This window comes from Thunnus maccoyii, chromosome 18, assembly GCF_910596095.1.
Source record: "Thunnus maccoyii chromosome 18, fThuMac1.1, whole genome shotgun sequence".
NCBI lineage: Eukaryota > Metazoa > Chordata > Actinopteri > Scombriformes > Scombridae > Thunnus > Thunnus maccoyii.
The window spans coordinates 8,806,932-9,050,724 of record NC_056550.1 but is presented as its reverse complement, the minus strand read 5'-3'; the positions used below and the strand labels follow the sequence as shown (position 1 = coordinate 9,050,724).

The 243,793-nt window shown below is 39.8% G+C and overlaps 18 protein-coding genes across 25 annotated transcripts in view; 9 read left to right on the top strand and 9 right to left on the bottom strand.

The window, feature by feature from the left end:
* The first annotated feature begins 253 nt into the window (after nt 1-253).
* baiap2l2a (BAR/IMD domain containing adaptor protein 2 like 2a) lies at nt 254-14,250 on the top strand. The gene is made up of 14 exons (XM_042393555.1): nt 254-316; nt 800-875; nt 2,846-2,932; nt 4,283-4,344; nt 4,459-4,530; nt 4,896-4,976; nt 5,068-5,199; nt 6,647-6,745; nt 8,053-8,119; nt 8,683-8,896; nt 9,298-9,363; nt 10,863-11,049; nt 12,724-12,764; nt 13,230-14,250. The coding sequence occupies exons 1-14, from the start codon at nt 263-265 to the stop codon at nt 13,306-13,308; spliced, it is 1,317 nt and encodes a 438-aa protein (XP_042249489.1). The 5' UTR covers nt 254-262; the 3' UTR covers nt 13,309-14,250.
* Nucleotides 14,251-14,531: 281 nt separating this feature from the next.
* Nucleotides 14,532-56,171, bottom strand: pvalb6 (parvalbumin 6). Of its 2 annotated transcripts, XM_042392907.1 has the most exons (6): nt 29,600-29,681; nt 24,554-24,655; nt 18,495-18,563; nt 16,611-16,743; nt 16,383-16,492; nt 14,532-15,900 (listed from the first exon to the last, which is right to left on the bottom strand). In XM_042392907.1, the coding sequence occupies exons 1-6, from the start codon at nt 29,676-29,678 to the stop codon at nt 15,875-15,877; spliced, it is 519 nt and encodes a 172-aa protein (XP_042248841.1). In that variant the 5' UTR covers nt 29,679-29,681; the 3' UTR covers nt 14,532-15,874. The 2 variants fall into 2 exon arrangements, with proteins under 2 accessions (XP_042248841.1, XP_042248842.1); XM_042392908.1 differs by lacking the exons at nt 24,554-24,655; nt 29,600-29,681 and adding an exon at nt 55,920-56,171.
* An 11,074-nt stretch (nt 56,172-67,245) lies between these two features.
* Nucleotides 67,246-76,933, top strand: csf2rb (colony stimulating factor 2 receptor subunit beta). The gene is made up of 15 exons (XM_042391652.1): nt 67,246-67,726; nt 70,704-70,898; nt 71,181-71,304; nt 71,413-71,588; nt 71,729-71,883; nt 72,160-72,304; nt 72,587-72,719; nt 72,899-73,053; nt 73,472-73,605; nt 74,019-74,202; nt 74,303-74,399; nt 74,593-74,659; nt 74,794-74,873; nt 75,133-75,295; nt 75,458-76,933. Exons 2-15 carry the CDS (start codon nt 70,712-70,714, stop codon nt 75,875-75,877), a joined length of 2,220 nt encoding a protein of 739 aa, XP_042247586.1. The 5' UTR covers nt 67,246-67,726; nt 70,704-70,711; the 3' UTR covers nt 75,878-76,933.
* A 4,808-nt stretch (nt 76,934-81,741) lies between these two features.
* Nucleotides 81,742-93,645, bottom strand: pdgfbb (platelet-derived growth factor beta polypeptide b). The gene is made up of 8 exons (XM_042392329.1): nt 92,790-93,645; nt 88,383-88,479; nt 86,896-86,952; nt 85,670-85,863; nt 85,348-85,545; nt 83,972-84,782; nt 83,657-83,807; nt 81,742-83,492 (listed from the first exon to the last, which is right to left on the bottom strand). The coding sequence occupies exons 1-7, from the start codon at nt 92,853-92,855 to the stop codon at nt 83,674-83,676; spliced, it is 1,557 nt and encodes a 518-aa protein (XP_042248263.1). The 5' UTR covers nt 92,856-93,645; the 3' UTR covers nt 81,742-83,492; nt 83,657-83,673.
* A 2,534-nt stretch (nt 93,646-96,179) lies between these two features.
* On the bottom strand, nt 96,180-127,437 carry adsl (adenylosuccinate lyase). 3 transcript variants are annotated; one of them, XM_042392333.1, is made up of 13 exons: nt 127,180-127,435; nt 124,078-124,281; nt 123,657-123,701; nt 123,264-123,343; nt 122,944-123,115; nt 122,776-122,822; nt 122,461-122,551; nt 122,231-122,300; nt 121,967-122,114; nt 121,674-121,854; nt 121,300-121,476; nt 120,962-121,076; nt 96,180-96,200 (listed from the first exon to the last, which is right to left on the bottom strand). In XM_042392333.1, exons 1-12 carry the CDS (start codon nt 127,321-127,323, stop codon nt 120,990-120,992), a joined length of 1,446 nt encoding a protein of 481 aa, XP_042248267.1. In that variant the 5' UTR covers nt 127,324-127,435; the 3' UTR covers nt 96,180-96,200; nt 120,962-120,989. The 3 variants fall into 3 exon arrangements, with proteins under 3 accessions (XP_042248267.1, XP_042248266.1, XP_042248268.1); XM_042392332.1 differs by lacking the exon at nt 96,180-96,200 and having other exon boundaries at nt 120,868-121,076; nt 127,180-127,434; XM_042392334.1 differs by lacking the exons at nt 96,180-96,200; nt 120,962-121,076 and having other exon boundaries at nt 121,384-121,476; nt 121,685-121,854; nt 127,180-127,437.
* tmem150b (transmembrane protein 150B) lies at nt 116,455-120,009 on the bottom strand. Its single transcript, XM_042392335.1, has 7 exons — nt 119,895-120,009; nt 119,660-119,739; nt 119,129-119,188; nt 118,959-119,026; nt 118,514-118,641; nt 118,153-118,330; nt 116,455-117,049 (listed from the first exon to the last, which is right to left on the bottom strand). Exons 2-7 carry the CDS (start codon nt 119,722-119,724, stop codon nt 116,847-116,849), a joined length of 702 nt encoding a protein of 233 aa, XP_042248269.1. The 5' UTR covers nt 119,725-119,739; nt 119,895-120,009; the 3' UTR covers nt 116,455-116,846.
* Nucleotides 127,438-127,582: 145 nt separating the features above from the next.
* On the top strand, nt 127,583-132,968 carry si:dkey-110g7.8 (GTPase IMAP family member 8). Its single transcript, XM_042392330.1, has 6 exons — nt 127,583-128,916; nt 129,777-130,332; nt 130,528-130,625; nt 130,751-130,882; nt 131,127-131,717; nt 131,955-132,968. The coding sequence occupies exons 1-6, from the start codon at nt 128,886-128,888 to the stop codon at nt 132,026-132,028; spliced, it is 1,482 nt and encodes a 493-aa protein (XP_042248264.1). The 5' UTR covers nt 127,583-128,885; the 3' UTR covers nt 132,029-132,968.
* Nucleotides 132,969-135,986: 3,018 nt separating this feature from the next.
* atf4b (activating transcription factor 4b) lies at nt 135,987-138,933 on the bottom strand. The gene is made up of 3 exons (XM_042392538.1): nt 138,761-138,933; nt 137,512-137,973; nt 135,987-137,397 (listed from the first exon to the last, which is right to left on the bottom strand). The coding sequence occupies exons 2-3, from the start codon at nt 137,867-137,869 to the stop codon at nt 136,388-136,390; spliced, it is 1,368 nt and encodes a 455-aa protein (XP_042248472.1). The 5' UTR covers nt 137,870-137,973; nt 138,761-138,933; the 3' UTR covers nt 135,987-136,387.
* A 9,760-nt stretch (nt 138,934-148,693) lies between these two features.
* napsa (napsin A aspartic peptidase) lies at nt 148,694-155,806 on the top strand. Its single transcript, XM_042392325.1, has 9 exons — nt 148,694-148,897; nt 149,298-149,451; nt 149,983-150,106; nt 150,338-150,456; nt 150,630-150,829; nt 150,956-151,078; nt 151,372-151,516; nt 151,608-151,706; nt 155,027-155,806. Exons 1-9 carry the CDS (start codon nt 148,830-148,832, stop codon nt 155,186-155,188), a joined length of 1,194 nt encoding a protein of 397 aa, XP_042248259.1. The 5' UTR covers nt 148,694-148,829; the 3' UTR covers nt 155,189-155,806.
* A 2,356-nt stretch (nt 155,807-158,162) lies between these two features.
* Nucleotides 158,163-161,310, bottom strand: mief1 (mitochondrial elongation factor 1). The gene is made up of 5 exons (XM_042392324.1): nt 161,219-161,310; nt 160,737-160,887; nt 160,436-160,616; nt 159,670-159,941; nt 158,163-159,572 (listed from the first exon to the last, which is right to left on the bottom strand). Exons 2-5 carry the CDS (start codon nt 160,881-160,883, stop codon nt 158,739-158,741), a joined length of 1,434 nt encoding a protein of 477 aa, XP_042248258.1. The 5' UTR covers nt 160,884-160,887; nt 161,219-161,310; the 3' UTR covers nt 158,163-158,738.
* On the bottom strand, nt 160,797-162,761 carry LOC121883865 (MIEF1 upstream open reading frame protein-like). Of its 2 annotated transcripts, XM_042392327.1 has the most exons (3): nt 162,656-162,761; nt 161,219-161,530; nt 160,797-160,887 (listed from the first exon to the last, which is right to left on the bottom strand). In XM_042392327.1, exon 2 carries the CDS (start codon nt 161,491-161,493, stop codon nt 161,281-161,283), a length of 213 nt encoding a protein of 70 aa, XP_042248261.1. In that variant the 5' UTR covers nt 161,494-161,530; nt 162,656-162,761; the 3' UTR covers nt 160,797-160,887; nt 161,219-161,280. The 2 variants fall into 2 exon arrangements, with proteins under 2 accessions (XP_042248261.1, XP_042248260.1); XM_042392326.1 differs by lacking the exon at nt 160,797-160,887 and having other exon boundaries at nt 161,281-161,530; nt 162,630-162,718.
* Nucleotides 162,762-165,537: 2,776 nt separating this feature from the next.
* Nucleotides 165,538-170,635, bottom strand: LOC121884353. The gene is made up of 2 exons (XM_042393123.1): nt 170,497-170,635; nt 165,538-169,962 (listed from the first exon to the last, which is right to left on the bottom strand). The coding sequence occupies exons 1-2, from the start codon at nt 170,620-170,622 to the stop codon at nt 166,051-166,053; spliced, it is 4,038 nt and encodes a 1,345-aa protein (XP_042249057.1). The 5' UTR covers nt 170,623-170,635; the 3' UTR covers nt 165,538-166,050.
* A 16,112-nt stretch (nt 170,636-186,747) lies between these two features.
* Nucleotides 186,748-192,135, top strand: LOC121884967 (thiosulfate sulfurtransferase-like). 2 transcript variants are annotated; one of them, XM_042394106.1, is made up of 3 exons: nt 186,748-187,438; nt 189,338-189,485; nt 191,170-191,251. In XM_042394106.1, exons 1-2 carry the CDS (start codon nt 186,850-186,852, stop codon nt 189,475-189,477), a joined length of 729 nt encoding a protein of 242 aa, XP_042250040.1. In that variant the 5' UTR covers nt 186,748-186,849; the 3' UTR covers nt 189,478-189,485; nt 191,170-191,251. The 2 variants fall into 2 exon arrangements, with proteins under 2 accessions (XP_042250040.1, XP_042250039.1); XM_042394105.1 differs by lacking the exon at nt 189,338-189,485 and having other exon boundaries at nt 186,753-187,438; nt 191,170-192,135.
* Nucleotides 192,136-192,931: 796 nt separating this feature from the next.
* LOC121884079 (3-mercaptopyruvate sulfurtransferase-like) lies at nt 192,932-196,363 on the top strand. The gene is made up of 2 exons (XM_042392651.1): nt 192,932-193,772; nt 194,557-196,363. Exons 1-2 carry the CDS (start codon nt 193,184-193,186, stop codon nt 194,853-194,855), a joined length of 888 nt encoding a protein of 295 aa, XP_042248585.1. The 5' UTR covers nt 192,932-193,183; the 3' UTR covers nt 194,856-196,363.
* Nucleotides 196,364-197,193: 830 nt separating this feature from the next.
* LOC121884897 (SUMO-conjugating enzyme UBC9-like) lies at nt 197,194-200,754 on the top strand. Its single transcript, XM_042393989.1, has 7 exons — nt 197,194-197,520; nt 197,801-197,886; nt 198,012-198,095; nt 198,891-198,963; nt 199,614-199,723; nt 199,955-200,034; nt 200,551-200,754. Exons 2-7 carry the CDS (start codon nt 197,821-197,823, stop codon nt 200,612-200,614), a joined length of 477 nt encoding a protein of 158 aa, XP_042249923.1. The 5' UTR covers nt 197,194-197,520; nt 197,801-197,820; the 3' UTR covers nt 200,615-200,754.
* A 7,900-nt stretch (nt 200,755-208,654) lies between these two features.
* On the top strand, nt 208,655-215,888 carry il2rb (interleukin 2 receptor, beta). Its single transcript, XM_042392894.1, has 10 exons — nt 208,655-208,963; nt 209,994-210,091; nt 210,517-210,661; nt 210,782-210,845; nt 211,020-211,113; nt 211,418-211,563; nt 212,116-212,287; nt 212,752-212,845; nt 212,930-213,008; nt 214,541-215,888. Exons 1-10 carry the CDS (start codon nt 208,959-208,961, stop codon nt 215,303-215,305), a joined length of 1,662 nt encoding a protein of 553 aa, XP_042248828.1. The 5' UTR covers nt 208,655-208,958; the 3' UTR covers nt 215,306-215,888.
* A 14,621-nt stretch (nt 215,889-230,509) lies between these two features.
* Nucleotides 230,510-236,849, top strand: c1qtnf6a (C1q and TNF related 6a). Of its 2 annotated transcripts, none has more exons than XM_042391555.1 (3): nt 230,510-231,580; nt 235,303-235,506; nt 235,905-236,849. In XM_042391555.1, exons 2-3 carry the CDS (start codon nt 235,311-235,313, stop codon nt 236,450-236,452), a joined length of 744 nt encoding a protein of 247 aa, XP_042247489.1. In that variant the 5' UTR covers nt 230,510-231,580; nt 235,303-235,310; the 3' UTR covers nt 236,453-236,849. The 2 variants fall into 2 exon arrangements, with proteins under 2 accessions (XP_042247489.1, XP_042247490.1); XM_042391556.1 differs by lacking the exon at nt 230,510-231,580 and adding an exon at nt 234,060-234,170 and having other exon boundaries at nt 235,036-235,506.
* Nucleotides 236,850-243,151: 6,302 nt separating this feature from the next.
* Nucleotides 243,152-243,793, bottom strand: part of LOC121884836 (carbohydrate sulfotransferase 12-like) — a 9,556-nt gene continuing 8,914 nt past the window's right edge. For both annotated transcript variants that reach the window (XM_042393866.1, XM_042393867.1), the window contains exon 5: nt 243,152-243,793. This exon is cut by the window's right edge and continues 1,711 nt beyond it. The gene's annotated coding sequence lies outside the window, so the exon portion shown is untranslated.

The window sequence follows — 243,793 nt, the reverse complement described above, 5'->3', positions numbered from 1 at the left end:
CCCAGATGGTCAGGGTTTACAGCACATGTCGGTTGGTTTTATGGCTGGGCCCTGTTTAATTATTTACTCCAGTCTTTCTCAGGCCACAGTGGTGTCAATTACCAACACTCTGAGCTGCCTCGTCTCTTCAACTCCACGTCCAGTCTGATACGTTCAACTCCACTCTCACTGCTCAGAAAGGCTGTGGTACATTTGCTTGATGATTTAAGAGCTGCAGACCCTCTCAAGGTTTCATTGACGTTGCACTATTGTGGATATAAACATGTCGGGGGTGAACAGTGATCAGCTGCATCGCGCGACCTTGGGGATTTACTCAGTGAGTAACAGATACTTTGTGTTGGCCAACAGCTCAGATTAGACAACAGATTTACCTGTGAGACAAACAGTAAGTTGTTGTGTGAGTAAGAGCATTTATAACAGTGGTCTGTCTCAGGTTGTGATTTGTTTTCATGTGACTCTTCAGGAAACTGGAACACTGTTCATGGAAAACATGGCATGAAGATCAGATTAACTTTTTTTAATGTAATGTCTCTCAAGCAGACATGATGTGAATTGACAAAGTCAGTTTCAAATTCAAGGAGTATTTTCTCCATTTGGAACACCAGAGATCAAGAGTTTTAGGTTTTCTGTACACATGTTGAGAGGGAGAATTTGTGCTCATAAATACAGATTGAATTAAAGATGGATCTTATTGATTCTCCTTTAGGTTGGTCTCAAAGTTTCTCTAAATTTCAAAACACAACAGAGTCTGTGGTATAATATGTTTGTCTGTGTGTATGTGTTTGTTTTTCTCAAACAGGGCTTGATGGATGACTTCAACCCAAGCCTACAGAAACTGGTTTCACTGGGAAACAGCTACGTCCAAGCTTTCCAGGGTAAGACAGAGAGAGAAAGGAAGAAAGAAAAACAATATGTTAATCAGAATTTCTCACTTTAAGATTATCTAAATGTTTTGTACTGTATGGGCGTTCCTGTCTATGAAAACCACACACCTTCCTTTATGCGTCCTTTAAGTGTCATAAATTAAACAAACTAATGGTAGCACACAGTATACAAGAGCTGTTAGGTATCGATTTCACTAGAACTCATTCCAAAGTCCTTCAAAATTATCTGGCCGTGGTTATGAGCCTGTAACCAAGGCCTTTGAGGGTTGTTTTGACAACATTGTCAACAGACAAACAAGGAGCCACAGCTGTATTTAATTTTCCTATATAGAGGAAGTGGTTTAAGATATTGAAAGTAGTTTTAATTGGCCACACTGGTTTGGATTGATTTTTATAGCTATACTTCTATATTGGACTATGTTGGCTGTATGTCCCATAAGGTAGAAAATAGATTATTATCATTAAACTCTTAATTTGAATGTGAATGTACAGTAATTGCATCTATATTTTATGTCTTCATTATCCACATTGTAATCATCTCTAATACCCGTGCATTGTTTTAAATGTGAAAGGACTCTAAGATGCCGAAATGCAAATGGAATTCAGCTACAGATGCAGTTTTACATGGTGATACGACTTATATCACATTATACATGTTTGTTTAATGTATGCAGTAGCACTAATGCTACATCATCAGCAATTACTTCATAGTAGAGCCACTGCACCAAATGCCCTGCAGACATAAAATACAGATCATGATGTCTCTCGTTGCCACCTGTACAGAGGCTATAAGTTCCCCCCTCTTTGTGTTCAGGGCAGAGCCATAACTTCTTGACATGTTGATCAGCTTTAGCCAAGAATGAAACTAGAGTCTGTTTAGATCCAACTGACACAGCTCTTATACTTAAAAGATTTTTAAAAAGGTATTGGATGATACTGAAGCATCAGTGTGTAAGCAGCATGTTACTGTTGTAGCTGCTGGAGGTGGAGCTAGTTTGAACTACTTTATATACAGTTAGCTAGTTTAGTCAAGTGGTTCCCAACCTAGGGGTTGGGCCCCTCCAAAGGGTCAACAGATAAATCTGAGGGGCCATGAGATGATTAATGAGAGAGGAAATGAGAAAAAACAAAGTAGTTTATGAGATATTTCAGTCTGGATCAAAGCTCTGAACCAACCGACAGACATTGTCATCCATATAGCCACGCCGCTGACTTTGCTATTAAAGCCTGATCTTTGTTTACATGTGTACAAGTATCCTGGTGATGATCAAGTTTTTGGAGTATCCGGGTTATGTGCTGCACATGTAGACACATTATCTTGGTTTCAGAAACCTGGATAAGCTACTGTACCTGGAGTACTCCAATAGAAACCAGGATACTGTCGCATGTAAACTTCTTATGCAGGTTTCTGAACATTCTCTGTTGGTAGAGAAATGAGTGGCTTAGATGTTGAGAAATCAAGACACAACTGGACACAGATTATCAAAAACCTGGATACTGTTAGAATCATGTAAACAGGAATATAAATACCAGGTTTCTCATGCTACTTTTAAACATCATATCCAGAATATGGTGAAAACCAGGATAAGACTGAAAAATAAAGTTTAATTTTAAAATAATCATTTGTAGTAGAAGCAGTTGCAAGTGGTCAAAATGCAAAGGTAGCAGTAATTTTATGCCATAGACTTGTTTTAATCTTAAGCATATTTCCAAATGACAGCACAGAGATAATTGTGTGTATGGAAATGGATAGCCTATAACCATTTGAATTATTGAATAATTTCCTCTTTTGTAATTAATAGATCTGTTTAGCTGCTTTTGTAACTCCATGCAAAATGGGAAATGATGTGCCAAATAAATTTGCATTTCAAATGACTACATTGTGTGTGTGTGTGTGTGTGTGTGTGTGTGTGTGTGTGTGTGTGTGTGTGTGTGTGTGCGCGTGTGTGTGTGTGTTTCAGCTCTTGCAGTAACAAGCGAGGCCTACTTCAGTGCACTTTCAAAGATTGGCGAGCAGGCTTTCCAAACCATGTCCTCACGCTCCATAGGTATGTGCATCTATGCATTCATGCACAACTGACTCATGCAATCTCATGATTATTGAGTGGTAATAAAAGGGGGAATTTCTATACCTACAAGCCAGGATGTGAGTGTTTTGTCTTTGATGTGTTTATGGCCATTTATTAAACTAATTAAACAGTGTTCTTCCGTGTCATGAGGACCAAAGTTTACCCTCTGGCAGCACTTTCACAACACAGCTTTCACAATTACTAACACTCTGTGCATGTGTAAAATGTATGTGTGTGTGTGTGTGTGTGCATGTGTGATTAGCATGCGCTTTGATGTGTGAGTGTGTAAGACAAACTGCAAAGTTATTGAATGCAGGTATTTCACAGTATCTATAACAATCATTGCTTATAAAGACTAATAGACTTTTTTACCTGCAGCTCATAATACATTTAATACATTTATAGAGCTTTTATATATGTTTGAGTTTGTTTTTCGTGAGATCTATCTGAGAGACAGAGTGGGTATCAGATGCCAGCAGGGAGCATGAATAATAAACGATGACAGGCAGCGGGCCGTGCTCTGCTCACTTAACCCAGCCGATCTAAAATGGACTCATGTTGCTTTTAGCAGTTGGAGTTGATGATACTGTCCAAACTAGATCATTAGTCTACTCTCACTGTAGAGTGATGCAGTTCATATTTACTGAATATAATGTTATGTCATGGTAGAAAGTAATATTAAAACTGCTTTTTAAAAGAATTTGAGCTTTTATCAGGTGTTTAGGTCCCATCTCCAAAAATATTCCATATCCGTGTCCATGCCACAAAAAATGTTTAAATTTTATTCATAATATTCTGACCTCATAGAAGTCAGAGTTGCTTTTTATGTGGCATAAACAGCAGCCACTGTGGCCACAAGAGACGAGCATGAGAAAATGCTTAAATGTAGTGTAACAGTGGCACAAAGTCAGCAAAACTGACTCAGTAATGTCAGTTACACAGCAATATGTATCTAAAGTGAGTGTATTGAAGAGAACGATGGTGTATTTTATTCCTTATTAACGTAACTTTACATTTGTGAGACAAAGAAAGTGTTATTTCTACTTTCAAAAGTTACATAGTCTCGCTTTAATCTTTTTCACCTGGGAATCACAGTGGCTAAATGTAAGTGTGTGTGTGTGTCAGCTGGTGTGTGTGAGAGAGTGTGTACTGTATATGGCAGTGTGTTTAAGAGATAAAGCCACAGATTTTGCATTAGTGTGTAGAACAAGGGTTAATGAATAGATAAGAGGTGGACAAAGGAGAAAGATTACACAGTTGCATGATTTTATTTTATTGTTTTCTAATAATATACTGTATATAATGTAGCATGTAATACTTCTCTTCAAGGAGATATTCTGATTCAGATATGTGAGAGCCAAAGCAGACTCACCATGGAGATGAAGGGAGTAGTAAGTTACATCAACACTACACTAATCAGTCCATCACAACTTCTGAGTATGATAAAACCCTTATGTGCTTCATTTTCTCGCATGTTTAATATGATTTTGTGTGTGTCGTTCCAGTTCCGCTGGTTCAGCATGGAGGTTCTTCAGGAGATGGAAAATAACATTAGACTTGACATAGACTACATATCAGTGAGTGAGGGACAAACAAGGGCATAAGAAGGTCAAAAGGGGCTCTCACAGAATGACAAGCTGCTATCTCATAATTATATTCAGAAATTAAAAGTAAAATGAATAACTGCAGGGTATTCTGGGAATAGTAATTGACATAGGAGTAGTTTGTAGAGTGAGTTATCTGATAAATGAATCTAGCAATAAAGCAGTGGCAATTAATTCCACCACGATATTAGCATGAACATTTATCCTGATGAGATTGCCACTGTTAATGGAAAATGTCTTTAATTTCACTGGATTGGTATTGAACTGAGACTATACTGCAGTTTCTGGATGACTGAGATTATATAACAAAGACGTGCCCTGAATTCTCTGCTACACAGGGCAGTAGAAAGCACTATGAGATGGAAGTCCACAATCAGGCAGCAGCTCTGGATAGACAGCTAAGCAGAGGAATTAACCAGGTCTGTGTATTTCTCACTTTTTCTGTATAAGTCTCTCTCTATATATATTTACTGTATATATACATGTACTGTCAATTATGTGTATCCTCAGGATTGTAGTGAGTATGTGCGGTTCCTCAGGGAGAGCCATGGTGAGGCTATGAAAGAGGAGGAGAGGCGATATCGCTTCCTGGCTGAGAAACACTGTGGCCTGGTACAGTCCATCACCCACCTCATGAATAAGGTGTGCATCCTACTTTAAACAGCATTAGTGAATGTAATATTTCATGGTTTGTTTTGGCTTATTGACTACAGGTGCCAAGTGGGCCAGGTTTCTCATGCGACTCATTACAATGAATGTCAGGGAGACAATGACAGGAAGGCACTCAAAAGATGATTCACAATAATGTGTAATGATTATGTGAGATGTTATTGGCCCCTGCAGGGATGAGGCCCCTTTTATAATGAGGGTCAATCGCAGAGCAGTGGCTTTGGAGGTGATAGAAATTCAGTGACTTCAGCAGGACTGATGCCTTATTAACAGGTCGCCTGTTTGAACTTTGGACTCCCTGCTCACCATTTTATCACACCACCATACTGACCCAATTAAACATTTACTGTCTGGCAACTTAAGATCAGTAAACTTCTAAGAAATATATTTATTACTGCGTCTTGACCCACATCTTCATACTGTGGTACACACTTATAGAGAATTAGAAGTCTGTTTTTTTAATTTTCCATAATGAGTCACAGTCACAAAGCCCTTTGAGACTGTGCCAATGGTTGAGGACTATAATAAACCTGACACACATGTGTCTGATGTGTGTTTAACCCTCTGCAGCTGAAGAACTATTCAGATATTTTACTTAAGTGAAAATACCAGTACTTCGATGAAAAATACTCCATTACAAGTAAAAGTCCTTCATTCAAAATCCCAAGTAAAAGTAGTAGTATTATTAGCAAAAGTACTTAGTACAAAAGTTGTACTTTTATACTATAAAAAGGAGGTGCAGAGAGTTCTGCTACATTATTTTATTTATTGTTCATGTTTCTCAATTATTTTTTCACTTATATTTTGGTAAAATGTTAGAAATTTTGGCCTCAGACACTTGATTAAATGAAACCATCTAAAGGGGAAATATTTTTTGGGTGTGAGCACTGTTAACACATGGATCATAAATAGTGGCAACATCATGTTTCACAGATGATTACCACTCATAAATAGCAGTTAAATTTGCATGCCTTCGGGGTTCTCACATGGTTCATGCAAGGGTCGCAAATATGGTGTTAACTTCAATTAGTGACATGGCAAAATTAGCGAGAGGGAAGTGATCTCATGTTGCTCATGTTGCAATGGGCCCCTAAAATGTAACAAGGTGCTCCAAGATGCAGCTTTTTTGTAAGTGGTCACAAGCCAAAAAATGTATTTATTTTTTATATAAACTTGAAAAGTAACTAACAATAGATGTCAGATAAGTGTGTACTGGAGTAAAAAATATTTCCTTCTGAAATGTCATAGAGTAGAAGTATATAGTAGCAGAAAATGGAAATACTGATTGTATATGTATAGTACTTGAATAAACATGCTTAGTTACTTTCCTGCACTTTCTGTGTGTGTGCCTATATTTATTTCTGTTTCTATATTTGTGTGTGTGTGTGTGTGTGTCTGTGTGTGCCTGCGTGTGCGGCAGACAGGGGGTTCTCTCCAGCAGAGAGCGGATGCCTGGACACAGGATGTGGACGCCACCAGAAGACCTGAGGCCAGACGGCCCACCACACTTGACAACACTGTGAGTTCATAGAAATCAGTCACTCACAAAGCAACTCCACTGAGTTTATAAAGTGAGTTATTGGAGCAGGGTCTGAGACGGATTGAGAGAAGCTCTATAAGATCTGTCTGATATTATAACTTTTAAAATTTTGTTCTAAAGTTACTGAATGAACTGAATTTATAAGACAAATATTAGATAAGAAGTCATATTTTGATGGAAGTGGGTGTTATCAGCACCAAGACATGGACGATATTCAGACTTAATCTTCTTTTAATTACTACATTACACACAGTCACACAGCATGTTGGAGGGAAACAAGTGAATTTTTGCAAAATATTTTTGTTACCAGGGTGCCCTCTGGTGGTTTGAGCCTGATTGAATTTGAAGCCATCAGTATGACTCACACCTCTGGCATGAGGCATAATTTTGTTACGGCAAAGCTTTCTGAGGAGGATTTCACCTGATGCTTAAATAGAAAGACACAGATTGTCTCGCATGAATAAAAGACTATGTAATAGTGATAAGATTATAAGTATTTTTCTGCACAGACACTTAAATAATTGAAGCTGTCATGCAAACTAAATCTGTAATGTCTTTGAGCATGAATTCAGACAACTTAATATCTCAAAATAATAGGATTATGGATAATTCACAAACTCAAAGCATATTGTTCTTTGAATGAAGGCTGCAATTACTATTCAAGTGAACAACAGAGACGCTCCTGAGATAAACCCTGTCAGTTTCAGTCTGTTCCTCATTGAAAGGTGACATGCCAATGAACCCTGCAGATCCTGCATCCTACTGTAATAACAATCAGAGGATTAACATGGATCCTGTGTTTGTTTTGGTTTGAGGTGGGATTTATTCCTGCCCAGAGAGAAGCCTGTGAGCCAGTTCAGGCAGATATTTTAGTTTCTACAATCACACACAACATGCTCTTCGTATTGCATCATGCATTATATCCAACACACCCTCCACATTAAGACGGTTTATTTAAGATAACATGCACTCTCTCAGTCTACTTTAAACATTTTCTATCAATTCCCTCCTATATACTGTGTGATTTCAGTGATGCCACATTACATGATGAAGTCCTCAAATGCAGAAAGGTTGCAGTTGTCATTTGGAGCTGCTTATGTGTGAAATTCCAAACTGACAAAACTGGCTGACTGACCTTTTTTTAAATTCTGATATGAGTTAGCTGTTTTCCATTATGACTGTGGTGTTTCCTGGTGTTTATAAGATATATTAACATTACAACTGCAGTGATTAAGTTGTCTGGAACAGTGCATGTAATATAATGTTGTGTATTCTTGGTTGTACAGATGGGGATGAGGGAGGAGATCGGGAAGAGCAGAGAAGAGCAGCCCCTAGGTTTCATACCATCAAGACGTGAGTGCTTCATTTGAACAGAGCTTCAACCTCTTAGTTGTTGAAGTCCTCAAAAAACATTTTTCCATTTTACTTTGTTGCAACATTTTTCATTTTTTGTTTTGAATCACAGTGTTTCTGTAATATTCATTTTCGTCTGTAAGTCATTTGGAGCTCATAATGCCTCTTCCTGTATATCAGAGCTCATTTTGCCTTCACTCTACCAGCCGCTTTATCATTCTTTAAGCCGTTTATCTCTGTTTCTCCCTCTTTCGTCCATCTCTCTCACTCTCCCTCTGCATCGTTTTGCAAATTATGCACTTTCATACCTCCTCATTTGTACTTTCCTCTGCCCAAAGTCATTCTAATTATTAAGTTTGCTAATCTAGAGTAAAAATAGATACAGTGAGGGTGTATCAAAAACAGATATAAAGAATAAATAGAATATTGAATTGTACTTCTCCTTAAATTCCATGTTTCCCCTCTAAAAGATTCTTTGCCATTTAAGTAGGTTCACCAAAGCTGCTGCCTGTGTTGTAAACTGCCCTCTCTGCACCTATGTGTTTCATTTTTCATCTCTACAGCCCCATCTCCCTATGGAGGCATGTCTCGCTCTGGAGATTCAGCTGGAGGTGGTGGTGGTGTTGGTGGAGGAAGATCCATGAGGGCCCTGGTGGCCCACCAGCCTAGTGGCTCCAAACCCACCCTGCTGCCCTTCACCAGGGGAGAGATGATCACTGTGCCAGTCCAACAGCCCAAGAACGGCTGGCTGTTTGGACGTTCTGACAGCAGTTCACGGTGAGAGATGTGTCCCTGTGAGTGTGTGTATCTGCCACTCTCTATCTGTATCCACTGTACATGTCAGATACATTCAATAGTTCAACATATTAAGTTACTTTACAAACATTATTACATTCAGTTTCGTAGACACATGCCCCTTATTCTTGGGAAAAATCAGCTTTTACATTTATAGAAGCAACCATGTTTCGGGGAAAACAGAATATTTTTTAAAAATGAGTATTGTTACAGGCTAGAAGATGAAAAGATGAAACTGAAACATTAATGATAAGGATAAAAACTACTAACAGAACCTTTCTGTACACTTTGTGTACTACAAAGTGTTCTTTTATATATTTGTACTTTTACATTAACATTGAATCCACTATGTCACCTTTAATTTCTGTCCCTTTCATTTTCAGTCAGGGATGGTTCCCAGCTTCCTACGTGGAAGCAGTGGAGGATTTTCCAAAGTCAACTAGCTCCAGGTAAACGTCTATTAAAATGGACCCAATTATGACTGTTGAATAACATTTTGTCATGCTAAGGGCAGAAATGTATAGTCATATCATGCTAACTTTTACTATGCATAACATCATGACAAAAGACAAGAGTTACAATAGAATGCAAGTTAAGTCCTCCATATCTGTAGGTTAATATAAATATTAGCCTCAGTATACTGAGGTTATGTTAAATATTCATGATTATATACAGTAGCAAGAAGGTAGCAGTTGTTAACATCCCAAAGACACTGCCAGTCTTGCATTTCTGAACTACAAACAGAACTACAGATGCTGCCAAAGCCACTCTTCCATCTAATTTTATAACAAGACATAGCAGCTCAGTGAGGCTGCACTTTGGCACAGCAAAGTTTTGAGTGAAATGCTAACATCAGCATGCTAAAATGCTGACAATGTGAACATGCTTATGTGTAGCAGGTAATGTTTACCATGTTCACCTCCTTAGATTAGCATGTTGCCATGATAACATTTGCCTATTAGCACTGAGCACAAAGTACAGCTGAGGCTGATGGGAATGCCATTAGTTTTGCAGGTATTTGGTCACAAACCAAACTGTACAACTTATAATTTTGATCTGATGATGGCGCTAGATGAAAACTCAGAGCATCACCACAGTACAATTTACCCTGAGGAAGGATTAAAAAAAAGTCGCTAAAAAAAACAAATGATCACTAAATTCAAAGACACCATCATTGCCATCTATCTAAAAATTATCTTTTCCTATTTTCTGTGTGACTTCATTTATAGTTTTTGAAGTATTTTGAGCCTGTTGGCTCATTCATTAGCATCACTACCTCACAGCAAGTCAGTCTGAATTTGACCATGGTCCTGGAGTTTGCATGTTTTCTCTCTATGTTTGTGTGTCTCCATCAGTCCAAAGAAATGCAGGTCAATCACAATGAAACCCTAATTGCTAAATGCCTATAGATGTGAGTGTGCCTCCAGCTACACTATGTATTAGTGAGTTCTGTGATAGATTGACAATCCATCCACTGCATGACGTTTGCCTTTCAAACCTGATACATAATACATTTTGCAGTTCCCCTAGGCTGTTCCTACTGTTTTATGGGTTTTAAAAGAGGGTCATCATGAAACTCAGGCCTGGAATAATAACATGAACTATTTAAGATATTTGGGTGACCCATTGCTGTGAGGTGGACCAGTAAGAGCCTCTAAACTAAAGTATTGTTCAGTCACTGGAGACACATGCCATGGCTAAATGCCTAAAATGTGAATGTAAATGTAGATCAAATGCACTGAATATATGTATTTGATGTGAAATCTAATGTAGTTCAAACAGCAGAGCATGCTTAATCTCATATTTTTTTATGTTCAAATCTAATATTCTTTAAGTCTGAAGTACAATGGGCATCTCGTGAGGAAAGGAGCTCAAGTGTCAAGTGAGAAAAAACAGATTTCATGCTTCTTCAACAAAGAAAACAAGGTGAACTTTTGTGTATTTTCAGTACTTCCACTCTCCGAAGCAGCAGCAGCATGAGCAACCTGTTCAACCAAGCAGGAAACAGCAGCCAGAACGGAGCCCCGCCCCCTCCGCCTCCACCTCCGCCATATATGTCTTCAAATAAATACTCTGAGATGCAACCAGTCACTCCCACCCTTGACAGAAGGGCAGAGTCGCATTCAGAAAACAAGGTATGGCAATCTGACACTGACTGATTATTGATCATGCATAGCTGAAATCAATCAATTCTCTCTCATTAAAAGAATGAAAAGCTCTTCTACAATCTATGTTCAAGACATTTTGGGTTTGTAAAGTCTTTATAAGTTATAATTAATGGCTTTATTAATGGTTAATAAATCATTTACTAATGCTTTATTCATCAGTTAAAAACCCAATAATAGGAATAAAATTCTGAGGTAGCCAGGTTGTGAAAAATCCCATCGGTGTGCTGGTGTTTATGCTTTCTTTTTGATAATAATACAGTTGATATTACATTAATAAATTCTCATGGGTTTCTCACTTTCTAATAAGATATCAAGTCTGCATCACTTATTATAGATGTTAATAAGTGATTAATAGTGGGCTTTAATCAATCAAATTTGCAGTTGTACATGTTCATAAGTTGTTAATAAACAAATGTTTGTCTAGATTGTCCACAGCTGTTTTCCAGAAAATGATTTATTAGCCATGAATACAGCCAGTAGTTACAACTTATAACTCATTTATAAAGAGTGCCTTATTAGAACAGTGAGTTTTATTTTGGAATTTTTGGTTACATTGTCTTGATAAATCTGTATTTAAACTGATTAATTATTATCAAGTTTTGGTAAAAGTAGTTTGCATTAACCAAAGCAGAGACAGCTGTTGAACACAGAGCAAATAGGGGAACTGAGTGAACGTGTATAACCATAGACTGAGCACTTTTGTATTTTCTTCAATGAGAACAGAGAGATGATATGGGACAGCTCCAGTGAGATACAATATACTATGTATATCTTTGATGGTATTTTGCGTGTCTGTCCAGCAGGGGCACTGTGGCACGGTGCTGTTCTCAATGACACCTCACCCCTCTTTCTGGTGGATGCAGGGAGGAAGCTCTAGCTGCTGATGGTGGAGGTTGTGTGTGTTGGTGTGCGTGTGTGTGTGTGTTTGTGTTTTTCTGTTCTTTCTGATCCTTTGAATGCTGATTTTTAAGTTAAAGACCTATTTGAAGTTCGTTCCTCTTGACGAAATAGGTCTGATGTTGTATGCAACCCTTACCGTGCTGCTGTGTGATAATGATTCCTTGGAAATGCTTTTCAGTCACATAATGGTTTGAAAAGCATTTCTGTTTCCATTTCATGCAGAGATATTTTAGCAGGAAGGAGTTTGATGAACGGCCCTCCTCAACTGTGGTATTTCGGTTTTATAAAATGATTGATATTGAAGCAAATTATCACATAATAAAAGGGCAATAAGTAAGATATTTCATAATGGAAAATGGTGCTTTTAGTGACACTGCAAAGCGTTTCAGCTTTGAATCTTGATCTCAAGCCAACAGTGCAAATGACAAAGCAGATTGTGATACTGATACATTTTACTAGATGTCTCTGCATGGTTTCTGCTGTAGTTTGTTCCTTCGTCCATCTCTGTTATAAAAATGTGATTTTGCAGTTTGTGTCAACTGGACACACTATGAAGTGTGTGTGGGGCTGACTGGCACAGCACAACAGTGAGCAGCTTGTGGGAGGACTGACTGAAAGCACAAGGGTGAAGGGTCAAGGACTGGAGCCTGCTGAGACTCCATTAGCGCATATGTCTACGTTTTGTGGTTTGGATTGGCCCTCGCCTTGCTCACCTTTTACCTTTCTCATATGTTTCCGCAGAGATCACAACCTCATGGATCACAACCAGAACTCTTCCCGAGGTAAGAATAATGTACCTGGAACGCATGCAGCTCTGCTTTGAAAGCGCAGACGGTTTGTAAAATGTTCAAATGGAGGCCAATCATGTACTCCTCTGGAGAAACTAATGATATTTTTGAAGTATATCATGAACCCATTAAATCAGAGAACAACAGATGAGGGCAGTGATCTAAATGGCACAGAATCGCTTTCCTTCCATTAGAGTTTGAAGTGCAGTTTAGTACTGAAACCATTTTCAGTTATGGCCATTTGGGAACGATGGCTAGCGTTCTCACTTCAAGTGAACAGTTTGTTAGATGATGCTTGTTGGAATGCAGTGCCCATTTCTCTTCCTATAACCTCTACTGTTAGGCTCAAAGACATTATTTTGGGCCAGAGCATTTTCTTATATAAATTTTCTCCACTTTGTCTCTGTCTTCTTCTGACATTAATTTCCCTCTCTCCTTTCCTCATTCTTTTTTTTGCAGGGGTACCAACCCATTTGCTACAGTTAAGCTGAAGCCCACGTTGACCAATGACAGATCTGGCCCGCGTTTACATCGCTGATTCATTTCTGACCTTGGAAACAGCAGTGCAGTATGTGTGGCCAAAAAGCTAAGCTAAGCAAGTCCACATTGAGTGGAGATTGTTTTGACATTCTTCCGTTTGCCGTAATGTCCTCCTACACCAAGTAGGAAAAGGGGACATTAAGTTGAATAAATATTCTAGGATTCTTGGGTGTGCAAGCACTGTAGATATACATTTTGTAGATCTCGGTAAACCAACCAACCACCATCTATTCATGTTTTTTGTTGTCCATAATGTCCATGTTGATTTTTACATGATTGATTCTGGTTTTGTGATCAGTAAAATGCTAATAATGAATCACTGTGATACTAATGTGTGCAACATAAACCAATATGTGCATTGATCTTACCTTGTCTTATATGATCATTCCCTCTCTGAGATATATGATATATTGACATTGAAATCTTCTCTGACAAGAAATGACACTTGAATGACTTTATTTGGCAACAAATGATTACTGTCTATGAAATGTATATAATGTACAGCTGATGTTAGGAATTGGTGGCAAAATGTTGTCAGGTAAGATGTTAAAGCTCAGGGAAGGAGCCATGTACTGTATGTAGCTGCTTCAAACATCTTTTTTTACGTCTTTATTGCCATTGTATTGTGTCTCTGCCATTTTTCTCGACGTGGTCTACTAAATTAAGTCCATAACCGAATGTTAATTACATTACAAATGTACTTTGGAAAAATGGCTTGTAGAAATATGATGATGTAACCTCTGGCAGAGAGTGTAATATCTCGTAAAAATAGGATAAAATGTCAGCGGCAGAACTGCAATGAATAATGCAATGCATTCATGGTTAATGTAATATCATCTTAATAGCATCATATTATTCCTTTGTGTATCACTCAATAAGCAAATGACATATTGAACTGATGGCATAATGATAATATTGCTCTATAATGTGAAATAGTAACTAACAAGAACATTAATGAGTTACTATTACATAATAAACAGTCATACTGTGTTTATTAAAGGGACCTTGTGCAACATTTTGTCACTTTTGTTCTCTGTGTTTGAGTATCACTTTGTCACGTTAAGAGGATGCCATTTCCACACATGTCCTCTCTCTCTCTCTCTCTCTCTCTCTCTCTCTCTCTCTCTCTGTCTCTCCAGTTATGATTTGTTTTTCTTATGAATTGACATTGACCTTTACAGTCTGAACTGAACTTCTGCGCTTGTTGTTTAAGTGGTAGCTTCCAAGTTTGAGATCTGTGTTTATTTGCTCAGGCGGTATAATGGCCTACTAAAGAAAATCAGCAATCCCGCGTTGCCTGTTCTCCGCTGGGTCTTCCGCTGGGGATACTTAACCCAAATTGAACCTCAGTATGAATCCAATTCTGCTAATGGCTTTACAGCATGGTTCTGTTAAACTGGCACAGCACATCTGAATAAAGACTGTTTGGCAAGTGGAATAATACGGCTTCCTCCTCCCTTTTCATATTCATATGTAATATGGAACGCGAAGCAAACGCTGGATAATTGCACCGAGTTTGTTTTAATGCAGTTTCTTCTTCTTCTGTCACTGCTGAGATGAAACAGACAGTGCTAATGAATACTAACAAATGACACTGAGGGATCATTATGACCTCCATAAAGACAAAAAGCTTTTCAAGGAACACTTCTTTATACATTATTAGGTTGCTGTCAAGCTATTTTTCACCTGATAAGAGTAAAAGTGACAGCGAAACAGAGAAAGAGGGAAAGAAGGAAAAAAATCAGATAAGAGAGTCTCATCAAAGCAAGGAATTAAGAGAAGGGTCTTAGTGAGTCACAGTTGTCGAGGCTTTGTTTTCTTATCACTTTATTTTATTCTTTCACAGCTTGACTTCTTTCTTCTTTTGGTATGTTTTACAACAGCTCATTACCAGAGGAAAGAGGGATGAATAGATGGATGTAAGGATGGATGGGGTGGTGGTGTGAGAGGGGTGGATTGGAGGGAAAGGAATGCAAGAGGGGAACAGTGCCAGAAGGGGAATCAATAAAGAAGAGAAAAACAGAAACAGGTACAGAGGGGAAGTGATGAAAACGAAAAGAAAGAGGGGGACGTCAGAAACGTAGAAGGAAATGAGGGTCTTTCTCTTATAATCTCAGTTTTCTTTACATATCTACTTTATGCTTTAAAATGTGAGGTTTATTCCTGCAGGCATGTTTTATATCTATACATAAACAGAGACAAGAACAGTTTGTATAAAAAGGATAAAATAAATAGGATGAGTGTAGCTGTGGGGGCATTTGATGGGGAGATGTGTGCGTGTGAAGGTATTGGAGCATTTAGGGCTGCAAACCACAGCGTACTTCAGTGCAGCATTGTGCTTAGTGAAGAGAGCAGTGGGGGAGAGGTTGAGGAAGAGGAGTGTGCGTGTGTGTGTGTGTGTGTGTGTGTGTGTGGCAGGAATCGGCTGCAGTCTGGTGGGCTGGGAGTTTGGGTGGGGTGGTGAGGTGTAGGTGCTGGGTAGGAAGTGGGGTCAGTGGGTGTCAGGATGTGGCGGGGGTTAGGAGGTGATCTTGGAGCGCTAGTCAGCCATGATAGGTGACTGTTCATTCTTTCACAAGGGCGGCGAACTCTGCAAGAGAGGGAGACAAAACAAAAGTTGTCAGGATGTTTGAGTTTTTCACATTTTTCCAAAAGCTTCCATTACCATATCTCAGTAATGTAATGTAATATAAATTTCAAGTTATGCTTCTTTGGTATAGTAATACAAATGATCTACATAAAAATGAGTGTAATGTAAGATTGTCGTGACCATAATGGCATTGATGTTGTAATCTGATAACCATCATTAAATAATTAAAAGCCCAAAATAATAAAAAAAAAACCTGCAGTGAACTACTGTCTTTTCTTATGGATTATTCATTGAACAAAAGAAGTTAAACTGCACACATCATCACATGTAGACCAAATAATGACCAATAAATAAATGTTTGGTTAATTCCCACACTGACATTCTGCCAGTGTGTGTTTGCATGTGTGACTTTTGCCTGTGTGTATCTGTGTGTGTGTGACCTTGTGACACTCCCACTAATGGAATTTGATGTTGGTGTTTACCATCGATTCCAATCTTGCCATCTCCATCCTTGTCGGCTGCTTTTAAAAATGCTTTGGTTTCTTTGTCTGTCAGGTCCCTGCCATCTTTGGCAAAACCCTTCAGGACGAATCTAGACACGGACAGAAAAGCCAAATGGATCTGTGTCACAGAAATATAAAGTGTTGTTTGCAACAAGATCATTCGTTGCCTCTTTTTGGGGTTTTTATTTGTGTGTGTGTTTGACTTACTTGAGCTCCTCCTCCTCTATGAAGCCGCTGTTGTCGGCGTCCAGCACCGTGAAGACCTTCTTCACATCATCAGAAGACTTGGCCTTCAGACCGATCATCTCAAAAAACTTCCTATGATCAAAAGAGTCAGCAACTGCGCACATACACACACACACACACACACACACACAGGCATACAAACCCAAAGATGATTAGTAATTTGCATGCACCTCTAAACCAACGTACACATGGGTAAGTGTGCATACTCATAAGCACATAAACAGGAAGGGGATGAAACAAAAAGTTACTTTAAGTTACTGAAAGTTGCTTGTTCTGATCTGGGTGATGAAGCCCAAAGGCAAAAGAATTAATTGTAACAAGGCAGCGTGACAGTTATAGATTGCATGTTTGCCAGAGGACCTGTCAGTTCTGGGTCATGGAGCTCTGTCTTCCTCTTTTGTCTGTCAAGTAAACACTACAACTAACTACAGGTATGCACATCTGTAAAAGAAAGACATGACACTGACACATTTATACAGACATTTATATGACATATTACACAGGCATATAATGTCCAGATAGTAAGTATTTGAACAGTTACACCTCTTCTGTTCTTCAGGTTCTTGTGCTTCAGCACATTAATTTTCAGATAAAGTAATGGATACTACATTAAAGTGCAAAGTCTCAGCTTTGATTTGACTAGGTTTACGTAAATATTGAAAGAACTGTGTGGGAGAAGTAGCCCTTTCAACACATAGTGTCCAAAGTTTAGGGGTTCAAACATAATTGGACATTTGGCTACTACATGTTTCTTGGACAGCTGTGTGTCATTTAAGCGTGTAGCTCAAAAATCTGATTTTTTCATATCAAATCGGGGCAACTTGCATATATGGACCAATTTGTAACCTATTTCTGGATATGCAACCGCTGTCAGAATGGTCAAGTCAATGGACAGATGAGGAAGTTTCACATTTGTTGGACATTTATGGAGAAGCTTCTATTCAAGCCAAACTGGAAGGAACTTATCCTAAATGAATGCTAGCACAGCCATGTCATCCATGTTTATGATCTGACTGTCGCACGAATTACATTATTGTTGTTATTCTTGTCCGCATGTGGCTCACATTTAAGCTAAATCTGCACGAGTGGCATATCAGGACCTCAATGGTGTTAACACCGGACCAGAACTCATGTCACTTACAAACATGAATATGAACCATTACCACAAAAAGATTGGATTTGATGAAAAATCAAGTTGAGCATTAAGGCCTGTAAGGTGAACGTAGCCAGGGTTGATTGAGATTAAGAGTTGGGGAGTTGCCATTCAGATTGAGGTGGAGTTGTCTGTCAGTATGAGGAGTAAAGAGGTGACCATTGAAGTGAAAAAGATAGAGAGAGAGAGATATCCAAGATTTGCCAAAACCAACAGTTGGGTACATTCTAAAAAAGTAAGTGTGCACAGGAAAACTAGAAAATGGCAAACAAGCTGGTAGACGGAGGAGTCTTGTGTCATTACTTTATTTTAAACTGAAAGTGCTGAGAACAAAACATGTGTAACTGTCCAAATACCTACTGTCTGTATTGCAAATCCATTAACATTTGTAGCAGCGTTAATTTTGCAGATAAAAGCTTTAAGCAAAACTATTCATTAGTATCAGATTTTGCATGACAAATTGTTTCAGCCAACGTCAACAGTTATATTCAACACCAGCTCAAGGCTAATCCAAGCTCTGCAACGTGAAGCTGAATCCTATCCCTCATCATCCACCCCCTAAATCCTAATGAAATCTGTGAGGTTATTTGGGCCAGAGCTGGAACGCATTTGCAGCCAAGTGTTGGTACACTCAGCTGCAATCAGCTCTTCACACCAGGCTACCCTGTGATTTATCCGTGGCAAGTTTTTACCTGCAAATGCATCCAGAGCTTTCTTGATGTCATCAGCGTTGAGGATGCTGGTCATTGACATCTTGGCTGCTGGAGAGGAGAGATGAATAAGGGAAAAGAGAAAAAGAGACAGGGACAGGGAAGAAGAAAAGGACAGAGAGGGGACAAGGTTAAAAACAAGGTCGTTAGAGAGCAGAGAGAGAAGTCCTAGACATTCTCGTATTACACTGGTGACACTCTAGAATTGGAGCAGGAAACCAGGACATGTGAGAGGGAGGTGATGAGTGACAGAATGAATTAGTGACAGTCGAGGAGGAGTGACAAAGGGAGAGAGGAGAAGGAGATGTGACGGAGGTGGAGAGAGGACATCGTAGAGGGATGATGTTGAGGGAAACACTTGTGGGGCTGGGGACCTGTTATCAGGCTGCTGTGGAGGTGGGAAAATGTATCAAAAATGTTCAAAACTGAGGGAAAAGATTAAGATATAAAGTAAATTCTAGCATGAAGGAAAGGAGGGGCAGGGCAACCAGTGAAGTGTTCATAACAATGTTTTCCATTTTATGAGTGTGATATCATTGAGCAGTTACAGATGAAAGCAGGGCAGATGGCCAGAAGCCAAGTCAGCAGGGGTTTAACAGACCATCTGAGTCTTCTGCTGTGTCTGAAATACCCGAAGAGGATTCAGTTTGTCAGCCCAGTCCAGACGGAAAATCTTCTTGTACCTCACACTATGAAAGGTGAGCCCAGCACTTAACAGCGCTTTGGCTTTTCACTTAGTGTGTGTGACTGAACCTGATCGCCGCTTATGAAGTTGTCACCTTCTCCCCGACTTTGACTGATGCCCTCCTCTCTTCTGTTGCTATAGCAAGTACACATATACAGCTTGCATAAACTTTGGGCTGAATGCACAGAGGATCTTCAAGCGAGCAGTGGAGGAAGACAAGGAGTCTAGAGAGCTCCAGCATTGAGGAGTGAGTGGGTGATGTGGATTAAAGGATGCTCATTGTGGTCTGACAAACCTTGATAGGGATTTGCTTGTGCCAGACATTATTTCAAGTAGTCTGTGTGACAGATGATTGACACTTCACTCGCACATCCACACAAACTTCCTCAACCAGTTGAACACACACACACCTTGAGCTGTCAGTGGTCTTTGCTTCCAGTTTTCAAACCAGAAAAACATGGTTTGTTTTTATTCTTTCAATAACTTTTTATGCGCAACAATCTGACGTCAGCCCATTGACAAGGTAGAAAAAAACGCCACAAACATTCAAAGCAGGTTGAAGCCCTGGCTTTTGACTTGCAAGGAGCATTTCTACATATGTTAACCTCAAGTTTTGGAACTTTGACATGTTTAACATAAATATCTGAAATTATAACAGTATTCAAATAACTACAACCAAGAAAACCACAAAAAACATAATAAGTCCCCTTTAAACTGTGACTTTGATGCAAAGTGAAACATGAAATTAAATGTCTCGAAGAAAGGTGACAGTGCTGAGACTATATCACCATCATCCTTGTACCATCGTCATCACAGTGTTCCCTCTGTGCAGCAGATAATGCTGAGCTGGCTGATATCATCGCTCTGTCCTTCTCAGAGTTGGAAATACAGTCTGAGTTGCCTGTACATTTCCACCCATTACAAATCACTCATGCTACAGAATTTTGCTGCATCATGCCTCAAGCAGTCTCACTATTCAAATATAATCTGCTTCATTATTCGTCAAACTGTGCTTTTATTTGGCTGCATTTAAGACTAATATCCACAATAACACTAATGTTATTCATTAAAACATTAGTGGGGAAATCATCATTAATTGAGCAGAGATCGAACTGATAATAAGAATGATCATATTTGCAATGATGATACCACACAATTAAAAGAAATTATGACACATTTTAGAAGATGGTATACTGTAGATGTCTGGATCTTTTAGTGTTAAGTGTTTAAAAAATAAACTACTAACAGATAAATGTAGTGTTAACCACAATCTGAAGTAGTTCATGGATGTCTTCCATTGGTGTCACACTCAGCTTCAATGATGTATGAGCTTCTGGAGAGGTACAGTGTTATCTACCTCAGAAACATACTGCTGCGTGCACAAATCAATACTGAACAGTGCTTAACTTGTGTGGCCACACATCCGATCTTTTATCATTATAAAAGCACAGCCTCCTTTTCTGACCTTTAGCACAAAGGTATCCAGGGAGGGGAAAAAAACAATTTACCGTGAAATAAGGAGGATAAGATTGATTTACTGAGATATCTTTGTCAGTGTGCTGCCAGTGGAACTGTATAAAGTCACCCACAATAGGGACCCATTGTGGTTGTGCGGATCTGTTCTCTGTCCCTGCAGATTTTTGGTCTCAGTCAATAAAAGATGTTGAGTTTACACAAACTCTGGATTCTTTAATATGCATTGATTGCTAATCTGTTATTTTATCTGTGGGTGTTTTTATTTTGCAGGCATGTCTTCTGTTATGCTACATAGTCAGTCAAAGACAAATTTTGTTATGCAAACACATGATATCTTCTCATAAAAACCCTTTATGGTTAAATACATAAATTTAAGTTACTCAGAGCAAAAGGCTTTACACTGGCAACAAGGTTTATAGTCAACTGAACATACAGTATGTGCTTCATATGAAAGGAGAAGAATAAGTTCCTAATATGTGACATAAAAATGGAGTTTAAAACGTTTCTGCAGGACATCTCCATGGCCTTCCGACATGTGAGGGCTTTGAAGCAGAGCAATAATGTGATACAAGGGTTTCCTTCAGTGGGAAGTCCCATCACCCTGATGGTCACATTAGGTGTGGGAAACCTAACCATACTGCAGGGCTGCCAACTCCCACATCTACTGTAACAGCTGCATGACTGTGTGAATGCAAGTGTGTCTGTATGCACGCAAGTACAGTATTTATGTGTGTTATGGTGCCGAGCAGGCTAGCCTGAAGAGGTGGGAGGCTTAAAGAAGAATGTCCTTGCAATTCATGAAACTTGAGCCCCTTGTGCTCATTTGAGCGGTGTGTCTGCGTTTGTTGGGGAGTCTGTAAAAAGCAGAGAAAATGTGTGTATGTGAATATGTGTTAGTGATATAGAGAGACATACTGCAGAACAAAATATGCCACTTCAATATCATTGCATGCCAGTTGTGAACTGGAATTGAACTTTTGTCCTCTACAGAAATAGCCTCTGAAGGTATTGTTTGAGTTGTTTTTTTGTTTTTTTTTTTGCCTTCATGCCGCTGTGTCATTGTATTTTAAGACACTGAGCATTGTTTTGTGGAATCATTGTTTTTACATGATTCATCCACCCCTTGAGCTTTATGCTATTTCAAGTTTAACTGAGGTCACCAATATTCAGATTTCTTTTGTTATGACGTACTGAATATGAAAGCACATTCTTCTGTATGTGCCTTTGGCTATTTATATGAACCCCAGTGCTGTAGCCATAATACACACATAAGCTTCTTCACTGGCTGGCAGTGTTCGAACAAAGAAAAGTTTACAGATCTACTAGGACAGATCCAAATTTGAGTGGATAATATTAAAATGCTTTACAAATGACGGCCAATATGTTTCTTGCCTTGCCAGTCACAGTAAGAAATTCTTCATATTTATTTGTCTAAAGCATTTTCTTGTCACATGACAAGCTTTACCATGCCCACTGTTGCACCATAAATCTGAGGAACATGAACAACTCTACCAGACCGTTTTCCCGAAACACAGTGGCCCCAGTGATTTTCTTCTCCCATAAAAGCTTTCTATCTGATTTACCACTGATCTGTACAGTTGATCTTCAAATAGGCTTGGTGGTTGAATGTGGTGAGAGCTATCTTTTCAGTGTGCATTACAATGTCTATTGATTTTACAGAGAAGCTGATAGGGAGAGGAAGTACAATGGTGTTTGTTCGAAAACAAAAACAAATGCACACACCCATGTACGCACACAAACCCACAGTAAGGAAAGAATGGATTTGATAAGTAGTGCAGAGGCCTGGGGATCATCTGGCTGTTATCACCGCTGTCCACTGTCTAATCCTCTGGCAGGTACAGGGCAGGATAGCTTAACCAGACAGTTACAGTTTGGCAACAATACCCTGCGTCTATGTGTGTGTGTCCAGCTGTACAGTATATAATTGTCTTTCTGATTGACTAAGTCAGTTTGTAAGTTAGAAATGGTGTATTTATATATGTGGGCACTTCTTGCTTATATGATCATTTTAGTCACTTTGCCGAATTCGATGCAGATAATCTTAAAATCTGTTTAACCGTTTTTGTATTTTGGTATGTGTGAAAACCAGACAAAGAGTCTCCAGCCTCGCTATACTGGCTCTGTGAGGCTGTAGCCGACTTAGGCTGCATTTAGACCGAAATCAGCCTTGTCTTTAAGCAATGCAAAGGACTGGGTTGGTGGAGGCATGCTTTTTAGGTACCGGTAAGACACATCTGATAAAGGTTTATCAGATTTCAAAACACAGCATAGTGGTTGATAATACTCACAGACAGGATTTTACAACTCTAGAAAGTTATCATGGCAGCAACTGTTTTATCTTTCATTGTGACATTTGCGAGGTAAACAGCAGAAACGTGGCATTGATGTTATAAAGTAATTCACCAGGAATGCACGGTTGCATGTATGTGATTGGCCAGCATTATGTTGCGTTGCAGCAAAAGTTGAACCAGGTTACTTTTTTTTTTCTGGACGACCCTGTATTGTTTTTCTGAGTCCTACGCACCCCCGCTGCATCAACGGAAATTAGCTAAATGACTAATATGTTCACAATGACAATGTTAACATGATGATGAGCAGGTATAATGTTTCCCTGTTCACCATCTTAGTGTGTTAGCATGCTAATATTTGCTTATTTGCACTACAAAGAAAGTACAACTAAGGCTGATGGGAATGTTATTAGTTTTGCAAATGCAAATTGAATGATGATGCTAGATTAAAAATGTATTTAGGTTTCATCCTCCAGGGGCCATGACCGTCTGTATGAAATTTTGTAGTCATGTACATAGTGTCATAGCCTCATAATTGTTATTTCAGTCTGGACCAAAGAGGAGGACTGATCAACATTGCCATCTCCATAGTCATGCTACTAGCATGGCTAAAATGTATTTGGGTATATGTGCATGTTCCCCTGGTGATACACTCACACTCACATAGGAACCATTAAGGTTCACAGTCTAATAAAGTACCACACTAATGAGATGACTTTGCAAAACAAACATGTGATGAAAGCAGTCTTAAGCACACAAACTCGATATACATTTGCATAAAATATTAACAAACACATTAAAGATGTAAATTCCATTTAATCATCCATTGAAAGCAACAGCGTGAAGAGTGTTAAAATGGCACACATATTTAATTCTGACACACAAACAAAATATGTGTCTTCTGCATTAATTAACTGAGATGGCAGCGACTTAAGTATCTTTCCTTCAATTAACATTCATGGTACATAATGCACCTACTTTACATGCAACATTTTTTTACATATCTGTGATCACCCATAGAATTGTAAGTACACAGAAAAAATTCTGAAGAGGAACTTTATGCTTTTTACTACATCAGCATTTTGACAAAGTTACGTTGCCCTGCAGCACAGACGTCAGACTGTAGTCAATCTCATTAGATGTAATTAAAAGTTGACCTTGAAAGATATCACAAGTAAGCACTGCAACAAAGTTACGCCTGTGCCTCTTACTTTGGCAGCAAACCACTGCTATCAGAAAGTAATTACCTTGTTGATATACTGTCTCTGTATCTAAATCTAATCTCTAGTCTATAGAGGAGCCTGTAAAAGGAGATAAATTACATTTCATCGGACTTTTCTTTAGCTCAGATTCTATCACCTTTCCTATTAGTTTCATCTATCACTGCATTGATTACAGAGCAACATTAAGAACTGTAAAACCACTGTAATTTCAATATCAACCATCTGCTATCCATATTTGTGCCTTGTGACAGGTAACCCTCATCTTAAAACATGTGATCTGTTAATGCTAGTAAACTTAAACATTCATTTTTGTTGCCCCATTTTACAACCCTATATAACCTCTCTTACCTGGTAACTGGCTGACAGGTGTTGATTGGGTGGGTAGGTGCAGGAGGGAAGTCAAATAAAAGATCAGAGGCTCTGCTTCTGTTTTATATGTGTCCTCTCCAACTATTTTAGGATGAAAAATGGAAACCCAGTTCAGCATGGGGTCAGTGATGTTCGGCTGCTGGGCCCAGGCGTATCGCTTTCCTGACTGCACTCATGCTAATTAAACATTACTATTAATAATCGTCAATCTCCACCTCCTCATTCCAGACTTCTTTTCTTATGATCACCCTTTCTTGGCCCTCCCTTCCTCTAAAGCTCACTCCTTCCTCCCTGCAGCCATTTGATTTCTCCACCTAATTTTCTCACTCCTCCCACCCGAGGGACCTCGCTCTGTCCTCTAATCCCCCTCTGATCTGATCTCTCCCCTTCTCTTTTGCTCTGCCTCTCTCTGTCTCTGTTCTGTTAAACTTTTAATTTTCACTTTCAATTCTCATCTACCGTTTCCTCCTCCAAGGCATTCAGCATCATCAGTGATAAATTATGAGGCCCAGTGCTCCTATACCACTAGTGGTTTTTCTCTTTTGCTAATCTAAAACATCACAGAGAAGAGAGTAATAGAACAAAGCTTCTTTTGGCTAAATCTTCAATCAAACCCATGTTACATGCCCCGGCCTCCTTACTTTTACTACATCTGTCATGGTTTGGTTGAAATGACAACTGTTGCTGGTAGACTTTATCAGCTGTAGCTAGCTAGCTAATTAAGCAAATGTAAGCTCCATGGCTTCTTCATGTTTCCAGCTCATTTTAAAATGATAATCTTGTCAAAGGGGCCTGTTCTTGATGGCTAGATACACAATACCATGCTAAAAGACTGAGGCTGTATGCTGCATGTCTCTGGAATAAAATTAGCATCCTCAACAGTTGATAACTGTGTTTGGCTGCTTAGCTTACATACTTATTCATATTTTCAAACTCATCACTTTTAACATTACAAGAAAGAAGAACTAACTGAAGTGTTTGGCAAATGTACTTCTTGGGTAATGTTGGCTGGTTTTACTGGTATGTAAACTACCCCAAATCTAATAAAGAGTAGAACAGAGTAGGAAATGTTAGCCTAAACTCTGTAGCATTCAGGAAACCAGCTTTTACAAAGTGGAGAAATTCTACACAGTGGATGTGCAAGTCCTGAACAGGGCATTTTTTAACATTAACTGTAACCCCATAAACTAATCTAACCTAGTTAGTTAATAATGTGCTCATTGACCTATGTTAGAGCAGACAAATAGTGTCTCCATTCACTTTCACTCTTGTGTTTTTGGCTTTTGAAAGCCTAAAAAAAGACATCAGCCCCATGTACACTGGAAAAATCCAAGGCTTAACAGGCTTCCTGTGCCTAGTTACAAAATAACAAAGCTATGATTGGACAATTGCTGTTCAGGGGAGGGGGTTAGCAAACAGTAAATTGATTCTCTCACAGGTTGCATCCATTTGAAGATTGAATTTAACAAAACATTCATGGGCATTGTGGTATTATGTGACAGCAATAGCCAGATGTGCATTGATCTTGAAAACCTGTATGGTCTACTACATCTACAAAGCCACACTGTGACTTTGTAGACAGAAAATGTGAGGGCCCCATTGCTTTTCATCGCTAACCCCAATAGTAAAACACTAAGACACTGGCAGTATATACATCCCTCTGAAACAGCACTCCCTGCCCAGGAATCCTCCCTAAGGCTCACTTGTAGATGTGAAGTGATTATATATCACAGCAAACATCAGCTGTTTCCACCAGTGGTATTACTGAGGACCCTCTCACAGTGACCTTTATGGGGCTTCGGTTGGGAGAGACTGATTCGAGACTCAAAGGCTACTGTCTGTACATGAAAACCATAAACAAGTTTTGTTGGGAGGGACAGGTTTATGTGTGTTAGAGTGTCTGTGTGTGTGATGTGAATGTTTGTGTGTGTTGGAGTGTGGGGAATGGTGCAGAGTGTGTGTGAGACATGAAAAAAGGGATCTGTGTTCTCTGCTGTGTGATGCTTTTGACGACAGGTGTCATTATCTTTGTTGCTGTCATGGTATTATATTGATGAGACAGCTATCAAATTTTTGATAGACTTTTTACTGATGTGGGATGTTTCATACCAGAAATTTTGAAAGTGGCGGAGATTTCTTACCTTTGACACTTAATCATTTTGTAGAGACTGTCCTTACCTGCAAATACTTAATGACCTATGTTTACTGGCAAAAGCCATCTTATGGTCATGTGAATAATCATACAGTAGTATGTTATACATTGATGAACAGTGTTGTCAGTAATGCATTACTGCGGATGTAATTACTTTTTTCAATAACATGGTGTGTAAGGGATTATGGAGTGCTATGTGCATCACTGAGCCTACGCTAATGCTAGCTGTTGGATGGTCAGTCAGTTCTTCCAAACGGTCTCCTGCCTGCTTGTTAAACCACAAATGTCTCATCTTCTATATCTACATGTGTTAGATACAAAAAAGCAGCATGTGGGTGTGAGGAGGATTTTGAATTGCTTAAAGGCAACTTTGATGGAGCTGACAGCTGAGTAACGAAAGTAAAGTAACGAGTAATATAACATAATATAATATAATATTACTTTTGCTGCTGAGTAATGTGTAAAGTAATGAAATTACCTTTACAATAAGTAATGTGTAAGCAGTAATTGATTACAGTTTTCAAATAATTTGCCCAACACTACTAGTGAACTATCTATTTGTCGTTTTGGTATGAGGACTAGTTGATCCGCCTAGCTCTTTGAAACTTGCCTTTGAGTCTCTTTCGTCTCTTTCTGTCCTCTAATCTGTATTCTCCTCTGCATAACTGCACAGGGACATCACTCCCAATCCAATTCTAACCTTCTTCTCAAAGCCCTAAATCTTTTTAACCAATGCATACCCTTTCACTCATCTCTCTCTAAACCGTGTTTATCTAATTTTGGTGCAATCACGTGACCACTGTTCCTCTCTCGATATCTTACTCTTTTGCTGGTACAAATGTATCACCTTCTCCATCCCCTCACAGCAGCCAAAGGCTGCAGAGGGTGGATTGCTTTGATCCCATGATCTACCAGGGTGCCTCTTGCAGTTCTCTTAGGGCTGACAAGGGGCTCAGCAGGGGAACAGGAGGAATGAAGGAATGAGAGAAGGTGATGGAGTAGTGACAAGTTGGGGAGGGAGGGAGATAGAGGTGGATGATGAAAGGGGAGAGATTAAAAGAGGAGTTCCATCAGAGCAAAAGAGAAAAGCAAAAAGCGAGAGATGAGACCAGTGAAGTGGTAGAGGGATGGAAGTCAACAGGAGATCTTACCAGGGAATAGCAATGTTAGATGAGGCATGGATTGGAGTGTGGGGTGGGGATGAGAAAACAAAATTGTCGAAAATCAGGAAGAGATACTTCCAAAATTGAAAGGTTTTATCTCATCCAAAGCCTGCATGGCTATTGCTTGGAAAGGAAAACCATCTGGTTTGGCTTCTGAAGACTAAAGGGAAACCTCTCGTAGACTATGTTTTTCCTCTGTTCCCTTATTAACGGCAACATGACATTCTTAATCAACGCAAACTCCTCATAGCTAAACACCATCAGAATTTCAGTCCCAGTTGTCCTTTCGGCTTCATTAAAAAGGCTTTTGGCTTGTGTGATTACTTATGGGACTCCCATTCATAATGACTTGTTTTGGATTGTTTCAAATGGATATGTGAGTCACATGGGAGCTGACTGGCATATTAATGCAGGAATTTACAACCTTCCACAGTGAAAACGTATGTGGATTTTCCACTGAGGCTTCCTTTGCAGTCAAGCAAACCATCTCCACATCTATTGTTAATCACACAAACAATCACTGTTTATTGTGAAATCCTCCTGAGGGTGTTTCACTTTAGTTTGTTAGTCAAATGATGATCAAAGGTTTGTGATGCAGAACAAACATGTTAGTTCAAATTTTATGACAGAACATTAATTATTATTTTGAATTTGGAGTTAAGCGAGTCTTGTGACTTGATCTTCCCTACTAATTTCCACCTGGTGTTTTCATTGACTTCTTTTGGCATAACATACAAACTTTGCATCTAACTTCCTTCGACACAGGTTTTGAGCACATCATGAGACATTTATATTACTTCCTGAGATTTAGAACAAAGAGAACTTATTCTTGGGTTCAACTAAGAGGATAAAAGGAACGAGTGATGGTGCTAAGAGAAGAGAGATACTGAGAGAGAGATGCCTTTGAACCTGAGTCCAGGTAAGCCAACATAATGCAGACACGTTTTGACCTGTTTAAGGGTAGCAGAGCAAGACAGAGAGAGAGAAACAGAAAGTATACTTCCAGCCAGCTGTTTCTCTTTACATTTTGATTTTGTGCACTAAAACAATATGGATATGGCAGAAATTAAAAAAAGAAAACACCTAAAGATCACAAGACTTTTTTCTCTTCAGCTGAGGTGTATCCAACTCCTGACTATGTTCTTTCCTACAGACTTTCCACTATTCTTATCTTGACATTGTCATCCTGTATTTCCTTCTTTACACCTTTGCAGATCTATATTGAGTCACTTGTATGGTTCTTTTACTGTCTGAGCTATCAAGTTTCACAAGGAAGGTGTCTTTCTTCACTACGTATGCTCTCCATGAGGGGCTCAAACCTTTGATTAACCCATTCTCAATTTACACCCCATCTCTTTGCCTTCTTGTCACATCTAAGTCCATATTGTTGTGATCTGTTGAATATCATATTTGTAGATAACACTCAACACATGATAAGTCACTGTCCCGCTATACAGATGATACTCAACTCTACATCTCCTTCCTGAATCCGACACAAAAGTTCAAGAATGCATATGGGTTTGCCTGACTGAAATATCCTATTCCTATATTGTCCTCCATGATCTCCTTCCTCTTCACCCCACAACATCTCTCTTTCACCACTGAAAAAACGACCTGTAACTATCCCATTCAGCAACATTCTTACATTGTCCTAACAACCAACAAACCACATAAAAAGAAAGAAGTATTATCAATTGGAAAAGATCATACCACCATTGACTTGTGATTCCCATATCCTCTGGTGGGTGAGGCTGCTCTTTGAGGGCTTCATATTTGAGCTAAATGTCATTAAGCAGAGGACGATCCTTGCAGGCTGCAGATCCATCTTTTATGGTTATGTGATATCAGTTTCGCCATCCTTTAGAAAAAGGTTCTGTCACAGTTTCATGAAACGGAAATTACTCATTTTTTACTTTTTAGTGCACTTATGAGAACTCCTTGTGTAAGATGAAAAAAAAAAACTCTATCCACTTGATTGCCATTTAAAACACTGATATTAGCTTGCAAGGCCTCCACAGTACTCCCATACCTTGCCTTGTGCGTAACTACTATACACACATTACCAAGACACTTATTTGTTATCAGTTGATAGAAGGGTAACGATCACATTATCGTCTTCTATTACAGTGGCACCTATTGTTTACTGTAAATAGCACACCAGACTACTTATGCTGTTCTTTCTGGATAAGAATATCTGCTAAAATCCTAAGCTGCATATGATGGGAACTGGGGTCTTTGATTTCAGTTTTCTTCTGAACTGTGCAGGTTGTATCCACAAAGCAAGGAGGCTTTGTCTTACTGTAACATCTGATCAAATTATGCATTTTGAACAGAGTTCTTCAATCAGCATCTTTTTGACAAGGTTTTGCATTTTACATAAAGTCAATCTGTTTGATATATTTAGTTTGGAGCAGTGTGCGAGTGCTGAGGATTGAGCAAAGTGACAGGCTTGATAGATGCTGACATGATAGAGGGAGAAAGACATGATTGCATGGAACAAATGCTGAAGTAGACACTAACTACAGTATAAGTGCATCTCACGGGAAGAATGCTCATAACATTTTATATTATTCTATCAAGAAAGCAACTCATTTTGATTATTAAAAGATTATTAAATGCATAGATAAATACTTTTTCTCTTTTCTCGATAGGTATTATGACACACACACACACACACAATAGTGTCTGTGAAAGAGACAGAAAGAGAGAACAGAGCTGTTATACAGCATCATCTTCGTCCTCCACGTGCATTATATTACTCTGTCTCAGCAGTTTTTTCCCATCTGTCTGTCTCTCACACTGAAAAGGTGCAGCATTGAAAAAATGAGAAGACTTAGAATGGCAAGGGAAACGTTAAAGGCAGAGATGGATGGAAAAATAAAGAGGCAGAGAATCAGAATAGAAAAGAAATGGAGAAAATGTCATGTGCTGAGCAGGGGGAACGATAGATAGATAGATAGATAGATAGATAGATAGATAGATAGATAGATAGATAGATAGATAGATAGATAGGGGATGAGGGGACATGATATCTGACAGCAAAAATGAGAAAGAGACAGGAGAGGAGAGGAATGATTCGCCTGTTAATAGGAAATCCAATCCAATCTCGTCTGCTGTCTGTTTTTGGGTGTGTGTGTTTGTCCATGTGTGTCCAGGATCCACCTTCTTAATCATGGTTCTTTCAGCATAAATATCAAGGCATCAAGACAACCCCCACCTTCACCCCCCCCCCCCACCTCTTGCACTGTATAATCAGATTCTGTAAAGATATAAGGCTTAACACATCAGGCTCATTTTGATGCAAAGGAACAGTCCTCGCTGCAGGGCCTGCAGATATTGGACAGAACTCTATCAGAAGAACAGAGATACCAAGAGACCTAGAAGACAGTAAGAATGATTGACCTGTCTGTATACACACAGAGGGATGATGCGTTGACAGAGAGAAGCTGGGATGATGAAGAGCAAAAAGAGGAGGCAAAAGGCTGTGCAGAGGAGGATTTGTTGGCTGTGATTTAGGAAGGAAGATGTATGAGTGTGGTGATGGAAGACTGTCAGGCATTCATCTATGTTTCAGTCTGTTGCTCTGGACAATCTGGAAAATTAGATCTCTCAGGTCAGTGTTGGAACTATCCAAGCCATGAGGTGTCAAGGCTGTTGTTTGTATCAGCCACAGTATCCTCATCATTTATAACTTTATAGGCTATCACATAAAAATAACTTTAACATACATCTTCATTATGCTATGCCACGAGCTGGACATGAGTTTATAAAGATTAAAATGTGGAAGACGTAAGCCTCCTGGAGCTCTTTAGAAAAGACCGGCTCTCTCTACGGCATGAGAGCTAACCATTAGCATACTGATAGGTTCTATCAGAAAGATCCACAAGTATCATAGGCTAGCAACAGCCTTGACACTGTACCTTCCACAGAGCCCATCATATTGCACCGCCATGTTTCTACAGTAGCCCAGAACGGACAAAACAAACACTGGCTCTAGAGAGGGCCTTTCATGTTTTTTGCAAGTTTTGCAGCCACCGTAGGTTCTCCTACATGCTTGGAATGGGAGGGGTATTCGGCTGGTTGCAATCTACAACCTCACTGATAAATGCCACTAAATCCTGCACACTGGTTCTTAAAGTTTATAGTCTTATTTTTATAGATTTTGCCACAGTTACACACAGTTTTACAATAAGCACTATGAGGGCAAATAGCAATTTTTAAAGTCCCCAATTGAACATACTATCTAAATCATGTCCTAATATAAATATTATCCAAAAACAAAAATATCTGCACACATCAAAACACAAGTGTAGAGAGACATACACATAAACAACCACATACACAAACTGGCACACACACTTGCAAGGAATGCAGAGGTGAGCTAAAGCGTGTGAAGTGCAGGGTCTAGATGAGCGATCTGGGGTGGTGGGGTGTGATTCACACAGTATCTGGTGCCGGCCTTGGCTGGCAGAATAGCGTGAACCCAGGCAACAGGTGTCTGGGAATAGTTGTGAGTGACTTGACCAACCGGTCAAGGCAGATGGCCACCCAACTTGAGCCCGGTTCTGTTTGAGGTTTCTTCCCCTTGAAGGGGAGATTTTCCTTGCCACTATCGCCAACTGTTTGCTCATGGGGGAATGTTGGGTCTCTGTAAATTAAAGAGTGCGGTCTAGACCTGCTCAATGTGAAAAGTTCCCTGAGATAACTTCTGTTGTGATTTGGCGCTATATAAATAAAACTGAATTGAAAAAATTGACTTCAGAAGCAATATGAGTCCAATCACCCAGATATGATGGAGAGACAGACTACGAGAGAGAGGACAGGAGACAAAAGGGAGAATGAAGTTTTGGTCAAGTTAAGTATCCAACCAAGTAAAAAATTGTTAGGATGAGGGTTGTGATATATATAATTGGAAAAAGGAATGCTGATCAAAGTTGAAGTGGGGAAGAGGGACTATTTTGTGAGACAGCAAGACAGTAGGTGAATTATATCTATTGGAATAGAAAAGAGATAGAGATAGAGGAAGTAAGATGATACAGAAAAAATAGTAGATAGTATAGACTATTCTACCACAGAGTGAATGGATGTTTAGATCCATGTCTAGAGTATGCGTGGTCACTGGTGTCCCTAGAGGAGGTGTACAGTTTCTACAAAACAGGATTTGAATGTAGTGACAACAAGCAGCAATTACCACGGCTTGAGGCTGAAGCCCATGTGGATTCAGTGCCACCGACGGCCACTAAATTCTGACTCTGAAATATCCCTGGCTCCAATTGACTCCCATTCAAAAAGCATCAATTTCTCTTTAGAAATACTAAGTCAATAATTTTTCTTCTAAATCAGGCCCTCCTAATAGGTGTGCTGGCGGTCATTTTGGAAATTATTGCTCCGTTAACAAGATCTGAGTTGGACTATTGTTGCAATATTTCAGAAAGTTTCATGTTATTTGATTACAATATCTGCCCCGTTAGCACAATTTACTTGCTCACGTACTGTATTTCATGCTGAGTTAATTTATAATGGACAAAGTTTTTTACATTTTTCTCATGAATGGAAACAGAGAATGCCTCCCAAATGTTAGATTTGAAGGTAGAAGTTGGAAGATTGGTAGAAGTTCAGGTGGTCTATAGTTGGCCATCTAGGACATTTATCAAACACTTTCACATGCTGGTGACACCACAGAGACATGCAGTGATCAGAATTATAGTTATGACTGAGAGAAATTTAAGCATATTACATTAAATGACTGTCCAGTGTAGTTATTCTATCTGTATTCAAATGCATGTCACGTACACTCTGTTAAACTGGCTGCAAACTCAATCTAAATCATGTGGAGTTAAAGTGACAGGTGGGCAGAAACAGCGCTGTAAACAAATCACAAAATGGGTATAAAATGTTTGAGTTATGGTTCATACAGCACATCAAACATTTTGTTACAGGGGGATAACATTGATCTGTATTGAAGTCAGACACACACACATGCTTACATGCACATTAATCAGATAGGCAATATGAGCAAATGCATCTTAATTGAAAATTATGTGTTACTGGAAAAATTCCTTTATCTCTACAAGTGAGAGTTTGCCTGATGTGAGAGATTTACAGCATTTAAAGAAAAATGGAAGATGAAGGGAAATTAATGAGGAACATTGCTTTACACACACACACGCACAAATGCATCATCATCGCTTACACTTCAACATACAGATACATGTAACCCTCCTCCTACTCTCACAGTTGAACACCTACACAATTTGCTAACATAAGTATGCAGATATACACATATACAGTTGATCTACACATTAACTGCACACATGCATATTCTAAAAAAAATGAACAAAGAAGCAAATGACCTTGAAGTTCAGTGTGTACAGAGAAATGTGGGCAGTATATTGAATTCTAACAGATCACTAGTGTCAAGCAATAAAAAAGAGAAAATCTCTGAAGATTATTCCACTATTAAATCCCTTCAAGCCTGAATTATATCAGTAGCACATGGCCACATCTGCACATTATGATAATAACCAACAAAGATGTCTGTCACAGACGGCCTGACATTCATGTGTTCCCTTTGTTAATCCAAGGGCAATTTGGTATTACCGCGCTACTAAATGCAGCATATTAGAAAAACATTGGAGGAATAGCAAGGCAGGCATTCATGAAGAAAACAGCACCTGTTCTGCACTCTCATCCTGCAGATGTCTGACTTTATCTGCTCTTTATGGACAGTATACGTTTAAGAGTCATTCCTAAGTGAATGGTCCATTAACACAGATTGTGCTAACTGGCTAGCAGTGTGCTGTGTGCTGAAAAGCCAGCTGCATTGCAGTTAAAATCGAATTTCAGTCAAGGCCTAACTCCCGTGAAGAATTCTTCTGCACACTCTGCCAGTTTGCAAGGTAGAAAGGAAGGACCTATTATCATTACATCATCAATCAATGAAACGTCTAACTGAAACCATTTGTGTATGGCATAAGGTTAGTGTGTGTATCTACAGTTTAATTGTGAGCTCATCTATCTATGTCCATAATGTGTGTGCACCTTTGAATGTATTTATCTTCAGTGTGTCTGTCATGGGCTACTATTGGGGACAAATTTCAGACTAAAGACCAGTTAATTGGGGAGGGCTTGTCCATTTGGGGACAAAAGTTGTGTCTCCAATTTGGAAAAAGCTGATTTTTGGTTCAGTGGTTGGGGTTAGGGTAAGTCTCCAGGAAATTAGTGTAAGTCTATGTAATGTCCCCAAAAGTGATATAAGTAAACGTGTGTGTGTTCATTAAGTACATGCACGTATATCTATGTATCCATGTGTTGCAAGGGGAGAGGAGGTTCACTCTGACACTAGAGAGACTCTATAATTAAGTCAAGTTAATGCACTGGAATCTCGTGTGCATCGATCTACTCCGTGCTAATGTCCCATGGCAGCATGAATGTTAGCCTTATTAAGTGCACACCTACAGCTGCAGTATGATCTGATTAGATAAAAGAGCACTTGCTCAACCTGCACTCTGAGCCATTGGTTCAAACAGCAGTGACTGCAAATATAATTTAATGAAGTAGGCAAATTATGGAAAACTTTTTTTTTCCTGTGGAACCCAGAAAAGCAAAGTCCTCTTATCTAATTATAACCAGAAAACATCACACCTGCCGTGGTTAATTCTATGCCCTGCAAAAATAGAAATCGGTTTCCTTTTAATTCCTGGATTAAAATGAGTTCACCAGTGCATTTTATGAAGGAGAGTGCAGAGTGTAGTTATAATTGAGCAGTTTGGGTGAGGTGCTGCCAAGCGTTTGAACAAACTCTGCATCATTCATAACTTTTTGGGGAAACAGATGTAATAAATAATTTGAAGAACAGCTTGTTCTTACTGTTCCCTCAGCAGAAATACATAAAAGACTTGATTAAAGAACACAAAAACAGACTCACCTGGGATTTTAGAATATTACTTGGCAAATATGTTAATGTAAAAAGTTATGCTAAATTATGAGTGTAGATAGCCATACAAAGTGGTTTTACAGCTAATGCAAAGTTTAAAAAAAGTCCCTGTGGAACAAGTTGGTCAATGGGCACTTGAATTATTAATACTATGAGGTATGGTGTAATTTAAATATAGGTACTTTTGTAATTAAATTTTATGCAGGAGAAAAGAAAAGAAAAGAAAAAAGAAAAAGAAAGGAGGAACAAAATAGAGGGGAGGAAAGAAGAGAAAAGGAAAGAAGAGAAAAGAGAAGACTTGTTTTAGAAACTGTTCTGTCAGAGCTCCTCTGTGGAAACAATGAGCATCCAACAGCCCCAGGATTCAATTTCAGCTTCAGTTTCTTCTCTCACGCTTTCATGCATAGCTTGCTTTGGATCAAACAGCCTCCTCGAAATGTGACTTTATCTGCTGCTGGCACACCCTTTGGCCTGTTCATCTCTCTCTACACACACAGACACACACACACACACTCTTCACTCTCATCACAATAAGTCAATGATTGTACCTTTACATTAACCTTTCTGACCTGCTACAGTACAATACCACACATAAAGCCTGTACACACACAAATAACAGAAATTACCATCCAGCAACTGTTCCTGTTCTGAGCCTGCAGTGTTAATTAACTCTTCCATCAGCTGCGGGGAAGCATTACGTAATGTGCAATATATACTGTATGTGTTCCAAATAAGTGTTTATGAGTTTGTGTAGGCATTTATACATGCATGTATAGATGAACATGTGCCTTCGTATATGTGAGTGGGATTTGTTAGCGCTGTGGTTGAACAATGGAGTCATGCCTGCATGTGTGTGTACGCTGCGTCTTTCATGTGTAGGCTGAACAGTGAACCAGTATTGGAATCTGTTATTGTATAGCCTAAAGTGCAACGATAATGTAGGAGTTATTCCATAACATCACACTCCTGTTCTTCCCCTGACCGTCAAGCTTTGTATGTGTGTGTGTGTGTGTGTGTGTGTGTGTGTGCGCGCGTGTTAGAAAGAAAGAATGGAAGAAAGAACCTCACAGAGCTCACGAAGGGGAATAATGATCAATACTTTGACCTTTGTTGTTACCACCTGAAGGGTAGCTGCTGCACCCAGTGGAGTTACCAGTCTGCAAAACTTACACACTTCACTACCACGTGTCAGCATTTACAGTTTTCTATGTGTGTGCATGCGCGTGTGTGTGTGTGTGTGTGTGTGTGTAGCACACAGAGACCTGCAGGGTGTACAGTTCTTCCTACATACTGCACAGTACTCCAAAGATTTTTCACTTCTGTCATCTCGCAGAACAAACAGATGAGGTGAATATAGAGCTGATAAGGTGGAAGACAGAGCGAGAGAGAGGGGAATACAAAGGGAGTGAATGACAGGAAGAGGAGAGAGAGGAGCAGAAGGAGGTGTGTTTGAGAAAGAGTGATTTCCTCTGATCCACTCGTCCCCCATGGCTTCAGTTTATCATTCATTCAATAACGCTATGCCCGTCTTCCCTGGATGCTTGGCAACATTAATAGAAGCTGCCAGGAGTTAGGACACAGGTCACACATCAGATCACACACATTTTTCCCCTCTTTCCCCTCTGCTCTCAAATCACATCGCGCAAGCCCGCAGAGACAGACACACACACCCGCTCGCAGTGGACTCAGTTGTAGTAGTGGTTGAACCGGGCCTGCCAATAAAACGTCCTGACCTGGAATCGGAGGTGACAGGTGAGGCAGGTGAGGAGAGGAGCAGGGAGGTGGGGGAAGGTGGAGCGGGGAGGGAGACAAGGAGACAGACAGGGGGAGTAATTAGGAGAGACATGTGATGCTGGAGAGAGGAGACGGGAGAGATGAGACAGAGGGAGGAGGGGTCGGGTGAGAGAGGAAATGATAACAGGCACGTGTTCACATGAGTGGTGCTGACTCTGCTGTGATGAGTTTGATGAGATCAATGAGGGGCCAAACTGTTTATGGCCCTCTTACATTATCTTTTACTCTTTTTTTAATCATGTAGCTGGACCTTTGTCTCAGAGATCTATTAATTTTTTTGTCTTTTTTTTCCTTCCCTCATTTTCCTATCACCTCTCCCCTCTGGTGGATTTTTCTCATTTTGCCCTCCCTCCTCTCCTCTTCATCTTCTTTTCTTCCATGGCATCCCATCTCCACTCCTCTCGCCCTCCCTTCTTCTCTCGTTACAAGGTAACATCTTGTGCCAGGCTGCAAGTTAGGTCTTTCTTTCTTTCTGGAAGGAACGCCTGTCTCTTTCTCTCACTGATCTGGGCGCTGCCAGCTGTCAATTTCATGATGGTTTTCTCATTTCTTTCAATTCATCATCATGCCATTTGCTATTCAGGTGAGATGAGATGAGATCAGTTGCCGTGCCTCGATGGGCAGGTGTCTCTTTGCATCTCAAGTAGCTACTGAATGTTTCATATAAAGCAGATGTAACTAAACATGCAAATGTACTGTATGCGTGTAAGACTGTGCAGTATGCATATATTTTAGGAAAAGTGGGAGAACTTTTGTTCCTTTTCACTGATTTGTCAGCTTTTTGTTCTGTGATTGAGGTGGCAAATGGGTAAATAGATCTTTGTACTCTTTGTACTCCTTGTACTTTGGTGATCTGTATTCAAAACACTCATGACTCATGAAAACACAGTCTGTCCTTCAAGGGTGAGATCAGTTTTACTCTAAAGTAATTTTAGCCACACTATAGCAGCACACCTCTAGGGTTGGTCGGTCCACCACTTTGGTCCAAACTGCAATTGCCGTGAAGTTTGGTACACATACAAATGTCCCCCTCAGAATGAATTGTCATAACTTTGGTGATCCTCTAACTTTTCATCTGGCGCCAACATCAGATCGATTTTTTATTTGTTCAGGTGTTCGGTTTGTGACCAAATACCTTCAGAAAGAATGGCATTCCCATCGTCCTCAACTGTACTATGTGTTTAGTGCTCATTAGCAAATGTTAGCATGCTAACACGCTAGACTAAGATGGCAATTATGGTGCACATTATACCTGCTAAACATCAGCATGTTAGCATTGTGAGCATGTTAGCATGTTGATGTTAGCATTGTTAACCATTACCATTACTCAACCTTATATCAACCTTGTTTCGGTTCCCGTCAAGGCACCATGTGAAGTTCTTACATTCACATTACATGTTTCATTGTTTATGATACTTCTTATGCACTTGTCTACTTCCAATTGTTTCTTACTATTTTATAAAAAGAAGGGAAAAAAGAAAAATCTAGTGCTCTTTCTTATTGCACTTATCAGCCACTTGAGAATTTGTAGTTCTTTTTGAGTCTAAAAGCATGTATGATTGTGTATCAAAGTCTGCAATATGACAAAAATGTAATGTAAAATGTAATTATGTGTATCCTTAAGACTTAACAAACATGTTGAATGCATTTCCTTGTAGTTCCTAAGTTAAGTCCCATCAGCAGAGTCAAGTAGTAACCTAAAGAACAACTTTCTACAAAGGCTCCTCATGGGCTCCATATTACAGATTTATTGCACACTGCGCCAGTCTGTCTCTGCCAGCTACATGATTTAAAAGGTGCTTTGAGTGAGGAGTGAGTGAGTTTGGGGGAGGGTGTGGGTGAAGGGAGGTGTGTCCTTGGATCCAACTTTTATCCATTTAATGTCAGAGTAATGACAGAGTGCATCCAAATAAGTGCTCTGATATCTTAGCCAAACTGGGAGGCAGAGTGAAAATGTTGAAGACTAAATAGCAACACAATTTGCTTCCTCTGTTTTTGCTTGCATGTTTTTCCTATTTCGATGACAGTTTGGCTCCATTCTCGGTTTTTACTTTTTTTCTGTTTTCTTTTTAATTCAATTTCCCTCATTTGGGTATGTGGCTCCTCTCCATCTGCTTGAAGCTGCAGAGACAATGTGTCCCTGCACCCCAAATTAACACTCTCATCTATCTCTGTGCCTCTCCATCCATCTACTGCCTCTCATTTGGCTGTCCTTTCCTATCTCTCTCTCTCTCTCTCTTTCTTCTTCCCATCTCCTTCCATTAATTTTACGCTTTCATATTCCCTCTTAGCAACACACATCTATGCAGTCTCATCTCATCATCCTCCTCTCCTGGCACATTTTGCATCCCCCATCCTCTCACCCCTAAATCCTTGATTCCCCCACTCCCTCCCTCTCTCCTTTTATCTCTCTCCATCCCTGTGTCCCTCCACCCCTCTGGCAGGATCATTTGGCCGCAGCAGACGGGCTCTTATACTCCAGGTGTGATGCATTGAATGATGACCACAGGAGGACCAGGATGTCTCACACACACACACACATACACACACACACACAGCAAGCAGCCACTGGCCCCGATCAGCGCACCAACCTTTCTCTACCCGGCATCTCTCCTTTTTTTTCTTTCCTCTTCTTCCAGGAAAACTATCTGTCATGTTTTGCCAGTCAGCGTCTGCTGTGGCCGCTTTCTATAATACCTGCTTCAGACAATAGCGTTATCACTCTGTGGCTAATAAATGGGTTCGCAAAAACACACTCCGTTCATATATAGCTAGCACACACAAGGAGACAGACACACTAATATATAATGACATTTCACATAAATATACACACACAAACAAGCGTAGTCCAATCCTTTTGAGGCTCCATGTGACAAATGTGTATTTCATGCCATCGCCTCGTCGACTGGGTCCTCTGCCAAGCCATTACTCTGTCCTCTCCTCTTCTTTCTCTTTTTCTCATTCCAAATGGATTAATTCATCTAGCCGATTAAATAGACAGCAGCATCAATAGTTTTCAAGACTGCGCTATCATAATTTTGCCTGGAGGCTCAGTGAGGTGTAAAAATGGCTATTATAAATTGTTGGGGAAGACATAAGAATCACTGTATCTGAATAGGAGTCACTGAATGGAAGTAATCTTTCATGGTAGAAATCAATGCAACGTTTGTGACTGCTGAGGAGAATTTTCTGAATTAATTACTTTTCTTATTGGTATTTTTGCATTTGTGTGAGCCTTACTTGAGGGACAGATTAATGCAGTTTCATCATTTATCACAAAATGAAAATGGCTCCATTGTTAGTAATTTTAATCAGGCAAACTATATAAAAGATTTGGTATTGCAGAGGGACCCAGCAAAACAATGAGGACATAATACATGAAATAACTCATTTAACCAGTTGCCACCTCAAACACATCAGCTGTCATTGCAAGGACTCATTTTGTATTCCTGAAAACTAGGCAAGATGGCTCTTTTTCCGTTGCACTTGATTTTTTTCTGGTGAAATGGACACTACTGTAATAAATCTATGTTTCAAATAAATAGAAACATTAAGAAATGACCTGCAGGGTTTCCCTTCAATTACAGTGAACAATGTGCAGCGCATCACTCAGGCCTCTTCTATTGCTCCATCAAGCGAGTTTAGGATGTACTGTGTGGGTCAAGCTAAAGACAAGGTTGCAAAACTGTCTTCAAGGGAATATTACAGGGAACACTGTGACACCTCAGAAAACACTTGCTATCATCATGGGAGCCAGTGACACTATGAATAATCTGTGATGACGATCTACCTAAGGAAATAAATAAAACTTCAGTATCAAAACTATAACAAGGCTCAGTGATTTTTAGCGAGTGACACAGGACAGATCATACTGTGTCTGGACAATTTGTTGCACTTTCTCACCTCCTGTATGTGTTTTAACGATGGAGGTCGATTTATTTCAACTGACATGTCCAAATACATCTTAAACCCTTTTGCTTGTTGGGGCAGCAGGGGAGGCCTGAGTGATGTGCTGCATGTTGGTGGAAGTCAGTCTCTGCAAATCCTGAAGGTAAATCTTTTAGATGGAGGTGTGTTATCCTGGACAGGTTGCTATAGTCAAACACCCACACCTAAAAGCAATTTAGAGCCCCTAATGCATGTTATTGGACTGTGGGAGGAAACCTGAACACCTGGAAAAAACTCAGACACAGGTAGAACGTGACACAAAAAGACCACACATTCAAACCCAAAGACATTTGTTTTCATGACACTGGGCAAAACCAGCAGGACATATATGCTGCTCTTGAAACATTCATGTACAGACACACATGCTCTTTACACAATTACACAATTTGCTAAACTGCTGTGTGTGTAATCATCAACCTTGTCTTTTGTTTCCCTGCTGATAAGATATTAACCTGGTCCACTGAATTGCTAATAAGCTTAATAAAAAGCAGATGTGACCATCATGTTAGTAGTATTTTTCCAGATTTTTAAATTAAAGATGAGGCAGAGAACAGGGGTGTGACGGCAGCAAAGGCTGCACTTCTGTAGTGTTACTCGTGCTTTGCTTCACTAACAGAATACTTAAATAATATACATGACCTTGACTTTGACTATGAAATGCTAGTTTCTAAGTGTTCGCTGTGATTGGTGTCAAAATCCTGCAGGCTGCATGTCAGTCAAGAGTGATCTCCCCTCCTGTCTCTTTACTGCACTGCCTCATCTTTTTTTGCTGTCTTCTACTCTTGTTTTATTCCTCAGCATTGCAAAACAGGTTCGGACACAAGTGCATAACTTGAAGCCTGACAAGATGGATTCTCGTGTGATCTCATGATGCAGGGATCTCACAAATCCAGCTGCCTCGCAAGTTAACCTGAAGGCCTGGTTCCTAGCAAAACACACATTCACAAAAACCCACTATTACACTCATGTATGCATACACTCTTACAGAGCAGGTGCTGCAAATGGAGTGAAGCAGGCTATCAGGAAGGTGCATACAGGTACTCTCTCACACACACATAACACAAAAATATACTCATTCATAAGTGTACAATCATATTTCTGAACATCATGACTGCTGGATAAGGCACTGACTGGAAGAGTCAAAGCACTGTCATATACTGTATTACAAAGTTCATTTCAAGCAGGAAGCAGATCTGTCTCACACACACTCACACACACACACATGCACTGGAGCTGCTCTATCACACATATAATATTCTATTATCACACAAATGAAATGCTACACGCGTTTGAATTACTCTGACACTGATGGATTCGTGTAATGGGAAAAACTAAAAAAGTGGAAAAGCATCAAAGTGGAACTTTGACCTTCACCTGACTGCGACTGCACTGAGAACAAGCTTTACAGAAGAATTTCTAAAGACTGTTACTTGTTACTTTAACTTGAAGGTGCGACATTAGAGAGGGGGTGACTAGTTTACTGTAGTGTCTTAAAAGAGTGTGCGTGTGTGTGTGAGTTTGTGTCTCCCCAGCTGAAAATACTGCAGTCTTCGTCATGCCTGGCTGGCTCACAGCAGTGTGATGTAAGGGCCTATTTTTTTCCTCTGCTGCTTTAAAGTGATGCAGTCCAGTTTGGCTGAGCTTTGTTTAGGGAAAACATTAAATCAGATGAGACAGATATCGATGGTGTCACAAAGAGACAGAGTGTGTGTGTGTGTGTGTGTGTGTGTGTGTGCGTGTGTGTGTGTAGTGACAGGGGGACTGGTGTGGCACTCAGGGTAATGCAACACAAAAATTGTTTGAGCCCTGAGTAAATGGGGTCACAGAGTGTCACGAGAGACGTGTATGCTTTCTTACTCATACAGACACACACCTCTTCAGGGTGGTGGTGTACATACACACACACACACAAAATATGCAGCGTTGGCATTCACAGTCACAAAAATCCAAAAACACCCCTAGCCTTTTGGCGCAGATCCTGCCCTCCCTCTCTTCCATTTTCCCCTGTTCCACTTTGTTTCCGCTAATGTTGTCACTCTGTCTCGCTCTCTGCCAGCCGCCCCACGCAGAGTGAAGCATTGACAGTGTTTACCCTTCCATCCAGCGGACAAAAAGGGATCCTATGGGGAGAGTTGCAGACAGGCCCGTTTCTATTGATTTTAATAAGGGTTGATGGACTCTGAGGTCTGACTCACTGCACACTGTCTGTGAGGGGCACAGGACCTTGCCTAGTTAAGCGTCCAACTGTAAAACAGCTTACTTCATCACTGATGAAGTAAGCTGTTACTTGTAAGCTGTTATTTGTACACTGTGAGTTCATCTCAGGTCTTGTTCTTGTCAGGAGGAAACAGCCCATTTTACTCAAGAATTTAGTATCTTGCTCAAAGGATCTCACGCAAATGCTTACTCATGCAGTCTTTCTACTCACCATGTCATGATGATGCCTCAGTGGCCTGTAAGACTAACTGAAGGAGGGGTGAGCTTTACACCCAGTACATACACCCACCTTCCCAGTACAATCGCAATTTATACTTTCAAAAGCTCCTTCAAGTTAAATTTGAGTGTTGAATTTGCTTAAAGTCACTGTCACACAAATTTTTAGATCAAGAGTTTGGCTTGTTATGGAGATCAGTGACAAGTCAAATTAGCAATCCTCTGTTGTGAACATGTTAATACAGTTCACTTGTAATACAGTTTGTAATGTGTGATATTAAATTCCTCATCTCTACTCTCAAGGCAGCTATTTGCTACAACAGTCCAAAGAGTTGAACATTTTAACGTTTTGTCCCTGTTTCAGTGAAAGGTAGGACTCAAAAGTATTGAAATAATCAAGTAATAACCAAGTAATGTCATTTTAAGCTTTATGACCTTGGTGACAAATAATACAATTTCTTGCTTATTCATTCTTTCCCATTCACTCCTCTAAGTAGTGCTGCCCATTAAGGTGCAACATTATTTCAACAGCTAACTCACAGCTTAGTTGTGGGTGTGGGTTGTGGTAAGTACCCAGGTGTAATTTTATATAATTGCTCATATTTATCAGCCTGTCTGATCTGTGAGTGCTTTAAAAGCAAGACTAAGAGTCAACAGCCAATGCTAATGTCAGCATGCTAACAATGACAATGCTAACGTACTGATGTTTAGCAGGTATACTGTTTACTATGATCACCATCTTAGTTTAGTGAGTTAGAATGCTAACATTTGCTAATTAGCAAGAAAGACAAAGTACGGGTGAGATTGATGGGAATATCATGAGTTTTGCAGGTATTTGGTCACAAACCAAAGTATTGGACGAATTAAAATTCTGGCTTGATGATGGCGCTAGATGAAAAGTTAAAGTTATTGCAATTCATCCTAAGGGAAACATAAATATCTGTACAAAATTCCATGAAAATCCTTCCAATAGTTGTTGAGACATTTCACTCAAAACCACAAATGTGAACCTCATGGTGGTGGAAGAGGAAAAGTGAGGACCACTAAAGTCAATAGGATTCATCATATTGTGCCAGTCCATCTCATGGATGTTGAGATATTTTGCTGGATATGTGAAAACTTTGACCTGGTAGTGGTGCTAGAGGAAAATTTAGTGGATCACCAAAGTGATTAGGATTCATATGGGCTCCATGGATATCTGTATCTGTATCATGGCAATCCGTGCAATAATTGTCAAGATATTTCACCAAAACCCAAAAATATCTAAGGTGAAAATCAAAATTAACCACCGCACACTGTAATGACTTTACTGTGACTTTATTAAGAGCGTACAACGCGTTTCGCCTGTAGCTTCTTCAGGTTTGCTCAGAATGTTCTGAAGAAGCTACAGGCGAAACGCATTGTACGCTCTTAATAAAGTCACAGTAAAGTCATTAAAGTGTGCAGTGGTTAATTTTGATTTTCACCTTATACTTTCCTGCGACCGACCAGCACCTGTCTGAATATACTGGCTGTGCATGGGGAGTTCTGTCCAAAAATATCTAACTTATGGTGGCACCGAAGTCATTAAGATTCATAGAGAATAGTAAAACTTTACTGCAGCTATCTCCTAGAGATAGTTTGACTTTGTCACTGGGCACCACTTCTCGTTGCCCTTCATTCTAAATCAACAACCACAACTGATGTACTGATGAGAGCAGACTCAGGGAAACAGGCAGTACCTGATGTGTCTTATTATCTTACAGGGAAAAGTCAAAGCTCCATTGATCAATATTTGTGATCTGAACATTGAATCAGATGACTCCCTGTAATGTGAAAGGGTCACTCGCGCTGTCGATCCCACTGAGAATCAACACCACCATCTGCACCACAATGCAGCTTTCAGCCACTTTTGGCCCGTTGTCTTTGGTTCGCCTGTCAGCTCTTAACAACCACTGTCGAGGAGAAAGTACACAACGAACCGCATTTTTGAAAACTATCCACCTGCCCATCCTTCATGGAATATAATTCAAGTATCCTTTTTTATTAACATTTTACCTTTTGTCTTTGTGTCTTTTCTCCCTATCTCTTCCTATTCATGCATCTTCCATTCATCTCCACATATTCTCTGTCTTGCGGTGCGTCTCTATTTCTACGTCTCATTGTCCTCTCGTCTTTTTGTCTGTAGAGCTTCTTTACCACTCTATTGTTGCCTCCCTTTTCTTTTTGGCGGGACGCATTCACTCTCGTCTCCCATTCTCCTCTGGCCTACAGCATTATAGGCTACCCAAATAAAGAAAGGAAAACACGATTTGTATTCTGCACCACGTCTGTGATGTGAGAGGAGAGGGGGAACGAGGAGCGGGGAGAGAAAAGAGGCAGCAAGGAGAGGAGGGGTTATTAAAGTCACAGTTTGAGGAGTGGTTAAATTCATTGGACATAAATGCGGGTGTCTGAGGGCATTCGCCTACATTGTTAGCAGATTTGTTTCTTCTTAAGGAGATTGAATCAGCAATCGTTTGAATGAAAATAACAAGCACAGCAAACACCAAAATACAGTCATGTGAGAGAACGTAGTACACTACAAAACAGTGTTATATCATTGTAAAGATTCATATTTCACTCTCAGGCAGAGTTCTCACTTGTGCTGCTTAGATCTCAGAGAATATTATTCTTCTTTCTACTTTTGTGCATCACTACATGAGTAATTTGTATATTGACACATGACTTGCCTGCAGTGCACTTGAGTTTGCTGGTGGTTGTTTAAGATCGTCTAAATATAGACTCTTGTATGCTCACAGTTGGATAATGATGTGTTTAGCGGAGTAGGAGAATAAGTGGGATGGCTGTCCACACATAACAACTCAAGTGTTCATTAATACACTTTTTTTCTTTTTCTTTTCTTTTTTTTTTTTTTAGATTTACAGTGCTGGTGGCATGATGTATGCGCATGTGAATCTGTATTCGCATGAATGAGCGATTCTCACCCATGCAAGAGTGCAAGTAGATGCCAATTTGTGCCAGTATGTGTGTGTTGCCCTATCCCTAACCCCAGCAGTGATGCCTGGTCAGCAGCAGCAGCTGACACCCTCTTGTCACTGACAGCAGCTCCTGCAGTGCTGAGCGAGAGAAAGAAAGAGAGAGATGGGGTGGGGTGGAGGGTTTGGGGAGGCTTGCAGCATTGACCTTGCAGCAGAAAACTATAACAGTTACAGCGGTAGTAGCACACTCTTGACTGCTCATACACAAAGACACACACTCTCCCTCTTAGCGTCTCATGTTCACTCTGACCCTCGGTGCACACTCTGGTGCTCAGGACATGCCTCGGGCCTATATGCCGGGGCCAGCCTTCTTATAAAGCAGGAGAAAGAGAGCAGGAAGGAAAATGGGCGGGAGGGAGAGGGTTGAGGACGGAATATGTACATTCACATAAAGGAAACAAATGTGCAGTCATTCATGAAGTCACAAAAGACAGAGACAGTGTAACTGAGTTATAGCTGCGGGAGAGCAGTGAATAGAGACACACACACACAGAGTCCGAACACACTTCTAAGTAGGTATATACATGTATAAAGACACATGTGAACTCCAAAAATGATTCACTTCCATCAACATACAGCTTCCTGCACATGTAAGGTAGTGTGTATTACAGTACATAATGCTCCATTTATGCAGGCACAGAAAAATGCACATACATGCGCCCTCAAACCCCCTTGACAAATGTCAGATGCAAGAGTCTTTGTTCCATACCAGTGCAATATGAATGTGAAAATAGCCTCATCAAAGCATCATCTGTTTCCATCCTAATGCCTCTTACTGATGATAACCTCAGCCTGGCGTCGCCAGATTGAATATGACACTGAAGTGGGTCTCATGACAGAGCGCAATACGGGATAAACATTGTCACTGAGGATTGCTTCTGAGACTGCTTTTGTTTATCCTGCTGGCTCTGATCACTGATATGAATTCTGAATGAAAACATCACAGTATTTAAAGCTTGGAAATTTGTTTTGTTGCTTATGCATTTTGGTGCATTACCCCTCCAAAATAAAACCTGCAGAGAAATATTATAAAAGTTAGATATATTTTCAAACCATTTTCTTTTATAAAGTTCAGGTTTAGAATATGAATCTTTTCGCCCCACTTTTGACCGTGTTTGGAAAAGCTATAAACCCTTTTCTGTTTAAACTTTTAGATGTCATTGGATGGCACATACCCCAGCCTTTAGTGCTCCATATTTATCTGTGAAATGGAGGTACCACAGACCTTTTGACAGGTCCGTTATCACTAATGCATGTTGAGAATCAACACTTTATTTTGATTTCAGGCAGGTATCAAAATATATTAAATATATCATGCAAAATTCCAATGATTCATGAAGGAACATTTGATTTAATGTTAAAGATATAAAAAAGTTATGTCAAACATATTTGTGTTTGTATGAAACTTACCGTGACATTCAGTTTTTTCTGTTATTTTGCCTTGGATTGTCCTTTTCCGTGTTGCCTTTCTCTGTTTATGACATGGTGTATCTGTAAATCTATTGCTCAATTTATAACTTGTTCAACCTGCTGGCCTCAATTTGTGATGCTTTTGCATCCATTCACATCTTTCCATAGACTTTGAATCATGCCACCTTTAAATCTCTTGAGCGCAGTCTGAAGGCACCTTTAGACCAGTCCACCTGTCAGCAATTGTGTACACAAGAGAGAGAACAAGAAGGACAGAGAGAGAGAGTGTGTGTGAGAGAGAGAGAGGGGGGGGGGGGGGAGTTTTGATGTTAAATCTTCAGGTTCAGGTAATATGTGGGCCCAGCAGGCTCTGGCTTTAATGAATCAGACTAGCGTTGAAATTTCAGTTGGGAATGGTTGAGTAAAGAACAGAGTAGGCTAGTAAAGCAGGCGATAATAGAGATGGAGGTAGAGGAGAGAGAGGATGGATGATGGGATAAGGATTACAGATTAAATGAAATGTAGAGTCAGGGAATTAGAAATGAAGGTCAGTTGAAAGGGGAGTACAGTAAGAGGAGGAAGCGATAAATGGAAGGAAAACTTCCCTGCAGCTATCCTGGCCTTTTTTCCTCAGAGGCGGGATGTGGCCTGGGATCTGACATTCAAGGGGGATTGATGGATATTGTTCACAACGAATGCTGCTTTGCAAGGCCTCAGCCTCGGCTCATCAAGCCTAATCTCTGCTATTGAAATGAGCTGTCGGTCACTTCATGAGTTGATAGGCTAATGCAATTCCATCTGACCATTAACAGTGCGTTGCTCCACATTATCTTGAGCTGTTTCAAGATAACTGTGCTTTTCAGTGCTAGGGCACTGCTCTTTTCTGTTGCACCGGGAGCCAAGAACTTTTCACTTTATTACTTTGAAAACATTAGATGTCGGACATTCGAGAGCAGGTAACAGGTAAAGAACTAAAATTGATGCTCCACTCCTTTTTGGATTTGAACTTCATTTAATTTTAAGAACCCAAAAGATATTTTGACCTTCTTTAAAGGATTGTTGACCTTTAAGACTATTAAACTCATCTTATGCTGTTGCTCCTGTTCAAATCAAGTAGCAAATTAGCAGTATATGTAATGATAAAGTACTGATAAGTTTGGTAATATTCATATAGCCCTTTACTGTTGTAGCCCCTAGACAAAGTATGCAGTTTATATAAATGATGGGTTGGTTGTTTTGAATGAGGATCATATTTTATGTGAGTTGTGTGTCTGTATTAGCTCTGTCTTTTGTTGTCTTTAACTTTGATGGAGCATTAATATTAAAAATCAACTGATAACTACTTTAAAGTTCAATGAAAGCACCAATGAAAGAGCAGATATTGTATAATTCCGCAGTGCAGAAGGACAGAAACCAAACATGGGACAGAACTGCTTTTGTTGACCGAGTGAACATTTAACCTTAGGGCATTGCTTTAAAAAGGTGCAAATCTATATATAAGACTTTGTTCCCAAAAGGTGGAGGCTTTAAGTGGCTTTGACAAAATAGGTCACATCATCATCCTATTTAATTTTTCTTTCTAAAAAAAAAAAAGACCAAGCTCTAAAATAAGAAATGTCTCAATCCATTTTCACTCGCTCTCTCTCCCTCCTGACCATGGGTTCGTTAATGATCTCATTTAAGAGGTCATGGGTTCTCTAATTGGAAGCGGGCTGACACCTTTTCTGCTGCGCTGACCTCTGTGTCAGTCTAAAGTTAGCATCGACTTTTGGACCTTGGTAAAAATACTCACACTTGTGTCGCCGCTGTCCTCAGAAACACACTTAATTCTTCAAATAGCTCAACAACCTTTGGACCTAAGTACTCCCTCAAGGAGGAAAAGTGATTTGCTTGAAGAGCACTTGAAAAAATGGTAAGTTATTCTTTGGCCTTGCCTCAAATATGCAGCATGAGAGAGAAGGATTGAAAGAAATTGAGATAAGCTGCAGTGATAAAGCACAGAGGAAGCATAAATGAGCTATAACACAGGACATCTTTAAACCAAAGACAATTTAAAGTAATGCAATCAAATGGCAGCATAACACCTGAGACCTTTCCACTCATTGTGATCGTGGGCAGCACCTTTACATGAACTCACAAAGTCCAGCTGAGCACTGTCCGGCAGAACACTATGCACCGCTACAAGCTCATCACTTATGCAAATATTAACCAAACCACAACAGCTGATGTTCCAATAGATGCTGTTCACTTCACGCTCATAATTCCTTCTTAGCAGGTGGCTCATTTCCAGCGCCAATGCCATTCACACACATGCAAACATCTGCACACAATGCTCCAGACACGTGTGATAATAAGCCCCAAAATGAGAGCGTCAGGCACGTTTTTTTCTGATCATCCTGCATATCAGTGAGCTCATCAAGCTCTCTCCAGATGCCATCTGCCTTGCACAACATCTGTCCTTGACCTTGGCAATTGAAGACTCACCAGTGATGGCTCCAGAGAGCATGTCTGCCAATCACAGCCTTCTGTCTGGGCCCATCATGATATCAGGGGCAATTTCAATATATTAATGTTTTGGCAATGTGATTGTGTGGTTGGTGGGAGGGTTGGAGAGGTGGAAAGTGCATGTCATTTTTGACCTGCACTGCACCAGTTTGTGTGTCTGTATGTTGAATAATGTAAATCTTGTCTGATAGCCAGCAAAACCCTCAGTTTCCCTTCCTTGCTCAAACCTGTCACCTCAGCGAAAACATGTGATGTCTTTTTCTTCATTCTCTTTTATCAGAATCTGTGTTTTAATTAATGGCTTTTAACAAGGGCCCTGAACACTGGGTTAATTGTGCTTTTCATGACAAAATCAGCGCAAATGCAAATTCTCTCAGAGCGACCTCCATTCCGTAGCTGGGAACAGTGTTTTAATTATCCAGACAACCTCTTAAGTGGTGGTGAAACCTCGGTGGTGAGGTGACCATATGCTCAGCACTCACATCTTATCATGCAGTTATATATCAGCTCACAGGTGGTGGAGGACATGAAGAAATGGGAGAAGAAGATGAAAGATGATAAGAGATTTAAACAATAGTGAAAAAGAGGAAAGAAGAATAGGAAGGAATACAAGGAGAGCAATGGAGGGGGGGGTGAGTATTTTAAAAATGAAGGTCAAGAGGAATGATCAAGAGAAATGCTTTGATTTTCCTTTCTTTCTTTTCTATTCATTTTCCTATTTCCCAGGGTGCATCTTTTTACATTGATGTTTGCCCACATAAACACCGTGCTACTCTCTCGCTACTCACAATTAACCGACCCCTTCCTGACACTCTCTCACCTACTATCACAAGCCCACACAAACAATTGCCCCTCTTTCCCAGTAAAATGACATTTCCCTATCCAGCCCACCCATCGGCATGTTTCCATCCTACTCACTCACATTCACAGTCATGTCTCCACAGAACATTGAACAGCAGAGGAGAGAAAATAAAACAACCAGAGGGCAACTGGCAATGTAGGACAAAGGATAGGCTCCCCAGCAATACACACAAACATACTGTATATACACACACACATCGATGCCCACACACAATCATCACCTCAACCACTAATGAAGCTTTTTTCATCGTGTTTCACTTTTGTTCTGCAGGTCTGCACAGTGCAGCCAGGGTAGTGACATATAATTAATACATTTGTATATGTGAAGTGTTTAGAAATATTTCATTACAAGTAAAAGTTATGCATTCAAACAACCTACAAAGGTTTACAAGATAAATCTGAAGGGTATTGAGATGATTATTCCTTTTTTCTAAAATATTGGGTAGTTTTACCTTTTCGGGCCTCAAACAGTGTTTAAGTAAAGCCATAGCCAGAAGTTTAGAGGGGAAATCAATATTTGGTGGAGCTGCTTACAACTCATTGACATCTAAAATTTAACAAAGGGCCCCTTTTTTTTTTTAAAGAGTCACAAGCCAAAAAGGTTGAAAACACCTGCATTTTATAAGCTTATCATAGTTTTATAACTATATCTATGAAATTAATGCAATTGCCATCTGAAATTAGTGGATTAGAAGTGTAAAGTATCATACAATGGAAATACTTGGGGGAAAGTACCAATACCTCAAAATTATACTTACGTACTGTAAGTACAGTACTTGAGTAAATCTACTTAGCTACTTCTGTCTGTATGTGTCCCTGCTTTGTGCATTTTGTTGCATTAGTCTTGTCACGAAAAGTGTCAGGAATTCAATCTGTAGCACCATTAAAAGTCAACTTACATCTGATATTTTAAGCAATTTCACAGTTTTAGACTAATTTTAAATTTGTAGTAAAATCAGGGCAGATACTGTATTTGCATGCACTGGTAATGATGATCACTAATTGTAAGGTCTAAGTCACACTTTTTGCACATTCTTTAAAAGCACACCTTGTCTGGATCATTCACCTCATAGGAAGCTAAATCAGGAGCCATACTGTAGGTGGCGATATACACAAGCGAACAGTTGATAACCCTTACATGTAATGTCAGGGGTGAACAGATTACAGGAGCCTCTCAGATGAAACAACAATACAGCAGCGGAAATCCAGGATTTTCTTCTTCTTACAACATAAAATGCAATGTAATTCCCCATCCCCATTTCTCAATTTGTTGTGACAATGTTCATGTGGAGATGTGTGTTTTTTCACATGAACTGTGACAGGGACTAATATGGAAACACACTAAGGGATACACATTTTCTTTTATTTTGACTGACAGGCCACAAGAGCCACCCCAAACCAGTATTTAGCAGGACTTAGAGCTCCCTGCAGTCAATCAGAGCACTTAATTTGATCACCTTGCTCACATATTGTTAATATACTGTACACACACAGGAACACACACTCTCACTGAACCCCCAGTCTGGCTGTTATGGTACTTTTCCCAGTTCACCTGTCCCAATACCACTGACACAAGTCCTAAATTTCTCCTTTAATGCTTCTCCACACTTCCCTAACCAACACACCTACTGTATCTCTTTCTTTTTTCCTCTCTCTGTCTCTCTCACACACACACTTGTCCACACTTCCACTTTTCTGTCCCTCTATTTGCCTTCCTTGCCTCGTCTCATACACTGACATCCATAACCATTTTCTCACACACACACACCTTCCGCAGCCACATTGTGTGGTCTCCTCCCCGAGGAGCGTTATATCACACCTGGGTATCACTGAATTCCCATGAAATCAGGAGAAAGTATGCTTCCATGCATCACACCTGACTTTTATATCTAATGGGGAAGTGGTGATAAAGCTTATGAGGAGGTATGATGTGTGAGTTTAAAAATGAAGAGGGATAGCACAAGGGCTGGAGGGAAGAATGGTGTGTGGATAGTTATGGTCAAGGCTGTGTGTATTGTATAGTATTCTGCTTTTCATTTAACTGAAAAGAGGATCAAGTTGTTTTTTTTAAATAATAATGACTAATTATGTGCTTCCCTCTGAGGTCAAACTGATTTAATCTTTGCCTGTTCTATGAAATGTGGTGGGAAATTTGGTAGTTTAATTGTCTCGTTTACACAACTTACTTGTGGTGTACCTCAGGGGTTGATCCTGGGCCCTATTCTTCTCTCTATTTACATGCTTTAATTTTTATGCAGATGATGCACGATTATATCTTTCTGTCCACCCTACTGATTCTTTTAGTTTGATTAGCCCTAAAGGACTGCTTTGAGGGTATTAAATGTTGTATTTCTTGTAATTTTCTCCAGCTATTTGCCCCACACAGCCTACAGTCTCAATTAATGGAAAACCTGGCTTGATGTCAACCAACACCAAATTATCGGTCAGAAATATGGGTGTAACTTTTAATTCAAACCTTAACTTTGACAACCAAGAGAGGCTCTAAATCTATGTTCAGCACTCAGTAAAAAAAACAGCACTAAATCGTCTTCAGATGGTCAAAAATGCAGCTGTATGGCTCTTAACTGGAGCTATGTGAAGAGAACACATAACTTCAATTTTAGAAACCTATCATTGAATTCTCATTGCTTCCAGAAAATTCACATCTATAAAACCCTATCAATCACTTATACGGCATTGAACAGATTAGCTCCAAGCTATATCTCTGACCTACAAAGCCCACTAATAAGGGCGCACATCGAGGTCGACAGAAGAAGCTCCTCTTGCAGCTCCTGATATGTACATTTGCAACCAAAGGTGACATTTGCTGCCATGACGCATAAACTGTGGAATTATTTCTAAATTTCCTATCAAATCTCATTCTAATCTTTCTCTTTCTGTCTCTCTCTTTGCTTTGCCACCTGAGCAGGTATCTAAAGTTTCTCTCCTCTTCACCACCTCCCTGCCCTTCAGGTCCAACGCACCAACAGCCATCTTCCCCTTTGCCCCCCTCCCCAAACAAATGTCACTATCTAATTGGCCAGCCCTAGCGAGGCAGGAGAGCATCGCTGTTTGGACAGCTGTTAATCTTGGAGGGTTGGCAGTGGTTGCGAGATTGTGACAGTGGCGGTGGCAGGGAGAGGGATGACAGTCTGGTACAGCATTGAATGACGCAATCAGGGAGAAAGAGTTTAGGGGGAAAAAATGAGTTTAAGGCTGGTGCAAAATCACCGCTCATGCTCCAGTCTGTCCCCTCATCTGTCTGTCATTTGTGACGTTGAAAAAAATGGGGGGAAAAAAAAGTGCCAATATACATCATTCATTGTCTCTACATTTTTGTATAGTGTGGGCTGTGTAATATAGATAGTGTGCATGTACAAGTGCACACCCTGCAGTTTCATTCAAGCTTCTGCTCCAAAGCCTCAGCATCACCCGCACAGGAATGTAATGGGTTTTCTCCCCCTCCTCCCTCTCCCTCTCTTGCTCCATCTCACACACACATACACACACTCAATGAAGCACAGGCAGACACACAGCGCTCAGGGAACCAATCACCATCGCCTGTTTTCAGGTCCTGTTTGTGAATGGGATTTTTTACGGGAGAGGAGGAGGCAGGCACCGCTGCGTTTGTAGGCATGCAGCCGCTACACCGGGGAAACATCAGCATCCCATTCTCTCTACTTCTCATTTTTTTTCCCTCCTTCACCTGAAATATTTCTCTCGCTCTCTGTTGGCTGCTCTCTAGTTCATTTTTGATGTTTGTTTTTTTCTTATGGCCTCATTTCCATTTTTGCCTCTCTTTCCCTCATATTTTACTCTCTCAGATTCTTTTTTTTAATGCAGCAGTCAATTATGATGCATCAAAAATAGCCTTTCTTTTTCACTTTTCACTTATCACCATCATCTTCATCATCATCGTATACAATACAGCTGTTTGCCTCTTTTTCACTGTCCAGTCATGTCACTTTCCCAAATACTGCAGAACAGCTTGATTCACCTATACATTTTTTTTGGTCTGTCATTCCTTCTCTTTCTCTTCTTCACACCAGTCATCCCATCTGCCTCCTAAAGAAGCAGCCTATGCAAGTAAGGTTAACCAACACACACACACAGAGACACTTACCTCCACTGATAGAGTCTTCGTCCCGTGTGCTTCTGAAACCTCAGTGGTTGAAGGAAGAGCAGCGAGCCTGTGAGCTTCTGGCAGCCAAAGTGGAGGGCAGACAGAGAAGGAAGAGAGAGAAAGAGATAAAAGATGAGAGAAGCAAAGACAGTGAGAGACAGCAGAGAGAGTGAGAGGTATGAAGAGAGAGAAAGAGAAAGTGGACAAGAACGGACGGCTGCGCGATCCAAGAGGAGGAGGAGGAGGGTGCTCAGGCTGGCTGGAGGTGAGATGAAGGAGAGAAAGAGAGAGGGAGGGAGAGATAAAGGCAGAGGGAGGGAGAGAGAGAGGGTGCGCTGGATTGGGATAGGAGGGGATTGTGTGATGTTTGAGAGGAGGAGGAGGGATTGCAGGGAATAGAGGGAGAGGAAAGTTGGAGAGAGGAGGGAGGAGGGAAGAGGATGGATGCGGAGACAGCGAAGAAAGAGGAGAAAAGGGTAAGACCGAAGTGATGAAAGAGTGAAGGGCGGATGGAGAGAAGTGGTGAAGGTGGAGGAGAGGTGGAGAGAGAGATGGAGTGCAAGTAAGAACATGAAAGAAAACATAGAAGCAGGTACGATCATGCTGTAATCTTTGAAGAAAATAACCATGAGACTTCAGAACACAGCTCCTACTTTACTCCATTACAAGTGTAACCTTTTACAGCTCCCAAAAAATAGAAGTACAATTCATGTCAAGCCGTCACACATGGCCGGTCCCTGGAGACAATCAATTTCTGAGTGGAAAAAAATGACCTTCCATCCATTAAATCACACAGTAATCCAATCCTGTGTTGGTGTGTTGCAGTACGGATCCTGCAATTAACTTTGGAGCAATAACTTACCAGAGCTGGGATGAGAAGAGCTGGGAGAGAAAAAGAAGGGAGGGAGACAAGAGAAGAGGAGGAAAGGGGAGAGCTGACTGAGTTTTATGACAAAAATGGAATCAGGGGAACACGGTGTTACTCTACGAGTGATAATGACAGAAGGAATTTGACATTGGACATGCGGAGAGTAGAGGAAGAGGAGCAGATCAGCCTCTGGCTAAATGCAGTCAGGGGATGAAAAGGGTGGTGAAGAGAGATGCAAAGAAAGAGAAGAAAGAGAAAAGAAGGCTGAATGGAGGATGATGATATTGTGGAAATCCACTGATCTGTCATGCTGCCTTTCAGAAAGTTTCGGAAGGATGTGAATGGTAATGTATGGTGCAGTGTCACTGAATACATGTGACCTAAAAAGAAAAACCTGCGCAGCGTTGTGTGTCCCGCTGTCCGCCTTTGATCGTTTTACAATTGCAATTGAATGAATCTCTTACTGAATGCACTGAAAATGTACAGCCGTGAAATACCTCCTGGACATGGTTCTGAATAAAGGTACCGATCTCAAATTACGGGTCAAGTCTCATTTGTCGCGGTAGCATCCCGAGGCCCAGTGATAATGCAGATGTGATGCATTTGAAAGTCTCTCTTTGTATTCAGTGTCAGAGGGCCGGGTCAGCTGCAGCACTCAGATTTATTTTGTCAAGGTGAGGATTTGTTTGCTCAAGGACACTCTGGCAGGGTGGATGCTTGCCAAGGCAATAGCTTAATCCTGGGACTTCTTGTCTCCCTATCCAAAAAAAAAGCCTTACTCAGCTGTTTAAACACATTACAGACAGTCAATTTTCTAAAATGCTGCAATACAGCATTTCAAAAAAAAAAAAATCTAAAATGCCCTAGGGCTCACCTGTAATGTGTTGTTTTCCACACATTAATGTGCTGCACCATGGGATTCACTCCTGTGAGACTCTCAGGCAAATCACCACTCAGAATGTGCGAGTGTTGTAAATCTGTTGGCATCACCATAGTTGGCAGAAGAATTGGGAAGTCCCAAATGAAGCTGAGGGATCTGTAAACTGCCAGGACAAGAGATAAATCCTTTAAGCATCCTGACAGACAATTCACATCTTTTATTTCCTCAGTTTGAGACTCTGAGCTCTGGGAGGCGCTATATGATGCCTTATATTAATATTTTTAAGAAGTCTTTTATTCCAAGTGCAATCAGAATTAAACTCCAAAGACTGAGTCTAAAATCTTGCTCCACAGATTTATGTTATCATGTTTTATGCCATAGGTTTTTTTTTTTACTTGTTTTTTACATTTTAACCTTGTGAAGAAGCTGGATTCACAAGATCACGAGTATCCATCTTGTCAGGCTTCAAGTTATGCGCTTGTGTCTGAACCACCGCTGGTTCAGACCAATCAGGGTCACAAATCCAGCTGCCTTGCAAGGTATGATAGATAGACAGATGGTTCCATGGATGACTTCGCTGAATGTTCTGTGTAACCAACCATCTGGCATGTCAGGTTAGTACTGTAGTATACTTTATAATTAAGTGGGGGGTTCTGTCTCAGCTGTTTCTTATTGTCACATTTCTATCTTCTATATATTATTCATTTTATATATTACATGTTCTGGTGCTACTTCTATTGTTTTGGTGAGAGTTAAGGACAATTTTGTGCTCTGGTGGACAATAAGGTTGCACTCTATTCTGTTCTGTGTGTGCATGGAGTTGTACTGCAAGCAAAACCCTCTTATTTTTGTGTTTGTAACAAAAAAAAGACGGACAGCAACAGAGAGACAGCAAGACATACTGGCACAGTTCCAGCTTTTAGGGATTTTGCCGTCCAAGCTGTGTTTCTGTTGACTCCAGAGCTGCTGCTTCGACTTTCCAGACCAGACTTTGACTGCTAGACATGCATAGTAAAAGAAGAAAAGAAGAAGAAAAGAAAGAATAGAAGAAAAGAATAAAAGAGGAAGTGTTTGCACTGCACATCCTGTGTAAAACCAAAGACATTATTTAAAACATCATTGTTTTGATCTTTGACTTTTCTGAACACCATATGGAGGTGAAATTGAGAGAAGTAATGGAAGTGTACTGTGCTATCGTTGCTACCAGACTATTACATGCATTGTTAAGTGAATGCATTTGACTGCACATGTCATTTCAACGAATGCATGCTCCACAGCTGACACCAGCATAAAATTTGATGTGATTTCTAGTCTTGCTTTTGATTTTATTGTTCTCAAGTGATATGCAGAAACAGGCCGTAATGGAAAGCAACTGTGCTGTGACGGTAATAACATAGTCATAGTTTGTGTGTGTGTGTGTGTGTGTGTGTGTGTGTGTGTGTGCGTGCGCGCGCCCTGTGACAGAAAGAGAAGACACAAAATGAATGAGATAGGATAAAGAGAGAAAGACATCTCTCCTCCAGCTGTTTATCAGCCCAGAGCACTCTGCTCAGATTAGAGCACAACTACTTTATAATTACTATAGTGTATTCCTATTGGACACGTATGCCTTTCTTAATAAAGAGTCCAGTAATTGACTCTCTCCCTTTCTGCTGCTTCTTTAGTGCCCCACCCCTCCCTCAAACACACACACACATACACACTATTGATCTCCTTAATTTGCATTACATTACATTCTCATTAGCCTCGAAGAGTATTTCATTTTTCAACAGCAGGGTGATAGCTGCTCAGTGGTGAGAGCAGCAATATCAGTCAACAACAACAGATTTGTACAGTCATTCGAATCATGTTGTGCATAAATGCTATTAGCACTAATTTGGCAGTTTGGAAAATATTTTTTAAATCTTTGTTAGAATTTTATCGTTCTTATATTGATGATTTTTCATCATCAATACATTTTTTTTTCCTATCGAGAAACTTGGCTAAGCTGCTTTGTTTTCCCTGTGAAAAATTCCCCCCAAAACAATCAAAGATGCAGGATAAATGCTTTCGATCAGCCATCCTGTCTGTAGAAGTCAAACTGAGATCTTCCAATTACATTGCTTGTTTCTGCATGAGAGCTGTGTGTATGGAGGTATTGTTGAAAGCAGAATTTCACTCTAAAACCACATTTCACACATTATGCTATAGATTTTTTTACATGCAAATTAGTCTTACTCAACCGTTGCATATGTGTCCGCAATCACCAATAGGATTAATATGTTTCAAAGTCACACTCCCATGCACTGTTAAAGCTGCACAAGGCAGAAAAATGAACCAAAACAACTTCTTACCAGGCATCCCCATTTCTGTGCATGAGCCCAAAAATAATGTACACAAAATAAAAAGGTTACCTCTTGTTTACAGTCATAGTTGAGTATAAGTGATCCTGTGAATAGTGCAACCAAAGCTAAAGTATCCCAAGGGTGAGACGACGTCATTTAATAAGGTCCTGTTTTGTTGTTTTTGTTTTTTCTTATTTCGTACATTTACCAGCAAGGCAAAATCAGATGCAAAGTGCTACAGCTGTGAGTGGTGAAGAGGAAATAGAAATTTCCTGATGGCCCCCAACTCAAGGTCATGTAAAGCATGCAAACTTGTATTACTGGAATAATCAGGTTACCACATACAGTACACCTTAAAACTGATATTGTTACTTAAACTGGATTCAAGTTAAGCCGTGTATGTAACCTATGTATTATTTCTGGCTATTTAAATTTGAATCTTTCAAAAAATGTATTGTTTTTTTTCACATAAATCAACAATAAACCCATACTCCATAAGACCTTAATAGTTTTGTTTCTTTCTAGTGTGGATTTACATGGTCAGGATTCTGTATGGATTCTCTTTGTGGAGTGTACATTTAATGTATCATCTCTGTGTTAAATCAATTTAATTTGCAATTTGGGGCATTTGGAGATGATGGTCTCCAGGACAGATGTTTTTTTACTGTTCACTAAAACAAAAAGATACGGTCATTCAAACAGAAACAGAATTGAACCCCCAGAGGTGATACAACAGTTGCATTATTGCATATCATTCAGTCAGGTGTACCAGTGTTGGCTAGTAATGCATCACTTAGTAACGCTTTACAGTAATGTTATACTTTTCCCAGTAAAGAGAAGTATAAGGGATTATTTGAAATTCAGTAATTACTTTACAGTTACTAGTCCCAGTAATGCTCCATTACTTCAAAAATTTGGGGGTTGGCTTGTCTTACCTGGAGTTTGATGGACAGTCGATAACAGTTTTGTGTACATTCAATGGAGAAACTGGTGAACATTAGCTTGGTCCAGAGGAAGGAGTTGTGGAGACGCAGCTGGCTTCTACCAAAGAGGAGGCTAACCATGACTCCCTGCGATGAGGAACACACCCCCCAGTAACTTTACAGTTGTCTTGTCTTATGCACGTCATGTTTTCTTAGCTGTAATGCTTAAGTTAGCTACTTGTTAGCCCACAATGAGGGCTCACTTCACTTTTTTGTTAAGAGTTGGAAGGTGAATGAACTATGTAGCTTCAGGACAGAACTTGTGAAGCCATGCTGTGTGCAGTCATGGAGGCTAAGTAAACTGTTGATGGTCAGTAACTGTAGGCTAGATGCTTTTGAACCATAATGTCTCCTTTTCTATTTCTACACTCGTTAAATGCAGAATATGTGACGAATGGGTGTGTAGACTTCGGAAATGTGTAAAGGCACCTTTGACGTACCATTACTTTTGCTGTTGAATAATTAGCAAAGCAATGTAATTCATTTTTCAATGAATTATATGTAATGAGTAACTTGCCCAACACTGCTCAGCAATGCTGAATGTTTTTTCTGTCCTGTGTTCCTAATAAGTCCAGACAGTAGGAATTAGAGACTTTGTTCTTTTTTCCCCCAAGATCAAGAAAAACAACAAAGATTTAAATGAACATATACCTTCTGTTTTCTTCAAAAATGCAACAAGTTTATCAATGTTTTCCTGTTTTCATTATCCAACATCAGTGTGCAGCAGAGGTATTAAGTACACCAAACAACAGTTGTACTTTGTGGCAACTAGGTGCAACAATTGAGAGGGATTGGCATTTCTTAGCGGAAAATTCAAAGTGACATTATAAAAGTATGTTTTATTTAGTACATTTTCTGTTGTTGTGTACATTATTGTGTAATCATTGTATGATTATGGTTCAATTTCAAGACTGCACAAAAGTGAATTAGAAGTATGAGAGTGACCTATGGGCCCAGTATCTTAAAGTGTAATGAACCATGTGCCACATTTTCATATCTGTAGTTACTCTCATGTGCTACATTGAAGCTACAGTCCAACCTTGCCACTACACTCCTTCATGTAGTTTGTTAGCTTATGCTCTATAACCTCATGAATTAATTTAGCTTCCCTTTTTGAAAGACTGTTCTCTGATAAAATCCTGTTCCATCGTTTGACTATATCGACCATATCTTGACGTACGCAAACCTCAAATATCTCATATTTGGAGATCAGTAAGTTGATTGGCGAGTTCCCCATCATTTCTGAGAACGAGAGGAGGGTTTTTTTTCCTAAGGCCTCTAGAGAAAGAAACTATTCTGGTCTTCCCTATTTGTCTGGACCAGAGCCAAACCCACTGTGAAGTGCTAATGCTGACAGCTCTGTAGCAACAGTTGCCTGTGGTTGAATATTAGCTTGGGTTTGTATTGCAATGAAAAGGAGTGTCAACCAAACAAGAAACAAGGGACCTTTCGTTGTTTTGAGCCCCTTGTGCATGTGACATCTAAGAATATGTTTTACATCTATTTTAAAGCAATAAATGGTTTCTTTATGACCGTTTCTTGCAGATCGCAACTCCAGGTCATCACAGTATAAACTGTCAACGGCCAAAGCAATGACCTTTCATCTTAAAATTAAAATATAGTACTGCAAGTGTGAAATGCGTGAGTGGGTTCTCATCAGTGTGGTAGCAGTTGAAATGAGGAATTGGTCATGCTATCTTCACTCATCATCAACTTTGCTCAGACTGAGGCGTTAAGGACATTTGTTGGCAGGAAGGCAGAGGGCTTGAGAGAGAGAATGAGAGGGTCAGCTGAGCATTTTGAATACTAAGTGGTGCAAATAATGAAGCTGACTTGTTATGTGCAACAATAAACAGCTCACAAGCAGATAACATCAGTGTGGTTTGTGTTCTGTTTTCTTGATCTTTAAACTGTACGCAGAAGCACGTCACAAGTACAGTATTGGAAAGCTGATAATTTATGAACATTTGATGCTGTGCATGCATGTTTCTGGCTTTTTTTACATGGCCTTAAAATGTCCTTTGCATTTTTCATCTTGCTCTCTTTGTCAGGTTGATTTAGCTGTTTTTTTTCTTCCTCATGACTCAAAGCCATCCAACCAAGACTGCTATCAGACTGTGATGTGACTCATGATCCAAGACAAGTAAACTACTGGACGTGTCAGATAACATGCACTGGCATGAAGTCTTTAAAGTCATGTTGAAATGACGAGTGTAACTGTAGCATGCATGTAATGCAGCATGCTGCTACTTAAAGGCAGTGTGGGGATTTTAAAGGCCACACGTCCTCAGGAATAACCTCAAAGAGTATACAGTACTCATTTTGTAAAAGGCACTTAATGGTTCAGTGAAAACAGATCTGAAAAGCTTGTCTGAGTCAGAATCAAATTTCTGTTTTTTAGGAACTAGTATTTATAGGAAAGTGAAAAGGAACATAAGTACTGATGCATTTAAGTAATAGTCTGAATGTGTAACCACCATGAGTGTGGGCTGGTGGATGAAATGTTCAGAAATAATAAAGGGTGTCAAATAGCTTTAGTGGTGTCTCTCACTAAGAGACTAAGTCACACCAGCACCACTGCCAGTATCAGAACAGGAGAGTAGATACAGTACCCATCTGGTTTTCAGCAACATCGTCAAAATCATAGTTGTGGAAAGGAAAGGTGGGCACTGTTATACAGTATACAGTTGTGGTTTAAGTCATACTCTCCTCCTGCTGACTCTGCAAACTGCCAACTTAAGGTTTTCAAATGTAAACATCAGAGTTAACATTAAGGAAAAGGTGGAGGGGACAAACAACTACAATCCCGACAACAAAGACAAGCAAGACCATCTCTGCTTCCATCTCAACATCAGAGGAAACACTGAGGTAAATGTGGAGAGAATAAACACCGGCTGCAATCCTGGTCCCATGCAGGCATCTTGCCAGGCATGCCAGGCATCTTGCTAGCCAATGTACAGGTGTTGGATAAAAGACTGGACAACCTCCATGCCAGCATTAGTTCCCAATGGAATATCAGGAACTGTAATGTCCTATTTTTCACCTAAACTTGGCTAAATCCTGGAATGCCAGACAGCGCCATTCAGCGCCGATCTGACAGAACAGAGGACTCTGGCAAGAAAAAAGGAGGAGGCGTATGCTTTATGCTATCCTGTTCATGCTCACCTGATCTGGAGTTACTGGAGATACTGGACTTCCTACCAAGGGAATTTAAATCTGTCATTATCACAGCGGTCTACATCCCACCACAGACGAGTACAGAGGCTGCCCTGTGGGATCTTTGCAAAGACTTGAATTGCTCACAGACCGGTAATCCTGATGGTGCACTCATTGTTGCTGTCAATCAGGCTAACCTTAAGAAGGTTATGCCTGACTTCCATCAACATATTGACTGCACCACAAGGGGAATAAACACTCTGAATCACTGCCGCACACCATTCAAAAACAGCTACAGAGCAGGGTCTCAATCTCGCGGCCCGCGGGCTGATATTTTGTGGCCCCCCACCTTGATATGAAAGTTTAACGTTAGTTAGAGTTAGAGTTTTATATGAATGGCACTTTACTGTGTTGCGTGTGGAAGGTCCCTTTATTGCACAAGCTGGCGCTGAACGAACCTGCCAATCACAGGGGTATATGGCTGTTTCATAACAACTATGCTATTTATACAGGAAGAATGTGCGCTGAGAATGTGCGCACCCCACGATAGATTTTGTCGTTATTTTTGCTACACAGCTTTCAGTAGAATTCAAAGGTGAATTATTAAACCTTATTAAAGCATCGTTCTGTTTATTTCAGCATCATCTCTCTGTTAACGATCACTTCATTTTGTTTTGAAGCACTTTGTAAAGTCCGTTTCAACACGAGCTCTATCAATAAATCATTTATCATTCTTCTGATGTTTAATAATGATGACTGACAATTTACAGTGGTGACGATTTGCAGAAAAAATGTAATGATTAGGGGTAAAGTCATTTCAAATATCCACAGCAGCCGTGCGTAAAGATCAGCTGTTGGAGAGCCTTTGCGTAATTCTCACTGCGGTCTGATGAGCGGAACAGACACAACTGTTGACGTACAAACGGAGGTTCAAAGACCTTTACATCCATTTGTGGCTCACTGTGACAGTAAATGAGGCTCGTGCATGTGATTCCACAGTGTGTGACATTAAAAAAAACAGAACTAGGTGTATCTGCGTCTTTCTAAGTCTGGCAGATAATAATGTATGTGCATATTTCTGTCACATAATGCCACGTTGTGAGGTGAATTAAAAGTTAATATATACGTTTTCATAAACACACACTTATGTTTATCCGACAGAGATCATAAATACGGAGTGTAACAAAACACCGTACAGCTGATGCTGCTGTGCCACACGTCATATTTGATTTGACAACGCCGCTAGCTTCGCAGCGCCCGCTGCATCCATGGAGTTATTATAGAAAATAAAAGCCAATAAATAACGCCTCCATGGCTGCATCCCATGGTTTGCAGCCATGGAGGTGCAAACCATGGGATAATGGTGTCCTACTGTCCCGGCTTCATATTCTCCACGTTTGCTCTGCAATGATGTGACATTCACGGACAAATTATTTGAAAAAATATTTTGGGTGAATGGAATATACTGAATCATTTGCGGAAAGAGATTTATTCCTCAAAACATTTTACTCCATAGTAATTGCCTTGCACAATAAACATTATAAAGATATTTTTTATGATGCCATTTGTTTCACTCGTTTCTATGACGACGTTTACAACAACAAAAGCATGCGCCTGCTAAGGTTTTTTTGTGGAATATGTAATGCGGCCCAGCCTCACCCAGACTCTGCCTCCAGCGGCCCCCAGGTAATTTGAGTTTGAGACCCCTGGCTACCCGTGTTCGGGAAGAGTGACCGTGTGGCCATCTTGCTGTCGTTAAGGTATGTAAGCAAACTACAACACATGCCCCCAGTGATGCAAGATGGCAATAAATGGTCTGTGGTGGATTTTCTGTAATTTGTGAAACAACAGAAGGTATTGTACCCAAAACTACAGTTAAATCATAATCACAACCAGAAACCATGGATTGCCAGAACCATCTGGCATGCCATAAACACACACACTGCAGCCTACAGCTTAGGGCTGGAGTCTGGAAAAATGGACGATTATAAAGTAGCAGCCTACAATGTAAGAAGAGCAGTGAAATAAGCAAAAAGGGACAACGGGAAGAAAGTGGAACTACAATTCCAGGAGGGCAATCCCAGAAGCATGTGGTCTAAGAACTATGATAGATTACAAGCCCCCTCCCTCCCCCCAGGCCATCATGCCCACATGCTTCAAACAGTCCACCATCATTTCAAGACCAGACCAGCCGGCCTGAATGACTAGCGCCCAGCATCACTTACCTTTGGAGTGATGAAGTGCTTTGAACGGCTGGTCAAAGATTACATCTGCTTCTCACTACCCAGCATGCTAGACTCACTACAGTTTGCCTATCGTCCCAACCAATCAACAGAAGACACTATGTAGGAGACACTGAGAAGGGAACTATGTGAGATTACTGTTCATTGAGCACAGTTCAGCATTTAACACCATAGTTCCCTCCATCCCCCATATATATGATCTTTTGAACTTTTGGACTTTTGTCTCCATCACCTTCAGATCACTGACATATTATCTTATATATATATATATATATATATATATATATATATATATATATATATATACACACACACACACACACACACACACACACACATATATATATATATATATATATATATTATCTGATGTAGTAAATTCTTTGACTACCCTCTCTAGTTTAAAATGAGTTATCTAGTCTAATCTAATCTAATCTAATCACTTGCGTTTTACTCTCAAAATTGTTCACTTCACTGCCACAGAGTTGTGAAACTGTTCCCCCTCAAAAAAGTGGGTGCAGCACGTGCCTCTGCACTAAACCATCACACTCTGAAGTTTTGTTCATTACACCCACCTTTGATTGGCAGCAGTGCAGTCAGGCCAGCTCTGTGAGGCACTTAAAGTCACTTGTCGGAAAATGTAATTAGCAATAGACAAGACAGTTTAAGGGAAAGTATATATATTGTGCAACAATATAAATTAAAACAAACGTATGTACTATCCTGAAAGTGCTATCAGAATGAGCACTAAATAAAGGTTTCAGTTGCAAGTGGCTTAGCAACAGGAAAGGAAAAGTGTAACTGCGCTGTTATCTCAAAGCATGTGGTAGATTAACCACTGATACTTGTATCTAGTTGGCATATCTTGAGGAGACAATGTCATGAAACCAAAATATGTATCCTCAGTTAGACCAGAATACAACATTTAAATAGGAAACACAAAAACGTAATGTGAAAAACTCTTCTGGGGTTACATTTCAGGCTAATCATATATGTGTATTTTTGCATTTTGTAGGCTTTTAGATGATTCCTCATTAGCTGTATTTCCACAATAATTTGAGTTTTTAAATTAACTTTGGCAACCAGTAATAAAGGCTGCATGATAAGAGCAAGTAATGCTAAGGGATGGTGGCATTTTGGAAGCTGTAAATTAAAACAGCTGAGCATGCATTCAAGAGAAACTGACATAAATTGTCACCATGGACAGAAAGGGGAAATTAAACTCGTCACGGAGGAAACTCCCACAGTTCTCGACAGTGTTCATGAGGAGCTGGTTGACAAGAAGGAAGCAATGGTGACAGACAGGCACACTGACAAAGGAAAATGTGTAAAAATCTTCATGTACCATGTAAGGTAGGTGATCTAGGAGATGTACCTCAAGTGATTTGTGGATGGTTGAGTAAGTGTGGGCTTGTGTGTGCTCTGCTGTATGTACTTTAACTGTGTTTAATTTGAACTTTTCATTTCCCAGCTTCATAATGACTTTATGCTGTAAAAATAAAGTGATATTCATGTCAGTTCAGCGCTAATTTCCCTTGATGATATCAGGATACAATCATTTTATCTGAAAGTAGTACGTCAAAGGCAACTGGACTTGCTGTTTGGTCTTCATTAGAGTGTGTAAGGCCTTTTGAATCAGTTGTGAAATGTGTTGAGTGACACAAATTCTTTCGTGTTGATCCTGTGACTGATATATGAGCTGGATTACTGTGAATTCTCAGCAACAGACAAGAAGTGTGTAAGTTAGGGAAGTTGACTTGGACAATGCACTGAAAGAAATGTAAAAATGGATGATATAATCCAAACATCACCAAGAAAAAACACACAGCTATATAAGTAAATAGTAATGGATTTGTTCAGTGGCTGTTCAAAAAGTGCCTGTTCGGAGCGGACTGATTGCTTGACCTCTGGTATTGCTGCTTCAGCGCACAAAAAACTTAATGCTGTTGAAGTGAGGTGTGAATGAATACGAACAACAGGAAAGAAACTAACATTCTATTATACACAGATTTTAAGTACTGTAATAGTGAATCTTTTCTCATTTCAAGTATAGCTAGGGCTGCATTTAAAAATAAAATACATAACAGTGAGCTGGGTGAAAAAATGTGTATCCTGAAATCAAGTGGATCGATCGCATTGGGCTCTTAGATAATTTATGTTCTGTGGTTTCAGTTCAGATCTTTTGAGTGGGTATGTTTGCTCAAAAGATGTGCACTTATATGAGACATATGAACTGCCTGTGGGAAGTAGCCTAAGAGTCTGTCCATTCTTGATTAAAAGCCATGTTTTCGCTGTCTACTCTGCTCTTTTTAGAGCACATCATGTGAAAAAACTTCTCTGACTTGCTCTACAGCTCTGATCACCAGCTGTGCTCATGCTTATGGTTATTATTATGGTGTACAAAAAAAGAGAAGCATAAATATATTTTTTGGTGAAAATGACTCATGCAGGGATTAGTCATTTCCAATTAGGCCCTATGCAATTTCCAAATCATCAAATTTTATCCCGAATAAGAATATCCACTCATACTAATCCACATTCATTTCCACATTCAGAGAAATGCTCCACCTCAGCGAGGACGGTCACCATTTCAACACCCTGTTCTTTCCTTACTCTTGCACAGCATAGTCCTTTTATAAATATTAAATGTCTCACATTTCCAAATTGCACCAAATTCGACACTGTACGTCCTTGGGTCCTAAGCAGATCAACCCCTAAGTGTGAAGTCGATTGGATGAACAGTTGTGGAGAAACACGAAGGACATACAGAGGGACAGAGAGAGATACACAGGGTCCTTCCTTTATAGTTAGATTTGCAGGTTGTCTGTGTATGTGCATAGTTTGGGTTAATCTCCATTGTGTCTAATTTTACCCGGCTGACAGTTTCATGTCAGCATCACCATTAAAACTGCCGCTTTGTTCTTTGTGTGACCTGCTGCACCACAGGCAAGAAAAGGTTGAAAAGTTTATTTGGTGTGAAAGTCATTGTTGGATTTGCACATCCTCCTGATGGGGGGATTCCCCAACCTTCTACTGTAAACAGCATCAAGAAACACAGAGGGGGGAGGTCTGTTACACCTGATTGAACCTTAAAATCCCCCCTTTGGTTTATCTTTTTTTAACGGCGCTGAAATTATTACAGCTACCTTTTTATTTTGTTTTCTTTTGTTTTCTTTTCTCCCCTTTCTTTATTCCTCAGTCAATTTGAATATGTTCTAAAAACTGTGAAAAGGGCTAAACACTAAGGTTTACACAAGTTATGCGACAAAAATATTTTAAATTTTATTATTTGTATTTATTTGTCTAAGATCCACATCGTTATATTTGCAATATAAATCAAATATATTAATGTATTATTGTAGGAGGATTATTTTTATGAGGAAGCTGAAATGATTACAATAAATCAGTAATTAAACATGTCACTGACAAATATGTTTCCAACATTTCTTAGGCTTTGCGCTGTAGTTATCATTAATTACCCTTCAGAATTGTAGAACTTGTTTAATACATTTTAAAAAGTATTATAGTAAACAAAACTAATAATGATAGTTTGTGAATTTTAGGGTGAATTTTAAGGATTAAAGTCATTGTCTTTAATGTGTGGGCCACTTATGGAGGCTTTTGGGTACAAACAATCACATTTTAAAGAAAATGAAATACATACAAAAACAACCTAAAAATAAACTAGTCATGTATAACTTCCTGAAAATTGAATTTGCATTATAGTTCAGTAGATAAATGGATTTCTAAATGCTTTGTGGCCCATGAAATTGAGCAAAAGTGAAAGAACTTTCATAGTATGTTTTCATATATGTTACACCGTATCAGCACTCTTTCAGATTTAACCTTTTGTAACTTAGTCTAGTTAGTTTGAGGATCACTCTGTCCCCTGATACACAAATATTTTTGCAACACAAAATTTCAAAATGCCTTTTTCTTCTTAGATATTCAGCCATTTTAAAGATGTAAACATTTTTTGCAGGTAGTCTGCTTATTAACAGACAAGCGTCAGACTGGAGATTCGAACTGAGTGGTAAAACCACTCATCTGTGTCACCAGTGTTTGCTATTTTACCTTAATGTGTACGATCCCCAGTGGCAGCATGTGTTTTCTTTTTTTATCAGGGTCTATCACATGTGACAGAGAGAGATAAGAGGCAGGCGGATGTGTGGTGACATCCCACAACAAGCATATACTCAAAGCGGAAGTGAGCACTGGCAGTGTGGTCATGACTCATTTCTTCATTATTTCTAGTAAATGAGCTAATCCTCTCTCTCATTCTGTCTCTCTCTCTTCTCTATATACACCCTACTCTTCCTGTCATCTACAGACTTCTTGATGATGTGGATACACAGAGTTAAGAGTTTCCTGAGATCAATTCAGAAAAAGGGGCTCCAATTGCCCTATCTGTCCACAGGAATGATGGCTCTCTTCTGGGTCATGCTTTGGTCAACGCTCCCTCATCTTGCTCTTCTCTCTGATCCGGATCGTTGTACCATCCCTGAGATAAACAGCCCACAGACCGGTAAGTCTGTGCAGTATTCACCTGACAAATTATACACCAGGTTTTAGAATCTAATTGAATCCTCTACTTTCATTTGTAATATTTTGTTGGCTCAGTTATACAATTTCTAAATAAAAAATGAGGAAAACAACATCAACATGAATGAATGTGGCCACTATGACATTGCATTATTATAAGAGATAGTTAAAGTATAGATTCAGCACAAAATAATAACCATTAAATGCAGTTTAGCACGTAAACTGACCAGTTACCTGAAACCAAAATGTCTCCCTCCCTACCCAGTGTCTTCAGTGCTGGATTCCTTAGAGTGCCATAACGACTACATGTCGTACGTCCAGTGCGAGTGGAAGGAAGCACCACACATAAACACACCACTGCAGCTCTTCTTCAAGACAGCATCGGAAAGGTAAGAACAGTTTAGAAGAGCAAGGTGAAGAGGAGGTTTAGCACAGAGGATTAGTCAATCTGGAGCCAAGGTTTTCTGTCCCACCGCTTTGCATCCATGTCCTTGCAGCGTGCCGTGTGAGCCTTACGGTGATGCAGTCCAGGATGCAGATGACCACAGAATTGTCAAGTGCAGATTTGAAGATGAAGTGTTTGTTGTCGCCAGCAAGCACACCGTCTTCTTCAACAAGACGCTGGCCCCCTGCTCGTCTGTCCCACACAAGCTTCTGCATCTCTCACAGCACTGTGAGTTAACATGACATCTGTCAATAATAACAGTCACATTTGCTGTGATAATTATATAAATAAATCATGTAATTGAGTACAAATGTATACATTTTGTATGGTAATAATATTAGTTGGATTTTTGTGTTTGTGTTGTACAGTGAGAGCGCGCCCACCAGTGGATCTGTCCATGCACGATTCAGGTGATGGAGACTGGCAGCTCATATGGTTCAGCCCCTACCCTTCCTCCTCCTCCTTGAGCAAAAACCTCAAATACCAGCTCAGCTACAGGCCAGACAGACATGCCTCCTGGACTGTAAGCATCAAACATGCAAAATCTGCTACCCAGCTTTTAGCCAAATGACAATGAAAAATATTGTTTTTGAAATCATGGAGTCAGTTTTGAAAGGTTTTGAGAATCCCAAAGTTTTGCAGGCCTGTTAAGCACTTGTAGCTGGCTGCTAATCCAGTTTGATGTTAAATGAGTGTCTTTAATTCTACATCTATCACCACACACTGAATGCAGATACAATAACTGTACTGTACCAAATATCTCTTTGTAAACCAGGACTCAACCTCTCTCTCTCTGCAGATTAAGGATGTCACAAGTACCAATATGACACTGGAGAAGCAATCATTGCTTCCAGGTTGCAGGTATGAAGCCAGGGTGAGGGCCCAGGCCAGCGTGGGTCAGTGGAGTGACTGGAGTTCCGTGGTGACCTGGCAGACTGAAGAAGGTGAATCAAAAAATGCAACCCACCCACAAAATTGTGAAGCATTTCCAGTATGTGTGGGGGACTGAGCTTTAACTTTGACATTTCTGACTGAGTAAACCATTTGGCTTGCATATTTAATGTCCTGTACTGAAATCCCTCTCTTCTGATAGAGAACCTGCTCCTTATCTTCTCCCCTCACATTTCTAATCTTCTCCCTCCGTCCATTTTCATGGGAGCCCAGAAAATGTCTGGAGCTTTGCTGCTGTTGTTATTAACTCTCTCTCTCTCTCTCTCTCTCTCTAGCTGTAGATGCTGTTTCCAGTTTGCATTGTGTGCTGGATGGAGAGAAGGAGGTGATGTGTAGCTGGGAGGTGAGCGAAGAGCTGACTCACTTCATTACCTACCAGCTGGCCTGTCGACACAATCATTCTGCACCGTAAGTCTAGCTGCATATGTGTGTGCGTGTGCGCGCTGGAGGTCATGTTTACATGTACAGTATGTGTGGTGCAAAGCTGTTCTTGACAACACCACCTGGGTGAGGTTTAACAATCTACATCAATTTGTTCAGTCATTTGACCATTCCTCTCCTCTCCTTCTTGTAATCCTTGCCTCCAGGTCTAAGGGATGCTGTGTGAACCAAACAGTAACTCGTGACCTCAGTGGGTCGGTGCTGAGGTACAGCTGCTCACTGAATGTCACAGACCCTGCACATCTGCTGCTGGAGCTTATACCGACACGCAATGCCAAGACTTTTAATACCAGGCAACACAGTGAGTGGACAACACGAGAGAGAGGACACAACATTAGACAGAGAATGACTGTGGAGAGGTGGAGGGGCGGTGGGGGGGGGGGGGGGGGGGGGGGTAAGAGATAATGTGTCCCACCAAAAAAAGCACACAATAAAACTGCAGGAGCTATAAAAAGGAGCTGCGCTGAATAGAAGTACTGGGATGTGATTGAGGGCCCCCACCTAGTGTTTGAATGGCACAACTGCACCCTATCCATGTTTGCTTATTAACAGTCCATAAGATAAGATAAGATGTTACAGTGGAAATTATGGTGATATATCTGCTCAATATATATGGAGTAATATAAAACTTTTTAAAACTTTTTAAAAACTACACAAAAAAAGATTAATAAACTTTTTCAGCATGACTAATCTCCTCAATCTAATCTCTTTGTGCACAGTTCGTCCCAACCCACCACAGCAGGTAAAGGTGAAGGAGGATGACTGGAACTGGATCGTGGAATGGACTCTACCGAGAAAATCTCGTTTTCTCAGTCTGTATTATCAGGTGTGCTATAACATGACACAGCATCAGGTGAGAAACTTTAATACAAATGTTGTTTTTCTGTCCAATTGTGAAATCTTTTCAATAACCCTGAAACTTATTTAGTAATTAGTAAAGTAACTTAAAAGTCATATTCGTTTAAAATAGTTTGTGATGTGTATCGTATTTCATTTGTAGCTGTTTAACATACAGGAACTCTATAACATGTTCATATCTTAATGGGCTGTTTCCTTGATGTATTTATGAGCTCATCATTCAAAAGTTTCATTGTAAAAAAGGGACATTAAGCTCTGCAGTCCATCTAAGTTTTGCTGTATACTTTATAAGTCATAAGAGTTGATTCTAACGTTACATTTATACTTGGTGCATCTATGCCTCAAAAAGCAGAAAAATAGACACAAAGTGGCAAAAAATAATGATTTTTATTTGAATTCCTCCATCAGGATTCTTGCATCCCGATGAACATTACAGATAGCTCCACATCCCTGACCATCCCTAAGGCGTGTCTGGCCTCGTCCCAGCAATACCAGGTCAAGGTCAGGTCTCTGGTCCGCCCAGGAAGTGGTTCAGAATACGAGGGAACCCCCTCTACCTGGACCGACCCAGTGGACTGGACCACGCATGCAGGTACTGCATAGTAGCAGCATGCACACAAATACAGGCATTGCTTACTCAGTCATCATAAATGTTATCATCATCATTCCTTCTGTCTTGCATCCCATGACAGCCAGCCAGTCCGTCACCAACTTAATCTATTTCTTCATCGGTGTGTTTGTGATCACAGTCTTCTGCACACTCTACTACACCATTCCAGCTTGTCAAAGGTGCATTATTCACACTCACTTTATTCATTTTTATACACTTGACTACTTCCTTTATGGTTGTCAAGCCAGTAAGTAAAAAACTGGTTAAATGTAAAGGTAAATTGTTCATGTGCTTCATTTTCATGTTTTCAAGTGTGTATTTTTCACTTTAATGTAAATGTAACTCTGTACATGGTGTATTTTGAACAAATAGGAGAGTAGTTGTGTGGGTGGAGTCAGTTCCTTCTCCAGGCAAAAGCAAAATCCTTTCTGAGATCAAGGTGAGACTGGATAATTCTTCTGTTTGTCTGACTGAATTATTTCTTTCTATTTCTGCTGTAAATTATTCAACATATTAGTGTTTTTCTGATTGTAGTTTGTTATGTATAAACCATTACATGTTTTTGTGATCCAGTCTGCCACCAGCCGGAGCCTCATGCAGAGTGAGAACACTTACATCTGCAAAGTGCTGAACTTGGACAGCTTATCTACATGGTAATACGTTGCACACTTGACATTTCCTGACAGATAACAATTCTTCTATCATAGAAGAAAACACATGAGTGATGCTCTACAGCTGCTGCACATCCGACAGAGAATGTGTGGAATACAGCAATAATAATTCAGGATAGACTCATTTGTGGCCAATCACCTGGCATATCTCCTGAGACATGGATATAAAATGACAAGGGTTGATGCATGAATCAATAAATTATTGACACAAACACTTTCTGCTCTCTCTCTCTCCTTGCAGCTCCTCAGACACTTCGCTGTGGCCAATCAAGGACACTGACAAAAAGCATTTGGAGCAGTACAGGGACTGCTGGAACTGTGATAACCTGCTCTCCCCTGCTGAGAAGGTTAATGGATCTGACACATCTTCCATGAGCTTCAGCGGGCCATATATCTTCTGTCAGGTCAGTTATAGTCATTTGTCAGGTATCCAGGTGCAGAGTATTTCTCAGGCACTCAGCATAAATCAAAAGACAAGGAAAGACATTAATCTCTACATTTAAATGAATAAGAACAAAAACCATTAAATGTCATACTGAGTAACATTGTATCTATCTGACATGCAGACACCAGAGTCAAAGTGCAACTCAGTGGAGGACAAGTGTGAAGAGAAATGGGAGAAAAAGGAAGAAATCTCATCACATGACACTGCATCTGCTTCCCCTGAGAATTTTACTCTTTATGGCGAAGGTTATGTGTGTCTGCCCAACCGCAGCGCCTCCAGGTCCACACAGGATCTGGTATCTCACAGCGATGCCAACACAAGCACACACAGGCATGACAACGCTGAGCAGGACCAACAGTGTCCAGATAACACACCAAAGTTGGATAAGGTGGACATCCAGCCGGGCCTCAATGAGCCCACCAGCTGCCACCAGCCTCCAGCCTACACCTCAGGACCTTTCACCCCCTGGCCTCAAGGGGGTACAGTACAGGCCTCAGGGTACTGCCTGCTCCCCACAGACCTCAAGAAAGCAGCACAGTAACATGCAATATGCAAGGGAAGAGCATATCAAAGAGGACCCATGGAGCTTTTTCTTTTTTTCACAACCATTCTACTTTATCTCAAACTATTTATGCTTTCTTGTTACATACATATATACATATATTAATCAATGGGTTGTTACACGCTAGAGATGACTTTTTCAGAATCCCTTTATCGTGTCTGACCTAACACCAGGTCATACGTCTGACCAATGGAGGGCAATAGTGAGCTGAGCCTGTGAATACCACTGTCTCTGGTGCCACTGTAGATGGACTGGTGGAGATGGAGATAGATTTCAGTGCAGCACACAAAACAGTTCTTTCTGTCTGAACTTCCTTATGCATACTGGGTCAGGATGAAATAACAGGATCACCTTACAGTCTAATATAATCCAACACAACAGCCCTGCAAAAAATATTTTTCATAAATGTTTCATTTTTTTTTGTTGAAATTGTGTCAGAGACATTAATTCAAAACTTTCCAGAAAATGAGGATCATGTACAGAATTTCTACATTTCCCTACTATGTAAGTTGTTTCACATTTACTGCACCCAACCACACACTCTCAAGAACTGTTTTGAAATCTTGTATTTTTTTATCACTTCCTTAGAATTTCCCTTCTCTGTCTTGCACAGCCGAGGCAAAAGTTACGTTAACTGCGTTTCATGGGAAAAGCTTGTATGTTTGCTGACTGCCATGTTCACTGCAGTCATGTAGCTATGCGTGTTTGCACAACGGTGTGTGAATTTGGACCTTGTTGCCAATGTTGTAGCCTAAGTGTTGCTGAATGTATATATACAGTATGTTATCTACTTTGTGATGTGCTGTTATTGCTGTGTTCAGTGGCACCAGTAATGTAACTGCATACAAGTTCTTAGCCAACAACTGAGGCCTGCAGAGACACTTGAAATGGAATAAGAAAGTACTAGAAATATGTTAAGGATAATTTTATATGAAATATGCCGCCTTCTTCAGGTGTATTTTAGGCCTATTTTTATGTCAGTAAAAGATCATTAATTAGTAAGCTTGGTTCTCAATGTTTGCTGCACTTTTGTATTGTGATAGTGATTTAATAGTAAAATATATCCTATGTTTTAAGACCTTTGTTTCGTTTGGATTTTTTACAGTCCATAACTTACTAAATTCAGTGTTACAGTTTTGCTATGTGTCTGTCTGTCAAAATACTTTTTAAAAAAAACAAAACTACTTGTTAATTTACATTACATTTTATATTGAAATCAATATAACAAATGAATGTACAATTTGATACATTATAAGTATGTTAAAATTGCAAGAATTCAATATGAGTCAAAGCTGAGATGGCAGCTACTGAAATTTGTTGAGCTTGCTCCATTTAGCAGGAGTTTAGCTGGGTTAGTTTCTCCATCATTATTGAATTTAGTTAGTTTAGTTTTTTAGTTTTAGCTAGGGCTAGCCGTGGCTACCCTGCCAGCTAGATGGCCTACTTCTCTTGGTTTAGCTCTGTAGTTGTCTTCAGGGATTAACGTTCTCAGGCACCATTCCTGATTTCAGGCATAGAGCAGTTTTAAATTCATATACTTCATTCAATACGTTGTACACATTTCCTCCTGGACAACTTTTCAGGCTCACAAATATTTTCTTGCTTTAATCTCTGTGTCTTTCTATCTCAGACAATGCAGCAAAGTGACAGCAGTTAACTACAGATCCAATTACTGTGATGTGGCTTGGTTTTTATCTATATTTTGTTCTTACTGCATATTTAAAAAGAAATTTCTGTTGCATAATATTTCTTCATGAAACAGACCTTAATCCAATTTTGACCAAATGTGTGGTTACTGAATTTTGCGTTTGCAGGGCAAAACTGTCACTTCTGTCTTTGGACATGACAACATATTAGCACATTGGCACATTAACTCTGTCTTTCTGTCTCTTTCTCTAATACACAAAAATCTACACAAATACTGGGAGGTACAGGAGAAAGATCTATAACAAACTCACGACTTACAAAATGGTGCTTGAGTCTCACTTCCTTATCTTCTGCTAAATCAGTTTTTGTCCACATGGATAGATTCTTTGTGTCTGACCGACATTTTTTGTTCTTAACCTCACACATTCTTGTTAACCTGGTGTTTTCAGATTGGATATTTATATAGTCATTTTGCAGCTGAATTCCAGATCAGAAGGTGGATATCACTCTGTCTGCAGCACAATGTATAACCAGAGTAGCTCTCACTTTCTCTAACCTACTCACACACACACACATACAGAAATTCACATTGTTATCTAATTTATTGCTCTGTTTATCTGAACATCTGTCTAGCCTGACTGGATTATGCAGAGTATTCAGGGTCTCTTAGTTTCTGGAAGCACATGTGAGTGTGCATATGCATACGTACAGCTTTTTATGTATGAGATTGCACCACAATATATTTTTAACATATTTATTATCATGAACATATTGTGCTTTAGCAATGCATATGTCTTTCTTGTCTCTGCAAACAGAACACAATGCTGGAATTCCAGGCATGCTGATATCGACTTCCTGTGTTTTCAGCCCATCGCTAGGTACAACTTCCTGTCTGATGAGGTTTGAGGAGCAGTTTGACACACACCAACTGAGTCATGATGCCCGCTAAGACACTAACGGGCTCATTTACTTGGCCTTGACCATGGTGGTGGAGGGGAAGGGGAAGGTGATTTGAGGTGTTTTCCCAGCATTCCCGGCTTTTTCAGATGCTCAGACCCCCAAAAAACAGTGACATTCCTCAGTCTCACAGTCACCGTTAGAGGACTATTGTTCCCCCCGACTGACTGACTGACTGATACCTATACTCATCAGCAGGGTGAATAAAGGGGATAGGTAAAGGACAAAGGTGGGTGTTGATGGAAAGACCAGCGTTAGTGTGCATGTGCTGGATGAGGGGTGGTCATCCGTGTACAGCATGTCCCTGTCCTTTGTCGTACATAAAAACAGGAAAATAAAAGTGCTGGAAGGTGTAGGGAGTGCGTGGCGCCACACGGATGCTTGTGTAACCTCCTGTTCAAAGGCCTCCTGTTTCCTTACGAATATACATCAGGGAATCCAGGCCACACTGAAACCCAGACGATCATAGCAAAGACATGTCTTCTCCGGAGTAGATAGAGAGATAGAAGCGTTATGTCAGGGCAAAACAATATCACACTGTTGTTGTGTGGTTTTTTGTCTTTGTCTTTTTTGTTTCTGTTGGTGCATTTTTTTTATCACTGACCCAGTTGTGTAGTGGAGGGTATACACAGGTATACAGAACATACCCACCTCTTTTTCTGACAATTTACAGTATATCCATCTACCAGCCAAAGAGCCATTGAAATATAAAGGAGAGTATATCCGCTTTCTCCTTCGTGATCTACCCATCTACCTAATAGTATACCCACCTCATCAACTGTAACTAAAGCCCTGCACTGACTGTAAGATGAAAGACTAAATGAAAGTGATTATGATACAAAGTTGGGAAGACACAGGTGAAAACAACCTTACTGCATGATGCCTCTATGTGCCAACACATGTTAACACATCATTTTTTAATTTGGTGGTTTATCCTCTAAAAGCTTGAAATGCGCCGTGAAAACCATGAAATTTTTATAAATAAATGCAACAATGAATGCATCAAAACTCTTTCTTGCCTCGGCTGTGGTGTCTTTAATTCCTACTTGTCGACCAAAGCCTGTTTTTAATACCACAGATGAATGAAAACCATCCCACGATCCACTAGATGAGATAGGAGGAAAGAATACAACTTGAACAGGCTTTTAGTTAAGTAACACTGAAGCTGCCCCTGTTCTGCATGGATGCACATTCCCAGAGGTCCACCACATGTTTAAGTGCCTTTACATACACACAAACACACACACACACACACACACACACACACACACACACATACACACACTAAAATGTGTTTCCATCACTTAGGAGGACACTTCATTGTCTTACATTCTTTCCCAGGAGACTTAACCATTACCTACTACATGCCTCACCCATATATTATTATATATAATATAATATATAATAATATATCAATCACATGAACCATTTTAGTATTTTTACTTTGATATTTTAAGTACATTCTGCTGATAATACTTCAGTACTTCTACTTTTTGAATACAGGACATTAATACTACTTTTACTTTGCAAAAAGCTGCATTAATGCTGGACAGGTCACATGTAGAGACAGACAAACACTATCACAATCACTGTTATAGGCAACTTGATCACCCAAGTTCACCTAACCTGCATTTTTTTGAAGCAGATATGGGCTAAACATGCAAGCTCAACAGAGAAAGGCTTCTATCAGCAAGGTCGGGTTCAGCCCCTGGATCCTCTTGTTATGAGGTGACAGTGCTGACCAATTGTGTCACCTTTACAAGCACCACATTACTGAGTACTTAGTGAGTTTTCTCTGGGCCATAGCTAGAATTAACTCTCAGTTCTTAGGGTTTTAAAATGTCTTATTAAAACCATTGAATATGCAAGTAGCCTATGTCGCAGAGTGGATTCAGTGATTGCATTGCAGGTCGTCATGTTGGGTCATTATATTTTTCCAATGGTCATTCACTGGTTAGGTAATAGTGTTGTTGAGACCCAACAAACCATATCGCCCTTTAAGGTCAATCAGTCAGCTATGAACCATCCTGTGTCTTTAGTCACAGTCTCCGGTCCTTCAGAGACACTCCCACACTGTCATGGTGATTGACCCCTGTGTGCGTTTGAATGAGCGTGAGCATGCCTGTGTGTGTTTGTCACAGTCAACAAGCATCCACGCACCTCTCTTCCCCGCTCTTGTTTGATGTCCACTGGGGGTGGGGAGCTGCTCAGACACCCACGGAAAGAAGGCATCCCACCTCGATGATGAATTTGGAGACAGTGTGCTGTTTAGAAGTAGAACGTCTGTGTGAGATTGACAGTAGGGCAATGGGAAGTATTGCATGAGTACACATTGAGTCTAAGAGGTCACATTCTGGAGAATTAAGGATGAGATGTGGATGCTAGAGAGCTGTATGAAAGGTGTTTTTTGGTAAAGACACATTCATTTGCGATCAAACCGAGTGATTTATGCAAAATATGTTGAATAAAGACCAAGAACAAGGCTCTTAAAGCCAAAAATATACAAGTATGAGAAATATGAAGTCCCTATATGGATTACATCTGAGGACATAAGCAAATAATTTGTCTCAAGGCCATTTCTCATATGATTCCGTTAGGACAGATGACTTCCTGACTCGATAATAAGCACACATAGCTGTGCAGCTGGCTGCTGAGTTGGGTTTTTTTTGCAGCCAAGAGTCAAGTGGGTAAATGTGAAAAATAAGCCACAAAGAGAGTGTGTGCCAGAGTTCACTGACTGTACATTTTGTCAGATTGGAACAAAACTCACGGTGCATCACTGAAACTCACTACAAGGCACTGCTGCACTTGTGTGAATTAAAAGAGTCAATATGATGTCTCTGGAGAACTGAAGATGTACTGTATAGACACAACATGCCAAACAGGCTCAGTAAATAAATCCACCTGTGCTCATAAGTCCTTGTAACTTCTAATGTGTCAGGTTAAAAAGCCCTACCTGCTCTCTGATTATAAGATTAGCTTAAACCGCTAACCTCTCAATGGTCAAGATTACTTCAGCCTTCAAATCTCATGCGGACTGTCAGGTGAATTGGGCACACTATTAGCCAAGGTTTGTTTTTAAAATCAGTTTTGCTTGTTCATTGTTGGTCATGTGATAGTTTCTTTAAATTGCAAATGCATCTTATATAGCAAAATTTAGGCCTTTTGGAATAAAAGATCATGAGTATCCTGTAGAAGGGAAATTGGTAAAAAGGAATAAAAACACAAAACAAAGCAGATTTAAGCACATTAGCTTCTTATACCCATATGAAAATAGCATTAGGTGGCAAAGTTATCACAAACATTCCTTATTTTTGTCATAACTCAAAATAAAACAGACAGAATCAGTAACAGTTGTAAGTTGGCACGAAAAACGTACATGTCTTTCAATAACTTAAGGTGTTTTTGGCTGGTTATACGTTATTGGACACAGAATAGCATCACCACTGTGGTTCTATTTGTTGTCACTAATGGAAATGAAGGACACAAAACAATATCTACATTTGCAAAGTTTGACATTTTGCTGTCCCTTTAAGTGATCTGTTCCTTCTTTCATTTCCTGTGAGTGAAATGTCAGAATCATTGTGATGTAGATAAATTAAAGAAATACAGTGGGGGCGCTTAAAGAGAAATATGTTGCAGTAAAGTGTTTCTTTCTCTTCCTCACAGAGTTTGAAAGGAATGTGATTATTTCTACCAAAAAGTAATCAGTGGAAGAGAGACATCTCTCTATCAAAGAGAGAAAGAGACATAGAGGAACAGATATACTTCTACATGAGTACTGAGATGCATGACAGAAGTGTAGGTGTGGGCACAAGCCCATACACACACTACACAATGTACAAAACAAACACATATGCACACACTTTTGGTCATAGACGTTAAACACTGCATGATACTGGGAGGTCACAGAAGGTTTGATCTTCTGTCTTTCTTTCTTTAACTCCCCAGACTGAATCATTGTTACGTTGTGTTTGATGCATGTGTAAATAAAGTTAATCCACAGTAATGGTAGAGATAAATAAATAGGAAACATACTGTAGCACACAGTAATGTCACAGGTGTAACACTATCGCCTATCACTATTCATAAAGCTCCTTACTCTTTTTTTCTGCACACGTGTGATTTGATTGTGAAACAGAAAACCTCACTGAAGCAAGATTTTATGTTTTCGTTCACTAATCACGTGTCTGCTTAATTCCAGTGTTTGCAATGAGTTGAATAGAATTAAATATGATTAAAGAAAGACCATCACTGTTTTAATTAGCTAATAAATGATATCAGGACTTGGTACTGTACGGTAAATTTACACAGATTTGTCTTCCCAACAGAGACAACACTGAACCCTCAAGATGTGGGTTCTATCACACATGGAAATACTGCTCATTTTGGTCAACATTTGTTGCAGTCTACTGGTGATTGTCTCTACGATTATCCAATTACAATACAACAAATTCTTCAACGACACAAAGGAGTTATGTCCTTTTTTTCCACCAAATGCACTTGGTAGTTGTGATGAGTCTTATCACAAAATCAAGTCTTTCAGCAACAACTCTCTAATTTAAACCCCGTATAGACTTCGTTCTGTTGACGTATAAGTGCAATTTCTCTCTGTTGATATCAAAACAAGGTTCCAAGGAGAGTTTTGAAATTGCACTATTTTCCGCAGTTCTACAGCCATGCAGTTTCAGTCCCCCACAGGTTCTGTGCTTGCACACAGTTTGTCAGTCTTTGGGTGCCACTCGTTACTTCATACCAGCAACTGTCGTTGTAGAGGTCCACCTTTTATTTATATTCCACTTTCTTCTCACCCTCCTCTTATTCCATCCAGGTGTAGTTACAGGTTCATCAGACAGGCATTAGTAGTGTTACTGAGGAGATCTCACAGGACGAGCAGGTTACTGACAAGTGAATAAATACTTATATGAAGGGAGTCACTCTGCCGCACCTCTGGATTATCCACAAAATACTCCAAGTTCACTTTGTGTCCCTGGAAATAAAGGAAAACACACTTTAAACCACATACTGGCACAGTTTTCCTTAATGAAAAAGAAACACTGAAATAAATATAAAATTAATATTCAGTAAATACAAAATTGATTTTTTCATAAATGTATTAATTCATCCATTTTTCTAGACATTCTTTAAACCCACCTGGGATTGTTTTAGTTCTACATTAGCATTGCTCTCATAGCTGCCTTGCTGATTCGCTTGCGATTCTTCCTCATCCTTTTCTTTGGACGGGCTGGGGGCCTGGGGCCTGCTGGAGCTGATGGCTGCTGTGTAGTAGTCGTGGATGTTGTCTCTGTAAGAACAGGATTTACATATTAATAGGGAATTAACAAAAATCTATTACTTTTACGCTTGCGGCTCTGCAATATTGTGAACATCAACAGGCAATTAATTTCACTTAAGCACATCATTTTCTTAATTCCATTGTGTTTTTAAGTATTATGTAACGTCTATTACCTGGTTTCTGTGTTGTTGTTGTTTGCAGATGATGATGGTGTTTATTGTGCAGGTGGTGTTGACTATCTGTCTCCTTTTCTTTCTGCCGCTCCTCCTCTTCTCGCTTCATTTGTTGCTGTCTCAGTATCTCCTTCTCTTGGTCCAACCTCTTGTGGAGGAGAAGCAGCTCTGTTCTCTCCTCCTCCAGTTTTTCCTTCTCAATCTGTAATATCCTCTCCTCCTCTGGAGTCTCATTCCCTCTCCGTCTCACCTGCTCTCGAGGATCTGGATTTGGTTCTTTGGTAGGCCTGAACCTGCTTCCAACCTGCTCGGCGGTTGCCTCAGTGGGACTGAACTTGGCTTGAGGATTGTGAGTTGCAGGCTTTGAAAATTTGGATTTGTCATCACGCCATGATGGGCTGTGTGTTTGTGTTTCCCTGTTTCCCTCATTAATCTTCCCCTCAGTACTGTTGAGCAGTAACCCATCCCCAACTTCTGCCAACTTTTGGTCAACGCCAGCATTGTCTGCTGCGGACAGAGTCTTGTTTCCTTCTGAGATCCTACCATTCTTTCTCTCAACATGTTCCTGATTCTCTGTTTGGTCTTTACTCCCAAGGAGCCCTGTGGAGTTATGTGCCCAGTGTGGACCGTAGAGAATAGCCTCTTCAGACCGAGATGTGTCGTCCCCAGCTAGACTGTACCCTTCCCCATGCTGAGTGAAAGTGTCTCCTCTGGGGCTCCAGTGCTGCTCCAGGAGATCCTCCAAATGGGCTCTCTGGTTCTGTTTCAGGTCATCCCACTGATGGAGCTCATCCTTGGAGTGCACCTTGACCTTGAGGGTAAAATTCAACAAAATTCAGTTCAGCTGAAAACAAGGAGTTGATGATCAATAGATGGGCAGTCTACATACAGTTTACTAGGCATTTGTATGACATTCACACAAAATTATAAATTAAATTTGAATTCTAGAGTCAGTTTAGTCAGTTAAAATGAACCCCTGCATTATTTGTGCCTTAAACAAAAATAAAAGCTTTTGAACCACACTGTACAAACTCATCTCTTTGGGCAGGCACTTCTCAGAAAAAAATATCTACAGAGAGAAAACTGATTATGAGTTTTTATCGTAAATTAGTAAAAGTTTATAAAGTTTGGGGCAAACCTGGTAGTGGAGTTAAGTGCTGTTGCTCTCACACCCTCTTAACCTCATAGCCTCATGCTGAGCCATGAACAAAATTCTTATAGATTATATAAACTTAATATTGCCATAAAGTGTGTGAATTTCAATGTTTGATACATCAAACAGGGGTAGGTTTTGGCATACACACCCATCATTTAGTGTGGTTAAAGCATCCACAACAGCACACAGCATGCACAATAGTGTAGCATGTGTATTGTACCTGTCCATGTCCGTGTCCTTGGCTGAGTGTCTGGTTTCGATGCTGGTCTTTATTGTGGCTGTGCTGTCTGCGAGATGATTTTCTCTTGAGCACTGGGGGCCGTGGAACTGGCTGACATCGACACTCCACATGATCAACCACTGACACCACTGTTTTAGTGTACGTGGGTCTTTTGTTCATGTACTCGATCTTCATGACCTGGAAAGGTTGAGAAGAAGAGGGTAGTCACAGGAAATAATTCACACTTTATAACCAACTTGTCTTCTTGGGAAGTTGTAGATGTGTGTGTTTAGTGTGTATATCTCTGTGTGCAGTTGCTTACCTGCAGGTATCTGGTGTGCGTGACAACAGGGACACACTGCAGGCTCTTTGTGTTGCAGCAGCCAGAGCAGCGCTGCACCTCAACGCAGGGTGGCCATGGCAGGAAGTTAGCGTTGCTGCGGTCCAACATCGCCCTGGTGACCTCAGCCACCTCTGTACGAACTTTACATAGAGCCTGCTGGGCTGGCTGGGCATCTGAAGGATGAGATATGAGTGAATATGTAAGTATGAATGGTAATACTGGGATTAGTATTAGTATTCGTACTCACAACTTACTGCATTTTAAAAATGACCATTAAGACCACTAGCTGGTTTTAGAAAATCCATCTTGTTTTTTTGTGTTTCAGCCAATAAGTAAAAAACAACAAAATGCACATGGGACTCCTCATGATTACAGAAATCTTGCTTGAGTGCATGTGTATTTGTGTGATACAAGCTGCTTGCTATTTTATACAGTAGTGGCTGTTATATATGCTGCTCACCTACAACTCTCTTGCATTAGTACTGCAGCATCCGCTATAGCCTGTTATTAGCTGTAGCAGAGCAGAAGCGAGCAGATGGATTATGAAACTCATGCATTTCAAATGAGTTGATATGCAACAACTTCTTCTAATCACACATTATAGGTTATTGCATTGCACTGCTCTGAAACATGAGTGAAATCCAGTCCGCTTTACTTCACAAACGTTTAAGACTCTTCAGTTTCTCTGGGATTACGGAAGCATATAAAATATTCAGCATAGTTTACATCTGGATTGATGTAGGGCCATTAGTATCTCCTCATGCTAGAGGGAGTCCTGCAAAGTCACCCAGACTGTTGTAGATGGATATCAGGTGATTCAGACATCTGCTTTATCATGATAGCACAGAAAAGGTTAATGGGAAGGATTTTTCTGTGCCAATAAAGCCATACTTGTCACATTAATCAGCTCACAGGAAGGCTGACTAATGGGAATGGAGCACTTCTACATTCATGAGGAAAATCAGGAATCCTCCATTCCAGCACTACAACCTTCTATTCAGCTTTTTGTGTGGGAGAGAAGTGTATATTCATCATGACATCACCGATGCCATGACAGAGATTTTTTTTCACGATATGAGAGCCACATAACAGCAGTGATGTCTCTCTATGTTATGATTAAATTCTTGTCTTGAGCGCAACAAGAAAACAGTCCTTCAAAAGACACTCTAGAGGAATAAAAAGGAAGGGGGGGGGGGGGGTCTCACCAAGACTCCTTGGTAGTCTGTGACCTCCGTTGGCTGCTGAATTTCCCTCCTCCTCATCTGAGACAAAACAATAAACAAATACAACATTTGACTTATGTAAACATGGCAACTGTTTTGTGAATGTTTTGTTTTCGGCATGTGACATACAGTATATTTTATTCTAAGGCCTTCTAAGCGCCCTCTGCATGTACACAGATAAAAAAAATAAGTTCAGGTCCTTGCATGTGGGTGTGTAAATGTGAGCGTGCACAAGAAGATAGAAAGAGAGAGGGAGAGACAAAGAGGGTGTGGGGGTAGTAAATGTCACATGTGAGCATGCAGGCAGAGAGAGAAAAAAGGAGAGCTAGTTTAAATAAGTGCACTCTTATAATTCAAACTTATTTGCATGTATGTTTTGCATGCATGTGTTCCTCAGATCGGCTGCTTTTTTCTGCGTTTGTTTGCTTGACTTGCTTTTATTGCTCGAAATGTTTACTGGTCACAATTAGGGTAGAAAAGTAAAGACTTACTGTTGTTATGTTAGATTTCAGTTCATCTTTGCTTTGCTCACACACATAATACAACATGCACAGCAGACAGCATGCACAATTCTTGATTACAATTCTCTGCCAGTTATAAAGTTATAAAGCTTGATTTATTGGGCTGTTGTTGAGTGAAAACAGCACATGTCTAAACCTACATTTTAAAGAACTAAGAAAATGTCTTGTCTTATGTGAAAACAGCAATATGTATGGGGCTGCAAACAACAGTCATTTTGATTATTGATTAATCCATCAATTATGTTCTCAAATTAGTCATTTGGGCTATGAAATGGTTAAAAATTTTGATCACTGTTTCCAACAGACAATCTAAAATGACTTGTTTTGTCCCGACCAACAGTCCACAACGCAAAGATATTGAGTTTACTAAAGAAACTAAAAAATATTCACATTTCAGATGTTGGAACCAGAGAATTTCAGCATTTTTTTTCTTAAAAAATTACTCAAAACGATTAATTGATTATCAAAATAATTGGAGATTAATTTTCTGTCTATCGACTGATTGTTGCAGCTCAAAATATGTAATCTTTCAACTGAGTTAAAACATGAAAATTGCCTCAGTTGAAGTTCACTGTAATGCACAATATACATCAAAACCAATGAAATTGTTGTTTACATATTTGATGCTTTCTGCCTTCATATTTGAAAATAACCACATTCTAAACAATCAGGAAATATTTCTAAAAAAAATTCATTAGTGAAGTTTTGATCTTAGAATATACAGAAAATGTGGATCCCATATAGACTGTAATCAGCCTTCCAAACTACATGATTGGTTTTAGGCATAAAATTACAAGTCATTTAGTGTTGATTTAGTTGGTTACATTTAGTGATAATACTGAATATTGTTATAATCATGTTAAGATTAAAGATAGTTTGGGTTGAATGTTCAGATTAGTTAGTGTTGCGTATGTATGAACGGTAATATTTGAATGCTCTGTTCTTTACCTACGGAGTCAGAGAGCAGCAGCAGCTGAAGGTCCTCTATGGAGGAGATGGGGCTGTTTCTAACCAGCTCCACCAGGGCTGCAGGCAGAGGGTCCTCCTGAAACACACACATATACACACACAGAAGTATATATGAATGAACGTATGAGATTTAACAAACAAGGGTAGATATATCAGTGTGGAACGTCTTGGAACATGGATGATTATGGTAAAAAACACCCTGTGATAACTTCATATATGCAACAGTAATTTAGGCTCTTTTATATGTTGTTAATAGTTTTTGGACAACAAAAACTATTTTCTAGTATGCAGGCGTAAACACGATAGATTGTGGCTCCATAGGCGATACTTGAATTCATTTTTGTTTCTTTTGGTCATATCCTTTAACAACATGCATTTGACCTAATATTATCATACCACCACAGCAAAAGCAAAGCAACAGCACTACACTGTGATCCTATGGACTGACTGTGGGTTTAACCCCCCTGGTCATTAATGGGCAAGAGAGTTGGGAGGGGGTGAGTATTAACCAAAGCAGACACACAATGGTCACTAAGAGCAGGGTGAATGACTATTGGCGTTGTGTCTTCTCATCTGCTAACATTTAGGGGTCAAAGGAGCCAGGAAGGAGTCAGGAAGTGGGGGAAGGAGTGATATAGAGAGGAGGAGAGAAGGCATCTGAAAAAAGAGGGATAATAGATAGAATAAAAGACGGGTTAAAATGGACAAGGATCAGACATGGGTCGAGACACTTCCTCACATTGGTTTAAATGGTGTGGATGTGCTTCATTTGCTTTTGTGTCTCATATGCAACCAGTGAAAATGATCTCGAAAGAGCTAATGTGGTCTAGCTAGTGCAACAGTAAACAAAATCGAGTAATAAACATACATCAGCATTATATGAACGTACCATAAATAGAAACTAGAAGCTAATGTGGTCTGGCTAGTGCAACAGTAAGCAAAATCGAGTAATAAACATACATCAGCATTATATGAACGCATCATAAATAGAAACTGCTACACGTCTTTCAAATAACTTTTTAATGAAATGTTGCACATTTAACTTTAAAAAAATACAGATTCATTTTATAGTGTCCACTAAGTCCAGTTAGGTAAAAAAAAAAAAAAAAAAAACTTTTAAAGATTTCATTCAGGTTATGGAGAACATAATAAATCCCTGTGGGAAGCATGTTTCAGCCAAAGGAAGCAGCCATCCATGCATGAGCATGTATTCTCACCCTGCCCATACTGTATGCCATTGATTGTCCCCTATTGTTGGCTGGCTTTTCAGAGAGTCAAATAATACAGCAGGGAAATGCCTGCTGTATTACACTTACATCTCTGTTGCAGAGCTGCAGATGCCCCTGAGGAGTCATCATGATTATTTCCTCTCTTTGCCAACAGAGCAAACCTGCCCACTTGGCTAATTGTGTCTGATGTTAATTATAGGATGTGTGCCTTTGTTCACAGTGGTGCCTGCTGTCATGACGATTTGTGTCTAAGCAGGAAATATTAAATAAACACTTTTGGTCTGATAAACAAAACGGATGTGAGCAGATTCAGACTGTGCAGACTGAATATGTAAACACTTATTGATAACGTGCAACTATGAGGGATAAGGATTCATATACGTTCAATATATCAATGTACTAAAATAAAAGAGTGGAATTTCATTGAGAAAAAAGTATGTCCTGCACTCAAGAACTATACTCAAAGGATCATAAATGGGGGGATATTGTTAAGTCTTATGTCCAATGTCATTCTTCCCTTGAAGAAGTGAAGCACTCCCTTGGATTTATAAAGAGATGGTAAATTGCCCGTAAAATGGTAAATGGCAAAAGGTTAAGTCAGTGAGTCTAATGCTAATATTCCTCTCAGTGGGAGTCTGAGTAAACTGTATCTCAACATCCAGCTGAGCTGCATCTGGAGCAGTTAGCCTGTTTCAAATAATGGGCTTCTGCTGATGAAGCAGGGACAGCTGTTACATTAGACATTATCATGCTACAGCAATACATACAGTTGGGATTTTTGCAGTACCACGTCTTACAAACTGCATTGTAAAACTGAACTGCTCCCACAAGTGCAGTGACGTACACTGACTTCCATCCTCTCACATCATGAGAACGTACAGCGTCTGTTATACTTTTTCACATGACCCAAAAACCCAAATTTTGGCATATTCCAGTGCTTAGCCCAATTTACGTATCACCTGAAGCAAGCTCCCATCCCCTGAGGGTCTGTTGGACATATTGAGGAATGCCAGGTACAGGCTGCAGTGGGCAGGGGAGGAGAGGGAACATCTAATCGTACATAATTAGGGGGTCAGGTTTGCTGCCGGCACAGAAGCAGCAGCCACAGCACACGTGTGAAGTTTCACGTTTAGTCACTGAAACTATGCCTACACATGCACAATACTGGAATGCGTGAATAAATGTGACTTTAATTAATTCCTTTTTCATAATTTACCTCTGAGTTGGAAAGGCGCCTGATGCGATAAAGGATAATGATGAGTTTGTGTTAGCTAAAAGTAAATGTCTGAGACCTCTTTGGTGGTCTCTAGTTGAATGTATATTTTCATTATAAGTGGCACTTTGTATATTAGCAGACTGGCTGTGAGTTAAAACCTTTTATGATAATGTTCTTTTTTATACGAAGCATGACTGAACCTCGTATACAGGCTCCATGATTTCACAGCTGCTATACTATAACTTTAAAATTAGACATGGGGAAATTCCTGGTTGTATACCTCAAAGCCTCTGTAACTTTCTCCCTCTAAAACACTTGGCCTGTCAAATTTGAGTTTTCTTTTACATGTGGTGCCTACAGAAGCCATAAAATGAAAAGAGGGGTTTATGACAGGAATTTAAAGTCATCCATCATAGCTGTGTTTCACTCAAAATCTACCTTCATGTGAAGTAGCCATGCTGACGGTACGTATACTGCAGTGTATGGGTTCAGTGAATGAAAGGTGGAATGAAACTATTCTGATGTTTGACGATTCAGAAGCAGAAGTATTAAGCTAATAGTTCACCTCCTGTGTTTATTTTTCCCTCTTCTTTTTTAAAATTATTTTTACCTAAATTGACAGTTAATAGTTTCAATCCTGAGAGCAAACCATGACACCCTTTCTCACTGGATGAAAAAACAAAGGCAAACCCACAGTTGGGGCCTCTTTTTTTGACTTGTTTAAATGTCCACTTCCCATGACTGACTTGTGTGTGTTGACACTAGTGACTCATTATGGAGATGAATGACCAGGGTCAGAAATACATATAAAGTCTGAATGAAGGCAGAAATACTGATAAAATCTGATTCGATGTGCATCTGAACCTACTTCTATAGAATTCATATCTACAGCGATCAGCAAGAGGCAAAGATTTTTTTTTTTCTAAAATGAACATAATGTCAGTTATTGTCAAGCCTCACTTGACCTAGATAGGACCCTCAGTTAAGTTTTGTCTTCCTGTTTGACCTCAGCAGACAGTCAGACTCTGTCCATCTGTCCTGCATCCATAATTCATCAGTAGCCTACTGCTCATTCATTTTTACAATATTTAAAATACATTTTATTCAGACATACACTATGTATTTTAACCTAAAATAAAGCAGAGCAGTAGAGCATGCATGTCTACAGGGCAGTATCTCTATTTTCAGCTGAAAATGTAAAGGGGTTCTGCCTACTTGTCTTCATTCAAGGTCAGTACTGCAAAAATAATGTGTTTTTCAGACATTAACACACACTGCCAGTGTGGTCTCTCCTGGTCATCTACTGTAACAAACGTGGCCTCTACGGCACGATGTTACTGTATGATGTTGCTTGCTGACTGATTTATAGTCTCGCTCAACATCTGGAACAGCATCCATGAATGCACCACTAAACCACGTGGAGCATCCAGCTGCAAAAGGAGCCTATCATGCAGGCAAGCCTCTGTTTCCTGGCTCATCACCCACAGAGGACGACCTCTGTATGTGTCTGCCCCTGGGCATCCATTCATAACGCCAGTTAATGGGAGGAATAACAGTTATTTTCTGCGAGGATCCCACCCCTCTCAGAAGCAATAAGAGGAAAAATGGCTTTTATGATGAGACTAGAATGAAGCAGGTGCACTAATTCCAAAGTTATAAATCATCACCTGGATTATAAAGATTAATGTTTTAAGTAATTATTATGAAATGGCTGCAGCAATAATTTAAATATGACTTCATATTAAGTTTATATTGGCATTATGGGTATTTTTTCATCCTGTCAGAGCTCGTGTCAGTTTCTCAATGAAACTAAACTGAGGTTAAAACTTTTGCCATGATTATATATAGCTTAATAATAATTTACCCTTTACTTTGGGCTACTTTATAGTAAAAGTGAAGCACCTCTAAAAGTTTGTCCAACTGTGATTGATGCTAACTCACCTCGGCTACGCCAAACCGCAGACACGCCGCCAGCAACGCGAGCAGCAGCTGTACCCACGAGCTCATCTTGCTGCCCAGCCTCGAGCCTCTTCGACGGACCGGGCATTTATGGAAGCGCGAGAGTCCCTCTCTCCTCAGCACTGCGCGCGTGGGGACAGCGGCTCGCCCTGAGGAACTGCGCGCGCGTAGACGGCCTGTCCACACTGTTGTCTCTCCAGGAGAGATATCCGAAGAAGAAGAAGGAGATCGTGGTCGTTCAGCGGCGGCAACCAACTTTTAAGTCCCCCTTGTTTAAAAAAAAAAGAAAAAGAAAAAAGCTCCAACGTGCTGGATAACAAAAAACTTCCAAGTTTTAACTCAGCTGCTTTTTCTTCAGTCGTCTCTATTGAGCGCACAAATTGCGTTTTAAAGCTCAAATTGAGTGCGGTGGGTGTTTGAGGAGCGCTAAACTTAATAAACACTTAACGATATTAAAGGTCCAAACACCACAACAAAAAACTATCCAACTGGAGTCAGACTGTGAAAAAGTGATAAGAAGTAAAGTTATAATTATCCAAAGCAGACATTAAATTTTTAAAAAATCCATTTCTTCTTCTCTCTCTCCAGTAGTCCTCCTCAAGAGTCTCTTTTTCTTTAACCGTGATGCGTCTCAAAGTCCAGCTCACTGGCTGAACATCTGACATAAAGTCGTAGGTCAGGACGGTAGTTTGCGGTCCTCTTCTTCCAAGGAGTCTTATCAATAAGAAAAGCGCTGTGTGGCTCGGTGCGCCTCAGCCCTGGACCGGCCTGATTACGCAGCGGTGGTGGTGGTGGCGGTGGTGAGGGGAAGAGCAGATTTCCAAGAGTCTGCTGCGGGTCTGCTCAACAGTATCTCTCTCCCGCCCCCTGCCTGAAGAATGGGTGATAATCTGCGTACAAAGACCCGACATAGTCCACAAACGACCGCCTCACAGCAGCCAGTCTGAGCAATATTTCCTCTGTCGAGAACCATTTATGCAGATATTCCTGAGGCTGTGCCAAGTCTTGTGGGTTTTTCTGTTGATCTGAATTTTGTTTTTGCTGCATGATCTAGTTTGCAACACGCAGCAAAGTCATCAGTATTATTAACTTTGTTTTTGTTTTTTAAAAAATCAACCTGGTGTTAGTTATGAGTGCACACAGGTACACACCCATTTTACACTTTCATTTTAAAGTTTTGAACAGGTGTCCACATTTGGTTTCTGATGGACAAATAATTAGAATCATCCTGTAATCAACAGTTGCCAACTCCCAGTAAATGTCTCAAAAAGAATAACATTTATGAGCAGTGACTTTTCAACCTTTACATACTGTTCATATTCTGACCCTTCACAGTATGGAGCAGGTCATTTTTGACCTGGCTTAAGTGTCCCTTTATAATTACTCCCTATACCAAATTTTGAACCACAAATGTATTTTACATCCATAAATATCTTATCAGTCATTAATAAATAGGTCATTAATCCTTCATTAATGTTTAAGAGAACAGATGAAGCGATTTCTCTAGGTTTGACACTATTCATTTAGAGAAAATACATTTACAATCACACTATATTATGATTTCATGTTATCTAAAACAAGAGAACATCAGCCATATTTATTCTATTAATTTACTGAAAGTGAGGGATATGGCAGCATTTGAATGGTAGGTTTCATTATAACCATTAAAACCATCAATCAACACTGATCCAGAACACCCTCTATGTGCAAAAATGTACACCAGTTGCAGAAGAATACATTTTGAAATATTTCCATTTTTGTATATTCTGGGCCTCTTTAGGAAAAGTTATAAAATTTCAGGCTTGAAGAATGTCATTTAGGGTGTTTTTATCTTTTTAAATGTCAAAATGGGTCAAAGTGACCCGAACAGTACGTGAGGGTTAAGACCGAAGTCAGGCTATGTTCTCACATTCACTTTCATTCAAGGAGTTTATGTTAAACAAAAGATGCTTAAAGCAATGTCAACACTTATGAATAACCCATAACCCTAAATTCATCCTATTGCATAACAGGCCTTTATGCACCTACTATTGCTGGAGAGGTCACAGGGATAGTTGCCATGCCAACTGACTCCTCTTATTACCTCAGCATCACTGCTAGCTAGGCTATCAGGAAAGAAAAGATGTTTCTAAATATCACAGGAGTTATTTTCAGAGTCCTGACCTTTGACGGTCACTCATGTTTAGGGAACATTTTTGAACAATGGCCGACGGTGACACTGCAATGTCGAAACTCAGCCGACCCAGGCCCAAAAATAGTATATCAGCCAGCCAACCTTGTGGACTTTATATTACTTAGAATAATACGTGACAGGCGCAAAAGAGAATGAAAGTTTAAACCATGGAGAATACATCTGAAAGATGAAGTTCATAAAATAACAAAACTCCTCTCAGTTCTTCCATAGTTTCTGAATGAAGACATTTTATAATAGATGCTTGCAGTTTCTTAACCACTGCATGTAGTAAAGCTTTTTCTTCCAGTTCAGTCACGGCTCACTGAATAATAGGATGCCATTGTTTTTCTAACAAGAGCCAATGGAGGAAACAGCATGAGCTATGGAGCTATATTTACACTGCATTTCATATTCACACGTTTGGCCAAGGCCACTGGCAGCACGGGGTAACAATTGTGACTTAAGATACCAGTGCAATGCAACACAAATTGCATGTCAAACCTTTTTGTGTATAAATGTTAAAAAAAAAAAGTTACATGTGATGCCATTTCTTTAACAACTTTAAAGTAATTTAAGTACGTCTCATCTTTGATACTCTTACTTGTAAATATTTTTAAATTATACTGCATATAGTTTTTTCAAAGGGAATGAATAAGTCTGTAGATATGACTGGGACAAGTAAAATGTCTTGAATGGTGCATGATTCAAGAAAAGACAACAAGTAAATAAATGTGAGTATGTTTTTTCCTCTTTCCTACTCTGAAAGTGTTGCCAATTTTATACAAGTCAAAACATATTTTATTTTATGCTCAGGTTGTGGCTCCCAAAACATGTGTGAGTGTGTGGTGTGTTTAGTTTCCAAGGAGAAAGGGGAAAAGGAGGAGGAGAAGGAAGAGGAGGATGAGGAGGGGGGGAGCAGGTTCTTGACTAGAGGTAGGGATTTTCCCACCAGGACCTGCATTCATATCAAACTATAGCAGACTTTCTCACTCTTTCACACACACACACACACACACACACACACACACACACACACACACACACTCAGTCACACCTGTGACTGTAACATCTTACCACAATCCCACAGAAAGAAGGCCATCCATCATTATATACACAGGTGACAACTTAATAAGAAGAATACTGTCTGTGCACCCATAGCTAAAGTTCAATAGTGTGTGTGTGTGTGTGTGTGTGTGTGTGTGTGTGTGTGTGTGTGTGTGCAAAAACACACATTTCATCCTGGTATATGTATACTAGGGGTGTGCCCGAATACAATTATGTTATTCGGCAAAGCACAAATAGTGGGGTTTTTTTTTAACAAATATTTGTTTAGTACAAATATTTTAAAAAGCATTTGTTTTCAGAAAGAAAAAAAAAACATGTTAAATACCAGCGCACAAGTTGGTTACATCACTATCTCAGTCTCTCTCCTCTGCTCCGCTGTTACATCTATCAGCAAGTCTCAACAAGGGGAGTCACATCCACCTGCTACATGACGCACATTTCCTAATTTGGACATCAGTCCTGGAGTTGAGGGTGTTCCCCAGAGATAAAGCTGAACTACTGACACACACAAAGTGCTCCCAAGGGACTCTCCATAACCTGTTGTTCCCCTTCTCCTTTCCACAAAGTTAGGTTGTAAAAATTAGGCAATAAATGAAAAGTGCAAAGTAATAATCACCTTCGAAGTTCTTCACTACACATTACATGGTGTTCTGTCTCTGTGTTATTGGTGTGTAAAAAGGTAAAGGTCTGTCTGCAATGAGGCGATGAGTAAAGTTTTAGGTCAGTAGTCAGCGCAGTCGTCTGTGAGCTGGAAGACTCCAGGTCAAGACCTGGTGTGGGGACCTCCTTCATAAGGTAGTTTATTCATGAACACTTATTGTAACACTTTAATTTTCTAAAATTAAAAGCATAATGCAAACAAAAACAGGATTTTTAAGCCTCTCTCCACTTTTATTCAAATACAAATACAAACAATTTTGCTGCCTCAGCAAATACAGATACAAATAGAGATACTGGGCTCTCTGCACATCACTAATGTATACACACAGACACACACAACAACAACAACAACAGTAACTGTATAATGATTTTTAAGAAAATTACATTTTCATACAGTACATGATTGCAAAATGCACTCTTGCATGTGCGCACACACACACAAATGTTCACACAGAGACAAACAGACTCAATGAAAGCGCACACGAAAGGCTTGTTGTGTGTAACAAATCACACCCCTTCACATATTGGCTCATTCACACACACACACACATACACTGTCCCAAGCTGACAACCATTTCCACCATGAGCGGAGGACAGAGGGCCTTCTATGCTTAACAACTGAGTGAGAAATGACAGCACTCGCTCAAATATTTAAGAGCTTTTCAGAAGATCCGGAGAAGGTCGCGGCACCCTGAACTAATCTTCAATTGAACAATGATGGCATTTGATTTCATGCGTTTTTCCGTCGTCGGCTGAAAAGCTTCAGTGGTTAATTTGACGCAGTCATCGCATAGTTGAGTCCCCCCCACGGACAGCTTTTCTAGATGAAAAACATGAATCTACTGTATTTGTGTTGCACAAAGGACTCTGGGTTTGTGTATGTGCACGTGTGTGCTGGAGCCTGCATGTGTCTGTTTGTGTGTATAGGTGCACTTTTTTGCCGCTGTCACATGCATGGAAGCTTAATGGGAGTCAAGAGGGGAGACAATTGACCCTCGATTAGTCGTGGGGATAGACTCTCTCCAGCGCGTGTCTCTGAGATAATAGAGGATCATGTAGACCAAATGGACTAATGGGAAGTCATTAGTTGGCCCCTCGAGCCTCGAGTATGACCACTCACCCCGGCTCTCAGGTTTCCCAATCCCCGAAGGAGGAATGTGGCTGCATCAGATCAAAAGACAAAACAGGGGTGAATTAAGGTGCAGAGACCGGTAGTTGATTTATTCATATTCAGAAAACACACAGAAATAACTATGCAACATGCACTCCTTCTGGCCTTATTCATCCAATTAGCTCTCTTTTTATAGTTACATCCAATCATAAAATCCTAATAATGCAGCTTAGATGTGAGACTCTTGTAATTGACTCTAAATTAACATGATTATACAATAATATGCTCTTTCGTTATTGTGCCTCTAACCCAAGAGGAATGAGCTCAGTGTGGCTGCGACCTGTTTGACAGAGTCATGGCAGCACAAAGTCTTCATGTCTCAGCAAGGATCTGTCAACAGCAGCTAACGAATGAGTCTGAATGAGAGAGCGAGAGACTGACAGTGAAGAATTGTTGGAATGCGCTCTATTGAAACATGGACAGAGAGAGAGAGGAAGATATAGAAAAGGAAAGACAGAGAGACACATTGAATTACGCAAAGCGACAGAGTAGATTGAAACCAAGAGAAAAAGCTGATGAAAGAATAGGGGTAGAAAGATATTGCACTACATGTCTGAGAGAAGAGAAAGAGCTCACCTACATTATGTTGAGGAGAAAACACAATCAGTCGGTTTCTCTCCCTTCAAACACTCAGAGTGCTTCTGGACCGGTGCCAACAACAGTCCCTCTGATGTTTCTAGCCCTGCTGTTGCAAGTGAGGCTAATTTACAGGCGTATCACTCTCACAGCTGATATGGACTCTTTTATTTCACATCCTCTCCTCTAATGCCAGTCTGTACTCTTTGTGCACTAGTTTGAGTTTATCGTCAGACATGTGACCCCACATAACTGTACCATTGTGTTCTAAGTGGTACAGTAAACATAGCTTGTGTCAAGTGCAAAGGGAACATCTAAACTTCTGCAACTCATTCTGCCATATACACGCATATGGAAAAGTATCTTATCACATATATCACAGTCCTGTATTAGACCACTAAGCTTGTCAGTGCAGGGTCAGTGCCTCTTATAACAAAACTGATACAGTATCAATGTGACAATTTAGCCAAAGATTTAGCATTAGTCAGGAGATGTTTTTTGGTTTTACAGTTCAAAGAAAATAGCCAAGTCTTACCGGTTATGTAATATAAGGGAAAAGATATTGTGGTTATTGTGGAAAAGGAACCTGAATCCTGCATTGCACATTCATGAAAGCCCACACTATTATTTTTATTGTTGGCACATCACCTGTGCAAAGAATGCTTTATGTCAGGATTTTTTTTAAACAATTGGTATTATATTTCTTCCCCCCAGTGGCAAACATTGGTCTTAAATTTTACAGGCCATGCTAGCAGCTTTGTGAGACTGTATATAGCACAGTGGTGCCTTGAGCTAAATCCTAATGTCAGCCTGCTACTGTAACATGCTCACACTGACAATGCTAACAATGGCAGGCAAATTCAGTGTCATCTTTTAAATCTCTTCTTAAGACTCACTTTTATCGTATGGCTTTTTCTTAACTGATGGTAATTGTTGTACTATTTAATTTATTGTATTTTCTCTATATCTTTGTTTTGGATCTTATTTACTTGCATTATCTGTCTTTATTGTAAAGCACTTTGTAACTTTGTTTTTGAAAGGTACTATATAAATAAAGTTATTATTATTATGTTCACCTTCTGAGTTCAGCATGTTAGCCTGCTAACATTTGATAATTAGCACTAAACTCAAAGTACAGTTTGATGGGAATGTGACTCATTTTGCAAGTATTTGGAGTAAGTAATTTTAATTTTGACCTGATGATGACACTAGATGAAAAGTTAGGGGAACCACCAAAGTCTGAGAGATTCATCCTCATGGGACCATCCATGTCTGTACAAAATTTCATGGCAATCCACCAAACAGATAGCGTAGACTGACATTGCCATCCCTAGCCATGCCGCTAGCATGGCTAAAAATGGATGTAGAAAAGATAGATAGACAACTTGCGATTGTTATCTTGTATCTTGTCTTCTATATCTGCTTCAAATGTATTTCTTCACAAACTGGCCCAAAAAACAATTCACTATGTGTGAATAGTTGTTTCCAAATTTGCAGGCTATTATGTCTGTGGGATGAGCATGCTGCTGACAATGACATTTTGAAGACACTAACAGATCCAGTGAGGATGGACCACACCACGCTGCAGAGTATAAACACCTCCGTGAGGAATGCCTGGTTTTGTTCAGCTCTAAGAGGCTGTACACAGTAGCATTCCTCTGCCATCCTCCCCTCCCTATCCTGGTTCACAGGGACTTCCCTGCTCTCTACTGTACTGAAACTATTCTAATGAATACTATGTAGGCCTTGTATACTGTAAACTGCTGTATAATTAGTATCGCTGTGCAAAGGGCACTAATGAATTATCTCTCTTTTTTATAAGCTGGACTCACTCTCTCATTTATTCTCACTCTGACAACCTCTACTCTCATAAAAAAATCAAGTATTATAGTAATGAATACTGGAGTAGGATTTACAATATCATTCAAGTGTAAACAAGTCTGAGCATTTGTTCTCAAACATGTTAGCTAGCTACTAGCTAGCTCATGTGACTATATTTACATACTTAAGATACTTATCAATGCGTTAAAATCTGAAGTTACTTAAATTTTGACTTAATTTTTCTCATAGGCAATATAACATGATTCACAGTTCATGACCACTTCTACAACTTGGATCGGCATCAAAGTCTCTCAGTTAAATCATCGGTCCCAACGATTAACAACTGCGTTTGAAAATATGTGGTTCTTTGATAAAAAGTCAAAGGTACAAGTTGCTGTACATAAAAATTTTGGGGAAGAAGTATTATTATAGTAATGAATACAACAAGAGTACATTTTGGCAAAAAAAAACATCCAATCACTGAGCTTAAAATTCTGTCATGTGCACCAGTAACGAAGGGCAGAAGCCAAAGATTAAACCATTGATTTTTTTTAATGGATTTTACAATCTACAGCATAAATCAGTACACTTATCATTTCTGGGTCACTGTTGCGTGAGTTTGGACATTGTAGCACAGTGTTTTATCAACTAAGAAGCATTTTGATTTCACTACCACTCTGACTGACTCCATTCCCATAGCTACAGCAACCAAGGCTCATGGGTAATGCAGTTTTTTGAGTTTTTTATACCTTTCTTTTTTCAGGGAAATTTCACTGAGAGGATGCCTCTTTGGCCGGAACACCCTGATCATATTCACACAGTTACACACATTCTCTGCTCCACAGTCTAATCTGCCAGCCACTGAGCAGCTCCACTGCAGTTGGGGTTAAGGGCCTTGCCCAAAGGTAAAGGCTAACAAGCAAACATGGATGTAAACAATGTATTATTTTCAAATATAATAAAAATCAGCTTCACAAATATTTCATGAGGAGGGAAATGCATTCAACACATTTGTTTGGCCTCAAGGACAGACATAATGCATTTTGATTGAGTTCCATCCCATAGGTACAGACACCTGGTACACAAGAAAATAAAGATATCTAGTCAAAAAAGAGAACTGAAATGTATTGTATGTTATTTAATTTTACTTAATCATCATAGTGTATCTGTATTTAGTGATTTGTATCTAATCTGAGTTTAGTTCATTATTTATTATACGGTATTTAATTGAATTTTGCATCAAAATGGAAAAAACATGGTGTATTCTACGCTACACAGCTGGGTCAACATGTCAGTCTCACAGAGCAACGACAGTTTAAAGAGAGAAGATGAGAGAGTCAAGCATGTGAGACAGACAAGAGGGCTCCCGAGATTCTTCACATAACAGAAATAGGAAGGGAAGTTGAATCAGAAGGGGAGGAGGGGGAACAGGATTACAGGTGTATTTGTAACGGTCAATCTAAAAATGAATACATGAACTCTGTCTCTCTCTCCGTTTTTACTGCAAAGTGGCTGAGCCTCCTCCCAGTCATTCCTGTTTACAAGGTTGCTTCCTGATGACTTTGTGCTGAGTGTGTCATGGTCCGTCATCTGGTATTCCTCTCAGAAATCAGGATGTATGTATGCTGAATGTGTGTGTGACTTTATTTATTGTACCTGTCCTTATAAATCAGTCCACACAATCTTTTAATGTACATTTCCATTTACTTCCCTCTAATTTAGGATCCTATCAAGCAGTGATCTGGTGATGAGTCCACTTTTCTAAACGCAGCTGTCAGCTATCCTGTCTGTACATTACACATGTTGACATCCTGGTACAGAGGACATGACATTGTTCTCTGACTTTCTGAAATGACAAATCTGAAATAGTTGACTTAGTGGTCATAACCTGGCCCATGGGGCCGTGACAAAAATGGGAAATTGGCACGCAAATGCCAGCACAATTAAAGTTTTATTTTGATAAAGGAAATAGACTAATCTAAGGAAATTAACTAGTGAGATGTGTTAGTCACTTGCATTAGTAATGTGAAAGTGCGTGTGCGCGAAAACCTGAATGTGACGTGTTGTGAAGTGTGGAAATAAAGCTACGAAGCCAAACAAAACCCAAAAGAGGTTTGTACCTATATACGCAAATGAAGACCAAAGCAATGTTGTATTGAATAAACAATAAGTCCAGGGATCAACAGAGCAAAAGTATTAAGTAAAAAAAACAAAAAACAGATGCAACAATATATCTGCTATGACATTAGCTATTCAAGATCATACAGTCAATTTGACACCCATCTTGACACTTATAGTCACACAATAAGTCAGTATTAATTCAGCAGGAGGGTCAGGGAGTAATGTTCTTTTTCAGTAACTATCACCTACAAGCACCTTAGTGTGCCATTATGACTCTGTGTTAGGTCCATTAAGTGGAGAATGAAGACCCTAAAAATCCACTGAAAAAGACATATATGCCAGGTAAGGGGGAAATTAATGTGACACACCCTGGTTTGACACCTTTGTAATTTGGTAGCGTTTGTCTTTGTTGCTTTGCCATGCAGCTGCTCACCAAACTTTGAAAATCCTTAGAGTGCCATAAATTACACAGATGTCAAGTCCTCCACACAGATTCTTGGAAGGCTTTTATACAGAGAGAGTGTGCACACCTGCATTCACAGCCACACATACTGTATAATGTACTGCACAAACATGCATGTGTACTCATACAGTACACACCCACATACTGTACATGCACAGACACACACACACATACAGACACTCAACCGTCAGTGCATCTGTTCCACACACACACACACACACAGACTCTACACTTTGTCCTTCTGTACAGTATCTCACACATGCTTAGTAGGAAGTTTTAATACGTCGGTTGAGCCGAAGACCCTGTAATCAAAGTGAACAATCAGACAGGTTCAGACAGCACCGACGTTGTGCAGAGGGAACACGGAGCAAATACCAAACTGCATCCGAAAATGCCTTAAATATCTCTGCCGTACCTGCTTATTACATTATGGAGGTAATTACTTATCAGATGGATTTGCGGACGGCAGGGGAGAGAAGAGAAAGAAAAGAGCAAACAAAGTTGGCACTTTCTATCGAGGTGGTGATCATAGAAAAACGGGTACTCAAGGCAAGCAAAGAGACAGAGAGAAAGGAAGACATCCTCTCACATTACACATTTATATATGAAAATGTTACTTAGACCACAATTGTAAAGCTAAAGCTGTCATTTTTTCACAGGACCAGGACAGTAGTGAGATTTTGATGATGAGATTTCAGTCAGAACTAACTGGTGCAATGAAAAACAAAGGGAAAATAGGCTGTTGTAAGTATCCAATATATGGGGACAGGTTCAGTGATCAGGGCACAGGTAGGTACGGAGGGAAGGGGGAGGAGGAAGCTTGTTGAATAAAAGGACATAATGGTTTAACAGGGGAGGGGAGGAAATGAGAGGAGTGGTGCTAAATGAGAGGGTGAGAGCCAGGCGTTAGTTGTTAAAGAGGTAGGGAGAGTGGAAACGGGGAAATCCAGGCTTTACCTCCCAGAAGACAGGGGCGGGGGCGATGAGGGGGGGTTGCGAGAGGGAGGTATAGGCAAGAAGAACTGCCACTGACTCTCGACTGCTGATGAGGGTCGTTGAGTACAAAACGGCTTGGCGTCTGCTGTAGCAGTGATTTCCATCCCCTCCTACTCCAGATACAATGAAAATTGTGTCTGAAAACAATGCCATCTGCAGAGACAGAGTGGGAAGAAACTTTGGAGTGGCCCAGTTCAGCTGCATGGCAGCCAGGGAACTGTGTCAAGGATGTGATGTCTGGACAACTACAACAGACCAGACTTTATGTGTGCAAGGCCTTGTTTCTTGGTAAGGGCCACTCTGTGCCTGACTGTGTTTTCTTTGTAACAAAGTAAATAACAATCAATAAATCCACGTTCCTTTTTTTTTTTCATCTTGAGCCACACAGTGACACTGGATGTCACCCTGTGTTTTCAAATCATTTTGGGGAGGGGGCATTTTATACCTTTATTAGATAGTAGATAGTAGAGAGCTGACAGGAAACAAGAGAGGAAGGCTGTCAGGGATGTTGCAGTTCATGGTTGGCATCTTAACCCCTGGGCTTTCAGGCCATAAAGGCATCAGTATGCCTCAACCGAAGTGCTTGTCAGACAGTAAAACAGCATCTGAAACCCTCTTCCCTCACACCTTTACGACATCAGACAATTCTGCATCTGACAATTTCTGTAATTGTTTGATGCAGGGTTTGAACTTCTTTCTCAAGCTCTCTTTTTCCATTCTTCACACAACTTCTGTCACTTTTTGTGAGTGAATGCCTTCAAGGAAAGACTGTCTGAAAAGTGTATGCCCCCACCCTAAATGTCTGACCCCTCACTATGACCGCCAGCTTTTAACCTAAACTTTGTGTTTTATCAATTTAGAACAGTTATTAATACTTTTGCCTTCAGACGTGGTCAACACAATAAGTCGTATTGTGTTCTTTTCGAGTATACCCCCCACGTTAAGACACAAAGCTGAGGTCTTCCACTCTTTGAAAATAGTGGCCTTGGACACTCTTCTGATGCTAAGCTAAGCTAACCAGCTGCTGGCTGTAGCCTTATATTTAACATACAAATTTGAGATCTATCGCTTAACTTAGTTAGCTTAGCATCAAGACTTGAAACTAGCTTGGAAATTAGTCATTCTCAACACTCCTAAGATGGGTTTTGAAACCACTTTGGTCACCAATGAACAGACTTACGGTAAGGCAGCTCAATCACAATGATGCTACACTGACGTATAACCGGAAATCTCTCTTACCCGGCCTTCTTCCTGGACTCCACATGGCTTCAACAGCAGCTGCTCTACCTCTCTCTCTCTCTCTCTTTCTCTGTTTAATTCCCCTCCTCATCCTGCCTCTCCTCTCGCTCTTCTTCCTCTTCCCTCCTCTGGGTTTGTTTGTTCTCCCTCAGCTCCCAGGTGTTTTCCTGCATGGCTTCATGGCCGATTAAGCTCCTCTTCCGTTCTGACTCAGGTACAGAACCGATGGCTTCCACTGGCTACAATACACACCACACTTATCAATATACACACCTACGGTTACACTGTGCACATATGATAATCAAATCAATACACAGACATACAGTAAATCATACTCCCACACGCAACAAAGAGATACACACATACCAACACATGATACATTCACACACACACATAGTACGTCACACACTCATGCACACACACGCCGCCTTATTCCAGCTCCCTCACTCTTTCTCCCTCATCCAACAATAACACAACAAACCTTGCTTCCTGTGCGTGGGGGAACAATAGTAGGATAGCTTTGATGGCCAGAGGTAGTTTGTTGTAGATAGTCCCTTATCAGCTCCAACATCACCAGATCAGCTATAGATCCTGGCAGTATGGAACAGCTTTATCCTTGGCCAGTGTCAGGATGTCAGGCTGTATGGACATGCAATTAAACTGCATTAACAGACAGCACGGAAATACAGCTTGTTTTTGCAAGTGATCCCTTATCAGCATTGGGTGATTTTACGAGTTTTTGAGTATTGTTATGAATATCTTATTTGGTTATAGTGATTTTACAGAAAGTTAACAACCCATTTTGTACTAAACACTGACTGTACAGTCATAGAATCATTAGACGGTGCTACTGTTTAGTTTTATTCTATACTTTAAACTTTTATCATGTTTTTTTTTCTTGTCATTTACAGTTATCTTTATTATCTGTTTGTAGCAGCACATAGCTGCAAACAGCATCAGATTTCTTGTGTGAGGTACCAGAATCTCTTTTACTTTGTTCATTTTAAACATTATCAATTGCCAGTGTTGACCTACAGTTTACATTAACAATTCTTCCAACAACCAACCTGGCTTTGTATTGATGCTACCAATTATGTACTGGTGAACTAAACTACTTTACGTCCCCCTATTTAGCATTCATAAGCTGTATATAAACAGGTAATAAATGGTTTATAACACCCTATAATATAGTTTTAAGCAGATATAAGTGTTTATTCATATATTTGTCCACAACTACTGTATAACTCCTGCTGTGTGGAGGCTGCTGTATTAACAGGTAATAAATGACAGTAAAGTAAAACAGTTCCAATTATATAAAATATGCCTTCATAAGAAACGTTATTAATGATGGCAAATACTGTACATTAATACATACCTAGAAAATATCTTTATGTCTGCTAATAACTGCATTATAGTGTGTTATATATTATCTATTAAATATGTTCTGCTTATAAATCATTAAAGCTGCAATAATCACTATTTTTGACCAACAGAGAATTAGTACCCACTCTCCTCAACTCTATGAACTTTACTTTGCACAACTTTACTATGCAGCCACAGCAGGCAGCTGTTTTCAGGGGTTCTGATAAATTCACTGTACACTACGTGCAAACAGCTAACAGACAGTGAGCACCTAGCTGGTGAACATAGTTGAGCATTTAGCAGATAAAGAGCCAAATATTATTTCTCCAGAGTTGATAGAGAATAAATATGGGGCAAAAATTTGCTGCATGGCCAGAAACATGACTCCAAATGAATAGTGTTTGCTGGATTGGTAATTAGTGAATAGTTCTCAAAAAACCCAGTTATGCTGCTTTCAAGGATTTGTTCTCCTTTTTGAATTTGTAAACCACGTATTGTTTTACAACTTAAACAATACGTGGCTCATCATGTCAACAGGCTTGGTTTAGGTCATTTTGTAACCTCCTCAACTCTGGACTCAACTGCGGTTTCATCATTACAAACACATGTTGCAACAAGCAAACGCAACACAATCTTAATCAGTATCTCAGAGTTTCCAAAACTGTAAAGCTTGTCAGGATGAATTTTGGGCAAATGTGTATAAAATGAAGCACAAGACACTAGAATCTAGAATATTTCCAGTTCATGTAAAGATGCATAGAGCACGGCATCTTGAGTTTAAATATTTTATACAGTAAGCACTTTACAGCTGTAATAACATTTGGACTTCACAGTCACATGCAGAAATAATAAAAATACACCAACATTTGTGCACACAGCAGCACATAAAGCATACAAACTCAGTGACCAATCACTCACACACACATACACACACACACACACACACACACACACACACACACACACATACACACACAGTTCTTCTCTCATTTCTCTCCTCTGTTGTCTCACTCTCTCCATGTGTATCAATACTGCCATTGATTCAATAAGCCACAGGCGTTACCAGGGTCAGAGCTGTGTTGGGATATCAGTTGCCCCTGGCAACATCTCCATTGGTCCGCCCCCACATCCTACACGCAGCCCCTGTCCCTTTTGTCCATGCACTGCACTGTGTACCCAATGATGCACCCTGTGTTTTTGTGTGTGTGTCTGTGCATCACTATGGAGCTCTGGCTCACAGCAGCTGTGTACGGCTGTTTAATGTGTGTCTCTGTACGACTGCGTGTGTGTCCTGCGTGGGAGAAAGGAGGCGATGAGTCATAGCACACATACCACCAGGACACAACAGCACCCCCTGTTGCTGGGGCAGGGGAAGCCCCGGCGGTGTGGGTGTATTGTCTGGAAGAACAGAGCTGACCGTGACATCATAGGACGTTTCTCTCCTACACCAGTCAGTCGAGAAGGTCGGGGAGGAGGGGAGAGGGCAACAGGTGGAGGCAGTGGTTCTTTTCTTTTGGACAATTTTCCTTTTCTTTCTCTCTTTGTGTAAGCAAGCATGGACAACTACTGGCAAGGACTCACCGTTCACTCATTCCTGAGTTGTGATAATACTTTGATAACTGCAGCTATCATCAGCTATTAACTTTTTTGAATGAACTTCACTGTTAAAAGTCTCCTTTTTCCCTGTGGGATTTAGCAAGAGCATTGATTGAGCTGTGATGCCAAAGGAAGAAAACTCCTACTGTTGGATTTTCCAACACAACTACTGTGTGTGTGTGTGTGTGAGAGAGAGAGAGAGAGAGAGAGAGAGTGAGAGAGAGAGAGAGAGAGAGAGAGAGAGAGAGAGAGAGAGAGAGAGAGAGAGAGAGCGCTTGTATGCTCTTATGTTGCTATGACACAATGTTGACATATGTGTGAGATCATATTCATTGTTCGATGAAATAATGTCTTACCAGCCATCTGCTCTCCTCTATAATGTAGTTGCATCAGGCACTGATGATATCATCTTTGATAATGCATTATCACAGTAATAAAGCAGCAACTACCAAGCTTGTGACTGGAACCAATGTAGAAGTACCTTAAAGTGCAATGCCACTGATGGCCACCAGATGCTGGCTCCAAATTGGCTCAAATTGACTCAAAAGCTTCACACTTCCCTCTGAGTCGATAATATTTTTAACAAGTCATTATGGTCTCAATCATTAAATTTGTGTGCTGTTGGTCATTTAGGAAATTATTGTTCCGTTAATAAGATTTGAAGAATTATAGTAGCTTTGATGTCTGCTGTGTGGGCGTTGATTGACAGTTTGCTCCCCTGCTGCTCTTTCCAGTCCTGGGATACACTGTGTCAGACTATTGTCACAATATTTTGGTAAATTTAATATTACTTGAATGTGATAGCCGCACAATTTAGCTAAAGTGGCTAATGTTAGCTAGCATTCGCTTCAGTCTGAGGTGGCATGAAAGGCAACACCCCACACTCCTTATTTGGAAGTTCCTGGCTCCAACTCCAACTCAGGGCTTCAAACCAGCACCAATGCAAACCAATGAGTGAAGTCACAGCTCACTATGTCTGTCTTTATATACAGTCTATGAGCGGAACACGGAAAATTAAATAAAATGAAGGCCATTAAAAAAATAAATTTAAAGAGGCCCAATCAATACCGCTGCATTTTATATGCATGCATCTGTTTTTTGCATTAATGATGTCATCACATGGTGTCATTGTGTGTGTTCTTGTCCAGGAAACATTTAGTTTATTAAGCAAGAGATGTCCTGTCGACAGGTAAACCTTTGATCCAAAAGCGTGAGGTGGGGAGAAGGGTCCAGTGAGCGTGAAACAGCCAGTATTACTGTTCAAGCCTCTGTACCTTTGTAGTACGCCGACCTGGTTCACTTAAACACACACTAACACACATTTACACAAGGACAGGACACACGCACACACATCAGCTCATACGCTCACTCTCATACATGCACATGTGCACACACGCAGCAGGGAGAGGAAACTGCAACACAATGATAAGGTCTGGGAACACAATGGGCTCAGCAGTGCACAGACAGAAGCCAGGACCAGTTTAGCTCTGAAAGGTCAACAAGCCTCTCCAGGCTTTCATTCAGTTCCCCCAGTTATTATTGTTCAACATTATAATGATTACTCTGATGGCCTTTATTTTGCAAATGTGGGAGCCATCCGGAAATACCAATGAAATATGAAAATGCGGGCCAGACCGGAGAGGAGAGGGGAAAAAAGGTTACTTATTTTGGAGGGTGAACTTCTTTGACGTCAAGTTTCCCATGGCCAGGCCCAGCCTTGGATCGGACATGCAGGTTCATCAGCGATTTCTGGTGAGGTGCCAAAGTAATGGACATCTGCTTATGTCCACACAACAAATGAACAATTCTTATCATGATAATAGTGAATGTACTATTAGACAAAATATTCTGAGAGAGCTGCACACTATCTGGTTTGTGTTCAATTTAAAACAATATGTTGAACAAGCGGACAAATAGTGCACATTCAACCTACAGCAAAAAACCCCCAAAAAAACCCAGAATAGTTATTTACTGAAATGATGAAGTTAGACAGCAGGAGAGATCATACACACGATTTTTCTCAAGGAGTATGTAGAGCAGTGTTTTTCATCCATTATAAAGATAAAATAATGATATATCAATCAATAAATATTACTAATTTCTGCCTTGTTGTCACATTCCCCATTACCTTGCAACCTAAAAACTGTACAATCATTCCTCCCTATCAACTGTATAGTTCTCATTATAACTCAAAAATGCATCCTGGGGGTAAATACAGATTATAGATAAAGTTAGAGGGAGACAAACGCATGCTTCCTGCATGCTTTATAACGATGCAATTTGATGGTCATCCTCTCTAAACCTTAACCTTCAAAGTGCCAGTTTGCCATTAGGTATTGTGTGGCTTTGATTATGATTGTTTTTGTTGTCTAATGTCACATAGAATAAGCCCATGATGAGCCTTCATACTGCAACTCTACTGATGCATCAAGACATCAATTCAGCCCACGAGTGGCGCCAACCCCAGGAGCATGTCTGAGCGAATGTCTGACAGATCCTCAAAGCGGTGAAGGAGCAGAGCAGGTCACAGCCCACCCCAAAATGTCACGGCCCTTACATAATCTGTGCATGTATTTTCTGTGGTGACACACCAGCTGAACCCTCTACCCGCTCTGATGTCTTCCACCGACACAAAAAGGTCATGCATTAGAGAGGAGAGAATGGTCCTGGCAAGCAAGTCTTGCATCATGCAAAAGGTTAGCATCGGGGTGCCAACCTCGCATGAGTGCAAATTTTGGACAATTGGAGACTTAGTTTTCTTTCCCCGTTTCTCTGACCTTGATGCTGATGTATTGTATATGTCATAGTTTGTCTGTAGGTGACCTATGAAGCTGTGCAGTCGAATCTTAGTCTGGCTTTGTTAGACTGGTTTGGTGAGTGGGCAACTGGACATTTGGAGCATAAGCCTGTGACCTCAGAGGGTGACACAGCTTGTGTCAGTGACAGTGACTAATCTGTCAATTAAGTCATTTTATATCGCATCTGTCATCATTAATGGTAACACCAAACACAAATCATGGATTTGATAAATTAGAAATTAGAAACATGACATGCCATGAAAGGACTGTTTTATTTTAATTCATGTTCCATGCCAACAAACTTGACCTCTGCCCAATTACTCTTTTTTCCCCTGGAAAATGTTTACTAAAGTTCCAAAGCAATACAAACCTCTGGGGACAGACAAAACTTAAGAAATTGCTGCCAACATCTAAAAACAGCATGATTAAAAACAGAGAGCCATGGTAATGGCAGCCAATTTCTATTTAGACAGTAGTTTCTCACCATCTCAAAAACTTCCAAAGCCCAAATATAGTTCCTCAGCAGAGGGTTACATGAGAATCTGTAATTGAGGAGTTGTGCTTTTGTTGCTATGAGAGTGATACTTTCTACTGTATGATCTGTTTTCCACATGTTCGCAAGCAGTAATCTCACCAAAGAGACAGACAATTGGAGCCTCGTAAGTGCTAATGACTATTTGCTGATGTTATACACAAACACTCACCTGTGGTTATGAGAGACAGAGATTCTTTCTAGTTTCTCATTTGCGTTCTCACGACAGAATCTTTCTTTTATCTAAATATGTGCCAGAGAAAATGCATCAGTACATTTACACATGAGTGTTATGATCATGTACTAAACAAAGAGAAGACGAAAAAACAGAAATACAGTTGTTAATGGAATATAGAGGATCATACTGTATACTGGCTCTGCATGTTTTAGCTCATTAGCTATAAATGAGATACACTTAACATCACGATTCAAAAACACACTATACGTTTCTGAATACATATTAGATGAAAAACAAGCCTTTCTGTTGCAGAATCATGCTGCATTTTATATCTGTAACACTACTAAGAATTTACAGCAGCAAGTCAAATTGCATTTGTCCATATTTAGTAAAAGGCCTCACCAAGGTTTTGTGTAAAATGCAAGAAAAGCAGCACTGCTAAAAAAAAATTACATGTTCAGTATATGAGTAATAGTGTGGTCAACCATCCCATGGGATCCTTTTGTATAGTGACATATTGGACACGTGTGGATTTTTCTTAATGTGCCCGTTCTAGATAATATTTCTATAGACACTACTAAACAAAGTCAAGAAAGCTTTCACCAGCTTGTAACATTACTGAACCTTTATGGAAGCAGATTTTCACTGTTGTCCATTAAAAGAAAGGTTGAAGAATGGATTATCCCAATACCTACAGTTTGAGTTGTATGACCTTATTCGCTTTTTTGCTGAAAGCTAGATTTGAAGTCACCACTCTCATGTCTGTACGGTAAATTTGAAGCTACCACCAATAGCCAATTAGCTTAGCTTAGCACAAAGACTGGAAACAGGGAATGAAACAAAGAAGCTAGGCTAGCTGTATCCACCTGTTTCCAGTTTTTGTTCTAGGCTAAGCTAACGCTGGTTGTAGCTTCATATTTATGGTACAGACATGACGTGAGAAGATTTATGCAACGCTACTTTGATGTGTATTGTTGGGCAACACTATATAGACATCATTGTGAACATGATAGCTCTCCAGCTTTACACAAGTTTTACATGTCTCATATTAGCTTCTAGTGCTATGTGCTTTGAATGAAGTACCAATTCTGTGCTCTGTGTTTATCTGAAGCAAACACCAAATTACCAGTCAAAAGTTTGGACTAACCTTCCCATTCCCTTGAAAGTGAAAGTGTGTTCAAACTTTTGACTGGTACAGTACATGTACCTGGAAATATTGAAGGACTAAAGAGTGTATATGAGTGTTTGAATAAGTGTCCAGTGGCTCTACATTGGTGCACACGCATGGAAGTAGGAGGGGAGTCACGCTTCATTGTCCATGTGCTTTTCGCTCGCTCGTTAAAAGCTAATTCTCCCCACCACCACCATCTCCAGTCCCCACCACCACCACCACCACCACCCCTCCTTCTTCCCCTGGCTCTCTGTCTTGTGCGATCAACAATAGTCTATTCTGTGCTGTCCCATGCGAGTGGAGACACACCCAAAGCCAAGGCCACGGTGCGAGGGGAGATTGTTGGGTGGTGGCCAACTGAGAGGGACACTGGCTCAATTCTCGTCTGGGAGCGTGGATCTTGCCTCAACAAGAGGCCAGAGGTGGTCTTTATCTGTTTGGCTGTAAATTCTAGTGGTCAGCCAGTGTGTGTGTGTGCATGTTTCCTTGAGCTGCATGAACTTGTATCTTGGCACAGCTTTTTTTCTCTCTCTGTTTAAATGTAATCTGTGTTTCTCACCTCCTGTCAGATCATATCATTTGGTTGTTGGAGCCCCCAAAAAGTCCCCACCTCCTCACGTATCACACACACATACACACTAAAGCTCGGCCACAATACAGGCCCAGATCTCTGCCAGGCCGCAGGCTGAAGGTCAGTCTATCGACCCGTTATTCTCTATCATGACAATCTGTTCCTAAGTGCCACAGCTGGAGCCCCCCACACACACACACACACACTCTGCTGCCTCCCTCTGATAAGGCCAGACTCTCTTCATTGTCTGATAACATAAATATGACACACCAACACACCATCTGAGGGTCCCTGTCTGCACCAGCCAGCCTAATTATATAATTATCCCTTGTCTGATTGTGCCTGTGCAGCTGAGACGAGGGAGGGCCTTTGTGTGGCCGGTGGAATGCAGTGCGCTTGGCATTTTTCAGCGAAAGGGCAGCTTTCTGGAAGCCGCTGCCAAAGGAGAGGAGAGGAGGGTGAGAGGGTGAGATCACGGCTGCTGGTGCCCACTCTTCTTTTTTCCCTCTTTTCTGGCTCTATCACTCTGTCCATCTTTCTGGGACTCTTTTAATCTGTCAGCCTGTCTCTATAGGTCTCTCTATCTGTCTCTCTATCTAGCACTCTCACTTCTGGACAATCCCATCTCTCTTCTGTGTGTGTCATTCTCCATCTCCCCAGCACTCCCATTTAAATCCCCGTTGTCCCCTCTAAGCCTTCAAATTTGGCATATTCAGCTGTCTTGCAGATAAAGTGGCCTTTTGAGGTGGAATGCACAGGATTTGGCTCTCCAACGATAAGAGCCGACAGGTTGCGCTGTTACAGAGAAGCCGAGCGGTTGAGGGCTACCGCTCCGATGCCTGATAGTGGACTTGGAGGCGATTGCTCTGCCGCATGATAGGAGAGCATTGCTATTGTTTCTGGTCAAGAGCATGGAGGGGATAAGAGAGACTTGAGCACGAGCAGGTGTTAGGAGAGATTACAGTATAGGCCTAGAAAGTATGCCTGCTATTACCGCCTTTTTGAATCAAAGTCAAAACCAACAAGGCAGGCGTCACATAAACCATGTTCTCCTACACTACAATAGTGGATTCAGATCTTTTTCTGACATTTACATCGAGGGCCTCACAGTCTTTTCATGGCGCTACTGGTGATTTTATGAGTTTCATTACTTTATCAGAAGCCTTTTATACTCACTAATGAAAACAGCAGGGTTAAGGGTATTTTGGCGCCAAAGCTCTCCCTCTGAATTCCTGTGTATGAGCTGCTGTATAATGGAAGAACTTGTTGTCAGTTCAACAGGCCTTGAGAATGATTTAAAATATTCACACCATCTGAGGTGAACTTATATCATTCAAGTGGTTCAAAAGTTTGCTTGTAACAGAGGACAAACTAAGTTCTGGTTTTGAAATATTCAAAACGTTGTCATCTTTTTTGCCAGCGCATGTCTATATTTTGGAGTAAAGTCAGTCAGCACAGCAAGTAAAAAAAGAGAGCAACATGAAGTTCATGTTGCCAGTCAGCTGCAGTAAACAAGTTTATCAGAGACCCGAGACAGCATTGTTTAACCACAAATGTAAGTAGAAAATCTGCATGCTGTCTGCAGCAGAACATTGCTAACTGCTTGAGAAATTCCCATAGAATTCCAAGCTGTCCGTCTGATCCATGCGCCCGCTCATCAAAGCCCCCCCTCTAGTGATCACACAGCATGGAGTATGTGAAAGAATGCTGCCAGGACATAGCAGGACACTGGGGGCCCAGTATTCCCATCTCGAGCTTCCCTACATGACCCAAGTGATTTTTAAATGACATCAATAAAAGATACAAACAAAAGTGAAAATTTGATCACAGTGCTACTGAAGGCAGTGCCAATAGACCCCAAGACAATATGTTCAAATAAACAGGGAACTTGGATGTGAGTTTTGAGTGAGGAGCCAAGAGTGGGACCTCTCCCACTATCGGCATGGCTGTGAGAGCTCCATTGTTTTGCCCGTCTCAAATAGCCCTGACAAATTGCGCTGAATGTAGAACCTCTGTCTAAACTACAGGCATCTTCCAAAAGACATGCTGGCACGGCACCAGCTCTGCGTTTTCCCATCAGTAAATTTATCATCAGCCAGCATCACTCCACAGCGTTGTTGCTGGCCAGGGCTGTTTCTGAGAATTCGAAGGGCATCTCCAATGTCCAGACAAAATAATCTATAGTGTTGTAGAGAGAAAAGTTTTAACATTAAAACCTCAGTTTAGCTAGAATAACATAAATAAGTCTTCCAGAGCTTTCATAGGGGATTTCTGCAAATGCTTCAAAAGAAATTCATCTCTATTACATAGATTCATGTATGCGGGTAACAGTTCTCATTATGTCATGAGGAAACTTTTTTGTCTCATGCTCACAAACCCTTTCTTTCATACCTCCATCCTCCTTTTCTGTTCCCCTTCCTCTATTGTGTTATCCAGCTGACAGGTGGAGAGTGAGGGAGAAAAAGACCAGACTTTTCCTGGTATTCACCATCTATGCGCTAATAATGAGTTCATTTCACATTCTAAAGATAAAGACTGTTACAGTATAAAAAAGTAAGAGTATAAAAAAATGGTGAGAGAGGAATAAGGAGGTTATATTTGGAAAAAATATCAATAAACAATAAAGTATGAATGATTTAACAAGTAATTGAAGCATGAATAAATTGTTCATATTTAAAGGTTAATTTTTGAAAGAATTCAAAACAATGTGCAGAGTGAATGATAGTTAAATGGTGCCACCATGTGTTAGTAAGTATGTACTGCTGTATGGGTCCAAGTTTATAACTGTCCAATTACATGTGCCATCTACTATGTTTTAAGGATGAAACGATAAATCGAGTTATTTTTCAAGCAAAAATATCAAAACAATCTAGTGCCAGTATGTCCATTGTGAGGATTTGTTTTTTTCAAAAACAAAATATATTTAATTTATTTCTCGAGTGCTGGTCAGACAAAATAAGCAACTTTTTGGCATTACCTTACCTTGCACCATTATCTTTTTGAATTATGTTATTGTGTGTTGTGTTGTATTGTGATGTATTTATTACTTTTACTGAGATTTTATGGGGCAAATAATGAATCAATTCATCATGAAAATAATAGTCAATAGATTCATCAGTAATTGTTTATTTGTTTAAATGCAGTCAATTTTAAAGAAATGAAAGATAATGTGTTCTTTACTATTCTACTACTCAAAATTTTATAAACAGACAGAGACAAAATATGAGATAATAATGTTCAAAAACGTTCAAATACAGCATTTGCTAAAAGACTCAAATATACAGCTTTCAAATAAATCTGTCATTGCATCTCTCAAAAGGGTAAATACAAAAACATGTTAAATAGCAATATGGGAAATTCCCCGCTGAGTGTGTCAAATGGACTAAAGCGGCAAAATCTTCTATACAGTACAGACATGTATGTTATGAATCTAGTGCACAGACATTATACCTACAATAAGAAAATATGGCAACTGCAGGTAGTCTACATGAAGGTTGATTTTGAACCATGTGCACTTTGTACATGCGTGTATTCAGATGGGTGTGTTCAGGCAACCATGCGACCGTTCATTTCTCTTGAGGATGGGCCGCGTTCATTTTTCAGAGCCTGTTTCTGTACAGTGAGGTGATGACAGTCAATGTGTCTGAACTCAGCTGCAAACAGGCCAAACAGACAGAAGAACACCATGACCAAAGCCCATTCACACACTGCAGCCCCAGAGGTATAGCCTGTATTGTGGAGAATGGACACTGGAGGAGGGGAGAGCAGTCAAGGATAAAAAGACGAAAGACGTACAAGTAGATAGATAGATAAAATAAAGGAAACTAAAAGTCATGAAAACTACATTTTTTTCGGGGTCTATGAGTTCTCAAAATTAATTCTATTGCACTCAAAAATACAGTGTGTTAACACAATACCTGTCCAATATATCCGTGTACAAATCTCAAAACACAACAATGGAAAGTTGATTAAGATCCAGTGAGAATATCTGTCGAATGAGGATTATATTGAATTTATTGTGGCAACAACATTTTGCACCCAAACAATGTAAACAATAATTTAGTGCAGGGGTACTTTACAGTCACCAGGGATTAGCCAAGATTGTGGAGAAGCTCAAATACAAAATAGAAATTATAATTTGATTTAAAAATATATCCATTTATTGAGTTAGCTGTAACACACACCACGTGTTCAGACTACATGAAGACTAGTCTACAGTTAGCTAAAAGTAGTGTATAATGGTTCACTAAAAGTCATGGGCAAATGGTTAAAAGAGATAGCTAAAGAAGTGGATAGACAGTTAAAATTGTTAGTTAAAAGAAATGATAAATTGTTGAAATAGTTAGCTAAAAGTAATGAATAAATTGTTGACATAGGTGGCTATAAGTAATGATAAATTGTTTAAATAGTTAGCTAAACAAATTGTTGACATAGCTAAAGGTAACAGAAAAATTGTTAGCTAAAAGTAATGGATAAATTGTTGAAATAGTTAGCTAAAGTTAACAGATAATTTGTTGATATAGTTAGCTACACGTAATGGATTGTTGAAATAGTTAGCTAAAATTAATTGATAAATAGTTGACATAAAAATAATGGATACATTTTTGCGATACTTAGCTAAAGGTAATGGATAACTTGTTGACATAATTTGGATAAATTGTTGACAAAGTTAGGGATAAATTGTTGAAATAGTTAGCTAAAGGTAATCGATACATTTTGACAAAGTTAGCTGAAACACATATATGTATTGTAACAGTGCCCATCTTTAATTTTGTTAAATAACATCCAATCCGTTCTTGGATTTTAGATTTTCTTATTACCATTTTTTAATGTGTTCAGATAGGAAGGATACTAATGATGACCAGGACGGTACAGAGGGTGCAGCAGGTCGCCCTGACAGCCCCCACCCAACATTGGTCCTGACATGGCTTCGCCCGATAGGTTAGAAACAACTGTACCCAGAAGTATCCCAGGCCAACGAAGAACGCCAGGAATGCTCCCAGAAGGTGAACTCCCATTAACACTGATTGCTAAGGAGTGTAAGCAGAGAGACAGGAGATTGTGAGTGATGGATTATAAAAAAGGAAAAAAAAAACCTACCCAGAGTGGAACTCATGGGGGATAGGAGAATGCAACAAATGGAGCAAGGGAGACAGGGGAGTTGAAGAACGTGGTCAAAATATAACTGGAGCATAGGAACACAGAGCCTTTACCTGGAAGTTGCCAATGATAGAAATGCCGATAGAGGAGATGAATCCTAAAACAATGCTGGCGATGTTGACCTTTCCGTGGTTACCATAGTCTCTAACCTGCTGAAAACGGATTACCACAATCCACAGGGCTGAGAGAGACAGACAGGGAGAGAGAAGAGGGATGATGAGATGGCCTAAAAGTTACTAGAAAACAATTATCAGAGAACAGAGGAGGAACAGTGATCTGGATCAATCTGCAAATACCAACATCCAATTTATAAAACAAACTGACATTTTGACTTAAATTTGAGGACTTCTACATATACAAATTCACTAAAAGCAATTCCTCAATCTGTCAATAGTATAATATGAGAGAAAATAAACCGTACATCATTAAGAACTGAATGAAAAACAGGCACATGCAAGTCCAAGCCACCATAAATGGAGTAAACATATATTTTATTACCTAACACAGAGCAGATATTGCAGACCTGGGAAAAGAGACAGCTCTGCGGGCTGTAAGTGCCACAGTGACTAAAGGGAGAACGTAACAACAGAAACATTATAATTCATTTTAGTTTAGTTTAATTTCTTTAATTTTCATCATGTCTCAGGAAAGAAAGCGATCATACCAACCTGATAAAAGGCATTCCCTCTGTTATGTTGACTGATCCATTTGTTACAGCTATAGCAAACCTAATGGGAAGAAAACAACTGTATTGTGACAGGGGGAGATACAATGTTCAGTAGTGAGTTTGCTGATAAATTATGTTTTTTTGAACATTCGTATAGAAACATTTAAGATTTTGGGTGATTAATTATCAGAGTTTTCGAAGAAGGAAACGAGACACCTGTTGTCTCTGCTTTAAAACAACCACGTGGTCAGGTATTAGTCATAAATCAGGTTTGTTATATAATTAAGAAAGCAGTATTTCTATAAAACTGTATTTTTAATAAACAGCCTTAAATGGCACAGACCCCCATAAACTAGCTTAAATGCTGTTTGTCGTGGACACATTTGCAATGTTCAGTTTAACTACGACCACTGCTAAACAGAGACCACTTCCTCTGTGGTTCGGTTTTAAGAACTGAAATCAGATTTGTAAAACAGGAAGTCTCTATTAAAAAAAGCAAGAGTGTTAATAAAGGAGGAGGACAAATACTCACACAGTCCAAATGCCCACAGTGCCAAAGACAGCGAGGAAGACAGGAAGCAATGCCCACAGTGCCATGTTTAAGTATAGGTGCTGCTCAGTTCATTTGGAAGCAAACACACACAGGTGAAACATTTATGATTGAATAAATGAATCTCAGTTTTGAAGATATTCAAAGTCTTCAGGAGAAAATACATACAAAAGTTAAAGTGACAGTGTAAAAATACAATATTAAAAGACTAACTTACGGAGGTTCAATAACACAAAAGTTCAGATGAACAGTGTGTGTGAGAGAGAAGAGGACCTGCTCTGTGGTAAGGAACAGTTTGCAAGTGGAGAAATACTTATCTGTTACACCTTCAAACTAACTCAGTTCATCTACACCATTACCGTAATAACGCTAGCTTAGTCATGACATTGCACGGGTGGAGTGATAAGTCACATGATCACAACGGTTATGTATGTGGTGTCAATGTATGTGTATGTGGTAGATGGTAGGAGTGTAGAGTAATGATGAGTAATGATATTTGAAAAGTTTAGATTCTAAACAGCCTGTCAAAAAACAGCTAATTTCTTCATTCTCTGCACTGAGAAGTACAAAATGCGCAGCTAGACTGAAGGTTACGGTAAGCTGACAGTTTCTATTCAAAGGGCTGGACTGAACTTTGAGCCTGTGTTTTTTTTTTTTTTTTTGATTTACAACCTCATGTATATGTTCCTCTCAATTCTAACAGTGGGTTTCCTGTCCTCTACAGTTTACATTTTCCTTTCCCTTGACTGAAAAGAAACACCTGAGCTTAAACACTCTAAACAGGAGAATTTCAAAGCGGTTTCAACTTAAATGAGTGAAATGTTTGGAGTTTCGATGACCACATTCACGCCTTGATGCCTGCAAATGACTGTAGGATTTATTAATATTAAGTCATAAAAAGGTGGATCATAAATTTACATAAGCATATAATCAGCATTTTATTATGACTAAGCATGTTGTAAAAGCCCTGGATACACATGACCTTTGGTTCCTGTCACTAGATGTTCATGTTCATAAAGATGATGAGGAACATGACTAAGATCATATTACAGGTTATTAGATTTATATGTTATATTTCATTTTAAAAAGTAACACTCTTAATGATTTTGAGTATGAACACAAAACAGTTATATATTTTTCATCCTTATTCAAATGCAGCATGCAGAAATGAAAGATACCGTAAAGAGAAATTCATTCAACCATTGTTCTTTATTGAGGTACAACGTAGCATTCACCATGGACACACATCATGATGAAGTCTCTTTCTCTTGGTTTGTGTGTACGTGTGTGTGTGTGTGTGTGTGTCTGTGTTTCAGAGCTCAAGCTCAATCTTGATATCCATCTTAGCCTTGTAGGGCTCCAGCAGGGGGCGTACTTCCTCAGACAGGAACCTGGCCACCTAAAGTAGAAGAAAAAATACTTTACACACCATCAATTTTTGTCTATAGAGTCTAAAATTGGATCCTAAATGACATTTTGGATGGACTTTTGGGCACTTTGCTGCAGCTTTCATGTCCAGAAAAGCTAAAATACAAGGTGCTATGTATACAGTTACTCAAAAATAGACACACGTAATAGCAGAGGAGCCCTCAGATTAAAGCTGAGGACTGTTCATGTTGTACCTGTTGAGGAGCACGACCAATAAAGGTCTTGGGGTCAAGTAGGGCGTCCAGCTGCCCCAAGATGGGGGCGAAGTAGGGGTCAGCCTGGACTCTGGCCAGCAGGTCATTATCACCACCCTCCTGTTTGACCACAGCTGCTGCTTCCTGGGACAGGACACGGATCTTCTCATGGCAGTCCTGAAGGAGAGAATCAGTAGGAAGATGGAGACCCGTGTTGAAAGTTAATTTTCTGTCAAATATATCATCTCTTCTAGGACAAAGAGATTATTGCTTTAAGTTCAGATCTTGATTTAATATGTCAGGGTTTATTTTGCAAGGCTGACTTGCTCACTGAGCAGTATCTCTCATATATCAGTAGTGTTGGCTCCCTGTACCTGTCTGTTACCTCCGGCCTTCACCATGGCCATGATAATGTTCTCTGTCGCCATGAAGGGCAGCTCATGACGGATGTGTCTCTCAATGACTTTGGGGTACACCACCAGTCCTTCTGTGACATTCTGCAGCGTGCTGAGGATGATGTCCGCAGTCAGGAAAGACTCGGGCAGGGAGATCCTCCTACACATGAGAGAGAGAAGGTGAAATTAGTTAAGTATGTAGAGAAGCAACAGGTGCTGACTAAAAATAGCACTGCATCAGAATATTTCATATATTCTGATGTGTGTCTGACCTGTTGGCGCTGTCATCCAGCGTCCTTTCCAGCCACTGGACTGAGGCCGTCTGCAGCGGGTCAGCCATCAGTGCCACCAGATGTCGGGCCAAGCTACAGCAACGCTCCGCACGCATGGGGTTCCTCTTGTAGGGCATGGCACTAGAACCTGGAGGAGGAAAAGAACTTCATGCTGACATATGTTCTGTACCGGTACCTGCATCACAGGATAATGTGTGTTTGAGTTTTGTGCAGCTGTACAAGGCAAATAATGAGTGAACATACCAATCTGTTCTTTCTCAAAAGGCTCCTCGATCTCCTTCAGGTTGGCGAGCAGACGGATGTCAGTACAGATCTGCAGCAGACAGAAAGATCAAAAATGAGCTTCAACAAGTTAATGCAAATATTTAATGCTAATGTAAAGTCTACTTAACAGTCACTGTTAAGTAGACTTACAACCACTACACCACTAGATGGCAACGTTTCTCTATGTGTCTCCAGATTCTACAGCTTACCTTGTGAACAGTAGCTCCCAAACTGGCCAAGCTGGACAGACTGTCTATGTCCACTTTACGACTGTAAGTCTGTCCAGTCACCAGGTAGGCTCTGGGTGGCAGAAGAACAATATCATGAGGGTTAATGACAAAGCAAGTCTCCACCACCCTGATTTTGGTGGTGACATTTAATTGTTTACACAATAACAATTTCATCTCCATTCCTGCTTCTCTTGTGTTATTAATGATCACATTTTTTTCTTTTTCACTTAAGACATATATGACTCTACTGAATATTGGAGGCAGTAGGAGGCATCCTCTTAAGTTCACACTTACTTTTTGAAGCCAGCCATATCAGTCACCATCCTGTCAAGCTCTTCTACCTGGTGGAGGAAAGATAATTGATGATAATTCATTATTCATTACGACTGACACAATTTAATGTACCAGAATACAAAATGTCCTAAGTAACAAATGATTTATTTAAATCAAGTCGATTCATACCTTGTCATGGTCGCCCTGAAAGAGCTGCAAGAAGCTGGCTTGGGTGCCAGTGGTCCCCTTAACACCCCGGAAACGCAGGTCGTCGCGGGCTCGCTGAAGGTTCCGCATGTCCATGGACAAGTCCTGCAGCCACAGACATGCTCGCTTTCCTACAGTGGTCAACTGGGCAGGCCTTAGCAGGAAAGAGACAAAATGAATGATATGAGGAAGAGAGGAAAAATATTAAACACTGTACAGTTTCTGTACACAGTAAAGACATATGAAAACACTGGATGACTGGATGCATCTGATTAGAGAGAGGCAGCTGTATTCAGACTCACTGGTAGTGTGTGAAGCCAAGCGTTGGGAGGTCAGCGTATTTCTCTGCAAAGTTTGCCAGTCTGTCAATGACTCTCGCCAGCTGTGGAAATAAGAACAAAGGGTTTTGTCTCTGAATAATTACATAATACACTTCCATTACTCATACAACCTTCACATCTTGACTGACTATTTTTGGTGCTTTGTGACTCTGCAAAACACTACAAAAAAAAAACCCCATCAAATATAAGCTGAGGTGATTATTTCTACATTGTTGACTTCTTACTAAACAGCTGAGGCCTACAACAACAACAACAACAACAAAAAAAACAGCTACTATGCCCCTATTACCACCGATTTTACGCATGCACAACTGGATGGGTGTGCATGTTTCCTGGCAAACAGCTGAGCCTCACCTTAGGCAACAGAATGTCAAATCCATCACGCAGCATAATTAGGTCCTGAGGAGGATACACAAAACAACTTTAGGAACACGGAAACTTTTAAAGAGAAGCACTTTGCGGCAGAGAGCTGTGAAACAATATATTATAGCTCATTTAACACCAACACATGGTGCTCTGTGAGATAAACGGTAATGTCATCTAAAATTAAGGCTGATAATGTCTTCTCATCTTTTTTTTTTTTTTTTAAAAAGTGCATAATCACAAAGGAGTATTATATATTATAGTAGGAAATAGTGTTTAAAGGCCACTCAGTTGTTTCATGAGACAAGACAAGTATGGAGGACAATATTGGATAATTGATCCTGTATTGTATATATAAAGTGATCCAATCAAAACAATCTATAGCGAAACATATGAAATGAATCATCATTACAGTATTGTCTCCCACGTAGCAGGAGGTGGCTCCGAGGTGGATGATTGGAGCAGCAGCGGGGCAGCAGTGTGCGAAGGTGTGGACGTGAGCCATGACATCATGCCTGAGCTTACGTTCTTCTTCAGCTGCCATGGCGAAGTCGATGTCCTCTGCGTGGCTCTCCATCTCCAGAACCTGAGCGTCCGTGATGGGCAGACCTAAAGCCTGAGAAGGAGGACGGTAAGGTGAGAAAGAGGAAGAGTGTCCACAGGTACATTTATGAAGTTACAATTTTATTTATTGGCATTTTTATTGTTGCAACTACTTATCGGTGGCTTTTCTGTAAATGGTGCAGTAGCCCAGAACAGACAAACCAAACACTCACTCTAGAGAGGGCCTTTTGTGTTTTTTGTGAGTTACACACCCACCGTAGGTTCCCCTCCACATTAGAAGGGGAAAGGTTGAGGGCGAGGGATGCAATCTGCAATCTCACCAATAGATGCCACTAAATCTTACACACTGGTCCTTTAAGAGGCAGGTATTCTGGTCAAAGGTAACGTCATTTTAACACAATGCATTTGATTAGGACTGTTACCTTAATTGACTTTCTCAAAAAGATAAAAAAACAATCACATATCAGTCTTTAAGATGCTTGAACAAAAAGTAAACTGTCTACTGATTGACTTTTCTGTCTTTTCCACAGTCATGACAGACATGTGCTCTCCTCGTGAGAAGATTCTCAATATCCTGATTAGATTGGAGTTTTTTTCTATTAAGTTAGAGCAACCATGAGGAGAATACAGAATGGCTTATTTGATAAATTGGGCCCCTGAAAATACCTCTCTCCCTATGTTGAAACACTGTTCATAACTAAACAAAGTCAAACCCTGTCATGTTAAAGGTCAGGCTGCAGGCAGGCCCACGTCAAGCAAACAATGGCTCAAACAGATACATTTCACTGTAGAAAATAGGTTTACAGAGAATAAGCTGGGGAGTACACTGTAGTATAGTAATTGTACCAGCATTTGGAGGAAGAAAAAATGCAGCCTCTCGGGGGGCTGTCTCCTGTTACCGTGACATTCTCTGTATGCTATTTTCACACACAAACCACACAGTGGCAGCGACAGACCAAGCTAACTCTGCACAGGCAAACTGTAGCAGAGCTAAGCCCCTGAAGAACACCTCAAAGTAAAAGAAGAGTACAAAATTGGACTCTGACCAGTTCTGATTAGTGTGTGGTCATGTGAGATAATACATGTGAGAGAGGGTCTGTCACCAGTTTACCTCCTGACTTCTTTAATATTACAAATGCAGAAGTCACTCTGAGAATTAGCGTTTGGGCTGTTGTAGCACTTGTGACGTCTACAGAGTAACAGGGCAGTAAAACACATTAAAATATTTCTACAGTCGGCAACAGTGAAGGAGAAAAATTTCAGATTGTTGAGACTGCTGCATTAATTGATTAAATTATAGCCCGATGATATAGGATATTACTAATTTTGATATTTGAGAGTTTTAAAAATCTGATAATGATATACTGGTTGGTATAAATTTTCTTCACACAACCCATTTATATACCGTTGCCTTAATTTTGATTTATTTTTTTAACATTTGTGACCAAGAAATGCACTGGCCAGGACATTTTACAGTTGAATAATATAATAATAAACATGTCTCTACTCTGTGGTGGACAAACTATAGAAAGGAAACACTGTTTCAAAACACATCTTTGCCATTTCGGTACATCAGTTTCTTGTCATTTAATAGCTGACATATACGCTCTTCTCGATATATCTGCAATGAGCTAATATCAACCCATTTATCACCCTGGCCGATTTATCTGTCAGGCTCTAGTTCAAATCATCAGCAAATGCAAACTTTTTGTTTAGCTAAACATACCTTGTATCTTTTTGATAGACACTATGAGACTACAAAGTCGTGCTGTGCAGCCAGATATTGTTCAAACCCAATTTACCCACACCAATTCATATTACATTCTAGTGATGATCCCAAAATTTAGATACCAAACATGTCAGACTGTATGTGGAGAAAACATGTTTAAAATTTGATAGTCTTGGGTTGTAAACCTCATAGAGCTTCAATAATGAGCTGGAACTAGCTGACACAAGCTCAACACCCATATATATATATATATATATATATATATATATATATATATATATATATATGTTTATATGTTTATATGTTTATGTATATATGTATATACACACACACACACACACACACATATATATATATACATATATATATATATATATATATATATATATATATATATACATATATATATATATATATATATATATATATATATATATATATATATATATATATATATATATGTGTGTGTGTGTGTGTGTGTGTGTGTGTGTGTGTAAGTCTGATATTGTTAGACAGTGTGGAATAAAATGATTTTATCAACCATGAAGCTATTTAAGGGAAAACAAAAATGGGAGCAGAAAAAGATTGAGTTTGCTGCACTGATGCTGTTGAATTTTGACCAACATTTTCTATCTTTGGTTATCTTAGTATAGACAAAACACACAGTATTTAGTAAAGAGCAGCACTGATGGAAAGGGCAATATAACCTTTGTGCTCTTATCATAAGTCTTATTATTGATTTCTTTTTTTTTTTTTTGGGGGGGGGGGGGGGGACAAATTCTATTTGTTATACTGGAGAATTAAATAACATTTTAATTGCTAAACGTCTTATTCATTAATGCATATTTACATAAAAAGCCTAATTTCATTGTGTGTTAGTAAGACACATACAAACATACATACAAGCTGTTAAAATAAAAATTTTTAAATGTAAGTGCAGCCTAAACCTGCTTAGTGTTTTTATCTATACTCTATCATATGTAGCTTTTCTGCTTGTTGTATGTTACAATAAGTATACATAGCTGTGCATAGCTCTCACAGAGCTGTATGGCCCTCCTTAAAACTATATTTAGAGCAGGGAACTTGATATGTCTCTCTGAAGGTCGAAACTTTACTTCATAAGACGTATAAAGCTTGGCAAAAGTGTGCATATAAACACACACTTTAAATAGCCAGGGCACATGCTGTGGTTGCTATGGTCTAGCTAACAATGTGTCAAACCTTCTCAGCCTTAGCCAGGTATATCCACAGCTTCCTCCAGGTTGTGAATTTCTTCCTGTCACTGAAGTTGTAGGCCATTTCCTTGCTGGCATATCTCGACACCAGCGGGGAACGGTACTTCATGAACTCGTCTGCTCCTGCCATGGTTGTCAGACGTGGTGGTGTCCGCTAAAACAGAGAGGTACTACCCTGCACCTTCACCCACACACACATAAACACACACTAGCTGCCGAAGTAGCCGGCCACTTCAGATTTGCATCACATGGACAAGGCGGCGCGGTTTTTACGACACTCGAAGACGGCGTACGGCGTGAGGTCTAAATATGACCATGGGTAACGGTATACGGCAGCGTGGTGGAAGCATGTCACTTAATTGTTTGCCAATATCTTGTTCAAATACAGATACGACGGTAAACTGCTGAAACTAAATTTTGTCCTGCGCAGTAATACGCCTAGTATCCTCCACAGTGCCAAAATCATACAAAAAGAAGCGTGAAAACGGTGCTCCAATACATCAAATTATGTCAACAAACGTTACAAAATTGTCTTTTTTTAAAATGTACACAGCAAATGTACATTTTTAATCCTCTTTCTTACGTCAGTTCCTTGGGTCCGTGAACGTATCTCGCCTTGTAACACACATAATTAACCTCTAAGGGAGTAAAGGATGAGTTAAGGCATGTGGGGTGATTTTTTTTTCTGCTCCACATGACATAATCGTTATGCATCCCGCAGATATTATTCACACTAAGGTGACAGTGCTTTGAATTCCGATACCATTTGAATTTGCTATTTATGGGAGCTTTTATTTATTATTTAAGCTGTGGCTGCATGTCTCATATCAATATTTAAATATGTTCATGCAGTATGCATCCCTTCCCTGACTCACAATATTTATGTGTCTGCAGGCATCAAATAAATAGTTGTGTTTGTGCATGATGCAGCAGCTGGGGAATACATCTAGAGAACAGAGTGCTCTCTCTCTCTCTCTCTCTCTCTCTCTCTCTCTCTCTCTCTCTCTCTCTCTCTCTCTCTCTCTCTCTCTCGCTCCCACTTTCTCTCTCTCTCTCTATCTCTCTGTCTATCTATCTTTCTATCTGTCCTCCTGACTGCAGTCTGCATACAGTGCCACACTGCTGCTGCTGCTGCTGCTGCTGTGTGATATGAGCGTGGGAGGAACAGTTTCCTCTCCTCTTCAGAAAATGAACACACATCTTCCCGTAACTGCTGCTGCAGGGGTGGATTTGGCTTCCTGTCTCCTACATTGCACAATCTTTCAGCTCTGCTCGGACAGATAAGTAAGACAAAAGAAGGAGCGCTGGAAGACGAGGAGAAGGGGTGGGAGAAGAGACAAGAGGAAAGGACGGTAAAGAGCCACAGTGGGGTGTGGGGGTGTGGGGGATAATAGATTGCAAAAAAAAAGAGGGGGAGAGGTTGAATGGCAGAGGAGGAGTGAGGAGAGGAAGGGAGGCAGGGGTGGACACGGGGAACAGAAGATAGAGTGAGTTACACTGCAGTAGAATGAGGGTTAGAGTGAAAGAGAGAGCCAAGAAGCATTTGAGCTGCCAGCCTTTTGCACGCCACTCAGGATCTGTCGCCGCGCACTCCTCTTTCTGAAGAGGCAAGAAGACGAATCCACCGTGGAGGCGAGAAGGAGAAGGAGGAGGGGGGCTGAGGAGGAGGAAGCCAGAGGTTCTACACACAAGATGGCTGCTGTGTCCTCTGCCTCTGACACTGGTAAGTGAGTTTTCCTCCTTTGCCGCACACCTCCAGTTCAGTCATCATCATTGGTTCAGTCGCAACATCCGGGGAGTCGGGGGGTGAGGGTGTGGGGGGGGGGACTCTCAACACCATTTCATGCTTGGACCAACCATCCACAATTCTGGAAAACTGTTGCTGGAGTCAACTTCCTGTGTTTAGCAGCTCACATGGAAAGTGTCAGCAGCGGTGAGTAACAGGGGTAAATCAATAAACTTCCCTCTCCTCTCCATCGTCTCCCCTCTTGTCACCCTTGCAGAGCAGGAATTTTTCCTCTCGCCATCCGCTGAATATTCATACTCATCTGTGCTGCCATTTTATCAAAACATCTATCCTCTCCGTGTAACTTTTACTCAAAGTAAATCATATTCTGTCCACATGCCATTCTCTCTGGAAGGAGTCCAAGGTTCCTCCTCTCTGACCCATTTTTTTCCAAAGGCCAAGGACAGAGGGAAACAAAAAGGAGGCATGCTGAGAAGGGGGGTTAAGGGGAGAGAAGAGGATAAGGGCAGGAATGAAAGAGGAGGCAATAAAGGAGAAAGTACCAAGAAGCAAGAAGGGCACAGAGGGGGAAAGTAAGGAGTGAGGACAGAAATTAGGGTGAGTGCATGAGTAGGAGCAGGAGAGGGATGTGTTGCAGTGGAAAGAATACATTAGTTTCCCTATATCCAAAAAGCACTTTGGGGACAAGCCAGGAGACAATACTTAAGAGACAGAACAGGGATAAAGGTTAAGAATAATCTCCTCTTAGAGCCAACTGCTGTAATAATAAACACACTCATCCATGTGGAAGAAGAGCCAAAATGAACCTCCAGTCTGACCTTTCTGTATTACAACAGGAGACCCCAGGGGCCGACACCCCCCTGAGCGCAGACTACTGATCCTGGGGGGGCCACAGTCTGGCAAGACCTGCACCGCCAACACCATCCTGGGGGACGAGGTCTTCGACGCAGGGACGGAGACCACTCACAGCAACGTGGGCCAGACGGAGATCTACGGCCGACGGGTTACCGTGGTTGACACCCCGCCATGGACCATCCCCAGCGACCCGGAGGACGACACCGAAGCTGACAACAACGACAATGCTGGTGCTGAGTCGGACAGCCCACCACGGGCCCCGCCTAGCCTGGACAGCGAGGGGCCGTGCATGGGGGCCATTCTCTGTCCTCCTGGACCCCATGCAATCCTGCTGGTGGTGTCTGTCACGCAGCCTTTCACTGACACACAGAGGAGGGCCGCAGAGGAGCAGTTAGGGGCCCTGGGTGGAGGGACCTGGAGGTACTCGATGGTGCTCTTTACTGGGGTGGACAAACTTCCAAAAGGTGTCTTCATCGAGGAGCACATAGCGAACACTGGAGAGGCCCTGCAGTGGCTGGTGGAGAGGTGTGGAAGCAGGTACAATGTCCTCTCTTTCCCTTTTTTTGATTTTACAAAAGCCTGCCTCTAAACACAATCAAATCCCTTCACTCTTGTCCTTGTTAGTCTTACTACAGTGGTTCAGTAGATAGCTTAAGAGGGTGACTCCTGCATGATCTTCTAAACCATCAAATCTTGTCTGCATCAATTAAAATGATGTTTTTCTACCTGCAGGTACCATCCTTTTGATAACACTCGGAAAGAAACAGAGGACAACACACAGGTACCCGAGCTGATGGAGAAGGTAGAGGAAATGATCACTGACAACCAAGGTTTGGCTGGATTTCATAGTTACAGTAAATGATACTGTATGACATTGTTAATGAATGTACCAATTGTGTTATAAAAGCTGATTGGAAACAGTTTAATGGATAATTAATTGTTGCTGTTTATGTAGGCTGGTACTTTGAGGTGAATGAGCTGATTTTGCTGGAGGAAGAGCAGGCCAGGAGAGCTTTGGAGGAAGAGAGGATGAGGATGGAGGAGCACGCAAGGCAGAGGGAGCAGATGATCGGAGGACCTCCCAGAGGTATGTTGTGTGTGTCTGTGTAGGTGTGTAATTGCATGAGTCATACAGTAAGGGAGAGAGATGAAAACAATTCTCCAGAATTGATGTTCTAAGAAATAGCCTATTCATTACTGGTGAATCAATATTACGTTTACCCTTTTTCTTTCTTTTTATTTCTAATGGTTTCTCTTATGGCCATCTTTCTCCATCTTTCTTTGTCTGTCTTTCTCTCCCTGTTTATCTCTCCGGATTCCTGTGTGTGCAGAGTTGAGGCTGCTATTGTTGGGCTGGAAGGGTGTTGGAAAGAGCTCAGTGGGGAACTCCATCCTTGGCCGCCGGTACTTTGAGTCGGGCCAGGAGACGGAGCTGTGCCTTAGGAGGCAGGCACTTGTGTCTGGTCGCCGGGTCACTATAGTCGACACCCCGGGGTGGGACTGGTTCTCAGTGAGGCGAACCCCCAAGCGCATCCGCCAGGAGTCACAGCGTGGCGCTGCCCTCCTGAGACCTGGACCCCACACCCTGCTGTTGGTCCTCCCAGTCGTCTCATCCCTCACTGCCAGGAAGAGGCGAACACTTCTGGCTCACATAGAGACTCTGTTTGGTGACAGCGCGTGCCTCCACACCATGATACTGTTCAGCTGTGGCGACTGGCTGGGCCGCACCCCCATAGAGGAGCACATTCTCAGAGGGGGGCGCGAGCTGCAAAGACTGCTTGAGTACTGTGGGAACTATTATCACGTCCTGGACAGTAAGACTCCTGGAAAGGACAGGAGTGTCTCAGTCCTGCTGGATAAGATCGAGGAGATGATCAGGGAAAACGGTGACAAGGCCTTCCTCCCCATACAGACCGAGTGGTGTAAGTCACACTTAATTATTTCCAAATATATTTTGCAAAGATAATCAGTGGTCAGTGGTTTTGTCTTGTGTTGCAGTTAAAACACACATGTATGAACACATAACAACACACACACAAAGTCAGGCTCCCTTGTTTTTGATGCATTTCACTGTCTGCTGTTTGTGTGTCTTATCATCAACATTCCATATATTAAATTTGTTTAAATCAGGTCTAATATAATTGTGTTGCATTTGACAGTGAGCGAGGAGAGCTCTTACTCTTCAGACAACACCGAGCCTGAGGATGACTGTAGGGGATGCCAGCTACAGTGACACGATCGTAGCAAAAGGAAAGTGGTCCGGCCCATGTTCTGAGTCTTCAATAGGCCCAAACATCACCTCATGTAACTTAAACCTCATCTAGATTTCCCTCTCAGACTCTGAGGAGTTCTGAGGAGAAAACTGAGATAAAACAAAAGGTTTGGAACAGGAGTCTCGTAATGAGTAGCTCTTTGTTGGAAAAGTACCTGAACTCACTGATCACTGAGCAAAGCTCTCCCTGGACTTAAAGTGAATGAATAACCACGTCTGAGACTAAATGTTCTCCTCAAACCAGAGAGGAGGAGAAATATTCTGCTTCTGCTTCAAGGGACCAGAGCTCGATCCCTGTTCATGAGCATGTTCACAGAAGTCAACTGCTGCTAAAGAGACCCTGTTTCAACACTGCAGAGTAAAGAATTACTCGTCATTATAACTCTTTGTTCAGACTGCACTGACCACCTTTGTATCACAAGTTGAGAGTTAGTGGTTTGTCATTTTGCTCTCAGCTAACATCAAAACCAAGAAGAAATATGTTTGAGAAGAGAATATTATCATGAGCAGTCAGATTTGGCGGTAGCACTCACATCTGCTGTAAGTTTGTCACTCTCTTTGTTAATGCAAGACTAAGAGGAATGTCTCCATGTAATTCTTGTGCCATACATTTTGACTAGATTTTACAAAATAGTCATCCCCTTCTGCATCACGTGCCATTTGAGTTTCATTTGAATCAAAGGATTCAAAGGAAAGGGTTTGAGTGAACGCAACCCTTTGAACACCAAAACAAAACATGAGCAGTGTGGCAAAAGATGATAATATGTACTGAAATGTGTGCACATCAATGTAAAAAAAATGTTTTTAAAAAGCGAGGATAGCCTTGAGTTGTTTGTGTACCTTCAGACATGAAACATGCTCTCTGATCTCTCACGAATGATATTAAAGTGAGTTTTCTTCATTAACATTTGATTAGCTTCTGCTCCATGAGTCAAGGTTGAATTGATCCCTCCAGGGCATATTCTGCAACATTTACAGGAACGCTGATTAATGCTGACTACAACATGTAAGATGGGAGTCGCATATTAATTGAAATTGGAGTTACTCTGAGTATTTGCTTAAGTTTGCTGGAACTAAAAGAGAATCAGTCTTTGCACTTTGGTTGTTCCTTTGGTCGTCTTGTGCTAAAATAACCAGTTTAGCCCATGAAATCAGTTGAATCAGTAAATATAGTCATTATTAGCCCATTTCTGCTCTAGCATTTGTGCTAAAAACAGTTTGGAAAAGGCTATATTGAAACTATGTGCAGTCTTAAGGTCCCTGTGGAGAAGCTTGGGCTGGCTCCGCTTCGCTGTTTGTGGTCATGCATCCAGTGCATTTATCGACAAGGTAGATTCAGCTACGTGCCTCAGCATCAAAGCGTGAGAGTGGGAGTACAGCCCTGCAGCAGGGCAGTATCCTATAGACTACATCAAGCTTTCGCATGCTACAGAAACAACATAACCTCATGAATCATTGGAGCTCACATAGGGCTTTTACTACCTGTTAACTTTTTCTACATCATTGAGACATCTGCTCCTGGCATCAATAGTGATGTTGTGAAAAAAAATTATATATATATATACATATATATATATATATATATATATGTATGTATGTATGTACTCAGCTCTCAGAGGCATGTAAAGACAACGCATGCAGATAAATGAGTGCCTAAAGAGTTGATGGCAACCTCACTTCTTACTCCTCTGAATCTTGCTTGAGCAAGTCCATGTGAATTTCTGATATGACATCACATCCCGCCTTTACAGCTGCAAAAAAATTAAAGTGGATAAAAAGAAACTCTGAAAGATACTAAACCGGTAATATGTGACCAATACCACTGCCATGCTGTACATTTTTTATACAAATGATGTAGCCTATAAAAGAAACCCTGACACTGCTTCCTCTATGCTTTACTGACTCTGTGCTTCATCTAGTGATGTAGGCTACCGCAGCACTTAGTGTGATAAGCATGACTTTACAATTTGATATGAGGATGTTTCCAACATTCATTTGAATCCTAGAGTCCCACTTCCACATGTGAATATATTGTATAAGCAGTGTATATTTACAGTGTGAGATACATTACATTGTAGCTTTTAACAGAGTATTTTGCACTGTGTAACTTCTACCACTTTACTGTAGCCAAAGTGATGTTACTTCCTGTGTGGTCCTTCCTAAATGGTGATTGCATCATCAGTACTTTGTTTGTTCTCAGACAACAATAAAAGATGTGTATATATTGTTGTGTATTTCTGGCTTTCATATTATTATTATTACGTCATATTAATACAAACTTATTCAGACAAGTAAACTGCTCTGTGGAGGAAGTAGTAATTGTGTAGTATCGTCACTAGGTGGCACTGTACCAAGCAGATTTGTTAGCCACCATACCCACAGAATACTGACTGTGTGGATAATTACACTAAGAAAAAACATCTTTTAATCAATGTGAAATTACACATCTTTATCTGCAATATGACTGTGTTTGTTAGTATTACCTTCTCCACTGAAGAAAGGGTTTAAAGTGTTTATTGAAAATGCATAAAAGAAGTCCATGGCTGTCATGGGGGTTCACACAAAAAAGTTTCATTATATCGTTTCATCTTTTTAACAAATTACTTTGAGGTGTACTTACCAAAAACTGTTGTTAGTACATATAGTAAGTGCACTGTATACTGTTAAAGCGTCTGTACTTGTACTTTTGAAATCCAGTTGTGGTCATGATCTTTGATTCTTTAAAACAGAAGAAAGTACAGTTTGCTTTTTGTAGGTTTCTATTCTATTGCTTAATCTGGTCAAGTAACAATTTATACTGTCTGTCACTATGTCTAGAATTATGTGAAAAAATGCAGGGTTAATCTACATAAACTCAGTTTGCCCTCATCTTTCAACCCAATATAAACCAGTGATTTATTTTGAGTTTACTACACTCTTATTGTGCATGGTTAGTATTGTTGTTAAAGTTTAATGAATGTTCTATATCTAACATCTTATGTTACTCTTTTAAAATGAAGGCATTTACATAAGGAGGATCAATGCCAAGTTTTTTTGTCTGGAGGAAATGTTTCTCCTATTGTAAATAGTTCTACACCATTTTGAGTTTGGCGTACCTCCAAATATAGACCATCTCTAAACTATCTGGAAGAAAGCCTGGACCAATTACAGCGTGCTCACCTAGGACCAGTTGTAGGCTGAGTGCACACATTTTTCTTGGTAATATTACTCAAGCTGTGCCTAGGTCAGCACCAGTCAGCACTTTTTCCCCCCCTCTTGCAAGCTTTTCCATTCTCCCTCAGACTGTGACAAATACAAATGTGTTCTTTTAAGTACACAGACACTTCAGAAAGTGTCTTCAGTGGACAGCAGAGAAACAATACACCAATATAAGGCAGTTTCGTATCCCAAACTTTGTATTTAGAAAAGGCATCTGTAACTTCACATGACTGTCAGTTAATCTAATACCCGTGTGTCTGCAGCACGCTGCCAGTCAGGCGGGCTCCATTATCCTTATCTAGTTTGTTTGAAAAGAGGCTCCACTCAAACAGACGCCCACAAGCTTATTGTAACGAATAATCAGACAGGGAACAAAGACTCTTTGTTAGAGAAAAGGTTACATTGCAAATAGGCTGTAAAGTCTATTGTACATGTTATATACAATTCATCTGCACTGCAGTATCTCTTTTGTTTTGATTCAAACCTGTGGTGTGGTCTTCTACACTAACCACACTTGCTATGCTGTGGGGTAAATTTTCCATATGAACAGGCATTCATGACCTCACATGCCAATTCATGCTATATATACCCTCAGTGATGTGTATTTACCAGTATGCAACAGTCATATTGAATCTTCTGAAGTACTAAGAGAAAAATTAAAGCACTACCCTCCCAATCTACATCATTAACTCCCAGAGGAAATCACACCACATGCCTGAAATTAGTTTTTAAGACTCTTTATTAAGAGATTAATAATACAGATGGTCTGGTTATACTATACTATGCACATTTTAAAACTTTAAAAAAGGACATCTCACTATCACATTACTGTGGACCAGAGATATGAGAAGTTTATATACATCATAAAGAACACAGGTTTATATACTGAATGGAAAATACTTGTTTCAATAAAAACTACTCTGAATGTGACAAAAAAGGTATTCTATATTTAATACCAGTGTTAGATATTTAAAAAGGAGATATGCTGACAAACATCGGTTTTACTGGATTGTGCATCCATGACAAGCTGTGTAGACAGAACACATACTATACTGATGAGCCCCCTTTTGCAATCATCCACTTCTTGTTACACACATTATCTGTCATTGTTAGGTCCAACCACTAGGGGTCAGCACTGAGGCCTTTTTTGATCCTGGCCATGCGGACCTCTGCCATCAGCTCTTTGAGGTATTCAATCTCCCTGGCCATGGATTCAGCCTTCTCAGTCAGCTCCATGTTCTTCCTCTCCAGCACTTCATGCTCTGCCAGAAGTGATTCCTGCTCAGCTCTCTTCTTCTGACGGTAGCGAGTGGCAGCCGTCTTATTCTGCTCCATCTTCTTTAGTTTCTTGTTCTTCACCGCCTTCAAAGATGTCCTTTCCTCTCCACTTGCACCCGGGAGTGACTTTACTTTGACATTGGTGGCACTGGAGGAGGCTGGGCTGGCTTTATGTTTGGGTTCAGGGTATGGTCTGCTTCTGGAGGACCTTGGTGGAGGGGAGGCTGGAGGAGAGGAATGAATGACCTCTGAAGTGGTGGTTACAGTGGTTGTGGTGGTGATCCCAACTTCATCTTTGGGAGTCAGAACCAGGACGATGCGGGTTGGTGAAAGGGAGAGTACGAGTCTCGGGACTTGAGGGACCACAGAAGCTACAACTGGCTTCACCTCACTCTCTGAGACATCCACTTCACTGCCCAGGTCCAAGGTGTAGACTGGAGAGGAGGGAGAGTCAATCAAGGGGGAAGATGGGTCAGGGGAGGCAGGCTCAGATTTGATTTCCAACTCTTCTTGTGGCTCTGGGACACACAGAGAAGGGGAGGGGACCTCCTGCCTGTCGATGAGGACTTCAGGCTCAACTGCTGGAATGATAGGAGGATCTGAACAGACTGAGGGAAGAGTGGTGGGAGGAATACTTGGAGGAGAAGCAGTGGGAAGACTTGGGAGAGCAGGAGTTGAGAGAGCAGGTATTGGCAGGGAGTCAAGCTCCATGGGGCAATCCAGGGAGGCCAGGAGGTCTTCTGGAGAGCTGGGGGACTCTTCAGCAGGACTGCACGAGCCAATCAGAGAGTCCAGGTCAAATTCGCTCAGATCCACCCTTTCAGCCATCCAGTCCAGGTCACCGAACGCATCCTCTGTAAAGACAAATGAGGCACGATATTAATGAGCTATCGGCTTTTTCACTGTTACACTGGCACTGTGCTTAAAAGGCTACTTTCTGTTAATGAATATTAATTTACAGTCATTACCTTTGCCATAATCTGAGACTGTCTCGGTACATCTCAGCTGACCAGGGTGGCCCAACCAGGGGAGGGAGAGCAGGTCAGACTCAGTCCCGGCTTTGTCCCCATGGAGGAGGATGGCCGGCGGTGAGGGAGGAGGTGAGTAGAAGGGAGGAGGAGAGGAGGAAGACAGCGATGAGGAGGTGAGGGGTGACACAGGTGATGTGGCCCCCTCCATTGAGGTTCCTCCTCCTTCGTGTTGTTCTTCTTGGTCAGGGTGAAATAACAGGGAGCCCACGGCGTCAGCCATGGGAGAGGAAGGCTCCCAGAGAAGGGCCTCCATGTCTTCCAGGCCAAACTGTGAGTTTGTCATCATCATGGTCATAGTGGCTGTTGTTGGTCACAAATGGAGTGTGTGACGATGCTAGGAAAGCGTCGAACTCTTTTATGCTGTCGAATGCAGCAGTGCTGAGGGTTTCCACGTAGGACCTGAGGACAGGGGGAAAAGAAAACATTTGTGTTAAAAATTTGATCATCAATACTAAGAAAAATCTATTGTAGTAGATAAAACCCTAAAAAAAGCTGATAAAGATGAAAAAGGCTGGAAGATGTAGACTTCAAACTGTCAACACTAGTGATGTCACTGCACAAAACAGTAGTGTGGGTATGAAAATAATGATTCTGATGTCACACGGTAAAACCGCTCACATTTTAGCGCAACACTGCCCCCATCACTGCAATGCACCTGCAACACATCATGTGTTTCAACCCAGCTACGAGTCTTGTGACTCTGACGTCAGTGTGTTTGCCAATGGGGTCATACGGTCCACCGCCCTCCCTCACTAAAACACAGCCACATTTTTGTTCTCCATCCGCCCACAGTAAGCCGCCATTTTGACACAAAAGAGGAAACGAGCCATTTTCTTCACTGCCACGTTGGCACTTGATCGCGATAACAACTGAGTTTGATACAAATGTAGCAAATCTGTTCTCGACGATTAGACTGATACAATGTAGCGAAGACATTAGAGCCAATAAGAAAGTGTAACATTTCACTTTAGTGTCTGGTGTTGCGTCATCTAGATGGTTAATCCTTTTTATACAAACTACCGCTAAAAAGCTTAATTGTATTAAATTATAACTATCCCACTCTGTGTTTTTAAAATGAAATGTAAACGGTAAAACTAAATAACTGGAATTTATTTAAGGTCTGGTTTAACCACCGCTATAGGCCGGGCAGCTGTCATTGACCATATGTTACAAAAATAATACTTACGACATGTTGCTGAAGTAGAAGTGACTCAGTGCACTGGTTGGATGCACTGTTTTGTTGGCTGCTGCTAGGTCGCTGCACGCGTCTACACTGCCATTTCGGCAAAAAGTGCGATCTCCGACAATGCTGTTCCTTCGTTTCCTTGGGATGGAAAATGGCGTGTGGTGTGGCGCGGTGCTATTATAGAGCCAAAGATAGAACAGGAGGTATCCTTCCGCAGTGGTCATAATATCACTCCGCCTAGGTTTGCGACTATGCCACTTTCCACGCATGTTTACTGTCATCCTAAAAAGTAATCACTGGTACTAGACTTTACAAAGTGACGCAGTATTGTTTTTATTATTAATACAAGATTATTTGACTTATGAGAATAATTTCCATTAGTTCTCTTTATTACAATAATGACTGAACTACCCTTAAATACTGGCTTTAGTCAATCAGACATAGACAACAGAATAGGTTTTACAGTTATAGCATTTCTTTTAAATCAGAACACATGTTAAATAAGGCTTTTAATTCTGATGCATCTCTCTCTCTCTCTCACACACACACACACACACACACATAGGATACACACACACAAACACAGAGTTGTCTCTCTCAAGAAAACATTTCCCACATACAATTCAGGTGATCTAGTTCATCCTGCAGATTTTGAGCCAGCAGGCGAACTCTACCTGAAAACTTGCTCTTATTGGACTGCCTCAGCTTTTGATCATCCTTTACTTTAAAATACAGATCCATTTCCTTAGCAAATGCCTGAAGCAGTCTCTGAGATGACATCCCAGCTGTGTGTGCAACAGAAGTCCTCCCACCATTGTTCATGCTACTCCTAAACACAGACTGTGACAGATGTGCTATCTTCAGTGCGTCAGGCTGGGCTCCTGCCCTCTGTAACCTGGCAAGGTCATGCCTTCGCAGCTCATTCATCCCAGAAAGGATAAAATCCAGACAGCGTTCCATGTCAACAATATTTGCCATGTAGTCATTGACTAGTTTCTCAACTGTTGTCCTATTCGCAGTGTTGTTATTGGCCTTGGCAGCGTGGGCGCCCATGCCCCCAGCGGACGCCACCATACCTGCACCAACAGCTGTGGCAATCAGTGAGGCACCCATGGTCACAGGAGCTAAGGCAATACCCACCACTGCAGTCACCCCTCCCACAGCACCTGTGGTGCCTCCAGCAATACCCATGGTTTTGCTCTTCTTCTGCACCTTGTCCAGGTTGTCTGAGATGGAAGTAAACTCTGAGATCTTGACCCGCAGGATTTCATTGCGTTTCATCATGAGGAGGTTGTAGAGATGCAGGGCCTGTTTCACATTCATGGCTCTCTGATTAAATGACCTGCATAGGAAAGTAACAGAAAAGGCTTAACAAAAGTCTGTTTCTTGATCTAGCGCTAAATCTAGCTTTTGTTCAACTTCATATTAATTCTGAAATAGTTTAACCCATTAACTTCTATTGTCATATATAAGCTGTTACACAGAAGTTCATGTTGTAATTATGTATTTAGAAGTGTTCACCAGAAAATGACGCATCTAGTTCCACATCAAACCTGCATATTCTTAGGTATATTTGCTATGAAAAGGTATGAATTACACTTTAAAAAGAAATAGAGATATAATAACACAAAACTAATGGAGCCAAAATGACATTGCCAGTTCCCAAGTAGGAATTCACATGACAGTTTGTTACCTGATTTCCTCCTCTATACTGAGACCAAACAATGATGGAGCCATGTAATCAGATTCTGTTGAAATGTCAGCACAGAGACAGATTAGATATTGTACACTTTGATCTTCTTTGTTATTGAGGACACTGACATGTTTTTTTCACATTTCTTTTAAAATGAATTAATACACAAAATTGGCAGTCAGTATAATAAGAATGAAAAAGGAAAAGTTTGATGCTTCTTTCCTTGTTTAGTTTTCAATATCTATCTAGCAGAAGACATTTAATACTTACTTGACACTTTTTTCAACCATCTCAACATCCCATTCATCTCCTGAGAAAAAGAGAGTAGAGTAGATTTTATTCATGACGGTTTTGATATCACTCTCTGACTTCTAGCTGGTTGGTACTAAATCAAATGGTGCTCAATGGTGTTTGTTGGTAAAGGAGCAGGGCAAGTGAACCATTTAGTTCAGGTAAGGTTTACCTCTGTGTCCTCTGTGGTCTGTTGACGTGAAGAGGAACAGCGTCTTTGGTATTCTTCAGAGCGAAGTGTTGACCTCCCTCGTTTCTGGTACTGTTTCATAGAAATAGATCATGATAGATATCAGAAATCAAATAATGCACCCTATTGCCTAAATCTACAGACATATAATCTACTCAGTTTTTAAACTCCTTATCTCTAAAATCTAAACCACATATGCCTAGAAGTATTCTAATAATTAAATAATTATACCAACTAGTCAACATGTGAAGTTTAGAGTATATTCTGAGTATGTGTGTGTGTGTGTGCGTGCGTGTGTGTGTGTGTGTGTGTGTGTGTGTGTGTGTGTGTGTGTGTGCGCGCGCGCGTGTGCTTTTGTATCTGTCTCTCTCACCGTCTTATCATCATCCTCTGGCAGAATGTCCAGGTAGGAAGGATACTCTATCTCACTGTACACTGACTCCGATGGTGTCCTGATAATGACAGGTGGGGGTGGTGGGTTGAATGAGGGTGGTGGTGGTCTGGTCTATTATAGACAAACAAGATGAATTTGTTGCTTCACTTTATTGCTCAATACATTTGCTTTTCTCTACAAGATACTAATATTGACACCAATGGTTTCTGATGAATGAGCAGTAAATTAATGGTTTGTTGGATGTTTCTTCCTGACAATAAACCAAAAAACAGTCATTTTCATTTAATCTAGATGTTATTCTCTGGTATGATCATTTACATTGTCTGTAAATTTTCAGTGCAACTCCCGTCAAAAATGTTTTTCTTCTTGTTCCCACAGTTAGATGTTTGAGCGTCACAACAGAATGATGTGTGTGCAAAGTTTGACACTAGAAGGCTGTTTTTACATTCATCTGCTAAAGGCAGAAAGTTCCTCTGTGCTCTCCTTAAATCTGATTTTAAGGCCTATGAGAATGATTTGTGACATCACAACTACTTTGAAGCTGGTTGTGGTCCAGTATGAAACTTATACAATTGTGATGTGGGAATTTGAAGCCTCCAGTGAACAAACACTGACAATTAAGGAGGCAGCTTGTGTCTAGCAGTTGAACTTTAAAAATGAGCAATTTTATGTATTAATTGATACACAACACATAATTTTAAGATTTTTTTTTAACAAGTTAATTTAACTTTTTGTGGAAAAACCATGTCAGACAAATTAAAAAAAACAAACATTTAAAAACATGTCTGGAGGTGATCTTTAATACTGTGTGTCTAGAAAAACAATCATATCATCATTTTTCAAAAGGTCATGAATTATAAGTCATACAATGTCATGAAAATGCAATAGAGATAAGTAAACTGCTGTGCAGAATAAGGTGCTATGTGCTAAAAGGCTGAACTTTTCACAATATTGGTGCATAGGAGACTTGGGCATTCTAGGAACACGGCGGACCTGTTTATCAAGTTGATAATCAGAGCAAATCATTCTTTCTAATGACTTGCCTGAAAACCTTCAGATGAGAATATAGGGGCCACATATGATTCTTTTCAAACAAATTGTGAATTGCCAGTGATAGTTTGACAGCTACAACATCACACATACTCATGTGAGGCATGTCATGTTAGACTCAATTTCCTCAATTTCTCTGCTTCACACACACACACACACACACACGTACTAGTCTGCCCTCTAATAGGTTGATCGAAGCTGGTGCCATTTCTCATGTGATGTTGTGACATTTCACCAGTAAATAAACTGAACATGAATGTGTTGTGGCTGCTTGCAGTTTCTTCAGATCCTCCAGACTGTTCAGGTTATTAAAGCTCCTCTAGCCTCACTTGATAGTGGAGAAATTTGGGGTAGGGGTGATTGGTCAAAGTCTGTTTATGGCTCCAAAAACTCATGGGCGGGCCCTGCCAAAATCTGCGCTCCCTGTTGACTTAACTGTATTAAATGCATGAAAAAAGAGTGAAGTCTTACATATATGATTTTCCATGACGGCATGACAAACACACATGATACAGACGTTTTGTTGCTATTTTGGTACCTGTCCAAGCATGATTCATCATCTGTCATACCTGTGTAGGCGATGTTTCACAAGCTGAGGCAGAGGAAGGGAGGGTGGACTGCCTGAGTTGAGAAAGGTGAGGCGGTACTGCAGGTCTGTCAGTGTCTGCGGACTGAAAATCATAGACATTCACTTTGTGACACTATGGTTGAGTAATGCAATTGAGCATATCAAAACAATGAGTGTATTCTAACATTTCTATTTCCTATAACAGGTTGCTGAGCATTCATGCTGTTGATTGATGAGTTGGACTGATAATAGAAATAACAACCAAAGGTTTGACTAAAACTCTAATGTAATTTAGAGGTAATTTACCATTGCACCATACGTCCCCTATTGTATAAGGTTTCTGATTCAACTCAGAAATGACTGTCATTCACATTCAGATGTGTCTCAGAGGAGTCTGACATGTGTTGGAGAAATCTTAAGAGGAAGTGAAAAAATGAAACACGTCAGCCCTTACCTTGGATTTTACCAGGATTGCAGAAGTTTTTCTATCACCATAGATGGAGGGAGGAGGGGGGCGTTCAGGCCGAGGGCGAGTAGGAGGAGGAGGAGGAGGAAGTTGTATTTTCTCAGTAACCACTGAAGGCTAGAGAAATTAAGGAGGAAGTAAGTATCATTAATGTTGATAATCAACACATTAAGTTGGAAAAAGTTAAAAAATATTCTATGTAAATTTTGTACGTCATTGGCCATTATTTCATAAAACATATTTCTATTGTTAAAAACCATTATGATGCAAGCAAAGGTTTTAAAGGAATAGTTTGAGATTTGGTGAAATATGCTTATTTGCTTTCTTGCATGGTTAGGTGAGAAGATCAATTCTGCTTTCATATGTTAAATATGAAGCTTCAGCCAGTGGCTGGTTAGTTTATCTTACAGCTCACCTGACTTACTCCAAAGATAACAAAATCCCACACCTCTAAAGCTCTGATCAACATGTTATACATTGTTTGTTTAACTTCCTGTATCTGCTGGTTTCCTGGCAACCCCACAGTGATGACAAGACTTCAAAACATAAAATTGTATCAATCTTCTCATCCAGCTCTTGGCAAGAAAGCGAATAACCATATTTCCCAAAATGTCAAACTATGCCTTTAAGAGGTGTAATATTCATAATAATAACACACGTAGCAATCATTAAAAGAATAAAATTAAGCTCATTATTTTGATTAAAATATCGTATACCATCACAGTTGGCTCAGTATTTGAAGTCGTATAATATGAACTACTTCTGTTGACTGCTGCTGTGGGTTTACTGAAGGTCACACATTTGTTGATTGGTGGCTTAGGAGGAGGACGAACAGGACGAGGCCTCTTACTGTCTGCAGGGTGTTCATTATTTTGGGAACTCTGATCATAAATGGACATGGAAATTGCTTATTAATACATGCTATCATGAGTTAACCAGGTTTCAAAACCTTGTCAAACAACTGTTCAACTCACCGCTGCATTGCTAGATTCATCTACAGAGTCAACAGTCTTGTTGTTGTTGTTACTCTGGACATTTGGTTTTAACGTAGACCTGGGACGAGGTACAGGCTTAACTTTAACCTCTGACTGGCTTCCATCTGTGAGAGCAAGCTGGGAAAAAAAACAGAAGTTGAATGAACATTGTTAATAATGCATGTGACCTGCAACTATTGTATTAGAAGCATATGTAAACAGCTCAATAACAGCAATAAAGGGTTTAAAGGGAGCCCGTCAACTCTATGCCAAAAAGCACTGAAAGAGGAAAAACATCAGGTAAATTACAGGTAAGTCTCAGGATCTTTAGTTCCTCTAAAGATGGTAAAACATGATGGCATGCAAATACCAAAGTCTATTATTAGTTTTTACCGCCACATCCGGGTCTTCATAGATGGACTGTGGGATGTCACAGGAGCTGATAGCAGACGTCATCATGTGCTTTGTCCTTGGGGGTTTGGGCAGCTGTGGTGTTATATAATGACAGGAATGAATTCTCTACTATTAGAACTATCAGTCTAAGAGGTATTGCTACAATTGCACTGCAGCCTGTTACCACTATTCCCATAATCATAATAACTTTGTGCTATCCTTTACATTGTATATGGTTACATAAAGACATGTTACCAGAAACGCTCTTGTTATCTGTGATCTACCTGCAACCTTTCAGGTTTTTTTCTTGTCTGACTGACAGTTTGGTTCCTGTATCTCCAAACAGGAATGCAGGGGTGTAGTGGAGAAGTGTGTGTTATCATTCATGAAAATCTGCTGTATGTCTGCTTCATCCACAACTCAAAAATCAGATAGACAAACAGATTTTGACACAGGGGCCTCATGCTTTTTAGAAATTAAAGCAGAACCCACCTTAAAGCCTGAATCATATCAGTTGATATAGTGTTTTAACGGTGCATGTTACCACTCTTGTGAAGCTGTACCTTTCTGGCTTTGTTAGTAATCTAGACTGGCTTACCTTACTTTTAGTGGTAAACACATGTGAAAATTTGTGTATGGACAAGTTTAGCACCATGTGTCAATAAATAACAACAAGGCCTTTTTCAGTGAAGACATTTTGACATGTCACAGCAGGAAAAGCACAGATGTAAATAATCAAATTAATTCAATTAGCTGCTTCCAGGTATTGTGCATGCTGGCTCGCTGTCACACTGTTATGGCTGACTGGGACACTCAAATAGAAATAGAGTAATCCATGTGCTTTACCAGTTTGCATTACAGTTTACCTCAGATAATGCAAAAGTGCAGTTTTCATTAGTTTAAACTATTCTGTAAAGCCAGGGCAATGCAAAACTAAAGCATAAAATAATAAAAGAAAATATGCACTACCGGCTAAGTTTATAACCAGTAAATCATGACTTTGAAGGGAATAGATGAATGCATGTCAACAGTGACTTACTGCAAGACAGTAAATCAATTTTTTTTTCATCTGCTGTTGGAAGACAAGTTAAACTGGTGTTGCAACACGCAATTAAATTATCAAATCCAAAAAAGAAATATAATTGAAATGTATTGAGAAAATTGAATGAGAAACCAGTTGAGGAGAGATCAGCATTGTTTGCAAAAATCTTCCTCATGCACGTGCATGAACTGGTAAAACCCCTCGCAATAATAATACAGAACTCCTCAGCATAATTCATTAGACACAAATTGTGTTTATAACATATGTTTATAGTCAATTATAGGCTAAAATATTTTATCAGAACAATATTTGAACAGTTGTTGGAGTATGATAGCAAGACATTTTAAGCTTTTCAAGCAAACTCATTATCACTGGTCTCTCCCATTAAACTGTATGTCTGCTTAGAGTCTTCTGAGGTGCTCTGATTGTACCCACTTGCTGCTATTTAAGCTTACTTAGCTTACTGGATGATTTATTGTGTAATCTAATAACATAGAGTTTCAGTTGTAATATGAAATGTGTTCAGGTCATCTTTTCAGTGAATTGGTGGTACATGTAAATCACATGTGAGGTGCCACACTAGCATGTGCCTGAATCTCTGAATGAGACTGGTGGGAGAACGTACAAGAAGGTGACAAAACCAGAATCATCCAACCTTTGGCCCAGCTCTCTTCTAAAACATATATTTGAGTATTCATATACAATAGAAAGAGTTGGCTCTTACCGTCATGGTCCAGTTTAGTCCACTCTATGTAACTGTAATGTTTTATCTTCGATTATGGATCCAATAAAAGAAGTAGCTCAAGATTTCTCCCATGCATGTACTCCTGGCCTGTACTCCTGTCGGGCCAGGATGCCATAGATGCCTGCTCCTCCCTCTCTGTCCTTGTTCTCTCTGTCTCTTTCTCTGTCATCAAGTCTAAACAGACCTAAAGGTGTGTGATTTCCTCACAACGTCACAACAACGAAAAAATGTGTGGGTGGACTTTCTTTTTTTGCCATATACACATAAACAGAGGAGTGGAAAGAACGCCAATATATGTCAACATGGTCATTCAGACAAATACACACACACAAAGGTGTTTTTGTCATTTTGATATTGCATCCACTTGCATTAATTAACTGGAGACTTACCCTAACTTTAACCATAACCTCTACATGCCAAACATCCACCCTGACCGTAAACTCAAACTAAACTTAACCTATAAACTTGACCATAAATCAAGTCTCATCTCTAAAGTTTAATGGTTTTCATTGTGGGGACCAGCTTTTCTTGTTGTCAACAGCCTGAAGTCTGATTGATGATGATGGATGACGTTTTGTGAATGTGAACTTTTTGTACGTAAGTCAGAGTGTTGGTTTTCCTATGTGGTTTTTTTTTTTTTCTGAAACTTGTCCGACAGGCCAGGTGAGTGACTGTTTTGTAATCTTATCTGCCCTCATGCTTTGTCATGATCAGAAGAAGCAGTTTGTTGGATAGTGTTTTGATTTAAAGCTCTTATATTGTCACTTATACTTGCATGTTATTACTGAGGCCTTAAGAAAGTAATTCCACCAGCTCATAAGCTATAATGTCTTAATTCAAAGGTGAATTTATATATTTTTTTTTTTTGTTTGTTTGATGCCTTCATTTCAATAGTGGATGGTGACAGGGAATGAGGAGAGACGGAGGAGGTATGACATGTAGCAATGGTCCCACATCAGGCTCAAGCACCCTTGAGGAACTTTGTAAAGTCTGAGAAAATAACCCTTGTGATGTCATCAGGCTTATCTCAGTTTGGGATTGGAGATAACTTTTTTTAACAGAAAGTCTTTGTTAGTGAGCTGCATTATGGGAAGTGTAGGGTCCAGTACTTTTACAGCTTGACTATGATGGGACTTAAAATAAAAACTTGGCCTCTGTTGCATCGATATTGAACTTTTTTTTTTTTTTTTAAAAAACGATCTGTTTCTTTCAAGGCCCAATAACATGCAATTTTAATATCAAAGGAAAGGTTCACAATTTTTCATGTCTGTCTTAAAACAACAGTCAGGTGCTGAAATAAACACTGGCATGTTTTTCTTGCTGTAATCCTGTTCATACTGGCCTTTATCATGCACTTTCAATGCAAGTGATAGCAGACAAAATCCACAGCCCTCCCTCTTGTTCAAAAATGTATTTAAAAGTTTATTTGAAGCTAATATATGGCTTCAGTCTTCCAAATTAGTGAAATTAAGTCAATATCTGTTAGCCAAGTTCACTCTTTTTGTTATGATCCTTCCACTGCATTTGAACAGGAAAACACTGTTGAGACATAAAGAGGGATTTTTATACTAAAAAGACTGTAACTGTGTAAGATATCTACTTTATTTGACAAACTCAGATGGCTAAAACCTCATATTATCTTCAGATCAACTTTTAAATGCATTTTTGCTTAAAATATGATCTGTGGATTTCGTCCCCCATCACTTGCATTGAAAGTGCATTATGAAGAGATCTTTTAATGGTCACTATGAAGAGCAGGAATAATTACAGCAAACGAAACCTGTGTCAATGTTCATATGGGCAGCTGAATATCAAGACCAAGTGGAATGAAAAGTTGCATTTTCTTTCCTCTGGCTGCAAGAATTTCATATAGACATATAACATCTGGCATTCAACAAACTGTTTAAAGTATGTTTTCTATTATGAGAAACCTTTTCTCAGCTGGGTTTGCAAACATTTACACAGCGTGTTAGTATGCGATTTATCATTCATTTCACTCCCACATCACAACTCGTGACCCTTCAGAGATCTAGTGCACTGGTTTATAATGACGGATGATGGCCATTGGCTTCGACCAATAACAACACCTGACTGATTATTTTCCTCCAATCGGAGGCGTCCACAGCGGGGGGAAACCGAGTGAATACGGACATTGCCGAAGCACATTTAACCTCCTGCGTCAGTTGAAATAGTGGTTTGTGTTTGAGCGCCTGCTAGAATCGGAAACATTTTAAAAGTGTCTTTTTACTCTTCGAGGACAGAGATGACACGGCCGGAGATATTTTATATCCTCGGGGCGTTGCTGGTAACACAAAGCGTTGCCATCATAAGGTAAATACAGTTTGTCAGCTGCCAACTTAAGGCAAAACATAATATGACAATGTGTGCTTATATTACACTTTAGACAATATCACACTTCTGGGGAAAGAAAGGCATCATTGAGTGTAGATTAATGTATACGTGTGTGTTAAATCCTCATGCTGTTCTCTTGCACAGTTAATTAGCTTCAGGTGTGTCCAATTCATGTGCGAATTATTCACCTTGAATAATAACACCGGTGCGTTTCAAATTATGTTTGCCGATAACTGTACACTTTGTGCAGTTGCAAGATTTGCATCCAAGTCCGATAGCTCTGAATCAGGAAGTAGCCGTTTTGCGCGTATGCATAGAACACGCGCGCATTGTTGTGACAGTGACATTTAATCTAATATGTTATTCCCCTAACTAACAGAGTTCCCCTTCATAAGACAAGAAGCCTACGCCGCCTGATGAGCGACAATGGGATGTCTCTGGAGCAACTTCGGGCTTTGGCAAAGACTGGTGATGCACCAGACAGCTCTCCCTCCCCCAACGTTCCTGTAGAGAGACTCACTAATTTCATGGATGTATGTATACCACACAGTCTATGACGTATACCCACTACTTCAATTAGTAGTTAAACTCAAAATGGCCATTGAGTCATCATCCAGTGAGGATGCCCATTTTGTTGCATCCTCATAGGAGGGAGTTCCAAATGCGTAAAATGTCAACACACTTCTCCACTAGTGCAGCATAATTCAAGAGTTTTGTAGTCAAACAATGTACTGTGAGTCAACGAAGTTCCAAAAGTTCAATATTTGAGCATTCCCAGTGAGAAAAGGGAGGGAATGACAAAGTAAATATTAGACATTGGCATAGGTTCAACATCATGGGTTTATTTTTTATTTATTTTACCTTCCTTATATTTTGTTTGTTATTTTAAATGACTTGTAAGAAGGTTGAGACAGAACCAGAAAGACTAGATCATCAAATGAGACAGAGATGTGAATGTTGTTAATTACACGTCTGCTTTCCTGCTGTAGTTTCAAACATCTGTTGTGAAAATTGCCTGTATGTGTTGTTAAATGTTAAAATCTTTGTTCTGATTGTCTCCTCAGGCCCAGTACTATGGGGCGATCAGTATTGGCACCCCTCCACAGGAATTCACTGTGCTGTTTGACACCGGCTCCTCTAACCTCTGGGTCCCCTCCATTCACTGCTCCTTCATCGATTTGGCCTGCTGTGAGTTTGCTTTTTGGGAAACTGACTCCTTCAACATGTTATATACTGTGTGTGTGCAGTTTTATGGAACATGCTGCTGTTTTTCTCAAATGGTAGTGACTAAAATATCTCACTTTTCTTTCTTGTTACCTAAGATGTGCATGCAATCATTTTGCATTTTTAACCACAGGGAGGTCAGCATTCCTACAGTCCATGACATCTGTATGTTTTCATTTTGTCATCTCTCATTAGGGCTTCATCATCGTTACAACTCAAAGAAGTCAAGCACGTACGTTCAGAATGGCACAAAGTTTGCCATCCGGTACGGCAGAGGCAGCTTGTCTGGCTTCATCAGCGGAGACACTGTCTCTGTGAGTTTGAGAAACGCTCACGCGCATTCCCTCCCTCACTCTGTCACATAGCCCATTTTGTTCAACTGCATTCCACGATTTTGCTGGTCATGCCGTTCCTATCATTTCATTAGAAGACTTTTTTCCTATTTGTGTTGACTTCTCGCCCCACTTTCTTTGCCCTGTGCTCGCAGGTTGCAGGCCTGGCTGTACCTGGCCAGCAGTTTGGTGAAGCAGTGAAACAGCCTGGCATCACATTCGCAGTCGCACGGTTCGATGGGGTCTTGGGCATGGCATACCCCTCCATATCAGTAGCTGGTGTCACCCCAGTGTTTGACACAGCCATGGCTGCCAAGCTGCTGCCCCAGAACATCTTCTCTTTTTACATAAACAGGTTGGTTTCTGAAGTATTTATAATAAAAAAATTTCATTGTATTCAGCCAGCTGTTGGATCACTGCCCTCTGTACTGGCGTGTTTGTTGAGATACAGAATTATGCTTCTCCGTACCTTCATTCTTAGAGACCAGACAGCAGCGGTAGGAGGGGAGCTGATGCTGGGTGGGACAGATCCTCAGTACTACACCGGAGACCTGCACTATGTCAATGTTACACGCAAGGCCTACTGGCAGATTAAGATGAACGGGTGAGGAAAAACCCTGTGTGGCACATGAGAAATATGAATGTACATGTACACATTAAATTAGACGTTATTACTAAATTTATTAGGATTTCCCCTCAAAAGAACTTGGAAATATGCAAATAAAGGGGTTTTATTTTTTCCATTAAAATTTTCAGTTCTGCATTACAGTAACTTGATGACGTGTTTCTGAGCAGGTGCACCAATTGCCTGCCAAGCTGCCCTGTGATGAAAGTGAACTGAGGACTCCTGTGTCTCTTGTCTCACCCTGCTACTCCCTCTCTAACCTGCCCCCACAGAGTTGAAGTTGGCAACCAACTGACTCTCTGCAAAGCCGGTTGCCAGGCGATTGTTGACACGGGAACGTCCCTAATCGTAGGTCCCGTGGAGGAAGTCAGAGCACTGCAGAAAGCCATTGGAGCTCTGCCCCTGCTGATGGGAGAGGTAGATATATTTTGTAAACTGTGCAGTATCTTGACAAAGCTCACTTTAGTTTTGATTGATCATTTCAGTATATTCTCCTCTCCCTCTGTAGTACTTGATTGACTGTAAGAAGATCCCATCTCTCCCTGTCATCTCCTTCAACATTGGAGGGAAGATGCTTAACCTGACTGGAGAGGATTATGTCATGAAGGTAGAGACACTTACGTCACATGGTTGACTTTCACTTTAGTTTTGTCACTGTCAACTTTTAACCAACATTTGAAAACCTTTCCTTCCATGATCACCAAATGTACATGTAAAAGTTTTCAAATTATTTGATGGGCTGATGATGATGTACAATATACACTGTTATATAACATCTAATTTGTGAGGCCAATTAATGGTTGCGTATTGGACCTCATTTTACTGGCATGTTTCAAATATTCTGTCTCCCTGATGTATGTAGCTATAGGTGGACAAAACATTGCAGTAGACTGCATTAGAGTGCACAGGTGTATCTAATAAACTGAATTTTAACTTGTATATCCTGGCTGACACAAAATGACTGATATTCTACCTTAATACAACATTAACTTGTCCCTATGTACATAAAGAAGTTATCAGTCTCTGTATTAGTCATGTTTTAACATGATTACTATTTAAAGGGGACCTATTATCCTCATTACCAGCTCTATATTTTTATTCTGGGACTCCACTAGAGTAGCTTTGCATGATTCACAGTTTTAAAAAAAATCCTTATTTATCTTATACTGGCCCTTTTATGCAGCCCCTCAGTTCAGCCTCTGTCCGAAACAGGCTGCTCTAGCTCCTGTCTCTTTAAGGCCCCCCTCCCAATGAGTCCACTCTGTTCTGATTGGTTAGCTTCTGGAAGCTGTATCACAGGCTTCTTCTACTGGCTACGTAAGGCTATGTAAACAAACTATTGTAGCAGGATTTCATTTCTTTTTCTCCTTCTTTACTCGAAACGTCAACTTCTCAAATCCATCCATACTTGTTTGAGCCCAAATCCGATCCGGAATATGAGGGTGGACAGCACAAACATCTGTAGCAACAAAGATTACAGCAAGACGTCTCTGTTTGGTAAATCTTACGCTCATTACCTGCTTATTGTGTGATAAAGCAGTATAAGTTACGTGTGGGAAATGTGCTAAAATGCAGACTAAAGAGGAAAACGTCCTCAGTGAGGAAATAACAAAGGTAACGTAGCTAGTAAAATGTTAGTCTGCTGTTGCCAAATGACTGTATAGCATCTCCCTGCACCGTTCGTGCTGTGCCTGGAGCAAATAACCATATAAAGAAATCTGTTACGAGTTGACGTCAGCTCATCTCGAAAGTAGAAAACACTGTTGGAAACCGAGCGTTCAGAGCAGTCTGAAGCCTGAGCTTTCTGCTCACAGGGATTACTTGTACATACGTTTACCTCTTTATTTGAAACTTTGGCCACATTGAACATGAACATCCGACATTTTAACACACACATTTTAACAAAATGCATAAAAATAATGCACTTCAAAGTTAGCTGAAGCTAATATGAGGTTTCAACAGTCTAAATTAGTCCAATTACGTGGAAATCTTCAAAAGTCACTTATTTTAATGCAAAATTCCCTCTTCATTTCCACATAATGTGTTTCTTTGCTGAGTCGTAGTGGAGGCAAAATAATAAAAAGATGATATACGCACGGCTGCTCATATTAGCTTTATTAAACTTTAACCCTGTGAACCCCAAACCATCAAATAATTGCCAGAAAATTCTAATTCTTTGAAAATGGAGAGTTTATTGGACCTTCTGACAAATTAAAAACACATAAGAAATTAACTAACTCTTTGCATATATGAGCTTTGTTTTGTATCATATTTGATACATATTTAACAAACCCACCAACAAGGCCAAAAGGAAAAGAACTTTTCAGTTAGTTTGGTTCATTGTTTGTTTCACAACCTCTTTATTTTGCAATGTGGCAGGCAAGAAAACAGTTTCTGTTCTTGTACGGGCAAAGATGGACTTCACATTTCCCACTGTAGACATTGGAGAAGTGCAGTGCTTGCATTTCTGTCAGGTTTCCCATGTAGGGAAATGATCAGTGTCGTCCTTTCTCACATCAGGGGTCACACTAGAGGTTGGCCTTTTGCGGGGAGGTGTTCCTACTGCTTCTGGAGAGGATAGTTGTCTGCCACACTTAATTTTTGCCCTTTCCTGCACTTGTGAGTGACTTGTCAACAGTAGCCTGAAACCTTCACATGGCCATGGGTTTCTGCCTGGGCTTCAGTTTCTTCTTGTCTCTTCTGTAGAGGGTCCATGTATTGATTACTGGCACCAACTGTACATATACTGTCTTCAGGATCTGAAGTTGAACGTGTAAAGTTCGATAGCATATCAAGGAGTCCATTCCTCTTCATCATCATCATCTTCCCCTAACTGCTCCATTTCACTTGAATCACCGTCCATAATCATCTTCAGGACGTCTTCAACATCGTGCCTCTTTGCCATCTCAAAATAGACACCAAAAACAAATTGTTGTGTATTTCTTCTCTGAATTGGTCAGTTTTTAGTGAATATCAATGAGTAAAGGACAATTATTAGCAAGTGAGCCATGGCAACATCCAACTAGTCATTGATCATCAAGATACAGCAGGTTGCATATATTAAAAAAAATAAGATATCCCCCCAATGGAGTCTAGACACTGGTGGTGATGATGAATATTTGGATCTGGATGATGAGGAGAGGAGCGGCTTCTGGTGATCTCGGACCTGGCGCTGATGTGATGAAGTGGAGGTGAATGGGGTGGCAGAGGGTCGCGATGATTTGTACTGAAATGACAGCTGACAACAACAGAGAGAAGAACAGATTTAAAGTTGGGCAACTAAGGCGTGATTGGCTGATGTAAATTGTGGCAGAATCTTATTTGTTAACTAAAAGTAACGACCCTAATCAGCGGTAGGAGAAAGGGAGAGAAATGAGAATGAATGAGTGATAGTCTTCCTGCTTGAACTTATTCTAAGCTCCATTTTACTATAAAACAAGTTACAAAACATTAAGTAATTATATGTTGCACTTAGAACAATTAGAATATTTTTCTAACCTTTTTCAAAATTGGCAAAAATATTCATGGAAACCACATGTGTGTCACTAATTGACGATGTCTCAATTGTCGTTGAAACTGTATCATTTCATCATCATCAGAGAGTATTGAGTTAGTTAGTTTTTAGTTTTCTTACTGTAAAATGTCCAGCTTGGTAAGTATCTTGGTGACAAAGGTCACAAAAACAAATCTATGGGACCTGTATCAAGAGTGTTTGTTAAACTATCGGCCAATATATTATGTTTGTTTGTTTGTTTCGTTTTTTTAACTCCCAAATATCTATCAGTATATGCCTCACAAATCCAGTATCTGTCGGGGTATAGTACATATACCTAGAAAAAAAGTGTGAACCCGTCCTTTAAACATCCTTGCTAAACTGATTAGTATTTTGCTTTTGCTGACAATGAGAATCTTTCTCATCTAATGCAGGAGTCTCAGATGGGTATGTCAATCTGTCTGTCGGGCTTCATGGCCATGGATATCCCGCCTCCTGCAGGCCCCCTGTGGATCCTGGGAGACGTATTCATCGGGAAGTACTACACTGTGTTCGACAGGAACGCCGATCGTGTGGGGTTTGCTCCTGCCAAGTAGTTACTGAACACTGTTTATTGATATTGGTTGCACGTCTTGACTTTAAATATCAAACCCAGCAAAGCAAAATTTTGTCAAACTTGCATCATTTGATTTGCTGGAGTCAAACGCATCCTATGGTCGTTGTATGTTACTGCAAGGCCTGGCCTGCCACCTAAATGTCTCATATCTGCTCACAATATACATGAGAAACTGGCTCACTGGAAAGTTTCTCAAGTATGAATTGTATATTTAATGGTCATTATCACACATTGAGAAAGTAGTGCAAATGTGTTCTGCCACTGAACAAAGGGACAGCTTCAGTTTGTTGCACTTCTGTGAAGCTGCTTATGATTCTTGAGCTTTAAAATGACATTTTATATTCAATCAGAATTATGCATTTGAGCTATTTATGCTGTTTAATATAAGTAATTTTGTTACAAATACACCTCAAATTTTTGAATGTAACCTTTCTTTTCAAGCATCTGAACCACACTTCTAGTTTCCGATGTCTAATAATTTCATCATTAAAGCCTCATTTACACTTTACATGAAAATTCCAAGTATCTCAGGATATTTCTTTTTAATATTGCAATGTTAATTTTATTATCTCACAAAATAAAAGTTTTGATTGTCAAATGGTGGAAAGATTGAGTTTATTGAAGTGGAATCTGCCTCACAGTGAAATCAGTCATTTGAGATTTATTGGATCTTTGATCTCTATTTCAAGGAAGAAAAGACAACCATACAGAAAGTAATTTGTAACATTTAATGAAGTATACAAAGTGCTGCAGCGTTCAGCTCCAGAGCCAAACTTAAAAAAAAAAAAAAAAAAAAAGCTTGGGGGCAAAATACACAGCATGCAACACAGCATATGGCTAGTATGAACTCCACAAGGTAGAGGTAGTGATCTACTTTGGGTTTTGTTTTACAATAACTTAACAAACGTGGCACAGTGACTCCCCTCACTTCACACAGTAGTCATATGTAGCATAAAGTAGGTCTGCAAAGGAAGACTCTTAATATGCACACAAAGATCTATTAAGACCCACTGCGGATTCATTTTCTATCAGTACATCCAGAACAAAGCACTTAATGAAGCACAACAAGTGGTACATTACATGTTGAATTGAATCATTGCAAATAAATAATCTCTTTTTGGTTACAAATGTACAATAAATACAAAAATATTCACCTGTTTCTCAGTCATTATATGGATGATTATTTAACTGGATGCACAACAGAACTATAAACAACCCAAATCCCTCCATACTGTACACTAAACAAACAGTGGGCTGAGGACTGAGGGGACACTTGCTCCTTATCACTGCATTTCTCCATTCTAAGGCTAAAAGTGAGAACAAAAAGCAGCCATGTGATTATTTTGGTCATCATATTTTGAGTAGTAATTTAGAGAGAATATGTAATAAAATCCACTTGACAGTCTGGCAGCTATTGTATTGTTGTCAGTCCACCTATTGTCACTTGCAATGCAATGACAGTGAACTGACATGACTTCATAAATTGTGCAGCTAAATTCTGGGTTGTAAATGTATGAAGCTACACTGAATGCTAGGCTAATCTAACACCAGAAACTTTGACTCTCAAAGCTGCTGTTATAACGGAACATCTATGACCCCCTTGATCAGATCACGATCTAAAAGAGAATAGCACCTGTAATCTATTAATATACAAGCAGACCTGACAGGCAGAAGCAGTCTGGTAGTAGTGTTCGTCACCACAGGTCTTGTGTTGGTACTGTAAAGGTTCATGCACAGCGCCAGAGCTGAGCACTAATATGACCTGTGTGACATGGTCTGTTACTGCACTAATCCACGTCTGGCTACCTACGCAAGACAGACCGGGCCAGATCTGCACATCTAAGTTAATCAGGGTTGAACATGGAGTCAACTCGTGCACAAGTGTGCGCACAGATATACACATAAGGTCCTACAGAGGTAACGGGCTGCGCACACTAAATGAAATCAGGCCAGAAGCTGATTGCCAAGTTAATACTGAGACTAATACACCAAATGACAAACTCACAAAACCTGCTTATGCAGGGCAGTACCAACCATGTTTACAGCAGTGTGCTGTTGGTAATTCTGATACTGCAGTGGGACAGTAGCTGAAGAACTATAATCCAGCCAAAAGTATTCCCTTGCTACAAAGATCTACCCACCCAGTACCAACAAGTGTATGCAACCCATATTGAAAACTGTTGAATTCATCTAGAGGAAAGAGGATCTGAATTACTTATGATACTTAAGACAACAAAGTTTACACTGCTGCACGCCAAGATTGCATATTACTGATTTGATGACAAGTAACAAGCAAAAACCAGCAGACAACAGACACTTGAAGTCAAACAGCTTCACTTTTGACCAACTTTCATTGCAAATCTACTGAGGGAAAAATGAACATTTTAACAGTGCAAAATAACCCGTGATGGAGGTTGTACAAGACAATAATAATTGGTTAATAAAGCGCATCAGACCTGTGCAACAAATGTTGGACTGGAGGAGAAACCTCTTTTTCTTAAGAGCAAACAAAGAGCAGCTCTGTGTCAGACAGATTACCATCCAGTCACAAGGAAATATTTTCTGTTCAGGCCAAAATAGTTGTATGACAAAATGATGATGGTGCTGTGATTTTGTTCAATGCATATTTCCACAAATGGTAGGGTATTCTATTTGTGAATGTATATTCAATTTTATATCAGATTCGTGGCTGAATGGCATGGAATTAGAAATATCAGAGGCAGACATCAACAAGTGTATATTCACCTTGATTCGGTAGCTAACACATGCAAGCCGCAAACACTCCAAACACAGCCTAATGTTTGTTTTCACATATATCTGGAAACATGTAAAGCATTCATCTTGAACACAGCCACTGTATTAATGAAGTTTTTCTTACAAAACCTTGATAAATAAAAATTGAACTCTATCAAAGCTCATCTCTTAACTCAAGAATGTTGAGTCCTTCAGGCTGATCAATTTGTCAACAATTTATTAGCTTTTGGGTTGGCATACACACAATCAACATTACATTCTATCTCTTGACACAGTGGTACGGACCCATCTCACCACAGAGTAAACACTGTAACCATGGTTACCTTAATCTGTCCCCCAACCAGTTTAAAAGAGGTCAGATATAATGCAGAGGTACATACTGCATCTCAATCTCCCCAATTGAATCCCTCCATCTTGATTCATTTGGTCCTAACAGCATTCCTGCTCTTAACTTCATTAATACAATGGCTTTAGTGAGAGCCATGAACTCAAATTGGCCTTCACTTTCATCTGAGATTAAAATTAGATATTTGGATGATTACATCTCACATCACATACAGCTTTCATGTCAAGAGTCAACTGCTACTGCACATGTTCTCACAGATGTTTGCGAGGACGCATTTAAGAATGAAGAGAGCATGTGTTTTAGGAGAGAGGATGATTCCATGCAGCTGTTTTGTTTTTGTTTTTTTTAAGGAACATCGTTATGGCTCGAGGTCATCATTGACCACAAAAGCAGTGGTTGACTTTTCTTTGACAGTTCATATAGGAAGTTGTCAGGGATCAGGTGCCACAGCAGTTCTCAGAAGCCCCTCAGGATCTGAGAGTGCACAGTAGAGCGTATATCCAAGCTCATCCACTTCCAGTTCAGTCAACTCACAGAATAAGTTAACTTTTGGGCTGAGGGCACAGGGCAGCCTCCCGGCCTCTAGGTGCCCCACTAGCGCTCGTAGCAGCTGAAGGAAGCGGTCGGCCAGCGCTTCCTGGGTCCAGTCACCTTCTTTTTCGCTCAGCAGCAAGATGGCGTTGGTGAGCTGACTGGCGTTGAGCCGGTTAAGGGCAGGGTTGAGCTTGCACATGGCCTTCGCCACCTTCAGGCAAGCGCATCGACAGCCTCCGTCCTCCTGATCCAAGGCCCTGAGCCGCGCCGTCTCCGCCACACGGAAGCTCTGCCGCCAGAGGTTTTCATGGCGCTCTGCAGCAAGCCGATGCGGTTTGGCGATCAGCGAGGTTCCATCCTCCATCACAAGTAATGGTAGAAAGTCCACATACAGCTTCCGGTTCGTCTCGTACTGCACCTCCAGGGTCAGTGTTTCTGAGGGAACCACAGGACGGATGACGTAGTCGAGGACGCTCCCTATAGCTGGCCAGTTGATAGAGCCAGCCACAAGCTTATCAAAGACCTCGAGGACTGATTTAGGGGAGAGGTAACCTCCAACCATGCAACGGTCCCAGTAGCTGCTGTTCCGTGGGAAATATTCCAAATTCTCCCTGCGGACCAACCAGAAACCTGGGACATTCATGATGGTATCCTCCCCAGGGATGGACGACCACAGGTTCTTCTCCAAGATTAGAGGCACCATCAGCTGGGCGTGGTCTGCTGTCACCACCTATGAGAAGGAGGAAGGGGGAATAAAAAAAAAAGTTTTAATCAAATCAATATGTCGAAGAAACCTCCTATATCTTAAAATGTGTGTAACCTCTTACCTGCAGGTCATCATACAGACTGCCACTCAGGTACATCTCCCTGAGCGGCATGTCAGGCAGTTTGGCATGAAGGAACACTCTGAGCTCAGCACAGATGTCCAGCGCTGCCCTCCTGGCCGTAGCCTGCTCTTCAGTAGGGATGTTCACGTTATTCTGATAGAAGTCCCACAGATGTTCTTGCAGGGACAGACGCATCCGGGCCCGCAGCAGGTCTGACTCAGTGGCTCCACTGCCTCCCACAGCAGCTCGACCCATAGCCCTCCGCAGACAGTCTGGGGAGCAAATGAAAGTTTAAAATGCGGCTCTATTATATGCTGTTGCATAGAAGTAAGTTTTGTGATTTTTTTTCTTCTCCAATGTTTAAGAGAATGACTTTTGAAGGGGAGGCAATGGGTAAAGTTGCAAAAGATCTAAGAGGGAAATCTAAAAACTGACTAAATTTAATCTACAAAGACTAATTCAAGGGGTGTTCTACAGTACCTGAGAGACCAGCAATTATTAAAAACAGCAGCAAAAACATATCAAACTAATAAAAAAAAATAGCTGGGTGACTAACTACAGCGCTTTAGAGAGACAACACCCACTGTAAAGGAAGAGCAAGAATCCTCCAAATAGGCTGTCTGTCAACGGATAAAAAAAACTTAACAGCAGCAGACTGAAGTCTAAACCAAAAATGTAGCTTGTCAACATAACTTGAAAAGACACTTGAAACCATTATGTAGAAATAATTTAATGTAATATAACTTTTATAATTGGTTTTCCTCACCTGGTTCAAAAGAATGTGAGGAGGTGGGCAGAGACTGCAGCGACCTGCTAACTGTGGACTTCATGTCATGGTTCAGTACCCGAGGTGACGAACCCATCCAGGTGGGCTCCTCCCAGCTCCTCTTTCCTGTCTGCTCCATCTTGGTGGGGCTAGTGGGAGCACTTATGGCACGGTCGTACATCTGCACAACAAAGTGTGCACATTGTATGTGTTGGAATGGATGCTTAAGTAAGAGCGTTTTTTCCCCCCTTAATCACACATGAGAGTGTGGGGTACGGGGATAAATACTGACAACACTTACTCTTTTGACAGCCAGTGTTGCAATCCCAAGCATGGCTGCTCCCCCCACCCCCAGCACAAGCTTGGCATTGGAAAGCATGAAGTCAATGGCTGTGCCAATCCCATTGTCATCTTTCTTCCCTTTACGGTCTCCATTCACCCCTGCCATCCTGCTGCTGAAAACAGAGGAAGTAAAGAAGGAGAGTAAGACACATGAGGACATTGGCAGGAAGAGGAACTTAACTCAGAGGCTGCAACATACAGTATGTTGGTAACCTCTTCTTCTCAAGTTTAGCAATGTTGCGCAAACAGCTGTGACATCTCTTCAACCTCTCAATCAGCACTGATCTCATACCAGCAGATGGAAGATCAATGAACAGCCACATGACCCATGATCTTTGCCCCGTCCTACGAATCTAAATTAGCCACCATCCCCCATAAAGAATGTCCCAGGTCTAAAAATGTTCACAACTGACATAAGTATTGTCTTAATTGTAGACCCACCTGGGAGATACACCTCCAGATGACCTTTAACCCACCTCCAGATGACCTGTAACCCCTTCCCCCTACATAAGCCCACCCAATCGGCTGTTGAGGAAGAACTGGCCCCTCTTCAGTGCGTCCTCCTTATCTTCAGCTACCGTCAGGGCTTGGCAGCGGCGAAATTCGCGAGCCACAGCGCGACGGTAGTAATTACGGTCAGTGTACTGAAGATGACGCCCTGCACGGAGCAGCGCCCGATACAGCTCCAGCACGGCACTGCGAGACCAGCCGCCCATTAGGGACCACACATGGAGAGGGGGGACACCCTGGCACCTGGGCAGAGGAAAGCAGAAGTTATGTGATGAAGGAACTGAAGTTTAAAGATATGGCAGTTGCATCACTTTTTGTGGAAATGAGCAACTCAGGGTGACACAATCGCAATATCCTAGAGCTCAGTGACACCCTAAGGCCAAAAAAGAATGATCACAGTGGTTCAATGGGAATCAGTAGATGTGGAAGGGATCGATGATCATGTGTACAACTGCAACAATTGGTCGATTAATCGAATAGATGATTTTTCGACTAATTGTTGAATATTGACAAATATTTTGAAAACTGATTTATCGTTAAAGTAATTTTACAGCAAAAAAAATATTTGATGGTTTGAGGTTCTTAAATGTAAGAATTTGGTGTATTTCTGGGTCTTCCATTATAATGAATTCAATAATTTTGGACTGTTGGTCAGACAAATAAGACCTCTTATATACAGTTAGGCCTAATGCTTTGCACTTAGAAAGTAATGTTATGCAAGATACCGCCGGTTTTAGCTACCTGTTTTCACTCTTGGTTTATAATCATCCTGAAGTGAAATCTAATTGCAGTATTGATTATGGACGTAAACAGTAATTCCAGATCTCCTGTCAACATGTCTAACCTAGCTATCTTTGCTTAGTAGAAATTGTGCTAAACATTTAATTAACATATAAGAGCACATAATATGAAACCACAAAGTATTACACCTGCTGCTTTTCTGTTGTATCATGGCAGAAATGGTTAAATTAGCTTACAAAAACGCGTAGCTGCAGTTTCAGCTCGTAGAGACTCAAAGTTAGCTTACGTTAGCAACCCTGCAAATGTGACAACTTAGCCACCGTGACTCACTGTCTACCTGATTTACATCGACTGTTATGTGACCATTGCCACTACAGAATATAAAATATAGGCATAGTGAGCTACCGAGGTTCATGAGTCTTTAGAAAATGGCTGGCTCGACGGAAAGTCACACATCTCTTGACTAGCTTGTGTTAGCTTATCACGCTTACTAGCTGTTCGGCTCGGCAGGCGCTGACCTTACCTTTAGCCAACCTTATTGACAAGACACAGACAAAAAACATGCAGAGGACAATGTAGAAGCAGAAACACAAGTACACACAGCGTTGAAAACACGGGTCAACCTACGCTTCAGAAACTAAACCAAGGATTTTGTCTTCAGTCAGAGGAACAGCCCTCCACAAGCCGGGGGTCAGACTCGATAGTCACAACCGGAATCAAATAGTTGACTACTCACATAACACTTCCGGGTTATGATGGGTTGTTTTGTATTTCATTTACAATGGCATTTTTATATTTTATATTTTTATACTAATTATTTATTTTCCAAATCTGAATGTCAGTCCGGAAATAAGATAACATTTTATTGATCTCCAGAGGAGAAATTCGCATGTTGCAGCAGTGCAGGAAACAACAGATAAGAAAATGAGAGTAATGCAAACAAAATAAGAAGTCGAGGAAATGGAATTCAATCCATATACATTATATACATTATAAACAGTACACTACTTAGGCTATATATATGACCTGACTTATGAAAAAAAGTGCGGAAGTAGTAGGTCTGGTAGATGTAGCTATAGATGTAGATCACAATTACAATTTACAATTTACAATTTAATTTAGCAGACGCTTTTATCAGAAGCGACGTACATCTGAGAGCTAATACAACACAAGCAGGGATCTAGTCAGGAGAGAACAACGCGAGTAAGTGCCATAAAGCTAAGTTTGAGTCTGATAGGACGTAGATGCTTACAGACGGTGCACAGAGGCAATGCATAGAGTGCATAGAAGCAGACTTTTATTTATTTATTTATTTTTTTAATTTATTTTGTATTTTTGTTTTCTCTCTACCTTCAGTCCATCATGTGCAGAGGTGTTTGCGAGATGTAGATGTATCCTTCACAGGTGTTTTATCCTTTTATCACAGTTCTTGTTGTATAGTCTGATAACAGTGGACACAAATGAGCGCCTGAAGTCTTGCTCTTTGGTGGAATTACTCTGTGACTGAATGAGCTGCTCATTTGCCACAGTTCACCATAGAGTGAGTGAGAGGGGTTGTCAAGGATGTTACTGATCTTGTCCCTCATCCTCTTATGTTATAAGCCTCCTTTAATGTTATAGTGTGTATTTATTTTTTACTTTTTATTGTTTTATTATCTTCTAGTTTTTGCTATGAATCAGGATAAAGTGATTAATTCTATACTGAGAGCAGAAATGTCAAAATTAGTCTGAAAAACCATGAGTGGGATTACAAACCTGAGTTAGGTCGTCTAAATGCAGTTTATGAGCTTGCATAGTCATAATAATTGTCTTATGAACCCTTCTAATCATCTTTTATGGTGTTTTATTGTAGATGTTTCAGATAGAGGTAGCTCCAGATAATAGAGTGGTATTTGTGATATTTGTGGTATTTGTGATTCACATGAAATGTCTAATATATCCTACTGGAAAACAGGATCATTACAACAGATTGCAAGCTGTAAGAGATACATTACTGAGCTTCTTTAACTGGATTCTTTTTTAACCACACAAATGCTGTCAGATGGTGTTATTGTAGATGTCATATCAGGTAGTGTCTGTTTTAAATAACTTAAAATAAATGCAGTACAAAGTAGTACTGTAGCATCGATGTGTCAATGATGTAAATGACTTACAGGATAAAGGGCGTGTGGTATAATTGTGCACATCGCAAATAGTAAATGAAATGCCACTATGCTGGGATTGTCTGATACAACTACTGAATACCTATTCACTATTTTTCAAGTCTATCTTGAAACAACTGTCAGGTGTGAACACTGAAGCAGGTTTTGCTTGCTGTAATCATTCCTCCTGTCCATACCGGCCATTAAGAGAGAGGGAATTTTGTACTAAATAGACTTGAAAATGTGAACCTATCCTTTAATAGTAACCATAGCAAATCAATTTATTTGCAGTGTTGGCCCTCATAGTATCAGTATCCATTTTGTATCAAATGGCCATGTGAAAATCACAGGCCAGACAGATTCAAAGAGATTCAAACCTGAAGTGCACATACTGTTGGACTTGCTGTTTTGGATTTTATTCATTAACACTGTATTAATAAACTTTGAATAGAAAATAGGTAACATCCCTCTTGCAGAAGTTGAATTTGAAGTGCAATTGAGGCCTTTGACAGATGTGTTTGGGTGGGGGAGGGGACATCAAAGGTTCTTGCATTCTTATCTTCATGGATACATTTCACTTAATATATTTGGGGGTAGTTTTGAATCAAAACCCATTCTACAAGGTTCTGTCTGTGTTTGTCTGTGTGTACTTAGATTTGCATGTGTGCGCACTAATATGTGTGCGAGAGTGCGTGGGCTGTGTGTGTGTGTGTGTGTGTGTGTGTGTGTGTGTGTGTGTGTGTGTGTGTGTGTCACCACACATATATATATGTGCACAAACAATAAACGTGAACACTTGTATACATGCACACTATTCTCGCACTCAACATTCTCAACTGCTATTCCTATTTACTGGGAAAAATTGGCACAGAACAATGTATTGGTATGCAAATTATGTATTTTATGAAAACTTCAAAATGGTCATCTTTTAAGTTACATCAAGAAATATTTATTATCTGAACATCATATCAACTGACTTTGTGTAATGTGAGCACATTGCTAGTACTTTGCAGATCAATGCAGAGTTTAGCCACTTTCAGATTATTACTTAGGTATGCTCATATGACAAACTGATGAGTTGTTGCAGTCTGTCTAGTAGACTAAGATTGAGCCAGTCAGTTCTGTTGTCATTTTAAATAGTTGATATACCATGTAAAATTAGCTTGTTGTCTTACACATCTGGTGAACAGAGACAGCAATAGATTTCCTTACCAATCTCACACCGTGATATATATCATTATGTCAAATTAAAATGCTACATTTACACACAAATTTTAGCTTTGTGATATCTGTCCCTGTGCCCAGGGTCTGCCATGCTCAGAAGCACCTGGGAACAGGTCCCATTGGCCTTGTAAGTAATCTATCCAGCTCTGATCTCAGATCTATTTATTTGGTGTCTGATATCTGTGTAAAGATTAAATAAAAACATTATTACTTAATAAAAAAAAAGAAACCGTACATTATCCATACAGCCTTCACAAAAATTATACACATACAAAGACAATGTGAGAAAAACAAAACACTATGTTATAGACCAATATAAAGAATTTGTTCATGGCGAAGAATTAGTACTTTAAAATATTTGTTCCTTTATGCTGTCATTACATAGTCTGAACAAGCTGTAACTCAGTCTTACACCAGCACATTGTTTGTTCAGAGGTGCAAGGGTAAGGTGGGGCTAAGAGCTATAGGAAGTTTCTTCTTAACAGTGACACAGCAAGGTAAATCATTGGTGAAGTGTATAAGAAACTCAAATCTCCCAAAGTCTGGATTATTGAGACATTTTATGGTTAAAATCCATAATGTGTATTCCTCTTAGGCCCGGTTATTACAAATAACATATCACATCTAAGGGCCTGAAAATCTGTGGAGTGCTTATGATCAGGGCATGTACTTCATTCCTTTCATCCTAGGAATGATGTGTATATCTCTGATGTCATCATGCTGAAGCAGCCAACACAAGTAGCGCTCCGTCCCCATGCCCCATCCACTGGTGAGGAGTGGTTTCACCTGGCGTATGTTAATGTACCACTTGTAGGGCTGCTCTGGCACTGTATGGTGTTTGAGGGCCTCCTGTACCATCTCAGGGGTGGAATGACGTTCACCAAGACCCACAGTCTCACCCAGCCCCAGCAGAAGGTCAGCAGCTTTGGCTTTGCACCGCCCAGTGCCCTCCACATATGCCTGGTAGAAGGGAACTCCTAAATGGTCCATCTCAGTCAGCCAAACAGCACCACCATATTTCTCTATCAACACCCGCTCTCCTTTGCGTGTTAGCTTTCTGCCAAACTGGGGCTGGCCATCTTGTACCCACTCTAAGCAGTCAGCAGAGGGCATCATGGGAATGGCCTGGTCCAGAGGGACTCTTGGAAGTGGGGTTTTTCCATCCAGCTTACTAAGCATGGCTGTAACATGTGTCAGGGTCCCAGCAGTGTTGAGGATTATATCGGCATGTTTCTTCAACATGGACTTTGTGAGGTGAGCCAGGTATCCCTCTGCTATGGAAATGGCATTGTCCATGTCACCCAACAGTTCACACTCCACATGGTAGAACTGGTTCAAATGTGTGGCATCAGGATCTTCCCCTCTAAAGCTGGGAGATATGTAGTAGGTCCCTGGAAGGTTCTCCTGGAAGCGAAGGAAATATTCAAGAACAAACTGCATTGAGTCAGCCAGGTAGATGTCCTGGCCCAGCAGGTTAACAGAAACTGGCTCAGAGTCAGATCCCAGGCCCATTGGTGAGGAGATGGTGTCTGTGGTGAGAGGGGTGAGAGCATAGGAGTACCGGCAGGAGCTGTGGAAATATTCCACTGTGCTGTGGAAAAGAGTGTTTTGAATCTGGAACAAGTTGCGGTACCATTGGCTCTTGATGGCAAGTGTGGAGTGGGACTGAGGGTCTTCCCATGAATGTGGAGGCCTGCACTGGGTGATTTTTGAGTGGATCTTTTTGAGGGCCTCAGGGTCAGCAGCTGGACCACTCAGCGACGACACATATCCAGGGTAGCTTTGGAAGCACTCTGGTTGTGGTTTGGCAGTCTTAACGCCATCTGGTGAAGGTAACAAAGGGATCAGCTTGGCATGAGCATAGTCGATCTCAAAGCCCTCAAAGATCAGGGCAACACCTCGAGCTCTCATTCCCTCATCCAGTAGTCGGGCAACTTTATAAGTGGCCAGGATCAGTGCTTTATAGTCACTCTCCCCCAGTTTGAAGATGTCACTGGGCAGTGGTTTGCGTGGCACCACAACAGTTAGTCCAGGACTGTTTGGGTACGGTGTTAGGAAGGCAACATGCTCATTGTCTTCCCACACTCTCCACTGTTGCTGATCTCCACGTACAATACGACTAAACAGGTTATCGTCGGAAGGGTCCCCAAAAAAGTCAAAGCAAGAAGGTGCATTTGATGTTGGCAGTCCATTTCTAATCTTGGCTTGAACCTGGGTCAGTGCTTCATCATCCCAGCGTGGGCCACTTTTTGAGGTGCAGTAGCCGGGGTCATAAGTGTGAAATTCCTCTTCATTGGCAAGATGGGGCTGCCACTTTGCCTCTAGACCATGAAGTGGGAGCAGTCTGATTTGTGCTGGCTGATCAGGGGTTGGATTGAAAACCAAGGCACATCGCTGCACTCCCAGTCGCTCACATAGCAAGCTTGACACAGCTTTTGCTCCTTGTAGCATAGTCACAAAGTCAGGTGCAGCCATCTGGAAGATGCTGCTTTTTCCGCTTAGAGTTTTTCGAGTCAAAATGGTTGACCCAGGGATCCAGGGGCTAGGATCCAGGTAGGCAACCAGCTCATCTGTTTCCCAGATCACATCAGAGAAACTCTTTAGGGGCCTTAGGACCTCTACTCTTGAAATGCCACTTCTCATTGAGGCCACAAACATCACACCAGCATTTGTTTCAATGATGGCATCACCTTTAGTGTCCACAGCAATGATTCCTGCACAGATCCCCTCCAGATTTTCAGTCATCACTTCTCTACATGCCTGCCTAAGGCTATAGCCTTTGTGATGGTATAGACCAGCTATTTTCTGTGCAACTGTGTGCCTCAGAAATATATCTCCATCTCCAGAGCAGGTAATAGCTACCATGTCATCAGCATATATTCCTGCCCCCACTACTGCTGTATCCCCAACTCTCCCTTTCAGCTTTCCCACTAACCCACCAGTGGATGATGCAGCAGCCAATCCATGCCAACGATCCAAGGCCACAGCTCCAACTGTCTGAGGGTGATTGTTTTTTGAGATATTTCCACCACTGAGCTTTGCATTTAACTCTCTGTGACGTATATCGGTGTAGAAATACTCAGGCCCAACAGGCTTCTCCTTGTCCTCCAACCCTTGCAGAAACTCCTCAGCCCCATCTCCCACAATGAGTGAATGTGAGCTTTTCTCCATGACACATCTGGCTGCTTTTATTGGGTTCTTCACACTTTGCACACAAGCAACAGATCCTGACCTCATTGCATTGCCATCTACAATGGTTGCTTCCATTTCATTTTTGCCATCTTTATTGAATACTGAGCCTTTACCTGCATTGAACAGGAAGCAGTCTTCCAGAGCTTCCACTGACCTCTGAACTGCATCCAAACTCCTGCCACCTTGTTGAAGCACTTGAGATCCAAGGGTTAAGGCTGTCTGTAGAGCAAACTCAATAACCCAAATCACTTGGGTGTTCAGCATCATCTCCTCTCCCGCACCACCATGAATCACCAGAATATGGTCTGGGCTCATGCCTGTGGTAGATTCAGCAGTAGTTTTGTGGTTGTTTGGGCTCTCTGGACAGGGATATATCTCTCCATTCATTTTTCCAGTTTGATCTTGTTTAAGTAGACACTCCAGGGCTCCCATTTGGCATGCAATGGCATATCTGACTGCTAGAAGCATCACTAACTTCAAGTTTACCTTCAAGTTTTCTTTAAGCTTTTCCAGTGTCAGAGCAAAGCTCCCTTTGCCATTAAGCACAATGCGAACCTTGTCTCTCTTGCCAAGGTAGGTTACAGCCAGCTGATCTTGGGCATACACATTTCCTACTCCACACTCCACACCCTCCTTCAGATCTGTACCTGTGAGGTACACAGATGGACATCCAAAGGGGTCCAGAAACTTCTTCAATGGATTGTCAGACGGCAAAGATCGACGCAGGGCAGCTAGGTGGGGACCTACACCTTGACCACTTTTGGTGTTTCTGATGAGGCTTTTGTGTTCCAAAAATGCAACATGGAACAAGCGTAGGAGGTCAGTAGTGTATTGCATTGTGTTATCTGGGCTGATGCAGGATGCCAAGGCACCTACTAACTTACGAGACTGCATGGTGAGTGAGTATGTAGGATCACAACGGCCATGTTTGTAGTGGCGCATATGAGTAGGTGTGACAAGTATGTGATTGGCAGCAGATTCCCCAAGAGTCTGCATCAGGGAAAGCTGCAAAGAGAAGTTGATCCAAGCATCATAGAGGCCTCTCTGCCCTCTTAGAGTAGAAAAGACATCAGGATAGGAGGACACATCAAAAGTGAGAACTGGATTTGTTGCTTTCAAGTCAGGGCTCAGCTTGGGGGCATGCACCCCTTGCAAGGGTAATGTTAGGGGATTGGGGAAAACAGAATTAGCATTAGCAATGTTTACTTTGACAGACCCATTCACATTTTCTGTGTCAGTATGGACTAGGTTTAGGTCAGCAGTCTCAGATAGATGATACACATGCTCAGTCACAAGCCCTGCAACCATCCCGTCCACAGCACTGTGCTCAAACACCATCCCAGCTGTGCTGTCCTTGAACACCACCAGATTCACTACCTGTAAAAAAAACAGGAAAACAAAGATTGGTATACCATTAGTCCACTGAAATTCAGTGAGCACTGAACACCTCTAGCACTGATGACAGGATGATGGGTTGAAACTTGTGAGTGGATTTTTTTCTGTTACTGTTCAAAGATTTTACACATATCAAAATCCAAATACTTCACTAGCTGGGCTTCTCAATGTCATCATTTAGGCTAGGTGCCCTAAGTGGAAAATGTGCTGACCCTTATTGTTTTTTGATGAGCCAATGTAAAATTGCAGTTCAAGATATGTTTGTTATAAATCTAATGAATTCAGCTATGCTCTGAAAGTGTAACTGAATTACTTTGTCATATAGAAAATTACAATGTTCATTTAAACCCTGTTATAAATCATGCCATAATGCGGTTTGCCTGATTTGACTGTGGAATTAGCTGCAATAGCAATGTGGAGCAGATGTTACATGAATGTTAAAATGCAAATTGAACCAATGTCCAATATCCTCCATCTAATCTGTTTTAAAATCCTTATCCATATACTATCCAATACCTTGTCATAGTATCTCAGACATGGACTGTCTCCTCCTCCTCCCAGCCTCACTGCATTGAGGATATCAGCCAGTTCAGAGGGTGCGTTGCAGTCTTCCAGACATAGTGCCAGCACAGCGCTCTCCATCAGCCCCAGTGATGTTGCTGCTGCCCCTTCTTGCCCCAGGATCTCTTCCCTGATGGCAGCCCAGGTTTTGCGCTCCAGAGCTGAGAGGCTGCAAATGGCAGAGGGATCATTCTGTTTTCCTGAACTAGGTTGGTCCACCACCTTAGCCAGATGGTTGTAGATGTCAATGAACGATCGAGCAGAAATTGGCCCACCAGTGCTGGGACGCCACAATATGTCAACAGGGAACACTCCTGCAGCACACGTGATGATGGCATGGAGGCTATCTGGGTAGACCTGGAAATGCCAAAGCCATAGATTAGAAATTGCTCACTAATTTAAGATTCAACCTGACACATTTTAATCTACTGCCTGAGAATAAAAAAACCCAAGTTTTCACTCCAGTTGTGTTCTGCCAGTAATCTCACCTTTATTTCATCTCGACTCCTGCCAGGAATCCGACTGGCAGCGAATACCTCAGACTGCTGGGTGCGCTCCATTGGCACATCACCCTCCAATAACAAGGGCTCACTGTACAGCTTTGCTGCTGCCCAGAGCAGAGCAGCTGCCCTTGTCAGCTGGGTACATCTCTTTGCTTTGGATGGAAGTAGAACAACAGGGAGGGCTGTGGAAGTAGGCAGGGGATCAGTACAAGATAACAGACTTCTCTTGAACTGCTCCGTCACCCAATTCTCTTGGCCTGCAGCACTGGTTGCTACTTTCTGCTGGGCCTCCTGAAGGAGCTGCCTCTGCTGTTCCAGCGTACTTTTGAACTCAGGGTAAAGATCAGGACTTAAGGTGAGCTGTAGGACACGGCCCACTTCTTGCAAGGTAACATCTAACTCTGGAACAGGGTAGTTGAGAAGAGTCATCCTGTTAAAATTGCGGAGGCTTGAGAGAAGGAGAGAAAGAGAAAAAGAATCAATGATGATGCCAGGTACTTTGTTTACAGTACTTTGCACTGAAGGCACAACAGCATTAGAAGCATTTGAAGAACACAGCAAAATAAGACTATGAATATGCACGTGAAGTTCAGTCCTAACAGTCATGAGTTTGGCTATACTAAAGCTGCCAGTATGCTTCATCAGAACTGCTTGTCGGATGGTTGAATCGAAACCGACAATCAAACATTCAGACACTATACACACTATTTTTTTATTATTTACACAACTATTTCTGTAAACTTTCATGTGTACAACTGTGTAACACTATGAATGCTTTGCAGGAGAGACTGTCTGAAAATATGTGCCCTTATGCCCATATTTACAACCATCATGTCTCCTCTCCATAACAATCCACATTTCACCTCACCTTTGAGGCCATCCTATAAACACTTTAACTTTCTGACAACATGTTGTATGAACTAGTTGTTTTCAAGCTTCACCCAACCCTCAGTGTAACCAGTATGATTTATTAGCCAAAGTCAAGAAGACGAACTTCAACACTAAATTGTTCTTGAATGTTTATATAACAATTACTGTACAGGGGTCAGGAGTAGGGAGGGAGTGATACAAATTTTAACTGTCTTCATTGACTTAACCTTTGTTTTAGCAAAGCTATAGCATGTGGTTCTAGGTATGAGACAATATCAGCTGGCCAGTCTGTCGGCCATTTGGTCCACTACCTTTGTAAAATATCTCTAGCCACAATGAGGTTGACATTTTTGTTTTTTTATGAAATGTCTCAACAACTATTGGCTGGATTGCCATGAAATTTGGTACAGACATTCCTGTTCTCCTCAAGATGAATTGTAACGACTTTGGTGATCCTCTGACTTTTCATCTAGCACCATCATCAGTTCAACTTTGGTATGTGCCCAATACTTTGGTTTATGACCAAATATTTTCAAAACTAATGACATTTCCACTCTGCATCCCCAGCCTTTGCTGTTTTGTGCTTAGTGCTAACTAGCAAATGTAAAAATGCTAACACACTAAGGTGGTGAATACACCTGTTAAACATCATCATGCTAACATTGTCATTGTGAGCATGCTAACACTGTGCCTACATACAGCCTCACAGAACTGCTAGCGTGGCTGTGTGGACTCTTAGTCTTGTTCTACAAGTGTCAGTTTTTATTTACAAATTACACCTCAGGCCTTGGATAGACACACAAACACTGATACACAAACTGCTCACACTGACAAACTGACAGAATGCAATACATAACATCACAAAACACGTGCCCCTTCTCATCTCCCCTTTCGTTTCCTTCACATGATGTCCAACCTTTCTCACATTAGTGGAGCCAGTAAGTCAATTATCTGATTTATGGTTAAAGGGCTGTTGAGTCTAACACAGGTCTCTTTGTATATCAACATGGTGAACATGAATGGAATGCATCCAGATTTTACTTCTGTGTGAGACAATACCCCCTGAGCTCAGCAGCAATTCAGAATCTAGTAATGACTGATAACTAAACCCATCTGCTCACATGTGAGAGCAGTTACTCCATTTCCACCCACCCACCCCACCCCCCACACTAAACTAATGCTTGGCATTTTTTATTTTGTTGCTGGTTGTCAAGGGAATGAGTTGCTCTCTGTATGACTGTTGCAAAATCAGATTTCTCCTGATTTGTCCCATCAGCTATCCACACAATGGTGGCCGTCTGTATTCTATCTAAGGACACAGAGAGCAAGGATACTAGTCTTGTGATTCCAATAGCTTAATTACTGAATATAAGCAGTACTATTAGTACTAACTACTCTTTATCACATACAAATATCTTAAGTGTAAAACTACTGGACATTTGGCTTATATCGCCTAAGATTCAAATTGAACCTGTCAAACTATGAACAAAGCATAAAAAATTCTGCATTTTCAATTATCTCTAATTCTCTTACTACTCTAATATAGCCCCACTGGTATGTAGACATGCAGGTAATTTAATTTTTAACTGCTAAGGGTTTAAGATTTTCAGCATTGACATTTCTGCTGTCGCCTTAATACAATCAGAGTGAATGGAACTTAGTTCAGCTCAAAGCTTAGAAAAATTTAAAAAATATATATACAACATTTATATACAACATTTCTTTCCAGAAACAATATCCCAGTTACTGGACATGACTGTTAATGTTTGAAGACTATAAACTTGTCTCAAACTATTTCTAACTAAAGACAAAGTATTTGTCTTTAAACTATTCTCAATACAAGAAAAATCCTCTGAAAAAACGGCCAAAAAGCAAACACAGTGACAGAGGACTACTTCTTTTTTATTTTAGTCTTTAATTTATATCCCAGTAAGGTACCCCATGGACATTTTTTTTACTTTTACATTACAAAAAACTCTTGAGTACAGATACACTCCACATGTGATTACATCATTATAAATGTTAATCCATCATCTCTTTTCTAAAATATTCATACATTTGTTTTATCGCAGAAAAAAGTGAACTCACCTCAATGTTGAAATTTCTCTAAGGTCTGGCCAGTTGGTAGGATGGAATGACTGTCAGAGTGAGGAAAACTTGGTTGGACCACAAAAACAAGGGTTTGTCTTTAATATAGTAGCAGTGACTCCAATTAAGCAATTTAGTTGCCTCTCCTCTCTCTCCCCCCTTTACACAGTCCGCCTCTCTCTCTCTGCCAATCTCTCTCTCTGTCTCTGTTTCCTCCGTTTTCTTTTTACATGTTCTTGTGTTTAATTTACATATCTGTTACACTGTCTAACTCCACTAAAGCACCATGAAGAAAGGACCAGGTATCCAAATGACAACAACAAAATTAAAGTTTGTGCACTAAAAAAAGAACCAATCAAAATTTAGTTTGAAATAATAGCAAAAGATATAAACTCAACTAAAATATTCTGACTGTTGACCGATGGAGCCAGAACAAATGGTACATAATATGACATTTTGATGAAAATGTGTCATTTGAACACTAAAATGTACTGAAAATTATTAAATGATTAACTGTGGAACTCAAGTTGCTGAAACGTATAATTATAGCTGGTTTTTGAGCCAATAGTGGTCCAGTATGCACCTTTAAACTTGAAGCCTTGGGTTTTTCAATGAGGGAGAAGGAGTAGATGTAATTTCAAAGATTTTAAAGAGGTAATTAAACTTTTTTTGTGGAAAAAACAAGTTAGACACAAATTATTACTCAAAGCAGAGTATTTTTTTATAGCTTAAAACATGTCTGCAGGGGATCTTTAAGATATCTTTGGATACCAATGCAAGAAGTGCAGCACATTGTAGCTCCCATGTTTCTATCTATGTTTCTGTCTACCAAAGGCCAGCACCAACACAGCAAACAAATTATACTAAAGTGTCCAGACAAATACCTTGGAGATTCCCACTCCCACAATGCCTAGCATCAATCTCAGAGGTGCTGCTCAAACCCTTCCTCCACGTACCCACAAACTTGATTCAACATGCAGCTCTATTCAGTAGCTTAGATTTGGTGCTCACTGGAGTTCAAAATTAGATCTTATTTCTAAAGTATATAAACCTGAATCCTTTGTCCTTTGTGTCTCCTCACAGTGAACACAATGAACACAGAGCTGAGAGCCACAGCAGCATAGCCGTAGTAGAGTGTCAGTAGCTACAACAGTTACATGTATTGTATTTGTAGCCTTTTTTGTTTGATATATTTTATTCCTTACGTTATTATTCAAGCTATATTTGATGTAATTAGATGTACAATCAGTGTTTGTATTTGTCTTTATTTAACCATAACATTACACCGAAGTTTATCTACTGTCTGCTATATAGATGCATTGATATATATAGCATAAATGGTTTCAAAAACATGATGCATTTTCACATCGATCAGAAAACAGTTTTTGTGTACTGCCACACCACTTGGTGGTGCTAAAATGAGACTAAGGAGGGGCACAGACCTCACCAGCAAGAATTAGTAGCTTAAAATCTTACACAACACGAGGCCTGGTACAGAGAGATCTTGTAGGGGAGGAGGATGAAGGGTCACATGGAGGTCAAGCAGAGAAATATGAGAGTGGCTAAATAATGAACAGAGACTCCCTGTTGGAGCCTTTTTTTTTTTTTTTTTTTTTTTTAGCATAGTTTGGCTGTAATTGATTGGCTGAGACTGATATCAGCCGAGACATAGTGTACGTGCAGTGCAGCGAGAGGTTAATTGAACCAGGGGCGACAAAAGAAAGAGACGCCACAGAGAAACAGTTTTTCAACCGTACGCTTCTTAGTTTGTTTATTATCTTTATTACCGTTTTGTTGTTTTGATACTTTGAGTTCATATGAATAGTTTTCTTTAACTTATGTTAATCACTTTGATTTGAACTTGACGTAAGGCAGTCATAAATACACATTTACATAACATATTCAAACATCCATTCACCTCATCTGCACGAGAGGCCTACAAGCAAAATCATCTTACAATAAGAAGAACAAATGTGTGTGTTAGAAGTTTATGGCATCTTACTGGATTTATTTCAGTAAATTCCTGTATCACCTTGGATACAGGAATTGTTATTCTGTTACTCAGTTGTTCAGTGGAGGGGCAATTCACTGTTGGCTGATTCTACAGGTGATTTGTTGCATGGGGCAAATCTGAAACTAAACGTTGGAGGAAAGTTTCATTTTTAGTCATTTCGTCACAAGATCTGTTCATTTATAAGAATTAAATAAACAGAACTTGCAGTGAAAAATGGAAACATTTTTCCTCTCTAAATGTATTCTATTAAAACTACTTTCCAAATATCTTCAGAAAAGTTACACAAGCACATGTAATGGAGTAAATGCAGGTTTTTAGTAACTATATGACTCAATGACAATATGCTCGAGCACTGGATGTTCAGCTGGAAACTTCCTATAATGTACTATGAAAAGCAATTACAGTATGCTGACTGACTGGTAGTGATGCCAGTACAGTACACCTCAGCTTCTCTATTTTTTTTAAATAATACTGTGTGATTTACCTGCACCACTTAGTGGCCATTGCATTAGCAAATGCTGACAATAAAACTGCCTGATGTGATGTATTGTGTCATTAATTCTATAGCTGGAGTTATCAATACCCACCTGTGACATCTAAGGCTACCTTCAGAGGAAAATGTGACTATTGCTACAGCTCAGTATGAAATAGTTTGTAAAGATTAGTCTTTTTCTTTTCTTTTTTTTTTTTTTACATTAACATACATATCATTATCATGTATAAACAGCAACCCAGCCCAACAGTAAGAGCTTTGTTTCATTTGTAGGTGGCTTCAGAAACACGATGGACAGCTCCTGCAGAGGCAGCACTGCTCAGGGAGGTGCAGGACTAAGAATGGGTTGATTTATGGGAAATCATGAGTTTCAGAGGTCACACTTTCCCTTCAAGTTTCAGTTTGAGTGTTGGGATGATGGGGCAGATAATAGAGGTAGGCAATATATAAACACTGACATTAGGAAAATACACAAGACACCCCATCTACCGGGCATCAGGCCAACCTCCCACTCTAAGGCTCCCTTCACAGGAAAATGTGATTATTGATACAGCTCAGTGTGAAACTGTTTGTAAAGTTTAGTCTTTTTTGTGACTTTTTTACATTACAGCTTAAGTGGGAAGTATTGTTAACGTGATATTACTATCATGTGTTTCCTTAGAGAAGTGTCACAGGTCACTGACTCATCTGTTTCCCAATAATGTACAGTTTGTTCAGTCAGCAGTGATTTATATACTGACATAGGGAGCAAGGAGACAATGAGACAGCGAAAAAAGACTAAATCAAAATATAAAAACCACAAACGCCTCCAAATTGAATGTCAAGTAAGCCTTAAGACCTTTCAAATGGTACTGCAGATGTTTCCACTTCAATCAAAGACAGCTGCAAAGTACATCATTTTATTTATTTATTTCATTTATACATAACCATTTTTTCCTAATTCACATGAATACAATGTGATGACCAACAACACACACTAACAGTTTTAAGTGCCTTTGTAGTATGAATTTGTAGTATGAATTTGACTATTAACATACTATATTGTCAAATATATCGTAGGTGAGATATTTTAACACAAAAATTAGATCAGAGTATAAACAGCAACCCAACCCAACAGTGAGAGCTGTGTTTCAGTTGTGGAGATATTCAGAAAGGAGATGGACAGCTCTTGCAGAGTCAGAACTGTTCAGGGAGGGGTGCAGGACTAAGAGTGGATTCATTTACAAAACAATTTCTGGGAAATCACGACATTCAGAGGTCACACCTTCACTTCTAGTTTCCATTTGAGTTTTAGGATTAAGGGGCAGATAATAGGGGCAGGCAATATATAAAGGTTGGCATTAGGAGAATACACAAGAGGCCCCATCTACCAGGCACCAGGCAAACCTACACAGACATGAAAAAAAGTAAGTTTATTTCTATGGTTTTTTTTTCATTCCTTTTTTCCCTGTGTTTTGAAATATAAATACAGTACTGTGCAAAAGTTTTAGGCATGAAAAGTAAAATGAGGATGCTTTCAAAAATAATGCAATGAATAGTTTTTACTTATCAAACTTCATACAAACTTCATACAATACATGGTGTGAGCAGCTTTGCCTTTAAAACAGCAGCAGTTCTCCTCAGTACACCCACTCACAGTTTTTCAGGTACTTTCAGGTTGGTTGTTCCTGCATCTTGGGGAAGTTCCCACAGTTCTTCTGTGGATTTAGGGGTTTCTTCATGTAATCCCAGAGTGACTCCATGACATTGAGATCAGGGTTCTGTGAGGGAGATTTGTTGCACGACTCCTTGTTCCTCTTGTTGATAAAGATAGTTCTTTATGACTCTCTGGCTGTATGTTTAGGGTCATTGTCATGCTGCAGAATATGGATGATAATCTAAACATCTAAAGTGCCTAAAACTTTTGCAGAGTACTGTATATATAAAATTTCCCCCTAAGTCACTGTCACAACATGTACATAAATTCTTATCAGTAAATTTTAAAATCAGTTTATGTCCTGATCTCTCTTATCATCCAATCTAAAATTTGAACTAGCACAAATGCCAGTTCAAAAACTACTCCAGTCAACTGTAAACTGCAAAGACAAAAATAGTAAATATGAAAAAGCAAAAAACCTGAAATCCTGTTAGGAGGCTGAAGTTTGTTTCTTATATGCTAAATCATGCATTTTGCCTCTTTATATTTTTTTTCCATTTTCAAAATGAGTTTATACATTTTTTCCGGGATATATAAAAATATATCCTGAAGTCTCATCAATATTCTAATGTCCTTTATTGTAACGTAGATCATGTCACATTGCCTCATTTCTTACGCACAATTAAAAAACAAGCCACTATGGAAAAGCAATACAATTGATTAAATGAAATCTACTTAATTTTCTGACTGATTTTATAAATTCATACTCAAAAATATTCTAACATGGAAAACTGCGGCTGCATTGAGTTACTATTAATTAGGGGCTGTGCGAGCCGCAGTTAGCGCGTTGGATCCGGGAATTTCCTCATGAGTTTGGTCCCCAACCTTAACCATGCTTAATCCACAGTTTACAGACTATGTAGAGTAAATGGCGTGTATACATCTCTATGTAAGAGAACTACAACACGTTATTCTACTTTGCGGATAAGTGTCGTAAAACAGCGACTGGCTGTTAATCGGGAGTGCATATTGTCTCCTGCTGTAATAAAGATTCAAGTCTGTCAGAGGATCAGCCTGCGGTCACTGCGTAACAACCGCTGTCCAAGGTCCTTACTATCCGGGGACCTGAGGGAGCTGTCCGGAGTACTCCGCATTGTGTAAACTGACAGGCAGGATTCCTGCTGGTAACACTGCGGGACTGAAAGGGATTTGCCAAACAGCAGGCCTATATTCCAGAAAAAATAGCAAAACAAACAAAACTATTTCATTTTTATTATATCTCTTTAATTTATCTAAAATCATCAGTCATTATCCATAAGGGATACAGTATGTATATCACAAACACATTAAAAGATTATACAGTATTATTTTATGAACTCATTTTATATCCCTGCATGCACAAAAATGTGATATATTTTACATTGTTGTCATAAACGCCAGTTTCTCCTTAAAATGGAGAACCGCATCTGTAAATCAAATCAGAATAGTCATCTGTTACTAACAATAATTTGAGTTTAATTTCTGAATTGTATTTTTGTATATCTTTTTCTAACATTATTTTCTGTATTGATATGAATCGTATTATTGTTTGATTAATGTCTGCTTCCTCGAATGACTAGAAATAAGTTCCGGAAAAGAGTTACAAAAACTCAGTGTGTACATACATACACACACACACACACACACACACACACACACACACACACACACACGCACACACGCACACACACACACACACACACACACACACACATGATTTACATTAAGGGGACTTGCTTTTTGTCCCCATAAGGGAGACAAGTCTCCACATCATGACTGTGTTAACAGATTTAACATGGGGAATACTTGGTAAAAACACATATGAACATATGCGCGCGCACTCACGCGCGCGCGCGCGCACACACACACACACACACACACACACACACACACACACACACACACACACACACACACTAAGAGGCAGGCAGACAGACAGTGAGTCTGAAGAATGAGTGTCTTAAGTACAGAAAGGAAATTGGAGTCACTGACTCTGCATTATGGCCAAACTGCTTGCACTAAAACCAAATTTTCTTTCCGCTGACTCTTCCCCCATCCTTCCAACTGGATAGATTTCAGAAATTTACAAATTAAGGTAACATCATTTTTATGCACATCCTAATGTCTACAATAAATTGTTAATTATGCAGCAACAAATAAATGTAATAAATAATATGTGTACCAGCACTTGTGCAGTGATATTTGAACAGTATGTTTGATTAAGCAGAATTAAAATTTTAATGTCAAATTTTTAAAAAAAACAACAACTTTGGAAATATCTAAGTAAAAAAGGAAATACCCATAACATAATTATACCAGTAATTTGAAACACTTGAGATAAATTTACAATCTATCATCTGCACTTTTGGACATCCTCCTCCATGTCAGGTCATTTTTGTCCCTTGTCAAGTCCACACAGCAAAAGTGGTATTAATAGGCTAAAGACAAAATTAGAAATATACTGTGTATGGTTAAATAATCATTACTACTGTCAGAGTCAGTACAGTTCAGGGTAAGGTCTGACACAGAGGGAAAATCTGGATGCTTTCCATCCATGTTCACCTTATTAATACACAAAGAGACCTGTGTTACAGCCTTCAGGCCCTTGAGCATGAATCAGATAATTTACTTACTGGCTCAACTTATCATTTGTTAGAAGATTGGACATCATGTCAATAATTTAAAAGGAAATGTAGACAGTGACATGGTGCTGAAATGTTTTATATGATATACTGCAGTGGGGTGCTCCTGATAAAGATACCCCAGAAGTTGATAGAACCTCACCAAGACACTTTGTCAATGATTATTTGTGACATACCACACTGTTTGAGGGAATGTTTGAAATTATTTAAATTATTTTCTTTTCATGTTGATTTATTCCTGCATTTATTGGTTTCTGTATTTTTTGTGCCTGTCTTCCTAGGTGGTATCAGACCTTCTAGGTATCCATATATTTTACAGATAACACTGAAATTACTAAACACAAAACTCCACATTTTAGTACATTAAAATGTAATGTTATACTAGTCTGACAGTCTTGAGAGACAATCTTTGTTGCTGTGTTTATTTTGGTCTGGGCAAGGGTGCTCAGACAATAGCAAACAGCAGGGCCTGTGATTCAATGTCAGAATTTTTTCATACTGCTTGCACTGAAGTGCAACAATATGGTTTAAACTCAGGCAACTGTAGGTGATGATTGTATGCTATTCCATTACAGTCTATTACAGTGTACACACCAACAAAATGAAGTATCTTCTATTGATGTGGCACAACTGACTCTCTTTCCTCTCTCTTCTCCAAGCCTCCACCATATCAACAGCATGAACCCTCTCGACTACCCTGTTCCAGAGTTCGATGTTACCTTGCAAGAAGTGGGCCATGTCCTACAGCTCACTTTACTTCCTGACTTTTACGCTGCGTTCATAAGCACACTGGAGCAGCAGGGGGAGCTCCTTCAAGAGGCCCACCAGAAAATAGCAACCAGTGCTGTGGGCCGAGAGAATGGGGTGACGGAGCAGTTCAAGAGGGGATTGCTGTCTTGCGCTGAACCTGTGCCCATCTCCACAGCCCTCCCCATTGTGCTGCCCTTGTCTAAGGAGAGGAGATGTTTCCAGTTAGAGAGGGCAGCTGCTCTGCTCTGGGCAGCAGCAAAGCTGTGCAGTGAGCCCTTGTTGCTGGAGGGTGATGTGCCAATGGAGCGCACCCAGCAGTCTGAGGTATTTGGGCTAGCCGGATCCCTGGCAGGAGTCAAGATGAGATTAAGGTAAGATTACTGGCAGGACATAACTAGGGGTTTTCAATTTCAAACATGTCAGGGTGAATCCTGAATTAGTTCCTCTCCTGCCCTAATCTCATATTAATTTCCCTTTGGGATTAATAAAGTTATCTATCTATCTATCTATCTATCTATCTATCTATCTATCTATCTATCTATCTATATATATATCAACCTATACTAATAATCTGAAGCTTTGGCATTTCCAGGTCTACCCAGATAGCCTCCATGCCATCATCACGTGTGCTACAGGAGTGTTCCCTGTTGACATATTGTGGCGTCCCAGCACTGGTGGGCCAATTTCTGCTCGATCGTTCATTGACATCTACAACCATCTGGCTAAGGTGGTGGACCAACCTAGTTCAGGAAAACAGAATGATCCCTCTGCCATTTGTAGCCTTCCAGCTCTGGAGCGCAAAACCTGGGCTGCCATCAGGGAATAGGTCCTGGGGCAAGAAGAGGCAGCAGCAGCATCACTGGGGCTGATGGAGAGCGCTGTGCTGGCACTATGTCTGGAAGACTGCAACGCACCCTCTGAACTGGCTGATATCCTCAATGCAATGAGGCTGGAAGGAGGAGGAGACAGTCCATGTCTGAGATACTATGACAAGGTATGACTGCACATACATTACACAATACAAAAATTGTCCGCCCTCTGTTCCATTTTCACCCTCTGCATGCAGCATTAAATTGTAGTGTGGCCTAATTTCACTTCTGTTGTTCTAAAACACTATGAGATAGGTTCAAAAGAGTTTAAACACAACATCAGAGGGGAAGAAGACAACACAACAGGAAGTAAGAACATTAAGGTTCAAAGCAGAACATAAAAAAGCTGACCTAGTAAAATATTTAAAATTTTAATTTTTTTGTAAAATATAAAGTGATGACAATAATGGTTAAATGATCGACAGTGGTTGTACTATTCATTTAGAAAAAAAACAGAGATACGAAGCAGAAAAAATAATAAAATATTAATAATAAAATCAAGTTTGCAAGTAAAGATGAATGGGTTATTTAATTGATAACATGTTTACAAAATTAGAATAGCACTGAATGTTTTGAGGGGTAAAGGTAAATACAGATTACTTACTCTGATCATACTATTTTAAAGTCTTTTTGTGTTGATCTTATTGATTATTACTAATCAAGTTATGAATTAAGATTAATAAATATTATTACTGTATTTGCTCAAATAATTTGATCAAATCAAAACCAGTCACTGGCATTGGCTATAGCTTTACAACTGAGAATATATATTTTTGTATGCCTTGATACATTTTGAGATCGTGCTATAATTACATCAAATGTATGAGTAGTGTGTGGATTTGAAAATGCCAGTTTTTTGTGCAAAACCTTATTGATCCAAAATATTGATACCTGTTAATGGATAGTGATGTACACTATGCATCTGCTGTGTGGGTAGTATTGTACTTAAATCATCAATAAAGTCAGTCAATTAATCTAACTTTTGTCATTTCCATATATATCCAGTTTTGACTAGATGTCTATATAAAACTTTAACTTTGTGAAACACTTCTTAATATACAAATTAAAATGTTACTGACTATAGTTTATTTTCTTATAAGCTTTTGAAATTATTTAGAGCAGTAGACAGCATACTTGTAGACTTAACTCAATCTAACTCTTTAATTGTAATTGTAAAGGTCACGGGGACATTGTAAGTGCTCTTATTAAGGCTATGATGGTTGCATTCCTTATCTACCTTGTAATTCCCTGTCTCATGTGAAGCCCAACAACATTAAAAAATGTCAAATTTAGTTAACTGTATAGCAGAGGGAAATGACTAGATGCCAATCTGATTCCTGCAACTGAACAAGTAAAACAGCAGAAACAGAAATTTGTATATGCATACTCAGAACTGGTCATGTTCATATTTTAATGCTGACTCTTTTGTGAAAACCTCGGTGTGGTTTTTGATTTTCACTTTTATGAAGGTTACAATGTTCAGTTTTTATTGAAACTGTTTAAGAGAGGTGTTTATTCAACTATACAGTCCTTTTGGAGGCTACACTGAGAGGAGTTTCCAAAATTTTGCCCACCCCATTTATATCAGTGAGGGTATTTTATATTACCCAACTCTAAATCAAAATACACTGTAGATTGAATTTTACCAAGCTATTTCCAAATGTTAAAAATAAAAATTCAGGGATTAGACATAAGTTTAAAGTCTTTCATTTGAGTGATGGAGACCATTTTTGGAGAACTGAAAAAAAAGTGTGTATATTGCTAGCATAACCCAGGCTCTTTCCATTTCCTCTTCTATTGTGGGAAGGTGAACTTTTGGACTTCTGTATATACTGAACACTGTTTAAATCTCTTGAATATTAACAGTAATATTAAAAATAACAATAACATCTATTGCCTCGATAAAACACCTACTTGTAGCCCCTCTCTGTAGGTTTAAAGGGGCACTCCACCAATTTCTCAGATTTTTTACTCAACCTTAAGACTACTACTGTTGAAGAAATCATGTGCTTGATCAATGTCTAACCAATAACACTTTGATGAAGAATAAAGATGATGAAGAAACTCCACAGGCTCCAGTTGATTCTTAATTGAGTATATGACATTCATTGAAAACAAACATCTGATGTCAGAGAAGCCCTTGACACAGTGTAAACATGGATACAGTCATACCTAAAATTTAAAGGAGTACACACTCAGTTCGTATAGAGTAGCATAGCTCATGCAACCAGAGAGGGAGGGTGAAGAGGGCCCACAGTGTCAGAGTGAACTCAGATTGTAAATAAAGAAAATGGCTGTTGTTGTCCACCCAAGGCTACCTTATCTCTTCCCCCTGGTGTCTTTGGCAGATGTCCTGAGAGAACATGAGGGTCAGACTGACAGAAGCCTTGTAGATTAAATCATCTTGGCAAGGCTCAGATTAAAACATTCCTTTGTAACCTATACTTTATAAATTGAACATTGAACATCTCTCTTCACAAATTTACACAATTCTCTCACAACTACTTAGGTAGTGAAAACAGTTGTATAATTTCTTCTATGGCTCTGGAGGACTTTTGTCAAGTCTGTGGAAATAACCCTGATGAAGTCATCCTGATGTCATCAGCAGTATCTCCACTTGGATTTGGAGACTACAATTTTATAATAGGAAGCCAGTGTTACAAACTGGAGGTGTGGAGTTAGTAAAACAGGCAAAGGGGGCTTATGAAAGAAACTACCCAGTTGGGAAGTGTAGGATCCAGTGTTTTTGGAATAAAATATATTTCGGCCTTTGCTGCTTTGATTTTGTCCATTCTTCATTCAATCTTTCTTTCACAAGTCAAACAACTATATGGAAGGTACACACTAAATTGCTGGAGTACCCTTTAACATCAGCTCACTTCCTCAATTTTTGTTTCCTCAAAGAGTTCCCCTGGACCATGATGGACAGATCCTTGTCTGAAAGTACTCATTGTCACCATGTCACACTCCTTAAAATGTCTCCCCATACAAATTAGATTCACCCCAAATGAGTCCTACTAGACAATGTTGTTACAATAGTGAAGAAATTAAAATTAAGTTTCACCCACCAATCACTATTTCAGTATAGGAAAACAGGAGGACTGAACTGAATCCTGGCTCTCTTATAATGAGATGTGTCCAATGTCAAAAAAAACAGTAATTCCAGGAGTTAGTCCATTCCATTTCATAAGTTAAAAGATAAAAATTAAGTTTAAATTGTAAATTCCACAGGCCTTTTTCACTTGACATAGCAGGAAAAGCACAGGTGTTACTAATGACATTAATGATGGCTCCATTCTTTTCAGGTGTCCCAGTAAGTCATGACAGTGTGACAGTGAGTCAGCATGCACAAGACCAGGACCCTGAAACTGAAGCAGCTAAATGGAATACAGCCATCATTCATTTGATCTTTTACACCTTTGCTTTTCCTGCTGTGAAATGTCAAAAGGTCAATCAAAGTGGTACAGTCACCATTTTTACTACTTTAATACAAATCCCCCTTAAAGGCATTTCCTGACAAAATTATAAAATAAAAAACATGATCCTGTGTTGCAGTAAGAGAGACTTTATGTGCTTGTCCTTACTGTGTCCAGCTTCATCATCCTCCTCTTTCGTCCTTGAGCGGTGCTGTCTGGTCTTGTGCATGGATCAAAAGTTGTACTGAGAGGCTTGAACTGGCCTCTGCTGCCTCTGCTGGACTCTTCTCCACACTGATAGAACTGCTGAGGAGCTCAAAAGATATTCTGGTTGTCTGTCGACACTGTTTGAAAAAATATATATTCTATTTTTATTATACGTTTGGTCAGTTGCTGTTACAGAGGCCCTCAAAGGGTATCTCTTTAGCTGTTTAGTTTATGCCTGAATCACTGAATCTATTAGGGTAGTGGCAGTTGGCCTACTTTAGTAAGATATAGATGAGGAGTATAATTAAGCATACATTGGAGGAAAGGCGGCAAAAGCAGACGGAGCAAAATGCTGTCCCATTCCTATTTAAACCATTTCCAGCCCTCGCAGTCTCTCACACTCAAGCACTTACCAAGTGACGTCAATTAAGTCCATAAGGGTTCAGGGTTTAGGGTTAAGGGGGGACATTGGGATTGGGCCATAGAAATCATTCCACAGGCTGTTACAGACAACCGAAAAAGTAGGGGAAGGTCTCATAATTTTACATTACATTACTACCCGTTCACTCATTTCAATAAGAAAACATTAATACTTGTAAATTATTTCACAATTCTACATATAGAAACTTTACGCCTATTATTATTATGAATTTAGATTTAGATTCCCCATCTCCACGCCAGCTGGTGGAGATAAAGCAGCGACCCCTTGTTTGCCATCCACCAAAGAACATCAAGAGACCGAGGTTAGTTTGGGATAGTTGCAGTTCACCCTAGTGTAAACATGGGAGTGCGAACTCAGGCACTTGTCTCTGCAAAATGGCTTGTAAACCTGGTCAATCGCAATGTTGTCGGTCCCCGTCTGCGGGTCCTGGACACGTCCTGGTACCTACCGATGATGAAAAGAGACGGCAAGAAGGAATTTACACAATCTCATATCCCAGGAGCGTCTTTTTTCGACATTGACGAGTGCTCTGACAGGACCTCGCAGTTCGACCATATGCTGCCTACCGAGGAGTTTTTTGCCGACTATGTTGGGAATCTGGGCATTGAAAATGACAGTCATGTGGTTGTTTACGACGCCAGTGACTTAGGGGCATTCTCGTGCACAAGGGTTTGGTGGATGTTCCGATTGTTTGGTCATCCGCAGGTGTCGGTGCTGGACGGGGGTTTTAGGAACTGGGTCAGAGAGGGTCATCCAGTCACAGGCGCGCACACCAAGCCTGAACCAACGCACTTCACCGCAACTATGAACCGCTCCTGGGTGAAGTCATTTGGGGACATTACAGATAACATTACAACACAGCAGTTCCAGGTGGTTGATGTGAGACCCTATGCACGGTTCCATGGGAAAGAACCAGAACCAAGAGAGGGTAAGTTTAGTTTATTTAATATTCTTCCAGTCTGGGCACTGCATGATGTTGTGTGTTAAAAGCACACTGACTTATGGACATTGCAGTGTTGAATATAGGTGAGCCTGCATGCGACTGTATGCAAAAACAACCTCAATGCAATCCAATAGCCCTGATAACATATTTTTTGTTGTCTCATTTAGAGAGAAGTTTATACATAAATATACTCAGTCAGTGTTAGTATTGGTCAACTGATGTTTATCTTGATTACGGCAATTTTCCTCCATCTGACAGTATAGTAGTCAGTATTTTAAGGATTGGGAACTAATGGGAGGTTTTTTTCTCACAAATTAGATCTCATTTTTGTCCTTTGGGTCAACCATTAAGAATCCTATTTGAACATTTTCTCACCAACTCAATTCTCAACTCACATATAATTGCAATTACCAGGGCAGCTGCACCAGTAAGTTATTCATCAAATACCAATGACTTACATAAAAGCCTGACTCCATTTCAAAAGATTAAAACTTTTTGAGACAAAATATGGCAGAGACATTAAGAAGTCACACAACTTCCTCTTGAATCACTGGTGCATCCAAATCACAGCAAAACTATGCCATGCACCAAGTGGAGATCTCGTAAATGATGGCAGCAGTTTATGCGAAACACAAGAAAACTACTCAGTTGCAAAAAAAAGAAGCGGTGGTCCCAAACACTTAAAAACAGTGAATGAAAGACACTTTACAACTTATAGCAACATTAAAACAGAGTTGAATCAACAGATCTGATAGACTCACAGAGTTTTCCCTGCCTATCTAACTCAAAGGTGTATTACTGGTCGCTTCCTTTGTTGAAAATTCTGGCATGTGATGTTGATGGAATGAAAAAGGTGGAACTCAACTGTGAGGGAAGTGCAGCACCCAGACAGTGCAAAAATGGCAGCGGGAAGCTGAGCACTTGCTGGAGGAGGAGGTGACGTCAGATGCTGAGAGAAGTGGTTTGGAGGGAATCTGGGAGTTTTGTGTATTCAGTGGTGGTTTCTCAGATTAAATTTTGGTTAGCTACTTTTTTCTTTTCTTTGCTATTAAATTTAGAAGTAGTGTAAGGAAAGGAGTACTTTTGTAGCCTATGGCTACTGGAAGGGGAGCTGGGGTTGAGGGAGGTGGGTGGCAAATGGTGGCTAAGGGAAGCCAGAAGAGAGGAGCATCAAGTGAAAGACCTGAGATGTCAGAAGTAGCTGGGGAAAATAAATTGAGGAAAATTAGTAATACTGAAAACTTTGTTGTGTTTTTTAAAGTCAAAGACCAGAAACAGGGAGATAAAAGATTTAGAGCACTAAATCCCTTAAGAGTTACAACTGCTTTGGAGAGTCAGATAGGTAGGAGTTTTCAGACCAAGATATTGTCAAATGGGCTGTTGAGAGTTTGCTGCAAAGATAAGGAACAATATGACAACACTAAGGAGGTGGGGATGTTGGTGGTAAAGGTTGAGAGATTTGTTTTGAGAGAGAGAGACAGGGACTCAAAGGACTGATTTATGGAGTGTACACTGGCCTGTCTGAGAGGGAAATCTTAGACAACATTAAGGGTGGCTGAGTGACTGAAGTCGCTGACCCCCTGACATGATGATGTGGAGCATTAAATCATTTCTAGCTTTTATTACTGATGTGTTGGTGGGAGCAAAAACAACAACCAGAAGATCAGGCATCATTAAGATAGTGGTTGGAGCAGCTGAAAGGTTTTTTGGCACAAAGCAGTTCTTACCGGAAAAATTACCTGAGTACATGAAGGAGAAACAACATATGTTTAAAAACTGGACTTTGTGGTAGCTGGGTTATTAAAAGAGCCTCTGCATTGGCACACATATCCAAGGGATTTTTGAGTTGCGGATGCCTTCGATTTCTATCAAAACTGTGTTTAGCAGGGCATGAGGACTCAGGTGGACAGCCCGAGGACAGAACAGACAGCCTGGGGGCTGGAAGAGACAGGGCAGATGAATGGAGTTGCCCCGGAGGGCGACCAGAAGGCAAGACAGATGGGTGGAGCCGCTCTGGAGGTTGATGACACAGGTGGGGCCACTCTGGAGGTCGACAGAGATGCTCAGGGCAGAGACCTTGAGAGCTGAGGCTTCGGTTGTTTGCCAATGTAATGGAAACATGCAGTTAAAGTTCCTATCTTGAAACCAGGCAAAGATGCATCTGACCTCAGTTCATACTGTTCAATAGCATTAACATCAGTGCTTTGTTAAATCATTACTAATAGGTTAGTCTATTTTTTAGGAAGATAGGGACTTTTTACCGATTTCCAAAACGGTTTCAGAAAATTAAGGTTAACAATGGAGTCAGTGGCAGTTTTAGATCAAGATATTAAAAAGACATTTGATAATAAAGAAATAGGTGTATTCTTGGATATTGGGAAAGCTTATGATTATTTGTGGAAGAAGGGACTAAAATGTATTATTTAGGAGTTAGAGGTAGAATGTTCAATTAGATTAAAGATTTTCCAATGAAAAGAACAATACAAGTACAAGTGGGTGGGAAAAGTTCAAAAATCATTGAAATAGAAAATGGTACCCTGCAAGGAAGTGTAATTCAGTCCTATTTAATATATTTATAAATGATATATTTAAGAACATTGGAAGAGGGTTTGGATAATCTTTATTTGCAGATGATGGTGTCATTTGGAGAAGAGGAAGAAATGCAGAGTTTACTTTAAAACAAGTTCAAAGGGCTTCAGTTTCTGTAGAGGAATGGGCAGACAAATGGACCTTTAAAATCTCAGCCGTCTAAAGTCAAAATGTATTATCTTTGGTTTCAGAAGAAAGTTACCTTATCTTGGACTGTACATGTATGGATCTTCACTAGAGAGAGTGAAAGATTTTAAATTTCTGGGTGTTTGGTTTGACGAATGAATGACTTGGGCTGTTCACATAGCAAAAATACCAACAAAATGGGATAAAGTGGTAAATGTCATGAGAAGTCTGGCTGGATGTGACTGGGGGGCATAGAGGCAGACCATGCATTGACCAGGCAATGATAAGATCTGTGCTTGACCATGGATGTTTTGTTTATGTCTCTGCTGCAAAGCCAGTGCTTGGAAAATTAGATATTCTGCAGACCAAGGCATTGAGACTCTTTTGTGGGGCTTTTAAAACCTCCCCAATTCACCTGCTTATTAAAATGGGAGAAATGCCTTTATGTTTAAGTTGGGGCTCCTGGGAACTACTGGGAAAAACTAAGTGGCTCCAATCAAACCTTCCCAGCTAGGTGTCTCTTACAAGGGTCATGGGATTCTGATGGCAAGATCAAAAACAGACAGTTTTTCAGCAGAATAAATCAGTGGGCCAGGAAACTGAGAATGGAGCAGGAAAGCAATACATACAGGCTGGTTATCTGTACCTTTTTGGCTAATGCAAGAGCATCTTTTTGTTCCATCTTAGTATAAAAATTAAATCCCTAAGGACACTTTCATCTGTCAAATCATGTTTTTTTCCATTTAAGCACATGACAATCTAAAGGTGCATGCACAGACCGTATAAGCCGTGCATGTTCTCCAGTGTCTGCCACCTTTGTCTCAAAAAATCCAGGGAAAACCCTAACTTGGGTAATATTTATTGCAGGCTATCCCTTTTGGATTTTCTTATATTGTAACATATTTCTGCACACAATATCAGCTTAATCTTAACATATGCATTGACTTTGTTGTGCTACAAGTGTGTGCAGAAAGATAAACTGATTCGTCATTGTCTCACAGGTGTCCAGCCGGGTCATATCCCTGGCTCCAAATGCATGCCTTTCTACATGTTCCTAGATGATGACGGCATGATGCTTTCCACAGAGGAGCTTCAGAAGTTCTTCAAGAAGTCACAAGTGGATCTAAATAAGCCCATCTGTGGCTCCTGTGGCTCTGGTGTGACTGCCTGTCACATGGTGCTGGCTGCCCATCTGTGCGGCGCCCCTGAGGCGTCTGTGTATGATGGATCCTGGTATGAGTGGTTCACTAAGGCTCCTCCAGAGCATGTCGTCTCTTCGGTCAAAAGCAAGCTTTGAGGAGGTAGATGATCTGACAAAACTTCATTTACAAATCAGCATTAAAAAAAAACACTTTGCGATTGATTAATTGTATTTTATTCCTAATCAGGGATATTTTAAACTCAGAGATATACACTTTAAATCTATGCTGTGTAAACAGAAATGTCTGTGGAAGCTTGATAGAGGATGTCAGTGTGTATTAAAGACATAGGCAGTATTTGAATGTGAAAACTGATTCAACAAATTCTCAGCATGTAAGATGGTGCTAATATTTTTAATTTTTTGTAAGCAAAGTGCCTCCTTAATTGTTGTCTCAGTGCCTCTTTAGAAGCCTCTTTCCCCTATTATTTTAATAGAGATATAATTTTATGCGAACTGCTTTTATTTTGAGCAGTTCTGCAGCTCCTGAGATTATAACTGAATCTTGTATCTTTTGCACAGTCTTCTTTACTTGAACCTTTGCTTTCTGTGGGCATTTAAGGGAACGTGTTCACATGGCGCAGCCTGCTGGTGCTTTAGTGGATGTGTCCTTTTAACCATATGTGCCTTGGAAGAGTTTGTAAGTCCAGTTTTTCAAATCCAGTACATTGCCTTAGTTGCTGAATAAATGTTTCCCAATGAGTTTTGATATGTGATTTAAACTTTTTAAATCTTCACAATGTTTTGTTATTAAAAGCACTGAATAGATTGTGTGCATCTCGTGTATGTATTTAACTGTAGCCTACACAATGTATGTAGTCTAATGTGTGAAGAACAATTCCCTGCTTTGTTGTTGTACATTTTGTAATATCCAAAGTTCAACAACACACTTATTTGCTTTCCATGTTGTCGTTGAAGAGTAACTTAGGCTGAATCCAAATGTCCACCCCCCGGACCTGCGGCCTGACCACTCGCGGACTTCAGTCATACGTATCGTGACGTGTTCACCGTCATCACGTCAAGTCTGCCAGGGCCGCGAGGGGATAAAAATGCGCTCTGAGACGGGACTTAGTGTTTCCATGGAGATAAATTGAAATTCCTGACCCTGTAACTCATTTCAAAGGTCTAATGGTTCTAATATGTGCAGCTCTGCTGCTTTACTCTCAATGAATCTGGTCAGAATGCCCAGTGAGATTTTCTCTTTACATGAACTGCTAAACACTGCTAATATTATATTCACATTAAATCCTCAACGAAGGTCTCCACATTGTATACGGACAAAAAACAACCTTTGCCCATCTACTTTGGTGGATTATAATAAACATACCCATGTTAATTAGCCTATAGGCCTAATCTGTGTGTACATTATATCACCACATCACAAAAAAAGTGAAAAAGTCATATCAGAAGTAAATATTTACACAGCCTATTATTATTATCATGATTATTGTGATTATTATTATTGTTGTTGGTGTTGTTGTTGTTTTTATTATTATTATTATGGATAATAAAAATTAGTAGTATTCTTTAGGCTGTCACTTTACGGCCTATTGCTGCAGAATTATGGGTAATTTTCCGAGCGGAGTCTGGTGAAGTCTCTGCACCTCAAGCGGAATCTCTGGAAGTCTGCTGAAAGTCCGCTGGAGGTCTCTTGTGGACTTGATGAATTGCGGCTTTGGACAGCTCTCTGCACTCGCAGACTTCCCTGGCAAAGTCCGAAAGTCTATAAGTCCGGTGACGTTTGGACTCAGTCTTTAGGTTACAAGTATAAACATTACCCTCTAGCGCTCGGAGCCTGAACTTCTCATTGCCTCGTCATGGCGGCACAGACCCGTGCACTGGTGTCAGGTCAGTGGCTGGCAGATGCTATCAGAAATAACCTCGTCGGCCCCAAACTGCGCATTCTTGACAGCTCATGGTACCTACCGAAAACGAAACGGAACGCGAGAGCTGAATTTGTGCAGACGCACATACCGGGCTCCTCGTTCTTTGATATAGACGAATGTTCTGACCAGAGTTCCGCGTTAGATCACATGCTCCCAACTTCCAGCCACTTCTCCCAGTATGTAGGAGATCTGGGCATTGGGAACGATACGCACGTAGTTGTGTATGACACCAGCGATTTTGGGTCGTACAGCGCGCCCCGGGTGTGGTGGATGTTCCGGCTGTTCGGACACAATTTGGTCTCGGTGCTGGACGGTGGCATGAAGAACTGGCTAGCTGACGGTCATCCGGTGACATCTGAGTGCTCCAAGCCAGAGCACAGAGAGTTCAAGGCGGTTATAAATCAATCATGGGTGAAGAGTTATGAGGACTTGCTGGAGAACATCAACACCAAGCAGGTCCAGGTTGTGGATGCCAGGTCTGCCGGCAGGTTTAGGGGAGTTGAGCCAGAGCCCAGAGATGGTGAGCAGAAGTTTGTAAACAAACAGCATGCAGTTTTGTTTGTCTAAGATTTCCATTATGATATTTTCTTCAGGAAAATAAGTGCACAGCATAAATAAGTTTCTGGTCACAGTATGATGTGTGTGCCATTTGAAATACATGTCTTATTTATGGTTTTGCTGTTGTTACATCAAGCACAATGTCAAGCTTGTAGTAGTTTGGCAAAACAATAATAGTTGGACAAAAAAAACTTAACTAAAGTTCCAATTACTAGGTTTCTTCCAGAGCTTTCAGCCACATCTCCTGGTCTACATCAGCCAGCAGATGGAATTTGCACTGTTTGCATAGTTGTCATGAAAATGGTTCAGTTGTCATTTGATGGAGAAAGAAAAATGCCTGTACACTTAGTTTTGATCCTAGTTGGATCTTCCCCAAGGCAAAATGTTTTAAAAAGTGAATCCCACATCCATATATATACTCACACACACACCCTGGCAGGCTCTAGGGTGGCAGGTGTGGTTAAATAAGTTAATTTTGACCTGAAGAAGACCCAACTTGGATCAAACTTTGTCCATTTAAATTAAAATTAAAATGGTGGCTTTGGAGTAAGTGTGCAGGCGTTGCTCTTTTTCCAATGGTGCACATAATTACACCCCTTCTCAGTTGTTATCTGAACCATCTCCATGACAACTAAGCAAAGCATCTGCTGATGAAGTTAACCTTGAATTAATATTTTATTCCTTTTTTTGTGTCATTATTTCTCCAAATATTCATAATGTTTTTCACTTGTCTCTCTCCCTCGCAGACACACTGCCAGGCCATTTCCCCGGTGCAATCAACATGCCTTTCACTTCTTTCATGGGTGCTTCTGGAAAGGAGCTGGGAACTGAGGACCTGTCCAAACTGTTCAGAGAAGCAGGGGTGAACGTGGAGCAGCCATTCTGGGTTTCCTGTGGGTCTGGTGTCACAGCGTGTCATGTCGTTCTGGCTGCTCACCTGCTTGGGCACAATGGGGTGTGTGTTTATGATGGCTCCTGGTCTGAATGGTTTAAAAGGGCATCTCCAGAGCATATCATCTCAGAGGGAGAGGGAAAGAAGGTGTGAAACGAACAACGAGACGCGGTGCACTAATGTTACTTTACAAGAGAAAGCACTGTGTTTGCTACCAACAAGTGAAGCAATTACATCAGTATAAAACTGGTCTCATAGCACCTTCCAACTGCAGAGCATACTTTACGCTAATACTCAGTACATGCGGCAAGCTGTGCATAGTGAGCACAGTAGTAGGTTACAACATCTATCAGAAACTTTTAATGAAAATCTCATCTATGCAAACTATCTAACTTTTCATTACAGGAAAGAGGCATACATTTTACAAAGGTTTACAACTATCCTGAAATAAGATGGTATGCTTTGTTTCACATCGAATGATCAGATATATTTTTGATGCATTTGAAAGATATAACATCTTCAACGTGTTTAAAATAGTACAATTATGGGAATTTCTTCCAAGAAGGTTCAGCTGTATTAAGAGAAGGGATTTTTGATTCTTGGAAAAGGTGCGTTTTCTTGGTAGGAGGATGGCATGTGGATATACTGCATTCTTTACAAATGTTGAAATAAATGGATGCTTGAGTTTCTTGTTTTTTCACACTACATACAGGTAGATTGTCGTATCCTTTTTCAATATGTCTAGCTCATGTCATGAAGATTCCTGTATTCATTAACCAGAAAAGTAAATATTTAGCTTAGTTAGACGGTTGTGGAGGACAGAAGGGTAAAATACTGTAGATGGCAAAATGATTGATTGAGAACAGTTACATTATAATTCAGTAGAGTGATTTTAGTCTTCCTCATATAGCTCCAGTCCAATGCTGATTTTGTCAGTATTTTTTACTTCATAACTTTAATAACTGTTGCATTTAAAGATACATTTACAAAACCTATTGTGAACTCAGTGCTTTAAAAACGTGAAGCTGATAGACCCACAAAAATCCTGCAGCTTTTGCTGAGAAGCCTCTTGCATGTAACATAAAAATTTGAGATGCTGACGCAGAGGAAATCAAAACCAGTTCAATCCGGTTTCTGTGCTTGATATTTGAGGTGTCTGGCAAGATGCCCGATTACCAAAAACAAAGTTGATGTATTTTTAGTTTTGTTACACCATGGTGGTACTGTGTGCAACTGTACCTTTTACTGTATATAACTGATATGTGACCAGAAATGCATAATAATGTTGGAGGGGGGGGGGGGGGTTATAAATGGCTAAGGAGGTGTCCCATTTTGAGAGTGGCTTAGAAGATTTCACTGAGTCTGTGCACTTATTCCAACCTGCATAGTCCTCTTTTGATATAGGCAAAATTATATTTTTGTTTTTGAACTGTTAAACATAGGGTATAGTGAGTTATGTTAATCATTGTTTATGATGTCAGCTGTTACTATGTTCCACTGAGGCAAAAAGAAACATGTAGAGACCAGAACAAAAGAGCATTACGACTGGGCAAAAGAGAATGAACAAGTCATTTTGAACAATTCTTCTTGAGCTGAGGACTTTGACCACTGTATCTGCAGGGGAACATACTGCTTCAAATAAAGCAAATCTCACACTCTGACAGCATTTTCATTGGTGTTTGTTTGCTATCTGACCAACCACTCATTCTCAAATCCACCTTAATGCATATTGTTCTAGTATGATCTGTCAATTATTATGATGAAAGCACCAGATACAATTTTGTGAAGCTTTAATTAATATGTACATTCATGAACAAAACAAACTTGGCAATTGAGTAGTACTGATTGATGGAGGTGCTACTGATCTGAGATGGGCTATAGATACAACATGCAGGCAAGGTGTTTGGCAAAGGTACTGTTGCAGTACTAAGTGGATTGATGACAATGTTGTTTTTTTGTTTTTGGTTTTTTTTGCATTGTTTTGTTTCTAAAGGCCAGTAACACATAATTGTAGCTCACACCATTGCCACCATTATCACACACCATTGTAGCTCATTTTATGACGAATTTCAAAGTATCATTTTATTAGTTATCATTTTTTAAAATGTTGATAAATTTGAAAAAAAAAAAACGAGACTAAATTTTTCATGACTTAGACACTGACTGTGACTTGATTTTTAAATGTAATGTTTGTGACTTGTAGTCCCATTTAGACCCACTTAAATAGCATTTAGTAATACAGGAGTGTACATACACAATGCCTACTACCCAGATATTATAAATACCATATAGGTGATGTGATTTTTTTTAAATTAATACACGAAGACATTAAAATAAGGTAAAAGTAGTGAAAGGTGATTCATGCAGGGACATGGCTCAGAATGAATGAATCACTGAATGGCACGAACTGCCCATCGTGAATGCCACAACAAAGATGGCCGACCATCTCTGACGTATGTCACTCGGTTGTCCCGTAAACTGCCTGAAGGTCCTGACGAAATAAACAAATTGGGGTCCTCTTTGGCGATATGCTAGGTGTCGAAACGGTGTTCCCAGTCACATTGTTTTACACAACTGTGGTAAATTGTCAAAAATAACACCAATATATTTCGCTAAGAGTGTTTGAGGAATGTTGGTAAAATAGAAGTTTCAGTCGGTGTGGTTATTTACGTCCTAACTGGCCCAGTAGGTTTGTTTTTGAACGTCGAAGGGTGTGTTTTTTTCGGTCGCCGTCAACAGCCGTAACGTTAGCGTTAGCGAAGCAAACAAGCTAGCCCGCAAATCCACATAATTCTGATATTTAACTAAACTATCAGAGGTAAGTTCAGTTCAATGGATGTTATTTAACATTTAAAATGGCGAAGGTGAGCTTTTTGTGTACTGTGGTAGATTCAATCATGTAACTACAGTGAATTGAAGGAGCTAAATTAACCTTGTCATTTCTACTCTACTCATTAACAAATACAATCAGTTAATGACAGCGCAACTCGCAATTTGCCAACAGGTATTGAAGTTTTAGTGGCAGTAAACGAAACCATATTACAAGACTGTACAGTGTGAATTGAATAATTAATTTGTTTTGGGTTGTTTTTCCACAGGGAGGCGTTGATGAGCAGCAATGTCTGGCATCGCTCTAAGCAGACTGTCCCAGGAGCGCAAAGCCTGGAGAAAAGACCACCCATTTGTAAGTACATGCTGATCATTACCATGCAATATCCTTAATATCCTGACACTCATGAGTGCTACTGATACAAAGTTGTTTTCTGTTTAGTTGACTCAGACTCAGGTTGTCTCTTGTAACCCACACAGGGTTTTGTTGCTGTGCCTACCAAGAATCCTGATGGGACCATGAATCTGATGAACTGGGAGTGTGCCATTCCTGGAAAGAAAGGAGTAAGTTACCAACTGGTGTAGAGACAGCCACATTTGGTCCAGATGCATATTAAAGTGGCCTAGCTTCTCTTTTGTGCCTTCAGGATGACCTTCAACACATGAACACATTAAAAATATTGGAATATCTTTGCAATCTTTACATTTTGGTCAGACTCACAACAGTCCTCAATCTCTTTGGAAACCTGTTGCTTTGACAACTTTATCACCCACAACCCTTTCATTCACTGCTTTCCCACCAGCATCTTCAACTACTGTAATATGGGGTATTTCTAGTATAATTCTTCATCAAGGTATTGGCCATTACACATGTTGAAAAACACACTTTACAGCTCATTCTTTAATATGTCATGCATTTGTAGTGATGACCAGACCATAACATTATGGTGATTAAGCCAGCTTCATACTTCAGATCTGACAAAGAACAGCCAAAAAATATTATACTCTAATGAACAAGCAATTTTAATACACGAAAGGCACTTAATCTTTTGACATTGCGCTAATTAAAGGGCCTGTATCTTAAGCTCATAGTTTGAAGGACAGTTGTTTCCTTGTCATTTAAGCAAAACAGGTAGGATGTCTGCTAAACAAAACAAAGCTTGGGTATTTATACAGAAAACGGCAAAAGACACATCACATTTCATTTTCAGTGTGATAAATGTCCACTTTTTTGCACAGTGGCTCCACAGTGAAATATGCTAATGTTTCCAACATCATTTCTGTATCTTTACTTTTGTTTCGTCTTTGTTGAATGTCCCTTTGACCTCACACTTCACTTATTATTTCTTTGTTCATCAGACCTTGTGGGAGGGAGGACTCTATAAACTCAGAATGCTGTTCAAAGATGACTACCCTTCCTCACCACCCAAATGTGAGTACCCCTACACTCTTTGTTCATAGTTTCATTTTTATTTTTCAGGAAATAGGAGTTTTGGCAACAAACTTGGTGTATCAGGTTAAGCCAGTACAACACCTTATGTAATTAATGAACCATATGCAAAAAATGACCTCAGGTATGTTTGAAATTTTACATTTTGTGATCCAAAACTTCTAAAAACAGTTTTCTAGGCCAGTGAACATGTATAAATGTTTGGTGAGTCAATCAAGGGTGTAACATCAAAGGCTTTATTCCAAGAATTCATTACTGTGATGGCGCTTACTATCATATTCTTTATTATTCCTGTTATTAAGCTTAGCCTCTAGTAGTTACATGATGTGTTAATGACTCAAGTGTTTATTTATTCTGATCAGTTGTTGAACAAAGACAATATTTAATTAATGATGTTGGCAGATATATGAGAGGAAAATGTCACTGTTGTATCATGGAAAAATTTTCCATAATGACAGCACTTTCACAGATCCTCTTGTGTTTTAGAGATATTGAATGAAAACCTTCAGGTAATGACGGTTTTCTACAATGACTACATTGTACTTTGTAATTGAAATCTTCAATTTTAACATGTCAGTTCTGCCTCAAGCTTTGATATTCTGACTTTTTTTTTTTCAATTATTTCTACTCAGGCAAGTTTGAACCACCAATATTCCACCCAAATGTCTACCCATCAGGCACTGTGTGTCTGTCGATCCTGGAGGAGGACAAAGACTGGAGGCCTGCCATCACCATCAAACAGGTTTGAACACAGTCTCACTCTCATACTCTCATCAGTAGGGGAGTTGGTTGATATACCTTTTAAGTTATTATCAGTTATGTCCATTAGCTTTGAGAGTAGGGACTTCTGATTGTACAAGCAGTGACTGAATGTAACATCTTTTGTTTTTGTTGAGGGAATGAATACACGGATAGTGGCGTTTCTAACCAACAGACTATCACACTTTTAATGCACTGTCGACTGTGTTTTCAGATCCTGTTGGGTATCCAGGAGCTGCTGAATGAGCCAAACATTCAAGACCCAGCACAAGCAGAGGCTTACACAATTTACTGGTAAGTGTGTCTGCTTTGATATTACCCACCGAAAGTCCAGTTGTGTTTTTATTTAGCAGTTTCAATTCTGAACAATTGAAACCTGTTGAGTTCAAAAATCAAGGTTTCTTTGCCCCTGCTGCATGTTTGTGGTTTCCTTTTTTTTTTTTTTTTTTTTTTTTTTTGCACTAAGCGAAAGCCTTGAAATCGATTTGGAATGTAGATACTTTAAGTCGCCTCTATCTGCAGCTTAACTTGAAGATATTAAGCATTCTGGTTTATTTTATAACTTGCGTTCAAGTTGTAATTTTATTCAGTGGTCATGAATTGTCAGGTCAGTTTTCCTTTTCCAAGATGAGTCATGTCACAAACCTTTTAAAGACCAAAAGAAAGTCATAACACAAAACAAGAAAGATCAGTTTTCTGTTCTAGCAGTACTCTGTGCTAACTGTGTTTTACGTACTGATAGGTTATCCTAAAAATATTTTAAACCCTTTGGATGTTCATTTTTATATCCTTTTGTTCTTTGTGTTTCAGTCAGAACAGGATGGACTATGAAAAGCGGGTAAGGGCACAGGCCAAGAAGTTTGCCCCCACATAGAGTGGAGAGCTGGCCTCTATCCTGCCTGAGCAGCCTGAACTGATAGAGGTGACAAACAGGAGGCAGGCATCACCTGAAGGACCACTCCAATAAGAATCCACTTTTAAGTATTATTATACTACTAAACAGGTGACAAGTGAGCCTGTTTTCTTTGCTTTCTTTGCTTTCTTTCTTTCTTTCTTTCTTTCTGTTTAACAACAATCGTTCAATAAGATCAGCTTTTTTTTCCTGTCTTAAAGAAATATGAATGCATTTTTAATGCATAGCTGATGATCCTAGAGACTCTGCTGTCAACACGACCTTTGCTATTTGTAACTCTTGTATAATCCATATCTCCAGTTTTGTCATGAGTGCGGCAATGTTCACTCATGCCTCCATTAATACTGTAAGTCATGCTAATGTATTGACAGAACTGTAGAAATAAGGAACCACTCTCTGTGTAATGTACAAGTCAGTTGGGGCAGAGGAGGAGATTTCATATATTCTTAACTTTACAGTTTTTATCAAACCATCAAACTCCACAAGTATTGTAGATAGTGTTTCATGAATATGGGCATGAACGGGGACAAAACTCTCAGACGCACAATGGAAGTCTATTCTTCCATTGTGCTTTTAAACACCGTTCTTATCACATATCCATCGCATCTGAGTTTCCACAAAAACGTCAAAAGAATACCGTCAACTCATCAAATTCAGGTAAAAGACAATCCTGGCACTTATATATTGGTTGTAAGCCAAAAAGTGGCAGTTACAGTATCAGTCAAAAGTTTGGACACACTTTCCCATTGAAAGGAATGGGAAGGTGTGTCCAAACATTTGACTGGCACTGTTTGTAGGCAGGAACTGGTGCTCTGTCCACCTCAAAGAAGGGAAGAGTTACAGATGGGAAATGGGGCAGGTGGGTCAGGGCTTTGCTTTCTCCAGTGAGCTTAAATTATCCTTTATTGCAGTGGAGCTAAGATAACCTTAGTGTTAAGATTCTTTTTGTGAATCCAACTGAGAGTGAATCTTTTTGTCGGTTATGAACTTAATGCACATTCAGCACCAGAATGTCATCTGCTTCCCAACACGCTATGTTACGATCTAGAGGAGAAGTTGCATTGTAAAAGTAACAAAAACTGTCGCCATGTGTTCGTTTTTTGGGGCTTTATTAATTAAGTCATTTTATCCCACAATGCTTACAAAATGAATATAAACCAAAAGCTTTTAAATCTGTAAGTCCACCTGGCAAACAGAAGCTGAAGGATCCTCATTGGAATGGCCTCTCAAACCAGCAGCGACAGATGGAAGTGCACTTGAGAGTAAGCGAAGGCCTGAGATTTTTTGCCTCTAAATATATGAGTGCATGTACATAATATAAATAATGAAAAACTGTGGAAGTTATGTTTTATATTGTTTTAGCCAGTTGACATTTGTGTGTGGTATTATAACAAAGAACACAATAAATGGCATAAAAATTGTGAAATAAAGTTGAATAAAAGAATGAAGAGAATGTTTGTGAATTCCTTTTCAACATGGCTCGGGTTTTTATTGAGTGCAAGGTTGGTGAAGTGAAATTTTATTTATCGGGAAAAGAGGAAAATAACAATCAAGGTTATTAAAAATCACATAAGAGGAGATCCTGTGAGATTGCCTGCATGCAATATGCAATGTTGTATTTGAATATTGTCTATATTCATCTATACTATAATCATAGATTTTTTTTTTTTTTTTTTTAAATTCAAAACAGATTTTTAGTTAATGTGTGACCATTTCCAAGTTGTGTAATCGACTTCACGGCCAGTATCTGTCCTGTGATGGAGAATGTGTGTGTGTGTGTGTGTGTGCAAACCCTTGGTATCTCAGTTTTTAATGGTAAGGTTGAAAAACAGGCCGTTTTTCTTTAGCAGCTAAAAAGTCTGCATTTACAGACACCTACCTCTGACATTTCAGCATATACATCATCAAACTTATTCAAAATGTGTCCTGATATCTAGGATCCCCATTGACAATAAAGCTATAAAGGTTTTGCACTGAATAGTGTTCGTGCAAAGATGCATGTATGCACTTTGCATGTTTTTGCACACCATGTCTTTTTTTTTTTTTTTTATGTCCAAAAGTGAGACCTGAGATAATGCTCTCGGATGTATTGCATGACTTTCTTAAGAAATTTAACACCTTTTGTTTTGCCTCACCTCTGCTGTGGTTTATGACTATGACCTCAAATGACCAAACAGACACGAAACAGTCACAGGTGAGAAGCCAATAATGTTTTTTTTCTCTTTTTTTGCTGCTGTATATATGTTGTTAGGTACTGGTGTTTTTTAGCTGATTTCATCTGAACCACACTGGGTTGTGTTGAACCTCTGTGTCAAAGGTGAGGGCAGTAGAAAGCCCTCAGGCATCACAGCTTGGGCTACTGTCTCCGCACCAACATATTTCCAGGTCTGTACATCAATATCCAATCTATACTCCCAACTTCCTCGTTCTGTAGCATACTCGTAGATAAAACGCCTTTAAGTCCTGTGGAAAAAAGTTTGTTTTTTGGAGACCTTCTGTATCAAAAGCAATGTACAAAATACCACAACCCCCTTCAAAGTAAATACTGCACAGATTGGATAGTACTGCTTGCTGGCAGGGTACCGGTTCTGTGATACTGACAAATAATCGTTGATCAATACACTTGTCAATATGTTGATAGGCGAACATAATGTTAACATTATTTTAGAGGCAGTGACCACATGGATAAGATGGAATGGTAAGTCAAGGGAATCCTGAGTAGCTGATACACAATCTGTTTTATCCTGCTGAATAATTTAACCGTTTAATCGTTGCCTTGTGCACTGCTACACACGTGGCGTAGTGTGATATGCACACTAACCTAACTGTGTTTGCTCGTATGTCGTGTGAAAAATTGTTTCAGGCAGTTAACACCAAGTTATGTAACATTTGAAAGAAAAACTAACAAATGAAAAGCTGTCAAAAGTAATACGCAATTCGAGTGAATTCATTTTTATTTTTGTGTCATGCCCATCCCCTCCCCCCTTTCTGTCAAACATATATATTTCTGGCATCTTTGTAGTGTACAATCATGTCTTTTGCAGTTTTGATCTCTTGTTTTTCTGCTAGTCCATATCAAACCATGAAGCCATCAGTACATTTTGCTCTAGGATCCTAATATCATTAACTTCAGGCCTCACTTTTCTCATATTCCACTATTTGGAATTTTAAACTTTTACACTCTCTGCTCTCTATTCCACTTTTAATTTGACCCACTGGACCCATCATCTTTAGGTGCTCCGTTACCATGGAAATCCCTCGCCAAGGACTCGTACATCAGCCACCCTCTGCCTGCCTGGCCTCCAAACCCCCATCTCTGGCATAGTCACAAGACAGATGAAATGGGTAGGTCTTTCATTGCTCTGCTCTGTTTCTTCTGATTTGTTTTTATTTTTTATATTTTTCACTGTTTATATTGTATGTTCTGGCTCATCTGCAGTCCGGTGGACAGAGAAAAACATTGTAAACTAGAAGCTCAACAAGATACTAACGGAAATGGAAAAAAAGGGTACCGCAAAATGAAGTCCTGCTTCCTACCTTGAGACCACAACACACACAGCGCACTTGTGATTCACACTTTGGAAATGCAAATACAACGTGTGATTTGCAACCGTACATGTTGTAAGCTCGCTGCTTAACAATAGACAAACAAGAGGAAGATTATGTTGAAGATGAAATACCACTAAAAAGATTATTGGTTAGACAAAAGATATTTGCGATATCCCTTTGGTTGAGGCTTAACCAAACTGTAATCATCTGGGTGCTACAGAGAGTGACTTGTATGTGTAAATTTATCTTATACAATTATAATAAAAGTAAATCTGAAAATTAATTGTAAACTATTCATCATTACATTCAGTTGTCTCAGAGATTCCTCCTCTTCTTCTACTTCAAGATGAATTAAGTGCATTCTAAAATTTACATAAACACACAGAAGTCCCCACTCTATTAATAATAAAAGGACTTAAACCGCTGAAAGCCATAGCAGTAGCTGAAGGGTTTATTGGTCTCTTTGTGTGATATGTATAGGTAGCAATACAGAGGTGGTTTGAGTAGAAACCACTGAAACTTGTTTTTTGTCACAACCTGCTGTCTCTCTTTTCAAGTCACACCTATTAAAATATGTACCTGTAGTAGATATCCGCTCTCTACTACACAGAGAAAGGATGTTTTAAGAGACTGTATGAAGTCACTAAATTCATTCGTCTGACTCGACAATGCAAAAGCTAACGTTAGGTCAAGTCAGTGCAAAGCAGTTCTCACATCATATCAAATGAACTATAAAGAGATACTGAAAAATATTCATCACCTCTCCATTCTGAACTACACTGCATATTCTTAATGTGCCTGTTAAACTGTAATTCCCTCTTGCAGTGTGACTGAAAATCGAATTCAGTGTATGATTAAATACTTGCAAAACGGACACATCTACCGCAACTGCATTTTGTGTTTTGTGCTAATTACCATTTGTTATCACACTAGCATACTTAGCCCAACTAAGATGTGACCATGCTGAACATCATCGTGTTAGCATTGTCATTGTGAGCATGTTAGGATGCTGATGTTAGCATTTAGCTCAAAGCATTGCTGTGTTCCCTCACAGACATGCTGCTAGCATGGCTGTAGACACTTGGTCTGCTTAGTTTCACACGTAAGACCATTAGGCCTAGTGTTAACTGTTGTGACCGTGCTCGGCAGTTTCTCAATAATATGTAGCAGATTAATACACACCCTTTTACGTCACAGTATATTGAGTCAAATCTGGCTCCTGCTTACAGGAATTGTACATATTTTAGGGTTTGGCTTCTCAATTAGATGAGTCAATAAACTGTTAAATTGAGAGTGTCAGTAACTTGACTTAACTTTCTTTAAGCAGGGCTTTTTTCCTCTGGAAATTAGCGCTATATTCATTGTGTAAAATTCAAGTTCTGTCATGTTTTTATAGAGTTATAGGTCTTGCTATATGAGTGTGCCCTACCTTGTTATTTTTCTCACCTCCTCCCCTCTGAGCGCCACCCCCCTCCCCCCCACACACTTCTTTGTGGTCTGCTGATGGAGACTGTTTTCTTGTTGCCTTGTGAGCAAAAACATCACCGTGGTCGTCTTAGCAGCCTCCCGCCTCAGGCACGGTGGACTTTGACCTTTTGGCAAGTGCTGTATCACATAATACACTCCTCATCCTCTGCTTGCTTCTACCCTCCCCTGCCCTTGTCTCTCTTGTTACCACTGCTCGCTGATGCTGACATCTAAGTAACTACAGGAACAAGTGGGAGTGCATCAGGTCACCCTCTGGCCTACTGCAGGCCTTAACCTACTCAAGCATCAAGGCAGCTGCTGACTGCTTTGTTCAAATGTGTTATGTTGCAACAGTTGTTGCTATATGCGTGAATGCTTTGGGGTTTGTAGGCTGATGTGCAGCATGGAAGAGTGTTACACAATGGCCTTTCATTGAACTTTGAAGACTGAGATGAACACTACTACTGTAGATACTAAAACATTCTCTAAACCTGCATTGATTTATTTTGATCTATTTTGTTTGATTTGCCATATAAGTTGCACTCACATTTTGACATTTGACTACAAAGATTTGAATGTAATTGGGTGAAAATACACACTTAGAAGTGTTTCTTTCTTTTGCTACTCCTTTCTCCATCTTGTAACAACCCCATTACCACCTTTCTCAGCCGAGCTGTCACAATCTACATCACAACTTTATTTTTCATATTCAATTCAAAAGAGTCTTACTACATATATTGTCGCATCACAGAGGCCCTGGCATGACGACCAAAGTGTGTTATTAAAGATTAGGGACTGTATGAAAATTATTTGTGTGAGGAGGGGGGCTGAACCTTATATTTGACTTATAAAAAAGAACCTCCCAAGAGTCATTAATATTTGGTTTGGATACTCCTCCTGACTTGGAGAAAATTGCAATACCCTCCACCCCAATTTCTCAACCTTGATTTCAAGCTTTTATATTAATAGAACAATATTTTTTACAGAGCCCAAGTTGCACATTAGAAGTGAATTTAGCAATTGCTAAAAAAATATGATAAACATAAGAAATGGTGCACTCTGTAATTTTATTTTTGAACCAAGAGCTACTAAATGAACAGTTATTATCACTGTCACTGAACAAGCTAACAGGGCACAGGCAGCAGCTCGTTTCAACTATTAATAGAACTGGTTGGGCTGTGCTGAACATGCAATCTTTAACATATGATATGTTTAACTTTACTATAGTTATAATGAAGAATAAAGTGAAGACTACTGTTGGCTAGTGATAAAATGCTACATTCTTTAGTGCAATAATGTTCAGTCCCTACTAACTACTGACTAAGATCCACATCTACTGTTTCTTAAAACTGACACATTGGTCCAGTGGCCCTCTGGTTAACACATGAGCCACACCTGACCACAATGTTTGCAGTTCAATTTCCTGCAGTGGACGTGTGTTGCATGTCGTTCCCCGCCTCTCTTTCTCTCTCCCCTCATTTTCTGTCATCTCTCTACTATTGCTATAATAAAAGTTTAAAATGCCCCCCAAAATATAAATACAGAATTTAAACAAAGAAAAAATATTGAGCCCTGATAAAGAGACATGATTGTTGCATACGGCAATATGTTCTTATGCCTCCATACCAGGGACAGCTGTGGCTAGAGGCATTATGTTTTCTGGTTGTCCGTCCCATTCTTGTGAAAGTGATATCTGAAGATTGCCATGAGGCAATTTCTTCAAATTTAGCACAAACGTCCACTTGGACTTAAGGATGAACTGATTAGATTTTGATGGGCACAAGTCAAGGTCACTTTGACCTCACAAAACACTTTTTTGGCCATAACTCAAGAATTGATATCCCAATTATGAAAATGTTTCACACAAATGTTTAATAGGATAAAATCAGGTGAAGACATTTTACATGATGTTTTAGAGGTTGTAGCTTCTTTGCATTTTGCTTTCTCAAAGTACTTGTATGAGTCCACCCTCTTTACTACCTCTCCCTGGATAACAGCCTCCTGTTCTTCTAGTCCACTACAAGTGTAGTGTCTTTAAGTGAAGACAGCATGTTTCTCACTGGAAATTCCAATATAGTGATAACTTCTATTTCACCAAATTCCTTCGAAGTCTTCACTACAAAAATTATGAGTCTGGACAGACATGGATGTAAGTTTTTTTTAATAGTAAATCTTGCAAGAAAATTATGAAATTAAATATAAATGTTAGGCAAAAATCAGACTACCCTCCTTTACACAAAAAGAAAAAAATGCATAACCCTACTCATTTTTTGACCCCACCTACCCCATAATAATTTTCATACAGCCCCTTATGTATGAGAAACTTTAAAACTGTAAAACCATTTTGAGACACAGTGAGGTTGCAGATGGCGATGGACGAACAAACTGAATAATCAGAGGAAATCTCTTGAGGCCTGTGGCTATAGAAATAAGATGGCTGGTGACCTTTGAGTGAAGAGCAGGCTGCTGCTTTAACTTTTAACCGTCTTTCCTCTTCCTCTCTATAGAGGCACTTGGGTAGAATATATGTGTGGTTGCGGCTGTAACAGCAGCGGTTTCGACTCTGTACAACTTGTGCGTGTGTGTGTGTGTGTGTGTGAGTGTGTTTGCATCTTAAATAACCCCATGGTTCTAAATCTGGTAGGTTTAGCCTCTTTACTTCTCTGAATCTCCTGTTTTAAGATGAGTTTCATTGACATAAACCACTTCATAGGACAACTTGAAAGTTTCTCTTTATACAACCCACTTAACGTCATGATTGAAACAGGATGTGGTGTGCTTTGTATTTCTCGTCGTATTCTGTGCAATTAGTATCTTAAGAGCCATGATGGGGTCCAGGTAGCTGCTGGTGGTGAGCAAGAGGAGGTGCTCTGCTCTACAACAGCGCGGTACCCCCCCTCCCTCCCCCCTTTCACTCCGCTCCCCACCCCGGCCCGTCCTCTCTCACTATCACTCACATCTTCACGAGGCTTCCTGTAAGCCTCAGACAGAGGCTGTGGTTACAAGTGGAAAATGTCGCTGGGCACTTTAAAGAAGAGACAGGGGCGAGAATGAGGAGACAGAGGGATGAGCGACAGAAAGAGAGAGAGAGAGAGAGAGAGAGAGAGAGAGAGAGAGAAAATGAGAGAGGGAGAGTGCACAAGAGAGTGAGATAGTGATGTGTGTGAAGAGTAAAGAGGGATATAAAAAGACAGAAGAAAAGGAAATCATCTAAATTCGTGAGTCCGGCAGAGGAGATGACGATGTGTTTCCTCTCAGGGAAACCTGCTACCTTTACTGACCAAAACTGATGAGGTACAGTATCACTTTTTTTTTTTTAATGATGCTGTTTTAAACTAACAACACAAGAATAATGTGCAAAGTTTCTTGTAACAAGTTGAGTCTACATATTTATGTATTTTAATGAATGCATGTAACATATGATCATTTTAGTGTCTTTAAGCAGTGGCTCCTACTGTTGAATTACATTAGATGATATAAGTTTCCTTATCGGCTGTTTTTAGTCAGACAGAAACTAGTGTTTTTTTTTTTTCCTATGTTAAAATACGAATATCACTTACAGTGACACATCTGCCCTTTTGTTCCTACTCAATTCAGACTTTGATGGAAAACAAAGCAGCAACAACTGTCTTTGAAAAAGTCCCCATTCTTTGATCTATAGGCTTATACAATCAGAATCTCTACCTTTACGTGTTTAGCGGGCTTTTGTACATTCTACTTCATTTTATATCTTACAACTTCATCAGCAGGCATGCATGACCACTTGTTTCTGTACAGACTGTAAAACATGAAGTAAGCCACATTAAGTTAAACTAGGTATGACACTTTATAATTAGTCATATGGCTAACAGTCAGCTCTTAGTGCAGCACACAGTTGATACAGTCACAGTAGTGCAGCAGCACAGGTGCGAGTGTTTTCAGTCAAGTTTCATTTGCTAGCTACTGCCTTCTCAGGATGAGTATTTAGTTTGCTCAACTGTGGATGTCGTATTTCTTCACTCTCAAAAGCTATATAGCACGGTGCTGATGATGGGTGGAGTGTGCAGTTTCAATTTCCAGGTGACAGAAATGAGTTTCTCTCCATTTAAGAAATGATACAATTTAATGTAGTTATTGTAGGGTCAAAACCATCACTTTTAGGGTTTATTGGGGAAAAAAAGGCTTTAAGTTTACAAGGTTTTACACACATTCAACACTTTTACTCAGGTATACTTGTAGTGCTGTTTCTTGATTAAACATGTATAGAAAATGTTTGTTCCACTCTGAATATGTTGATGTACAGTATTTAGCGTTATTGATATGTATTGATTCTCTCTGTTCACAGTCATATCGTGGTCATGGCCATGAAGATACTGTGGTCTTTGTATGTCCCGGTGGTTCTGTTTTCACTACATGCAGCCCACTCTCACAAAGACTCACAAGGTATAACTTGATTATGGTCATAACTGAAACTACGTGGATTGTGTTTGATAATGTGATAACGCGGATACTGTAAACCACATGTAAAGCAAATAATGCACTTTTTTCATTCATTGAGCTTTGCCAATCTGCTATAGTAAATTAGTTATTTGCTATGTGCAGCAGCACAGTTTTTTGGGGGTTTGTCAGCTTCAGTGCTTCATTTTCTGTGTCACTGCAAGTCAAAATGCATTTTTCTCTGAATTATTATTAAACAACTATTTTAAAGTAAATTTTACAGATTTCACTTTAACCTTGCTATTGCTCTAAGTGCGTACGGAGATCAGCCTATCTGAATGTCGGACATGAAGGACAATGACACTGATAAAGAGACACCATCTTTATCTCTTTCTCTTTATCTGTCTGTTGTTATGTCTTTGTCACTCAAGGACTCTCCTGTGTAAATGACTTTGTCAACAATGTCAGCTGCACATGGAACGGCTCTCTGACGGGTCCTGGTGTGAACTGTTGGATCTCTGGCTGGCGGAAAACATGGATCTTTGTGGAAGATGAGACACAAACCACTGCAATAATGTAAGATATGATTATAATGATTACTGCTTACCAGTGTTCTCCTCTAAAATATAACTTCTTTCCTTTATTTGGAGATTCAAATCTGCAGCTGATTTGATGTTTTTAATTTTTTTATCCTAGGCAAAACTGCAAGCTGAAACAATACAAAGACTCTCTTCCAGGCTGCAGTTTTGTCTTTGAAAAGGTATGTAAGTTACTAACGTGAGCCAATAATGTGATGGTCTAAAATTATCATGGATTTGCCTGTCTTTTGTATTTTTAGATCAGCCATTATAATAAAAGTGTTATCAGGAATATATTGAAATGAATAAAAACACTTTCTGTCCTCGCTGTTTAATGGCTTAATGGGTCCTTCCAGAAATTCAGCTGTGCTGATGTCTTGCCCAACATCACCATGAAGTGTAATGGCACGTTGGTGGGGAAGCTCACAAATTATGAGCCGTGCTATCACAGTGAGTGGCTTTTACTTAGTTCAGTTTACACAAATTTTGTGAAATTTTTGACTTCATTTCTCATTCTTTGCTAGAAAATGTAATGCACTACTTCAGAATGTTTAGGAGGCCATCTGAAACATGTTATGACAAAAAAGGCAGTTTCTGTAAATTTTTTGCTTTCAAAGAAGTATTAAACAGAAATAATTGGTCAACCTTTTTTTACATCAGGAATTAATGAATTGCACCTTTTTTCTTTGTGTATATGTGTCCGTGTGGGTATTTTTGTACACATACATGTTTGTATATACGTGTGTGCGTACAGTTAAAATACACCCTCCAAGCGCTCCTAATATCAGCAGCACTGATGATGAGATCTTGATATCATGGAGTCAAGGCAGCCCTCTCTCCGACTTCTTAAAAACCTTTGACTTCGAAGTACAGATCAAACAGAATCACCAGACATGGCAGGTGAGTGTGAATACATGTGAATGTATGCATGTACATCTGGGTGTGTATGTGTTTGTATATCCATTTGTCTATGCATAGATAGACAGGCTGAGATAGAGTCACATAAGTTGCTTTGACCACCACAAAACACTTTTTTATCTTCAAACCCAAAAAGGTTCAACACAGATAAAGAAAGATCTTTTTTTGGTAGGAACGCAAGGCTGGCAGTGGTGTTACTATTACTATTACTACTATCAATCATTTTGATTAACCTTCATGTCATGCATATAATAATGTTGTGCAAACATCAGCTTCTCATAAGTTATATAGCTGACACTTCCTCTTCCACTCATCTTCATTGGTCTCCATGTTGCATTCTTGTATTTATTTGGTTTAGTAGTCTGGTTACAGAAAATGCACCAGCGCTAGGTTTCACATATTGGTCATACAAATGCTAATTCCACAGAACTGACGCTATTCATGATTTAACTCATTTTGACAAATAATTTGAGATTCTGGTTGTTAAGATACACCATAATTTTGATATTGTGCCAACTTTGCATTCATCATCAGGAGGCCAGGATTTTTCCCACAGAAGAGCAAAAGCGTAGAATACCTGCTTCGCAGCTGAAAGAGATCTTCCCTTTGTGGGAGACCCTCCAGATCAGGGTTAGAGTCAAGCCCACTGACAGGCCAAATAGCCACTGGAGCAACTGGAGTCCAACAACAGAATGTCAGGATCAAGGTAAGAATGGGAAAAACATTTTGTATTTCCAGGTGGTTTGATTGACAACTAATCCAGCTCACTGGCTTTTTTCACATCAATCTCTACAGGATTATAGTTCTCATTTAAACTGGGAAATATATGTACCTTCTGGGATCCCAAAATGATCCCAGACCAGCTGGGAAATGTAGTTGTCCAGTCTGGGTTCAGGGTCTTCACCAAGCAAAGGCAAAAAGCAATATGTGGGGTTGTTTCCCTATACTGTAGAACTTCTACTGTAGAATCAGACACAAAAGCTGCATTTTAAACTCTTGATGAAATAGTTTGAAGAGCCATTCTTCTCCTGAATGGTTTGAACATGTTGTCATGACAAGACTGTGAAAACAAAACAAACAAAAAAGTACAGACAAGAGAGAGAACGAAAATAACTGATTAGGTAATATTATGTTTGCATGTATTTTGCAAATTGTAACATCAGCACTCAGTTTCAGAGTCGTGGTTAATGCAGTTTGTGATGGTCAGCTTGGCTCTTGTCATCGTGGTAATGGTGCTGCTTTACTGGAGATGCGTGAGCAGGGGGTGAGTATACTGTAGGCTGTGTGTGTGTCTGTGTTTGTTTGCATGGAGTATGTCTTATCTAATAGCACTTTCATGCTGTTTCAGGCTCCTTGCAAGCAAGCCAGTACCAAACCCTTCAAAATACTTCCACACTCTCCACTCTGTCCACGGAGGAAATCTAAAGGTAAAAATAAATGTTTCTAACCAAACATTAAGCCTTTTGCCGCTATATCTTACTGCACAGAATATTTTGACACATGTGCTTCACAGACTGCAGTTGTCAGCACAAAATTTCATGAACTATTCATACAAACAGGTTAAACAGGCAACACTTAAGTATACTTACTATTCTTCTTTCTTTATTTATTCTGTTGCTTTATTATGGTAGATGGATACAAATTACCCAATGTTCAGTTAATATTCAGATACCAATAGTAACTGAATCACCAGTACTCAAATACTAGCTAGTAACTGAGTGTTACAGTGGATAAACTTATCTCTTTCCAATATTCATCTGTAGTTTTTTCCTGAAAGTGATGCAAAACGTGGCTGTCATAAAGACTAAAATGATAAAAATGGGTTTTTACATCTGGGACGCAAGAAAGATTTTTTGTTTGTAATTCTGGCCATGTCTGCCCTCTTGCAATCGGAGTACCCCAAGTATCAATGCTGGGACCAGTTTTATTCTTATGGTATATGTTTACTCTTGGCTGCATCATAGGCCAGATAACCCTACAAACCTTCCCAGTGAAACAAGTTGTCAAACATATTAAAAATTTAATATCTGCAATTTTTCATCAATTAAATTCTTGTGAAACAAAAATCGTTTGTCTGCATTCATAAATTTAGTCTTGGTCCTTTGTACAGATATGTTTAAGAAGGACAAAACAAATTTTACACCTAAAGGTCAGTTCATTAATCATGAGGAGCACTAGGAAAGTTGTGTAATGTCTTCTGTGGCTCTGGAGGATCTTTGTCAAGCCTGAGAAAAGAAGGATGGTTTCATTATGAGAATTGTTGGATCCAGACTAAAAGTCATGATATCTCAGTCTCTGCTGCTTCAATTTTGTCTCAATATGTGTTTTGTGAGTCCCACAATGTTATGCAAATGTAATATTGAATTGCTGGTGTATCTCTTTAAGCTTTAACCTGTGCTTTTTAACCTTAAATTTAAATATCACATTAGCAACTGAATTTACAGTTTCATGTCTTGCCAGACACTACTGCTACTTTCTTCTAATGGGCATAAATGTCCTGCCAGCCTCTTCTTCCAAACAAGCAGGATCCTGCTTGCTGTACCCCCATTAAATAGTTAAGGAAGCAGAGCCTTTGCCATTAGGGTCCCCACAGCTCTTGAACAACCTGTCTGTCTATTTTTAGTTTGTAGTTTGGGTTTGAGGTCTCTAATCCGTTTTCTAATCTGTCCCAGATTAGAGATATCAGTTTTTAAACCACAAAAGAAAACAAAAAAACAAAGCAAAAAAACAGGTCACCAGCTACAGTTTCTTGGTGTTGTTTGTCTGTTTCCTCAGGCAACACTGACAAACATACACACGCTCAAACACACATAGTGCCTTCTGAAAGTCAGTGAGAAAACTTTACTTGCCACATTTGCTCTCAAATACACAATAAACACAAAATTTTATGAAACCTCTACTATAGCTTTTTCATTCTTCAGGTGTATTTTCTACCATAATTCTCTTTCTCTCTCCCCAGAAATGGCTGAATCCTCTGTCGGTTTCTGAATCATTCTTCACTGCCCAGCCATGCGACCATATCTCCCCGGTGGAGGTGTGTGAAAGCTGGGATGTGGTCCGCTCCACCTCTCCCTCCTCCAGCTCCACTACTGCCCTTCTTTACTTCAGGAGCTACCCCTCAGCTGGCTCTGACACAAGCGGGGTTGTTGACAATTCCTCTTCCTCCATTTCATCCGGTTTTTCCAACATGGGCTATTTCATGTCCAGCTCCTCCAGCAGCTCAGCTAGAACTCACCCCAGTCCTGCCTACTTCACCTATAAGGAGGATTTCTGCAATTTGCAAAACAGCCACAACCTTCACCTCTCCCTCTGCCCTTCCCTCACCACCTGTGAGAGCTTGAAAATGGAGCCACAGAGCCCAGACTCTGGCTTTGGCATCGGAGAGGAAGATGAGGAGGACAAGGAAGATAAAAGGGATGTAGTAGGGGAGGAGGTTTCAGATGATCACCAGAGCACTCCTCTTCTCATTCTACCTCTCCATCTTCCTTCCCGGATGTGTCCCTCCTCCATTCCTCCACCACCTCTTCATCCTCCCAGTCTAACTCAGATATCCTCTGATAGCCAACAGGTGGATGCAACTGTGGCAGATGCTAGTGGAAGCTATGCGGCTTGGCCTGTTGCTGGTTCCATGTACAGGTCTTCTTCCATGCCCGTGGAGCCCTGTAAAACAGGTTATCTCACCCTCAAAGAGCTACAGACAACGTTTAGCAATAAATCTATCTAAGAAAGTGTAGTGTATCTGGATGAATCCCTATGCAACCATTTTAAATTTAATTTCTGACTGATTGACCTGACTGATTATTTGTTCAGTCTAATTGTGGATGCAAGAGTGCCCGACACCATACATGGAGTGCTCTTGTGTGGTTTTAACTAAGAAAAATAACTATATAAAAAAATAACTGTTTTTCTGCTTTAAACCTGCATTGATTATTTTTTTGGCTACTTGGGGGAAGCAGGACAAGATGGAAACACAAAACTGACAAATTATCACTTTATAAAGTTAGCAGATTTGTTAAAATTGTAATTACACATCCAGCAGACATGGAGCAAAATTAGCATTCATTTGAAGCCATGTTTCTGGCCACCTGACAAATGCAAGTCCAGTGTTCACTCTCCTTTCAGCCCTGTTGCTTCTCTCAACCTACTCCTAAGAAATAAAATATCAGGCTCTTTAGCTGCTAAATGCTCCATTATGTTCACCAGCTAGCTGTTAACTGTAACCGGTCACAAGATTGTAGTCAACCATTGTAATCAACGTAGATTTTGCATTGTTTGTAAATTCTTGTTGACTCAATAATAAAATGCCATTTCAGAGTTGGATCTGTTTATTTGTCTTTCATTTGCATTTTAAAGGACCAGTGTATAAGATTTAGTGGTATCTAGCAGTGAGGTTGCACATTGCAACCAACTGAATACCCCTCCCCTCCCTCTCCTCCTCCAAGCGTGAAGGAAAACCTACAGTGGCCGCGAAACTTGCGAAAAACACAGTGTTTAGTTTGTCTGTTCTGGGCTACTGTAGAAACATAGCAGTGCAACATGGCAGGCTCCATGGAAGAGGATCCTCTCCCTATGTAGATATAAAGGGCTCATTCTAAGGTAATGAAAACACAATTCTTATTTTCAGGTGATTATACACTAATTAAAACATATCAACATTATATTCTAATTTTGCCAAGTCCGTTCCACCAGATGACACTAAATCGTACACACTGCACCTTTAATATAACATGAAAATGTTAGCTAACAATAGTATAGTCATCAGGTCTCTGAATGAGACTGCCCCACTAAGTTTGCTATTCAAATAAATGTTTAGCTAAAAGGAGCTAAATGAATCACAAAAACCTTTATGGCTTGCTGACTTGTTATATGAATTTCACTCAACTTACCTCGTTTTGTTGGTTGTGAGCCTGTCCTCTCCTTATTTGACAATATCAGGAGCATGGTGGTAACATTAGTGTCACTAAGCTATCTGAGTCAAAGTAAAAATGTTTATGGCAAGGCCAACTTATGACCTGCCACATTTGAAAGAAATTTGTCAGCTACTGTAAACACACTGTACATGACATGATAGCAAGCTACATAGTGGGGGTGTGCCTGAATACAAATACATGATTCGGCAAAGCACAAATAGTGGGTTTTTTACAAATATTTGTTTCATACAAATATTTTAAAAATGATTTGTTTTCGGGAAGAAAAAAACATGTCAAATACCCGTGTGCAGTTTGGTTACATTGCTATCTCAGTCTCTGTCCTCTGCTCCACTGTTACGTCTATCAACAGGTCTCAATGAGGGGAGTCACATCCTATATGACACACATTCCCTTATTTGGGCACATCCCTAATTCCTACGCTATTCCATATTAGATATGTCCAAGTGACCTGCAATCATATGGCCCGATATATACATCTATATCATGGATAAACGCAGTGTTTATACGAAGGAAAATCTGCGTACATACATAACCTTATATGCATATAATTATATATACTTTGTGGTTGTGTGCAAGAGATAAAGTTTTATGACATGGGATCAGAGGTTTGCATTTTGAGGGCAGGTGTCCTGCCTAGCCAAACACAAGGCCTAAAGGCTAAACCATATGATGCCTGGGTTTATGTGCATAGGGACCTTGTGTACATCCTAACAGCTAACTTTACATGCATGGCAGGGAAAGTATCAAACAGTAGATCATCTAAGATCATGATTTCACTCACTTTTGCTAATAACTTATCCATTGATCCAGCTTTGCTTCTTGTTGCAGTCATGCTGCAGCCATCATGTGCCAGGTTGAGCTGTCAGGGTGGAGACACACCAAGGAGGAGGCCCAAACCAAATCTGTGGAAATATATGTCCAGAAGAAAATCTTTAGCCACAAACACTGAAGATCAACTTCAGCTGACCAAAGAGACATCTCACAGAGTTCCATCAAGCACCAGCACCCCAATAATATACCAGGAAGATATGAATGAAACTATGGCTGCAGGCTATTCAGCCATAAGTGATGCATAACATGCTGATACTTGGTGAACTATTATGCACACCCTTCGACAGTGCCCTGAAGCTTCTGAAGACATGTACATAACATAAAAACATTATAACACAAGGGCCTATTTGTGCCCTCAATGTAGTTCTAACCATCAATGAGAAGCTCTGAAATAGGCTACGGTTATGAGCACACACACTGGTACGCGCATTGGCAGACAGGAATAACTTTCTCAGAGTATCACATAGCCTAACTTGGAGCACAAAGAGACAATAATGATAATATTATTGAGTACCAGCCATATCCCTACTTTGGAGTAGTTTTAAATTTAGCCTATTTCTAGTCAGAATTTATCAGGAGCCAGGCCTTCTAGCGTAATTCTATGTTAATCCCTTCTATCCCAAGTTTCAATTATGCAAATAAAATAATTTCAAAAGTTTGTTCCAGCCAAGCAATACTTCTGAGAAGCATTCTATGAATATTGACATGCAGTGTAAGTTTTACCTGTGAATGAATCATCCTGCTTTTATTTACATTCCGTTTCATACATAGTAATTTCACTAATTTGTCTGCATAACTAAATTGAAAACAATATCATTTAACATCTCAGTCATTTTAATAAGTTAATTAATAGAAGTGTTATTGTAAAACTACTCCCTCTCATGTGATATTGCTTACACTAGTGCAGTGCCCGTTCAAAATGCACCATTTGGAACAGGCCGATTGCTTGACCTCCTGCCGCTAGAAACTAACAATCTATTATACACAGATGTTATAAATAATAATTACTCTAATAGTAAATAAATGTTATTTTCTCATTTCAAGTAGCCTAAAATATGGGTTGCATTTAAAAATAAAATAATGTGCATCCTAAAATAACATGGAACGATCGTATTGGGCTCTTAAATCACTCCTATTTTCTGTGCCCTCAGTTCGGATTTGAGTGGGTATGTTTGCTCCAAAGATTTGCGCTTTGTCTGTAGTGGTGCTTCACAATCACCACAGTCTCAGAGCATATGAGACAAACTGGTTTTGAACTGCCCATGGAAAGTATTTCCTTCGTTTTATGCACATAGTACAGTCATTGTGTATCTTCTAAAATGTGGGTGACCTTTGCTCAACCATATACCTGAACGCCTCCTGTGTAGTCACTCAGTGGTGATGATCTGCTAAACGTGCTGTCCAGACACGGAGTAAGAGTGTCCTTTCTTGATTAAAAACTCTGTTTTCACTGTCTACTTTTCTCTTTTTAGAGCACTTTTCTCTGACTTGTGTCACACCTTGTCTCTGGTCTCTCCCTGACATGCTGGAGTCAGTCAGCAGAGCCCTGAAACTCTGTGCTGGCCCTGCATGGAGCGGACCATCTTGTTGATCACTGGTTTATTCAAAGTTTATTAATATTAAACATATCAGATGTCCAAACTGCACCAAAATCAACACTGCACGTCCCTGGCACCCCAGCAATACACCTGTCAAGTGTGAAGTCATTCAAGAGATATGCAAAAGATACACATACATACAGACAGAGATTCCTTCCTTTAGAGTTAGATTAGATAGTTAGATGAATGAAAAGGCGAAATGCAGAGGAGGAAAATCAATCAATCAATCAATTTTTATTTATATAGCGCCAAATCACAACAAAAGTCATCTCAAGGCACTTTTTACATAGAGCAGGTCAAGACTGTACCTTTTAATTTGAAACTGAAACTAGGACAGACTGTCTCCACAGTAAATCATCTGTTGAGCGTTTGATGGTTGTTTATTTGTGCTTTAGAACATAACTGTCATGGTGAGTAGAAGGAATAGACCCAAATGCAGAGACCGGCATGCAGAGATTGCAGGGTTGACAAAAACCTTTATTCTTGCAATGGTCGAAGACAGAACAGGGCAAAAACAGAACAAACAGAAACAAGCAGAACAAATGATCCAACAAAGACTGAACAGAAAAACAGGACTTAAAAAGTAACTGAACTAACGAGGAGATGAGGTGCAGGTGGGGAGATGGGTGGAGAACTCAGGAGAGGGGAGTGAACAGACAGAAGTGCAATCCAGGAAACCCCACAGAACACAAAAACACAGAGTCCAAAAAACACACGAAGGCCAGGCAGGATGTGACAATAACCAGTGTGAAACAATCAGAAAATAATGTTGTATTTCTGTCATTCATGGGCTTTCTCTCTCTCTCAGAGAAAGCTTTCCATCACTGTCTCCCCTCACCAGCACTGCCTCTCTGTCGCTTGCTTGTGCTCTCAGATTATCGCCCTCTCTCTCTCTTTTTCTCTTGTCTTTTTTAAAATAAGTCATGAAGCCGACAACAGAGCCTAACTTTCAACGTTACCAAATGAAGAGAGATGTCCTCCCTCCTCTCTCTCATGGCAGTGTTGTGCAGCTCTGATCATGACATGCAGTCACAGAGTCCAGAAGCCCCGCCCTGCTGCTGCAGAGCAGAGTGGCTCGCTGTTTGCTTGTTTATTCCAAGTTTATTAATATTAAACATGTTGTGTGTCCAAATTGCACCAAATTCAATTCAACACTGCACTTCCTTGGATCCACTGCAATGCACATGCCAAACGTGAAGTAGATCAGATGAACGGTTCCCAAGATATGTAAAGGACATACATACATACATACAGAGACAGACAGAGATTCCTTGCTTTATATAGAGAGATAGAGAGATGTATCTTTTTCCTCCTGTACACAGCAATTACAACTGAAGATCTCCAGGCTCTCAAAAACATTTGTCCAAACGCTGCTCTGTTTGCATCCATCAACACAGCTGCAGACTCAGACATAGATACAGCATCAGAAACAGAAACAGAAACAGAATACGAAGTCCCTGAGCCCCCGACAGCTATGTATGACTTATCTGCTAGGGACGTGTGGTCAGCTGACCTTAAAGAGAAGTGCAACACTAGCTATGGCAAAATTAAAAGGCAATGCACAACTGCCAGACTGGAACATCTATAGGATGTGACTAAAGAGCAGGCAAAGTGTACAACAGTCACTCTCTAGCTTGCTCAACTACCATTCTCTCTCTCTTGCTCGTGCTCTCAGCTCATTCTGGTGTCAGAGTGAGGCAGCAGAAAAGAGTAGAGCAGGATGGAAAACCAGTAGCAGAGGGAAAGGAAGCTGGGGGAGAGAGTGTTGTAGAGGGAGTGGCAGTGCAGGAGGTTTCATATGGTGTTGAAGAAAGGATGGAGGTGGTATTGGAAGGTGAGGATGGTGAATTGCAGCCTGCTGTAGGTGGGGACCAACTAGCAAGACTGAGGGAGGAGTTGGAAGAGAGATTAGAGGATGATGCAGGGGTACTAAAGGAAGGAGAAAGGGACCACAGGGTGTTTGATGATGATGAGCAGCAAGATGGTGTTCTTTATCACCAAGAGGACGTGGAAGACCCCAGGTATCTAGGTAATGAAAGACATGTAGAGAGGGAACAACGTCAACCCCCTAGAAATCCTATCCCACCCCCAGCGCTAGAGTACATCACCTTACCTTCAGGCCACAAAGACCGGATCAACTTAGTCCTCGTGGATGAGGGGGCAGTTTGTGCCACAGGGTCCAGAGACAGTAATGTTAAACTGTGGGATATGCAGGCAGACTATGGTGGCATGCTGCTGCACACATTGGGAGGGCAGGACCACTTCAGCACCCATCTGGGTTGGGTCTGCTGCCTGGCATCTCAGAGACCTCTACTGGCCTCAGGGGGCTTTGACAGCGCAGTGAGGCTGTGTGATCTACAGGAAGGTGGGGCAGAGAGGGGCCTGATCAGGACTGAGGCCTTTGTCCACTGCTTGTCATGTCAGATGGACATGTTGCTGGCTGGTACATTTAACAAGATGGTCAGCATGTATGACACCAGAGGTGAGGGGATTTAACATAAACTGCATTTCAATTTAGTGTGTGTAAAAAGTGTGTGTGAGTGCCAATATAAATGTTTCTTCAAACAATATTCTTGTCGTTTTTTTGTCTTAGCAGTCAGCTAGCAAAGAAAAAAAAACATAGTTCACATGGTTTCTGAGAATGATTATGTCATAATGTTGATATTGCGGGTATATTGTTATTATGAAGGTGAGGTTGAGAAAGTTCGGGTCACAAGAACTTCAACCAAACTTTTTGTAATTTCTTGGCTGGCATTTTTTGATTTTCCCCCTTTATTTGACAGTCAACAGTGTACATCAGTGGCCAGGATCTAACCACAGCAGTTATGTGGTATGCGTCTTAATTAGTATGCCACCAGGGTGCCCCTTTGTCTGACATTTTTTCTACAAACAAAAGACATGTGTAAAAACAAGGATCGTTTTTATTGCTGATATTTGTCCTGTGCACTTTGTGCCAGGACTCAAATATCTCATAGACACTATGTTTGAAGAACTGTCTGACTAGCACATTCAAACAATGTAGAGCTGCACTTTATATGGTGAAGTAAAGGAGATGCTTTGCGGGAAAAGGTGCTGAAGATGTTAAAAGCACCAGCCCAGTGGTTCATGTTCACTGCTGGTAGATGAATGGCCGTGCTAAAAGGTTTATCTTGTAGTCCTCTGACAGTAGAAAATCTGTAGTTTCACTCTCACAAAGAAGCTGTCCATGTGGATGTCTGTTTTTTACAGGATGTAAGACAATGTAATAATTAAGAAAAAGAAAACAAATACTCAGTTTTTGTGCCTGAATGCTGTTACTGCTGCACATCTCTCCTGACATTGATTGTAGTATGACCCCTACTACAACACATGTTGATTCAATATCTTTCAAAACCAAAAGGAACAACAAGAAAAGGATTTAGAGCAGTATTTTGCTTGATCCAGAGAGTCAGCTCAGGTTGTGCAAGAGACTCTAGTCAGAGAGGCTACTGACTGTCCTTTTTGACCCTTACCCCCTTTTTATTCACTGTTGGGGCCACTTCAAAGGCCCTGTGATATTAAAGGTCATACAACACAGTTCTGTAAATGTCACAAACATCACACATCACTTCACAGCCACCACTCATGAAAAGATTATTGGTAAAGGCATTATACTATGCTTCAGATATGCTGTCCTTTAATACAATTATAAATAGGTTTTTAAAAAAAAAAGGTATTATGAGTTGTCGATTTCTGCGGTAATAGTAAGGTGGGACTTAATTTATTAATTTGGCTTAATGTGTTCTTAGTGGGCACAAATACAAGGTGTAGAAGTTAGTCAGCATGCATTTTTATTAAATGACTCTAGACAAGGGGCTGCAAATGGAATGTGTTAATTACAGGGAAACAGTTTGAACACTTCAGGAAGGACTGGTATCCCTTATTTTCAAAGCTTGATGTTGACAGGTATGATAGTGGGTTTATCAGAGCGTTTTTGCTAAAAACAAAACTGCCTTCAGCTGCTGGAAACAAAGTTAATGGGAGCAGTAAGAGTGAACCAAAGCAATGAAGTTGAGGGCAAGAAAACCAAAACAATGAGCTGAAATACATTGAAATGCTCCGTAGAGCCGAGGGGAACTACAGAGTCAGGTAATAATTCTCTGTGGGTTCATCACTATGAGCTACCCTTTTCACATTATATTATTATTATATTATTTGATCAATTGTTAATATGAAATTTTGAATAGAGCAGCTTTAATATTACCTTTTAATATTTCACATTATTCTAATCAGTTAATGTAGCTTGTTAATTAAAGTGCTAAATACATAGCATTAATTAAGCATTAGTGCAGACAATCTCTGGTTGACATAAACACATGAAAAACTGTCTCGCTTTCAGCTTTTTGCTAGAATTGCTGTTGTAATTACTCCAAAAACCTGTCCTGAAATTGGAGATGAAGAAATTTACATGTAAAATAGAATTTCAAGGGACGATGTGACACAGCATAGTGAAAGAACAACCTGACCGTGCATACAGCATAAATAGATAGAACTAAATATATGAAAGCGAGTGAGAATAATGCTGGGTCACTATATAGCTGGTCATTTATATAGGCTACAATTACATATATAGAACAGTGTACAATACCTCATTGTTGAATGTGTACAGGACTCCTTCTTTTGTTCTGCATTAGTGTTAAAAAAATATATGAAATAGCATTGCCAAAGCATGAAACTAGATATTACTTCAAACAAAATGAAATGCTACTGTTAGTTTTGGATTACAACGTTGTTGAAAACAACACATGAAATGCAGTTTTGAGTTGCTTTTTATTACTTAAACTCACATTTTACAGACATATTGTATATTGAGAGAACTCTTACATTTAAATTTATAATATATAAAAACATGGCTGTCTTTAGCAAACTGAACATTCTTAATTCCTGGATTTCCATGCAGATTTGTGACTTTGAAAGCAGCGAAACATGATTTCAATGTGTTTTGATTATGTAAATAGTGATACTTTTTTTTAATGAAGAGCCATATATTATACAAGCATTGCTTTTAGACTTTTTAAGACTTTGTAATATATCTGTTGTGTCATTTGCACAATCTAAGCCAATATTTAAGGGTATGAAAATAACCAAATCTACAGCAACATTTAAGCTTTAGTCAGTTACTGTCAAAACGAAAGGCAGCTTGTTTTCCCACTGATGTTCTCTGTATATCTCACTTGTTTGTACATCTTTATAAATTATTTCATGCATTTTGAGTGATCATATCACAGCCTTTAATCACCATTAATCATCATTTCAAAAACAGATCATCCATCCCACGATACAGCTCCACCTGGTAAGGTTTTAATAAAGAATTGTGTTTGTGCAAGCAGGCATAGTATGTTATTTATTAGATTGCTTATTCTAGATTTGTGTAAAACATTGAGGTCAGTGACAAAAGTTGCTTCTCTTGTCTGAGCACATGCAGTATATTTCCATTGCACTTGGTGACATCTGTGCAGAGACCAAACAAAATAAAAGCTCTGGTAGAAATGGGTCACCCTTTGACTTCCTGTGTCGTTGTGGAATGAGGGCTGAGGGGTCTGTATATGAGCCGACATGAGAAAGAGTGAGAGAGAGACTGAACTGTGTGTGTGTGTTTGTGTGTGTGTGTGTGTGTGTGTGTGTGTGTGTGTGTGTGTGTGTGTTTGTGTGTGTGTGTGTGTGTTTGTGTGTGTGTGTGTGTGTGTGTGTGTGTGTGTGTGTGTGTGTTTGTGTGCATGTGTCGGCATGTGTGAATTTATGTCTGTGTGTGTAGTTTTGAGTGTTTACATGTCCTGTCAGGTGGTCCTGGCGGTGTGTGTGTGAGAGTGAGCATGTGTATTAGAGTGTGGTTTGACATTTAGCGCTGACACAACTAGCGACATCCGTTCACCTTACAGAGAATTTACAATATTTTAGCGACATCAATAAGAAGGCACAGTATCGAGACGAGATGTTGCTTTTCATCATTGTTTCTTCAATCTTTCCACTTCACAAGAAATTATCCTTCATGCCCAAATTATGTCAGGACACTGAATTACACACAAAAGTAGCAATATTTGTAGTATGTAAGAAGAGCACTTTTGTTTATCTGTTCAGTGTATTGTCACTTTCAACCTATTCTGTGGCCCTTTAAGCTCAAATGTATGTCCTAAAATTGAAAAATTTGCATCTGCACAGTAGATTACACACAAATGCAAGTTATTTATGTACAGAACTGTAAATGCACTTAATGACTCTTCACAGGAAAAGAGAATGTATGTTAAACACATGAAAAAATCACTAGGTTAAAATTAGTCCAATTTGGGTCAATATAACTGGATTAACCTCACCTGGTACCACTTTTAGGTCACCAGTCAAACCAAAGAAAATAATTTATTCCGACCAATGGTTAGTGTAACTTTTTTCTTTTAGTGTAAACTAAACTAAAATCTGGTTATTTACATGAGGTTTTACATGAGTGTAAAGTGTTTTGTTAGTTGTTCAAAATAATGTGCATGAGTGTAAAGGATACACACATTTATTAACAATCAGTAATAAATAGTGATATGTAAATTTAAAAAGTGTTGGAATGTAACTAAGCACAATTTTTAGGTACTTGTACTTTACTTGAGTATTTTCATTTTATGCTACTTGATACAACTCTACTACATTTCAGAGGGGAATATTGTACTTCTTACTCCACTACATTGATTTGACAGCTTTAGTTACTATTCAGATTAGAATTTTACATAAAATAACCTAATGATAAGCTTATAAATTACACAGCATTATAAAAGATTAAACTAATGGTTCCTAAACTTTTTGCTTTGTGGGCCCCTACAAAAAATCAGTCTGTATTTGTGTCTTTGTCATGTTACAGATGTTTATGCAATGTTTGCATTTCTACCAAAGAGACATTTCCCCTCACATGGTTTTAAGAGGTAAAGCTCCAAATTTATGTAACAGAACTATGTTTTTTTTTCTTTCCTTCCCAGTCTATCATCTCAAGACCCCTCAAAAAGCAGTTCAAACTAGCTCCACCTCGAGCAGCTACAACAATAAAATGCTGCTTATGCATTGACTCAGCAGTATTAATAATGTGCCTTGTTAAGTTTATTTAATATATCAGTCACAGCATGATTTTCTGTAAAAATGAGTACCTTTACTGCAGTACTTTAAGTAAATTTGGCTGTTAATACTTCTATACTTGTAATAAAGTATATTTAGATTGTGGTATTGATACTTTTACTTGAGTACTTCTTCTACCACTGGGAGTAGATCATAACAGTTCACAACCGTACCAATTTTAGTAGGTAAATAACACAACAATAATATAAAAAATACCCAATAGCAAACAGCAGTTGGGTTTAATTGGTGACCCAATGGATTTCTATCCATGGGTACTGGACAGTATTTTGTCTGTGCTACACTGGCCTAGTGACTTTTAGTGTGAATGTCTGTTTACATCTCTCATTTATGTCCCAGAATAAGTTGAAATATCTTTCATGTACTATGTTCATTCCACCACTAGGTGACATTAGAAAACTGAACAAAACTGAATCAGGGATTCCTCCTCCTCTTCTGGTATTTGTTTAGTATCAATGTTGACTTGCCTTTACAAGAAAAACAAAACAAAACACTAGAATCTCAATCATTCCACATGCATTCCCCATTTCTCTGATTCAATAAATACTATATTTATCTGTTGGGTAGCTGGCAGTGTCTGTCAGGCGTCGGTCCAGCTGGATGGCTTTGGAGTCACAGCTTGTTCAAATTTCCTCTGCCTGTGCTGTCAATCATCACGCCAGCTTTGACCCAGCTGGCCAGAGGACAGAGAGAGACAGACTACATAAAACACGGAGAAAAATACTTTGTGAATTCTGTTGAAAACCCAAAGGGCTTGTCTTGGATCAAACCCACAACAAAATGGGAGAATATGGGGTCGGGCTGACCATGTTTTAACCTCTTTATGTGGAGTAGAAACAGACAGCACAGCAGTCACAGCCACTAAATGACAGTGAGGGCCAACATATGAAAGCAGTTGAACCAAAGCAATGACAATAACCAGGGACAGATCCTTGAGCTTGTTCTGAAGTCTAAACTTATTTCTCTATTTACTCCAGCTGACACTGACTTGACTGGACACCAAACAGAAGAGTAACAGCTAATGTTTTTGGCATTTATACATGAAGATGTGATAATGACAAACAGATGTGGATGTTGCATGTTGCAACTGCAAGCTTGATTTCCTTCATGATGATCCTTGAACTTTTTATAGTTTATGTTTTGTTTAAAGCAAGAGTTCAACTTTTTGGGAAATACACTTATTCACTGTTTTTGTGAAGAGTAAGAGTTTTTTTGCCAAAGATGTTTCATTTTGCAGCGGCTCTTCTCATAAATTGTGATACAGTTTGTGATGTTTTATATGCTCTTATTGCTGTAAAATTGTGGGAATTGGGAAAATTGCAAGCAAAGAAAAAAAGTGCAATTTTTTTAACCTACTACCAATGAAGAGTCATATGTATTCACTTCCTTCAATAAAAAGCAAAATAAATCCATTAACATAAAATATAGCTTCTTTTCCAAAGTGCCATTTTTATGTTTGAGGTAGATTATGTCCATCTTTGTTGTCTGAACAATGCGTCCACTTGTATTCTTCTGACTAACTGAATGCAAGCCTCATTTAGGAATATTTAGGAATTGTTTACCACGGTCTATGGCAGTCATTTTTGTTGGCAGGTGAGATTTGTCCATCTTCCACCTGAATGGCACCTGAATCCTTGCTGAATGTTGGTCCAAATCACAAGTGGTCTGTTGATTTGGCCATTTCATGTGGAAAAATGGCGCTAATCTAGCAAAATTGCAAGCTCCCACAAATGTTGCTGAGATTTCGAGAACTTGTGTCGATTAAATTTCTTGGAGGGATTGAAATATGAAGCTTGAGCTAGGAGACAGTTAGCCCAGTTAGCCTAGCTTAGCACAAAGACTCGAAACAGGGAGAAACAGCTAGCCTGGCTCTGTCCAAAAGTAACAAAATACGCCTACCAGCACCTCTTAAGATCATTAATTAACATGTTATACAGTATATAATAATACTGTATATATACATTTGTTTAATCCATTCAAAAACCAAAGTTGTTGTTGTTGTTTGTATCACAAAAATGTAATGCAGGGCAGTGTACAGAGGCTAGTAAAATGCGTACTACATGGTACATGGGCTACTCATGATGTGAGCATCAGGTTTGTCAGTAAACAGCTCTTTAAGATTCTGGGAGGACGTTTGTACGGTTCACATGTCAGATCAAAGGTTATGAGATGTATTCATTAGTTTGGGATTCAGAGAGACGGGGAGAATTGGACATGTGCAATGGTATGGTGTTTTTGAGAGAACAGAAAACAGTGCAAAAATAGAGCTCATAAAATAGATATTAAAAAGCAAGATAAATGCTTCCAAATAAAATACCACCTGAAAGAACAGCAGAGGAAGAGTACTGATACTGGAGGCAGACAGACTAAGAAAGAAAGCAGAATTATGGCCTGACTCCTGAAGACAGCATAGAGGAAATGTTTACAGGAAGACTGTATCAGGTGGTTTCAGACGAGTCTTTTAATAGTTTACATTGGCCAGAAAGGCAGAGGAATGTTCTCCTGATGTAACTGCATCATAGTCTATAAAACCTCAACCCTCGGGACCCAAAGGCGGTAATGTTCAACAGCTGTGCTCATGTTACACGTGTGCACAAATCCTGCTTCGGCCTCCTCTTGTTCTGCGACAGAAATAACTTCTATATGTGAACAAATGCAAGAGGTGTCGTAAAACAAGAGGGCAGAGTTGATATTTTACCCACTTCCACATCTTCTGCAATTCTCTTAACTGATGAGACAATGAAATTAATTAAACTGGTTAATGTGTGTACAGTTAGAGCATGGTTGAGTACATATAGACAATGCATACTTGGGTTTCTCACAGAGCAAAAAGAACAAGTTGTTTTATGGGTGGTTATGTGCTGGGGTCAGTGTCTTCAAACTCTACAATTTTTTTTGAGTTTTACAGGTGTTGGTAGCAGATTTTATTATATTCAGAGCCAGACTCACAGTTTCCCTGTTTCTAGTCTTGATGCTAAGCTAAGCTAATTAGCTGCTAGCGGAAGCCTTATATTTACCTTACAGACATGAGAGTGTTATCAATCTTCTTATTTATACTGAAGTTCTTTGAGGAATCTACAATGTAGCACAAAGTCAAGAAGTTGTGATATGTAGCACTACAAGCTAGCGAAGATCTGTAAACGGAACTGCGTTCCCACACATAGTCAGTGGCATCTGCTGCACACAACTTCTCTCTGGAGCCTGAGAATGAGCTCACTGTTATTAGTCTTTGGAGCTATTTCTAGACAAACTTAAATGACTCTAATCTTAGGGGCTAATTAACATGTCACCCAATGCAACAGTGTGGCTCACTGACGTGTTTTTAATAGTTTTTGGATAACAGTGGGGGTCCCAGGCACGGAGGAATATTATATATATATATATATATATATATCAGGCTTTGGATACATGCACAGTACCCCTAAGTAGGATGAGTTCATTGTTGGATTAGCTTTGCAAGTGAGATTTGTTGACAATAAGAAAAAGACCCCTGCTGTGCCATATCCTTTAAAGCAGGGGTCATTATTGGGTTCAACAATAGGCCAGTTTTTCTCATCACTGCTTACTCAGGGGGCCGATGTTGTACAGGCGTGGCGAAGACACATCCTACTATGTTGTTAATATGTTTTGTTTCTTTATTTAATTCATTTAAGAATAAATTGATTTATAAAATAGTTTTAGGGTTGTATCTGAGGGCATCTCATCTGGCAAAAAGTGACTCATAAACATGAACATATCCTGTGTGTTACACTACAAGAATAGAAATGTAATTGATAACTTACCCACACATGATAAAAAGTGGGCCAATTCATGTCTTTAAAGTACTGTTACTGACACAAATCTGTACTGCTCATATCAAAATGATGTTGTGTACCTGTTATTCATCTGTTAGGTTTATATGATGTTATGGGGTTATATTTATTGGGATTTACATGAGCCTTGTGTTTCCATTGTTATCTACTGTAGATTTATGAAAAGTCATGTAAAATATTTAATATCATCTATAAGAGGGAAAACTTCAGCTTTCATTACAGGGCCAAATATTTTTGTTGAAGGGCCAGATTTGGCCCATTGGCCACTATTTTCCTACCACCGCTTTAAAAGGTTACAAGCCAAAAATGTTAAGACCTACTGCCTTAAAAGATAAAATCATTACAACATGACCCATTTAGCTGTAAGACCAGGAAATTCCAGAGATAAAAAAAGCACACAACAACAGAGACCACAAGAAAACAACTGGTTGGCTCATTTGGTTTGGTTTTTGGTCCAACACTTATAGTACAGAGTACAGAGTATATTGTACTGTACAGTCTTCTGCAGACACATGGCAAGACTTCTGTGATAAAATACATCTACAGCTGTGAATCTACAGCTAATGTAATAAAATTCATAACATCTGTTATTTATAGTTCAGGTGCTTACAGAAAGCAGCACTAGTTTTAGTGGTGCGTCATGCGAATGACTTTGGTGTCAATCCTTGGTACTCCACGAGTGCAAACACACCTGCTGCTAAGCAACAGGCATACACCCTTATGGTCCAGGGAGTCCTTTTCTCTTTGTTTTTGTCACTTGCATGCTTCACATCTGCTTTGAGGTGGCTTTCCCAGTTTATGTCCCTCACTTTCTCTCTTGATGCATCCCACAATAAATGTATTTTTGTATACTTTATTGCATTTTCTCTGACGTTTCTCTGTCTCTCTGTGTTTAAGTCTATAATCCTAACCTGAAAAAGAACATTACATTCTTAATTCAGATCTAAAAATATATAACCACTGGTTAGAACTTATCTCATACTAGCAATGAGGTTTATTGTAAATAATAGAACACAGCAATAATATCCACCTATAATTGACTTCCCACACATTTCCCATTGCTATCATGTACTTTTTTTTTTCGCACAACCTCTCTCTCTCCATCTCTCTCTCTGCAACTGCAGCAGATGGGAGGAATGAAGGAGAGGAATTCAGCACAGCAGAAATGCAGAATCCAGGGAGGAATGACCGGGCGTTTCCTATATTTTGTAAACAGACCCTGGAGATTGATCCCCCATAGTTATGTGTGCATAAGCTCCACTAACCACAGTTATTGGTGATTTCACAATTTCATGATGACAGCAAATGCTTTTAAATCAAACTTTTCAATCTTGTCTGTTGTTTGATCAGGTTGAACTTTCAACAAAGCAAAGCATTTCAGAATTGGACACTTTCTCTGCCTTTGGTAACCTTTGACAATTTTCATATATTGCAGTAAAGATTAGGAGGTCAGACATTAATTGTTATCCCAAATGTCAAATAAATGGACAGATGCTGGTTGCCAAAGTCTGCATGAAACTAGGAGGGATCAGAGAGAAGAAGGTTTTTTCTTTCTATAGGAAACGTCTCACAACTCACTCCCACAGAGAGACACAAAGAGGGAGAGAGGGCTGCTGACTGTTGAGGTTGACTGAGGAATTTCTCTCTCCTCCGTCCAGCTGCCTCCTCAGTGGACTGAAGCGGCTGCAGAGACGTGAACGAGGTGAGATTCACTCAGATAAAAGTCTCACTTATCAGCTGGCACTTTGCATGAGCGCTGACTGGCCTAATTGTGATAACTGTTTACCAATGAACTTCTGATTGCAACTATGTTAGAGCCCGACCGGACCGTCACTAGACCACAAACAGATACAAACATGTTTCTATAGTCTAATGCATGTAAATGTGCAAAATGTAGGCTTTATTAAGAATCATTGTTTTCATTTTTGCAGTGCATGGCATATCTTGCAGTGTGTTCACTAAACTTGTACTTTATGCTTATACTGTAAAAAAAAAAAAAAAAAAAAAGACTACAATATATTTAAAATTGCTGAGAAAAAACATTTTAGAGTGAAAAGACACCAAGAGATCTACAGTAATTTATAAATTACTGCCTGCAGGGTCAGACAGTAATTTATAAATATATATTATTTTGTACATCATTTTGAACATCATTTAAAAGTTTCCAGTTCTATTAGGGTTTTTCCATGAAAACCAGTTATGTAATGTCTTAGGTCAGTGCATGAGTCATATCAAACACACTGAATGGCCATCTGTGGTTCTGTCTGGAAATCCTAACAGAACCTTAACACATGCAGCAGATTTGCACTGCAAGATAGATGACATGACAGAACAGCATTAGGACCAACAGTAATATTTAGATGGACTGTGCAATATGCAGCTGCAAAACTGCTGCTAGTGCATACAATTATGAGAGTGTGGTACAGAGTATTATGTGAGTGGACAAAACAAATATAGATAGAACAAATATGACAACCCCTCATTAAAGTTTTAAATGACTGAAATCACTCAACAGTGTAAATACTCTTCACTTTGGCTGCAGGTTCAGCTACAGTTCCTCTATAGAGCAGGAAACAGCAATGCAGCGAGGAGTAAGTCAATGTGGACAAAATATTAAAAACATAATAATATAAGGCAGCCTAGTAAAAAAAAAAAACACCACTAACTATACAACCTCAAAATGATCAACATTTCTCTAATACATTGTCAAAAACAGAATCTTACAACCTTCAAAATGATGAGTGGAAATTCATTGCTAAATAAAAAGTGCAAAATACAGTCGCAGCTTTTCATTCAAACCAATACAGTGACTGGTTTCACTGGTTTATTGTCCTCTGTTGTCTTGTAATCTGTTAATACCAGCAAAACTTCACCAGCAAGTGAACATTTTAAGCATTTAGAGAATCTGTGTTTGTGGTCTTTAGCTGAGCTTCTACATATGTCCAGTCATATATAAAGAATGCAACTGTCAGTATGGATGCAGCTGTCCTGTATAAACACAGCAGCACACACTGTTCCAGTTACAGTACACAGAGACCAGCTGATGAGTCTGGCAGACATCCATGACTTTTCCATTCAAACAGCACTCTGCTTGGCTCTCTGTCCAAAAAAAGCCATTCTGACATTCTTTGCATTAAATAAACCATTGTGTGGAGTCGACCAGCTAACTGGTGATAAATTATGGGCTGCCTGCAGGGTCATTTTTCAGGTGATTTATGATCCTTGCAGCCCCACCGTCTTCCATTATTTTGCTTTTTTTTTTACTTTTGGGATTTGTATGAGAAGCACATTAGTATTTATACTGTATTTTATTGAGTCTTTGGCACAATTTGACCTATAAGTGTGAGCTCTGTGTCTCCATGTACTGGAGGAAATTATCTATGGCATTTTGTTTAAATAACCAATGAAATACCACAGTGAGAGCATGGATGATTTAAAAACAAATATGTTGGCTTTGTTGCAAAAAGGCTTCACTTTATTTGTTTTTCCACAATTCCTGAGTCCTGTTTCTGTTTCTTAGGGTAACAAATGTTTTCTCTGGCTCAAGGTCGAAGATTCCTCTCTCTTCTCTTTTCCACTGCTGTGGGAATGATATCCAAGACACATAATGATCTTATTCTCTGACTAGCTACTGAACAACTGATATTTCAGCGAGGACATATGTTTTATAAATTTAATGGAATAATATTCACTACTGTTGCTGCAAGCAGCTAAACAAAGAGGATTTTCCTCTTTTAATTACATAAACCAATGATTCTTTTATTCTCACTGTTTGCAGATCAATTTAAATGTACAACTATCCAAACCAAACACTTTTTATGACTATTTTTACTGGCCAAATAGCATTAAAAAGGGACAAGTGGGTTGATTGCTTTTAAAGCTGTCAATGGTTCTGTTTCTTTTATACAGGATTTCAGATATTTTAACCCCATATGCACCAAGAACACTTAGATTATCTGAGCATAGGCTATTAAATACACCCTGCCTCTTGTTATCATGTCCACTGTGTCAGAGCAAAGTTTTAAAAGTCTTATAAACATATGACATTTTAGCCATGCTAGCAGTACAGCTCGCTCTGGTTCCACCATTTTGGTCCAGACTGAAATGTCTCAACAAATATTGGATGGATTGCTATAAAATGTAGTACAAACATTCATGGTCCCCACATGATCAATTCTACTGACTTTGGTGATCCCTTCTAGCTCCACCATGAGGTTGACTTTTGTGCTTTTTAGTGAAATATTTCAAAAACCATTGGATGTATTTCTGTGAAATTCATTCATGTTCCCAAGGTGATGAATCCTAGTGACTTTTCATCTACTTTGGTTTATCACTTTGGTTTATAACTTTGTGAGGCAACTGGATTTGCAAGATCCCAACATCACACAAGAATCCATCTTGTCAGGCTTCAAGTTATGCATTTGTGTCGGAACCACCAGTGGTCCGGACCAATCAGCGTCCCATGATCTTGTGATCTTGTGATCTCGCGATCTTGTGAATCCAGCTGTCTCACAAGGTAAGACGGTAATAGACGGTGATAGACAGATGGTTCATCCAGTCATCTGCAAAGTGTTTTTTGAAATCACCTGCCCTTTTCTAAACAGTTTCCAAAGATGACTTCTCAGATGTTTCTGTGTAACAAACCATCTGGCACGTGAGGTTGAAAAACCTCCAAAAATAATGACATTCCCATCAGCTTCAGTGGTACTTTGTGTTTGGTGCTAATTAGCAAATGTTAGCATGTTAATATGCTAAACTAAGATGGTAAACATCTGCATGTTAACTTTGTCATCGTTAGCACGTTAGCTTTGTCATTGTTAGCATGCTGGCATTCGCATTTCTTTTAAAGCATCGTTGTGCCTTGAAATACAGCCTCACAGAGCCGCCATCTTATTTTTCTTGTTTTTCTGCTCTTAATTTATATTTATATTTATTAAAATTCTGTTCTATTAAGTGTGCCATACAGTTGCATAACTGTGATGTATTGTCAGGGCATTTGTGAAGCACTTTACATCTGTGGTTTTTAAAGGTGCCTTCATGTCTATGTAGAATGGAAGAGAAACCGAATATAATCATAGGTTTCAGGTTGTAATGAGCTACATTTTTAGCCCATTACACTCCACTGATAATTATATATCCTATTTGTGATTTTTACAGTGCTTTGCAGGTAAAATTGTTTTTAATGAGCAATTTAAAAGCTGCCAGATGTGACCACACTATCTCTGCACCCTCAAGTGTTCTGCTGTTAGGTTTGAGGATCCATACAGCCTGGGGCCCCTCAGTTCATTGTAGTATTAACTAAAATCAGTCACAGTGAGTGAAGTAATATAAATTGTTGAATCAGTTGGATCCAGATCCACCAACAGAAATAAATCCAGAGCTTCTCCATCTATCACCTGATAGTTTCTTCTGCTCATACTGTAGGCACAGCTATGTTGGGTGTCGTCCTCCTTCTGTCCCTCTCTTCCCTGGTGGCACTGGTGCCTCCTCCCAGTGCCCCTCCTGTCCCCTGCAAGCAATGCTGTGACCATCTGGAGCCACCAGAGGGCAGCGGAGCTCAGCCTCCAACAGGACTGTTCAGCCATGTGCCAGAGGTCCGCACCTACATCAACATGACCATCCTCAAAGGTACCACATGTACAGTATGGGACATATTAGGTTTCATGCCAATCAGCAGCAATTACAGACCCCCAAATACTATATATGTCCATCACAATACTGCTATATTCAACAGTTTCTCTTGGTTGATGCAGTTTGTACACCTCACATGGCTTAAAAGGACAACTTAGTTATTTCATGTTGCTTTGAAAACTGGCTGGTGGCTCAGTAGTTCAGTGTCTTTGAGTTTCTCTGCAGTTTACAGTCTGTACACCCAAAAACCCTAAAATACTTCAACAGTTATCAGAGGATGTAACATGTCTTTGGTGTCTTAGTGTTCAGCTGTTTTTAACCTTTTGTTTTTTCATTCTGACTTCAGTAAGCTCACATATTATTTCTGATGTTAGTGTGATTATCACTCTGCACAGGTGATAAAGGAGAACGTGGTGACAGAGGGACACCAGGTAAAGCTGGACAGGAAGGCCCTCCAGGCTCCAGGGGACCCATGGGCTCAAAAGGCAGTAAGGGCGAGGCGGGTCTTTCAGGAGACCCCTGCAAAGTCCATTACGCTGCCTTCTCTGTCGGCCGTCGCAAATCCCTCCACAGCCTGGAGTCCTACCAGGCGCTGGTATTTGACACAGTTTTCGTCAATCTTGATGGCCACTTCAACATGTTCAATGGGAAATTCCTCTGCCACATCCCAGGGATCTACTTCTTCAATGTCAACATTCACACATGGAACTTTAAGGAGACATACCTGCATATCATGCAGAACGACACACAGCAGGCCATAGTGTATGCCCAACCCAGCGACCGCTCCATCATGCAGAGTCAGAGTCTGATGCTGGAGCTGGAGCTGAACGACGAGGTGTGGGTCCGCCTGTACAAAAGGGAAAGGGAGAACGCAATTTACAGTGACGATGTAGATGTCTACATCACTTTCAATGGATACCTCATCAAAGCTAGCATGGAGTGAAAAGATGCCGGGGATTGAGCTTGGTTTTATGGAAAGCACATAAATTCTTTTCTTTCTTTTATTGTTTATTTTTACAGGGACAGTGCACAATTAAAGGTAATTGCACCAGAGTTAGCTAATAGCTAATTTACATTTGTTGTCTCTGGGCAGGTTGACAAAATTGAACTGAGGATGCAATTAACAGTAAAGTTGTTCTGTTTGTCCTTCGATTTTTAGATAAAAAAAGACATCCAAAATCAAAATTGCAGCAGGAGAATGAGCATTATGTTAGTGAGAAAATGTGAAGTAATAAATTGAAATGACCACAACTACAAAGAGGGTATTGTATGTTTTTACATTATATTATTTTAACATTTTGGGAAATACACTTATTTCCTTTCTTGTTAGAGTTAGATGAGAAGATTGATACCACTCTTATGTTGGTATGTTATGTATGGTAAATATGTAGCTTCAGCCAGCAGTCAGTTAGCTTAGCTTAGCATTAAGACTGGAAAACAGGGAAAAAACAAAGCGTGCGAACAACAAATATTGGTGAATTTTCATTTTTACTTTCGGTTTTTGTACAGATTAAACAAACAAGATAAAACATGAGCTTTAGAGAAACTGAATTTTGTTACCTTTAGACATGGCCTGACTAGCTCTTTCACCCCGTTTCCATCTTTATGCTAAGCTAAGCTAACCAGTGTCTGGCTCCAGCTACATATTTACTGTGCACATATTGCTCTTCTCATTTAACTCTAGATAAGAAAATGAAGTAAATTTCCAAAAATGTCAAACTATTCTTTTAGCTATAGAACTTCTAACGTTCCCTTATCAACCCCTAATATGAGAGAATTTATAGGCTAGATTAAACATAATCTTATTTTTATAGATTCAGCCCACAGAGAAGTGTAATTTAAATTTGAAAGAGGGCTGATATTTAGCATTCTTCTGCTGTAATGAGCAAATAAAGTAATGATTTATGTAATGGGATATGGTAAGAAAAAGTACACTGGTAATTTAGACTGTTGCTGTCTGTGGTGCTAAAACATGGTGCTAACTGAAATATAGTTGTGTATGGTGAAAATTACAGTTTAAAGTCTGTGTTTGAGTTTGTAGAACTGCAGCTTCATCATAATGTTTTTTCTCCCATTATAATTAATGGCCTGGACTGACTTTGAGATTGCATTAAGTGAATCATGTTCAGTGTACTTGAATGTTTTGTGCTAAACAAGTTTGCCAGAAGGTGCTGATTATCTTCCCTCTCCCTCCCTTTTTATTGTAAATATACAGTGAAACATTAATTGAAGATTAATACTAACGGTGCTTTGTACATAGACTGAAGTCCCAAATGCAACATAAAGCAATAATATCTGACGAGTCAAAAGTATGACTGAATATATTAATAAAAATACTTATTTCAGCACACTCAATTGTCATTAATATACCTGACAATAGACCTGACAATCCAGGAGAATCAATGATGGCTCATGAATGAACTGGTGAAACTCCAGGGACCAAACCCTGGAGACACAGCCATGGACCTGCATGTGGCAAAAACTGTGAGCTGAGGGACCTTGAGGAATGCCTCATTTAAACATGCAGTGTGTAGAATTTAGTGGCATATAGCAGAACGGACTTGGCAGAAATGGAATATAAAAATCATTAGTATGTTTTAATTAGTGTATATTCATTGTTGTGTTTTAATTTTTTTCAATTTTTGCAAGTTTCAAAGCCACCATAGGTTCTCCTTCAAACTTGGAGGGGGAGGGGTTTAACCTCACTGCTAGATGCCACTAAATCCTACACACTGCAGCTTTAAAAGAGGAGTGGTGGGTGCCTTTTGATTGATGCCCCATTTATTGGGCAAAATTGCAATTTGAGTAAGAGAAAATTCTTTTCAGCATTAATGTTGCTTCACATAACACAACTTTTACTGTATAGCTTTGTTTTTTTGAAAAACTGATGTTAAAGATGATGATCCAAACCAAATTCATGATTTTCAGAGGATGATCTCCCACAGGTCTAAGCTACACAAAATTACAACTGAATTTAGGCTGCAACAACTGGTTACATCAATCCAATGTTCATGTGTTCACAAAGTTGACATGTTATGGCATTGTTGTTAGGTGATGTGGTTCACTGCATAAAGCCTATATATACCCCACAAATCCCTGATAGATTTTATAGTAGCCTGAGCTGTTGCCTCGGGGCTACGGTGATTGCATTGCATTTGTGGTGCATTGAAAATAATTTCTTAAAAACAATTTCAAAGAGATAAAAAACGCTCACGCGCAACTCTGAGCCTGAAGAAGTCAGAAGATTGAGGAACAGGAGCATTGTTCTAATGATGCACTCAAACAGTGGGTAGTCCATGTCCGACAGAATGGCAGTAATGGTAGGAATACAGTTATGTTATATAAGTTCTTAGACACACTACAGAAATATTAGATGGATATATTTATTTATTTATTATTGATGTAATTTGTCCATCGACTCAGATTTTTGTCAAGTTTGGCCTGGGTCTAAACAGTGACAGAGTGTATCAATGATTATCTTGTTTTGATTAAGAGTTAAAGAACAGCAATATCTGTCTAGAAAATTGCAACTACAAAACTAGGTAGACTTGAAATTTGGGGTCAGGGGTCACATGTGTAGAGCTCTTTGTTTGCACGGTCTGACTGTGAGTGTCATACAATGTGTTCCCACCATTACTGTATATGACACCATAACATGACTGCACGTTTGGACAGTGTTCACACACAGTTCTTGTTTCTACAAATTACAAGCTAACTAAAAATAACTTTTGGTTTTGGCAGCTTGGTTTGACACAAGCATATCCATGCAATTTATTGCAATGATTATTAATGACATTTATTTATTTTTTGGCTTTCACAGACACAATATTTTACAGACCAAATGTTACATGTTAATCCAGACCAACCAGGTGAAACTGTGTAATGTCTTTACTGTAAAAGTCCACAACAGTATCAAATAACCACAAATGTCTTCTATTCTTAAGTCTGCAGTTAGATGTCAGCTCTTACTGCCAGTCTAAGTTGTGGTCTAAATCAAACTGGGATTTGTTGCTGCACAAATCATATGTAATTTTCTCCTTATGAAGAAAATTATATTACAGTTTAGTCTTGTTCCAAGAGAATAGCTTCAGGGTCAGTACAGAGAGTTGAATTGTTGCAGCAACTAAGACCCACTTCCACATCACACATATCACATCAGTATTGTATTGAGACAGACTTGAAGAAACTTGAACCTATCCTTTAATCCATACAAAAGCCAAAGTGAAAAATGGTCTCCACTGGGTGTATTAGTGATGACAAGTGATGACAAGCCTCCAGGAATTCCGTGCACCTGGCCAAGAAATAGTCTGGCACATAACCTCCCATAAAACCACAACGTGTCATTTTTGCCTTTTGGTTTTTGTACTGATTAAACAAATATATTAACTCGTAATTTGAGAGTGGTAGAGAGCTTCTCTTCTAACTCTCAGCAAGAAAAAAGAAAATAGATTGTAATAGAGTGGCTGAGTAAGAAGTATACACCATCAGCTGATTTGAAATGGGCTGCTTCGCGGGTGAAGTAGTGTGGCGAACTGTGGAACTAAGTACCCAGGTCCCAAACATGAGGAAGGCTTTTATAAAACCTGGAATTTAAAGTTTGTTTTTTTTGTGCAATTTAATTTTAAAATGTCATTAGGTATAAAAGTAAATTATTACTCCCAGCTGAATAGGCTTTTATTTTCATCTTTTATCTTAACACTTATTAGCCTATCTTCTTTATGATGTGTGTTCTATGTTATTAATATTGTAGCACTTTTAGTTTCACTATGAATGAAAAGTGCAGTACAAATTAAATGTATTATTATTATTATTATTATTATTATTATTATTATTATTATTATTATTATTATAAATAGACAGACAGCCTATTTCTAAAACAACATTAGAGCCACTCCTTATAATTTCATATAATCTCATAGTAGAATTGTCAAATGTTTCTCCCTGTAAAGTTCGATATTGTCCTGAAACCTCATTGTAAAAGCTTCACCCGGTTATTACAGTATGATTAGAGAGAAGGGTTGAAATATACTGAGATTTCAGATTGTGCAAACTTTCTTAAATATGTTATAAATATTTAAATACTCAACAATGACAAAACTTTTGCTGTCATCAGTCAAGCCTATAAAATGGTCAAATGCTTCCATGACAAATAATTTAGCTAAGTCAGCAGAAGTTAAGCAATTTTTCGAGGCACACCATCACAAATTGCAAAATGTTAGCTAAGATAACGACAATCAAATGAAAAATCAACTGATTGGCTTTTTATGTTGAATTCACTTATTATTCATAAAATTATGTGCAAGGTGTGTCAAAGATTAATAAACAGAAGCACATTTCACGTTTTTTGATCACCTCACTACAGCTTGTTAGGACTCCTCGTCAATTTCTGGAATGTCCACACTTTTCCGAAGATGTGAGCAAGTTTGAAATAGCCACGTGCTATTAAGACGCACATGGTCTCCACATGTACCAATGGCAGTGCTTGGCATAACAACTGCACACAAAATCTGACTTTAGCGTACACATTGTACATTATTTGAAAGTTTAAAACCGTGTTATTTGTTTGTCATGGGGTGCATCTACGGTGCTGTTGGTGCATATTCCGATACCAAGGCTGAGCCAGTTTGGGAAGCTAACATTTTTCTGTTGTTCAACGCAGCTGTTCAACATTTTAGAAAAAGTTCAAAATAATATAATACTGTTATTCGTGGTAATGAGTAGCACACTGATAATGAGTAGCACATATTGTTACTAATTACAGTCATGCTGACTTAAACATTTTGTGTTAGCCACAAATTTGATGTAGGCTAGTGACTACTGTAGAGGACAGGGCCAGTAGTGGAGAAAAGACACATGGAGGCAGGAAAACACCTGGGGTATGGTTTACTTGCTGCTGTACAGGCATGAGAGTTGTATCCATCTAATCAAACCACAACTGCTGCAAATACCTTTGGCAGTACTGGTGGATGGGAAGCCAGTGAGGGATCATGTCCGTGTTGCAGGTCATGCCATTCTCTCCAAAAGGTCTTTTTGATAAACATGAACACAGTGACACCTTGAGGATGCCATGGAGAGCTGCTGAGTAATTAACCAAGTGCCCTCACCCAAGTCTATGCTTTTGTAGCCTAACCCCTAACCCCTAACCCCCTAACCCTAACCCCAACCATCATCAGCCTCCAAAAGAAAGTTGTTTGATGTCAAACCTGTGATACACACCACACACATAAAGTATACCAACATGAATGTATCATGGACATAAAGACAGCTTGTGGGTGGCAAATTGCCATGAGTACTTCTCAGGCATAAACATCCAGAAATTTCCTTGTTCTTGGCTAAAATGCTTAGCATTTCCTGTCAACATTTTTGTGTGTTGCACTGTTTTTTTTCCAGATGTTTCCTTCCCTCATTTCCAAAAGGCCTTCATGTCAGTTCTCACAACACATATTGTATTCTGCTTCATAGCTTTGAGACAATATCACGATGAATTGTACTCCGAGGAACATCTGATAATATGCTAATATACTAAGTCACTATTAATTTTGTACCAATGTTATCTAATGTGAACAGAATAATGTTATAAATTGTATAATATTGAAGGTGAATGGACAATTCTTTCTTTCATCCACTCAAAGAGAGACTAATGAATCTTATATCATGCCCCACAAACTTTATTTCTCTTGTATGAAGACCAGATGATGAATGACACCACAATACTGATGAAAGTGCAATAATACTTTCCATTTTCTCCACATATGAGATAAGGAACAAGTCTGTCAAACTACTTATTCTCTTGTGAATTTATGAAATATACGTTTTACAAAAACATCAATCACAAAAATAGATTTGTTTTTTTTGGTTTTTTGTGTGCCACTATTTACTGTTAGGAATTGGCATGAGGTCAAAATGTAGGATAAGGTTTGGCACTGCAGCAGCTTCAACAAACCTTTAAGCTGTTCAAAGTGATGTTGTGGCGTCAGGCCACCCTGGACAAAAAAAAAAAATGCATATCAGCAGTCAAACTCCAAGCTCCCTAAAAATCCAAGACTGATTTTCCCGTTACAAAAGTAGCATGTACCCATAGGTTTTATTCTGCCTGTTTTTTTGCCTTACAGAAATTATACCATCTTACAGTCCTATTGTTTGCACCTTGAAAGAAAAAACAGCCAAGAACAAAATTGCTGACATGGTTAACATCAGGACAGTAACATAAGAAAATACAACAAAAGAACGTAACGGAAATGCAAAAGAGACATGAAAATCTGACTGTCTAACACTGGTGAGGGAGTGCGGGATGACTGTTTTTTTCTTTTTTTTTCACTCAAAGTGATGATGATTTTTGGGAAAACCGGCCATTGATGAAATTAAATAAAAATGAAACAATAAAGTTTCCCCTCCATTGAAATACGTCACACTTATACAAAACAAATAAACCGAAAGGCAGTGAGACAACACTGAGACATTACTGTGAACATGTACATCTTAGTGACTTGCAAAGTAATGTGGCACAGAGCATGTCCATGACATCACGTACAGTACAAACCACACAGTATCGCTGTGTGGTAAATGATCGGCAGGGTACACAGAGCGATCCACTGGACACAACCACTTTAAAAAGCATACGGACAGAAATCTCACAGAATCATGAATCACACAAATTTCCAGAAAGACAGTTAGATAAATCTGCTGAAGGGCTCTGCTGTTTCAAATTCTTCCCAAATAATGATCACACAAGATAAACAAGGCCCAGTATATCAAATATACCTTGTTGTGGCTTCATACAGCTGTCACTGTATAGTGTTCAAAGTAAAAATTAAGTCCTTCTACAAAAATACTTTTTTTGCTGTGTAAACTTTTGCAACCAAAGGCACTATCTTATCTTCCACTCTTTTCATACAGTATGAACCATGGAATCAGATCCATATCCAGATCATGATGTGATTAATCCTGATTCTAACCATGTTCACACCTGTACTTAGAAACTCTGACATTAAGACTCATCCTATACTTAATATGCTAGCATCAACCCAACTTACGGAGTGTTGTATCTTCAAAACAGCACAGTAGTAGTGCACGTACTCAAAATCACTCCTTGTTGGCTTCATGTAATGTGCTCAGCTTCTTGCACAAGGCAATCTACAGAACACTGCAATCCATGAAAATACTGCCCTTAAAACATAAAAATGTTCGTCACACTCAGGGGGGAACAACAACACTGTCTCAGTCCTTGTCAACTCATATAGTTTAGTGTCAGTAACTGCAGTTTGTGCGTGAAAACACAAAGGTG

Bases quoted from the DNA above. Each gene is read 5' to 3' on its own strand.
- baiap2l2a (XM_042393555.1), top strand. From the start codon at position 263: ATGTCGGGGGTGAACAGTGATCAGCTGCATCGCGCGACCTTGGGGATT. The intron at 317-799 runs GTGAGTAACAGA...TTTCTCAAACAG, and splicing joins CGACCTTGGGGATTTACTCA to GGCTTGATGGATGACTTCAA. The intron at 4,977-5,067 runs GTCTGTGTATTT...GTGTATCCTCAG, and splicing joins TAAGCAGAGGAATTAACCAG to GATTGTAGTGAGTATGTGCG.
- pvalb6 (XM_042392907.1), bottom strand. From the start codon at position 29,678: ATGACATTTAGCTCAAATATGAAGCCCTCAAAGAGCAGCCTCACCCAC. The intron at 16,744-18,494 runs GTAAAAACTTGC...GTATGTGCGCAG, and splicing joins AGCTCTGGATGCATTTGCAG to TTGCTGACTCTTTTGATCAT. The intron at 16,493-16,610 runs GTAAGTCAAACA...GTCCGTGTCTAG, and splicing joins ATAGAGGAGGAGGAGCTCAA to ATTCGTCCTGAAGGGTTTTG.
- csf2rb (XM_042391652.1), top strand. From the start codon at position 70,712: ATGATGTGGATACACAGAGTTAAGAGTTTCCTGAGATCAATTCAGAAA. The intron at 70,899-71,180 runs GTAAGTCTGTGC...CTCCCTACCCAG, and splicing joins GATAAACAGCCCACAGACCG to TGTCTTCAGTGCTGGATTCC. The intron at 73,054-73,471 runs GTGAGTGGACAA...CTTTGTGCACAG, and splicing joins TTTTAATACCAGGCAACACA to TTCGTCCCAACCCACCACAG.
- pdgfbb (XM_042392329.1), bottom strand. From the start codon at position 92,855: ATGAGCTCGTGGGTACAGCTGCTGCTCGCGTTGCTGGCGGCGTGTCTG. The intron at 85,864-86,895 runs GTGAGACCCCCC...CTCATCCTTCAG, and splicing joins CAGACTACCAAGGAGTCTTG to ATGCCCAGCCAGCCCAGCAG. The intron at 85,546-85,669 runs GTAAGCAACTGC...CAACCTTTCCAG, and splicing joins CGCACACCAGATACCTGCAG to GTCATGAAGATCGAGTACAT.
- tmem150b (XM_042392335.1), bottom strand. From the start codon at position 119,724: ATGGCACTGTGGGCATTGCTTCCTGTCTTCCTCGCTGTCTTTGGCACT. The intron at 119,189-119,659 runs GTGAGTATTTGT...TCTTCCCATTAG, and splicing joins ACTGTGGGCATTTGGACTGT to GTTTGCTATAGCTGTAACAA. The intron at 117,050-118,152 runs GTATCCTTCCTA...CCCCTCCTCCAG, and splicing joins TACCGTCCTGGTCATCATTA to TGTCCATTCTCCACAATACA.
- adsl (XM_042392333.1), bottom strand. From the start codon at position 127,323: ATGGCAGGAGCAGACGAGTTCATGAAGTACCGTTCCCCGCTGGTGTCG. The intron at 124,282-127,179 runs GTTTGACACATT...CCTCCTTCTCAG, and splicing joins ACCTGGCTAAGGCTGAGAAG to GCTTTAGGTCTGCCCATCAC. The intron at 123,702-124,077 runs GTAATGATGATT...TATCCTCCTCAG, and splicing joins GCTACGTGGGAGACAATACT to GACCTAATTATGCTGCGTGA.
- si:dkey-110g7.8 (XM_042392330.1), top strand. From the start codon at position 128,886: ATGGCTGCTGTGTCCTCTGCCTCTGACACTG. The intron at 130,333-130,527 runs GTACAATGTCCT...TTCTACCTGCAG, and splicing joins GTGGAGAGGTGTGGAAGCAG to GTACCATCCTTTTGATAACA. The intron at 130,883-131,126 runs GTATGTTGTGTG...CTGTGTGTGCAG, and splicing joins GATCGGAGGACCTCCCAGAG to AGTTGAGGCTGCTATTGTTG.
- atf4b (XM_042392538.1), bottom strand. From the start codon at position 137,869: ATGACCATGATGATGACAAACTCACAGTTTGGCCTGGAAGACATGGAG. The intron at 137,398-137,511 runs GTAATGACTGTA...TTGTCTTTACAG, and splicing joins AGTCTCAGATTATGGCAAAG to AGGATGCGTTCGGTGACCTG.
- napsa (XM_042392325.1), top strand. From the start codon at position 148,830: ATGACACGGCCGGAGATATTTTATATCCTCGGGGCGTTGCTGGTAACA. The intron at 148,898-149,297 runs GTAAATACAGTT...CCTAACTAACAG, and splicing joins CAAAGCGTTGCCATCATAAG to AGTTCCCCTTCATAAGACAA. The intron at 151,517-151,607 runs GTAGATATATTT...CTCCCTCTGTAG, and splicing joins TGCCCCTGCTGATGGGAGAG to TACTTGATTGACTGTAAGAA.
- mief1 (XM_042392324.1), bottom strand. From the start codon at position 160,883: ATGGCAGGGGTGAATGGAGACCGTAAAGGGAAGAAAGATGACAATGGG. The intron at 160,617-160,736 runs GTAAGTGTTGTC...TTTGTTGTGCAG, and splicing joins CAACACTGGCTGTCAAAAGA to ATGTACGACCGTGCCATAAG. The intron at 159,942-160,435 runs GTGAGGAAAACC...TTTGCTCCCCAG, and splicing joins CTCACATTCTTTTGAACCAG to ACTGTCTGCGGAGGGCTATG.
- LOC121883865 (XM_042392327.1), bottom strand. From the start codon at position 161,493: ATGGGCGGCTGGTCTCGCAGTGCCGTGCTGGAGCTGTATCGGGCGCTG.
- LOC121884353 (XM_042393123.1), bottom strand. From the start codon at position 170,622: ATGGAGAGCGCTGTGCTGGCACTATGTCTGGAAGACTGCAACGCACCC. The intron at 169,963-170,496 runs GTATTGGATAGT...TTTTTTTTACAG, and splicing joins GTCTGAGATACTATGACAAG to GTAGTGAATCTGGTGGTGTT.
- LOC121884967 (XM_042394105.1), top strand. From the start codon at position 186,850: ATGGGAGTGCGAACTCAGGCACTTGTCTCTGCAAAATGGCTTGTAAAC. The intron at 187,439-191,169 runs GTAAGTTTAGTT...ATTGTCTCACAG, and splicing joins AGAACCAGAACCAAGAGAGG to GTGTCCAGCCGGGTCATATC.
- LOC121884079 (XM_042392651.1), top strand. From the start codon at position 193,184: ATGGCGGCACAGACCCGTGCACTGGTGTCAGGTCAGTGGCTGGCAGAT. The intron at 193,773-194,556 runs GTGAGCAGAAGT...TCTCCCTCGCAG, and splicing joins TGAGCCAGAGCCCAGAGATG to ACACACTGCCAGGCCATTTC.
- LOC121884897 (XM_042393989.1), top strand. From the start codon at position 197,821: ATGTCTGGCATCGCTCTAAGCAGACTGTCCCAGGAGCGCAAAGCCTGG. The intron at 199,724-199,954 runs GTTTGAACACAG...CTGTGTTTTCAG, and splicing joins CTGCCATCACCATCAAACAG to ATCCTGTTGGGTATCCAGGA. The intron at 200,035-200,550 runs GTAAGTGTGTCT...TTTGTGTTTCAG, and splicing joins GAGGCTTACACAATTTACTG to TCAGAACAGGATGGACTATG.
- il2rb (XM_042392894.1), top strand. The intron at 210,092-210,516 runs GTATAACTTGAT...TTGTCACTCAAG, and splicing joins CTCTCACAAAGACTCACAAG to GACTCTCCTGTGTAAATGAC. The intron at 211,564-212,115 runs GTGAGTGTGAAT...ATTCATCATCAG, and splicing joins AGAATCACCAGACATGGCAG to GAGGCCAGGATTTTTCCCAC.
- c1qtnf6a (XM_042391555.1), top strand. From the start codon at position 235,311: ATGTTGGGTGTCGTCCTCCTTCTGTCCCTCTCTTCCCTGGTGGCACTG. The intron at 235,507-235,904 runs GTACCACATGTA...CACTCTGCACAG, and splicing joins CAACATGACCATCCTCAAAG to GTGATAAAGGAGAACGTGGT.